The 275,294-nt window shown below is 40.7% G+C and overlaps 3 protein-coding genes and 1 long non-coding RNA gene across 8 annotated transcripts; 2 read left to right on the top strand and 2 right to left on the bottom strand.

The window, feature by feature from the left end:
• Positions 1–4,528: 4,528 nt before the first annotated feature.
• LOC139611775 (aquaporin-3-like) lies at positions 4,529–19,128 on the bottom strand. 2 transcript variants are annotated; one of them, XM_071466689.1, is made up of 6 exons: positions 15,169–19,128; positions 13,308–13,434; positions 11,512–11,649; positions 9,869–9,987; positions 6,936–7,153; positions 4,529–5,873 (listed from the first exon to the last, which is right to left on the bottom strand). In XM_071466689.1, exons 1-6 carry the CDS (start codon positions 15,274–15,276, stop codon positions 5,693–5,695), a joined length of 891 nt encoding a protein of 296 aa, XP_071322790.1. In that variant the 5' UTR covers positions 15,277–19,128; the 3' UTR covers positions 4,529–5,692. The 2 variants fall into 2 exon arrangements, with proteins under 2 accessions (XP_071322790.1, XP_071322789.1); XM_071466688.1 differs by lacking the exon at positions 15,169–19,128 and adding an exon at positions 13,674–14,765.
• Positions 19,129–75,604: 56,476 nt separating this feature from the next.
• LOC139611531 (netrin receptor UNC5D-like) lies at positions 75,605–233,770 on the top strand. Of its 3 annotated transcripts, none has more exons than XM_071466279.1 (18): positions 75,605–75,985; positions 168,584–168,790; positions 189,702–189,845; positions 190,060–190,163; positions 203,748–203,922; positions 204,973–205,140; positions 207,053–207,217; positions 207,550–207,582; positions 210,804–210,989; positions 213,514–213,663; positions 214,058–214,276; positions 215,119–215,203; positions 220,427–220,598; positions 224,396–224,626; positions 228,070–228,219; positions 229,556–229,720; positions 229,940–230,118; positions 232,310–233,770. In XM_071466279.1, exons 1-18 carry the CDS (start codon positions 75,895–75,897, stop codon positions 232,503–232,505), a joined length of 2,820 nt encoding a protein of 939 aa, XP_071322380.1. In that variant the 5' UTR covers positions 75,605–75,894; the 3' UTR covers positions 232,506–233,770. The 3 variants fall into 3 exon arrangements, with proteins under 3 accessions (XP_071322380.1, XP_071322381.1, XP_071322382.1); XM_071466280.1 differs by lacking the exon at positions 75,605–75,985 and adding an exon at positions 164,152–164,374; XM_071466281.1 differs by lacking the exons at positions 75,605–75,985; positions 168,584–168,790 and adding an exon at positions 178,340–178,477.
• On the bottom strand, positions 168,651–180,675 carry LOC139611532 (uncharacterized). 2 transcript variants are annotated; one of them, XR_011686323.1, is made up of 3 exons: positions 180,482–180,675; positions 180,290–180,381; positions 168,651–168,780 (listed from the first exon to the last, which is right to left on the bottom strand). It is a non-coding gene; the product is annotated as an uncharacterized lncRNA (long non-coding RNA). The 2 variants fall into 2 exon arrangements; XR_011686322.1 differs by lacking the exon at positions 168,651–168,780 and adding an exon at positions 178,234–178,347 and having other exon boundaries at positions 180,482–180,668.
• A 12,875-nt stretch (positions 233,771–246,645) lies between the features above and the next one.
• On the top strand, positions 246,646–268,397 carry LOC139611352 (tumor necrosis factor receptor superfamily member 10B-like). The gene is made up of 10 exons (XM_071465962.1): positions 246,646–246,896; positions 256,478–256,646; positions 258,801–258,932; positions 263,440–263,551; positions 264,231–264,364; positions 264,468–264,569; positions 264,658–264,704; positions 264,883–265,161; positions 265,290–265,326; positions 265,888–268,397. Exons 1-10 carry the CDS (start codon positions 246,864–246,866, stop codon positions 266,187–266,189), a joined length of 1,347 nt encoding a protein of 448 aa, XP_071322063.1. The 5' UTR covers positions 246,646–246,863; the 3' UTR covers positions 266,190–268,397.
• Positions 268,398–275,294: the final 6,897 nt, after the last annotated feature.

The following is a 275,294-nucleotide window of genomic DNA, read 5'->3' as shown; positions in this document are numbered from 1 at the left end:
ATTTTATGCCTTTTTAGGCTGAATGTCTAATTTCAAATCATTGCCATGGAGCCGACATACCTTTTGAAATGTACTATATTCTGCCTTTGGCTCATCGTTATGAATGGGACAGACACACACACACACACACACACACACACACACACACACACACACACAAAATATGCTATTTTAGCTTTCCTGTCTATTTAGCTTGTCAGTATTATTTTGATTTACAGTTTTTATTAGTGTCTCTCCAGCTACAATTAATATTCACATTGAAACCAATATGAATTATCTTACAAATTAATTGATTAATGGATAAATAAAATTTTACCTTTAGCTGCCATTGGCAGTGGCTATCTCACCAGCAACTGTAGCACCTCGCTTTACTTGCAGTTGACTGTATCTCTGTATTGCAAGTGACACAAATTTTTATATGTTAAAACACAAATCAAAAGTTGGCTTCTGGTCTTAACTCAGTGTTTTAGCAATATGTCATATGTCTACTGCATGCTGGCAGTAGCCTATGATTGTGTGTTTTTTTTTTTTTTTTGTTTGTTTTTTTGGACGTTTACATATCATGCCAAAAATTAAGCTCAAACTCATTTCGTAAGAATCAGCATCATCAGCTGAGACACATTCCCCAACAGCAGATTACTTCATTCATATGCTGAGGGAATTTGAGAATGAATCAGGTAAAGCTTGTTTAGGCCATAACTTATATGTGCCAGTATGGAGCCTATCATATTTTTTCACATTCATATTTTAACTAATTCAGCAGCTATGAAACTATAGCTTAAATGACGACAGTTTCAGCAAAGTTTCACAAATGCTTTTGGTCTACAACCATACTTATCAGTTTATTTTTTATTGTCTTGATCTTTTCGTTGTCTAAAGAAAATGACATCGCAGGCTTGCATGCATGGCTGGAGTATAACAGGGCAATGGAGCGCCGCCACGCTCAAACATAGTGACAGTGTTATCAGATAGAAAAACCTAGTGTACCATTAAAATTTACAAAAATAATAAAGACCTGTGTGGTATGTTATGTTGGTATTGGTATTCACCTGAGGTCATTTATGGAACCATGCATACTGTATGTAGAACAGGGCTGTGCAGAAGGTACAACCAGTTTCAGTGGTTTATGAAAACAAGAATCAGCAACTGGTGCTGAGTGCGACTGTGTTGGCAGTGGTGCACATACAGTATGTAACAGGGGATTTCTGTGGAGAGAATTGAGTCTCAGTGTTGGTGACAAATGCATGTCTCATGAAAAGTTCGTTGTTCACAATTACATTTCCCATCTTACAAACACCAACCAATCCCAGCAAATGTAAAACTATTTTCCAAAGAAATACAATAAAAAGCTTCCTGTGCATTGAAATGGTAAAATAGTCGAAGCGCACAGTTTTCACGTTCCGCTGTCATAATGAAGAAAAAATAGAAAACATAACTTTTAGAAAACTATCTTACTTGCACTCTTATAACTGTTTCATGCAATGTTTTATCTTGATACAAAAAACTGATATACAGCGAAAATGAAATGCATTTCTATCAAGTTGTGCTCTACAGTTGAACTTGAACTAGAATGGCAATAAAGGTGACACTGCAAAATGCAAATTCTGCATAGCACATTGCACCCATCCTGCGATGACTCTGATTGCACAAATATGCATCACGTGTTTGTGTCCTCAGGTGCATGAGGAGAAACTAAATCTGTATCTCTCTTACTTACAAACATTACTCCATATCACTAGTAGTGGCCAATAACTGTTCTTTCTTGGGTTGGTATTGTAACACTGACATTTTAAATCAATTAACGGGCAAAAGAAAACAGTAACAATCTCAGTTCATCAATACTGCAAAGGAAGTCCATTTTACTTGTCTTCAAGAATATCTCACTGTTCATTGTGTACAATTCCAGTGTTTGTTTTTTTTTCATACATTATTGTCAGGCTATTGTACATTGTGCATAGAGGCAAGAGATTTCCTAGCTGTGACTTGACACTTACATGTACTGCTACTCTGAGCTAAAAAGGGTGTAACATCCTCATCTGAATCGTCTCACTGACTGTGACAGAGAGACAGGAAACTGCACAGTGGGTGGTAATCTAGGTAATCACCTAAATTAGCGTGAGACACATAGCTTCCTGGAGCATTTAACATGTTTATTGTGGTAGTCGTCCAGAACAGGACGTTGTTCTAGCAGTCATGGGACCGTCGCCCTCTGTGCAACATGATACATGATGGCCATTGTTGCATCGTAAGACAGTGTGGTATTTAAAGCATCCGGGAATTAAGTGAGGTGAGAACAATGAACCTTTCTGTTCAATTTTCTTTTTTTATTACTGTCATTATGTCCGTGTATCCACCTGCACAGACAGTTGCTGGAAGAACCTGTTGCCCAGGGTTGTAATGTGATTTGTTCTGCAGCTAGGTAGCAGTGAAGGACAGATATTTGTTTAAATAATAATATATTTGAAGGGTAATGAATAGCATTGTCATTTCTCATGACTGAATATGAATTAAACTTCAAGCCAGGCTCCTCATTACTCTAACTACCGTTTGGTCAACACACTGGGTAAAACATGTCTGAATATCAGTTTAGCTTTGCACTGAATTAGTCAAGAGTTCACCACTTCACCACACAGTGGAGCTGTGGCTCAAGCTTTCTTATTGCTCTGTTTTTGCTGCACTGACACGCCTGTGTGACATGACATGAAGATTAGGGCTGGATGTGGGTTGTAATATTCCCTATGTTTAATCTTAATTGAAAACCTGCAGCTGGTGCCTGCACATGTTTTTATATTTCATAGTGTATATGTTTGGTAGTGATCTGAGGTAGGAAACAAACAAATGGAGAGGGTTCTTATTACTCTTGCAGTTCATGTTGCTGATTTCATTTTCTGGTCATAGATAACATTTTGCATTTCTCCTGTGTTTTTCTGCCCCAGCATCCGAAGAAGACTGACTCCAGCACACTGGAAATGAGGAGCATATCTGGCTTAACAAAGTAGTTGTGCTGCCTCGAATCAACAGACCTTGTTATTTCTGTAATGGAACTTTTTTTCCCTGAAAACATGGTTGAACCTCACTTTTGTTTTTGCTGTGACATCTTTAAAAAGCAAAGTCAAAACTGCTGCTGCTTCCTCTGCTTCTCTTCTGGAAGTCAACAGGAAGGTAAATTATAATTTTAGAGGCAAATGGTTAGATTGACACTAGATATGTTTGGTGAACTGCTGCAAAGGTCATGCCAAAGAGAGACTCCAAATGTCAAACACCCGTCTCTGAAGTTTAAGCCTTTGTAAGATCTGACGGATTGATATTCTCTTCCAGACTCGAAAAATGTCATTACTGATATTTTACTGCAGAATGTACTTTTGCTTTTCCGATAATGGTAATTGTGCACTGATGGGCATCTGTGGAAGACACTGACTTAGTCATATGAACTTCTGATGTGCGCATGTGTGTATGTGCTTTGTTGTGTAATTGTACTGGGAGCTTTATTTCCAGAAAATAAACCTGACCTTTTTTTTTGCCCAAAGTGCCCTTTCAAACCAAGATCGAATTTCGAACAGTGATAACCACCTGAGGCACTAAAAGCAAAAGGGGCTTACAAGCAGTTTGGAGGGTATTTGTAATGTAGCAAATGTCACCATTTGCATGTCAGTGATTCTCTAAGGCAAGCTACTGCTTCACCAACCACACCAATAAATGTCCATTCTTGAGGTTTTTCACTGGAAGATACTTTTTTTTTTTTCAATTATCAGTAATATTGTCTCTAATGGGGTGGCTACTTGAGTGATATAGTCCTTATGATACAAATTATTAAACACAGGTCATGATCAAGGAGCAAGCTGAAACAATTCTTAAATTAGGTCCAGAGAGGGCGTTAAACATTTGTGCACCAGGAGCATGCTGGGAAACAAGAGAAGCTGACAGGTTTGGAAGAGGCGTGCACAGGTGATGTTCCAAATCAAAGCAACCTTTTTGGATGACTGTAGTGGTACGGCCTGAGCCGGGAACAGTGAGGGTGTTTGCTTAAAGTGAGGAGAGCTGAGATTGATTGTATTTTAAAGTCACTGTGTAGAAAAGCCTCGGTGAAAATTAGCTAAGAGTGTTTTCATACACAGCATTTCAGAGGGCAAGAGAAGGGGGGTCATCTTCCACGTTGTCCTCTTTGATGCTACCACTAAGGAGCGCCAAAACTGGAAATTTTCTATCGTGAAGATCATGAAATGCTCGATATGTAATGTTAGCTATATGTTAGCTTAGCTTAACATAAAAACTTGAAACGGAGGGGGGGTGCCTGGCCTGGCCTGGCCTGACCTGGCCTGGCCTGGCCTGACCTGACCTGGCCTGGCCTGACCTGGCCTGGCCTGGCTCTGTCTTAAGGTAAAGAAATCAGTTTACCAGTACGCCTGATTGTTTAATCCAGGAATCTCTCCCTGACAAACTCGTTGTGACAACAAGGAAATCACTGCGCTGCTAAAATTAGTCCGGCACATAAACCAAAAAAAAAAAACCCATGTCCTGTAATTTCTGCTCGTTGTTTTTTGTTTGGATTAAACAGACAAGTATTAATGAGTTAGTTTTAGAGGTTATGGTTAAAATAAGCTAAGCTAACATTCTCCTGGCAATAGCTTTATATTTAATGATCAGAGTAGCATTGTTCTCTTGCCTAAGTCCCAGCAGGATAATGAATAAGTGTATTTCCCAAACTGTTAAACCACCACCACTGAAGATCTGGAATTATCTGAAAATGTCCTGAAATTAAATTCTGTAGCGGGATTTTAAACTTATTCAATTCACTTTATTCACACATTCAATATTCAAGCCTATAGTAAATCATCATATTTCCATTACAATAACTCTGTAACTCTCAGACATAGAGGTAGCAGCAATGTCCCTATAAAAATTTGCTTCAAAACATACAGTTGGAAGAAATGCACATCACTATTGTCAAAGTTCACTGTAAGTCACAGTGTTCTGTATAATCTAATTATTAACAAACTCATTTTTTAGTCAGGCAATCATCAGGTGACATGACAGGAACACACAAGAAGACAAGTTTTAACACTCTCACAATGTGACACAAACATCTGATCTTGTAATGCCACCATTGACAGTATTTTTAACAGCACTTTTATTGATTTGTAACAGGTCTGTATTTGGGTGTGTGTGAGAAGAAAATGTGCCTCCAGCTCAGGAAACCTGCCAAAGTGGCATACACAGTTCTTACAAATAGAATAAAATTGGAGTGGATGAAAGTGGGTGTGAATGCTTTTTGATTTGATGGTGACTTGAAAGTTTTTTCCACCTTAGACAGAAATAAACACGGCCCCTTTTTCAAATACCTCTTCAACTTAAACTGCCTTTTGTTGTTTGTTTTTTTGTTTTTTTCCTCTGAGCTGAGTTTGTCACACACGCGACATGAAGGAAATCGTTTTGTGCTTCAGGCAGAAATGAAAGCGCCTCCTGGAGTTAAGTGAAGCTGAATTCAAAAGCAGGTAACATGATTACCTTCGAAATGGTCCCTGCTACGATGAGGTGCCTTGTCTTCGTGATTATTGATTGATGGCTTACTTGTTATCCAAAAAGTGGTGTTAATTAAAGAGATGTGAAACATCCTAAACTTCAAAAGATACAGGTGTTAGGCGAGAATGTTACTTGCTGCAACATCTTCATAAAAAAACAAAAAGAGATGAGCTCATGCATCTTCATTGGTTGGAACATTGGAAAGTTTGACCCTTTCCTCCTCCTCCTCCTTCTGCTTCTCCTGCACTTCTCCTTCTAAATGGTGTCCAATCATTAGCTGGTACGTCAGCACACCCACCACTGCACCCAAGAAGGGGGCACAGATGGGCACGAAGAACCAGTAGGTGTACGCACTGTAAGAGAAGAATTGAAGGGAAAAAAAAAAAAAAAAAAAGTGGTGTTTCAGAATTTCTTTTCAATTTACCTGCTGTAACAGACCTAAGTTAAATATGTGTGCATTTCAGAAGTTACAAAGATGGAGTGTTATAGACAAGAAACCAAGTGAGCCATGTCAGTAGTGAGGGTTACATACTATGTTTTAAATAAGCATTTCAAGGCTAATCAGCCTTTAGAAACAGCTGTATAATGTCTTCTGTGGCTCTGGAGGGAGCTTTTTCTGAAGCTTGAAAAATAACCCTGATAAATGTCTCCTGACACTTTGAATGTTTTAACAGAAAGCTTGCATTGCAAACTGGAGATGTGTGAAGCTGTGCGAAAGAATTTGGCATTGAAGCAAGGTGGGTATAAAGGTGCTACTTAGTGGCATTATGGGAAATAAAGGACCCTGTGTTTTTGGACCTTGAGCTATCCAGGGACTAAAAGTCAAGACTCACCTGCCTCTGCTGCTTCAAATTATTTGCCAGTGTGTGTGTTTGTTTTTTTTTTTTGTTTGTTTTTTTTCTTTCAACACCAAACACTAAATCACTGGAGTAGCCATGTAAGTATGTAGGAAAATGTTTCTGGCTTCACTTGTTTAATTTCTACTCATCACTGGTTGGTTTCTTATAAAAAGAACATGAGCTATAGGCCTGAAAGATTTTCTCTTTATCATTCTTCCACCACACATTAGCACAGCATTACTGCGTTCGTAAAAGTACAAAGATATATTTAAATTTGTACTTCTATTTTGTAAGACGGTCATATTTTCTTTAGGTTTTCCTTAAATCTCACCATTTCTAATGTGGGGTTTGGGCATATAGAAAAGATACTAGTGCTTTTCAACGATGAACATGTTTCACGATGGCCACAGTGGCTGCTGTTTGTCATCTCCTCCCCAGCTCCACCCAGACTTCCTCCACTTTGAGCACATTTGAATCTACTGGCTCTGTGTACCGACAGGTGAAAGGTGGTTAGTGCTAAAATCAAATCCGTTCTTCATTACATCCCCTGATGGTCCAAATCAGTGCTACACTCACGTGAAAACCTCTCCACCCCAGCCTGCAAGAGCTGTGAAGACGCGTGGTCCCAGGTCCCTCGCTGGGTTGACAGCATACCCAGAGTTGTAGCCCATTGACAAGCCGATGACCAGCACCACAAAGCCTACAGTGAAGGCCTCCAGACCTGGAGGGATGGGATTGTTGTGTGGATCAACTATGGCCAGGATGCACACGATCAATGCAGCTGTTCCAATAATCTGAGATGCACAACAGGGACAGTGATCCATTAATACTTTTATTTACATTAGTTTAATGTGATCTTTAATTTGATTCATTAAAAACAAAATAGTTCTGCTGTTGCATGAACAATCAGAAGAATAATTTAAAAAGTGTTTTAAATAATTCTCCTTGCACAAACCTCAGTTTTCCTGCATTTAATCACCTGTAAGAAGTTGCGGAATAGTTGAAAGACTCTGAGACTAAACCTGTCAATCATGTCAACTGTTTTCATCAGAAAACTGTCTGCAGATGTAGTGCTTCCTTCAGTTCACATGGTTGCATCACTACAGGTCTGAACTTGTGAACCATCAGCTTCACACCCAGTGGATGGAAATCGTATAGATAACCGCACATGCTGCCACATGTCAGGATCTATATGAGAGCTGCAGCAGCGAGTAGCCACTTTAGCCAGCAGGGGCAGCGCTGCTAAATAATGTAACAGAGCTGCAAAGAGAGATTTTCGTGGCCAACAAAAGCACAGAGGTAGTCCCATTTCAGTGACAACAGGGGTCTTGAAAATTTCTTCAAAGATGAAGTGAGGAACAAAAACAGTCAACAAGAGAAAAGAAGCTGTTTAGAGTGTATGAGTGTATTTTGGCAGAAATGTAATATCATACCATTTGCTGATGATTGTTAAGCATGGCTAACATACCAGCTTATGGTTGGTCCTCTCAAATGTTTGGTAGAGTTTTAAGTGTGAAAAACCAGTTGCACTACATAGTGAGACATGTATGTGGAGGTTGGAAAAAAAGTCAATTTAGGTTTCATTTCACCAGACTCCCCCCCTATTTTCTGCGAACTTTTCTGATTTTCTTTACACAGTCTTTACATTGAGATAATACACTTTGAAGTAGATAGTGCTCTGGTGCTGCTGCCATGGACAGATTATGAGACAATGGGCCCCTGAGAATAGACAATAGGGTGCAGCCGTTGAGAGGGTAACAGGTGAGAATGTGGTAGAAAGGTTATGTATATGTTATGGTGCTGACTGACTATTAGCAGGACTGTGGACTGTATGTGTAAAGAAGTGAGTGACTGGGGGAATTATTGTAAAGTGAATGTTGTTATTCTGGGTTATGTTATTTTTTTTTATATCATTTTGATTACACTTGTTTAAATATATATTGGCATTAAGATGAAATTATGCACAGAAATACACAAACTGTGTCCTTGGCAAGATGCTAACGTGGTCCTTTCTCTATAATCCACAGTTTGTATGTTGGTTACACAGTGCATCCTTAGCCTCCCATACAGAAATGTAATATATGACATGCATGTCCATATATCAAGAGTGTGGTTGCAATAAATGTCAATCATATTCTTATCACATATATACATCCTCTGGATATATGTTTACAACATATGTTAAAAATATCTATATGATGAATTTGTATGATATAGCATGTTGTGACCATATATGTTGACAATATATATTTAATTTATATATGCAAGTTTATTAAAGCAACATTCATATAAAACAATCTATATGCTTATATATGTTTTTCTTATTAATTTCTCATTAATTTTAAACATGTCTATCTTCCCATTCTGGGAAAGTGTCCCAGATTTTAGGAGCTCACTGTAATATCAACGTATATTGACAGGCTTTGGGATGGAAGTGTATTTACACTGTATATGTCTACTATATGAGCATACAAACACACATACATATTTGTATGGGCTCGACATATATGTCAAGATTTGAAATTATTCCAATTTCCAATAGGTTTCATATATCATTTTTACATATGCCCAAATGTAATATATGAAATTTCCATATATGCACATATAAAATAAAAGCATGAGTGTTCCACTTGCTGTCGGTCCAGATTTCCTTCAGGTCTTGTGCCAGTGTCAAATTGCACTGGCGAAAGCGCCCCCTACAGCACATGTTGACAATATGGTATATCAACATGTTGACTTGTGTTTTCCTCTGCTCAGACCATCAAACAAAAAAATGTTCTGCCTTGTGGGCTGAGGTGCACACTCATATCTCTCTAAAATGAAAATGTCACTCACACTCACGCTGTTGTAGGACTGTAAGTTCTTTTCGAGATACATACGCGTCGGCAGCAGCAGCAGGATTAAGTGTGTTATCTTCTGACACACCGGGATCTACCTGAACTTCTTTTTTGTTCGCACTCACAAGCTGCTCTGCACAGACTCAGAGTTTAGACTGTGAGATGATTTTGAATAGTAGCACTGACCTGCTCATTACACTGTGTGCTGCTTTTACTCGTTAAAGAGGATAAGAGGAGCTGAAGTGATGTGATTGGCTCTTAGGCCATCACTGGATTGCCAGATTGCCACAGAGTACTTCTGAGTAATGAGAACTTTTGGGCTCCAGCAGCGAAGCAATACCAGTCCTACACACTGCTATGTCTGCAGAACACTTTGTCTTCAGAGGAAGTGACTCAGCCATGTTTCTCAGTCACCCATCTCTTCAAAGCAAAACCTTTATTTGAGTCAGTGCTGCAGTCTCTTCAGCTCAACCTGACATGCGTCATTGTGACCTCAAGTGTTTCATCAAGTCTATGATGGCTTCCATTTTTTACTTAAATTGAGGTTGTTGTCTTCATAGAACAGATGATGGACAGCTGTGTACTTCTTTAGATGTGTAATGATATATAATAATAACAATTTTCACTTAATAGAAATGCTTAAAATGCTTGAAAATATGAAGTCGATATTACCTGATCAAAGAATCCATTTAGCAGGGTGAGATGTCTGGATGGATATGTAGCAAAAATTCCAGCTGTGGCATTCTTCCCCACCACAACCAGCTCCCCATGACCAAAGTCCCATAATGCATCTGTTGAAACATTGTGCAAATCACGAAAAAATATTTTAGCTTTAATTAAGTTTTATGCATTTTAGAACGAGAGCTCTTATGGGAACCTAGACAATAATTTAATTCCAATTTACACTGTTGTTTAGTTAAGTCCGAACTTTCCTGACTGGTGGTTATTTTAGTGATAAAACATTCTGACTGCTGCCACACTGAATAAAACTAAATTCTATCACTCAAGTAACATGCAATGTTTAGGTTAAATTTGTGAAATGATGCATGTGGCAGAGACACAGTTGACAGCTACTGCAAACAGTAATCCACTAGGTGTTTCAGTTTCTTTTTTTTCTGCTTCCTTCTTGGTTAGATAGCTGCTGTCAGCACTGAACGGGAGCCAGGGATGCACAAGCATGCAGAGAGGTATCACTATACAAGCATGCAGACAGCTCAAGCATACAGAGGTCACAACAAACTGAGATACATAACACATCACTGCATAGCAGAGCAACGCATGACACAACATCAACAGAGATCCATGAATTTATGAATGAACGCCCCACTGTCCCATAGAGAGCTGAAGATATACTCCTGAGTCATCATGTAACTCAGTGTATTATTTTCTCTTTCTAAAAAGCAAAAGGGGGACTGGAGATTCATATGAGCTCAATGGACATCTACTATTGTGCTTAACAGTAAAATCTGAACACCTTAATAAAGCTGTTGTTTTTTAAAACAGTTGTTTTTAGCCATGATTGCTGCACGGCTCTGGAGATGGCTCTGTCATATGGTCATGGTCAGTCTGTTGGTCAGTCACCTGCTCTGAGACTGAAACATCCCAACAACTGCTGGATGGATTGATGTACCACATTGTACAAACATTCATGGGTCCCAGATGATGCATCCTTATGATTTTGGTGATCCTTGACTTTTCCTCTAGCATCACCATGAGGGTGACATTTGTTGTTTTGATTGCACTGTTTCTAGATTTACTGGGATTGCCATGAAATCTTGTACAGACAGATGGCTAAACTAAAATGTTTAATAGACATTATACCTGTTCAAATCGAAAGCATCGTCATTGTGAGCATATTAGCGTCCTGTTGTTGTCTTAGCCTTGAGGTGCTTTTTTTTTTTTTTTTTTTTTCATAATGGCTAAATGGATATTGACTGTACGTTAACCAGTCGCTTCCAAATATGGGGCAAATTAGTCAAGTACTGCACAAAAAGGTGCCGGTGTAGATGCTCCTTTGTTCACCGACGTGTTTGCTCAGAGCAAACAACCATTTGGCTTTGTTCAGTCTGTCAGGCAGGTAGCTACAGCATGTAGTAAATCTTTAAATGTCAGCATCAAGCTACTGTATTCTGAAGGTTCACTTCTGTGTTCAGGTCCCCGGGGGTCCATCCAGCTTTTATCCCATCTCACAGCCTGCGTAAACTACTGAGTGTACCACTGACAACAGTTTTGATTTGTTTAAGGATAAGAGGCGCACAACTGGTTAAACACCGACATTTTCATTAATGTGAGGATCCTGCCTCAGTTTCACACACCGGAATACATGGCAAATATGATCGCTGCACCCAGGAAGGCCCCAAGAGTCTGAAAGAAAAAGAACAATGGGAGCTTCTTCCAGGGCTCTCTCCCAAGTAAACACAGTGTGAAGGTCACCGCTGGGTTCAGATGACCACCTAAAGATGAGAAAAATATAGAAATCATGGTATATTTTTATACATGTGTCAGATTATTTCTTATTCCCAGTGAGGAAACAAACAGATGGAGACTGCTTTATCTCTAGTGCATACAGTAGAGCCAGACAGAGGAGAGGGCTGAGCATACCATACAGGCTATCCAGTAATTGCAGCCTCATGCAGTAAAGTCCTGTTAGGATGGAAGGTCTCTGTGACACAAATTAAATTGGAAAGATGAAAAGATTCAGAAAAGTATCCTTTTTTTCTAACCTTGAAGGGGGAAGGAGCTGCTCTGATGGCACACTCATGTGGGTGTCTCGCTTGCATTCGTACCTTAATCGTGTCAGGGTAGGAGCTATCTAATTATAAGAGCTTATTTTCTCAGCTGCAATGTGTATTAGAGAGGGACATCCTCATTATAAAGAAGTGAGCAGGAGCAAACTACAGAACCCTTTGTAGTGATGCTGCTTTTGACAGAAGATACCGGCATGGAGGATTGACTCGCTCTCTTTCCTTTCAATTACACACCATGTCTTTTTTAAGTTAAGGGGTAAGTGTCCCCTCCTTCTCTCTGTGTGTCTCTTTTCAACTTTGCATTCTTCTGGCCACTGCTTCCTCCTCTGCTTCCCCTGCTGCCTCCAGCTGTTGTTTGCCAGGCGAACACATCAGTGTGGTAAGTACTGCACTTCAGACAACTGCCAGTTTACCTTTACTTGATATTTAGTGTCTGTCATGCTATCAGTCATAATGACTCCTTGTTCTGCTGATGGAAGAAAAAAAAAAGCTGAGTCTAGAGGAAACACTCTTTGAATGAGCAGTGATACAAATGACTGTAGCTGTGTGCTTTTCTTATAATAAAATTTTCCTCCCTTATGTGTATATATAAAAATAATCATTGTTAAATAATTGTGCATTTATTCCGTTTAAAACACCAGTAACAGAAATCATAATAGACTTATTCGGTACGTAATTCAGGCAAGTGGCAACCTCCAGGGCTGAAAAATGATGGCAACACAGAGGTGCCAAAAACTGCAGTTCCTCTAATGGCCACGTGAGGCTGGCTCCAAAAGTGAGTCAATCTCTATAGACTATCATAGACTCTCATGTTAAAATGTCCGACTTTACAGCAGAAATGAACGGCTTTGGTCTCTTTAGGTCTCTTCTTTAATTTCCTCCTTTATTACAATTGTACAGGGGTTGAATTTTTCATGACTCACCTATTTAAATTTTATTAAGGCTTATTAAGCTTATAACTTGTGTATAATTGAGGGCGTGTTGTTGAGTGACAGGTGGGTGAGCGTGTGCTTGCCACAAATCAGCATGCACCAAAGTCTCCACTCCCTCTATGCCCCACCTCTTTTCCCATTTTTGGATTAGAGGTTGGTGAAGTCAGGCACTGCCAAGATGACAACGGCAGAGCAGCCCACTCTGAGCTTCAAAACCACTCTTCAGAAACATATGGGTGACTATATTTACAGTCTATGGATTTGGAGTAGTGCTGTGTAAAAATACAGCGACAATTTCATGTTTAGAAGCAATTCTGGTAAAATTAGAAGTTGTGTCGATAAAACAATGTTCAGCATTTTCATTCGCTGTAAAAGAGAACGGAAGATTTTTACAGAAAATTATGTTCCTGAAATACAGCAGTGTATCCTCACCTGAGACCTGTCCACTCACAAGGACGCCCAACGTTGCGGCAAATCCAAAAGCAAGGTTAACAGTGAGGAATGTGCCATGGGAACCTCGGCTTAGCACCAGCTGTGCTACTGCACCACAACCAAACATCTGGATAGACAAGAGAAAACAATTCAGACAAACAATCTGGAGTTAGTTTTTTTTTTTTTACCTACATATCTTACCCTAACCCTTTTTTAACATTTCCCAACCATACATTTTACTATTTCGAAATCCAAACAGAAATATGTTGTCAAGTGAAGTAACAACCCGCAGACAAAGTTATTTTTGTGGACAGACAGTAGTAGAAAAACTTCAAAGAGAATAACAAAGCCCCACAGAGGCCTGACCTGGAGTCAGGTGTCCAGCTGAGTCTTGCTTTTTGTCTTATCCAGGGTGTGTCTCTGTGACCTCAGAGGTCATGCGTATGTTATGGGTGGGCTTTGTGTGGGACTATTGATGCAGACAACAATCTGACTCCACCTGCAGAGCCCTCCTCCACGGAGGTCTGGCTCTGACCGCCGAGGGGACCCGACTGCCAGCGGAGCAAAAGGTATCGTGGAATTAACAGATCAGTCACACCTGGGGAGCTGAATAACAAATGGCCTGTTGGTTCACTGTTGGTGCCCTCTTCTGATATTTTTGTTGTCTGTGGGTCACCATGAGAAACAGAGGGATTCCAGGTTTTGTTTTGCACTAGCTAAAAAATATTTTTTAAGAATCTTGTGGCTTCCTGGTGTGTTGAAATAGGTTTCAATGAGGACAACAGATGCTGCATGAAGTCTGTCATTAGTATTAGAATAAGGATATAAAACATTAAGGTTGTAATTTAAATGCAGGGAAGAAAATGAATGCAGGAGATAATTGATGGAGGAGTCTTAGGTGCTTCAGCTTTAAAGTTCTTAAGAATAAAGCTGAAATTATTCAGTGTTTCATCTACAAGAGCAGAGATTTAATGGGAGGAGAGGAGCAGTTAAAGTTTCTTTACCTTTTAGCTCTACTGTAAAAGCCTCTGAACATCAAATCAGTCTTAAAAGGCGACCAGGTGAACCTTACAAAAAACCAAATTATTCGCTATTTTGTCACCACACGACTAAACTTCTGCCAGACACGATAACATCGTCACCTCTTCCTCTAGAAAACACATTGGACAAGGAGGAAGCAGAGTCCCTTGGGGCGTGTTCAAAAGATCTTTTACTCTTTCCTCATGTTGAGCTGAAAAGGCTTTAGTATATGTTCTTGGTGAGAAAATTACATCTTGCAAATTGTTAATCATTTAACATGATGTGCTGATGTGTGTGTATATATGGATAAACTGTAGACAATAATGATTTTGTTCACCATGTAGCATCTTTAACTGTTGGTTGGATTCATTGATCTCAGGTACATTCAGAAGCACTGCTTTAATTTCCTTTTTTATTACATCTGTGTAGGTCTACATATGTCTTACTTCTTGAGGTGATGTTGTGTTTTTCTTTCATTGATAGGCTACCAAGAAAGAAGCCAATCACTGCTCACAAAGTATACGGTACTTTTACCATATGATAGGTTTCTAAAATATACAAACACACTTTTCATTAACATTTCACATAGTAAGTTAATATTTCATTTCCTCAGTTTCCTAAATAATACAATAGCACAGAATACATTCCCATTAGAGTTCTTTTTATTGAATAGTAGCAGACAATAATCTGAATAATCACAAGATAATCCTCTATATTAAATTCTAACTACTTTATTCTGGGCATAATAAACATTCAGTAATTTTGCCTTTCCCATTTTCACACAAACAAGCTGATCCCCTCAGCATCCTGCAAGATTAATGCAAACATACTCTGTACTCACCACCAGAATGAGGGTTCCCAGGCATTCAGCCAGGGCCTGGCGGAGGAGCACATGTCGGATCTGAAAGGTCCCTGCCAGTTTCTCCAAAATGTCTTTCTGTTTCGCCATGATGCAGTTATAATAAGATTATCTTGAGGTAGGCTCTGTGGTCTAATAATGAATGTGTGTCAGGGGCTGTGCATCAGCTTTTAGGGGCCTCCTGAGGATCCCACCCCTCTTAGTGAGAAAGAAGGAAGAGCTCGTTCAGACTGCCTGCCTCTCTTAAACACATTTCCACCCATTTCTTCCCAGTTTTTGAGGCTGAAAGTAACTTTTACAAGCGTCCATACCCTGCTTTAAAATCATATCCAACTCCAATTAAAATGACATTCTTTTTATGCTACCAGATACACATAAGCTCCAATGTTTGTTTGACAAATGCTACAGTTACAGGAGTGTTACTTTATGGTTAGTATGGGTGGTGTTGTACTGGATAATGTGCTTCTCATGTTGATGTATCAGTAATTCTATTATTTACGATCATGTTTGGAACAGATATGATTAAATTGAAATTTATTAAAATTAAAATGTGTAATTGTATACGCATCTCCTCCAAGTTGTATGATGTGTACGCTAAATAATTTTTAAAAAATGTAAGTCAGGTAAGTGGTGCAAATTTATCAAGCACAGCAGTTCATCCTGAGGGACATGAAATGACCCTCTCCCATATTGAACTCTCTTCACCAGCACTTCACACTCACAGCTGTGGAGGGCTCTCCACATTAAGGGGTCATGTATAAATAAACAGGTAAACTGTGGGATGCACACAACACCCAGCACCATAAGTGAGAAGAATCAGTCGCCATGGATACTGAGAGAAACAGTGCTCATCCAACACAATAGGCGCTATTGTGTTGTAGTTGATTGTAAATGTGCTACTTCCTCATCACCTAACAATGTTTAGGTCCATGTTGGCTCTTAGCAGAAGAGAGTCAGCGTGTCCTTGACATTGTGTTACATTGTGTTACATTGTGTTACTTTAAATGCAGCATTTCACACTGTTGTATGTCCTCGTGCCCTTGAGGATTCTTGGACTGTGGACAAGAAAGATATGTGTGTTTGCACATGTTGTCACCGTCAACAGCCTCATAACAGGACTGAATTCCCTTTAAATCAAATAAATATTCAGGGGTTTTTTTAATTTATTTTTTTATTGTTGTCCAAACCCAACTTCAAAAATCTGTGAGGAAAATATAAGAAAGCTTATGTGGCCAGAGTAATATTTGCAAAACCCTTCTGATATTTACTCCATTCTACATGTACATAAAATTTGAAATGTATAAGCATGAAATTTATATACATTTCTAAGCACTTGAAGATACGATCAGAACTAAAGCATATGTCATAAAAAGAGCTAATAAAAATAAATGAACTTGTCAAAATTTTCATATTGACATTTAAGATGTATTGATTACCAAACCTCAATCATGCACTGGCAAGCAAAACAACATAAAAGCTGCTGGTAGCTGCTGTTAGCCTCTGAGCTGCACAGTGAATGAAAGCATTAATTAGTGAAGATGAAAAGGCAGAAAACATGCTTTCATTCAGGATCCACTCTTCTGACAGTTTCTCTATTTCTGATGCAGTTACAAAAAAACAAAAAAAACATGCCATAGTCAGCCTGTTACACTTGCACAGCTTGTTCTGCGTCCACACAGCTGCTGGAAATGAGAGCTAGCTTAGCTCCGTTTTCATATATAGCCTAGCTTATTAGCTTAGCCTGCACAGGAATGGATGTTTCCAATGAGGCTTCATTCAAATAACCACCTGTGCTGCTTTACGCTTTAGTTATGGTATCGTCTAATGTTACGTAGCTGGATGTTTGGCTAACTGCTGCGTCATCTTCTCAACGTGATGAAACTGTTCATAAAGTCAGCCTAACATTCGACCACGTGGCCACAGTGATGACTGATGTATGTAAACATGCCCCCGAAGGAGCGGTGGTTACGTAACCTTCGAAACGAGTGCTGCAGTACTTACACCTCTGGTTTTACTGTCCGCTTACACCACCCAGTCGCTGGTTTGGGACAATCTTTGGTGAAGCCTCCACAAATGTTGTGTGTGGAAGCAGAATCAATAGGATGAGGCCAGTAGTTAGAGTTAGAGTACCTCTGTGATGTGGAAGAGGTGGAATAAAAATGTCAAGTATCTCTGCTGCTGCATCGGCTTTGAGCTTTTTTAAATGTCCATTGCAAATCCAACAGTGTTATATTATTGCAATGCTGTGTACTCTTTTAATTATTCTAGTTTATGTTGAGGTCACATATTTCTAAATAAAAAAAAAAAACTGATTCATCAAATTCCACAAGCTAGCTAATCCAGCCTTGTGCTGCATATCATGATTATCTGCGCAGGAGGACTGGCAATGAAGAGCTCGACCTTGCAACTGACTTGTTTAAATTTAACTTAAGTGTTGAACCTTCAGGTACTAAAGCACCTTGTCAGTGTTGATCTATGAAGAAAGCACATGGTGTGTGTGTGTGTGTGTGTGTGTGTACTTATACTTTACATTTGTGCAATCCTCTTCAAGTAGGCTAAAGTGTTATCATTATCTCAGAGTAATTAAGATGCTCACGTCTCCTGCTTTGTTCAGCGTATTAGGGCTGTGGGACTGGACAGAGGACACGACTGTGATGGTTTATCTGAGATATTTGTTAAAACTAGACTGACTTGCTGTTTTGGCACAATGCAGAAACAACCCCCATGATAACCTCAATTAACATATTTATTAAAATACTGCTTAATTTACTGATCTAGGTATTTATCTAAGATTTTTTTTTTTTTTTGCTTCACCACTGTTTTCACAATATTCTCTCATGAGGCTGCTGTCTTTGTTTTTGCTTTTTCTGTATTTTGTGTTGTGGACTCACCTTGCTGAGGAAGAGATGTGCAAGGGTATGAGAGCCAAAGCAAAGTTATATCCCCCTTGGTAAAATGTCAGTGAGCTAAAATAATAAAAACCTGCAGTATTTGTTGAGGAAGATGACTTCATTTTAATGAGATTTAAATATGTTTGGTATTTGTGAAAATACACCCTTGAATTTATTAAGAATAATTGTATTCCTACATCAAATATAAAAAAGTGTAAATCTTGTTGCAGCTTGATTTAGAACCAGAAAAGATTTCTGACTCACAAACGCACACAAACACACACACACGCCGTCATCCGTCAGGACATGTAAGACACAGCATGTCCCAACCAGCAGGCTGCCACTTCTGCTAAAACTCTGGGTTTGTTTAGCCAAAGCCTTCTGCGTGCAAGATAAATTGATTTTGAAAATAAAAATCACAGTGATGCTCACTCCGGTTACTCCACCGAGCCTTTTGTCACACTGATTATGACTGTTTGTCTCTCTGATATTGACCCGCCACTGCCAGCCACAGCGAGGGCAGGGTTAATCCCGTCTTTGTGCTTTTAAAAATTAAACACACATGCTCCTGATTTATATTTTATATTCCTGAGCTGGATTCATAATGCATCATGTTGTGTTCTGTGTGGAAAAAAAAAAAAAAAAAAAAATCAAAGGTCATATATTGTTATTTATAAAACAAGATGTAATGTGTTTCAGTGGGACAGCTGCGTTTTTATGTGGTTGAGTTAGAGGGGACAAAGGTAAGAGACAAAGATGAATGGGTATAAGCTTATTATTTACATAGCCATGATTATGCCTCGTGTATACTCCACAGCTTCCTCTGAATAAAATGAGTTTCCATTATCGGAGGATCGTATGAAAATTCACGGCTAATGCTGGAAGGTGCTCAGTGTGTGTGTGGACACGGTCAGGAGAGTGGCACTGCATTAGCATAACATCAATGTCAAGCTTACATCCCTGAATCGAGCTAATCAGTATTCCTACTGTCATATTAGCGTGGCACTCTGAATCTCAAACACAGAGGTATCTGGTAATATCACCAATCAGCCACCGTGTCTATATATGCTGCAGTCACACTCTAATGGAATTTTAAAAAAAATGCAACTCTGCAGCCCAGAAGGGTAAAATATGAACAAGCAAAGGCTGGAAGGGGTGATGTACTGTAATGAGAGTGCACATTATCTCTACTTTTGTGAGTGGGACAATGGTTATGTATCTTCTAGTAAAAGCTCCAGCAGCATGTAGTGTAGTGCAGGTATGACTGTGGCTACAGTACAGCAAGCTTACAGGTGGTTGTTTTGCCCCCTAAACCGATCTGAGGGGCTTTTGTTTTGCCGACATCTTGTTGATGGAGAAAGAGTCTAGTATGGACGATATGTTCACAAACGTGTCAAACACAGAGACAGGAAAGAAACAAACTACAAAATGAAATGACATGATGATCTTTAATGCAGTGTTCCTTTAAGGGCTGAGAAACTTCTCCTTCTTTTTCACTGAAAATGTCTTAGCTCATAAAAAAAAATTTGGCGTTTTAGGGATGCATGACAGTGATGAAAATTGTGAAGTCAAAGCAATAAAACTGGAAAAAAAACCCAAAAAACTCCTGTTGATTGTGTATGCAGGCATATGCATGCTGAGACATATACCATGCATATACAGAACAGTAAACTCCCTGAGCTTTCAGCATGGACTAATAAAACCACTAGAGAGCTGTCTATCCTCTCTCTGTGAAGAGAAATTATATTTCACTCAGCAATGCTTCAGTGCTGTTTGTGATCAACGCTGTCCTGGCTTTTGCTGAATTTTCATAATCAAGTTCTAAATGGACTTGACAATAATATTTCATTCTACTGTTTTATGTAAAGGCAAAATCAGTAAGCAGCACATGCACAGATTCCCCAGTCATCATCGCTGCCTGTCCCACATAATGAGTATGTATTCTTTTATTTAATTAATAGGTGAGATGGCAGAAACAGTTAGAGGTAATGACGTTTGAGTTTATGTTGGGTGTTGAATCATGGCTCATATATAACAAAACTTATTTGCAGTATGTGCTGTAGCAAAGTGAACAACAAATTCCCACAAGTTTCCCTTAAGCTGCATATTATGCATGTAACATGCAGATAATCATTTGCAATTCTGCTGAATGCAATGCCAACAAAAAGTTAACTATGAAACGTGCATATGCCATACAAATATGAGGCATGCTCGGCCTGTTGGAATCATATGGGAGCATATTTATTATGGTCCATGTCATAAAACAAGAGCATTAACGCAGCACTTTAAACATGCTGCAGGAGCACAGCTTTGCTCTGCAGGAATGCAAAGCAGCATGAACTCAGAAGCTCCTGAATCATCACTAGAACTTTTACATATAGCTTATATTGATATCTTATATGCTCTGCTGTTATCAGTCAGTCACCGTTCAGAAAAAGAGAAACCTCCAGAATGTGATTGAAATATGACACCATCCACAACCACAAGGCTACAAGGGTAAACAAACCATGTAAACAAACTCATAGAAAGTCTGTACATTTGGGATTCTAATGCTGTGCCAGAGCACTGATTTCCAGGAGAGCCCCCCTTCAGCCTGTTTCTAATCCTGATGTCATGTTAAAGGTTCCTGTTTTTCCCAAACTGCAGTGAACCTCTCTGTCTGCAGAAATGTATCTGTTCTTTTTTTCTTAATTGCATCTTTTTTTTCCTTTTTATCTGTAATTAGCAATGACTGCTTTTTAATCACGCCTTGGGGGATGAACACATTGATATTAATTGAATTGCAATTAAATTCCTTTAGAGTTCTGGAGCAGGGGCAGTAGAGAGGCATAAAAGTATTACTGTAAGTCCACAGCAGTGAGGGAAACACACCGTCTGTGAGGGTTTTGATTTTAGGTGACAAAAGAATAAGCAGCTTTCCATCCGCCTGCTGTCTGTGCCTCTGATGACATATTTTAAAGGGCACCTACAACTTCAGCATGAAGGGTGAACAACAGAGGGATGATGGTGCAGAGAATCCTGGGATAGAGAAAAGATCTCTCGTGGTCAATTAAAGGACATTATCTTATGCATCATACATGCTTCATTTCATCACCTAATGTAATAGTATATGCAGTGAAGACATTTAAAAACGGTTTTTCACTTTGCTTTTATTAATAAATCATTTGCTTAGATACTGCAAAGCTGAGGAAATTATTATTGATGAGTGTGACTACATTAAAGTGTATCTTAACATGATGAACAAATGGATTTATAATGAGTGGCCAATGTCCCAGCTTCATGTTTCACCATCAAATTAAATATTCTTATGTTAACTGGCCACATCTTTTATTAACGTTGGTGAATTGAGCGGTATCAGAGACACATTTTCGCATTTATTCAATAAACTCCCACCACTGTTCCATATGACAAACAATTTTAATAAGAGTGGTTGTCTTGGCATTGTTTCTCCCTGCACAATTCACAGTGTCAGCACTTAATCCTCCACTATCTAATCTCTCAAAATCAAAATGCACTATCCTCTTTAAACCTGGAGCTGTATCAGCAAATGTACTGGAAATAAAACCGGCAGTTTAGGGACAGCTTACAGTGATTTTGTGGCACATCACATGAATTTAAATTTGAACAGTTTTTGTAAACTAAGCTCTTCCCCAACACTTGGGGCATTATTGGCTCCCATTATTCTATCTGTGTTGGTTTGTTAGCAGGATACAAACCAGTATAACAGATTAGTGGAGGATTAGTCGCCTAAATTAGTGATTGATTTTTTTTTTTCCTGGCTCCAGCACCACAGTAAAGTATGTTTGGCTAATAACAGCTAAAATCAATGTGGAAGATGTCCATTTTCCCTGAATACATTTAACAGTGCTTTTTGTAAAAATAAAAAGTATAACTTGTGCAAAATTACTATAATTAAAGTATCAATATGAATAACTTATATTGTTTATACTAATGGATAGTGTGGACAAATTATAGTACTGTTCCTAGAAAGTCTCTGTTGCAGCTGTACCGAGATCTGTGTAGCAGCAGACAGCTTCTGCACAGCTTAAAGAAAACCAGATAATGGCCACGACATTTCCAGGCAGCAAAGCATGCTGGGGCAGTGCACTGGGCAACAAAATGACACGTCAAGCCACTTTGCTGCCTAAAAGGATCAAGAACCACTTGTCTGACTGCCACTTGCACAGCAGCTTTGCCTCCTGGCAGACAATGCTTATTGCCTAGCATTCTTTAAGCTGTCTAGAAGCTACTGTATATAATAATGTTTGGCTGTTTGCAAGGCTCAGTGTCATTGCAATGCTTAGCAGTGTCCCGCCATATTGTTTGCTGCTTGGCAGGCATCTCAAATTATCTACAGAATTTGCTCCCGTCTGCCTTGAAGCTATGTATTATTTTTTCTGTGGGAGCTTGTGGTTTTGGTGCCTCATAGGCTGCTGTGTAATACTTTACTTAGGATATTGTCAAGTCTTTAGGTCAAACGGAAACTGCCTCAAAAGGCCACCATCAGAGAAACATCAACACTATGTACAGGACGTGCACATTGTGCTCATTGATCTGAGCTCTGAATCACATCAAAACCAATTCACACATTTCAGAGAACTGCCTATTTAAAAAACAGCGAGGCTTTCCAAAGTTACAGGTTTACAGAAGTTTTTTAGACTTCAGTTTTTTATGGACTAAACAAAAGAGGTGCAGTGTGTTAATTAGTGATGTGTTTTTGTTGTTGTTGTTCTAGTAGTTGCCCCCAGAGGGAGCCAGGCTCGCGGCGTCCCCCTGTTCTCTGTCTCTATGCGAACCTAAAGCATCCGACTGGTGGCATTAGCTTCATATTCATCACACAGGGAGCGGCATCAATCATCTCATCGAAATCTAAATAGCTTATTATGCAAAACACCAAACTATTCCTTTAAGACACGCTGACAGGACATGAAGCTTATTACATTTCTTTCAGGAAATCACAGTGACTTTTGTCATGTGGATCACACTGATGTGACAAAATATTTGACCGTCTTTAAAATCTGTGAGAGCAATCTTTGCCCAAAACATTCACCCATCCATCCGTTTTCTTCTGCGTATCTGGGGTCGGGTCACAGTGGCAGCAGGCTAAGCAGGGTATTCCAGACGTCCCTCCATCCCGTCTCCAGAATGCTTTCTAGCTCCTCCTGGGGGATTCCGAGCATTCCGAGTTGTCTCTCCAGCAAGTTCTGGGTCTACCCTGAGGTCTTCTCTCAGGTGGATGTGCCTGGAGAACCTCCATAGTAAGACGCCCAGGACGCAGCCAAATCAGATGCCCAAAAACCTCAACTGGCTCCTTTTCAGCATGAAAGAGCAGCAACTCTACTCGGAGCTCCTCACCTTATCTCTAAGACTGAGCCCAGCCACCCTACAAAGGAAACCCATTTCAGTTGCTTGTATCTGTGACCTCATTCTTCCCGTTTACTACCCAGACCTCATGACTATAGGTGAAGGTTGGAACAAAGATCGACTGGTAAATCGACTGGCTCAGATCCCTTCTCTCCACAACGGTCCAGTACAACATACACATAACTGCTGATGCTGCACCAATCCATCTGTAAAATATTTATATTCTTTTAAAATGTTCTTGAGAATATTTCACAGTATGGTAAGTAAAGTAGTATAAATACAGACGACACTGTGGATGCAAACCCTGCCCTGACACGGTGCATCATTTTTTGATACCTGCACAGCTTGTCGTGGATTAAACTCTAATAGATTCCTATCTTTAGACTGCCCTTTGGGTGCACACACATGACTCCAGTCTACATTTTATGCTGCTAGAACATTCTCCCAGTACTTTTGCATATGGAAAGTGTAGCAGGTAAACTGAGTGCATGATTCTCTTTGAATGTCCAACTGTTAACCAATGGCATGGGGCCTGTACATGACCTGTTTCTGAACCCCATCTGAATAATTTTACCAGACTGCTAAGTCTCCTGAGTGTCAGAGCCCTGTCTGCCTTCTAATGATCAAACACAGTCTGAACATGTCTGCGCTCTAACTGAAGTCACTTAGAGGTTTGATTCCTTTTAACCTGTGGAATCGAGTGAGGCAGAGAGGCAGAAAACCGGATAGATGCTCTTCTGCGGAGGAAAGAGAGGGTCTGACAGCCAGTGTTTAATCTGTCCATGTCAATCCATCACTGTCAGCCATCACTGTCGCAGGCTTACGCCCAGGACGGATGATAGAAAACAACAGTATGGAGACTGAGACGTGATGGGAGCAGCACATCTGAAATTTAGCTCACATTGAAATTACAGTATGTGTTTACCACCATTTTTCCAGATAAGTGTTTTTATTTGGATGTCCAATTAGCGTCTTTGTGCTTAAACCACAGAAGCTTAATGCCTGTAGTGTTTTATAAAAATATAATTGTGTTTATTGATGTGCATATCTGGAGATCAAAGAGGGCAAAAGCTTAGAAAAATGACTTAATTGCTGCCAATAAAGAACAATCAAAAGTGAGAGATTTAGTGAGGCGCACATAGTTAATGTTGGAGAAGGTGAGGTTAAATGAAATAATCAGTTACCTAAGTACACTGAAATTATCACCATAAGATAAATCAACATCTGGATGTTGCCTTTAATAAGCCTCAGTAAAGGCACGCAGTCAAGTAAAAGATTCCACTGGATTTAAAAAAATGGAAAAAAATTAAAGAAAAGAGAAACAAAAATCTAAACCAATAATTAACATACATTTGTGTTTAAAACATTTACTATCACAATAATAGAATAGTATAATAGCATTGAATCAGAATAGCATTCGATAAAAGAATTTAAAAATAGCCCAAAGGGATTATGGGTCTACATATCAAAATGGTGAAAAGCTATGAATAGCCTATTATAACCTCATACTGCATGTGAAATAAAGGCCGTAACCCAGAGTCAGTGCCTGTGCATTAAACACTATCCACTGTGGCGCCATCATGTGCAGTTTCAGAGGCTATTATGGCGACCAAACAGAGAGAGGCGCAAATGAAAAACTCTATTGTGTTAAACTGACCTCAGCGAATATGAGGATACACTATAAGCTTTTGCCTCGTGAGAAATTATATTATAAGCACCCAGCAGGGTGTAATAGAGCTTTCAGCTCTGACACTGTGTCTGAAGGGAAGGCGCTGGAGCGAGAGTGCAGTGAGAGGAGTCACTTTTAACCTGAGGCATCTCTAAAACAAGGTGAAGACATTAATGTCTCCAGTGACGGTTTTCAGCTCTATATGATTTAAAATGATCCATCATGGTAAATTGTGTGATAACGTGTAAAATTTATTATAGACCTGCAGAACAATAATAAATCATCCAGCAAGAGCAACAGTCTTCAGCTCGACGTCTGCTGTTCCGATACAAGATAGTAAATGTTCTTACAGTGGCAACATACAGGATTAAATGTGACTGAAACTTACAGCTGTGCCTTTCTCCAAAATGAATCTTTTAACTCTCTGTCTTCAAAAATCATAACACACAGGTGTAATAATTTACAGTAGAGTCTGGCTGATTGTAACTCTGCCCTGGTGAAGCTGTACATGGAATTAGGTGTGGTCACCACAAGCTCAACGTACTAATGAGGGTGATAAAGGTATAATTTGTTCCAGCCTAACAGGTGTTGATAGAGATGTCAGTCGAGCTCCGTCTGCACACACCCACACATTCCTGAAATGATTGAGGTCTAATCAGTGCAAATTAAGTGAACACGCCTGACAAATCCGTTTTACTTGTCTTATATTTTTTATTATTTCCTGTTTAGTTTTGTGTCACTCACATGTCCTCTCGTTGCAGATCCTTTTCTTGCTGCCATGGTCTGTTTTCTACTGCCCCACCCTGATTGGCTTCACCTGAGTCTTATTGACGTCCCCTTCCCAGTGTATTCAGTCTCTGTGCTCCCCATCCTCTCTGCCAGTTCGTCTTCGTCCCATGTGTCATACCTTCTATCTGTTATTCCTAGTGTTAGATTTTGTAGTTAATGATTTTGTTTGTTTCCCCAGAACTAGATTTTTGCTTACTCCCTGTCTGATTTGTTTGCCTGCCTACTGACAGACTGATTACCCATGTGCCAAAACCTTTTTTGACAAGTAAAGAGACTTGATCACTGAACTCTGCTTGAGTCCTGGTGTTGAGTCCTCAATCCCTGTGGTCACACCAGTGTTACATACTGTTTGCCTGCACAAGTCAAGAGCAAAGCTGCTGCCTGGATATTAGTGATGTCAGAATGTATGAAATTTCTTCAAATTACCACCAAAATATACAAAACGCTGACCATGTGCCATGTAGCCTCCGTTAGTGCAAAAAACTCAACATGTTAGGTTCCTGCAGCAGGCAGAACTTTGCTTAAAAGAGCACAATACATGATCCTGAAATTTTATTCCACAGCTGCGTCATGAAATAAAGATTCTGGATGTCTTCTTCCCTCTGAGAAATTATAAGGGCAACAATGCGATCCTGTTTTTCCTCTAAAGCCAGTCTGCCACCTCTGTCTCACACCGATCCTCTGAAAGTACGTCAAACTGAAAGTAGTCACTAACTATTCATTAAACATTTTCCACCCTTTACTTTTGTGGTGTGTGAAGCTAATCACATAAAAACATCTCATGTTCGCCCATGAACTCTGAGTCATTCTGGTGTGTTTACTGCCTTGTTCCTGCCTGCTCAGCTGACCTAGCTCGCAAAGTTGTCTATTGGTCCTATTCACAGCCTATGTTTTGAAATGTTGTAAGCACACGTGTAGCTAATGACATCCAGTAAAACCAAAAATATACTTGCTTCTAAGTTGGCTTACACATGATGGCTGTCTTGTGTATCCTATGTGTGATTGGATGGGGGATGGGGATGTGACTGGAGAGAAACTGGAGGGTGACATCAAGCCGCTCTGCTGAATTGACAAGCTCAGAGTGTGTGTTGTGGTGTGTAATGAGCGGGCTTGTTCAATGGCGCAAATAATCATCAAACATCTTGGCGGACATTCGGAAATATTGGTTGTGTTTCTCATCGTCGACTTCTTGCATTGCCAAAAACGACAGAAACAAACTCACCATAGTCACAACACGCCTGGTTTAGGTGCCGCTGTCATTTTTTCAGTCGTTATCTCAGAATTAACAAAATAACTTCCTCAAGGGTCGCCATGTTTGTTGTTTACATCATGCAAATCCAGTAGTTCTACAAAGTCTGAGCGCTCTGGTCTGCCCTAGAGCTTTCCTCTAGGATCACGTGTTGTAATCAAGTGAGAATGTGAATGATTTATCACCGGTTGTCTGCATGAACGTGCGGTTTAAAAGCAAATATATCTTCAGCTTCAGTGTGTCCTCATACATAACACCAGGGCCGTGCTACTGGCTCACCTAAATTGAACGGCGCCATTGTTAGTGTCACTAATTACACCTTAGCCTTACCTCCTTAAAACGTCTGCCTTAAAAAAGTGTTCTGACCTCCATATTTTCAGTCTGTGTGCATTTGGGGCCACATTCCTGCTACCTGAACTTATTACCTAATCAATACATGTTGCTCTTATTTTATCATAGCTTATGTTTGAGGTACTTTAAACAAAGAGGACGATTTCTGAAATAGAATGAGGTTCACTGAATTAAACTAAAATACTGCATTATGTAAAGTCAAATAACTAAACATAAGTGTCACTTTCACCTCTAGCCGACACAGTGAGCCACTTTGCCCTATGGAACACACTAGAATACGCCAGCCCAGGTTTCCTGCTACCTACCTCTCCTGCTGTAGGCAAAACAGTGATGCAAGCTCCTCTGTAAAAACTTCTTCAAAGAGTGTCTGCCCAGTGCAACCCTGCTGTGTAAGGCATAAGCTGTGTTCATTAAGAAAAGTCACACTCCTCTCAAAACATTGACGAATTGTCAAAAGTAATTTTCTTCCTAACAGCTCAAGCAATAGTTTTTTGTTGTTTTTTTTTTTTTTTTTTTAACTTTCTTTCCAAGGAGTAGAAAATAACTTCAAAGAGGTTGGTTATAATGTTTTTGTGGGATTATGTCAGGTATTTATGTTTGACACTTCTAGCTTGTCTTTAAAAATACACAGCTACATTAACACCGGTGACATCTGCTTTCACACAATGAAATAAAATAGGGCACATTGCAAATTAGTGTTTTGTTTTGTTTTGTGTTTTTTTTTTTTTCACAGAAAGTAATGATGTAATTGTAGGTCTGTCCGCCTTTGCTTATGTCAGCCCTAGTTTACTGTTATGGAGCCCTCAGTCATTACAGTCTGCTGCAAATCACACAGTTGTTTACCATCAAAAAAATGTCACACAAAAACATCAGAGCTGCTTAAGTTGTGGAAGAATGCCAAACAGTTCATTTAAAAAAAAAATTTAAACAATCAGACTCACATACGCATTATATTACTGACATTTTTTGTCATCACATTGAAATATTGCACCAATAGACTCCAAGGAATGATGAATGTGCGATGATGGGGAAAGGGATTAGCATGAAAAATGTCTGTACACAACATCTTTTGCATGGATAATTGTCAGTTGAACAAAAAGCCCAAACAGCAGATGTTTCGTCCCCGAGACAGAAAGCCTCATGGCTATGATAATGAATATAAACCTAGGGAGGAAAAAAATAAGAAAAACACACACAAACAAAATCTGTTTTGAAGGTAGTTAGCTTCTTCCAGTTTCTGTGGTGGTGTTGTACATGCCAATTAACACTCTCTGTCTACATTACAAGGCAATAGTCCATCAGGAGACAGGTGTTTTCAGACTGTCAGGAAGAAGGTTCTCAGTCACTAAACGTGACATTAAGAGCAATCACAGTCATGCTGGTGTCTGAGGCCTGTGTATCCGCGATTAGTGAAGCTGTTAGTGTGTTTGGTTCAGTGTCACTGTAAAGCCAGAGTTGGCATCTGAGGGTGTTGCACTAGATTAATGACTTACCTATGCTCTGTGATGAAAGGAAAACCTGAAGGTGTTATTTAAAGGACACGGTTGTGTTTTTTTTTTTTTCTTTTTTCTCAACGACTGTGGATTTTAGGGGATTTCATCTCTTAGACTGCAGTTGCATCAGGCGGGGATGTTTTTATGGCCAGTACGGGCCAGAGGGACAATCACAACGATCAGTGACTAATGATTTAAGTCTGAATCAAAAAAATTCCTTTAACGCTCCAAGCACGCGTCCGCAGTCTTCAAAATCATGTAATTCTAGCCGTCAGCTTTCAACGTAAATTCTTTTCAGAAACAAAAACTCACTCCAAGTTGTAACATCTAAAACTGTAGCTGGTTCAGCTGTCTCTCTTTGGCCAGTCAGCGAGTGATCGGATTTGGATTGTATTTTAATTTCTGTTGAGTGTCCTTGATGAAGGCTCAACATGCTTTGGTCTCCAGTTTTCTGGGCTGCATCCACCTTTATGTACGTTTATGCCTGATGTCAGCACTACTCCTCCAGCACTACTGTTGCCCCCACTTAAATTTGAAATCTCCAGGGTTGTGTTGTCTTAAATGGGAAAAATTGAGACCTCTGGAAACAATGACACAGACACACACTTTGCTTCCTGATTGGGTCTTGTCAGCCTTGACTACCAGTGGTAACATGAATAACAAATTACAAGCATTGATGACCTCGTTGTGTTTGCAACTGTTGTGCAATTAAATTCTGGATGTTAATGGTACTGTTAAACTACCATTGTCTACTCTGCAGCTGGTTAGTTGCAGAAAAAACCATGATGAAGATAAGCAATCTTCTTTCTGTTTAACCCTGCATGTACATTTATTATGGTCATGCATTTTCAGCTGTGTTAGTTATGACAGAAATTATTTCTGATACGAAGCTAAAACAGATGTTTGGGAGGAGATTTTTTTGTTTTAAAAAACGTATTAATGTGGATGTACCGCTTGTAACAGCCATGCTACCAGCGAAACTATATTTACAAGAACAATGACTGGCTGTTTAGCTAAAGTTGGACTCTCACTTTGAGGAAACACACATTGCATTTTGGTGAGAGATGTAAAATCTAAAGAAACACATGGCTGTTTAAAATGAAAGCTCCACAGAGGATCTTTAAAAGTACTCCAGCAGTTTAGCAGTTTGAACATGTAAAAATGATCAAAATTGATGCAGCAGAACAAAATGTATTGCCTTTTTTTTATTACTTGCATTTTTCTTCCTTATCGCAACCTGGCGCCTGCATTACCCACAACGCAACTCGACCTCATACAATTAGGTCAGCAATTTGGGTGTGTTAAACTAATAGCGGCTAATGTTGCCTCACTTGATGCAATTATTAGATTTTACACAGCTTCCTTTGAAGCCACAAAAGGCTTCCACTGTTTTTTCCACAACTGCGGTGGTGCAAGACTTGTAAACACTTTGATGAGTTCCCCTTTGTCCAGTGTAAAACTGTTGCACTGTGTTCATCATTAACGGAAGCAGCACATCTCCCGACATGTCCACACTTTGCTCTTAAATGCTTCAAAATCAGACCACCTAGTTTATTTTTCCTTTTTTTTTTGTTTTGTTTTGTTTTGTTTTTTTTGTATTATCCATGTTCCACCTCAACCATCTCAGTTAAATAAACCTCAGGCACATCAGCAGTGCGTCAAGGTTACACCGCCCAGCTGAAGAGTTGCTGCAACATTTGGAATATGAGTCACACATGTGAAGACAGAGGCTGAAGAGAAATCTACGGGGTATGTGACAGTGATGAAAACACAGCCAGACAATTGCTCAGAGACAAAAGCTGTAGGTGCCACTGGCAGAATGAAAGGACACAATTCTCTCTATCCTTACATAAGCGCTCGTGTAACACCAAGTATTTCCCACTGTGGTCCTCTTCAGTGGGTCTTTGAAGACACTCTTTCGCCTGCAATGTTTGATTCCATGTGCACAGCAGACATCAGATTTATTCCAAACTTATGAATTTCATTACTGACTTTTCCACAAAATGAAAGCCGGAGGTGGGGGTTGGGGTGGGGAGTGGGGGGGTGGGGTTTCAAAAACGAAACAATCTTCTGACCATCAACCCATACTTTATTCAGTGTTTAATTCAAAGGAGCTGGGAGAACCCAACCTGAGGAGCAGGGCTGACAATGGTGTGCAGTGCAGGAGAGTGAGAGAACAGAATGTGTGAAATGAACAGTGATTAATGTTGAATAAGGATGGCTGTAGAATAAAGGGCCAGCGCACGCGTCTCCCACCCAGCCTGGCGGTAATGGGAATATGATTGCATTCTGTCTTTTTTTTTTTTTCCTCCTCACGAGGGTTCTTTGTCTAATTCAATCAATACTTCAGGGCATTCAAAGCACTCTGAGTGAATGCTCTGAATGAGGGCAATCAAAGCAAAGCAATTCAGACAGCAAATGCAGCCAGTTTGACCTGTGGTCTAACTTAGTGAAAAGGCAGAAAATGCTTAAATATTTAGTTCTCAGAAAGTATGACAATCTGGTCATGAACAGAAAATGTCATAACAGCACTAGACTGCTCTAATGTAATCACCAGGAAAAGTGAAACCCCCTGCTGTGCACAGTAATAAATTAGAGATTTGGAGGTGGAGCTTGTATTATAGCTGTAACAGACCCTGACACTTTCTTTTGTGCGACAGAGATTGATTTTATGGGTTTTTTTCCTGAGAAATCCAGGGAACACAAGCTACCAATGGCAGCTGTTTTTCAGTGTCTTTCAGCAACCTTTTTAACCTCACCTGACTCCAGTTAACTTGCCAAGCTCAAAATGTTGACAGGGAAGAGTCACAGCTGATCAAAGATCCAAAGCAAAACCATCCAAGAGATTACAGCTTCAAAATATTCAAGAGTGTGGATGTTTAGTTCAGTGGATCTAAAGTGCATATATATATATATATATATATATATATATATATATATATATATATATATATATGCATCAAACGTTTAAATAAGTAAAGCATTTGTGTAAATATTATCAAGTATTGATTCCATCAACATCATGAAATAAACCAGTTGAGCAGTAGTATCATTATCATAATGTTACAAGGATGCATCAAAAATATACATCAAGATTTGTAAGCCGATGCAATAACCTTCAGGTCAATGTGAGTGAACTCTTACTTTATAGTAAAGGAATAAGGAAAGAATAAGGAAATATTTATACTGTATGTGTTGAAGGGCACACACACCTTCAAACACAAGTGGTGTAAAACATATAGTCTTTTATTGTTTGCAGGTTGTTGTTGAGGCTTTACCCCTGTAACACATGTTCACACACACACCTTCATGTCCTCGCCTCTGCTGCTTGATATGCAATGTACTATATCCCTCACCTCAAGCACTGTATCAGTTATTTATTCTCATCATTTAAACTATTCTCACTGATCCCCCTTCAAACGTCATTGATCCCAAGTGCGCAAAATGAAAATGCCGAGTGACATATCCACTTTCACGTTACAAGTCTGACATACTCTGAGTCAAATTGTATGATGGCTCGAGGACCATTTAGCATGATTGTGCCTCCAAAGTGGCACTGACAGTTATAATATCTGTGTGAAATGCCAGCAACTCGCAGCCCTTGCTGTGAGAGGGGTGTTCAATACATTTTCTGATGCTGTAATCAGTCCTGTGAGGTGGGACCTCAACCTCAGTCAATGCAGAGGGGTCAAACATCCTCACTCATGCACATCACTCACCTGTTCTCAAGCTCTCCTCCCACGGTAATTGTGTTTTTCTTTGCACACGCTATAAAATTGCTTCTGCCCCCCCCCCCCCCCCCCCCCTTCCTCTTTCATTTGCTCCAGATGTTTTATCAATGTCAAGTGATTTCTCCTATGAAAGGCTCCAGGGTTTACAAGCTGCAACATGGACTTTTTAAAGGGGTACAATGCACTCATAACAGACGCAATAAAGAAGAATGACTTGAGATGATCAAACCTGTGGTGCTGTTGCAGGTATGGTCTTCCCGTTGTCACTCAGAAACCATCAGTGGATGCCATTGTATTCTTTGCTCATGGAAAAGGCCTGCAAAGGTACAGTAGTTTATGCAGACAACTAATATACTCTGCACTCCAACACGCTCCCATAATAAAGTAGCGGTAGAAGTAAATCACAGCCACTGTTGCTACTTTACTACTCACATTGCAACCACCGCTGCTACCCTGACTTCTGCTGCACCCCATTCTATCAGCCCCACTATCACCCCAGAATCCACCTGTAAGCACTGAAATATCCAAAATGAAACATAGTGGGTTTGTAAGTGCCAGAAAGAAGCTCCACATTTGGCTTTGATCTTTGCAGCGTGCCACACTGTGCACTCACACTTCTCATGCACATGAATAACTACCCAACTAAAACTATTTAGATCCATATTTAGTAACAGCAAATGTGCCCTATATTTTTAGCAAAAAAAAAGCTTGTCAGAATTATTCATCTCATGCTTTAAGAACTTGAAACTGAAACTAGTGCCTGGTCACCTCAGATAGTGACACTTACATAATAGATGGTACTGTAGAAACATGGTGATGTAGTGGCTATGTGTGACTCATTCATTGATAGCTTCCTCTGTGTAGTTTCCTGTTCTCTCCTCTCCATCAAAGATCAGCACACATGATGTACAATTTGCAGGAAAAAGTTCACCCTAGTTGATCTTCATAGAAAAATTCTGGCAAATCTGCCAACACCTCCTTCTGTGACGGTTGCAACACTATTACCCATACTGTTTATAGATGATTACATATTACATATCATTCGCAATATTTATTTGTACATAATAATTCAGATGTTAAGTGACCCAACCCTGGGGACAGTTGCAACATATGAAAAATACATTAAATTTCACTAATAAACTTTTGATTTTGGTCTCAAGAATAGCATTCTGAAAATATACATTTGGACATTTTACAATAATATTATAGTATTATTTATTGATGCATTAATGTTTCTCAAACACCAGTTATTGACTTTTGTTTTGCATAGAACATATGCCTACCTTGAGTCAAAATAAGCACAATGTATATATTTTATTGGTAATGATAAACACAACAGGCAAATATATTGCAAGACCATGAGAGGCTATTATTATAATTATTCCTACAATGACTTGTTATGAATTAAAATTAGTTATTATTGTTGCATCATTAGCTACATATTTTGCCTATTTTTAACTAAAAATGTTGAAAGAAACTGTTGTCTGGTCTTTTTTGATATGGCTACTTAACTTGGGGACAGTTACAATAACTTCTTGCAACCGTCCCCAGCTATCAGCTATGACAGAACATAATGAGCTAGCTAAACACACTTAATGTGTCTTCTAGCTTCCTGGTGGGAGGAGGGAATATGAGAATATGCAGTATGAATGTCATCACTCAAATGGCAACACTAACATGCTGATATGAAGGAGGTGTAAAATTTACCACATTTAACATTTAGTGTAGTGTGTTATCATGCTAACATTTACAACACAACAGTAAACACAAAGATCAGCTTAGGCCAATGGGAATGTTATGAGCTTGGCAGGTATTTGGACATAAAACAAAGTTCTGGACAAGTTCTGGATCTGACTAGATCAAAACTCAGGATCTCAACTTCTGGGGACCATGGGTATCTGCACCAAATGTCATGGCAAACCATCTAATAGTTGTTGAAACATTTCAGTCTGGACCAAAGTGGTGGATTGACCAACCAGTCGACACTGACATCCCTAGAGCCCTGTCGGTAGTATGACTAAAAAATAAATCTAACCACCTACATGATTCCTCCAGTCACCCCTTGACAAATGCATGTGTACTTATATACACAGATATACATACAGTGCTGAAAAAGCTGGCTGGGCAAGCAAATGAAAAATAGTGACCCTTCGAACTCACACAAAGAATGACAAACTGCCTGTTTGACTCTCATCAGGAAGGAGCCGGACCAGTTGGGTGGTAAAACAGGGAAAGAATGCAGATCACACACAGGTACACACACACTTGCACACTGACACGCACCAGAAAAACCTGTCTGTGAATAAGAACCCCCATTGAAATTCCTGGCCATAGTCTGGGCTCTAAATAAGCACAGAGGTGTAAGGAGAGAATCACCATCTCCATTTAAAGGGAGCAAAAACTTCACACCTCCAAACGTCATTATGCTTATCCAAGCCCTTATCGCAGCTCAGGAATTACTCAGTCAGGTTGCAGTCAGATCACAGGAGCCCCCCAGATATAACCTTCCAAGAAAGAAATAAAATAAAAATAAGATGGAATAAAATGCCCACTGCTACTTTACAGCCGCACTATCAGTGCTAAGCCCCCGCTTTCAGTCAGGCATGCCGAGGGTGTTTTGTGCTGATAAATTTACCTTGTGCACATCTGGGTGCTGCAGAGAGAAGGAGTTCAGTGCCAGCCCTAGAGATTTGGAGACCCTAAAGAGGATTACAAACCACCACCACCACCTCTACTATCCCTGACTGGGCCACAGGCTGCATAATGGTGATATCTGTCATTAACAGCAATGATTGAAGGCTACAATAAATCAGAATAGCAATAATACAAAACTGAGGGCTGCACATCTTCTAAATCACCCCATCGTCACAAAATGAAGAACTCAGGCTTTATTTGGAGATGAAAATATTTCCCCTTGACTTCAATGATGCCGGTTCCTCAGTGATTATTATACAGTCTATTGGGTTGCAGTATTGTATTTATCACTTAATGTGGGTGAAGAAGAACTCATACATTTCTCTCTCACTTATATTGATCAAGAGGTTTAAATCTGAGACCTTGCTATGTAGCAACAGTGCTAACCAATGAGGAAGAAGAAGAAGAAGAAGAAGAAATACAATTAACCAAAATGGTGAGAGGAACCGAAGAAAACTGAAAAGACACAGTAATACAGATTGATTCCATTCATGCTCTAAGACCTTGGCTGCCAGGTAGGAGCCACAAGGTGCAGAATACTAATACGGAAAAATGCTTTCGAGCGTCAGGGGTCACAACCTGAGACATTTTAGCCAAGGCTCCAATCAATTCCAATTTGTCACTGCAACATCCTGGTGTCACATTTGCAAGCACAAAATAGAAGCAAATTGTTGTATTTGAGAAGGGACAAAGAGGGTGTTCCAGGTCAACCTGACAGATTTACATCCCATCAGTTACGGTGCAGGGCATTGTGGGTATTAGTCATAATTCTGTTTTCAGTATGGTGAACTTTCCTGGAGAAATTCAGTACTGCAGCGATTAATAAGATGTGGCGTGGATGTAAGCCACATTGCACATGGATGTTTTCCTATAATAACATTTCTGTTGCTGAGAAACTTTGACATGAAGTTATTTTAATACATTTATTCATTATTTGAGTGTGTATTAGTGAAAATTACAGTAACTTTCTGCCATGACCTTTAATAAGTCACAAAAACCAACATTCCAGTGATAGAATAAGGCTCCAGGTCACACCTCCACAAAGGAGGAAATACATGCTGCAAAGAAAACACACACAAACATACTACAACAGCTGAGGACTTATTCATAGACAACTGACACTGACAAATACATACATGTAAACACATCACACACTTGGCAGGCCACACTTAGTCAATGCACAAAACACTTTCCCTGCATACACACACCTTTCTACAAACAAACAAACCTACCCACAGCAGCACAGCATTGTGCGGATTAAGGGTCCTCTGTGGTTGTTTGCCTTTTTAATGGTGTCCTAATTATCATTTAACCCTAATTAACCTGCATGGATAGGAGCCGGGCCTGATTATCCTGCACATTGTTGGTCCACTGTGGGGTGGAAATCAACTTCCTCATTCACCCTTTAATCAGCTTCCTACCAAAGAATTGCACCACTGATGTTTACATGCATGTGCACACACACACACACACACATACCCACACACAATCACACAAATCCATTCAGCGTGTCTTTGTTAGTGTAAACATCATTCGACAAGGACAGGACAGACAGGCTGCTATAGGCTACATAGTTTTGTTCCGAACTTTAGTTATTTTGTCATGCAGTCACATTTTGATAAATTCCTTCTCCTTGGTTTCGTAAAAGAGAAAAAACATCATTCGCTGTTATCAGTTTTTCAAATATGACTTCCTCTGATGTTATGTGAGCATTCATGTTGTGATATTGCTTTCCCAAGGTTCCCTATTGAGCTTTATATTTCAATTTGATGCTTTCATGAGCTGCTGGTTTTATTTTGTAGTTTAAGGCACCAGTGCACCTCACATGTATTGGACTCAGCAGAATTGTTTTTGTATCAGTTTCTGGATGTGGAGTATTGGGTGCATTACATTCCCTTCTGGCTGTGGGAAGGAAAACAAATAAACAATTCCTGAATCAGACCAACAAAATAACGCCTGCACTGCTGTGCCCCTGTGAGGTACAGAGCTCCCTACAGTCCTGCAAGGCTGGTTAGAAATAAGCCAGGACAGAAGGAATAGTGACACATCCAAAATCATAATGTCAAATAAAAATATTTCAGTGGTATTTCTCATCATCCTTGAAAAATCAAATAAAGTAAAATAAGAACTTTTAAATGTTGCTACATGTATGCAAGTTGTTTACTTACCAGTCTAGAAGAAACGTTGCAAGTTTAGCATCAAACTAAATTCCTTTACTCGCTGAGAGCTGTCTCCAGTGGTGGAAAGCAACCCTCTTGTTTCTCTTCTATTTATATCACTTCTTTTCTTCAACAGAGGTTGGCATGCTAACCAGCTAGCTATGACTGTCCGATAGTGAGTCACTGTAGCGTTTTTTATCTTGTAAATGCAACCATGCATGAAACTCTTGTCAAGACTGGTAAATAAATGGCTCTAATGCTAACACTAGCTATGTAGCAACAGCAAAATTTACAAAAAGCCCACTGACGCAATCATGGATGACCATGACAGTCCCTCACTTGCAAATTTTTCACTTCTTACAGTGCACATTGTTGTATTCGAATCATTCACTGACACCGTTCCCCAATCATTGATTGTTCACAGATTAGTAACCATAACTTTCAAATCCTAAGCCTTTCAAGCTTTGAGTCTGAAACTTTTTGCCTGGGACTTTTTGACTTTAGCCTCAGTCCTCTAGCACGAATATGTAGCCACAGAGTGCACATTTAAGGCACTTTCACAGGGCTCTTGTTTCAAAATGAGTCATCCAGATCCAACATAAATAGCTGCTATTAACAGTTCTCATTCTCAGCAACATTTGCCAGCTGGAACAGAGAAGCCTGCTTTTGTCTATCTCTAAATGAAATCAAGGACTCATCAGGTTAATTCATGTCTTTCTGAATGGTTAAGATGAGTACATTTTTGTTTGCTTTTAATTAAGGGAACCTGTTAAAAAAAAAAAAGTGAACAGCAACTTTAAATTGACTGTTCAAGTTATTGAAAAGTAGTTACTAGATCTGTTGGAATGCTATTTTTTTCACATTATACCTTTTTAGAGAGAGAAAATAATGATTAGGAAAATCTACTTCAAGCTTCCTTTCTTCTCTTATTTATTCTGTTCACTGAGGCCTTGACTTGGTTTATGAAACACTTTCATTATTTTTATTTTTTATTTTTTGGAGATAAACTAGATTCTTGCAGGAAGTAACAAGGTAGAAGTTGTTTATATATTTGTTGTTTTCACATTTGACAAGATTTAACTTTCTCCTAACTTTGGCATATTTAATCCTGACTGGCTCCCAATACGAAATTCTCAACCTGTCACAAAATAGCCAATTTTATTTTCATTTCCCTACAGCACACAGATATACTCCCTTCTGCTTAGATGATAATGCTCCAAAACTGCAGAACTGGCCACAGAATACATGGAAAAATAAAATAATTTGAGCCAGAGCTTGCATTACTGCAAAACCACAGACTGGTAAAAAAAACAACAACAAAAAAAAACATTTGGTTTCTGATGCTTTTCCAATATTTAAGTGAGAATAAGTCTTCACATGACCATGTTATCATACACAGGTGATATTTCAGGGTAAACCTGAAATTCATTAGCAAGCAATTACTTTCAAATTACTGGCTAACATTATCAACGCACTGTGTCCTGTACCTGTGAGGGCAATATTCCAACAATGACACTTTATCTTCTCCTATATACCTTTCCTTTGCTTATCTGCCTTCCATTTGTTCAGCCATATGTGCCCTGTATGCCCAAATATAGAGGTTATGAGACATTGTGGCCCAGTGCCGTATGGCTGATAAGCTAACCCAGAAAGCTGGCTGGCATTGGCTATTTTCTATGTAAGTGATATTCTTTTTTTTTTCATCCATCCTTCTATCCATACATTTCCCCTGCTTATCTTGGCCTATGTTGTGGTGGTAGCGAGCTAAACAGAAAAGCATCATTTTCTCCAGCCACGTCCTCCAGCTCCTCCATATCCCAAGGTGTTCCCGGGCCAGATGGGATATGTATTCCCTCCAGTATGCTCTGAGTCTGCCCTGAGGTTGCCTTCCTGTTGGACATGTCCAGATTAACCTCACAAGGAGGCATCCAGGAGGCATTTTGATGAGACGCCAGAATGACCTCAAGTGACTCCTTTCAACACAAAAGAGCTGCACTTCTAATTAATAGATATCTGAGCTCCTCACCATGCAAAGACTCATGCTTGTAAAACCTGCTCTGTCCACATTTTTGCTCGAGTTTCCATTTATTTCAAAACTTTCTAAAACTTTCAAAAAAGTATACCTCATAAAAACCTTGAAGCCTTACTACAGAACCTTTTCTCTTTCAAACTCTGCCCAGCTCTTAAAATTTTGGTCAAATAATTATGTCTGCTTCCTTCTCTACACCTGCCTCTGCTGCACCCTCATCTTTTCTTCTCTGACATGATACATCTCATCCTGTTGCACCTCTCTGCCGGCTCTCAACCGACTCCTGTGTCTCTCTGCTCTCCACAGTCTTCACAATGTTTCTTACAACTATTATCAATTTTATATATAGTCTTTTCTTGTTATACATACAGGGTTCGAAGCCAAAATAACAGTGCTTGAATGTTGCATGGACACCATTCATCTGTATTTTATCTTGCTTTGATGTAACATAAAAAAACACAGCCTGACCGCAGCTTGACCCCATGTTTTCCCTGACAAAACTATGACCATATACACAATAAAAATACAAATATGATTTATTAATATACATGGTGTAACAGATTACATTCATCTATCTTATAAATAGCTCCTTCCTATGGAGGGAGCTATCTGTAAGATTTGTTATTGCTACATAGAGAACATTAGCATTAACAGCTGTTTATTTACCAGTCTAGAAGCAACATTGTGATTTCAGCATTAAACTTCATTCCTTTGCTCACCAACACCTTTTTTTTATCACTTCTTTTCTTGTACAGAAGTTAGTATGCTAACCAGCCAGCCCTGGCTCAGTTGCCCCGTCTCGCCGCTTTCCAATACCAAGTCACTGTAATCATGTTTTCTATGTAGCAATAGCAAAACTTAAAAAACTCCAATGACCTATCCTTAATCCCTGAAATGGGTATACATCAGTGCAACCATGTCTTGCAGAAATTCTGTTTATATTCAGTTAAACTGCAACATCAAGGAAATGTAAGTGCAACCATATTACTTTTTCCATAACATCAGCACTGTTAAACTTTTTTATGATTTTGTTTAGACACACACAGCACTTGGTTAGGGGTCTTAGCCTGGTTTAATACAGAAAAGGTTCAGACATGGTTGGTGGAGTTCAGTGCTTCCAAAACCTAAAAGCAGACGCACAAGCAGACTGATGCAGTGAAGTAACTTTTAATGACAAATGGCAGGCCTACATGGGGACGGAGGAACAAGCAGGCAGACCGATCGATGAACTGGGAGGCAAACAAACAGAAAAGAGGCAACCGGAGTCTTTACTTGGGAACATTACTCGGAACAAAAACAAACTGACATAGAGTGAGGGGAACACTGGGACTAAGTACTCTAGTGAGGGGAAGACAATGAAACACAGGTAAAACTAATCAGGACAGGGAAGACAATCACAAAGGCAGGAAAACACACAGCAGCAGGCAGCAAAACAATCATAAAAAACAAAAAAAATAAAACAGGTGAGAGATTTCAAAATAAAACAGGAAGCATTACAAAAACTCCAAGAGGGACATATTGTGAAAATGGTATATTAATTTACATTTAATCAAAATGCGAACCCTGGTCTGTGGTGTAACATCTGTTTGCTTTCTATGTACCCTAACCCTCCTTGCAAATCCACTGCAGTTAATAAATGTGTGGCTTCATTCATTCAAAAAAAGTAAAATCAATATAAAGCTGAGTGTGTGTATGTGTGTCAGAGTCTGGGCAAGTCTACAAGATCATCAGGTGGGCACCCTCTCAGTAACTGGTGTTTCACTGATTTGGCCAGAATGGCACACATGTCCCAGACAGAGGCTTCTCCTTGTCATCAAAGCTTATCATCAAAGGATGTGGACATAACCATCACTGTCAATAACATTAGTCAGTAACCAGGCTTTAAACAGACATGAGCAAGAAAAGACATAGCTTTACCATGGCAAGCTAACTAATATAGCCAAGCCAACCATCTAGCCTAGTATTTGTACAGTGGTATATATTTTATAAAGACATTTTGATAAATTTCTCAAATCATTTCAAACTTTTATTGCTCTGATCTTGCTTAATGTAAAAAAGCCTGTACAAGACATGATAAAAATCTGGGTTAAAATATGCTTTTAATAATTGAAAATCAATTTATTTATTGTGAATAAACAAGCTGCAGATCTCAATGCAAATCTTGCCCATAGTGTCCACCACCTGGGACAGACTTTGTATCAAGATCAGACCTTGATCTTGATCCTTCAAAGTAACAAACACAATTATAAAGACAGTGTAGGTTAGTCCTGCTTACTTGTTGACAATTAAAGGTAAACTAATTTTGTTTTAAAGGACCAGTGTACAGGATTTAGTGGCATCTAGTGGTGAGGTTGCAGATCGCAACCACCTAAATATCCTTCCATTTCCAAACATGTAAGAAAACCCACAGTAATATAAAGCCAGAGTTTGGTTAGGCCATTTTGGGCTACTGTAGAAACATGGCAGTGCAACACGGTGGGCTGACATACAATACGCTCCTTATGTACTGAAGGGCTCATTCTAAGCTAACAAAAAAGCAATGATTCTTAGTTTCAAGTGATTGTACATTAATGAAAACATAATTATGATTATATTCCATTTCTGCTAAAAGATCCCCCTAAATTTTACACACAGGTCCCTTAATAGGTGGAGTGGATACTTTGAAATCTCTTTATAGTCCATCAAACTGAGTCTTGAAAAATATTCAACCACAGGTCAGTGGAGTAGAAAGAGCAAACTCTAATGCTTTCCTGTAGAAGTGTATTCCAGAAACTAGGACTGGCAAATTTGCCAGAGCTGATAACTCAGACAGTTGAATTTAATGCTCATCTTACCACCTGCAATTGGTTTGCCCAGATGAATATTTTGTGTGTTACCATTTTCCATTGTAACTTCTATTCTCCATTATGAATTCCACCTCAATTCATAAAAAAAGGAGCTGCCCTTTGTCCACCTCTCATTGCAAAGGCAGAATACCTGGGGAAACCAACTCTATGTAGGTCAGTCAGAAAAGTATAAATTGTACTAAACGTTTCTGCATATTTTCTTTTTATATATATATCTTGGTAATTAATCAGTGAGGCTCATTAAAGAGAAATTCGACTGAATCATAGATCATCCAGTTTTAATCAAGGTGAAGGATTTACACACTGAGCAAAATTAACAACATGAAAATTCATCTTATATTTCTTGACTTGTAAGTATCCCCAGCTGCCTATGGTGCTCCGGCCAATCACAGAATAAGTCAACAGGAAATCTAAATCATATTAATACCACAGAATTAATATGAATATAATGGCAGAATAATGTAAGGTACATGTCACAATAAAATGCAAACTCATCACTCTTATTATTGTTCAGATGAGAGCAAATGTGTATAGTTCAGTCCTAGTCGATCACCAAAATTGAGTCAATGGTTGTGCAATCAAGAAATATGATATGTGCTCAAAATTGAAGATTAAGTTTATGATTATTTAAATTGTCCCTCTGGGTGCCTTCTGGGTAAATCAACAAACTTCACAATGAACTCTAAATAACCTAAGTTATCCACCAGTGTCAACATTAGACTCATTATTGTCGCTGTGATATATCCTTCACCACCACCACTAACCTTTTCTTTGCCCTCCTCATTTTTCCTTCTTTTCCTTGCTTTTCATTCTTGCTTTGTCTTTTCTGTCTCTCTCTACAGGCAATTTTCCCCGTTCACGTTTCCTCTCCTCCTCATGACTCAAGTCACGAGTCATTAGAAAAGCCTGACCTTCTGGGAAAGGTCTTGGGTAAGCAGTGATAAAGTAGGGCTGGCCCAGTGAAGAAAGCTATGCTGTAGCACTATAATAGGTGCAGCTATAGTCCAGGGAGCGGACTAATGGTCCTTAAACTCCATGTGCCATTAGCCTGAAATAAAGACTGGAGGGGAGAATACAGACTAGAGGGAGGACAAAAAGTAGTCTCCATCTCCTTCACCCTGTCTGACATGGAGACATGGATGATGTGAACATTAAATGCACGTGCCTGTGTATTGACATTTCTTTTAATAGCCATCTCATACACACAGAAAGCATTAATCATTGCTATCTTGAATGGCACATAGAATACTGTAGTGTCAACATACAGAACATGATTGGACATATATTGAATGTTTGTCAGTGTTTTACTATTGAAAACACAAAGAGATTTTGTTTATAAGAAAACAGAGTTCATGTCATATCTAGAGTTGTCATACGTACATCACAAACATTGGCATTAGTATTGCTGTGTGTAGATATCGAAAAAGAGATATCAAGCGATTTAATATTGTAATAAAGCAAGGATTCAAAATTGAAAGGCCAAGATATCCTAACTTACCGTAACCCTAGCTCCAAAAACACTTTATTTCCCATAATGTCAATAGTGTTTTTGATTAGACTCTCCTTGTCCTTTCTTGTAGTTTCAAATCCAACCTAAGAGTACCCCAACAGTTTTCACATTGCTAACTATCTAAAACCGGTGGAGTGCCTCTTTAAATTTGCATTAAAAATTCTGTCTTTATCTGCACATGGATAATGTGATGAGATTTCTCACAAATGTAATATTCATTAATGCTTGCAGCAGCAATTCAAATGTGTGACATGCACCCAACTGCATTTGGAAACCCCGAAATACTAAATAGTGTTTCATTGTTCAAATAGCTCAGTAATGACTTGCACTGATTTCAGCATAAATATGAAAAGCCTGTGACTCTGTAGAAATGATAATTCTTTGCAAAGCAGGCCAAAATCTCGTGAGCACCGTATCTGCTGCAGGACTTTTGTCTGATAACAATCTGGAGTGGTTTAGGTGATCTCATGACACATCTCTGAAGTCCTGAAGCTTGAGAACTGCTGTTAAACCCAGACAATGTCAACCTGAGGTGAAGCATAGCTCCACACCTCCTCATATTTATTCAAAAGACTCTTAAGGTGGATTGTGAGAAAAGTTTCCAGGAGTTTCCATCTTTTTCCACTGCCAGCTCACACACATCAGATAACAAGTTTCTGGTTGCAGGTTTCTTTCCATGCTTAAGTTTGTTGGTTCATTTAACTTTGTTAACCTCCTCCTAAATGGTGCTAAATACACCTACTGACCAACTGTTTCCTGCTATTGTTCTTCAATGAGCCAGTACGTGCATATGTCCAGCTGTGATAAATCACACCAGCATGTGGTGTGTCTCCCAAAACGTACGAGTACAGGTGCTTATGAATAAGATTATCTGTAGGTAGCACATGCTTTGTTTAATGTTCTTGGGATAGTGTGAGTGAAATTGCAACGGTACAACACAAACAGAAACAACAGTGTTGGTAGTGCATTCATGGATCTGATTCAAAAGATGAATGTCGTCCCAAGTTGCCATGGAACTAATTCATCTTGGTATCACAATCTGCCCATCTACCCAAGGTCAAACGTGAGGAAGGTGCAAATAAACAACAAGCAAACCGCACATGTGTTCTGCACAAGGCCATGTGTTAAGCACACAAGTAATCACATGACTTTGTTATTCCATTGAAGGAGGCAATGCATCAGTGAGTAGTGAAGAAGACGACAACAGTTTCACCAATATCTGACTTGAGGCCTGTGATTAAAGCTCTAAACACTGCAACCATGGAAAACAAGAATTTCTGTTTCTATGTTGTATACTGTTGCCTTTCAGTTAAACTGCATTCCAATGTGAGTGACACAACATGAGTAAAAGGGAACTGATTTACGTGCTGTTGTCACTGCACACGCATTAAAGAGTGAAGTGTAACACATTGACTTCAAGATGTCGATGTGTGTACACTTATGTTACCTGAAACAGACCAGACACCACTGAGGGTCAGCAAAAGCCAAACTTTCAGTTGCTTTTTAATAAACATGTTCAACTAAATCTGTAAATATTCAATTTCTAAACAGGGAGTAAATACTGTTAAATTCCAAGATAATATGCAACAACAAATCTGGACAGAGAGAATGTCAGCAACACACCATAGACAGTTACATTCCTGAGACTGTCAAATAAAACCTGCTCTTGCAAACAAAAGGCAAAATGTGCTGAACACATGTGCACAAAGCTGTGTATTTCACAGCTCGTCTCCTCTCACTTTCATCTGCAAGAAAATGTGCTGAATTTGTGGCACTGAATGTATTTTATAAATTGTTCCTTTACCTTGCTCATTATTTTGAGGTTTAAATAAACACATTTAATTTGATTAAAGCCACCGGTTATGAGATTATTTCAAGCGATTTACTGTGGCAATGCCTACGCTGATGGAGAGATGCATGCTGATAGCTGCAGTTGAATTCATTCAATTCTTCAATGAATCACACCCTAAATCCCTTTCTAAACAACTGTGACTGCAAAGGCAGTCTGTTTAGCATATTGCGACTAATCAATTAACTGCTGTGTTGATTAATTGAAGTCTAAGTCAAACCTAGAAGACCAGAAGTGGATGTTAGAGGCCTGCTCCCATGACACTATTGATCGCATGAGGGTCAGCTAACATCCTGCGGGAGCATCATGTGTCACAGTAACGCTCACAGTAGGAGAGAGCACCTTCTGGAGCTGGCCTGCATGCTCTTATTTTGAGATGGATTATTGAATAGCTGTCCATCATAACAGTACTGGAGTAGACCGATATCCTGTGCAGAGCACTGGCACAGGCAAGGAGCAGATGGTGCAATTTTTTATTAATGACTAACATCAACATTATGCTGTGTACACATCAAAACAAGATGCACATACTACATATCACACCAGTGGGTGGACACATGCAATGCAGACCCTTAGCGTGAACTATACATACATCATTTTTTGTGTGTATTGCATAGCTAATGAATATAGTTTGTGTTCGAGCCAGAGTTAGTCAGAATCTTTCAACAAAGAATGTATGCATGTATGCTTGTGCATCCATCCAACAGTGTGCCTTCCCATTGTTTCACATTCACCAACAGTGGGCTGTGGGCAGTGATGTGGAAGACAGTACAGGGCCAACGTCTTGTGTTAAAGACCCAGAGGTGGTATAGTATGAAACTTTCAACAGCAGGGTTGGTTTGCACAACTGGTGCCTTACAGTCATGAACGAACCCCTGGGAGCTTCTCGCTGAGTGCTTTTCAGTCTTCACTTTGGGTTTTGGACTTCAAAATTCACCAAGTCTCATCAGGATCAAACTCACAATCTCAAATCTCCCAAGCAGTTCTCTAACACTATGAGCTACTCAGCCTGACAACTGATTTATTTCCTACAGCCTTTGAATGTTTACTTTGGGGGTTGGACTTACTACAGATCCTAAGGATCAAACCCAAGACCCCAAAACTCTAGAGTAGTCCTAATACTCCCTCTACTATTTGAGCAAAGACACTTAAGCTTTTTTTTTTCGAATACATTTTTGACTCTTTCCATTGGACATTGGAATTCAAAATTTAATGCACCCCAAAGGAATGAAACCCACAGCCCTAAAGCTACCAAACAGTCTGCTAACTCTCTGAGCTATCTTACCAGCAAAAATGTTGCTATTTCTTCTAGCCTTTTAGCCTTTCCTCTGGGTGTAAGACTTCAAAGTACAACTAGTTGACTGAAGATCAAACCCACAACCTCAAAACTTCTGAATAGTCCCGTTACTCCAGAGCCTTTCCACTTGGCCACCATAATCTGCTAAAGGTGGCCCCAACTTTTCCTTTGAGGAGCACCCAAAGGACTGAGAGAGAAGCTCTGAGAAAAAGAGTGAAACAGTCCTTAACTAAATTGCTCAACACGTTAGAGTTTGATTTTTTGTTTGTTTGTTTGTTTGTTTTTAAAAGACTCAGCGAATTTTGAAGTCCAACACCCAAAGTAAAGGCTCAAAGGCTATAAGTAATACAGTCCATAAATGACTGACCAGACAGAGTGTTAGCTGTTTTGAAATTTTGAGATTATGGATTCAAGTTTCAGTTAACTTAGTGAATTCTGAAGTCTGACTTTCAAAGGACACAAAGGGTCTAAGAAACACTGCTCAAATGGTCCTGACCAAATGGCTCAGAAGGTCAAAGGACTATTCAGAGGCTGCAAGGTCAAGGGTACAATCAGGGTCTTACAGGACCACTCTTTTTACAACTAGCTCAGGGTGTTAGAGGAGTGCTTGGAAATTTTGAGGACGTGGATTCAATCATTAATAGGCTTTCTGAATTTTAAAGTCCAACAACCAATGACTCAAATGCTCTAACAAACTAACTGAGCAAATGCCTCAGGGTTTTAGAAGACTGCTCTGAAGTTTTGAGGTCATAGGTTCAATCCTTTGTGAATTTTGAAGTCCAACACCTTGATGAAAGACTCCAGGACTCTAAGAAATGGACCTCAAGTGTCACTGACCAAATAATTCAGTGTGTTAGAGGAATGCTTGGAACTTCTAAGGATGTGGGTTTGATACTATTATTATTGCTACTATTGGTGTATTTTGAAGACTGAAAAGTGCAAAGAGAGAAGCTCCCAGGGCAATTGGTAGTGTGGTGGGTTCGTTTTTGCAAGTGCTGTAGCATCTGGTTCAAATCTTGTCCATTTGCTTTACCTGAAGCATCACACCCCGACCCATGGTTTAAAAGGCTGTTTGAGGGTTAAGACAGGTCAGAAAGCTTAGGTTAGGTTTAGGCAAGGGTTAAAGGTTGGGTTAGGCATTCAGTTGTGATGGTTAATGCATTATGTCAATGATAGGTCCACGTGAATATAGTAAAACAAGGATCAGTGTATATGTGTATATAAAAGATGAAAAGGGTAACAAGCAAGCATTTTTGAGTTTCTCAATCTCTTCTCTGATTTTCCATCCCCTGCTGTAAAACAATATGCAGTCTGGTCATCCCACATTCTCTTTCAGCAGTCACTTGGCAAATCCCATCAAATATTTGGTGGAATAGTAGTTCACTGGCTAGAAGTTGAGACGACTGTCTATTAATAAACATGGTCGCTGGGGCTTGGCTCTGCAAGGGTTTTTTTACTGATACGATCAGTAAATAGAAAATTCCCCAAAGACACACACTAAGCTTTGACTCTGAAAAGTAACACACTGCCATGCTGCTCTATGTGATAATAATAAGTCAAAGTCTAATCAGAACGGTCACAGATTATAGAGTATTTTGAATTGTGAGAGGGGAGAACTGGAATAATTTTGCTTGCTTCCTTTTTCCTCCCACAGAAGTGCTCATGAATTTCATGGCAGATTACTGTCTGTGTCACTTTGTATTTCTGATAAGCTATTAGCTATTAACTGTAGCAATAGAATTTATTTTTGTTGCAATAATAAATTTACTACTATTAATTGAACCAATAAAAAAGATATACTTTTAGCATTTGTATGTCTTTCATATCATAATTGTAATATGTAAATGTAGAATTATATTGGAAAGCTGAAATGATTCTTAAACTTACAAAGCTCAGTAGTTAGAGAACTGTATTGTTGTCATAATTACAAGCTTTTATTAATTACCTTCTTCTGATAGGCAAAGGTAAAATCAGTAAGGAAACGTACAAGACTGACACAACAACTGACCTCTAAGTAATTTGACTTCATGTGATGAGCAGGCCAACAGCAAACAAAAAGTTGGCTTGTTTTTATTGTTAAAGTGAGACTTTTCATATTGTAGTCAAAAATGTACAAAATTACAATAACAACTTTCAAAAATGTATGAAACTGTGCAATATACTGAAAATGATCCAGAACAACATGCAATATAGGTGGACACCGAAAAGTCTATAACTCTTGAATTGTCAGCACCCAAAAACACAAGTGACGTTTTCTGGCAATGGCCAGCACAGACCCATCTGTAATAATGACATGTCATACAGATTTGGTACAAAATGTGTTAACTACTGCCCTTTTGGTGACACAATATTGCCAGCATTTACAGTAAACATTGACTGCTAGTAAGGTTAAGTGCCTAAGGAACAGACCCCAAAGAAATGTACTTGTAATGTCGAGGCAATTCAGAGATGTATCATATGTTCATAGGGGAATATTTTAACAGATAAATATATCTACATGAGTTCAGTTTACCATTTCTTCTCATAAAATGCATCAGCTCATGAAAAATACAAGACTTGACGCAGGGTTATAGAAATGGAAACCCTGGCTCTATCTCTCACAACCCCAGTAGTAATCTCGATTCATGTTTTAAGCTTCTGATTTCTCAATTTCTCAAGGCAGCTAATACAGAAAGACTAAATGTCCTACAATAATAATAGTCATTCTGTATTTAATGTAAAATCATTTATCGACACCAAAAAGGGAATGTAAGGCAAAAGTATGTGCAAAAAGTAATGTATTTAGAATAGTTTGTATTCTTACAAAGGTAAGAATAGACACTGGGAGGATCAGCTGTGTGTTGTTGGTGTAGGTTGATGTTGATGTCGGTTTCATCACATAGATGAAGTTATAGTTTGATGACAGACCCACACACCCACTCATGCCACACATGAAACTAAAAGGAAGCTTTGCTTTAATATTTTAATGACTTTTTGTCCTTGCAGTTTAGCAGCTAGACTTAAAAACTAAACAGTCATGCAAGTGGCTTTGAGAAGCCATATTTTGGCCAAAGGCTACCCAGTGCTAACATGATAATATTTAGCATGCATGTTAGCTAGATGTTTAGGTATAATGTTTTCTATGTTCACTGTCTCAGTTTAGTGTGTTAGCATGCTAACATTTACTAATTAGCACTAAACCAAAACCAATGTAAATCTTGAGCCGATGATGGTACTAAATTGATAGTGAAGGTATCCCAAGGCAAAACAATATTGAGGCAATACATCCAATAGTTGTCTGGTTGTCTGGTCAACCAACCAATGCAACACTATTACATCCCAAGAGGCAGGCCGCTAGCAGGGCTCAAAGGGACTGGGTTTGAACTTTCTTCCCACTGACTGCTATTGAAGCTGTAAAATAGGGAAAATGATTGACCAGTTGACCTGGTAAAGGATCCAGATGAGGTTGGAAATCATTGCTGGAGACGTCTGGACTCCTTTGCTGGCCTGCTGCCACCGAAACACAGGACAACGAAAACTAATAACAGCTAATAACAGAGTGCGGCCTTGGCCCTGTTTTCTACTTACTTAACACAGGCTGTCAATAGCTGTCATGTAAAGACTGAGAGAGTGAGAACATATGAGGTGTTCATGAAAATTACTGATCAAAGACTGGAGGTAGATTAATTAGAGACACATCAAAGACTTAGATTCTCGGGAGAGAAGCTTCATATCACCATGCAATTGACACACGGTGGTTCGCCAAGCATATCACACGGATCAACCTGATCCCAGCCGCTTTTCAGTTGAGCCCCCAAGATGTGCAGCAGCATCCTGCTGAGCAAAAAGATTTTTTTTCATAAAAGCATTAATGTTTATCACAGTGGAAAACCAATATATCATACTGTGCTCATTCTCTCTTTCCCTGATTCCAAGAATGTCACCGGCAGCCTTTCACTGACATTACAGGCAGATATAGTGAATGATGTTAGGCCACACACAGCACAATACTGTGCTTTTATAAACAAAAATACTGTAGGTGCTTTCTGCATCAGTGATCAATCTAATGAAAACAAGGTACCTCTTCTCCCCACATGGTTGGCACAAGACTTTATGTAAACTCCATTAAAACAGCAGCAAAAATGTAATTAGTGTTAGGCATCACTAAGCATCAGCTCAGCAGTAATTCATTCCTTTTCTCTTTCTTTCCTCCCCTCTTTCTTCCTTCCCAACAATTCTGAATTGGTAGGTTATGAAAAGAACATGGTGGACTACACAGGAAACACACAGCTACTATCATCAAGTGAGGCTTAGGTTTCAGTAACCTATGCATATATATTCCTCCCTCGTGTTCTGAAGACTAGGATTATGGAAATAATATATGCACCCCCTTGTTCAGCGGTCATTTATTATATTGCAGCTCTCTAAGTGCTTATGAACAATTTCATTAATGTATCTAATATTCAGCCGGCAGTCATCAATATAAAGAGCTTGAATTAATCTTACATTGACTGACTGCCTTTTCTTCTATATACTAAGTGAATTAATTACGAAGTCTCATGTCAGCTCAAGCACCTGAGAGAAGAAAAGGCATAAAGAAAACTGATAAAGATGCGCTGTACAGTCCATTAGAGGCAAAGCAGTTCCCATGATTTCAATTCTATGATTATTATGCATGCTGATGAACATCGGAATATTAAAGAATATGAGATTCAATTTAGGACCTGTGGTGTGTGCGGCATGAATATCAATTAATGACGATCAAACGTTTGGTTGGCAGGACCAAGCCGGTGAAGGTTTTTGGCAAGTGTGTACACGCATCCTTGCACTCTTTGAAATTCATGACGGTGTTAAGGCCCCTGGATTTAATTAAACCAATTCAGGCGCAGTGGCAAACTGGATTGGGTAATGCAGTGCTGTGGAACAAGGAGAGGCAAACTGGGAGGTCATAGCAGCAGGGAAACCTGTGCTGCTGAAGCACTGATAAAAGCTTGCTTGATGAAGTTGTAGCACAACGAGAAGATGAGAGCAAACAGCAGTGAAAGTTACTTGCTAACGAACAACCTTTGCGTATGAAAGGAACTGTGATCATTTAGATAAACATATGCAATATATCACTTTCATTACTGCCTTCTTCGTAACGGTGAGAATCAATCTGCTCATGTCTGTGTCTCCGTGGTGCTGAAACATTTAAACGAAAGGTCTGTCCCAGTACTCTCACAGTATTTCACTTTGTCAAGTGCCAATTTCACCAAATGTCAACAATGCTAAACTATCCATTAACTGAGCAAGTGTGATTTAGGAACACACAGGGACACAATTTGTAAATGAGGTCGTCTTGTCGTTCACACACGTCCATGCCTCTCAGTCCCCCGGGCACATGTGATGAATTTATTTTCACATTAAGTTCAAATAAACAAGACGCTATACAGCCTCACAATTCATGCCTGGTACACATACAGTTTACAATGACGGTGGCAGGTTTACGTCTTACATTTTTTAGGAATATCTGACTAGGTCTTTGATTTCAGATATAGTTTGACCAAAACAGGCTACAGTGTGTGGGTGGCGGTGATTGTGGCTGGTAAGAGTTTTAGCCATTGTTGTTTTCATAATACAATAGCTTATAATTCACCTTACGAGCAGTACTACAGCTTCAGGGCATATTGGAGGCTACAGTGAGTTGCTATCGGAAAGTGACAAGGCAGCTGGCTGGTTAGCATGCTAACATCTGTAAGATGACGAGAAAAGAAGTGACAGAAATAGAAGCAAAACAAGAGGGGTTACAAACCAGAGTTAACATTAGCATTGCTTTCCACTGCTGGAGACAGCTCTTGGTGAGTAAAGGGATAAAGTTTGAGGTAAACTTGCAACATTTCTTCAAGCCTGTTAAGTTAAGCTGTTAATGCTAACGGCTAATGGCAACCTAGCAACAGCAAAACTTCAAATAGCTCCTTTAAATACATGGTTTCTTTGTAATGTAAACTGTAACCCTGCAAACTAAATAATAAGCTGCTTTGCAAGTAATACTCAGTTAGTACCGTAGCTACTAAGCAAGGTTGCCACAATAGTTTCAATTTATGTGAGAGCAGATAAACAACCATTTACTACAGTCCTTGCACTTTTTCGCTTCTGTTATTTGGTTTTGGAAAAGCTAGGAAAAGAAGACACCACCCTCTAAACTCTATGAATGTTGTTTACAGAGCTCGACACACTGCTTCAATAGGACTTTTTCACAGCACACATTTTGACTTGTCATAGTAGGGAAAGCACAGGTAAAAACAAATTTTGCTAACAATGACTTAGTTTCATCAGGTGTCCCAGTAAGCCATGGCAATGACCCAGGATGCACAAATACCAGAAACTAGCTCACTAAATGATTGACTCTGTTTTAATGTCATCAGTAACACTTGTGTTTTTCCTGCTGTGACAAGCCAAAACGCCTGCTGTGAAAACAGTCTGTACGGAGAAATCTAAAGCTTGACAAGCCTGCTGGGCTTACTTATGGTTGTTAAGCTGGTTGGACAATCACTGCAGGGGAAGATGTTTAGCAAACAGCCAATTACAATTAATTAACAATCCCGATGTTATGAACTGAAGTAACTGTGACGATGTCAGCAGCTGCACATGTTAAATCATGCAGAGATGATGAGAAAGCCTCAGTTATATCAGCTTTTTAAATGATCAGTTTTAAAGCTTATCAGAAATTTGAGAACAGAGTTAATTATTACAGTTTGCTGTATCTTGAGAAAACTCACTGCTGTGCAGAATATGGCAGCACTACTGTCTAATAGTCTTATTAACACCGAAACACCTCTGCTGCCTGAAATTCTGTGGTACCACTTATCAGCACCCAATCATGCTGTGTCTGTGTTAACTGTCTTACTGCCATTAACAGTCGTAGGCACTAGAAGTCCTGTAGCAGTGAGGTAGTTCATATCAAGCATTGCACAGTAGTACACTGATGCAATTTACAGTAATTGCCAGTGACATGATCTGACACCAAGTGTAGCTCCAAACCATCTCAGCAGATGTTTCACTGCAGCATCCTTCAGTCCTTTGTGCTCTGCATTCGTCACTCCCCAGTGAGACCTGCCAAGTTTTCCTGAGTGCAGAAGGTGATGGCAGGAAGTAAAAGAGGGTGATTAGAGACAGTACAGACAGTGCACCAAGGAGTGATACTGGGCTAGAATTAAAGTTTATTAAACCTGTAACTATCCCCACAGGCATGCAGCTTTACATGCAATAACTGTTGCATGGTATTGTCTGCAAAATATAGATCTCTTCCCTGCCCAGAAGGTGGAAACCAATCCACAGTCAAAGTAAAGGATTTCAAGAATAACTTGGCCAGTTGTTACGCAATCCTTCTCCTCCCTAAGGAATGCATAAGTCTGAAAATGCTGCTGAAACCTCTGGCAGTCCTGGGCTGCCACAACAACAGATTATGTTATCATATAAAGTAGCCAGTCTTCCATGCTTCCACAGTTACAAACAACATTTTGGGTGTTCCCATGGTTTAGGAGCAGTTTCAGAGACCGGACAGGCACCTTTGTTGTATCTCTCTCACCCTTGTTTCCTGCCTTCTCTCTACACGGTCTGTCTGTGATGAAGGCACAAAAATGCCCAAATGACTTGATGAGCCGCAAATTCTGTGTGAATTTTCCAGCGTTATTGCGCATTAACACTGGAATGGTAAAGGGTTGGCTTCATCAATGAAGTCCATCAGTTTGGTTCCCACCTCCTCTGAACAGCATGTCCAAACATCCTCGATGGGTTCATCTTTATCCAGTATACCTGCACATATTGATGAAGCTTCTCACCTTATCTGCCCAAAGTTTTCTGCAATCAAAGGATGTTGCAGTAACCTGTCTGTTGCAGGTGAGACATACAGTCTTGCAGTGGAACAAATATCTTGATTCTATATTTTGTTATCCATGTGGCACGGCACTGCCTCTCGTCCATGTGTCATTCATTAATAACAAATTACATTAATACCTCTTTCCCCCTTTGAAGGCAGTGATCTCCCTGCTGTGATGTACTGGTGATGGAGTACAAACTTTAGGCTGCCTTTTTATAGGAAGGAGAAGGAAACAAATACTGTTGCTCAAAGTAATGAGCAGCCCAAATATGGCCATAGATAGATAGATAGTTAGATATAGATATATAAATAGATATACTCTATAAATATGCAACCATGGAGATATTGTATTCACTATGCTTTCCATGCATGTTGAAGCACCACAAATGCTTTTTCTAGTTTTTTTGTTTTTTGTTTTTCTCAGCAGCAAACACTCGCTCCCTGTCAAGCAGTTTTAAATCTATCTTAAAGAATTACAGTCAAAAGTCAGCTGTACCACACAAACGTCTCAGCCAGGCATGCTTTAGGAACTGCAGAGACATTGTACAAACTTGTTGTGCCCACCAACCTGGTGATAAACAACACCTTCCCTGCAGGCTTGTAGAAAAACATAGATACAGTATTAGGTCCACCTAGCAAAAACCCACTCAGTCTAATACAGTACAATATAATATAACAGAAAAACCTCTCAGTGTAATGCAATACAGTTCAACAGCACAACAAATGATCAATGATCAAATGATCATGAAGACAAATCAATACCTTTCTCAAACTGTTTCAGTAAAAGCTGAACATTGGGGTTTTGGGCAGGATTGAGTATGAGACTTGTATTCGATTGCGTTCATTTTAGCCAGCTGTTCCTAATAAACTGCCAACTGATTAATGTCTCAGCTGTCAGTGTATGTTACTGTTTATACTGAGAAATACAAAGTGAGTAAACTGCTAATTTCGTTAGTTGCTGCAGATGGAGGCATGCTGTCATTGTGACAGTTTGTTAAATGTTGTATATAGGTCTTATCTTTCATGTTATGTTATTTTGCTTTAGCTAGTTTGATGTGTGTATATTGATTTAGTTCTTTATTTATTAATTTGCAGCAACAGCCTGGTATGTTCTTTTAAACTTATATAATATAGGTCTGCAGTTCCTTACTACAATAGGTTTCATAAACATGTGAGATGTATTGAGTTGCTCTCAAGGGCAATCTTCAACCTTGGCTTTTTATATCATTAGACAATTCCATATGGTAACAGTACACGGTTACAGCCTTTCTCATCACAGGTGAGAGGCGTTGTTGAGTGCACAAGTTGCATCCTCAAAATGAAAGTCTCTTGGCACCCAAAGGGCTGGACTTTCCTTCACACCATAAAGGTGCACAACATTGTGGTGGCATGCTGCATTTTTCAAAACCATGCCATTAGTCACAGCATGCCTGGATGACTAATGCTTACGTGCTTGATCTGATTCTTAAGTCAGATAAAAGAGGGAAAATGTGACTGGGTTATTTTTTTAAAGGTTTAAATAAAAAGATTTTCTTTTTTTACTTTGTCTGTTGTTTCAATTGTCAGATTTGGCTTAATTTTATATTGATATAGGAATATTTAGGCCTCATTTGGTTAAACAAATAAAAAATAATTATTAGAATCATGTTTCATGTCGTAAATCTGGCCCTCAGTGACCCTCGTCTGGTGGCAGCATGGGCTCCCACCTATCAGTTGAGAGTGAGCTCTAAGTCAATTTTTCCACTGCAGCTGCTGCTGCCCAACAAAGACTGATGAGAGTCAGATATGCAGAGGCAAAAGGCGGTGGTCTCATTGCTGACTGATCCTTATCCTTCCTTCAAAGCCTGGGCTTGAGTTCTTAGGCTCAGCTACTGCTAACAGCTGTTTTATCATGAGTCTTGGGTTCAGCTACTTTTCTAATAACCACCCGCTCTGCATACCAGCAAACAGCGGAAAGGTCACATGCTTTATCTGCTGCAGCTGGTCAAGTGATGCGAAACAAATCTATGTGAAAAAAGGTGGAAGAAATATATATTGGATACCAGTGAAAATGTGCCACACTTCGTTTCAGATTTCATTATTTTCTCACCTATTCCTGCACATTCAGATTCTCAGTGTCAGTCGATTCTTACATTTGATCTTTGATGTGGAGGTGTGAAAGCTGAGGCTTTATAGTTAGTAGCTATAATACCTGATTAGCATCGGACCTGAGCGATAACGGTAGCTCACATGGTAGAGCAGATGGTTTCCTTCCCTGCTCCTCCTTACAGCATGTCCAAATATCCTTGATGAGAGAAGGTCATCTTTATCCAGTATACTGTAACTATATGGCGCTCGTTGCCATCACAGGCTGTACTCTGCAATGTGAAAATGCTGCAGCCAGTGAGATTTGTTTGGGAGGGAAATAAGAGTTATGAACAGCCTATTTTCATTTTCACAGTTCTGTCGAGTGCTAATCTTACCAGCAGAAGGGTTCAGAGTTTTACTTGATTACCTTGAAGGAGGCACTGCCGCTGTGGACTGAAGAACCACTTTAGGTGAACATTTGAAGGCAGATGGATCTCCTCATCTACCGACTGTGAATAATTAAATGTTCCTGATTACACTGCTTCCAATGAAATGGTACATCAACAGTTCAGTTTGATGATTATGTTTTCTTATTTCCTCCTTTCACTTCTTGGACTTCTGGTAACTGGGATGCCAAGATATTACAAAGCACAATCTATTTCAAAGATACATAAAGCATTCACTGACTTTATCTGCTGTTGCAGGTTACTCTAACCTTTACGCATAATTTAACTGGGTTGAGCCAGACACTGATAATAATTAAGCAACCGCTTTGAGTTGTGTCGTGTTGGGTGGAGGAATGGTACGTGGGAAAGGATCAGAATATATGTGCTGGTCAGACATACACTACAGTACACAGCTAGCTTGTTTGCAAAATACACTTTTCAAATTATACGACCAGTTTAGCACCGTACAATGCAGTGTATTCTCTTGTTACACTAGCACGACTAGCTTAGTTACAATGCTAGCATGTTCACACAGAGGACATATTGATATAACCTGACCTCAGATAAGTGGAAGAAAATGGATGGATGGATGGAGGGATGGATTTGTGTGGAGCACCGCACTACAACCTGCAACCGTGGGCATGTAGCTCATGAACTGATTAAGTTATACAGCCATTAGTTTTATATATACCTACTATGAGAGGGCATCATTGAATCACTAAAGAGACTCATGTTACATATATCAACTTAAGTAAAACAGTCAGTGGAATGGCTGTATATATATATATATGTATATAAGCTGTATGGGAGAACAGACACTTAATATTCATTTACATTTACTCATTTGGCAGATTCTTTTATCCAAGTGAGGGACATCACTAAAGCTTCAGGTGTAAGTCCTAAGTACTACATCTATGCAACAACAACAATACAATGATGTATCTTCTGGATTAGTGTGGAGGAAATAGTCAAAACACTCATGCTGCCGTAGACTGAGATCCTGCCCTGTTACATTACTCATACACACACAATTTAGGAGACAAAGAAACAGCCTCCGTCCATCAAACTGAAATAGAGTCTAACAGGAGTAACTGAACAGCTCTAAAACAAATGTCACCAGGTGCCCTTCACTACATTTATTATTACAACTGTGCCATCATTTGACTGTTGGTGCATTTGGTACAATTCTGTTTGTATATACAGTATTTTTTTTCTTTATTCTTTTTGCTTAGCTTCTTGATATATTAGTCACTCATGACTCACTCAAGTGTCGATCCATTTGTTTCTCATTTTCCGAGAATACCTGTCATCATTTGGTTTTGTCTCTCTCCATCTCTGTGTCACAAACAGATTTTGATCATTTCATATCTTCACACTCTTAGAAAACTGCTTTATACTGCATGTTCAGGGGGGAAAAAAGCTGCTGCTAATGAGGAGTTATCTGGTTACTTGTTCATCTGGTATTTTTAACTTCTAATTAGTAGTGTAACTAAATTTGTGAGATTGGTGTTAGGTTGTCTCATCTACCTCTCAACCTATTATCAGATGCAGAAGACGTAAGATGACAGCACATTTAAAAATATAGGTATATTTGGTTTCTCTTCCTGCACAGAAGAAGTCCCACCGCAGAAGGTTTTACCAGCATTTGAATTACTTAGATGTTATATAACTTGATACATAATATCCTATAGTTTGTCAATACATCATATGGATGCTAAATACATCAAACAACTCAGTAAATATTCATGTATTCAAATATTCAAGCATCTGATTCAGCATAAGTGAATTCAGCTCGGAAACAGATTGAGTTGTTTAACCTCATTCACAGATCATGGCTATCTTTTTGATACGACCTGGCAACCTCGCTTCAAGAAGAAACTAACAGGATCTGGCAGTGCTCATGTCCTCACTGTCAACATGTGAAGGAAACGTGATGGCTCGTGATGCTTTCAGTGCTGTTACATACAGTGTGTGTGTTTTTTTGGGTTTTTTTGTGGGGGCGGGGTTTAATACATTTTTAAACATTATAGTGCCTTTTAATGCCAGGGCTGACAAAGTGGAGAACTAGCCGATGGAAACAAACATTTATTCAAACAATTCAAGCTAAATGTGTTCTCTTTTTCTCTCTCTTTCCCTCGCTCTCTCTCTCTCTCTCTCTCTGTCTCTCTCTCTCTCTCTCACTCACACACACATACACACATACACTGTACACTCCACAGCATATGGAAGACACAGGAGCAAGCCCCATTTTTAAGGGTTGAACGCCAGTCGATGTGAGCAGATCCATCAGTGTTTGTCTCCCACTGAGATACTGAGATGATGGATGGATCTAATGGATTGATTTAAGCCTCAGCTCCCTTTACTGACTGACTGAATAACCGAGTGAATGCTAGAGCAAATAACTTCAGCTGGTGGGGAATGCATTTATACCGCGCACTTCCTCCACAGTTGGGTTCATCCATCACTCCGGCTGATTGTCATGTTTGGCGCTCACAAAGTTGTTGTGGATGCTTTATTATTTCTTAATAAGAAAGGGATTTGACACCAATATAACACTCTGGCTTTGTTTATGTTTACTTTTTTATTGTAGAGAGTTTTCACAGTTCTTGTTACAGTGACTGATTATAAAGCCGTAAATAAATAAATGTGTTTTTTTACAGACGAAGATAATTTTCATTTCACATTTAGTCAGTGTTAGCACTTAGATCCCAGCTTGGTAACAACAAGTTAATAAGGAGCTAATACTGGATAAAGCCATGGTAACCATGTGTAACCATCTATATCTTGGTAATAACCCAGAGAATGTTTTGGTAATATTAAGGTTTATTTCCTTTGATATGTAGCATGGCAACTTGGTATAAAGTCATTTGTCTGAAACAACAGGTGATGCTGGGATACCACCAGGTAATAACACAGGTAGCATCGGTGGACAGCCCTTCAGGAGAACCTGGATGTTTCCCACTCACCTGTTGATGTTGTTTCACCTCACCTGTGTGTGATGCCACCTCGCTGAGCTGCTGCAGCTGCAGTGTGTGTCCACACCGTTGCCACTGCAGCACTGCTACTGCCGGCCCTATCTTCCTGCATTGAGTTTGATCATGGCCATCACTGCTGATAATTTATCACCTGTTGATGAGCGGTTGAAAAAGTGAAGAGCTCAGAAAGTAGTCACGTGATTTTTGTTTGCCCTTGTTCAGAAAGAAAGAGAGAGAGAGAGAGCTAGCACACTGAAAAACTACTGCCCTTGACCTAATGTTCTGTTAATGTAATAACATGCAATTGCAAAAATGGTAAATATAATTATAATGATATGCAAAACATGTATGGTGGTTCCACATGCAATGTTTAGAAAAATCAGCCATAGTAGCTTTACTTTTGGAGAATCTTTCGTTATATTTTTAGGTGTATTATTTTGCAGTTAGTATTCTAATATGATTTATTTATTAATATATGAGTGCCTCTTTGACAGAGGGCAGGAAAGTGAGCCTTGATTATGAATATGTTTTTGTCTGAAGTCATTATATGCCACCATCACTTGATTCAAGGACTCAATTACAGGTAAAAAGGCATTGTGAAATAAGAAGCGATGTGTCACCTGTATCATTCATCTGCTCTGCTGAAGCTTTTATATGTGGAGACAGTCTTTTGTTTTGCATGTTTCCAGTCTGCTGAGAAAATGTTGCATCACAGCCTATATAACCAGCTGTAGTCCAAAAAAAAAAAAAAAAAAAAGACTTTGGAGTGATCCACAAGAGTCCATGAATTAAACATGCAGGTGCTCATCTGGAAGCATGTGGATCAAACCAGGTGTGGCTGTGTGCAGAAATGTATGATGATTACATTAGCCGGATGAAATGGGATTGTCCAGGGAAAATAAAGCAAGTCCAAGAATTATCACAGCAGCCCATGGCAGGCAGTAAAGACAATCTTTATTTAATCTTATCAAGTTGACTCAATTCCTCTTATTTCATCTTTTAACAAGGACAGAAAAAAAGACCCCCGTGCTGCTCTTTATCAGTGCAGAGAGGAGTCATTTGGATTCAGTGTCATCTGTACAAAAAGCCAATGCCTCCTCTTGGCCACTGGGGGTCAGAGAGACTAAATACACCAAGAAAATCATCAAATGAATGAACAAACATGTGAGCAGTAGATCTGTGAGGTTTATCACATCTAAACACTGTAGATATTTTTTTTAAATGGGCACATAAGCACTGAACTAGAATTACCCGAGGAGCTCATGTGTGTTTTTTGTTTGTGGACCACATCTCTGGATAGAGTGGAAATGTAGGTAGGTGTGCATCTTGAATTTGAATCAAATTCTCAAATATCTCATCAGTAGTTCTGTAGCAGGATTTTTCTCTGTAGTTCTTCATATGAATACTAATTTTAAATATATATATATATATATATATATATATATATATATATATATATATATAGTAAATGTATTTGTATAATATATTGTTGTATAGTGTATGCTGCAGATGTTATTCAGTTCATAGTTAGTCAGTTAGTTACAGCACCTAATTTATGTGGGGTTGCGCTTGTTGTATTCAGTAAATGTACCATGAACCACACAGTGAATCTTAGGACCCACCTGTTGGAGCCTTCGTTTCCCAGGGAACGAAGTAGGTGTTTCTCTGAAGGAGACAGTCTTGTCACAATGCTGTGAAGCAATCGGTCTTCAAATGCAGCCTTCAAAGGACGCAGTCCCTAAGTGAAGACACACCGTTAGTCTGTGTGCTGCTTGTTGCTGCTCTGCCTGCTACATCTGGAAACAATGCTAATGCAGCGTTACAGTCGAAACAAATAGCAGAGCGACAGCAAAGAGAAGTGCAGAGTTGGTGATTTGTCACTAAAAGTAACACCTTTCAGTTACCAATAGTCCTTTTTCCCATTACTGATAAGAGAAATGTTATGGAGTGCAGCTTTAAATAAAAGCAGCATGCACAGTTCAGTATACTGACAGTGTGTGTGGTGTTCGTTCAAACAGCCAAAAATATTAGCATGTGCATTAGCCCACTCACTGGGAAATATGAGTTTTATGCAGGTGCAGGAAGATGTGGATTTTTCAAAGTGAATAGAAGCCTGGGGTTGGGGCAGAGGCAGGTGGGTAATTGAGGAGCACATGTAGATGTGGATGACATCTGAAAAACCCTGCTTATGGCTGCAGTGCTACTAGATTCTTGCAGAGTCTGAAACTGCTATATGCGTCTCTGCATTACCAAATACCTCTTTCTCACACTTATCACTCACTGTGATTGTGATTGTGATTGATGGCCGACAACTATTATTTCACATCTCAATGTGTTCAGGAATAAATGTCCTTACATTTGTCTCTCCAGGGATGATCCATCCAACAAGAGTTTCTGGCAAGATCAGCTTCCCTTTTACTTTACACTGACACCAGTGTTTTACACCTGTATGTTTTCACTTGGTACTTTGCCCTTGTTTAAAGAGGGAAAGGCTGACTGATTGGGGAGGACAGATGACTATTCAAGTTTGGGCTGGAGCCAATCCCGATCCCTCCGCCGGTTTTCCCGCTCAAGGTCGACGGTGGAAGGAGGGTAAAGGGTGTCATTCCATCTCCCAGAGGTACAATTCACAGTGGCAGACAAGCAAAACACCTGAGCTGTCGAGCGTTGATTTAAGACCTTGCAACGTACTTGCCTCACTTTTTCTCAACTTTTGCTCGGGAGTGTTTGTTGTGTGTTGTTGTTGTGTAGGCCTTTTTTGTATTCCTAACACGCACGCAGCAGGGATCATACAGCATGACAAGGCACATGACAACATCACTTGGGATGTGCCTTTTTTTGTGTGGAGTCAAAAGCAAAGAAGGAGCAGAGAGAAGAAGAATCCATGCATCATCCATGATTGTGTCAACAGTGTTCGCCGTGCTCTTTGCATCGTCGACATCACAGCTTTTTTCACCAGAGCTATTGAGTTGCAGCATGACACAAAACATGAGTCATACAAAATCAAACTTTGAGAGGTTGATCGATACTTCGCTCACCATGTGGGAATAAATGTTTTCTAAGTTGGGGGGGGTTTTTTTGTATATTTTAAAGTAAGTTCTGATATGCCTGACATAATAATCCATTCTTTCTCTCATACAATTTATGTTTTTTGTGTGTGTTTGTTTTAATGAGAAGGGAAATTGAGAGTTGAGTGTTTAAGAAGAAAAACAGATAATTGGTCTCAGAGGATGTGATACATGATCTGAACTATGTTCTGAGATATCTTCATGCTCTTTTCAGATGTACACTGCCAGTGGCGCAGCTGGCAGTGAGCCCAGTTTGATGATTCTCTTTTTCTTTTTTTTCCCCACATAAACTTTACTTTTATAACACTTCAACTAACAAACTCACAACTACCCAACATGTTGACACTGAAGTGCATCATTAAAAGTATAATATTTATGAGACACATAGTTCTTCTTGCTTCCTGTTCTTTGTAGAAATGAAGGAAAGTACCTCTCAGTTCTGTCAGTGTGCCTGTACCACAAACACATGTTTATGTTCACGCGCTACATGTCAAGAGCTTGATTCTTAATATGATGCACATTTGAAGAATTTCTTTTTATGGCTTATTTGAATGCAGGTGCAGCAGGCATGCAGAGAATTTGAATCTAAGTTCTACTTATTTTAATTGGCAGAAGTAGGCAAACACATGTACAGGGCAAGAATTTCTTTAAGGCAATTTATATCTGTCAGTTAAGGTAATTTATCCTTGACCAGCATTATAAACCACACATCTGCAGGCATGTTCTGCAGCATTTTTTCCATTTGCACTTACAGTGTATATAATGAAAATATGAATATAATAAGACTTCCATACTTAACCCAATGGAATTATAATATAGATATGCTTTGTTTGGGACATTACACATGTTCATTCCTATTCTGGATTTAGCCTCTTGATTTTTTTTTTCTTCTTCTGGATCCTGAGAATAAAACACACTCGACAGAGAAAATCTGGATCAGAATCCCAGCTGTGTTGCAAGGCCGCTGATTGGCAGGTGCTCTAACCCCAAGGGCAATATTGCACCAATCACTAAAGACAGTTTGTCTTCACCTTTGCCTGAATGTCAGAAGCTTCAGGGCAAGATTACTGAGGAGGCTTTAGGGGAATCCAGTTAGTCAATTTTGACATTTGATTTCCATAAAACACAAAGAAGTGCTATGTGTTTGCAGACTGAATCAGATTCTGGTGTGAGGAACATTATTGCACTGAGAAGATGTGGTTTTTGCATGTTTCAATTTTTTTTTTTTTTTTTAAGTGATGCAATTGTTTACAATGATGCAAACAATTAAAGTGTATAAATAATAATATTGGTTTCCTACTCTCATTAAGGAGTGGTTAATATGATGATACATACCATAAGATGATATGTCTGACACCTGAGATTTTATAATACCATCAATGCTGTAGTGTCTCTGGCTGTATTATAATGACCAGGACAGCTGTATGGTAATTTTGGATTTTTATTAGATTTTTGCTGCAGTTTGATGAATGACCTTGATTTGCCAACATTTAATTCACTAGATTAACCACAAACAGACATATCTATCTGTTTACTATGTCCATAAACTATTTCTCGCTTTATTATTCAAAAGATGTCCTATGCTACAACACCGTGAATAAATAAATGTGAATAAATAAATATGCTTGGGAATAACCAGCACATGGCTACATAAAGGGCACTGAAAACCAATTGCACTGTTTTCCCGTCGTTCTAATATTACTTCTCCAAACATGAAAATTATTTATTTAAAGTATCACATATATTTAAAAAAATGCAGGGTCATTTATGATATAACAAACTGACCAATTATATTACAGAGCTTGAGACAGGATGATACGCACAGCATCTGTGCTGTGAGCTTGTAGTTCATACACAGTAATGCACTTTCAATCCTTTGAATCATTTATCACTAATTCTGTAATGAAAAAATGACATCAACGTATAACATCGCTGTAATTATATGAACAAATATTGTACAAATACTCAGTAAATATTTGATTTCTTTTCTCCCAGTTGTCTATTTAAAGCCACATTCTGTTAGCAGTGTACTGCCAATTGTGCTGTGTATGAACATATACATTATACGGATGTACTATTTTAGTCAGCACTCAGATATAGCCGATGAGCTGGGGAGAGAAAGACCTTCAGACTGACTATAACCCCTCTGTGTCCTTGTGTGTCGACAATCTCCAAGCATCAGTAACAGAGCCAGTTGTCTGAGAGCATGTCCCTAGGGTCTGGTTCTTTGGTTTTTGAATAGTGATGATGTTACATGGCTGTCCAGTTTCTAATCGGAACAGACAGGCTGCCGTATTTAAAAAGTGATATTTCTCTTAGTTATAACACAGTGCGATGGATTTTTAAGTAATGGATGCAATTGGTTGGTGCATATATTGCTTTCACGGACATTGTGTCCACTTTTTTCAGCATGTTGCACCATGCATGTGATAAAAAAAACCCAGTCGATCAGGTCAGAATCAGGTCAGGCTGTTTGTAATTAAGAGAAAACAGTCAACTTTATATACTCACACATACACCAGCATATTATGAATTCAGCCTTGTCCTGAAGCCAGCACCCAGCCAAAGGTGGATGATGAGCAGTGGGAGAGAAAGACCTTCACACCAGCTTTATCCCTCTTTGTCCTTATGTGTTGAGAATCCCCAAGTATCAACAACAAAAAGTGTTGCCTGAGAGCATGTCCCAGGGGTCTGATTAGTTCCATGGACCCCCAGCCCTGTCACTGGGATGGCTCTCTAACACTTGAGCCCATAGCTTGAGGGCAGTGGCTCTGTGCATTGTATCCAGTGTGTCCTGGTTCCATTACAACACAAAGCCATACACACATAGAGTCATACAGTATAATGCACGTCTCTGCTTCCTGTGCACATGCATCAAGAACCTTGAAACTGATGTGTGACTACTCAACACTCATTTGGTGTGTCCACTTTCTCGTCAAGGTGTGAGCAGATACTTTTGAGAGGCAATTCGCAACACAATAAGAGAATGTGAATTCTGTTCTGTTTTTATTTAACTCTTCTCTCCTGCAGGAGGCTAAAGAACAGCGAGCCACTTCAGGCAGTCTTTAGATCTCAACACTCAAAGAAGAAGATATTGATGGTAACACAAAGCACAATGCCAGCTTTCTTTGCTTATTGTATCCTACTGTATGTTGACAATTTAACAATGGTCAGCATATATAACCAGATATTAAAAACAAGGGAAAATTGCTATGTAAAAGACATGTAAAAATTAATAATTAAAATAATCAGTGTCCTTAAAGCAGTTAAAAAACAAAGGCAGGCTGCATGACCCCCAGTGGGTGCACTGCAACAGCCTGGATCAGCATGAAACCCTCCTGGTTGTATAATCAGTACAAATATTTAGCAACTGAAGTAAAAAACATCTGGTAGTATGATTTAAAAAAAAACAGTCTGCACATATATACTTTGAGGTGGAAGTGAACTACAACTCCAAAGGTGCGTTTTGACAGGAAACATCCAATCATCAATCTTAAAATTCTGTCCAGCTTGTGCGCCACTAAAGATGAGTGGTTTAAATCGATTAACTTTAAGATTCTGAAGATTTTGGACGAATTCTGCAACGACGTCGACATTGTTTTGTTTAAAATTTGATAGTATGAAATTAGAAGTATGATTCTTACCTCACAATGTTGGGTTCTGCCTTTCTGTGTTGCTGAGGATATTTTGTAAAGAAAACATTTAAACAGGATGACACAATGAGGGAAAGACCTATCTGAAGCCAGTGACTCATTCCACTTGGCAACTCTACAATGAATACAAAATAACAGAACAAAGAACAAAATAAGAAATAATGATTCATGCTGATTGTTGCTGTTCCCTTCTGTCTGGACATCTCGACAACTGTGTTTTCACTTTCAGTGTGGAGGAACAGTAAACAAGTGAATGTTCTGTGGAGTTAGGGACGCTGCATAATCTCTGTCAGTGTTACGAGACTAAGCCAGTTTGCACTCAGAGCTTCTATACTGCACAAGCAAAGCAAAAACTCCCTTACAGTAAAACCTCCCACACGATGCCTGTGCACAATTTTCTATCTATTATTTTGTTGAGCTGCTTTTGCCTGAAGGCTGGCGGAGCACCGCAGAGAGAAGCAAGGACATGTTGGTTAAATGTTTCTATCACACCTTCAGCATAATCGCTTTGTGTTTAAAAGGACACAGCGGTCACAGATAACCTGCTGTGCTCGATGTGTGTTTGCTGCCTCATCAAAATAGGACCGGTCTATCTCCCTCCGGTACACACACTTTAGCATAAACAGAAATGTCAGAGCTGTTTTATTGGTACAGAATATTTACACGAACAGCATCCACACCTGCTCGAGAGAAACAGTAACATATACAACATCTTTCATCTGTGAGTTAAAGTGGTGTTTTGTTCGGATCTAAGGTTATTAAATTTAATAGCTAAAAGGACACGGCACTGTTTGCTATTTACTTTATTTCCTCGCCTGTTTGGGTTGTGTCCCCAGTGTTGGGCTTGCAAAGAGATGCTGGGTGCTTGATAGGCAGGGTTTTTATACCCTTTACATTTGCCAAACAAAATAGCATACACTGCGTGTGTTTGGGGAAAAAAAAGGAAATAAAATAAAATATAGATTGTTTGTGTATCTAATATGCATTCAATATTGTGTTTGCAAAAGAAAGGCAATGCACAGGTGGAACAGTAAACAGTAAACTTTGGTGCATCTTATCCTCCCCACAGCAAACACGTCACCTCTTGACCGTCAGCGAACAGAAGCTCTCCACACAACCTGGTGTCACCCACACTCTAGTCTCCTGTCATGTGGCGAGGCCAGCGAGGCCAGTCAGAGTGCAGCCACTGTGATCTCGAGAGGCAACAAGCAGTTCTCCCACTGCAGATATGACATGACAGCCTTGCTGTACGATGCAGAATGTCGACGGTGTTAAGAAAATGGGTAGGAAATGTTAACTTTTTAATAGTGAGCTTAAAAACCCACTTTTAATGTGACTGACAGCACTAGCTGGTGAGCGATAGAAACTGCCACACTGAGGCACTGAAACACTGCCATGTGTGGGTGTGTCATCATCTCAAGTTACATAGTAATTAGTTAATGAAATGAAAAAGTATGATGGGTAATGATGAAATAAAGAGTCTGACTATAAGGCAGATGATAAAATGTATTATCACTCCTTGTTCTCATTACTGGTGATCAGATACAGTTCAGGCAGTTTCTCGTGCTCTATGTTAACAGCATACAGGAGTCTGAATATGATCCAAACCAGAATAAGACCCAAAACCAGGACACTACTGTGCACGGCATGTAAACTTTGTCTTTTTAAAGCCAATTTTCACAGTTAAAGTAGTAGTTTGGGTTATTTAATGAAGGGTTATATGAAGTACTTATCCATCACTAGTGTGTTACCAGCAGTAGATTTGAGTCAGTGCGCTCCCAAACACACATTTGTGCAGCAGGTTATTATAACCTATAGTTATGTTTTGCTGTTAGGCAGCATCTTGCGGTGTTAGTAATTATGACCGGAACAAAGGGAAAAGTGCAGTGATGCAGTATGGACTTTTTGACTAAGTTAACCATATTTTTATTATTGTAACCATGACAAGATTGTTTAATGTTGAGGACACACTTATTTTAACCCAAATTGCCATCTTTTCCTAGACTTAACCAAGTAGATTTAGCGCCTAAACCTAACCAAACCATGACCATTATTATCGTAACCATGCCAACAAAGGTAGGTACATTATTTCATGAAACACTCATATGGGTCGTATGACAGGGCTGAAAAAAACGACCTAGGATTTGTTGATAGTATGCTGCAAGATCAGCACAGACTGCAAATAAAGATAAAGAAAGAGAAAAAAAAAGTCTACAAAATCTGCACTAGACTACAGACTGTGCATGTTCACACTGATCCATGCCTGTCTTATCGAAATGGATCAGTGGATCACAGATTACAGGCCTCTAAGATAAACAGCTGGAAGCCATTGTTCAGACTGCAAAGTCTTCACATCAGACAACTGAGTAATGTATTGACAACTTCGTGGGCATGAAAGCAGCAAAAGTATTACAAATTACACTCCGAGAGGGCACCAAAGTTTTCAGTTATCCAAGTCATGCAAACACTAAGTCGAAACTTTAGTCATGTAAACAGGATTATATAAGAGTCACCATTTAAAGAAGTGTGAATTCAGCCGCGACAGGAACAGAATCATATTTGGGGTGTTGTATATCCATATTGGGAGCATGTATTCACATTTATGGTGTCATAGATTTGTGCATGAGGTGGCTCTGCACCTCCTACACAAGAACATGATTTACCCCTCGGGAGAAGCTGGTGTAGACTCCCCTTTCCATTTCATCGCTGTCATTATGTCCTGGTGGGAGGTGCACTGCTTTTACAAGAGATGAAAAGGCCTGATTTTATTGACCAGCTCCCTACTACATCTGCTGTTAATGGATACCTCCTTATAGAGCCTCCTTACACAACCACACTGGAGGTGGTCATCCATTGCCCTTGGTCACAAAATTACCACTGCTTGTTCACATCCCAATGAGCTTGTAGCGTGAGTATCAACTACTGCCAATGTCTTTGCATGTGTGCCTTGATACAATGTGGTCGGGACATCATCTAATCACAAATCCATTATTGCACGTTTGTTTCTCTCAATGATAAAGTTTTCATCTGCAGTTGAGTCAGAACACCCAAAGCGAGATTTATAACAAGAACCAAGAAAAGAAGTCGTAAAACTTACTTTTAGTTTTGCTGTCTTGACTTCCTCTTGAAGAATGAAATATGAAATATCCTTAGGGTAAATATGCACTGTATGAGTGATTTGTCCAATAAATAGTGCTCTGCTTTTGTACTGGCTCTTCCATTATTGATTTCAGTGACCACCATATGAATAGTGAGCACTCTGCTATTGAATTAGGTAGAATAATACATCCAATATATTGATTTTTGTTCGTGTCTTTTGTAACATAATTGCACCTTTTGACAATTTGTGTCCTCATAGCCCCTAAACAACAAAGAACAATGGTGAATTGAAAAGTGAAGTCCATTATTTTACTCTCCACACACTGAATAAGCTTTGCGGGACTGCTGAGCCCTCAGAATGCTGGACTTGTGGGTTTATGACTGGTGGGTTTCTTGTTCATAAAAATCCAGCTTTATTGTCAGGGAGCGTGGATAAGTAACTGTCTGTCATCTCCTAACTACTTCAAGTGATGCACTCAAAGTACCTTGAGGAGTTTTCACTGCACATTTGTATTCAGCTATAGAGCCCTAAAATATGTTTTAGGGCTCAGGGATACATATGTTAAAATATATATTGAATGCTTTTCTACCTCAGAAAAGATTTGCAAAGCAGCGGTTTTCTTCTCTTCCTTTTATGTTGACATACTCTTACCTTTTACAGCACATTACCACCAAAGCTACCACCCTCTTTAGTCTGCAGAAGTTGTGTGTCACATCACCCGCGTCCTTGCTCACAGACATACAGTGTGTACAGTACAATGTGTGTCCATGCCAGTTCTTTTGCTAAACAAGCACAGAAATATTGGTTGCCTCTGCAGAACCACAGAAAATAAATCTTGCGTCTTATTGCTTTTTTTAATAAATAAAAAAAGTTTTAATGTCCAGGGCCAAGGCTTTTAAAATTCTTGCTCTCTGCAATATGAGAAATAAACAAAGCAAAGGTCATTTATAGAGACATTTGGGGAAATATACTTATTCATTTTCTTGCTGAAAGTTAAATGAGAAGATCAATACTCTCATGTCTGTATGCTAAATACAGTATGAAGCTGCCATCTGGCACAGAAGCTTAAGTAAAACATCGGGCAGTCGTTCATACCCTGTGGTTTTTGTGCAGATTAAACGAATAAGATCTAATGTGTTAATAAGTGCTAAAGTGAAGAAGTGGTGGTAGGCAGATTTACAGTCTGCTTACAGTCTTTATGCTAAACTAAGTCAGACGGCTGCTGTCAGTAGCTTCATACTTAGCATACAGACATTAGATTGGTATTGATCTTCTCATCTCGCTCTCGGCAAAGAAGGAAATATGCATATTTGCCATAATGTGAATCTTTTTCTTTAAGGTTAGGCAACTAACCCAACACTTGGTTAAGGTTATGGAAAGATCATGGTTATAGTTCATAAAAAGGTCTTTGACTCTGACATAAAGCAAACGCCACCTCCTGCATTGTCACTGAGTGCTGGCATTAAATGTAAATTGTGAGATGTGGATTTGTCCTTGTGCGGAAGCTACTTTGAAAACATAGCTTTGGTAGCTACCAGGTACTTTACACTGGAAGAAGCTGAACTACAATAAAGCTACATTAGGGTCAACTAAAGAACAACTACACAAAGGTGTGTAGTGTAGACTGCCTGACAAATGCATTACTTCACAGCAGTCTGGATGAAAGAGAGAGAAGTAAAATAAAAATAAAAAATCTTTCCTTTCCTTCTAAGGCCCCAAATTGTTTGTAGTTTCGGTTGTTAACTACAGTTAACTAAGTAATGACTTACTAAACACATATGAATGTAGCTGAACTACCAGCAAGTTACTGCAATATGTAGTTAAACTGCTTTTTTAATTACACATAGTTCAGTGCTCCACAACACTGGGATTTGATCTATATGGACACTGGGGACTGGGCTGGTCTGTGCATGAGCTGGTAGAAAATGAGCAACAAACAATGCAATGCTCATCAAGTGCAGTCAATTTATCTATACAGTGCATTTATGAACAAATGTTGACCAAGGTGCTTTACAGAGAAACTGGAAATACAGTTTGATAATTAAACATAACTTAGAATAATCGAAAATGTTGCTCTGCAGTCGCCCTGGTGGGCTATTATTCGACAAAGTACATTTAACCTTCACTTACTACAAGTCTGTGTATCACTATGATTGTGAAGTATCACAGTGATGCTGCAAAAGACATGCACACTCAGCAAAACAGTGCATGGATTAAAAAAAACAATATCATTCTCACAGGCAGAGCTTTTTCTGAGGACGGATTCAGCTGACTGAGTAAATGAGTGACATTTCCTCAGCGGAGGCCCCTGCAAAGCTGTGAGAAGACTGCAAATGATCCGACAAACTTAAACACACACTGGCAACACACAGTGAGGGAGATTTAAGGGGTTCACTGATACACATCAAATTTAATATACAAGACAATAAGGTGGATTTCCTGTGTGTACCTGCAGCTTGGTGCCGATGAGCTTTTTTATTTTCCTTTGTTCTTTTAAAAGCTTTATACAAGAAACTGCTTGTTTTGCACAGTAAAAGATTCTCCAGTAGAGAATCTGTCCTGAAAGGACTCACACTCTGCACCCTCCCCCATCACATGGATAACTCATAGATACACTGCTGGAATGTATCTGTAAGTAAACATGTCAGTTTATTGACATTAACATGTATTTGCAGGATATTTCCCTGCATCTAATTAGAATTAATTAGAAAGTGCAACCCATACTCACTGACTCACTCATGTCAAATGTATTTTAGATTTGTTACACGTTTTGAACAAGTGTTAAAAAAACAATTATTAAGACCAAGCTACTCTCTACTACTGCATTAAATTGTGACTACATAGCCCAAAGACATCATTCTAGTAATGAAGTCTGTATTTAGAAATTCCAAACACCCACTGCAGTTCAGTATTACTGTTTGGACCTGCCTGCTTTGTACACTAGATGCAGCTAATTCTCTTTGTCTTCACAGAAAATATAATTTTTTTTAAATTTATTTATGTGTTTATTTTCTTTTTTGCCTTTTTTTCTGTGATGAGCTTTTTATTGCTTTGAATTGCAGTGACACAAATTATACAGGAACTGCACAATTCAGTAGCCAGTTGTTTTTGGTCCTGTGGGTTGATTACAAAAACTGCCACTTTATTCCCACACTAATATGATGCACAACATTACTTCCCATGATGAAACACATTTGCTAATTCCCATGAGCATTTTAGGGACACTATAACACAGTGTGTAGCACAATGCAGCCACCAAGGGGCATTTAGTTACTCTTAATTTATTGGCAATCATTGACGTGTGCTTTTTTTTTTATCTCTCTCACACATAAAAGACAAGTTACAAATGTTTTCCTGCTGTTACACATCCAGCGACTTCTGTCAGCTCAGGGAGTAATTACAGCGACAATCAGCTCAAGACATGAAAAGGTTAGAGTTTACAGTATACCAGCAAGAAAATGTGTCATTTCGCAACTCTTGATGTTCTCAGAATAATAGAACAGACATATCCGTTCAACAGAGGGAGAGTGTTTGCAGCGTGTTTCTGTTGTTCATGGTCTGTCAGGTAGCTCAATAGCCTTAAGGCTGTCCCAAATATTTAATGCATGGTTTATGGCTCCCTTTAGAAATATTATCAAGTAGTTAACCTTGCCTGACAGGCTGACCCCTGGCTACAACTCTGGGAAACGAACCACTGAATTTCTGGTCAATAGGGTAATTATGTCAGAGAAGGTCAAGCTGTAGTGACTTACATAAAAAATGAATATAGACAGACGTTTTGATGGTATAGCCTAGCTTTTACTGCAGATAAGCAAGTGTGAAAATGATTCTGTGGAAGTGGATACAACTTTAGACTGAGTTTTTTTAATGTAATATTAGAAGGCTGTAATCTCTCTCTCTCTCTCTCTCTCTCTCTCTCTCTCTCTCTCTCTATATATATATATATATATATATATATATATATATATATATATATATATATATAGCAGCTGATAACAGGGAGACTTAGTTGCTCTATTTAAAGACAATGTTGAGATATTGAAATTGACTATTAACTTTTCTGATTACTTTATACATCTACCCCACTCCATTTTAGGTTGAAATATTATACTTCAATACACTTACTCCATCAAATTCATCTGACAGATACTAGTTACCTTTCAAAAATACATGTTTTCAAAACTTATGATAGGTTTGCAATTGATACCCCACTATTGCACAGTTGTGGAGAGTAGCTAAGCTCATTTACTCAAATTATTGTACTTGAGTAAATGATAAAGGTTATAGTTAAGGTTGGCACAGGTGAGCCATGAAGCATCCCTTAGTTATGCTGCTATAGGCCCAGACTGCTCTCTCTCTCTCTCTCTCTCTCACCCTCCCCATGCATTTATATCATACTACTTCATACCATTAACTGTGAAATCTCCTCTCTGTCTGTCTCTCTCTGACTGTCCCCACTCTGCAGGTGTCACTCAGCTGCAGCATCCAGCCTCTCATGATTATTATCATTATTATTGACTGGTACTGCATCACTGCCGTTACGTTACATTATTTTCACCATAACAATCAACAGTGTATACAGCAGTTCCTGGTCCTCTGCTTAAGTAAATGATCTGAATGCACTCGCACCTTTCCCTAGTTAAGAGGGTGCTTACATTGCTCCCTCAGTAATGACACTGATAAGACTCTGACCAGGACCATTCAATTAGTACTTTTATATACATTGTGCTGATATCACTGCTGGACTTTTACATCTGGTCCCTCATGCACGGCTACTTTTATGTAGGCAAAATGAATTAACTAAACATTTCTCCCACCACTGCTCATATATTCCTAGAAGCTGTGCTCTCCAATATAAACACTGAGATTAATTAACTAATCATTTGGAAGTGGACATTGGGAAAGTAGTAACCCACTTTAACCGTGATAATGTCTGCTTAATTGGCAATAGGACTCCAATCAGAGGCCATATGCTCATAGGCTGAGGACAGGCATTAATTAGACAATTTCCCATACAGTGACACTGGCCAGAGCTCCAGGGCAGTGGAGTGAGGGGTGACCACACTGTTATCCAGAAAACATGCGGGGGGGGCTGAAAATGTGAAGAAAAAAAAAAGAAGAAAAGAAAAGAGAAAAAGGGGAGAGGGAGATCATTTTTTTTCACTTTTGTAATTTCTCAACAGGTCCACAAGGGTTTGGACAAAACCTCTCTCACTTTCTCCCTCCTGTGCTCCCTCTCTCCCCCTCTCCCTCTCCCTCCCTCTCTCTCCCTCCCTCTCTCTCCCCTCTCTCTCTCCCTCCCTCTCCCTCCCTCCCTCTCTCTCTCTTCCTCCGAAAAGCTCTGTCTAATTATTCCACTCTGGCGCAGCTGAGCGCCGGTAACCACCGCGCCGCTCTCCCGCCGCTCTCTGCCCCTCCGCACCGTGATTCCGCCGGGGTAACGGCTCTTCTACCGGAAACTAATCAGCCCCCCCCCCAATAAAAAATAAAAATAAAAAAAAAAAACACCTGGAGGGCGCGTTCGTCAGGGCACGTGAAACGTGTTTAGAAGGAGCCTCGAGCCGAACCGACAGATGCCCGAGACCCGCGCCCGGTGCCCGCGGAGCCGGCGGGGACGGAGCCCCGCACCCACGGAGCAGTGATGGGACGGTGCTCGGGAGGGTGCTGCTGGAGTTTTGCCGCCACCCTCGTGCTTCTCGGCTTCTCGCGGGTCCCGGAAACGTCAGCGAGAGGTAAGCACGCGCTCGGGCGGCTTCTCTTTGATGTCGGTCCTCGAGAATAAACTCGAGGAAAAAAAAAAAAAAAAAAAAGGTGCGTTTAAGTTGGTTCGACCTCGGAAAAGTGAGACTCCAGCCGGTGTGAGCTGTTTGTGTGTGTTTGTTTGTTTGTGTGTTTTTTTGTTTTTTTTTAAATAAGATTAAGAAAAGTCAGATTTTTTCACGCTGCGTTTGAATTGTGCCAAGTTTTTATTTGAAATGCGCCACGCTCGAGCTGAATTGTGTTTGAATACTGTGATTTTTTTTTTTTTTTTTTTTTTTTAAGCTTTAAAATGAAGGTAATTATCAATTCAGAATTACCTGGAGGATCAGTTCTGCCCGAGCATCACCTACACTAATGCAATTCCTGCGCTGTTGTGCTTCGCCATGTTTTAAGTGTAATTGAAAGGGAGAGCACATTACTCCGTTAATGCAATATTTGACTATTCGAAATAAGTTTGTTCTTTTTCCTTCCACATTTTCACCAGCTTGAATCCATTACACTTGGATATTTGCCAGAGCCACCTTAATTACATGAGCTGTTTTACTGAGAAATGGTCCTTTCCAGGAAATGTCAGTGCAGCTGGAGAAGCTGGTAGCATGCCGGTCTGCCCTGTTTAGCTCACTCCTGTGGTCTGAGCTTTTGTTTCACACAGACTAAAGAAGGCTATACTCTGAAGCTTGATGATAAATGGGGATGGTTGCTTGAGAGCTATGCTCACTTCTGCAACTTTAATTGGTTGTTTTTGTTGGTCGCCTTGACAGTAGTGGATCTCAGCGCATGAAAAAAAAAAATGATGGTAAGGAAAGGCTAGTTGTTGCAGTGGGTATAAAGGTTGGGTGATATATGGAGGGCACCCCACTGTGAGCTGTATCAGACTGTAGCTTAACTGTGCTGTGAAAATCCAGGGTGTTTCATTATGGTAATGCACAAATGTGATGCAAGCAGTGTGTGATGTAAGCTTGAGAGAATATTGAGATGCACTGTCTTCAAATGTCTTCATTTGGTCAGTGTGTTTTTTTTTTCTCTCTCTTTTTCTTTTTTCCTCTGTCCTGACCTATTGACATCCATTTAGCTCGCATGGCAGTGTAACAAAGATGCATTTGCAATTCAATTAGTTAACTAGCCCCAAGGTTTTCATTTTTGCATCCCAAGTTTTGAAATTAGCTTCGACTTGAAAATCTGCATTGCATAAATATTAGATTACGCATGTGTATCTTCAGGGCAACTTTGCATAGATCACGAGGGTTTTTGTCAGTCTTTCAAAGTTAGACTGAAAGGCTTTGAATATAACCTTTCAAAGCTGGCTGTGCATTGTATTTAGTCGACCAGCATTTCCACAGTGGCTGCATTTACATCTGAAATGATATTTGTAAGGAGTGACCTATGCTTGGCAGAAAAAAAACCAATGATGTTGTGGAGGGCATGAAAGTAAAATGTGCCTCTGTGCACCAAATGCAGTTTTCATAAGCTGCATAGGTAAATGTTGTAATGCATCTGCCAGGTTTTAAAGTGGTGTCTGCATCTGTGATGGCTCTCCGCCAGGCTGTAAAATAAATATTTATGTTGTGCAATGATATGGATGTAAACAGTCAAATACTTTGACTTTACTTTACCTGACTAAATAATGTAAAATCTGCAGGCAAGACTAAGTTAAGGAGCTTGGTTGTAATAAAAATTCAGCTCTCTAGCCACATACATGTAAAGCCTGTCCTACAGATGGTAATTTATTTGCCAATTAGGAGCTAAGCTATAATTCAGGCATCCAAATTTATTCTTTATCTTGCAAGGAGGGGACTCACCACTCATCTGCAAGCATACAATTTAAAGCTTAGCACTCTGTGGGAGTGGGGAGCACGAAATGACAATAACAAACTTACCCCAAGGAGAAACCTAGAATCAGTGCCCACAGGTGGATTCAGGGAGGCGATGGGGCTGATGAAATGCTGAGCAGCAGCAGTGAATATAACAGAGGTGTTTGCAGCAAGACCAGTGAAGCAGCAGTGACAGTGAGCAAGAGCTTGGATATGTTCACATGTAAGTAGAGTGTATTACGTGTGAGTGTAGCTACACAACTTGAGTCATCTGTGTGAAGAACTGTGGCTTTTTCTTTTCCTTCCTCTTCCTCATGACTCTAAATTAATGTCTTTGGAGAGCTATAAAGGTTTTCAGAAAATGCCCAGTTGTCAATACTTTTAGCCAGAGCCAACCACAAACCAATTTATTAGACATTTCATATGTGGGCTTTAGGTTCATGGAAAATAAAGAGCGTGCACTAAAATGTCTCTAAAATATAATACAAGGTAGTGTTGTAGTGTTTGGGCGAGTACAGCTACAACAAATTATATTTTCAGTATCATTTAATCTGTAGATTATTTTCTTCATCCATCTTTCTTCTTAGTCGTTTGGTCTATAAACTGTTAGAAATTTTCAGCAAATCCTCACAATTTAGAAGATGAACTGAGGGAATGTTTAGGATTTTTGCTTGAAAAATTACTGGAAACGTTTGATCATCAACGTTACGTTTTCGTAGCCTAGCCTATTGGATGTTTCGAAAGCATCTTAATTGACTTGGAACAAGAACAGAAAATCATTCAAAACGCAAACTCCTTGTGTTCATTCGCCTATAGACCATTGCTTATGGCCACGCTAATTATAACCCACTACATCCATTGTATTGTCTAATACTATTTATTAGACAATTCATAAAGTCAGTCTAACATTTGATCTGTGGTCAGTCACAGTTCACTAATGTATGTAAACCTGCCATCGTAGGGACAGTGGTTACATAACCTTTGAAACAAGCCACAGTTGACACACGTATGCACCCCATTGGTACTTAAACAAATAGCATTATACCTCTGCTTTAGAGTCAATCCCACATACACTGTCCCACTGCCTTTAATACTCATTAGGGTGCCAATTGTGTTGGGTTGAAAAGTCCCCTACAAGTACAGTTTTTGCTGTTGTTTGAATACTGTTGCTAAAAACTGCCCAGCTTTTTAAGTAAATTACTAACATTACATCCTCAGTGGCCTAATGAATGGGCTTGGGGCTAAGTGTCACAGAAAGGGTAGGGAAGTCAGAAATGATTGAGAAATGCATTAACATCAACAACAACGTTTGGTCCTGGGATTTGTCAACAATAAGAAAAATATAGAATAGTACCAACCTTTAAGATTGAATGGTTGAATGGCAGACACTAATTGGATAGACTGCTTGATTTAAAACATCATTTAGGCGCCATATATGGTTATCAGGGTGAAATCGATCAATGCACCCCCTGCAGCAACACTGACATGACAACAGTGCTAAGACGTGTAACTGGTCAGCCAGAGGCGAGACGCCACTCTCTGCCCGAGTGCGAAGAAGCAGCAGCCTGTCACGCTGCATGACAGACGCCTGATTGACCCTAGATTATCATACAGAAAACCATCTCTAGGGTAACTGCCTCTCCAGCCTTCCTGCAACCAGAATGTCATACCAAGAAAAACATGCAAGTCCTGACAACAGAGCAACACTCTAAGATGCTAGCACAATGCAGAATTTCATTTAATTTTAGTGACATAAATTTCCTTTTAGTTTAATATAAGTCAACAAGCTCTTAGTGGCTGAGGCTTGGAGCTGCAGCCCATGTAGCCATTGTATACAGTGCTGCTAAAAACACATGCTGGCTTGAGCATGGTGTAAGTGGAAAAACTCGAGAGAAACAGAGAGTGGGTGGGGGGTTGAGGATGGATAAAGGGCAATGGAGTCATCTCTGCCATGTTTTATTTATCCCCAAAAGAATGACTGCCAGACTCTTTCTCAAGCTCCAAGCTTTGATTTAACTGACATTTCACATGAGCTGAATTCACGAGCACAGCTGGGCTGGTATCCACTGTTGTTTCTGTTCTGTAGTAAGAGATTGCATGGTGGTCATATTGCCCAGTTTCAATTGTGCATTATTCAAAGGGAACACATTTCTCTATCCAACTCTTCTTCACATTCAGAGGGAACTAAGCTCACCAGCAGCCAAACAAGGGGGGATACTACCTACAGTGAAAGCAGAAAGCTATAAAATCAAAAAAGAGAAATGATTGGGAATGTTACTCTCATAAAAGTTTTTCTTGGAAGTAAATATACACACCCTAATTACACTGAAAGTGTGATGAAAGCCTGGGATGGACAGAGCTATTGTTTTTTGTCTATGGGATATTGAGACTTTGGAATGTGGTCAATAAATAAGCTTTTGTACATGGTATTCCCCGGAGAGGCAGGATTGATTGGAAGAGAATCCTTTTGTTTGCTCCAATAAAAAAAAAACAATGCTTTCATTATAAAGCTTTTGCTGTAACTTCATATTTCTGCTCAGTTCCATTGTGGTTATGTATAGATTCATGGAGGTTTTCTCTCCACTTTGCAGTCAGTTTAGTCTTTGTTGTATATTGCTGAATTATTGGTTGGTGGATGCATATTTATAAATATATTTATAGTAAATATATTTATTATTGTTTAGAATCAGAATTTATTAGAGATGTCCTGATCAGGTTTTTTTTTTTTTTTTTTTTTTTTTTTTTTGGCCCTGATCCCGATCCTTATCCCTACCCAGTACACACCCAAGCTACAACCTGAAAATGATGAAAGGTGGAACTTAATTAGTCCTGAACTCCAGCTCTGTTGACGTTGTTGGAACTACAAAAAGACCCAGTCCACTTGTAAAATCCACAGCAGTGCAGTTTTTTATTTTATTTTTTTTTAACTGACCAACGGCTGAGTAGACACACCGGGTCGCAGAGAGCACATGAACAGAACAACAGCCGAGTTACTCCCAGAATTAACATTACTTGGTGACAGCTGATATCAATCACTCAGACTTTATTGGTGAGACACAGAGTGCTTTACAGAATAAAACAGAATAAGAGCACACACACAGAGACACCACCCACATTTACACACAGCCCTGTAAATGATTAGGTTATAAATAAAAAACTATAAAAATAAGACAATATTAGAACTGAGATATATATATATATATATATATATATATATATATATATATCTCAAAGTAAGACCTGTTAAGGAGCACTATGGTGCAGCACGAACAGGCAGGTGGACAAAATACAGTAGAGTACAGTAAAGAAAGGATCAGCATCAGGTTTATGTTAGCTGATACAGATCCACTGAAATATGCCCCACATTTGCCCCAACAGTGACTCCTAGGATCAGCTCCAGACATCTTTTGCATTCATACAGTTACTTCCTACGTGGTGATTTTACTGTCATCACTCAGCATCACTTTCGCATTTTGCATTTGTACTGAATGTTTGCAGGTGTGCATGCACTGTGACACCTTGCTATATGTTCTGTGCAACCGAATGCTGAGAGAGTGACAGGGTGTCAAATGTTGCCACTTCAGTCACCTCCCGCAGATTTGCCTTTCAGCCTTGTCGGCACAGCCTTGAAGCTCTCTGTTCAATAAGAGCTGGCATTGCTGTCATGTGTTTCCTAATAATACAGAAGGGGAAGCCTTGGAGATAACTGCCCATCCACAATGCACCACTCAATGCCTCGCTGGCTAACTCAAGGGCATTGTCACAAAGGCAAGATTCACGCCATTCACTGTTCACTTCAATGCCAAACCCTCTCCTTCCCTCTCTCTGTCTCTCATAGCTCTCAGTTTGTAGCTGTGGGTAGCACTTTTGTTTCCTCTGAAGCGCTTTTATTTCATAAATACCCCGTCCCTTCATCCTTTCTTGTTGTTCACACCTCCTGTGCAATTCCTTTCGGTGTAATTTAGTTTCAGTGGATTGTTGCTGTGACAAATGTTTTGGTTCTGGTATAATTTCTCAACTCACCTGATGGAAGGAGAAAGGAGATCTGAGCTTGGAGAGGGAGAACGAGGGAGCGGGGTATGTTGGAGGAAAAAGCACAGGGAGAGAGAGAGAGAGAGAGAGAGAGGAAGGGTTACAGTGCAGAATACTTAAGTATCTCATGTTATCACTAACTGCCACAGCAGTTTGTCAGTAACAGCGAGCACCTGTCACTGCTCTCCCTGATGAATTACTATCTAAAGTAATCAAAAGCAAATACATATTTAATGACTTTGAATTAAAGCAGAGGTTCAGTGTTGTATGTGTGTTTAAAAATGTTTATGCAACAGTTGACAACATGGAACTTTTTTTTAATACATTATCTCTTAAAGCGTCTGAGTCTCTGACCCCCCCCCCACCACCACAGTACATGACAAGACTGATGTGAAATTTATTGGAAATGCATCAAAAATGACAAATATGAGAAATCCATAGAAGCGAACATGTGATTAATTTCCTTGTTAGTGTGCCACAGAGCCAATACAGCCCTCACAGCCTGTACCTCATGGAACATATGCTGTCATGGCTGTACGCTCACTGAGCTCTTTACTGGGAACACCGCACTAACACTGGACACTTCCTCCCTTCACTCTCAAAACTGCCTCAGTTATTCACAGCATGGATTCCACAAGATGTTGGAAAACTTCCTCTGAGACTCTGCTTCATGTCAACGTGATTGCATCATGTGATTTCTCCAAATGTGTCAGCTGTGCTTTCATGTTGCCAGTCCCCTCTTCTACCACATCCCTGAGGTGTTCTGCTGGTTTCAGATGTGGTGACTGGGGCAGGCCACTGAAGTTCACTGAACTCACTGACATGTTCAAGAAACCCAGATGACTTCTGCTTTGTGACTTAGTGCATTATCCTGCTGGAAGGAGCCAGTAGAAGATGGTAAACTGTGGCTGGGATAGGATGCACATGGTCAGCAACAATACTCAGACTGTGGCTTTCAAACCATGATTGAATAATTGGTATTAATGGGCCCAAAGTGTGAGAAGAGTATATTCTTGGACCAGCCTGGACTGTTGACACAAGGCAGGTTGGGTCCATGGATCCAAATGAATTCTGACCTTCTGCTGCCTCAGCAGAAATCCAGATCCATCAGACCAGGCTACGTTTTTCCAGTCTTCAAATGTCCAGTCTTGGTGAGCCTGTTATCACTGCAGCTTCATGTTTCTGTTCTTGGCTGACAGGACAGGAACCTGACGTGGTCTGCTGCTGTTGCAGCTCATCCACCTCATGGTCAGACATGTTCATTCTGAGAGTTTTTTCTGCTCACCACAGAGAGTGGTTTTCTGAGTGACTGTAGTCTTTCTGTCAGCTGCAACCAGTCTGGTCATTCTCCTCTGACCTTTCTCATCAACAAGGTGTTTCTGTCCACAGAACTGCTGCTTACTAGATTTTTTTTTTTTTTTTTTTCTTTTTTTCACCATCCTGAATAAACTCTAAAGACTGTGTGTGAAAATCTCAGGAGATCAGCAGTTTCAGAAATACTCACACCAGCAATCATGCCACGGTCAAAGTCACTGAGATCACATGAACTGAAGCTCCTGACCTGTATCTGCGCTGCTGCCACATGATTGGCTAATTGGATAATTGCATGAATAAGTAGGTGTACAGGTGTTTCTAATACAGTGCTCAGTGTGTGTAAATACAGTCACCAACCACGTCATCTCTGACATCATCTGTCTTTAATGGTATGAGACCAGTAAGGCGTGATGGTAAATGTTTGAGTAATGGATATTGCAAAATTGACACAATAAACACAGATAGTTTGAATGCTTGCACTTTCAGTCAGTAACAGCAGTCCCATGACAGGATGTGGCCCTTTTGACTTTGTCTTTTTCCTGTTTCTTCTGAGCGTTGTTGAAAAGGTTGTTTAATGGTTTGGAAGCTGTTTTTTTTTTTTTTTTTTTTTTTTTTGGCGTATCCACATTTCTTACATCTAGAAATTATTTCCTGGCTTCAAGTAAGGCAAGGTCTCACTCCATCTAGTAAAAAAAAGAATAAAAATCAGATGACACCCCAAGCTACAGAAAAGGACTCTGCCTGGCTATATTTCATGCAGCTCTGTCTGTCCTCAGTGGCCATTCGGTGCCTTTGTGAGTGTCAGAGATGCAGGCTGGGAGTTAAGAGTCCCTCCTGGCATATGAAGCCAACATAATACCTCTCTGTAGTCATGCGTAACTATATGTTGTAAAACCAACAAAGCTCTGTCATTCACAAAATAAAACAAAGTGGAATTCCATCGGCCTTTGAAGATGCCTTCTGTGTTTTTCAGAAGAAATCCTCGGCCGTGCAGATAAAGGCGGGGAACTGCAGAAGCACTGTCTTTGAGAAGTGCTGAGCTGAAACGCATCAAATACAAAGTTGAACTGATGATTTACATAGACTTTGTAGCACACTGAACTCAGGTCAAACAGACTATATTAAAGACAAATGTTTTCTTTAATCTGGATTTCATGAGTCTAAATGACAAGAATTCAAAGTCCAAACTAATTTTCACATTGACAGAAATAGCAAGTAAACCTATAAATAAACTGCTGCATCTTTCAAGGTTGGAAATATTTTAATTAAAACCAGTGTGTAAGATTCAGAAATGAAGCAAAAAAGGGAAAAAAAAGACCTTGAGGCACATAACAGGATCTGATTTGAAAGCGACTATAATCATATTTAAAAGTCTACACATCCTTTCAGAATGTAGAGAATGTTTGCAAGTCAGAAACACCTTCACTACTGGATGTCATTAGCACCTCAGCTAGTCATCGTGTTTTTAATAAATAAAATAAAATAAATAAACAGAGGTTAACGTAGCTGAAATAAGCGAATGTGAAATAAGCTCCACTCTTTCTGACCATCCAGACTAAATTACAACATCAGAGTTTTTCAAAATAAAACGAGGTCAGCAGCGTTTCCAAAAGTCTTCTTTTTAAGGGCTTGAAATTTCCGGAGTAGTGTGAACAACAGTGATGTGTCTTAAAACTAAAAAGGTGTTAGTGTGAATGTGGCCTGTGAGTCACTGCACCTGTTCTAACTATTTACCTCTGCTGTCTCCTTTCATGTTTGTATTTGGCAGCGAGAAGCAGGAGTTACTAGAAAAAGGGCAGTTTTCAATAATCACAAGTTCAAAGTTCACTTTAACATTGCAGCTCATCTCCCGGCTTGACTGCTATATTGTCACCTTTGCTGGCCTTCCTCGTCGCCTCTTAGACCCTCACAGCCAACACAAGTCAGCTGTCCTTCCTGTCCCTGGCAATCACTGTGTCTGCTCCTGCTCTTTTCCCTCCTGGCCTGCTCAGCGGTGAGATGTCACTCTTTTAATGCTCCAGCTCCACTTTACCGCAGCCCTCCCTCAACCTTGAACGTGCAGACCAAGGTTCACAACACCACTGTCTTTTCATCTGCGGACCGGAGTCATGCGTTCACCGTCCTGAAGTATGTTCAGCTCTCATTGTTTTCCCAGAAAGCCATCTGACTGTTTATCCCTTTCATTGTTGGAAAAATTGTATTATTATTATTATTATTTTTTGTTTTGTTTGCACCTCTTCTTATTACCTACTGCCCTCGTGCACATTCTTCTGGGTGTAATCGTTGCTGCATCACCTCCCGCAGTCTTTGCCTGGTCACGTTTGTTTGATATGAATTTGAAGGAGGAGCTCAGAATTATATTTGTTCTTCCGATTTACATTTAAATGAGAATGAATGACGCACGTTCAAACACAATGTGAAGAAAGAAAAACATGTAAAATATATTTATATTCGTCCATGCCTGTGTTGAATTCCTCCTCTCTTGCATATTGACATCACCTAATGACTTGAGCAGTTGAATTTAAAGGTTTATCCATACGTAAGCCTGTGTGTTTTCTTCTGATCTGTGTGTGCCGTTGCAAGGTCATGCATGTGTAACTTTGATGAGGTTCCCCTTCAGCCAAGGACTCCCCTTTGTCATTAAGATAGATAACATCTATTCTGTGCATCGATGTGGCTACATTCATTTTAAAGACTACTTTTGTTTCACCTCACAGACAGCGGAATCAATAAATAGCTTTGCCTATTTCTGCTTCATTTCATCTTCACTGGTTTAGACCAAGTCAACCCCAGAGCTGAAGACAATGCAGTAAACTAGAAGTCAGGGCTTCTTTATACATATATGTATTATGTAGGAGTTAAATGGTTATTGCTGTTATATTTTTATTATTATCAACAATTTCTCTGAAGAATTTCACCAAAACCAACAATTTATCCAAACACATATTTCTTCATAGCAGCAACTCCATTTGTAGTTGTAGATGTAGTTAGTGTTGGGCAGAAGTCACGCCGGCTATATTTAAACTGTGCTGGGCATTTGACAAGTTGAGAGGAATAAAAGCAACTGGTCCAATATGTCGAGAGACTAAAGTAAAGGGTCTTTGGTTTAAGATGGGATGAAACAGGTTAGTGGAAAAACTTTAGAAATCTATTAATTGAAAACCAGAGCAGACATTTCTTCGCATCATGTCCACATTGAACCTGGTGATCTTGGTGCTTGAATAAAAGGTTTATTCAGTAAACCTTTTATGCTGAGTGATGTAATCTCTTGCGGTTTGCAATAAATTACTTTCATGAGAGCGCCGCTTTGTTGTCACACCTCACTGTAGAAATAGGCATGAAACACTGCATATCAGGCGGTAAGATATCTACTGTATTTCTGCTGGATGACTGTTGCAATTGTCAGCCTGTCGGGGGCTCCGTCCGGAGTATACACATGTACTGACAAGACCCATATTCAAAGCACTGAATTGTAGAAGCATCTGAAATTGAAATGTCAGGTTGAAATGAACATGCTGTGAATTAGAATGCGGAAACAGAAAAGACAAGCTATTGTGCAGCAGCGGCTCCTTGTTGACATTTTTGTGTGCATTGTGTTTACCGACTGTGTCCAATACCTTGATGCTAGATTTGGTCAGAGTGGAAAGCCCCGCATTTTCCACAGAGGACGGTCAAGCTTCTCTTCTGTGGAGTATCGTAATGAGACTGCAGCAAACGCTGACGTTCTCCCACTCCCTAATCAGTTATCTTGAGATCTGCTAATGTGTAGGTATCCTTCTCTTTTTCCCCATCTATGTGTGTGTTGTATAGCTGTAATCCAAAACAAGGCCTGATAAAATGAGAGGATAAAACCCAATTACCCAGTAGGCAGTCCTGAGTCATCTCCCATTTGTTCCAGCCATTTTCTCCTCTGTCTGCTCCTCTTTATCTCGACATGTATGGTTTACTCAAAGACCACCCCAGCTGATTGTAATCTGTAGGTGAAAAGAAATGAGATAAAAAAATTTGAAGAAGAAACCCAAGTGATAGAGTGAGCTAATCGATGGCAAGCGGCTCGCACCCAGGGATTCTCTTTTCTCTTCAGTATAATCTTCCAATGTGATTGTTAGGTTTGTGTGCACCAGGCTTCTGAGGGGACCAATTAAGGAGCGGCAGGGCAGGAGCCTGAACTGCTGGCTCTCCTAATAGCCTACAGGCTGGAGTGGTCCTGATCCATAGTGAGTCGATAACACAGGCCTCTGCAGTCTCAGCCAATGAATGCCAACAATCAAAGTGAAGGTGCAAAGAAAAATAAGTCAAACTGGAAAAATCAAAATGTTCTTGCATGTTCAAAACTTTAAAGTAAGATTGTTTGCACAGTAAAAAACCCCGATGATGAATAAATATACTATCCTGAGACAGTAAGTGTAAGAAAGGCCACAGCGGGCTCTTGACCTTTGCAGAAGATTAAAGAATCGGCCATCCTTTTGAGTGTTAAGTACACTGTGTGTGTGTGTGTGTGTGTGTGTGTGTGTGTGTGTGAGTGTGTGAGAGAGAGAGAGAGAGAGAGAGAGAGAGAGAGTGTTCATTTTTCTTTCTTGGATTCAGTCTGTCTGTATGTCCTTGATCGCTGAGTACAGTGTTTGTTCTAGCCCCCACACACTGAGAGAATGCACCGCTGACTTGTGGTTCCCTCTCTGCTGACCTACAAGGTGTGTGATAACCTACAGCAACCGCACGTTTGTTTTTCAAGGCTGCTGGAGAACACACCCACTTACAGCTCATCTCAGAGGGATTCTGCTCTCTCTTATGTCGAAGCATTTCCCCTAGATGGAGTAGAGTCAGGTAGTCCATAATCTAATGTGACTGCTTTAATTTAATCAGTAGCCATATATATCATTTACTAAGTTCTTCAAAAACACTACACTTTGAATTATCGGTCTACTTATGTTCCCCTGGCGGATGTGCAGTACTACATTACATGTGTAGACTTAAAGGGAACTGCATAATATACTGCTAGATGGCTGCTGGAGAATAACTGCTGTTGTTCCTTCTTCTCACCAAGAACTGATGCAAAAAAGTCTCTGTAATCTTTATTATCTCTAATTTATCCCTAATAACAAAAAGCTAAATATATATATTATTATTACATTGTATTTTATTTTTATTTTTCAGTTGAAGGAGCATTCTCTGCCTGGTCAAGCCTATAGTGATGCTACTGTGTTGTTCTGGTCTTTCCTTTCAACATTTTGGTGCAGAGCGACATATCTTAAAAGCTCTGCACCCCAGATTGTAAGGAAGTTTGGTAAGCACCATGGCCTTGCACTTGAATTTCAGAGCAGGTTGTTTTTACCTTTGTTTTCTTCCAGTTTATAACTTGGGATTTTATAGATTTAAATTAAATTAAACCTCATTAATTTTTTTGCCATTAATTTTCTTGTGTTAAGCCAACTTCCACAAAAATTTAGAAACAATTTGTACAGTTAATGTGATCATACTGACTATTATATCCCTCGATATAGAAGCTTTTTTTCCAGTGGTGCTAAGCGAGATCCAAAGCTTATCATCAGTGTCAAATCTTTCCCCACATTGTCATTTGCAGTTTGTGCATATCATATAATATGATATGATATAATATAATGCAATATAATATGATATGATATATAATATAATATAATATAATATAATACAATACAATACAATACAATACAATATGATATAATATAATATAATCTCAGGAACATTTGGAAGCTCTGTCCTCATTGTGCTTGTGAGGAGCCCTCCTTTGACATCTGTGTCTGGTTTCATATTATTTCAATCTGTCTTTTCTTTTTCACTATGACGAATGCTGTGGCACATTTTTACACGTTCATTCTTCTTTCCACTGTGTCATTTCATTACAGCAGCCCATTAGCTCATTCTGGGAAATACTGCCTATATTACTATGCTGTTTTGATAAGTGGCAGGAGAAGCTGTCTACCCCACTCTAACCTACACTGGGACTGTGACAACCAGCTACTGTGTGAGATCCTGTGCAAGTCTGGAAGAGAGAGTGACAGAACTGTACATTTTACAAGGCTACCTTGTTCCTGCTGTTAATGCAGTGCAGAATAACAGTGAAGCACTGCAGTGCACAGGTGTTCTCCTTTTTATGCCTTAAATTAATCTAATTATTGAGGCAAGATAAATGGCTGTGCTAAATGCTGTGGACCTTTGTAGTCGTCTGTTCGCCTGCACTGTGTCGATACTGTCACACAATACTCTTAAGATTTATTTACATTACATCAATGTTTTGGACTGTGTGTAAGTAAATGTGATTTGTTGATTGTCTTAAGTGTATTCTGTGGAGGCCAAGAGATCTCATGAGACCTAATTGTGGTTGTAGGTGCTATTGATTTGTCTGCTTGTGTTTGTTATTGTCTTTCCATCCTATATCATCACCGATTCATCTTAATTTATGTCTCCTACCTTCGTTCACGGGGCGGCTCGGCGGCACAGTGGTCAGCACTGTTGCCTCACAGCCAGATTCAGTTCTGGGATTCGAAGCCTGCTGGCCAGCTGCGGCCTTCCTATGTGGACTTCTCATGTTCTCCCCGTGCACTGCGCATTTCCTCCAGGTTAATTCGGTTGTCCTCCTGCAGTCCAAAGACATACAGTTTAAGTTAACTGGCAGCTCTTGGGTGTGAATGTAAGGGTGAATGGTTGTCTGTCTCTCTGTCAGCCCAGTGACAGACTGCCAACCTGTCCGGGGTGTACCCCTCCTCTCGCCTATTGTCAGCTGGGATTGGCTCCAGCCTCAAGGATAAGCGAGCAGAGCTGACAGATAAACTTTTTATCTACAAGATTTTTTTCATATAGAAATGGCGTTTTGGTCTTTCCTCACTGCCTGATTTGTATCTGCTACAGAATGTTTACCAGCATCATGCAGATTTGAGATGCAGCAACTATTAGTGTTTATCAGGCATGTGTGCATCTGCGCAATGTTCATTTTCTGACTCAGCAGGTTTTTACACTGTGTGTAGACAGTGAGCACATACTGTTATCAAATGACTATTTATTCCATATATCATTAGAGTCTTCATCTGTACATCCTCCCCCTGCTCTCTTTATGTCTTCCTCTCAGTCATCCCTTCATTCACGTATTCACTACTTATGACATAATATTGTTTATCTACTTTGCACTGGTGCATCAGAGCTGTACTTTATGTGCATTGCATAATGAAAGTGTTGAGGGCCTAAGATGGGCGCCATGTTTTAGCAGGAGGTCTTAGTGAAGAGGATCTAGATATAAACACTGCACTTCGACTCATTACTAGGTGTGAGAGAAGTGCTTCAAGCTGAGATTTGAAGACATTCTGCAGACTATTCTGGCTGTATTATGTGGTGTAATGTAATCATGTGTGTGTTTTTATTCTATGTGTGAACACCGTCTTTTCCTAGTTGACTGTTTGTAGTGAAAGACTGATACTCAAGTATAAAGTAGACTGTACTTCCCAAAATACTATATGGCTGCTACAAATTCTGCTAATTACCTGAGCAACCACTCCGCTGAGACAGGTATGGCTATGTTAAGCCAAATAAACATCATGTTACTTCTGTCTTTGCCACTGAGAGAGCATCATTATTTTTCCCACAAATGGGGTCACTTGCCAGGTAGATATAAACATGGTTTGTTTCAGCCATTTCTGCAAATGACCAGTGCTGTTGTTTTTCAAGTAAAGACACCTTGGTTGTCAGTTGTCACGTTAGTTTTTCAAAGACGCACATCAAAAACTTATTTCACCTCCAGTGTATCCTTCAGCTGAGCTGAGAGGAGCGTCTTGAAATCACGGAATATTTAGATATGTATAAATTTACATAGCATGGATATATGTGCCTGTTATCAAGCCATTTCTCTCTCTCTCTCAGTCAACTCTTCTCTCTTAGGGATTACATTTATATATAACACATTCCCAAAATGGCATTAGAATAAACATTAATAATAAGTGTAAAGTGTCCGGGTAAGCCCTGCCAGTGGACCAGCACAACTATTGCAAGAATCTTGAGGGTTGGAAAAACTAAAAGGTATGCAGTCGTCATTAATGTTAAAAATTACACCCACTGCAATGACATGTCAAAAAATCTCAATGAAACAGGTCTATAGGTGGCTCTCCAGACATGTTCTCAACTATGTAAAAATACTGTGAATTATATTTTGTTTGACATGGTTTTTCCACATAAAAAGTGTAAAATAAAAAATAAATAAAAATACAAAACTGTCTTTCTTCCTCATAGAAAAATCTGGATCGGGCCATGTGCCCCGCCCACCACCGCTGCTTGCGCTAGGTTGACTGGTCATCATCAATCATAGGAGACACTCAGCCACATGTTTGAGCCTTAGTCAGACCCAGACTCAGATGTGGAGTCTGTTGTGCACCAAAATCAACGACTAGAAGACATATCAGAATGGTTAGCTTAGTTAGCATCTCCTTCTATTTTTGTATTGTTTGTTAGCTTGTAACTGGCAATGGCTGACACAGTGTTAGTGGTTGGGCTAATACGAAGTCTGACTCTCTGTACTGACAAGGTTCCAGGTTTATTTTGCCCTACCTCCATCCCTGTAAATTGACGGGATTGGTTCCTTAGATTATCTGGTGTGTAAAGTGCCATATAGCTGTTTCATACCAGTGACAGCCAATTTTATGACTGTTAAATGGGAAACCTGTTGATTCTGCAGTTTGTGGTGTCTTTTTACAGGAGACGCAGTTAGGTAAAAAGTTATTTTTCCCTTTCAGGCAGAATTGTACAAGAAGCACATTACACATAGGGAGACAGAATTTGATTGGCTGTATGAAAATATGAATTCTCTGAATTAAAATAGCTTTGTGATTAACAGTGTAGTAGTAAGTCTGACATTGAGCTCTATCATTTGCTCCTCTTAACAACTTGTGCCATTTATCCTTGATGGCTTTCAAAGAACTGCTGATGAATGTACAGTAACATTGCAGTTTCTTATCTGGCTTGTCACTATAAGATGAGAGAAAAACAAGACATGGAAATGTTCGTTTCAGTAAATCCTCCTCGCAGAATACAAACCTTTTACACATTACAAATATAGAAAATGTTTTTTTCCCCTCCACTTAGTTTGGTGTGACTCTGTCAATAGAAAACTGTTTTCGCATTCATGTGCTGAAGGATGAAAGTTTCTCTCCTCACCTTGAATCTTGTTTGTTGTGGAAACTTAAAGCCTCCAGTGCACATGCTGTACCCTGACAATGGACTATTCAGTGAAGGGAGATTTCTTGTGTGAAGCAGCAATTGAACTTTGATGGCGTAAAAACCATATTAGATAAATTATTATTATTAAAAGCAGAGTATTTTCATATGTCTTAAGATATGTCGGGCAGTGGGAAATTAATTAGAGCATTTATTCAGTGCTGTAGCTTGAGTCTGATGACTTGACTTCAAAGCTAGGGATGTAATGCCCAGCTTGTGAAAAAATGTACCACTGTATGTGGTTTAAGCTTTAAAGCTTAAGAGCTTAAAGTTTGCTACAGAACGGCAGGTTTATAAAGTGCATCATAAAAATGTAACTGAAACAGTGAAGCAAGGACACAAAACATGCTGTGAATATAAGTAAATATATAATGAAACATTTATTGTTATTTCTTTCACAAACAACTGCTGAAGCTTTTATCAAGTCACCATTTATGCCAGGACAATAAAATGATAAATACCACTCTGCACTCTATATTTAGCACTCACAAAGTTATCTATCACCTCATAAATTAGAGACAACTTGCCTGAAACGTCCTCGTTCTCTCTGCAGCTCTGCAGTATGTTGTTATGGACAAGTGGCAGTAGTGGATGTGAAACTACAAACCTGTTATCATCCTTCAAACCTGACAGAGGGTGAGAGCTGCTCATGAGTCAAACAAAAAAAAAATGTTGGCTCAATCTGTTTCTAAACCAACTGGATCTTTCCTTATTTAACTTCCTCAGTTGCACACAGTGCTTCACTTATGCATTATGGGAAGATGGCATTGATCGCCGAGCAGCACAGAGCTGAGGCGAGGCAGTCATTAAGTATTCTTTTTCATCACAGGCCACACCTCCTTTGGCATAGTTTGCGCTTTGACAGTTTTATCAGAAATGAAAGAGCTACTCTGCTAGAAGTATTAACAAATTGCTTTGTCAGATTCTGGTATTGTAGTGTCCGCCCCTTTCCCAGTCAACTGAGAGCAAAGTCATCTGTGTATCATCTTTGAAGGAAGAGCATCTGCTGAGCTGCTACACCTAAAGAGGCTTTAGGGGAGACTGGGGATGGTTTGACATTTGTGACATTTCTGTCTTTGTCTTAGAGCTCTTTTAAGCTGGTGCATTCAAAATGTTATACCAACTAGTTAAATGGTATTGGTCCTATCTCTGCAACACAAACAGAAAATTCATGGTTTAGTCTCTTGAAATGTTACAATTCAGCCCATAGTTGAGAGAGAGAGAGACTGACTGACTGACTGACTGACTACCAGTTTCAACAACTGAACATTTGTGTGTCTGTGTCCATGCATGTATTGTTACAACTAACCCAGACTCTTGTAGCCATGAACTGGCTTAACTTAGAGCTATAACCTGTTCCTGATTGGAGAAATTGGAAGTGTTACAACCATCCCTGGTCTCTCCTCCTCGTTTTTATTTATGTAGATGATTCTGGTTCTTATGGTTCAGTCAAGAGTGACACTTAAGTTCCAGTCTGCCTAACAGTAGCAGTGTTGTACCCATCAAGTTACCCATGCTGTGGGACAGACATGAGTGTGGACGCAGTTGGGTGGATGCATTAGCCAAGGTCCAGCTCCAGAGCTCTACAACCATCTAATGAGAAGTTGTGACAGACTGCACTTTTGGTTTGAGGTTTTGTGTATAGGAAAGTGGAAAATGAATCACATTGACAAAAGGTGAATCACATACTATCTACTGTGGTTCTGGCTGACACCCCTGCTGTCCTCTTTTGTGGGTCAAAGATATAATGATATACACTCTCCCACGCTCCCAACCTCGGTGTCAGTTCTGGAGTTTATTCGGGGCCATTTTGCAAACAAAAGAGCTGACGGTGCAAACTCTTTTCACACTTTGACAAGTGGCAAACAGGAAGAAGAGTTAATGCAGAGAGAAGAAGAGTACAGGCTTTTTAGTAGGAAAACGACAAGAAGTTACAGGCTTCCAGTCGGTCTGGTAGACAGGCAGTATGAGAACACTGCCATGAAGCTACAGTAACAACAGCTAACAGGGCCCTAACAGGGAAAAGAGGAACAGGTGTGCAAGCAGGTGGCTCAATCCGAAGACTGTCAGGGTGGGAAAACAGAACAGGGGCGACAAGTGGGCAGGTGAGGAACGACAGGGTCCCAGGGGAGAAGGAGACAGCGCAGGCGTCAACGTGACACAGTTCTGAATGGGACACGCCAACATATACACACAGCTCCGCGCCATGGTGCCAGTACATGTTACCCAACACAAGCTGTCAGTGGATGCAGGGGGCATTAACCTCATTAACTTAACCCGACCTATAGCTTTTGTACTTCATCCTAAATATGTTGTTTTTGTTGAAGCTCCTAATGTGTGAATTTGCAACTATATTAAAAACATATTTAATATGCAGGAGGACCCTGAAGGATATTCACCTAATTTCTAAAATTAACAGAATTTTGTGTTGGCTATACAGCCTAAGCAGTACACAAGAGAATTTATGTTGAATACCTATTTCTTAAATATATATTTAAAAAAAACAGTGGAGCAGATTGCCCTGCTGGTATTTTAATATACTCATATCCCAAAGCTGTAAAATTGATAAATGGTCTTTGATTAGATTTCCTACTAGAGTTAACTCTATATATTGCATTAGTGGTTCAGTTTAGGAACTGTACTGTAATTTCTGTGCTTCAAACAGAGTACATTATGTTTACATGTCCTGAAGAAATTTGAGGGTAAAAGCATGATTTAGATTATCAGTGTGTGTCAGTGTTCACATACCTTTGTGCTTATTCGGCCAGATCCAATCTGATTAGATCAGATATCATTTTCCAAACACGCTGTATATGAATTTTAAATTCACAGAAATACATGCCTAAAAGCTTTGATCCCTCTGCTCTGCTTTCTTATGCCTCCCGCTCCTCTGCAGGTAGCCGAGCATTAACCTTTAGCCAGTGTTTCTAAAATGAGGGCTGGGGTGGTGGGAGTTTGGTACCCTTACAGCACACCCCCCAGTCTCCAACATCTCAGCTTGTTGCTCCTGCGAGCCTCCTCCATTCATGTAAAAACGAGGGCTCAGTAATGGTGGCTGGCTTTGGTCAGGAGCCCTCTCTCCTCTATATGAGCACACCAGGGAAAGTGAAACATGGGGGTGAGGGTGTCAGATCACAAAACGCTTCTATGTGTTGTTCTAAAGGGCCGTGGAAAAAACTGCCTGTTTTCTTGTGTTATCTGGAGGACTTGATGATGTTGATCTAGACAGTTTGAGATGGCTTGGATATGATGCATCAATCTCAGCAAAGGAAATTTCCACATATCATGATCTAAGGGCAGACACACTGTCACTTTCAATTTTCCTAATACATGTAACATACATGGTTTGCGCTTCCATTATCTTTTATGCACAAGTTTTATCTCTGCTTGCCTTGCTTTGTAATTCAGACAATAATTTCCGAACACGCCGTCCAGCAACCTTCAGAGAATGTGCTATAACTGTTGCATCACTCCTTCTTGTTAATAGCAAGTCAGAGCTGTGTAAATGTCTTGTGGCTGCACTGCAGCATGGTCTATTGAGCCACGGCTGGTGGAGAAAGTGATATCTAACCACTTTATTTCATGCATTTCTGCTTCCTTCATGATGCTGCATCCACCAGACCCAGCAGTGCCGGGGATAAAGTGTTCAGCATCATGCTAAGAACAAAAGTAATGCCACTGCAGTGTGACTGTCTCAGTGGTTTCATATCAGTATATTTTACTGGCCACAGGAGACCCTATGCGATTTAATGAAAAGTAGCATGGTTCAGATTTAGGATGAGTGTCCCAATGCTGGGTAATTGCCTCTGAAACCCTGATGAACCACCACAGAATTAAAAGCGGCTGCAAAGTCTCATTTGGAATAGAACTGAAGGAAAGTGGGATCATAACTGTGTCACGGGTGGATGACAGCCCACTAATATTTTATCCGAGATAAAAGGAGAATGATGAAATTATGAATCTAGCTCATCAGCCATCTGCTCTCTCTTATTTCATTGTGGGCCTGTGTTACTCTGTGACACACATTAGAAAGCTGATGGGTAGTGAGTGTGAGAGCTCAGTCTAACCTTTGGGGGGTGGGGGAGGGCTAAGAATAAACACTTTAATAAAGCGTTTTTGATGGCTGCTAGCTGTTGCTACCTGGACATTCAGACAATGCACCACCGTGGAAAGGTCACTTGTCCCAAACATATGGGTAATTGGGCCTAAAATATCACCAGGCATGTTTTCTTCCCACAAGGTGTACTGGGTCCTGTCAACCTTTACAGACGTCCTATTATGTCTTGTACAATATAGAAAGGCAATTATGTTCTGTCGATCCTCATAACCATAGTTCAATTTATACCTGGCATTTTTTTTTTTTTTTTTTTTTTTACATTTAGCAGATAGTGTGAGTCCTACGGGCTAACACTTGGACAATTGTTGATATGAGGCTGTAACTGTTTAAGACATATTGTTATAGCCTTTATAGTCAGTGGGGAAAAAGCAAAACTTCACGGCTCTTTCCCTTTCAGATTAAACAGCCATGTGTTTTCTTACCAGTAATACTAAACTCTGCTACTTATTGACCTACACTGGCTATCCACCCCTGACTCAACTAATGCTTGCCTTCACAGTGACTTTTGGGTCTGCACCCATCATACAGGCTTATGCTTCTTCCCTGCCACTGCGTTCCTCCGGGGGAACGTCGTCTGGCTTTGCCAACCCTGCACACAAGGCGATCGTCTGTGGTTCTTCCTCGATGGTGAAACAAGCCACTGAATGCTATCAGAGCAGGGGCAACCCTCTCTATCTTAAAGAACCTCTTGAAGACTCCTCTCTCCTCCTCTCTCCTAACACCTGTAACACCCTAACATGCCACTTAACTCTGCTCTTGTGGTGCACTTCCTTACCTGATCTCCTTGCACTTACTGAATAGAGTACGTACTTGGCGCTTACACCAGAGTCTCCTGAAGTTGCTTTGAATAAAAACATCTTTAAAATGAATAAATGTAATGTAGTTTAGCTCGGTTTGCTGCTGTGTATATGATAAACTGATCACCTTTAAACTTAGTGTGCGTAATAAGACAGACTGGAAAATAAACTATAAGTCGGCACTTCCCAAACTTTTCCAACTCACTTAAATCTCAAAAACATTGGCCGCCCACGTCTGACCCCATAACAATACGGAGGCCAAATCCTGCGTTTTCAGGGCCCTTTTTATTTTAATGATAATGACTGAACATTCAGAAATGAACTGAAAGCTGAAGGAACATGTAGGAAGCTCAGTTTCTTTTTTCTGTTTGACAAGTGAGGAGATAACTCGTCGCTTCACCATCTGTCTCTTGACTCCGTTTCCTTTAATTCTCCTTGTTGCTAAACAGCGTGATACTCCAGTTGTTGCCATGGATGTAATCTTTTAGCGTGCAATCAGACTGGCAACAACATAAAATCACTGTCTTATCACAGTGAATGATCTTAATATGAGAAGAACAATGAGTATTTCAACATTTCACTTTTACAACCTACTTGCTTGGGAATGATAAGAGCAGGGCTCTGGGGTCCGGCGTGGGCACAGTACATGTTTTCCTGTCAGTGCCTTGTGTTTGTACATCCCTGTTTTTGTATCGTCATTTGCTTTTCCATCTGTCAAATCTGTCATGAACTGCAAACCTGTCAAAAAAAAAAAAGACCCAAAAAAAGACATGTATTCATAGCAAGAGACACACAGCGTGCCAAGATGTCATCACACAGTGAAGAAATTAACGTCACCACGCTGAGGGATTGTTTCCTGATTGAATGCTTCTGACAGATCGCGCTCTGTGTTTGTCATTGCACTGATTGTTGTCGATTCTCAGACAACTTTGTGTAATTTCAGTGCATTTACCTCAATGTCAGGGCATTATTGGGAAGATCCCGTGTTTGCAGAGTGAATGATTTCCCTTTGTCAAGAGAGAAGGCCATTAATAAGTAAGTCACAGCGGCTTCTAATGCTGAGAACAGAAGCAGGCTTGGAAGCGCAGATGAAAAAGAAGGATTTTCTCTTACTTTTCCTTGTGTGCTCTGTATTTTTGTGTTAAATCAGCAATGGAGGACAAACTGATGGTTCCTTCTTGATGACTGGACTGAGCTGCAATACAAAATATACTATAGTTTAGTATTAGTTGTTGTTGCTGCATCTGTAAATTATGGATCACAAATTAGATAAGTACAACTGACATAAGCTACAAACTGCATGGCCGCATGGTCTGACACATTTATTAAGATTTTAAATGTTACATTAGCTTGTCTATTTCACAACATCGTGTCTCAGCAGCTGAATTCCCAAAGCACTATGTTGCAGGGTTTTTTTTCTTTTTTGTATTTCTTTTTACCTTTTGGTTTAATCATTGTCTTCAGATCCTCATTTACAACCAAGCTTTCGAGTTCCTTTACTTTTTGATGTTATTCACTTGTGTGGAGGTGGGAAAATGCTGTTCGCTCAGAAATGCCAACGCCAAGGGGAGTTGTCAAGCTCTGATCTGCGTTAAGGGCGTACATCGATCTGACCTGTGCTTGAAAGTCCCCCTGGACCAACCGCACGCAACCCTGCTTCCCACTGCTAGCTGATGGGTGTGGGAGACCACGAGGTGCCCTCTCCAGCTCTCTCTCCTTTCTCCGGTTTTCCAACTACTACTTGTCTCGCTGTTGCACAGATGAGTAAGGGCTCTGTCCTGGAGGCATTTCACTCCCAGCCCTCTACACCTCTTTGCTTGTTCTCTCTGCCTGCTTCTCTTGAGCTGTTCTGTTTTTAAAAACTCAGGTGTCAAAGTTCTCCGCTCTCTTCTCCAGACTCTTTTGCACTTTGTCTTAATTTGAGCGGTTGCTGTTTTCATCCTGCCATTTGAGGAGCCGCGGAGAGCAAAGAGCAGCTTTGTAGATTTCGGAGCTGTACACCTACACCACGGAGCAGCTAATTCTTGTTGTTTGAAGTCTTGTTTATTGCTTACAGTTGTTACAGGAACATGTAGGGAAAGGCAGAGGGATGAAGCGAGATTGGGTAGCTTTTCAAAAATCCCTGTCAGCAGCCTTGTGGAAAATAGAAAACTGGGGAATTGAAGTAGCTGCTTGGTCACTACAGCACATGAATAAGAGGATTCTCACTTTTTTTATTTATGTTCATTAATATTCTGGCTGGATCAGTCGTCTCGTGGTATTTAAAACATGCTGAATAGAGCTTAATTATGTTTCTAATCATAAAGTTGAATATGATAAGGCCTGTAAAACTAAGTCTCTGTGAACTCAAGTCATAGATAAAGTCATAGTGAGTAACTGCACCATAAGATCTATAAATTTATTATTCCCACTAGGCTCACAGGTAGGTTCCCAAAGATGGAGAGTATCATTTTACTTTTTTTTTTTTTTTAACTTTAAAAAATTACAGCTGCAAAAGCAGTAACTCATTTGTTTCTCTGTGCCCTAATTACATACTACAAAATACACACCGTGTGGCAGTTTCGACAGTGCTTGGTCGTTTTAATAGAGCGAGAATAGGATATTATGAAAAATATATTAACATGCGATACAGGAAATGAAGGTCATGCGGTATAACGATCAGAAGATCCACAGTGGGTTTGTTGCAGCACTGAGCTGCTCTGTGCACGTGATGCGCTCCAGGCAGGTGAGCGCTGCCTGTGTCAGTCTGCAAAACCAGCTTTCCTGAGCAACAAATTGGTATGTGTATGATATCTATATCCATGTGCACGAATGAAGAATTTAGAGCCGTCAAGGCCTCACATTTAATGGTTGAGTGCGGCACAACTACCCACGACTGTCAGAATCCCCACTGTGTTACTGTCGACACTAGAAGCTGAGCGCAGTAGCAGGTAGGTTCAATCAGAATTTTCTGAGTAGCTAATTTAGATCAAATATTCAGCTTTTACTTGAGGTCTGTATTTTATTTTGTGATGTATTTGTGATTCCTGCTTTTTACGATCTGTAGATTTTTTTTTGAATCTTTTATTTCATAAATACATTACTACTGATGTGTTTTTTTTAATTATATATCAGAAATGTATTATTCACTACCCTGGTTACAGTACAGTCCTGAGCAGCTGCGGTACATTAAACTCTTATAACAGCCTATATATCAACTCTCAGGTTTTCCTTACAAGACTTATGTTTTAGAGACCATCATCAGTGATGTGAGAACACACAGTCAAAGAAGTAAAGTGTGTCCTCCATACCGCTTATCCTTATAGGGTTAAGCCAGTCCCAGCTGACATTGGGCGAGGGCGGGGCACACCCTCCACAGGTTGCCAGTCTATCACTGGGCTGAGATACAGAGACAAACAACCATTCACATTCCTGTCTTTGGAAATCTGGAGGGAGCCACGCAGGCATGGGGAGAATGTGCAACCGCAGAAGTGTGTGTCTTGATCATTTGTAATTCAGTAATAAAACCCCAGCACAACATGTGCAGCAGAAGACACCGAATACACTGCAACAGCTAATGAGGACGATTGCAAGATTGTTTTTTTTCATAGATTTAAAATTAAACATTTAAGACTTTACTTGAAGAGATGAACCCCCCCTTGTTTTGCCCTGTATATATTTCAGGGGCGTGGCCAGGTGAGTGTGTGTAGAGTGGGAGTAGTTTTATAAGGAGAGGTGAAGCTGAGTGGAGTAATATTCTACCATTATGTAACTATGCAGCATTTGTTTGAGAATCCTGATGATAATGACATTGTTTGCATGTAAGAATTTCTTTGTCTGGATAATAATTAAGTTAACTTGGATCTAATTAATTCTCAGTCTTCTTCCTTACAGTGAGATATAATGAGGCTAGCCTGCGTTTCATGAGTTGTTTTTAGCCTCATTGTTCCATTTGTACTTTTTCACAGTGGAAAAGTTTGAGCTAAAGTAGAAAACTGCTTTTGTGATGAATGAGGCAGTGGATGAAGATGAAGAAGAGAGGGATACACTGACATTTTGTTATTTTCACATTCACCATGGAAATGCTCATTTCCATCTGACCGACAGGAGACCCAGTCAATCCAAATCTGTCAGATTTAAAAGGGAGGCCTTGTGACTTATTCACAATCTGATTGAGATGGTCGTTTAGCTCCAGCGCAGGAAGGAGGACAGAAATGTAAGAGAAATACTAAATCAAATGAAGTGCACAGATTAATTCCATGTACAGCAGTAACCTCAGTACTAATACTATTGATTATTAGTTGACAGTATTATTAGTAGGAGAAATTAAAGTATTACTTTTCAGGAAGATTGTAGAATCAGTGCCCCAAACAGTAGAACAGTCTCAGAACTGTCCTCTTCACTATTTATGGCCATTTTATTATAATCAGCAGTAAACACACTTCACTGTTGTATGAGAGATAAAACTCAAGTGTAACTCTGGAAAAATATGGACTCACTTGATGCTGCAGTCAAACACCCTGGCTTCAGACACAGCAGGTTTCGCTCGGCGCTTCAGCATCTCCTCCTGCAGAACCTCAAACGAAGCCAGGATAGTAACAATCAGACACTTAGCTGTGGGTGTTCACCCTGCTATTGTGTTGCTTTTCCACTAGATGAATTAGAATATGGTGTAATAACAGTCTATCAGAATAAAGGAAATGCCAAGTCGTGAAATGAAATGAAAACTCAATAACCCCGTTGTGCAACCATTAGTTCTGCTCCAAAAAATCTCTAAGAGTTCACTTAAGTGATTAATTACGGCAACAAGAAAGTGTTCAGCCTTGGAAAACACTGGCCTACAGTAATTATTTTGCACTCACTCAACGAAAAAACTCAATCGGTCAAAAACTCATTTGGTCAAATCTGCTTATCTTTACTAGTTACACAGTGAGTGTTGCGCTGCAGTCGTCGCCTCTGTGTGGCTTCTTAGTGAGCCCTTCATGTTTTAAGCCTGATGAAATGCTGATCGTAGCAGACGCACTTGATGATGGAGAAATTCTGCTTTCATTTCATATTTCAGTAATCTTGTCCACATTAGCCTGGAGGGTTCCCAGTGAAACACAGAACACGGTTTCTGCTGACAGTACCTCTCTGCAAATGCTTTCCGAAATGCCAACAAGAACATCACATCTTTAGTCGTCTGAGCTTCAGCCCATTGAAAGTAATTTCATTCCAACGTGTCACAGCTTTTCTTTTATTCTGTTAGACCTGATTCCATTGTGTTTTGTTCTTTTAATTACTTAACTCTTAGATATATCCCACTTGTGTTACCCTGCATAGCACCATATTCTATCCAGTCACAGTTTGCAGAAACTTAGTACAGGATTTTAGCAGTACCACAAGAATTAAAATTAGACTTAAAAAAAAAAGAACTGTTAAAGCTGTCAGCCACATCTTAAATGTCAAGCCAGTTATCTCGTTGCTGCATATCACATTAGCCCTCCTTGCTCTTAACCCTAGAGGTTCGACCGTTGCTCAGATGCAGTACACATCACAAACTTTATATCACTTGATGGAGATGCGCTTCTGGCATAATGTGCATGCCTCCCTCATAATGCTGTCTTGTTATCCCCATGCTTGTGGGGGTGTCATGACCCTTCATCATTATGACCACCCACTCTTCCATCTACCAGTCTGACTCTGATATGTATCAGCACGAAACCTGCTTTTAAATAAATTCCGTCGCCCACGTTGGTCACACCTCTGAACCGGTGCAGATGTTATCTCAACACCAACTGCACTTCAGAAATTCAAATGTGGCAAAGTTTTACAAATTGATTTATTTGCTTTGGCGTTTTGAGTAACTTTTTTTTTTTTTTTTTGGCCAGGCAATTTAATTTTGCCTTATTTTCAAACAAGTCTACAGCTGTGGTGTCGGCTTTGTGAGGCTGTGCTTAAGCACAGTGGTGCTTAGAGCTAAACGCTAACTTTAGCAAGCTAACATGCTCACAGTGACTGTTTTTTTTAAAATGCTGATGAGCAGCAGGTATAATATGAAGTGCAAGTGAGGTGAGAAACTCATCTATGGCTTATGTTAAAAACCTCACCTTAACCTAAGAATTTAAATCATACAAAATGAGAAAATATATAATGATAAGAAAAAATCCTGTGGAGACCATGTGTCTGTACAGAATTACATGGCAATGATATTTCACCCTGCACCACTGTGGTGGACCAACTGACTCACTGACACCAACATTGCGATTCGTGGAGCCACATCACTAGTGTGACTAAACAAATGTGTGACTCACATCATTTGCATCTGTTAATGCTATATCTAAAAGCACTTTAAAGTATTTCTGTTGAGAAAGACAAAAAAAAAAAAAGATTACACCACAATCTTAAAAGGACTGGCTTCACTGCCTCTGTTTCCCATCTGAAGATTTGGATCTTGGAAAGTCTGCAAACAGAAAGGAGAATGATAAGCAGTGCAATTAAATAAGAGGAAACGTTAGCGCTGCCTGAACTCAAGGAGCTCCTGCAGTAACAGAAACAGCTGTTTAGCTCATTCCCAAAATGTGATATGCAGTCATTGTTAGCACTGTGGTTCATACTGCCTTGTTAGCATGGGTGTAAATTATTGGGGGGGCAACAAACAGTTATAAGCACTTCATTCCTTTCCTGTGAAGACCTGGCGTTTTGCTGCACTGAAAAACGATCGTATGTTTAGTTGTAGTTAGTTCAGCCACTCGCACCAGGTTAATGTGTGTGGGAAGGAGGCAGCAGGCAGTGGACCAAACCACTGTGGGACGGGGGGGTCTTTCAAAACATAAAAAAGCATTGTTTTGAATTTATACTTTTCAAGTGCTTTCAGTGCATGTTGTATTACTTAAACATAGTTATGTTTACAATGATATATTGGGGGTGTGGGGGGGGGCTTGTTAGCGTATATAATATGCAGCATATGTAAATTATTCATACAAAACTAACAAGCAGATCATCCTACCTGATGCATGAAGGTGTGATTAGACGCTGCCTTACACCCACTGAGCACATTTCCTATCACCACTGCAGTGTTAAAACACTTATATAGCTTGAGTAATGGTTGGAAATCTGAGTAGTTGTCTATGAAATTCATTCCCAGAAGTTTGATATATTAAAACACAACTTTGAGAAGAACATCAACATGTTAAAAAAACAACAACATGCTGTCAACACTCCAAGTCAACACTCCAAGGGATGTCTTTGTGCTGTTACCTGTGTCGCTGCAGCACGGTGCTGCAGAAACCAAAACACAAACACGGAGGAAACCTGCTGTTGAAGCTAAAATGGAACCAAGTGTTATCGGATTAATGGAGTTTGAGTTGCATCTTAAGTTTAAGAGAGATGTTAGATATCAAAGTGTTTGCAGGGGAAGCAGCGGAAAGCAAAAGTCAGTTCTGTAAGAGGGGAATTAGAGCTCAGGTGTTTGAGGTTTTATAGAAAGTTTCTTGGTAATTGGGGTGGCAGTGCGGGAAGAAAACACATGAAACACACATTTTTGAGTCTGTTTCTCTCACATCCTTTCAGTGAAAAGAGGGAGGCAGAGCTTCAAAACTTAATTACATTTCAGTATCAAAGAGCAGGCAGCAGTTAGAGCTTAAGGCCCGAAAAAAATACAGTCCAACCTATCCCTCATTAATTCAGAAGACCGAGGTGGAAGGGCTCCTTTTCACTCCGCGTGTACGTCTCCCACTCTCTGTCTGTTGGGTGTGCGTGGTATTAGCGTGTGTTCACGTGTTTCTTACGGGTCAGGAGGCTGAACTGTGTATTTGTGTTTTGCACATTGTTTGTTGACTTGTCTTCGGCAGGAGCCTTTATGCTTCAGAGAACAAAGGCAATGTTTCCAATTGTGGTGGATTTCATTTGGTTGATGCATTGTCATGGCTGCAGAGTTGGACAGGTGTTGTTAGTTATAAAATGTATGCGTTGGCACCCACGTCTTTTGCGATGGCGGCAGCAGGGGGAGGGGGAGAGGACGGAGGGATTCTTAGAGGGTTTTTTTTTTTTTTTTTTTTTGTGGCCTGGGGAACAGCTGTAGCACTCTGTGTTTTTTATTCATTACACAGTAGAAAAACCATCAGTACTCTGTCCTCTGGGGAGTGTTTTGTTCGGGGCTGTGCGGCCTTCGCTGTACGTCTGGCACGCTTGTTTGAATATTAAAGCACTGAGAGTAAATTGTAGTCGCCAGAATTGTGTTTCTCTGTGATTTGCAGAAGTAGGGTGATGGAAATGGAAATTGGCTTTTCTGGATGTGGGATAATGACGACGTTGACGACAGTGTAGACGAGTGAAAGTACTGATGACTGACTGACGGGGCAGATTAATAATTAAAGGTCTTGATGACCCTACTGCTAATGATGATGCAGGCTTGGATGAAGCTGATGGATGTCACAGGGGCTCATTTGAACACAAACATCCAACTATGTGTGTATATATATATACTGCTCAAGGAACTACTTGGTGCCAGACCCCCCTGGCCTGTTTGATGGCCATGTCTGGCCCATGTATTTGAAACACAAGAAAATCATCAGAAAATCAACCATGTATTTGAAACACAAGAAAATCATCAGAAAATCAACCATGTATTTGAAACACAAGAAAATCTATATATATATATATATATAATAATCATCAAAAGCCTCATTGCTTCAGAGGTAAGACAAAGACTTCAAAACTAGATCATAATTGTGTCCCTCTATATTTGACCACTCGTGTATAGAGGCCCAATAACCTTCATTGGCAGGAGCGCTGTTCAAGCAGTGTCAGGGGTAATCAAGCGTTCTATTTTCCCACTCTCATCACTTACTGAATATGGGCCACCATCTCCCTGACTGGACCTAGCACACACACACACACACACACACACACACACACACACAGCAGCCTATACAATTATCATAAGCATCACATGAGGTCATGTCCGCTATCAGTGATAGTTGAGATGGAAAGTAAAGTTAATGACAACCATCATATAAAGGCCGTCATGGAGAATGTAGCAATGAAAAAGAGGTTAAAATGACCCGGGGGTTGCAGTGCAGTAGAGTTTTTTTTTTTAGCACTTTATCAAATGATAGAAATGTAATATAAGATATGTGAGTTTGTTTCTTTTCTATTAGAATAAAGCAAGCACAAGCCATTTTTGGACTAAATGTGTCGTGGTTTTATGAAATGTAAATGAGATATCCAGGTTAAAATGAGGTCCAATTTAATGTTGCATAGTCAATCCCCTACAGATCACAGTGCTTTGGTTTGGGACAGGAATACTGAGAGGACGAAATCAGTTTGAGACGGCAGCAGAGGAGCCGACCGAAAACTCTAGACATTTCATTTGAGTTTTAGTTATCTTCTCTTTTTTTCCATCTGTTCTGTTCCCTTCTTTTCTTTCATTGTCCTCAACAGAGCTTGAAACTGCTCCCCACAATCCTTGAGGCTTTGTATCCCTTTCTGGTGAAAGGGGCTCTGCATACGATAATTAAATAAATAAAAGCCGCCTTAATGTTTTATGAATGGTGTACCCACTTCATCTTAGCGGCGGTGCATAGCAGTTCCCACTGAAAGGCTGACGTTGAAATGTGAGGATGGTGGCTTACTTAGCAGGTGAACTGATTATAACGTCTCATAAAACTGAACCTGTCTCAAACGCAGTTAACATCTGCTTTTTGTTTCTGCAGTAGGTTTTTAGTACGTCACGTTTATTCTTCATCAGCTTCATTGTACGTCAGTCTGTGTTTACCGGCTTTGTACTGTGTGTTCTCTCATCATGACAATGTTCTCTGCCTCTCTGCATTGTCTGCCGTATGATATTATCTGTTCCACTCCTCTCGCATGCACTCCATGTCTCCACCACACTGCTACGCCCTCACAGTCTAGTTAGTCAGCCGAGAATCTCCAGGATTTCAGAAGTGCATCGCTTGCCAGTTCCTATCTATCAACTGTGCATTGTGACCTTGGGAAGGTGCAAAGAATCACTACTCAATCAATGCTATTAATTAATCATGTTTCCTGCTGGAGCAATACAGAGCTGCAGCAGCTCGGTGGTGGACGAACAGACCTAACTGTTTCTGTGAACTGCTGGGTAACTCAGGTCTCTGGCTCCAAGTTGGAGGTATGGCCTGTAGCACATCAAGCAACCAGTCGTTAAAGTCTGACTGCCTGTCGTTGCGCTCTCTCCTCACTCCTGTTGGCCTGCCACTTCTTTCTGATGAGGACATATTGAGTGGAGAACCGCAAACCCCAGGGTTGTGTCTCAGCAGCCTGCTGATGTGCTTGAACTGTGAAAATGAGAGCGGAGGGGGAGGAGAGGGAGAGGGTGGTGTTGTGGTAAAGGTGGGAGAGGGGGCATGGAGTTCTCATGCAGGTGGAATTGTTTTCTATCAGCTGAACTGGAAAACATTTCAGAGAAAATGTGTGGGAGTTTTTTGTTTTTTTTGTTTTTTTTTTTAAGAGGAATGCCAAACCACTGTGCTGAATAGTAAAGCTTCAAAATGCAGCACTGAATTGGCTCCGGTGGAATTGTGCTTTATCCATATGAACAATGTGAGCATAACAGATACACCACACTGACTCCAACTAGTTATCATCATTATCATGACATATCATTTATTATTAATAATAATTAATTAATTATTTTATCAATGAAAAAATAGGGACAAATGCAAATTCTCAGAGCCCGATGTGATGTCAACAGTCAAACACAAAGGTAACCAGTTCACCTTAAAGGTCCCATATTATAAAAGTGAGATTTCAATGTCTTTTTATCTATTATAAAGCAAGTCTAGTTTTTATATTAATAATGTGAAAGTATCAAAGGCCACAGAGAGATGCACACAGCCTGTGTTCAGAAACTGAGCCTTAAAACCAGCCGTCAGGACTTCTGGAACTTTGTGACTCAGCAGTCACGGCCGTCAGCCATGCCCCAAGCCCCGCCCATCTGGACCCACCATCCAACCTTGCAGGATTTGTTTTTTCTGAGTGTTTACCTGAAATCTGCTGTATTTTTATTCCATCACTCAGAAAACAGTCAGCCCTACCAGCTCAGTGACCTGTTGTACCCAGAGCTCCAGAGAGAAGCCTGAGAGAGGAGATGTGAAACTGCTGTCAGATGGATTTTTGGTTCTGAAAACCAGAAATCCATCTTCTTATTGATATCAAAGCTTCAAATAAAATACAGGAAAAGTGTAAAATATAGGACCTTCAAGTACCACACTAACTCATTGAACAATTTCAAATGTGCGGTATGCACTGAATTATGGGAGTTTGAGGAAGCCTTGTTTGAGGCCGAGAGCTGGCTTTCTTTAAGACGTATCACATACCTGCAGAGCTTAACTTTGATCGTTCAAAGCTTTCATAGTGAGATTAACCGAGTTAAAGTAAAATATCATCAGTGGGGATTATGGGCGAGATTCAAAGGTGATTGCAAGGGAAAAGAGAAGTGAAACAGCAGCAGACGCTGTAGGAGAGGTAAAACATTATAGTGGAGTCATGTAAAACACCTCTCTGGCTTGAAAGAAAAAAAAATCTCATCATTCCAACATTGGAGGCCACGGTCTCACTTCAGTGGTTACATGTCACTCCTGATGTGCTCTGCGTTATAGTGTCATACTCCACCTCTGTGAAGAGCCACACAGCGTCTGCGGCAGGAGGAGCTTCGACAGTTTAATAAAAGTATGTAGCGACTTGCAGCTAGCTGTAAAGCGACTTTTGGTTGCTCATATTGTCTTATTTTGTTCTTTTCAGCCTCACTCTCACCTTATTGCTTTACTCGCTGTCTCTCTTCAGCCACCACTTCCTCTGTTTTTGTGTTCCTCTCTCATGTTGGAAAGATTCGTTCTTTTATGTTTTGTTTGTCTCCTCAAACTGTTTTGGGTAATGCAGCATATCGGTGGTAATTATAGCGCCTTCCAAAGAGCAAGGATTAAGGTGACTTCATTCAGAACAAAAGATGAGACAGCGTCTTAAAATTGGGTTGCAGAAACTGTATTTTCCCTCGGTGGAGGATGTCTCGGAGAAGAGCATTTTGCACATTGTTTCTGATGTTTTGTTGTGACTTTAGTGCAACACTAACTACATTAAACAAGGTGTTACAGCTTGAAATGTTGACACGCCTGCAGTAATTACCTTCAATCATAGATGGCTCTGAAATGACAGACATATAGTGAAGAGTGCATATTTTAAAGGGTGAATAAAGGTGAGAAAGCCTTTAACAGATCTGTTTGCCTCATGGCACACTGTGCTGTATGTTGCGTTAAAGATTGATAAATTGTAAAGGATGCAGCCTAGAAATGTTCTAAACCTACTGGGTTAATGCATCAACAATTACTGCATTCGATTAATGAGTTGGCGTATATGTAATAACCTCTGCTGTCGGCCCGTGCAATACTTGAGGCTGTATTGAGGCACAGAGTGAAAACAGCCCACCACAGGGCCGCCTGGGTAAACTGCTGCGGCTGCCCTTGGAGAGAGTCACCTCCAGCAACGCGACGGGTGTATTGTGCTTTCCAGCGTTATTTGTATAAACAGCTATTGATCCTACGGGAAGGACTGGCACAAGTCAGCAACTTTATCAACAGCTGAAAAGAAATGAAATTACATTTTTTGATGGATGCTCCTGTCAGACAGAAAGAAAAACAAATGCCTCCAGCACGAGGGGCTTGCAATCCTCGCCAAACAGCGACTGTGCAGGTAAACCAGGCTGCACTGGAAGTTAATGTAATACTTTTTGGATCCAACACCGTCCTTATTATTTATTTATATGAATAGCACACCTCTGACCCTCTTGGAGGTTACTAATTTGTCTCTTTTTGCCTGTTGCACCTTCACATTCCTTTAATGTTGCCTTGTTAACTCTAGCCCTGGTGATCGAAGTGTAATTCCCCTGAGCGGAGTGGGCATGAGCAGCAGCCCTTAGACTGAGAGTGCTAATGAGATCCCAGCGAGCTCTTTCATAATGAAACATCTTTGAGGCCAATTGTCCATCACTAATAATCATATGGTAATAACCACCGCAAAACCTGCACTGAGGAATAGAGTTACACTCATTTACTCTTTTAAGTGCACGCTCCTCTTATGCAAGGAGAAGAGACTGAGAAGGAGAAAAAGGAGGTGATAAAAGTTAAAATGGCAGAAGAGGACAGTAACAAAGAACGGAGGCGTGAGCGTAAATAAAGTAAGCTTTAAATAGGAGGGAAAATGCAGAGGTGGAATGTGATAAGAGAAGGGGAAGGAGGAAAATGGAGAAAGAAAACAGATACAGAGTGAGAGGCAACAATCCCACATATTCAATCAATAATGAAGAAGTGCAAATGACAACTATAAATGTTAGCATGAAAAAGTGATCAATTAAATCAGTTGTTGGTGCGTGTGTGTGTGTTTGGGTTGGGGGGTGCGGACAGTGTTGGCTAATGTTGGTTTAATGTAGTTGCTAGCAAATGGGCCATTCATCATAATGCTCCCTCCTCATTTGCAACTGGTGCAGGTTGGGAGGACTGCATTAGCGCCACCACTGGGACTGGCAAGCAGAGAACGTAATGGAATCTAAATTGGTGCCATCCAAAATCACAGTGTGTGCAAGCGGTAATTAGGGATTCAGAGAAAGACGGGGAGCAGTTTTGCATGTCATTATAGGTTTGTTCAGTTGAAGTGGCAAATAAAGTTTTTGAAACATGGCGAAGACTCGAGTGTGGGCGGTACAAATTTTCTTACCTGTGTTAAACACCCGTAAGAAAATTTAGTCTTCAAAGGTTGAACATTGCATCACTTGAGCCCCTCTGAAAGAATAATGAATGTGTAGCCACAGACTGAATATCATTGAATATTTAGAAAAAATTTAAAAAAAATATCAAGGGCAAGGACCTCCAAGAGTTTTTATTATTCCATCGCCATGGTTACAAGGACAAACCATGTGACTGGTTTTGAACAGAAGGAACATCACTCTGATGTCCTCCATGACATTTTAATTTTCTGCTCCTTTTTCATCAAGGTAGAAAACCTGTACAAAAAAAAAGCCTGATGTTCTCAAAAATTCTTCTTTTCTGGTCCTAACACAAACTAGTTGAAATGGTTAAAATGAATACCTTAGATTAAATTGGCACATTAGTGGTATAATTACAGCTTGGTGGAGATGCATAATCCTCTGAGTTTCCAGAAAAAGCCATTTATCTGTGTCGTGTCAGGGAGTGGGGGCCGGTCTGCACCAGACTCAGTGCTGGGTCAATAAGAGACAGAACAGATGAGCCAGGATAAACAAAATGCCGCCATTCAGCCTGACACTGGCTTTACAAGCGCGCACTCACACAAACATACACATATTCTTATGGACAAATAAACATACGAATGATAGACCAGTGGACTGTGACAGGCTGTTAGTTTACTGCTGCTGAGGCTAAAAACAGCAAATAGAAATGGCTCGTTGCCCAGCAAACCCAGGCCCCTCAATGAAACTCAAAATGGTATACAGTGATTTAAATTGATTTTAAGAAATCAGCATAATTCACTATGTATGAAGTTATGTTGAAGTGCAACAATACATCAGAAGTATAGTGTGTTACACAGTATCATTTGTTGCCTTCACTTAAGACAAAAGCAAGGACAGGCCTCAGTGTTGACAAAAGAAAAAGACAGTGTTCAATTGTGCAAAACTAAAGCTAACAAGAATGTTAATGCATGACACCTGACCCCAATATAAAGTTTAGTCTTAAACAGCATATCTCAAATTCCAAGTTTCTACAAAAGCAAAACTAGAAAAGGAATAATTGACAGGGGTCAAAGCAAAGCAGGGATTAATTTCTTCAGACCTGCAAAGTGCTTAATGTTGCATTCAAAAAAAATTCAAGAAAATGGAGACACTCAGTAATCGACAACAAATATTGCAAACATAAATTCTTGAACAACGGTGAAATAATTACATTTATGAATTAACCTATGCTCAGCACAGACCAGCCCTCAATTAACAGGGCCAAACCTAATTATAAAGAAACAAAAGAATTAGACTTAACTTTTGACCTTGAGTTAAAAAAAATAATGAGCACGTTATTTAAGGCCAAACTGAAGATAATGACATTGATACTGGCTTTTATATGCGCCTGAAAGATGCAGTGTTTACATCTCCACGACCCTGCTTCCTAATTTATGTTCATCAATACAGATCCACACGTAATCAGAATTCTCTAATGTATTGCCTCCTGCCTCCGGGTAGCACCTTGAGGCCGTAATTGAGGCATTCTTGAGCAGGGATGTCTAGCAATTATACAGATAAGATGCTTTCTGTCTGTAAGAAATGAAACAAAGAAAGAATGAATGATGCAACTCATGCATTGTCTGAACACAGCTACATCGATCTGTTATGTCTGGGTGGTGGGCGATATGTTGAAATACACTTGATGTGTTGTGGGTTGTTCTACGTGGGATGTAGGAAATGGCTTTATCACGAACATCGAGTTTTTTGTTGTTTTTCTTTTGTTTGTTTGTTTTAAGTTCTCACAGACACACAAAGAAAACTCACATACATCACACACTTGCCGGCCCATCCAGAGGAAAGGATCAAAACCACAACCAAAGGTAACACCACCAGTTTGTTTAATCACTTGGAACATAATCACATTGCTGAATATGAAGAGTGCATGGATCAAAAGAAAAGAGACTGGTAATCGCTAAAGTAATTGTTCATTAATCATAATCGAGGTAAAAGTTTGAAATAATCGTGATATTGATTTGATTTATTGTAAAAGGAGGAAAGGGCCCAGAGAGAGCGAAAGAAGTGGAAGATCAAAGCAAATTTATACACCTTGAATTTAGAAGCGAATAGATAGAAGATGGAGATGAAAATGAAGAAATGGAACTGGATCTGTTACCTGCCGGTGGTTTGGGTGCAGCAAGGAAGATGTTGAACAATCAGCAGTATTTTGTATTTGTAAAATATGCAGCAAAACCTTTGCCACAAAAAGTAGCAGTACCATACAGTTTTTTTCACCCACTACAAAACAAAGAATGCCACAGTATGTGGGCTTACATATGGCCCAGCCTTAGTCTGTAAAGGTTCGTCTCAGGCCATTTTAAACGATGTTGTGTGTTTGACACACAGGGCTGAAGTCAGATTTTCATCTCTTTTGAAAAACAAAGTTTAACTTGGCTGAAGTTTGAGGTATACATCCGTGTTGGAACAAACAGTGGACACACTGTCAAATAGTCAGGAAAAGGTTAGAAAACAAAGATATAAAGGCAAAAGTTTGAGATGCTATTGGAAATAGACACAGATACATGCACGCACACACACACACACACACACACACACACACACACAAATATGTAGTGCACAAATAATAGTGGCAGGGGATTTAGTTTGACTCTAACATTTATATGCATCAAAGCAAAATTATGGTAAAATTATAAACAGCTGAGTGAATTAAGTGAATCATTTACTAAAATACAGCCGCATTTGCATTTTCTATCCAAAAGACCCTAACCCCAAACCTCTGCCACCTTCTTTCAGTCTAAATTATGAATAACGGTCCCGTACCACTAAACACGGCCTAACACAGTCACTGGGCATCTCGACCAGCAAAGCACTGGTCATTGATCCAGGCAAACCTGTTGCACTACTCATTAAACAAGCTGTAAACATTCCTGTAGCACCTGCTAACAGAGCTGTCTCACCTTGAACCTTATGTGTTTTTTACCTCGCTGTCTCTGGGCAAAGGCATTCACCACATCATTAAAATCCAGGGCTCTGACCAGACGTGACTCAATTGCCATCAGTGGCGAAAAGCTGGGAGCCCTCGGGGTCATACTGCGTCTTAGTTTTATTTTTTATATGTGGTAAAAAGCTCTCTGCCGTTCAGTTTGTCTCCAGCTAAACACACACAAGACAATGTGTGTGTTTACACTTGCATCAATATGACTGATAATAACTTTAAATCAAATAACTGTTTGATGTGAAAGCCGTGGTTACGCTGCCAAAACTGCAGACAGGTGATGTCTGACTGTGTAGCTTTCTAACATCTTCAACCCACTGTTTTGGTTTTATGGCTGATACATTTACTGTAGTCAGTCAATCACCAATCATCAAACACCAGATACATAAGAAGCTATGGAGACAGAGTTAAACGGAGAATGAATATTAGACTGGCCATGTGATCACTTGTTTTTGATGATGGCCTCTGTAGCAGCCAAAAAAATCGAAAAAATGAGAACTATTAGACCCAAAAGCCAGTTCGTCATCGCAGTCAGCCCAGTTCCTCACCCATACTTGCCAACAGCTGTGGTTGAAGATACAGTGGTGGGGAGCAGCTGGTGACAAGAGTAAAGTGAAGTGAAAATAAAAAAGCTGACAAGGACACAGCTTATTCTCAAAACAGTGATAAAATATTCCTGTTTTTGTAGACGGAACATACTGTCTCAATGTGCAAACACAACAGATGCTCTGACAGTCCTGCAGCCTCGTTAGCATATGTACTGTAGATTACATTAAGAGAAGAATTTGTACATCATATTATTCATACTACTTCACTGAATGAATTTTTAACTTCACATTTACAGTAATGCCTGGCGGCTTACAGGTTATATTCTCTGTACATAAAAGTGAAGAACAATGAATTACAGCAATATCCTTCCTTTTTACTCATACTGGTGAAACTGCTTAACCCAGCATTGGCACTCCACCAGCCATCAGTCAGTTCTTTAATCAAACAACATACTAACTGAAATGCACGGGAGATTTCCTTCAGAGAACCACTCTAGTACACTTACTCAAGAACTGTTAACAGCTTTTTCATTGACTTCCGTGACTTTGAATGTTGGAATTAGCTTATCTGTGTTTTGTTAGACACAACGTAATTTGCATAGATCTCTATCACAAGTGTGCATCTCACTGAAGGATGTTTACTTTGTTCCTTGCATATCTTTAAAGTGCTCTGTGCAGCATGCTGAGGCCAATAAATCGTTTTTCATAATATAGACATGTGACAGCAGGAGACGAGAACTTTAGCAGACGACAAAAACCCCAAATTGAATTTAAGGCACAATAGTGAAGCTATGATGCTGGATTTTTTTTCTAATAACATGGGAGTTACATTTGCTAAATGAAACAAATTGATACCTACACGTGCCACACACAAAATATAACCAGTAATAACCAACAAAGGATTCTTTGTTTAATGACTGGCATGCAGGGACGACATGTTCAGCTCTAGCTGTTAATCATCGCAAACCCATCTTAATTACAAACTATCCCTAAATGTGTGTACAGTGAGAGATGCACAGCGAGGGAGCACAGACAAAACCGACCATCATTTAAAAGCCTTCTGTCAGGCTTTTATCACAAATATCTCTGCAGCACGTTGTCAATAACCACATCTGCAAAATTACACTCCCATGACGTTTTTATACACGCAAATAAACACATTTCACACCTCAGCACAGTCGCTGTACTCCCACCTCTGGCCTGTATCTGCTTCATGTGAAAAATTGCACGTACACACACACACAAAAAGGTGCATATCAACTTTGGCAGTGCATCCCAAATGAAGGTAAGCAATCATACATAGCTGACCAGTTCGTTATGATGTGATAATTGGCTAGGAATCATCAGACTGTGAGATGGCAGGCTGCAACCTTGTTAGTTTGAATTGCACCACCATTACACTAGTGTGCATGTGTGTAAGTGTAATATGGATTGAGTTCTGTGTGTCTGTGTGTGTGCGTGTGTGTGAGAGAGAGTGCATGCATGTGCGTTCTTGTTTACGCCAATTCCTTTTTATCTCTTCAAGCCAGGAAACTAACCAACCTCACAGAACATTACAATAACGATTCAGTTCAATTACACAGTGTAAGTTAATGTGGTAATATATTCAATTAGTGAGTGTAGGCTTCTCATAGATGTGCACGTTGTGTTTCCAGATGATGCCCGATAGTTTAAACTTTGAAAGAAGCATCCCTTGTGTTTGAGCTGTTGTATGCTGTAAAATATTCCACTTCCATACTTCTCCCCCTGAGTCTTCTACATTCCCAATCTCCAAATAGAACACAAATATAGCAAATCCCTGTGGTTCGCCCCATCATGCATACTTGACTGGACTTGCACACCAGCTGGATATGAGTAGGAATGTGAATAAATAAAAATAGATGCAGGCAGTGATGTTCTGGTCCGAGCTCTGGAAAAAACTTCCTCCCAAGTTCATGATTCAGCCAGAGCCCCCACCCCTCAGGTCTGGCCAGCCGTCTTTGCCAGGGCGAGTCACCATCAAGCCTTCTGCATCCCACAAGAGCACATCATCAACAGTAATGTCCCGGGATAGTGATGTTAATGTCTCATATGCTGGAGGCTGGAAGCCAGGCCGAGGCCATAGCAAGACGACCAGCTGGGGACTGAGTCAGAGATGCAGCACTGATTCCCATATGCTGCAACTATCACGACGACTAGTCAGCAAACTGCTGTTTTCTGAACGTGAGGACAAGTCCCACTGGTCTCTGACTGACATATTACCTGGTCAAAGTATTTGCTCAGCTCTGTTGTGATGGATATGATAAACTCTGATTATCACATGGATTTTTCTATGGGATGCCCTTAAACTGAATTGATTCCATGCAAGTATGCATCAATCTGTTTACATTTAAGAGGCTTTAATTATCCCCTCAGTAATAAATGATGCAGTAAATTAATCTAAAATAATGGTGCCAGCCTGCAAAACTTCATTCTAAACGTTATAAATCATTTGTTCATAAGCAGTCTGTTTAACTTTAAAAGACATCATAAATCAAAGTTAATGTCAGTGTCATATTGTAAAACATACAGTAAAAATTATGCATCGCCTGTCAGATATTATACACCTTAATTTAATCAATACTTTTATCATATTCTTTCCATATTGGTTAATGTGTCAATACTGTTTTGAAAATACAAGATTAAGCCACAATATAATGACATTGGATAAGTTGTATATGTCACCTTCCAGTGTGGTTTCAGAATAATCAACTGATTCAGGATATAATCATAAACAAAACTTCCCTTAATTTTGATTCAGATAAAATGTCCTACATACCTTTTATATCTTTCAACATGACATTTATTTAAGTCAGTGTGATAATACCACTCAAGTTGATAATTGCATAATAAATTCAGTTTGTTGAGATTTCAAGGTGAAAGATGAATGGGCTTATTCATCGCTCTGTGCTCTGTAATTTATGGTTGTTGCCGTGGATTATGTGTCTTAATGGCAAAAAAGGAAAATTACTAATAAAGGGAGATCAAGGACAAAATAAAAATGAAGAAAGGAAGTGGAGTAGAAACAGGGCAAGAGAGAAGCACAATCAGAGATTGGGCGGGGGGGGCAGTTTTCGAATATGAATCAGGGGTCTTGACGGTGACAGGGCCCCTAAGGCCGTATGACACCTGACATGTTTCATCTTCAGCCGTGTCACGTTCCTTCACCACAGTCCTCAAGCCATGGACGCCGCAGCGACACACAGAAATAGAAATGACAATGTGCAGGAAGAAAAAGGAATTATACGAAACCAGAGGCCTCAACATGGGCTGTGTGCGAGGAGAGACTGGAAAGCAGCCGCTTTGCTTCGGATCTATCCATATCACTGATGCAAAGACGACCCCAAATCCATTACAAGCCAATTATATGTGCCGGGCCAGGGCTGGGGCTGGGCGCTCACTCGTGAACTGCAGTGCTTAATCCACAAAGAGGAACTAATAGGAAATTTGAAAATAGAATCCACACTTGAGTAAGTTTGGAGGGATTTGGTTGGATTAATGAACTGTCAGGCTCACTGTCAACATGCTGGAGAGTGCAATCCTTTACCAGCCTTTGCTAGTCTCTTTCTAGTCTTAGTCTCTCTAGTCCCGCTCGACATTTCTCATTTACACGTTGAGACTTTAAACTGACATGTTCTCTCCGTCACGAGCAGGATGCCAACAGGAATGAAGATGACTGGTAAAACACCTGCGTATGATCTGTCTGCGCTAATGTATCCTCGCCTTTAACTGTCTCTGCATCTCATCTATCATATGCACACAGACAAAGGCACACACACACACACGCACATACACACACAGGCTCACAAATATATAGGACAGACCACTGCTCCCTCATGAGTGAAGAGCCTAAATGAGCTTCCCCTTCTGGAGTAAAGGCGGCGTATGCTGTAGTCCAAGGGGACACACACTGCAATCACAGGAGCAACCAGTCACACTCCATGAGCTGAAAGACAGAGGAAGAGGGGAGGAAAAGTGGGCTGAAAGCAAGAGGCAGAGAGGTAAAAGTGACAAAGAGTGGCTCACATTTGGTTGACGGCAACACTCACAAACAGATGGGAAAAACACTCAGAGGGAAGAAGTGAAGGAGGACTGTTGAGCAGAGCAGGTATGAGCTCATGATAAGGATGCGCAGTGAAATGATTGAAACAGAGATACTTATTCAGAAAGATCCAATCCCAGGCCGTGGCTGCCACATTGTTTTGGAGAGCCTTGATAGAAAGTAGCCAGTGCAGTGCCTCTCTGTGTGAATGATGGCGACATTTGAGACTGTTGGAAGTTCGTACCATGGCAGAGGATAAAAAGATAATTCCATCTGAGTACATGATCTGTGCCACAAACACGGGTAACATAACAAAAGTGATCCCGTTTCAAACTAATTAAACAGGAAATTAAATTAAACACCAACACAATAGGTGCTGTGGCTAACCTGAGGCATAAATGTCTAATCATGCCGAAGGCCTGTTTCTGTGGGACTATCCATCCAAGCCGACATTACCACACAGAAAATCCTCCCACTACACTGGACACATAAGCCAGAATGATGGATGAAAGTGGGCTCAGAGATATGGCCAGGATAGATTAGGTGTGGCTTTGTGTTACATCACACCTAAGTTCACCATCAGGTTGTCAATGGAGCAATTAGATTGCAACTTCACAGGTGCATAAAGGAACACCAAGTTTACCAAAGAGATTTCTCAATTTTAAGCTCTGTCTTTGTGGTTTGACACACTTTGTTTGAGCTGATGTGAGGATGATTTTTTTTTTCCATTATTTCTTTGAAGCAGTTAAAGTGAATTCCACAAGGACCAGTCTGGCAACTGAGTTACACTCCACTGGTTTCCGACCTTACTTTCATGTCTTTATCAAAGGAGCAAAGGTCCCCATCAAACCAGGAAGATGCAAGTCAGAGTTCACCAAAGTTGAAAAGGATGCAAAGGGTTGGTTTGGATTTTCTTTGCCTCTGTGAGCGAATCTAGTGAATTCCTTGAAATGAACTGATTTTCCTGTGAAATTACACAATTGTGCAAAATCAAGACTCTTTATCCCAGACAATCCCAGTTTACCTACATGAAACAAGACTTGGTCCAAGTCCTAGGTCCTAGTATATGGCTTGACAGTGTATGGTCAATATGCGAAATTGAGGACATAGTTGAAAACTGTTGTCACTCCCAAACCATTCGTGGGACAATACTGGTGATGCTCCTCTACAGAGAGTAGCTCAGGTTTGTCCCAAGGTTTGTTAGATTTGTCGTTTGTGTGTTGCTTTTTTGAAAAAAAACAGTTGATGAAAGTAAATCCAGTGGCATGGGTGCAAACTCTCAACTTCTCTGGAACAAGAGACAATGGACAAACCATGGTTAGGACTTTGGGCTATAGCCGTCGTCAAAGGAAATCATGCAAATATTTTAGTGTGGGTGTGTCAGAGCTGCGCTTGTCTAATAAACACCACATTAAATTACACTGCTTTATTCTTCCTTTTACTGGCTTTGGTATCAGCACAGGAAGCTGGGGCAATAAGTAGCAAAGCCTGGCAGATGGCCACGCCAAAACAACAGCGCCGTGCTAGACGGATGTTGCACGGTTGGTTTTCCTGGAGGAGCTGCCCAGCTGACTGAGGAGAAGAGAGTGGAGCTCAGACAAAAACACCCCTTAGAGACAGAAAATACCTTAGCAATGATGGTAGTCCTTGCCCTTGGATGGAAACGGTAGTAATAATGCAAACAAAAGCCCATTCACTTTCTGTCCGATTCTGTTGCCAGCACCAGTCACTGCTGAGCCCTAAGAATGCATGTCACACACAGCCACGCCAGAGAAACATAACATTAGGACCAATGATGAAAACAACAAGAGAGGAGTATTTTATTGTGTGTTAGTTGGTTGGCTTGATATTTGTCAAACACTGAGTATTGTAGCACCAGATGAAGCAAATGGAAGCTGGACTAGCAGACGGCATTGATTTTTCTTCATCATTACTGACTGTATTTGAATCATTTTCCATCAGCTGGACGTCAACAGTGGAAAACAGCAGTGGACTATTATTTAAATGGCTGTGATGAATGCAGCTCTTCATGCTAGGGACCAATGCTTGTCACCTCTCTTCCATTATCACTCGGTCCCCCACCACCACAAACTCCTCCCCGCATCCAATCCCATTTTATTTCCTCTCTTTAGTTGTTGTTTCTCAGCCAGTCTTCTTTCATCTGCCACTCTTCTCCTCATCTACATTTTCTCTCCTCTACAACCTTTTTAGTCCGCCTCAGACGCCATAATCACCTTTCCATCCCACTCCTTTTTTTTTTCATCCTCTTCCGTTTCTCTTTAAGGCCAGTTCACCGTGTGAGTGGGTGTGCAGATAGCACTCCTGCCCTCCACTCATACTGTTTTACTTGATTGCCTTGCATCTGGACCACGTCAGTCTGTACTATAGGGAGCACAGTATGGCTTACATCCAATTAGACTGTCAATCCATCAGTACATCCCTAACTAGAGGAAGGAAAGGGGTTTTGATGTGTGTGTGTGTGTGTGTGTGTGTGTGTGTGTGTGTGTGTGTATGTGTGTGTATGAGAGAGAGACCAAGAGACCATTTATGTTTCTGTTCATGTGTGTGTCATGTATTTTACGCATGTAGGATCATGGCTCTATTAAAGCAATAAGAAATGTGTAGTGATAATCTGCCAGCAAAGACACAAAGCCTACTGCATCCACACACTGGCCACTACATCCTACTCTTTTTTTATTGATTTTTTTTTTTTTCCCCCCCTAGACGTGATCCATGTTTTTCCATTTACTTGTCAGATTTTATGTTCTCAGACACAATACTGATCTAATAAAAGGCAGTCTCAGAGCCATTCCTGCTATTCACCACCAGCTAACACAAATGTATTGGCCTGTCCTTGTCGAAGCTACGGGGAAGTGCGTCAGTGTAAAGTGCGGCAGTCCTTTGGCATTTTGTTTGTGTTTGTAGGTGCAAGAGAAGGTGTGACGCTGGAGGTGGTGTGTGTGTGTGTGTGTGTGTGTGAGCGGGCGGCGCCGCTAAATGGCTCCTCTTTTCACCTGTTAACAAAGACGAGTTGCTAAAGTTTCACATTCAAATCAAGTTAAATGTGAAAGTGCAACATTTCACTCCTTTGTTAATACCAACCTTCTCCAATTCAGCAGACAAATGAAACTACGCCCAAGTCAATAAGACGTCTCTTAAAAGCCTGACTGTATGCCCCGGGGAGCTTTGTGTGTCTTGACACAGCCTGAATGTATATTCTCTGCCATACCGGACGGTATGAGGAGGGAATGAGGAGGCCGATATTTGCAATGGGATGACAGTGGAAAAACAAACAAGTCCATTTGTCTGGGTATTAGTCCAGTACAGCGTAAAGCCTGATTGATGCAGTCATTACTGTTCCTGGGCTGCAAGCAGCACACTTGAAACCTGTTTAATCTTGATAAAATACAATGTAGAAGAAGATGAAGAGGAGATGAAGACGTATCTGTCAGGGTGGATTATGAGTGTTGGGATCAGATCAGACATAAAGTATATTATCCCTCAAAACATAAACTGGTGATTTTTTTTTTTTTTAATATGAGAATAACAGAACAAATGGTTCACGTAGTTTGTTTTCCTTGTGGTCAGTGCAGTTGGGGAAGTATCCATCCCCTTTGGTTCTGTGATATTCAGGCGAGGATGCATTGCCCTGCGCTCGCTGAAGTTTCCTGACATTGCTCCAAAAAGAGATAAATATGAAATATGAGAGCTTTCAGTACTGCTTAGGCCTGCAAAATAAGTCAATTAGTCACGGCAGGCAGCAGTCAAATGGAGATTCTGCATGATGGTCTTAACGAGGGCCGCATAGGACAAGCGTCCGACAGCTTGTTAAATTAATCCTTTGGGTCTGCTGCAAGTGGAATGAGGCATGTGTCTGTGTGACCTGCTTATGTCCTCCACATTACATTACAGAGAAATGCACACACACACACACACACAGTCTCTGAGCTCCAAATGGACTGAAGAAAATATTTCTGATCAAAGTCTCTCTCTGGCCCCATGCTTGCCCAGACCACATGAAACCCCAGCCAGTGGGGAAGTCTCTCTCTCTCTCTCTCTCTCTCTCTTATTCGCTCTGTCCCTTTTTCTCAGTTTCATTTTGTTTTGCTGTGTTGTTCTATTTTTCCTTATCTCTGACTCATTACATCCTATGAACATAGCCTCCTGCAAACACAAGCGCTCTCATTATGTAGGATCTAATGAGTATGTTACGTGACAGCTTGATTCAGGATGCCTGTGTTTTCTGGCCCGGTTTATATTCAATCCACAAACTACAATAACCAAGTTTGACTTTTCGCAACGTGTGTGTCTGTAATACCACAGAAGCACTACCTTCTCCCTCTTTGTCTTCCCTTCCTTGTCCTTTCTATCTTCCTCATCTTTTGCAGTTAACAAATTTCCAGTGTCAGGTCGTTTGCCAACCTCGCATCACACCCCTGTCATATATCACAGATACCATCTGACCTCCCCAACCTTAGCAAAACAACCTTATGAATATCAAAGCCACCAATGTGCTTTATATTTGAGAAAGGATATTCAGCTGCCCTGGGCAGTTTTGTCCAATCCATCTCAATCTCCCCAGCATCTCGGCCTCTGTTTACCCAACCAGAGGAGCAGGCTTTGGGTTCCGTCTTCCATGTATGAGCAGAGTGAGAGGCTTTCTTATCCTCCGAGGTACCGACTAGCAATTTACTCCTCTGTTCTCATTTCTCAACCATAACAGAGGCCTATAAATTGCTCTAGGGAACAATTCTTGACCCCCTCATGTTTTTCTGCTTCCGAGGCGCCTCCACCTAAATCACTGCCTCACCCTCTTTGACACCTGTGTGTCTGTGACACAATTTAAACATCCTTCAAGAAGTAAGCACAAAGTAGCTCTTATAACCTTCATATAGGTACACATACACAAACACACACACACATTCACAAACAGACACTGTACTTCAATAACCCTGCAGATAATTGCAGTTTAAACATAATTAGAGGTAGTTTTAAAACTGGGAACTGCAGTAATGGGTATTATTAAGGACTGTTTTAACACATTGTAAAAGGAAGCAATAATATAGGCCAAGGCACAGCCCAGTTAATGACTTAAACAAGAGAGTGGGAAAAGCTCCACAGTAAATGAACAGGATGAAGATGTGAGACAGGCTATTGGAGCTAGCTAGCAACCGTCATTTGTTTTTTCCCGTGTGTAGAGATTATCTGGTTGAGTGATGGAGGTGGCCTTGATCAGCCCTCTCCCTGCATACAGCCGTATATCAGATGTCACACTGCTGCAAAACCATCAACCCTTCACTGGCCTGGGACGCACATATTTACCATGGTAAATGGCACCCCTACTCAGTAAACACTCCTGTTTTTCACCAACCGTCAGCATGCAGGAATGGATGATGCATCGCTCGCTGTACATTCTCTGTAATTGCTCGCTGGGTGATATCTGGGAAAAAATGACAAGGTGTAGTTCCTTGAACGAAATGTTCCGGAGGCGAAGGTGGGCTCGGAAAGTTGGCCCCCTGTTGTTGGTTTTTTTTTTCTGCCTTTTCTTCCCCCTTTTTGATTATCGCTCACCCTCATTAAGCTGCTGGCATTTGAATTGCACAAATCTATCAAGTCAATCAGAATTAGCTGCAGGTCTTATTTTGTAAAAAGGAGTAAAGGCCTGTCATGATGGAGAGAATGAATCAGTTCACTGAGCAGAGAATGGACCAAGAAAGCTGATTGCGAGGACGGAGGGGAGAGGGAAATATGTTCAGCCATTAATTAATCTAATAGTTTTCATGGGACAAAGAGTGCATATCTCTGCTGCCTGCATAATGAGAGCCTGGAACAAAGTCATTGACTGCATCCCATTTAAAATTATGTGAGCATGGGCTGAAGACCAGGAGAAGAGGCAGAATACAGAACTCTGAAAATCAAAAGGCTTCATCATGCCCATACCTCTTGATGCTGTTTATTTAATGGAATCTTCATTAAATATTTTATATGCTGAATCCCTGGGGGGGGAAAAAACAAAACATGTTGGTTTGACTGTGGAAACAAATGTACAAAAACATTACTCTTGTCTTTAATCAGTTATGAGTATTTCACATTGACAGTCGTCAAATTAATTTTCAGCTATTTTAATTTGTTGAAATAGCAGTGCGAGAGTGGCACCAGGATTTGATTGGAGAGTAGGGGTGATATCACAGCTCACTGGTGCAAAACGGTTTGGGAAACAGCCTGGATCGTATTGAATTTTAATTCAATGGGTCTGTGGTGCGTATGATACAGGGGTGGGGTGGGAGCAGGGGGCCTTCTGGGCATCGTAATTTACCTTTCCCGTTTTTCCAGAGATTTCATATGATATCAATTTCATCTTCGGTATTTTATTTCACACCCACAAGCACATGCGTAGCGTACAGATCCAGACACACATGGACAAGAGGGTTTCATATCAGCCGTGTTGTTTTCCCTCTCCGGGGGCCATTTCTGACTTTACTGTGGAGTTGAACTGTCTGCATTTACCACTAAAAGGAAAAGACGGCTTAATGAATTAATTCTTGACAATAGGCCTATGTTTTTCGCATAGTTCAAGAGCCTATGTAAGGATAGCCTACCTGAGAGGTAATTATCTCCACCTACACATTATGCAGTATTTTGTGTAAGTGGAGTATTGGTTAGAATTGTGGTGTAGATGCCTCAAGATTTTCAACTAATTATGTTATAAATATGTTGAATTTCTTAGCTGGTGTTAACCTTTGAAATAATTGTCTAAAAGGTTAAATGCACAATATGTAATTTTCTCCCGCTCTCAATCAAAATGATAACAGAAGATGGAGTTTAGTGACATTGAGTAGCATTGAATCATGGGAGTTGTAGTCTTCACCACCATTGGTATCATTGCAGTCAGCTTCTCCTGGTTAGGATTCCTTCAGCGTGGATTGTTACGGAGGTTTTTACCTGGAGCCAAATTATCCACAGAGGTCTCCTCCATCTCAAAGCAAACACCAGGTGATTAAATCTGGTAAAACACTGAATGAAGTAGTTTCATTTAAAAATCTGTGTTTCACCAACAACGTTTGGTGGATACAGGGCATCTCAGCTGCTGCTTGCAGCTCAGCTTGTTTCTCTGATAACTAAAATCCTTCATCCAATTAAAATATATCATTAAAACAAGAAAAATGTGGCTTAAAATTGTTTTAAAAGAAAACAAAGTCAAGTTTAGCACTTCTGGCAGGCAACCACAATGCTTATGCATGTGCAAAGGGGATATGACACCAATGACAGGCAATCAAATTAAATGGACCATTATTAAATTAAAATGAGATTTCTTTAGGTTTCAAACATGGTATAATGTAAAGACACAACTCAACAAAATATATAACAAAGGTCTAGTTGTTTCTAGACAATATTATATTGCAGAAAAGTTGCATATTAAAGGGGAAAATTTGGCAATATGCAGAAACTCAAAGATGAGGTCATTTATTATCATTGCTATGTAAAAAGCATAATTTACCCAATTTAAGGTAAGGAAATGGTTCAAATAAGGAGAAAATATATACTTACCCTTGGAGATCAGATGGCAAAAAAGCAAGCAGCAAAGTATGGAACAAGAGCGAAAGTTGGAACAAGAGCGAAAGTTGGAAAAGGTGTTTTTGAGAAGAGATTTTAGACGGAGAGGGGAAGGTGTAACTTTGTGAACTAAATCATTCACCATGGGTCCCAGGAGAGGGCTCACTCACCCTCAGTCGTCACGCTCTCTCAGCTCTCACGACACTGTCACGAACCAGTGCACACCTTGTCATCCTCTCAGAGGAGATGACAGGTGACATCAGGGGATAATGGGCTCACCAGCATTATCAGGACCTAAAATCATTACTTCAGGTTTGTCAGCGTTTAACTGTGAGAAATTACATTTGATGCAGTTTCCTGTAAAGCCTGTGAAAGGTTTTTTATAAAGTGAGTCAATCAGCTTTCTGTCATTTATATCAACAGACAGAAATAGCTGTGTGTCATTTGCATGACAATGGCAAGAGAGACTGTGACTGTGAATATTATGCCACAGGGGGAGCATGTAAACCAAAAGAAAAGAAAGTGGGTATAAAAAGAGAACCTTTCCTTGCCCCTGGACAAACTCACATGGGAGAAACTGAAATTACCAATAGATAAAATTTCCATAACTTACCACACATGAATACAACCGCTGACCCATAAATGTAACCCGCAGTTTAAGAGCTTCCAGCAGAAGACAGTAATTGACAGTATCAAATGTAGCATCAAGGTGTAAAAGCACAAAACCAAGGACTTTCCATCATCAGCTGCTGAAAGCACTTCATTCAACACTTGGATCAATAATGATGTAAAAGTAGGCCTCAACAGAGACACTAATTAATGTGTAACTGAAGCCACATAAGATGTTTGGACTGAATCAAATACCTCTTGGAGAACTGCTGTGGGTAGAGCGCAGGAGGAAGGTTTCATCCTGTAAATGACCTTTCTGAGGGGCGGCTGAGCAGAGGGGATTAGAGGAGTAAACAAGCAGGAGGTTGTAAGAGAGTCGGCTACTGTAGCTGGAGGAGTTAGAGAAACCATCCGCAGCCATATTTAGAAAATAGTGAAAAATTCTCCATTGCGAGTAGTCGGTGCTGACATTTGGGGAACAATCTAGGATCTATGGTTTGGTCAGTAAATAGGACCCCAATGGAATATGGCACTTTCATTTAATAATGCCAGAGAGAGACTTCAGCTCTCGCAGCCTTAACTTCTGCAATTAGATCTTTTACTAAGTCCTGCAATGCAGTTAAGTCTGCAGCTCGAAGATTTTTCATCGCTGCTCTACCTCTGACAAGCTCTTTCCAAGGCACAGATGTTATCCAGGGTGTAGAGGAAAGGTGCTCAGTCTGTTAAAATGACCCACTATTCTAACGGGTTTTAGTTTAGTGCTGCTTCACGATTGCAGAAGAGATGTAATGCTGAACTACATTGTCTTGTGATTTGGGGCAGAGTAAGGCTATAGTGTAAAAAAAAATAAAAATAAAAATAATAATCCAATAACATGCAAGGTGTGTGAAAGCAGTGCTTGTTCTAGATGAAGAGGATGAAAGCTGGAACAGCATTAAGATCGACACCTCTACTGTAGATGCAGTAAAATAAAGGTTTCCCTGTTAGAAAAAGGCAGACGTGCACCATGATAGTGTGGCTGGATATCGTTCTGATGAATGTGCAAGCTTGAGCAGCTGGCAGGGTTTCATCAGTCATATTAAAACCTTGGAATAACATTAAATGTATTAAAATGTAATTGCTTTTTAACATGCTCAGTTTTTAATTGATTTGCCCAGACTGCACGTTCTTACCGACCGTTAATCATTAAAAAAAAACCAAAAAACAAAAATAGATTTGCAGGTTATAACATTGATGAGCTCAGTCTCTCATAAATAGTGTGAAGTGATCACAATGCTCTCTGTTCAGTGTGTACTTGAGAGCAAATATCAGGCTTTTGATTGTTTGTCTTGACTTGTTTGTTGAGGTGGAAAGAGACAGACGTGACTCCAAACAGGAGTGTTGCTGGAAAACTGACCTTTAAAATGAAGATAACGTTTCAGTCCGAGAAATAAGCTATGAATATCATTAGAATTAAATGAAAAGTGAAACAAGAGTGACAGGTGGCAGGTCGCCAAACATGTTCAGGAAGACATTTCCTTTTATATACATTTACATTTCCTCTATATCATTTTTTTTTTTTTTTTTTACCCTTTTTTCTTCTTTGGTCCCAAACAAAGATGATCAGAAATGAAACCTTCCTTCTCCCATCTTTGTTCTAATTAAAAGCTGCTTTCATTGTACTGTTTTACTAATTGTCCTGGAAAGCGTCATTAATTGCAGTGTTGTTTAATTCAGTGTAGCGGAAGATTATTAGCTGCTTTCTGTGTCATCTTGGGCACACTCTCTGAGGCTTGTGATTGTGAAGGAAGTGAAGTAAACTGTGGCGATACTTATAATCCCCATCACTGCAAACCGGAACGCTCAATTCCTTCCCACTGAGAATGCAGAACAAACCCTGTATTACAGCTGTAATAGACATTTATCTTGACTCGTCTCTTCGTTCTAGCAGCAGCGTCACATGGACACATGGTACAGGGGCTCTCAGTGCTCTGGACAGTGCTCAAAGGGACTTGGGCCCTTAGGCTTTTCCCGAAGAGGGATGACAAACCTGAGGTGGCAAGTTGAAAGTCAATCTATCAGTGTGAATGAATCTCCAGTAGCACTTAAGTGGACAGGGAAGATAAAATAGAAAAGAAAAAAAAAAACATTATTGTAGCACTGGATTGACGGCAGGTCCAGGGAGAACTGCACATCCAAGCATTAAACCTCAACATAGCAGCATTTCTTGGCAACAGGGATTTGTCACAACACCCTGTTTTTAGGTGCAGAGACAAGCCGTGTTTCTTGGATATATCGCACTCTATAATTTGAAGAGGCTGCATTTACACCAGCGTTGCAAGTGGCTAAATGTGTAATCAAAATCAATTCATTACAGTGGAGTTTCAGCAATTAGGGGATTAGTTCACGGCAGCAAAGAATCTGCACAAATTAGCTGATGCCACATCCATCAACTCAGCCACACAGGTCAGGGAGCAGTTGTGACCAAGGAGCACAAGCAAGTCCCGGCTAGGCAGAGTGTTGGAGGTCAGCTCACAAGCTACAGTCGTTCTACAACTTCCCCCACAAACAGTCGCTGTATCACTGAGCTTTTAGAAGCACGGAGTAAGAGAACGCACACAGACTAGTTTGAATGACACAAACTTGAAATGAAGGGAACTCGTGATTTTTGTCTGTTTCTCATTCTTAGTGATTACTGCTACAAAAGCACAGTCACAGCTTGTGGACAGGCAAGGCAGGCAACTGCTTTGGGCCCCAGGCTATGAGTGGCCCCCAGAGGGCTGCCAAACTTTACTCCACAGCAATGTCTTTAAAATGCATCTAACTCACACTTAAAAAACAAAAAAACCAAAAAAAAGCAGTGGACAATTTGCTGTGACATCTCTGTAAGAAAACCTCCCTAGAGGGGCCCATTCAGAATAAAAACAGTGGTGATCTGTGATTGGTTATTGAGCTTCTTCACTGAGGAGGAGAAGAGATGAGGTCTGTCCAAAAGGTCTCTAGATGTTTCACTAACTGCTTTCATGAAAAAAAGCCAAATCTAGTGAGATAATTGTTAAATTGCAAACACAACTTCCTATGAAAACCTCCTTAAACGGGCTTTGTGTGTTGATGAATGTGGGTTATTTACAATGTAAATGGTAGTTTAGTTATGTATTTAGGTTTTTATTGTTCTTAATACGATGTATTTTGAAAATTTACAAGGTTTTTCATGTTCTGTATATTTATGTTTTGAACGTGCGCAATTGGAATAAAAAAACTAAACAAACATTTTTACATTACATTTTTTGTTGGTGTCAGATTATTTATTACATAATGGTGATGAACACTGATGGAGGGGCTCCCTGGCACTGGACTCCAGAATTACCACTGTACAAAATAGAACAGAATACAACAGAAAGCCTTTTATTGTCATTGTAAGCTCTGCATACAATGAAATTAGCAGCGCTGCGCTGATACATAGGAAAAGCCCATAGTGCTCTGAAATTTTTCTTTGTGTTTTGAGGAATATTTTTGCTGTGAGACAGAGCTTGATGCCACAGTAATCTGAGATTTTCCGTCCATCGATTTTCTATTATCAGTTATCCTTTTCATGCTTGGGTGGGGGTGGAGCTGGAGAACACTGATCAAAAAGCCAGGGAACACCCTGCAGAGAGAGAAAGAGCCTGCAGAGAGAAACGCAGCCTTGTTCTATTCCGTGGAGGAAAAACTATAACCTTTCCTTCAAGTATCAGTTGGATCAGTGATCTCTGAAGCTGATTTTCTTTATCTTGGCAGAGAAAATTTCCTGAAATGTCTTCAAATCCGCAGCCATTTGAGGTAACGTCAGTCAAACAAAGTGGCACTGTTTGCTCTCCATCTATGAATACTCTTCATTTATTTATTCGTCCCATTGCTGCATCCTTTGCTTTGTCACATTCAGACCTGTCTGAGAGCTTGAATTTTCCAAACACAGGCTTCACTTGATAATCCAGGCAGGTGTGTGCTGATCCTTTGGCAAACCAGGAGGTAATTACACTATTTGCGGTATTGACAGAGTAACCACCAGTGATTTCGCACACAAACAATGGGAGGGAGGGGGGTGAGGGAGCGGGACGAGGGGTGGTCTGGTCAGCAGAGGAGGACAGGGTGAACACAGCATAAAGAGAGTTTAAGAAAAGACCGAGAAAGGAAGTTGGAGGGCGCCACAGTGAGTCAGTGTAAAACGGAAGAGTGTGGGAGAGAAAGGTTTGAGTAAGAGGTAATGAATAGCAAATCAGCTCCTTTATAAAACTCCTGCTTTCAGTGTTCAATCAGAGAAGCCCGGGTTGGCAATTTTCCTCCAGCACAATAGAGCAGGCCCAAGAGTACTCTGGCCTCAGTTCAGAGAGGGAGGAAGAAGAGAGAGGGAGAAACAGAGAGATAGACAAAGAGAGGAAGAGAGACCTCGCCAGCACCCAGCCCCCACCACAACTCACAGTTCTGTCAAGTTTGGCAAGAACAGTTCAGACAACAGGGGGTGCTCAGCAGCAACTTGCTCTTTCACCATCTCTTTTTTTTTTTCATGCATATTCCCTCTCCTCATTGATGTCTGAGGTAATGAGAGCGAGCCTGTGAAGGAGCAGCAGCTACTCTCCTCACCTACAGTCGTTTGCATAAAGGAGTTCCCTGTATCCTCCCATGATAGGAAATAGCCTCAGGGGTGGAGGGGGAAGAAGGGGAGGAGGAGGCCGTCTGCAGAGCAAAAAAAAATGACTGACAGTGTGGTCACAGTCTGAACTCTGCTGGGTCAGTGACACACCTGTATTAGCATTTTTAACTGTCTGGATGACCTCCTGTGCCTGTGCAGGCACCTCTCCTGTCTTTACACCTCTCTGCCTCAAATAGATAATCTGTGGGCAGCATGCACGCCTCTGATGACTCATGATTACAGTGATGAATTCTGAGGAATTGCAAACTGATCTTTATTTGAAAATATTTGTCTTTCCCCCCAAAAGAAATGTAGTTGGGTCACTGCGCACTTCTTTGTTCTGCAGCGTATCTGTACATCAAGCAGCCCACTGAGCAAAGCTGCATTTTTTTTTTTTTTTTAAGATAATTGCTCCATGACATGCCAACTGAAATTGGGATAGAAATGCTCATTAAAAGTGAACTGAGCATGAAAGAAAAAAGTCAAACATAACTAATTTAGTCCAGCCTAATAAGACCACTTGAGCATTTATGCTATTAATTTTGCCAGGCACAAATTTCACTCCTTTTTAAACTGCAGTAGGTTACATAAAAGAGGGGGGAACAAAAACGTCCTAATTGCCACTATAAATTGAGATGAAGTGCTGCACAGCAGGCCAAGCAGTTGAATGGCTCAGTTCACTCAGGGCAACCTCGAATCAACAACAAACACGCATATGCTCTCATGCACACAACCAGCGCACACACAGATGAGCTGACTACCAAACACATTCTCTCACCTATATGAAGCCGTACACACACACACACACACACACACACACACACACACACACCAGGCACATCGCACGCTCTGTATGGAAAGCAGTGTGGCGAGCATTAAAGGCGACTCTCAGGAGAAATAATTACTCTGGACAGTGGTGGGGCTGAATCCAGATGGACTTGGCAGAGCTGTTTCAGAAACCTGCTGCCAGTGTACACAGCTCATACCTGCATGGCAACGCTCATTGCCAGGCCACCCAGCCCTTAAAACTGAATTTTCTCCCCCGTGCATTAAGTCTCTTTTAGTGGGCCGGTGATGTAGGTTTTATTTTTGTTAAATTTTTATTTGTTCAGCACCTTTCAAGAGCTTCAAGCACAGAAAGCACAGCACTGCACACAAACGCTAACAGCAGAGAAGCCGAAATTACAAGCAAGTAGAGCAAGTTGAAATAAAGGAAGAAGGGAATGTGACATAATCAAACATAATAACTGCTGTTGTACTGTAATTGCTATGGATGTTTGTTTCTACGAATCCCATTTCCCATATTTTAGTGTGTCTAAGAGTGAGATTCAAGCTGTACCTGTGCTTTTAGCTTCTTTCAGAAATCTTCTTTCAAAAACCCATAAAGTACTCGGGCTGAGTGTTTTATTTGATGTTGTGTGAGGCTTTTATTCTATTACTCAGCACTCAAGGACAGAAGGAGCACTTCTGACATCTCAGTGTGTGATCGTTTTTCCTTGTTGGTTCTTCGGTTTGGTTTAGACAACAGAAGCACTTTGTCGTGCAGTTGTTCGTAATGTTAGTGCACTAATGCAAGTGGTTCCTCTGAAGCGTTCACCTAAATAACAATTTAATATCATTTGATTCTTGGTGTAGTTTGTAATGTCATCTTTCCTGTCGTACACAGACAAAACTTCAGCATCACAGATCCACGTGTTCAGGTTTTTCTCTTCAGTGTGGCTGTGTCACAGCTCCTGGAGATGATTTCCTGCCATTTTTAGCCAGTGTGCACAGGAAACTGCGTCATCTTGGTCGCTGTTTGGATCTTTTTTTTTTTTTTTACAGGTTAGCTCACATCTCTGAAGCATAAATGCATTTATTTATTGATATTTGACTGGAAATTGATATTAAGCAATGTTTTTTTTGTTTGTTTTTTGCCACTGACTTTATCTTTACATAAGTAAATAAATAAATAAATAAAATGTTTCTTTGCTTCTCCTAATGAAGACTACTGTTAAGAAAATAGAGACAGTAAATCCTGCTGTGTACAGTACAGCCACTAATAGTCCCCTGTCACATTGATTACATAATTGAGCCACCAATGTGTATTTAACATGTTTGTAAAACACAGAAAATGATGGAAAAACAACTCAAAACAATATAGGATGTGTCGGTGGTGGAGAACAAAAGATGCTCCACTTTTGAACAACTCCGTCTCCAAGACTTTGTTTCTTTACAATGGAAATGCAACAGCAAATATGTTTTGTAGGAAACATCATCACTGTCACTGGCTGGATTATATGAAGAGGCAACGTACGGTGGAGACACTAGGTTGTGGAGTTACATGTGTTGCCTAAGTCACTAAACTTTTCCTGTATTAATCCCGACCAGGATCTTTCCCTGTAACCTTAATGGAGTTCTGTCAGTGTCAACACGAAACATGAAAAAGTTTCTATTTCTGTTTCTGTTTCTATGGATATTGTGCTACAGGATCGAAAACAAATGCGTTGCCTGAGAACATTTCTAACTCAGCATACAATCCACATCAATGTATTTGCGACTTGCCACATATGTAAATGAACAACATGTCCCCATTGTATTAATGGAAACATACTTCTTAAGGAGACAGGGTTATCTGAAGGCTTCACACCTCCACTCAATAATCCAAGGTCAATAAACAGATTCCAAGCATCAATCAATAAAGTGAATTTGCTGTTATCAGTTGACTGATTGGAAATCCTCAGAGGAAGTGATGCTGAGAATTCTGCTGCCAAGTGGTGAAGTTTAGTAACTCAAGTTCACACACTTGTCGGAGGAGTCTAGTGGGGATGTGGCAATATTCATCCAGCTGTGTGAAACACAATCAGCCTGCTTCTTTTTGGAGCACTGCTAAGCTGAAGGGCTTGCTATGGATGTCCTATAAAAGAGAGTAAGGGAGCGAGGGCCCGGGGGGGGGGCAACACAACAGGAGATCATTGTAGCTCTGCCAGATGAGGGGTGTGAAGGATCGCTTTTGTCAGGTTTTCTTGGGAAAGTTCTTTTTCACTTTGAAGTTCTTAAGAACACATGACGTAGGGAAGTCACGGGAACCGACACTTCGGCAACGAGTCGATGCCAAAACTCTGAAATGTGACGGTACTTGTTTCACTGCAGTATCATAGGTATAGAAGGACCGTGGATGTCGTAGGTGCTAGAGACGGACTGATGAGAGCAGTATAAGATCGCTACAGCTGTTCTAGTCTGACATTAAGCTCGGAGAGAAGAAGACAGGCACACACTTGGAATGACAACAGCAAGTGCAGCAACAGGTTTGCTACGACTTGTGAGGAAAGAAAAAAAAAGAAAACGCACAATATTTTGTAAGTTGCATTAAGTTATAGACGACCAAAAGCCAGTATGTAAACGGTGCCACTGGAGGAAACGCCTCAAACTTATCTCTTCAGCTCAGAGACCAACATCAGATCTGAACACAGAGTTCATATTAACTTTATATTCACAACATGTCGTCAACACGTTCATGTCCAGTGTTTATTGTTTGAGAACTGAGGCAGCTGGCATTTGCTGTAGCAACACTCCACACACAGTGTTCACAGAGGCTGTGTTCACAGAGGCTAACGTTAGCTTGTTTAGCTCTCAATGTGAGCTGGGGGCTCACAGCATTAGCAGGCAGTCGTCACCGCTCAGTCTGTCCAAATATAACGCTGACTTTTTAAATTAATATTATCACACCATGAGTCTGTCACCTTGTCAGTCAGTTTAAACTGTTTGCACACTGATTATATGGAGGTGTGTGTGTGTGTGTGTGTGTGTGTGTGTGTGTGTGTGTGTACGTGCACAATGTTGTTTTTTGCTGTGGTATCTAATTTGGGATTGAGAATCAATGGTATTGGCACCGACTCTCTAATCACTTGCTGTATTTTATTGACCCACACTTTAACCAACCATTTTACGCATAGGAAGGCTAAAGCTATGTCACTTTGATATTCAGAGCATGAAACGCCTCCGGGACAGATGAAGTCTCCGGGGAGTCGTTTGTGTCACTCGAAAAATGTCTGTTAGGGCGGCAACTAATGATTATTTTCATTATCAGTGAATCCATCTGTTTTTCAATTAATTATTTTGTCTGTGAGAGAAAATCATGAGAAATGCCCAAGGTGACGTGTTTGCTTGTCTTGTTCTGACTCACATTTCACTTGACACATGACAGAACAAAAAGCATTTTTATTCGATAATCGGCTCAAGATGATCTGGATCAATTTTCTTCCAATTATTAATTATCTCGACAATTGTTAAGACTATTCCTCTTTTTTTTTTTTTTTTTTGTATTTAGAATTGAAAAATGACACCCCATTTAAAAAAAACGCTAAACTCTGTTATGTCCTATAGTGTTGTAGTTTGTGAGGATGTCTTGCACTGCTCCTCTCACTGCCCCTCAGGTCATTTCACTTCTTAACTCTTTGACTTTGTTGATCAGTTGGCTTCATGTGCTGCGCACCCTCGTTCACGAATTGACCACATGTTTTGGCCACATGCAGCCGTCCTCTTTCTGCTATCAGCGGGCCCCATATGTATCCCTGCAGGACAGACACACAGATGGAAACAGTGGGGATTCGCAGCCAGCCAGGCTGACACGCCAGCCTCCCGTCTCATCAAGCCCCTCACGCGATGGCAGCACATCAGAGTCACATCAGGAGGATTCCTGATTTATCCATTAGCAATGAAATGATTTAAATGCTAATTTGCCTTAGCCTCATATTTGCTCTGGTTGTGTGCTTTTCAGACTAATTAACATCCAGAGTTGGTTGACAAAGTTACCGTTCACCCATGGAAGAGGACATAAGTGATGATCCTAGAGTTACACATCAGCCATTTAAAAAGCTACATACATTCACAGCTAAACACTCAATTCTCAATCATCGAGTTAATTTGCATTGTTTAAGATTAATTCATTTTACAGAATGTGTCCACAACAAGGGTTCCTCTGCCCTCCAGTGAGGTTTGTGTAGTGAATTATTGAGCCCTCCTGGTTTTGTATAACTGTGGCACTGAAAAATTAAAAAGATGAAAGATTAGAAACGTAGAAAATATATTAAACTTTCAGCTCTTGTGTAGTGATAATAACTACGGGATCCAATTCCATCTCAAACAGACTGTTTGAAGATCAAAGCTGTGGCTTCATCTCCAAACTAAGTTTAACGCGTCCAGAAAGAGGGCAGGGACTCGCTCAACATGCTTCCTGCTTTTCCAGGCATTCTTTACCATATTGACTAGCTGAATGTATATGGAATATAACTCTTTACAAGCTCCAATTTACCATGAAATATAATATTTCCTGCAGAAAAAAAGAACAATCCCCTCTCTGCTAATACACATAAGAAGAGTTAATGAATTCATAGCACAAAATTCAGTCGGTGCCCTGAAATTGTCTGACAATGGCCTGACCTACCAAGTGTGGAGGAAATGTTCTCTCTTTCATATCAGCTTTTGGTTTGTGTGTTTATTAAGTGATGTGTCACTGGACTTCAAAATGATAGTTTTCAGAAGAAAAAACAAAATGAGTCAGAATATCAATGTGAATGATGGGGTGGAATAAGAGTGGAACAGAAGCACAGGTCTTGACTGATGTCAAGTGTTGCATTAAATCTGTGACATGTTAATTCATGTGAACAACCTGGCAACATCCAGCGTTTGATAGCTGACAGGTTACTCATCTAAGCAAGTTCACTAAACCTAACAATGAATCACAGAATGAACAGCCTCAGAGATGAGTGTTTCCTAAATATCAGCTGTAGATACATTTACATTTTTTTAATTTGTTCTTTTTCTAGTGCACTTATGCAGGAAGAAGTTGTTGGTAAAGCTACATCTGGGACTGTCTTATCCACTGCTTAAGAGATGGCCTTTTCATATAAAACGAAGCTCTTTATCAAAGCTGGGGCAGGTAACCAGACCTACATTTGCCAAACCGTGCACTTAGTCCTGATCCTTGAAGTCTTGTTTTAAAACCAAAACATACTGTTTGAAAACATATTGCATAAAGTCTAATACTGCCTCCGCATGGTTCGTCCATGGCCGAACCTTTTGTCGAAGTGGAAGCACCAGTCATTTTTGAAAGTGTTGCGCTGGGCTTTTTCTATGTAAATGATCAAGGTGATTTTCTCTCATGGATTTCAGACCATGCAGAAAGCTGTCTGTAAAATATCCAATTTCCAGAAATAAACACGTTTACAGCCTGGTACAAAAAACGGTTTTGGTCTCTTTAGCTAATTTCCTCCTTCATGGCAACTGTACAGCGGTGAATTCTTATATAACTCACCTGTTTAAATTTTATTAAGGCTTAAAGTTATGTATAATTGAGGGGTGGCTGCTTTGAGTGACAGGTGGGTGAGCATATGCTTGCCACAAACTGGCGTTTTTTCAATCAGCCAGGAGTTAGGCAGAGTCAGGAAATGCCAAGATGGCGACAGTGGAGCAGTCCACTCTTCAAAGAGTTAGATGTTACTTACTATTTTTACCATTAATGGCCGACTCTGAAGCTGTTATTATTGAAATTATCGTCACTTTAGACTGGATGTCACAGTTATATTTGAACATTATAGAGAATAGTAAAAAAATCAGAGCTATATAATAATTCTTTCTGTTGAAAACTTTACTTTACTTAGACACTGACTTCTCTCTGAGAAGTCAGTGTCTAAGTCTACGAAAACGACTTAAGTCTAAGTCTACGAAAAACTGCAAATACAGTTCTGGAGTTTCATGCGTGCAAAACAATCACAATTTAAATTGTTCTCTTACCCTAACACATCATATAAAGCTACTTCAACACCGTATCTTTAGCTGAGTAAGTTTCCTTTTTTATGTGGATCCATGTGGGGTTTCTTTTTTTCCCCATTCTCCCTAAAACCCTCAGCATAATTATTTGAATTTATCCAATGAGCCTCCTGCAGAGCGGAGACTTGAAACTAATTGTAGTTATAGTGTTACTGTTCGCTGCAGTAAATTGTTTAAAATTAATAATGAGGGATTTCCTAAAGTGGCTGAAATAATGTTTCTTCCTTATGTAGGGCATATTGTGTGCGTGCTGTCCTTCTCTCAGAGCTGATGTTGGTATTGTGATTAAACAGTAGTTGCCATATGCTGTACACCTTTTCCGTGCTTCATTAGGAGTCCAATTTATTGCATGTTTTAGGTGAAAAAGCACACTTGAGATTAATTTTTCGAAGTGTTGTGAAACCTTAATCATTTATTTATTTTCACAGCCCGAGGCGCAGAATATTCATCAGTGTTTTGATGTATAGGTGTATTAATTTACTTCAATTTTAATTGTTGGGAGGCCAGACGTTTATGAATATTTTGTGTGCAATTAGCATTCCGTGCAGTGTTGATGAAACATTTCACTAAATTACAGAGGATGGATCATGTTTTAATTATCTGCTAATTTATCCTTACAATGCTGAGAAAAATGTGTGATGGCCTTATTCTGTTCATTATTCAGGAAACACAGTCCACAAGTGGTGACAGAGGACTCCTCTGTTTGTCCTTCCTCCAGTCTCTTAACACCTGGGGTCTTTGCAAGAGGATGACCATCAACTTCACCGTCCACATCAGCAGCACTCTTGATCTCTGCACTCGTAGCGTGCACAAACTGCAGCTCTTTGGCTCCAGCTAGAGATCATCGCTTTTTAGCTAGAGTCCATGGTGAATCCTATAACGAGGCCAGCGTTCGGCTCTGGAGCTGAGCTTTTCCCCAGTGGGAAGGAGAGAGGGCCCGGACCTGTGACTGTCAGGATAATTGGCAAAGGCACCTGGATCATACAGCAGGAATGACAGACTGACATTCATTACCTTTAACAGCATTTCCTCCATCTCTCTGTCACTCTCTCTCATTTTCTCTCTCTCATGCACACTCACCATTTTTTTTTCTTTCTCATTTTGTTTGCATCTTTGCCCTCATTGGCAGTCCCACCACCACCCTGTGGGTCACCATCCAATGTCTGCCTGCTGTTGTTACCCTTGGCACCTGAGAGATAAAGACACTCCTGATGACTGATGACCACAGGTCCATGCAGAGATGAGCTGCAATTTGTAATGATACAGATATGCTGTGTGCGTTTTATGCGGTCCTCAAGGCTGTGCCTTTGCAGCCGTGTCAGGTCACGGGCCGGTTCAGTAGCAGCATTATGAAGCACATCATAAAAGTCCTTGTAAATAAAGCAAATGTTCTTTCAAGCGGCACCCACAGCATGGACCTTGAAATAACCAAGTCCTTAAGATGAATAAATGGGAGTTTCATCAACCTTTCGCTTCGACAGAGCAGAGTACTACCTGACTGAGCTTCAAGAGCCTTTCTGAAGAGCTGTTTATGATTCTGCAGTGACTGGAGCAGATAATGACCAGCTGTGGGCATCACTCACTGAGCTTCTCAGGGACCTCATTGGCACACTAAAAGATCTCATTATGACACTTTACAGATGTCACCCCTGCTACTTATGAGGTTTGCCCGTTGGCCTCTCATGATATGTTGGTCCTGACAATCTGGCCATGGTCAGGCCCGGGGGTTGTGGACCTCTGGGCTGCTGGGCTGGAGAGAAACGAGGTCGACAGCCAAGTTTATACTGAGCAGTGGGCTAGCTGCTGCTTATATTTTATTTTCTAGCTGAATGATTCTGCAGCTCTCTTTTAACTTTCTGTTCCCTCAGGTTTTTTGGAAAGTACTCATAATGAAATGTGAAATTCTGTCATAGATAGACCTTAAAATAACATAGCATTGTATTTTTTTCCAAGGTGTTAAGTTATGCAGTCACAATCATATATTTGCTTTTTTGCTTCAGTTTTGTTAATTCAAATCACAGTGCACTGTAAAGTACAGGCTGACAGTCACTGTTGTAAAACAACTGTTAAAGAACTTCTCCTGTTTAGTACAAATGAGACATTAACTGTGGCATCACAGTCATCATTTACACAGAAACATTTAATGAGTTTTATCAACAATATTTTGGAGGTGGGTGATTGTACAGCTGTCATCCTTCAACACATAAATCCAAGTATAAATCCACTGATGCGTTGAAGGTAATTGCAGGTTTAAGATGCATTCCTTCCACAAGTTAGTCAAGTGTAAATTCAACTGACTTGTCAAACCACAAAGGTCTTTTTTTTAACACCACTCTAATGGGAGAAAATGATCTGCAATTTTATTCATGATAACAAGTAAACTCTATGTGCTTTACATTGGTAGCAACAAAGAAACAAGAAAAACCACCCACACTGAGAGAGAGAGAGAGAAGCAGATGTACAGCACACAAACAAACACACACCTACATACATACAGTAAGTAAGAATAACAACGGTTATACTGTGGTCCTATGTTTGTTTATTTGAACTGTTGATACCCATATATGTGGTTAAAAGAACCAAAACATCTCAGTTTAGTTTTACATTTCCTCTCTCAGGCTTCTTTCTGGGCTCTGAGCCTCTCTTCTGATTGGCTGACAGTTTTCTGAGTGATTGAAGAAAAATATGACAGATTTCTCGTAAACACTTAGAGAAACCAAATCCTGCAAGGCTGGATGGTGGTGGGTGGGCGGGGCTTGTGGCATGGCTGAGGGCGGTGACTGCTTTGTTGTGACATCACAAAGTTCCAGAAGTCCTGGCGGCTCGTTTTAAGGCTCAGTTTCTGTATACAGGCTGTGTGCATTTCTCTGTGGACTGAGCCCTTTGATGCTTTCACAGTATTAATATAGAACCTAGACCTGCTTTATAATTTAAAGAGACATGGACATCTACCTTTATATAATATGGGAACTTTAATTAGTCAGTTTATCGTCATTATGATTTAATCCATAATCTTTAACTATAAATTCTTAAGCACCTACCACAATGAACACATTCAGAAGTTCTTTATATTATTAGTTGAATTATCAGGTTTTTATGTGCGGTCGTACTCAGCTCTGTCATGGTGCGCAACTATCTCCTCAACATAAATTCAGTCAGAAAATCGATTGCACATTGCTGCATTTTCACGCTGTAGTGAGGTCAGTGCAGGTGAAGGAAACTCAGTTCTGCTGCTGCTGCAGCATTAACACGTGACTGCAAATCATTGCCACATTTATTATTGTCATATTTAGACTCAGGTTCTTTGGGTAGAAGCTCAGTGATGCTAAAGATGGGAGATAACTGATAATTGAATAGGATTGGTGAATGTCTTATTCTGTAGCTCACAGCCTGGAAGGTGCAGTAATGTTTTGCTGATGGTCTTTTCTGTCTGTACAGTTACTTTATTTTGGTATTGTATATAATTTGTATATAATTTTGTTGCTAACAGATGGCTATGCATCAAGGAAAGCAAGAAAGGTCAGGCTTTAGCTGACAATTTAAAATGTGTGCGTCTTGTTTTAAGTGTGTAGTAGTGTAGTAGTGTCTCTTAGGTGTGTTAATCTATTTGTGGGGTGAAGGATTTGTGCAATTTAGTAGTTTGATTCTCTATTTTATTTGTATATATGTAGTATATGTTGACCCGCAGAGCCTTCGCTCTTAGAAGTCGTGTCCTAGGGTAGAGACACGTGACCTGTATTGTTGTTTAGGTTGAGGACTTGTTGGAGGGCAGTACAACTTCCTGTGGGCTGTATTTTCCAGCCACAAGCAGCAGAACACTATTTAATATTCAACATATGAATACCAGGAGTAAAGAGGGTCGCAGCTGAACTGTAATCACTGCAACATGACAAACACTTCTTCTCTACCATGAAGCTTCTATCGTGGTATCACAGTAATACTGGAAGGCTTCTCCACAATGTTAGCCTTGTTAAGTGTTTATCTGCAGCCTCATTAGTCACACAAGACAGACGCATTAATACTGGCAGTTAATGAACTGCCTCAAGCCTTTAATTTGATTTGACTGCACGTAGGAGCGGGCTACTTTTGATCACCACTGTAGAAGTAGCATGGATCAATATGATTACATGTTACAGAATTCAGTATTCAGTGTTAAATGAGAGTATAGTTTTTATTCTGGAAGATGAATGGAAACATTTTGAAGGCAGAATTGGTAAGCAGTTCATTTCCTCAACATGACTCGATCATATATACGACGCCACGCAAGATCAATGCCTTGTGTTACATTGTTAAACTAATTATGCAGTCCCGCAGTGGAGAACTGAAGGTTGGGGTTACGACCTCGCAATCTGCAGAGATATTTATAGGAGACGGGACGCTCTGTCACACATTCAAAGCCATTTTCCTTGACATTTCTAAGAAATCACGCTGTTACTCGTCTTCCTGACAAACCGTATTGACACATATAGCAAAGCATCAGGAATTCACTTTGTGGAGAAATTAGAATTATGCATACATTTGCATAAATGTTTAGCTAAAATCCTTTTGTTTTGTACTTTCCCTCCAGTGAGCGATGGCCTATATTCCTCCTCTGATTGCAATCTGGACTAAGTGCGACAGTGCTACAGGTTTTTGATTTGTAAGATTTCATAGTGGTCAAACACTAATAAGCATTTTAACTGACAATGTAATTGACAGTATTATTAAAATGTCAATACATTATGAATATCATTATAGCCCGGAACCACATCTAGAGGCTCTTGAATAGCAGCCTCTTTGCTCTGGAAGCCTCTTTTCAGACAGATAAATCTTAGCACACTTCAGTTCAATATTTAACTGTTACCTATCTTTCAAACACTCCTCTCAAAAGACTCATAAATGTAGTTTTCTTGCTCTCATATTGATTTGGATCTAACATAATTGATCATTGGGGAGACACTTAAGACTCCACTGTCTCTATACCTCTATAGGCAATTCGGCTGCATCTCCACGATTTCATTTTTTTATTCATTACAAACAAGATTCAGCCTCCAGGGATTTTCCACGATCGAGAAACACAGATGGGGAAAATAAACGCCGAAATAATGGGCTACACAAAACTGTTGGTAACTTGGATTCAAAGAAAATCAACAGATGAAAGAATTTGTGCGGTGGAAAGCGAGAAGAAAACACTCCAAGCACGATTCATCCCTTTTGTAATATCCTACTTGAATTTAATATGTGCATGTCAGTTTCATATAATTAGTATTTAGTTTCATTTCAGTAATCCATGAAATGATGCTTGTTGATGCTGCTTTTTGTTGTTTTGTTTTTTTCCTGCAACACACACACACACTGCAACGATCAAAGGCTCTGTGTTTTTCTGTGCAGAACATCGCTTCATTGCAGATCAGATATAACACGGGCAGAGCGTGTGTGTCACTCAGTGTGTGTATGTTGTGAACTGTGTAAAACTTTTCACATAACTGGATTCCTCAGGGCTTCTATCCGTACATATACATAGAAAACACTCTTCAAACAGAGCCATTAAACTGCAATTATACCCCCAAATAGCCTGAACCGTGCAGCCAGAAATACACCGGGAGTGTGTGGCAGCAGCTTCTGATCCGAGACCAGTGTTTACTCTGCTGTTACTCCATGGTCCTGTCACTCTACTCTAGTGGAAATATTTGCTCACATGCACAAATGCTTGAATACATCTTCACTCAGCTGCTTTTTTTTGTCCTCTATCGATCCCCAAGATTTGCAACATCGCTGCCATCAAGTCATAAGACATGATGGCCACATTCAAGGCCCCTTTATGCTGTGTAATTTTGAGCTTTGACAAAATTCAGACACACACACACACACACACACACACACACTCTCTCTTGTGGTTTTTGGATTTGTCAGCACTGCAGCCAACTTTTCTTATTGTTTTGCAGCTTGTTTAAAACGGTGGCATGATACAGATGGATGATGTGAACTGATGATGTGCCAGTGTTGTCATATGCCTTTTTTTTTTCTATTAACATTGTACTGCTGCGATTCACCAGGCGCTCATTGCACAATGTGACAACCTCAAACGGATATTGTACGATCTGACTCAGACTGTGAACCAGCACAGTGTGACAGTGTACAGTGTACAGTTGAGCTTACACCATCACACAGTCTAAAGGTGCCTTTACTAAGAAAAGGGCTCCTCTGTGGCTCTGAATGAAGTTATGGTAGCAATCTGTGTGTGTTTAGGTCCTGATTGAAGGTCGGATTCTGACCTCGGGGAAAATGTTAACACACAAAATTGAAATACTGCAAGCATTAATAACTGAAACTCTACAATACATAGGAGACATGTGGGAAATTAAAGAGATGGAATATGACATGTAAAATAAAGAGTGCAGTCAAATGCATTTAATAAACATTTGCAGCCTGAAGTGATTTTACAATACATTGATCAGCAAGTTCAAATTCAAGTTCACTGAGCACTAGCTGCAACTCTCCACCCTCTGTTGGGTTGCTCTAAAATAATCACATATTTGTCCTTCCAAGAATCTGGTTTAGCCAAAGATCTATATTTTTATTCATTTATTTCTCCTTAACTGACTCTGTGCAGCTCTTTGGACATTTCGTTGTGCAGATATTCTATTATCTGTTGTCGGTGGTTGAGATGTCTCCAGAATAGCATTTAAAGACATGTTTCTTTTTCCACCACAACCTTCCTCGTGGCTGTTGTAAATTATTACAAGAGGCTCTCACCCAGAGGAGGTGGAGAATTTTAACCACAAAACTTGATCACTTCAAATTACTTGATATTAGCAAATCCAGTGGAACACACGAAAAACCTCTGGTAACACGTCTCCACCTATCATCTGCTCAGTCCTCTCCTAAATGCATAATGCAACAAGGAGAGAGACGCACCTTGTAAATACTCACCGAAAAGACATGCAAACTGCAGCTCCAGCCCGTAGGGAAGCAGATTGCATGTGTGTTTGGGCTGGATGTGTCAAATCTGTGTCTGAAAAACAGACTCAAAAGCCTCAGTAAATGTGATCTTGAGTTTTCGCTCTTATCACATTGTTAACCGCCAATTTTCAAGCTCTTCCATTGGCTGTGGGGCGTCATTCCACTTTCCTGAGACCTTCAGTTCAGATACACTTCAGAGCCTCATAGTAGATCGAGTGTGATTTCATTTCCAGCACATTACCACCTGCGAGGAGAGTGGATGTCCTCAAACTTTTAGACCAAACTCAGGTCACTGAACTGTAGGATGGTTTTCATCTGCTGCTGCTGTGTAAGAAGAACATACATGAGCTGACAGCTGAAGTCTTTCCTGAACACTCTGTTCTTTAAAAGCAGGGAAGAGGTGAGGGGGGCTGGGCTGTCAAAGCCCCACCGTCTTAATTAAAGCGTCCAGCCGGCTAAAGCACGCCGTATGTAAAATACATTTCTCTGTAAGAAAAGACCTTTATAGAAAAAAGCTTTGACATTGTCAATGGAAAAATCCTGTTACCCGTCTGACCCTGAGCGTGGACGAACAGCAGGCCTCCCAGAGGAGAACATCGGGCCAGTGACACAGCCTCAGAGGAGAATTATGATGAAGGGAAACTGATGGACTTGAAGTGTTTTTGTTCAGGAGGATTGTAATTACAGCCCACGGAGCCAGGGAATAATTATGTGAGCGCTGTCAGTGAGTGATAGAGGAGTAAGGGCAGAAAATGAAAATCAGACATATCTTCCACCTCTCAAGAAGGAGGGACGGGATAAAAGTGGGACATTACTATTTTTTTTTTTCCCTCCCTGTGTTAGAAATGAAAAGAAACAAAGAGCGAGGCATTTCTTTCTTCCCTCTATCTCTGAGCTGCTCTAATCTTTTCCTGTTCATTTGTCCGTTTCTCCCGCTGTTTTTTTTTTTTTTTCATATTCTGACTCTTTGACTTTTCTATCACTCTCTCTCCTCACACTGGTCTGCCTCCCTCCCTCCCTCCCCCCTCCCTCTCTCGCAGTGTTCCCAGCCACTCGCGGCAATTACAATTTAAAATGACAAAATGGAGATCATCACCATGTCACAAGATCAAGTGAAACGAAATGGCCCATGAAAAAAGCCTACGTATGCTGGTGTGCAGCTCATCCGTGCGTGCGTGTCTGTGTGTGTGCGTGCTTGTTGTGCGTTCGCCCTGCTGTACTCCTAACAGTGTATGACATCTGCCCACCACAGTGCGTTCTGTATCAGTTTCTGAGTGAATCACCCTCAGATGCAGTCAGGGGTAATGTAGTGTAACAGAAGGAGGGTCGCCCCGGTCCTCTCATTTTCCCATCGCCATTACTCCCAACATTCACCCGCACCCATGGTAGCAGCTGCATTCCTCGTACAGTGATGTCAGCATTTTTTTTTTTTTTTTTTTTTTTTAAGCCAGTGAAATATGTCTAAATCCTGCATGCGCTGCTCCTTGATAGTCATGATCCCTAAGCGGGATTTCATTCTGCATCATACCACACTTTGACTCTACTTCACAGGCTTTTCGAGGAGGAAAGAGAATTGGAGTTAGTCATAAAACACACACACACACACACACACACATATATTCCAGTGGCTTCTGAATTCACTTCCCTCTCTGGCTTTCCTGAAACAGATGGTCTTATAAACCTTAACACAAGTTCTGCAAAGCAAACGAGACACCAGGGTGCCATCAAATCCAATTGTCTTATTATTTGAATCTCATTTTTACTGCATAGTTGCAGATTGCAAATTGCAATTGTTTAAAAAAAAAAAAAAAAAGTGTACCCACCACTTGATGCTAAATGTGGCATTAAAACCTGAAGTGTTCATATTTCTACTTGTGCGCCCAAAAGCCCCAGTTCGGTCACGCTGAGCGGTAGCATTTCCTCATCATAACTTTCTCTAAGCAGGGTAAAGCCAGTGTTGTCAATCCTCTGCATCCTTTGCCTCAGCTTTAATTACACTACAGTCAGACCAGTAACACAGGCAGCCGCCTCCTCCAGTCGCCATGCTGATCAATAAGTGGACCGACTCCAAAGCCATTGCTGTGTGTAAGGAATACAAGCAGGAGGAGAGGAAAGAACTCGGCGGTGGAAAGAGGGGAAATATGAGAAAACCGAAGCCTTGTTACTGCGCGCAGAAGTCTTCCCTCTCTTCATGACTTCATTTGTTTCATCACCTTAAAAGAAAATCTGTTCCTGGTTGTTCATTTTAAAACATCTGATCAGAGGAATATGGTATTTGTTGCTACGTGTTTGCAACAAATTAACAAAGAGCTTTTGTGTTTTTTCCCTTGAGCATTGCTTTTCACAGCGCCTGGGGTTCTGTAAATGTACATGCTGCTTGTTTAAATGCAAAACAAAGACGGACAGAGTGAGTAGAGCCTTACTCATCTGAGAAAGTGCAAGTATGTTTTTCTTTTGGTTTTTTTCCCACAGCTTTTCCAAAAATGTATTTCTGATATTCAGATATAAACAGAGCCACTCGAGGGGGGGGGCTGAAATGAACATTGTGGCAGAGTGCACCATTACTGTACCAAGTGCTCGGATGGAAAGAGAGAGAGGCGCTGGCAGGGGGCGAAGAGGGAGAGGGATATGAAGTGAGGGAGACGGCGGACAGAGGAAGTGCTCCGATGGGTAGAGTGAAAGATTTGTGGGGATAGGGAGCAATATGGAAGAAGATGATTGAGAAAGATGGATAGGAAAAGATGAGAAATAGAAAAAAAATGGGAGGATGATTTAGAGACAGCGGGAGAGGGCGAGAAAGAAATAGAGCTGAAAAGCAGTGAAAGGGGGGAAAGGGAGCTAAGGAGTAGGCGACAGGAATAGTATAGAGGAGGTGTCACCGTCAAGGGTGTCTCAATGAGATGCCATAAAACACTCTCTTATTCTGCCGACTGTCACAGCAGAGAGTCGGCAGCCCACAAATAGAGGTGTGAGACGTGCACACCAATGCTCTGACACACTAATGCATTTACATCTATTCTGAGTTTGCAGTGTGTTGCAGTGACAGTGGTTTCTCTGCATTTCATTTTGTTGAAACACGAGTGAGCAGGAGCAAAATCACCACTGAACAAATTTGTGTCCGGAGCAGTTTTCAGTGTTTCTGTGATGGGTGTTTTCTCAGGCAACAGTAAGGGACTGTATGAAAATTATTAGAGGAGAAGCAGGGGTCAGAATCGGGGGGAGGGTTATGTTTTCTTAATGCTGAAGTGGGGGTAGTGTGACTTTGATGGGAAGAACAGGAGAGGGATGTTTTATTCCACCACAGATTTATATTTTATGAACATTTTCTTTTATTATTCTGATGATCTGTAATCTGGGGGTGGGCGCAAATGCAACAAAGCTGCCATCTGCTCCCAGTTCATTCATTCAGTGACAGTAATAGTCTTTAAATAGATAGTCTTTATTGGAAAATAAACAAAAAACAAGTGGCAGTAATATTTAACATTCTGTTGTTTTCCCAAAAATGAGCAAATTTACAAATAACAATAAATCTAATGTGCACAGTGGTGGCTATAAAGGAAATGATATTCATAAAGATATCATTAGATAATACGTTAATAATATTGAGATTAACTGTCCAATTTATGTGTTTTTTTTTTGTTGTGTTTTTTTTTATTTTTTAGATGTTTTGGGGAAGGACATTGCAGTTGTTTTTTAAGTCATCAGTAGTAAATGGCAGTAAAGCAGGGGTGGGTTAACATTGCAAGGCAGCTGGATATGTTGCAAGTAAGAATCCCTCTGCAGTCTTCAAGCTGTTCACTTGTGGCTGAATCAGCGTCCGAGAGAGGAACTTGTGGCAGCTACGGAGAAGTGACTGTCCTGTTACTCGTAACGGTGCCTTGCAAAGATGATAAGAGTCGTCTACCAATGTGCTAACTACATGTCAAAGCTCCACAGACTCCAGCTTTATGTTGTGTTTCCTCTTTGAGGCTCTACTACTGTCATATTATAGACAGATGGTTCATCTAATCACCTGCCAAATATTTTTTGAAAGCACATTCTAAACATACATCAGTAATTTTCGCTCAGTCCCTTAGGTGCATCTTTTGCAATTATAAAACCATTTTTTGTGAGTTTGTGGTTATTTATTTTTAACAAAATCATCAATCGTTTTTTACAAACTGACCACACTCCTGGAATCTACTTTCCCAGCATTCTCTCATCAATAAGAGCCACTCAGTTGGATAAGTACAACTTGTTTCATAGCAGCCTATGCTGATGGATAAATGGGGAGAAGCTGTTGCTGTACCTACATGACTGGATGACCTACAGGGTACAACAGGCAACGGTTCAAAGGAACTCTGGCGCGACTCTGTTTTGTGTATTTCATTTTCCATTCGACCGGATTTAGAGGAGGAAAGAGGAGGGTCTCATTTGAGTGAAGGTGAACGGAATTAGACCAACCACAGGATTTTGTGATAGATGACACACAGGAACTACCCCATAAATATTCTTGTCATTTTCATGAGTATTGCTGATGAGGTCCAGCTGCAGTCAGGATTATTAAAGTTCATCAGCAGCTGTTTCTTTGTGAACAATGTTAGAAACCTAAATGTGATTTCCTCACCTGGGTCCACGTAGCACTGATGATACAGGAAGACCGGTGTCAGGTGATCATCTTTACTCCTCCTGGTTTGTTTTTTAAAAAGTCGGTGTGAACACAAACTAGACCAGAACTAAAAGTCAAGTATGCATCTTGTTTTCCCCGGATCAGGAACAAATGAACTGAACTGCAGATTGGAATACATGTAAACAGTGAAACACAGGAGCCTGACACTCACACTGTTGTTAATACGTTGGTTAGCAAGAGATAAAGCTGGATTTGATCTATATGTCTACAAAACCTGAAGCTCCACGTCTCCAGGCAACAAATACCATGCAGAAAAACACCTTGCTGAAGGTAGTGATTATTTGTCAGAGCCCTGACTGTCACTGCACACAACAGACAGATGCATCAGCTGCGCATCAGTACAGTGCAACCCCGCTCAGACACACACACCGTCCGTGGTCAGGCCGTGCTAATGAAGATATTGCGGGGCTTTTTGAGCAGGTGGACCAGCAGAGCCACAGAAAGGTCAATGAGGCAGCTGAAGCTACACTCGGCTCAATGCTCCTAATTGCTGTGTTTGAGGAGAGAGCAGAAACGTGTGACACAATCGCGCTCGGTTTGCTTCAGTGAAGGGGCCCCATTAATGACAAGCTTGTGAGTGTGTGTGTGTGTGTGTGTGTTGGTGTCATTACCAGATGTTATTTGTTAATGAGACCTGTAAAAATAAATAAATAAATAAATGCATTTAAAAAATTGCCTTGGAAGAGGTGTTTATTTCTGACGGATGGAAAACTCCTTAATACACACACACTTCAGCTTTTCATAAAAAAATATCCCAGAGCTTGAATGTAACTGGAAACTGGCTGTGGTGTTAATTGGAAGCACGGGTAACATCCACTGGTTGGAGGTGAGGGGTCTGCAGACTACTGCGCTGTTACAGGAAATCACCAGATTTGGAGGAGGCTCTTCTTGTCCAACTTGTAGATTCAAAACATAGTTTCCATAGTAAAAAAAATATATATATATATATATCCACAGTGTCTCTACTGCCCAGAGTAGGAACATCACCTGTCATCATATTACTTGAGTCAAAGTAGAGATACTCCTGGTCAAATATGACTCCTGTTTCTAAAAATACTCATGTATTCAAAGTACATTTCTTATGTCAACTGATTGTTGTGTTGCTTCATTAATGGAACCTAATGAGTCTGTAACAGTCTAATTACAGACTGACAGTAGAACCTGGAGAATAAAAAGCTGCAGAATGTGATGCAGAGCCTGTAAAAATAACCATAAAAACATAAGTGAATTAACAAAAGACAGACATCGTTGCTTTCATATTTATTTATTTCTGGGCAGTGGTGAAGTTTGGTCCGATGACTAAAAGCTCTGCTTCAAAGTAAGAGTACTTCATAGAAATGTAGTGGAGTCAAAAGTACAATATTCATCTTTAAAGTGCAGTGGAGGAAAAGTCATAAGTTTCTAAAAACAATAATACTCAAGTAAAGTACAGATACTAGAAAAATATACTTAATTACAGTACGCAAGCAAATGTACTTTGCCGCTGTCTACCCCTGACTACCATGGATTCAAAACGCTGCCAAAAATGTCTTTGGGTCTCAAAGACAAAACCGTTTTAATATGGTTTCAGCAGTTTTTTTAAAAAAGTCAGCATCCTCCATTTGTTATCAGGATTTCAAGAACATGCCGTTAAGCAGCTGTTGAGTAGATTCCCATTACAAACAAATGGCCAACAGCAAAAGAAGTGCAATTTCCTCAAACATTTTACCTCAGCTTCAACCATTAGTCTGCGACTACAAAAGGGTTGCCGTGGTTCCCGGGCATGTACGAGTCTCGTATCTCTTCACAGAGGGAGAGCTCTGTATCTTTTGGGTGTATTTACAACAACATCAGTGAGATGAGAATGCTTGTTAGGTTGTTAGTGGAGACGCAAGCTGCTGACTCTTGTCGACTTAAAACAGCAGACAGAAGAGAGAGAGTGTAAAAGTGCACATATAAGTGAGCTACGACACCAATCAGTCATTCAGACTTCCTCTGCATGATCCCCCCCCACCCCACCCCCGCACCCCTCTCAGGCTTGTGACATGCAGGTATCTACTCATACTGCGTGCTGCCATTTTTATAATTTCAAAGGCCTGAGCTTCAAGACAACTTGAACTTCAACACTTCATCTACTATGAGTCCTGTCTCTTTCAGCCGTAGCACAATTTAGTCACTTAACTGGTAGGGCAGGAGGCAGAAAGTGGAGCTGGTAAGTGGATTGTAGGCACCCCAAAGCCGATTTATCTGATAGATGTTTGGACCTTGTCCGTTGGGCTGACCTCTGGGGCAAACTGTAAATTAGATTTTTTTACTTTTTATTTTTTTCCCCAGCACAGATTGTGTTGCTATGTCACCTCTGTCATCCCTCCACCACTGTCGGCAAAGGAATCGCTCGGTATACAGATATTATGAACTCCCCTCAAGTGAGTGTCTCCCATCTCCTGAGACCGCGGACGGCATGATCGCATCAAGGAGGAGACGAGGATGGAGACAAAGGAGGAGGACCACTCGGGTCGTGAGTGATAGATGGCACAGCTAAGGAAATGGTGTGGAAGAGAATGCTGCGTCAAGCAGTCAACTGGCCAGGCATCGATTTAATCTTGTGCACTCTCCCGATTTGACCGTGTCACGGTGAGATTGAAAAGCCTAAGTGGTTGTGGGGCTGTGTTCATTCACCTGAACACACTGCACTGATAATCCCGCAATGAACCTAAAAGTGGGCTGAAACACTGCGGACGAAATGGCACCGGGTAGAACATCACAAGACGCAGAGTAAGACAGCTGTTTCAGGTCTGCTAACAAGCAGCTAAATCCACTAGAGGGGCCGGTCTATCGATTTGTACCCAGGTTGGAGGAGTCACAAAGCTCATGCAATTGGATCCTTTGTATCCAATGAATTCTGATTCAAATATCTACACAGATCCCTTTGGCTCAAAGACCATCGATTGAGCTGAGGAGGTTTTTTTTGTCTAATGAATATTCTAATTGCCGTCATATGAAACGGGGGCGGTTGACTGTATGAAGAATGTGTGTTTGAAGAGATTTGATGGATCCTAATAAAGCAGGAGGATTAAGCTGTGGTCTGATGTTTATGTAGAGCAGAAGGAAATTGATATTGATCGCGCGGCCATCCTGATTCCTCCCCGTTACCTGCCACTCCCTCTCTCATCTCTCTCGCCCCGTGCACGCTCTGCCGTACAGGTCGCACAAGTGTCACAAAATAATCTTTAATTAAAAGTGAGTTTGTCCATGAATCAGGTTTCATTTAAATTATCACATTTTGACATTTAGCCTGCTCACATTGCACTGTGGGATCAGTCGATGTTCGGGATTAGTCATAATCCCGGGTATTTGCTGAATACATTCATTAATGGAGAAACGTGTTAAGACAAGTGTGCACTCTTTCGCTGACTTACAGTTTTTTTCAGATTGACGTGCACATACATGAACGCACACAGACACATTCCACCCCGCTCACTCCGCTCAATAAACCAGGCCTCAGTTTTTTCCTCACCTCTCCTGTCTGCCTGCACATTATGCACAGATGCACGTGCACACAGACACACACACTTGACAAGCTGCATAAACAAGAACTGCGCAGGTCGACACACCCGTGCACCTCTCCCATGTTTTTTTTTTTTTTTTTTTAAGATTCAGCGGCAGCCTCACCTTGACCTCCTGTGACTTCAGTGGCTTCCCGTTCAATAGATCGCCCGGGACAATCAAAACAGTATTCATTTTCCCGCTGTGTTGCGGTGATCATAACAGGCTTCCATTTTCCTCGAGATAGCCACTGCCACATTTAATCACCATCACTTATAAATCTGCTCAGCTTCCTCGCACCATCTCTCATCAAATCCATTAGCAGATAAAATAGTTCCACTCCTGACAACTCAATAGTCGCACAATGTCCAAGCACTAAACGGCGATGCCACCTGCACGGCCAAAAGCTTGTTTAACTGCAGTTTTGCTGCCTCTTTTACAAATTAGCCGTGTTTCAGGATCCTGAATGGGGCGTGTGATGAGCGAGGATGAGCGGGCTGGCGTGGCATTATCCGAACATTGCTTAAGCATTGATTTATTCAGGGAGGAAGAGCACACCATCACTGCACCACATTCACAGAGCTACACACACATGTGGGAGTTGTCCAGTTCAAATCTTCTTTTCCCAAACACATAAGTGAGGATGTGCATGTGTGCACGTGTGGCAGCGAGAAGGAGAGGTGATGGTTTTGACTGAGGGGCTCAAGCTGCAGGCTGTGGAGGTTTTCTAATTGAGGTGTTATTGCGTCTGGTGTTGGGCTCTGGCAGCAGGTTTATAGTGGTCTTAACCCGTTAATTAAAGTCCAACAGGATTCCTAATGAGGAGGGAGGTGGCCCACTGTGTGAGGCTTATGCAGTAGACATAATCCTCCTGACATGCATACAGACAGCTGACGGCACGGCCTCCTCCTTATGGCTGCTATACCGTCATCTTTTCAGGCAGCTTTACTCAGCACTCTCTCTTTTTTTTGGATTTCCACACCTTGTTCTGCTGAGATGGCAAACCTCTTACAACGCACAGGCTGAGCTCAGCTGCGTTGCCCACAATACCTGAGACACTGAGCAATGAATTTGTCTTCTTATTTTTTTTGTTTGTCGTGAGTATTTGTGTGGTGTGCACAAATAATCAGGTTGCATAAGGGGAGAATCTGGGACACTGTGCAGGGGATGTGCCACAAGGTGCAGCGCTCGCTTGCTCACTTGCTCGTTTGCTTGGTAATTTGAAGTGAAGCATCATTTGTATGACAACAGCAAAGAGACTGTGTTGACATACTTTTGCCATGTCCATCTAAGCTTGACAAATGAGGGTATTCAGCCTTAAAAGATCTCAATTCCTGTTGTTTTGCTGCTTTTCTCTGTTTCTTTAAAGATTCATTAGGAATCCTTGGCACAGTACACTGGAACTCTTCACTTATTAAGGAGTAAAATGGGAAATTGTTCATTAGTAATGTATTGCATTGGAGTGGAGCGTTGCTTTCATCTGCTCTGCTTTGCAGAAATCATATATATCCTTCTGTCAATGGATGGGCTTGTTAGATTTTTTTTTTTTTTCCAGCTAAATATTTCTTGTCCTATTAAAAAATCAGTGGATGACATGCCCAGCAGCAGACTACACTAATCCAACCTTTACCTCAACTTTGTTCCCCTGTTTATTATTCATGTTATCTTGATCACATGCCACTCACTTCAGAGCTTTTTGGGCTGCATCATGAATTCACCATTCCACTCAGATTACATTACATTACCTGGAAAGTTAAAAGTAACGTTTGAAGATCTCCACCGGGACCGACTGGGCTCCAGTGTTGTACTTTGAACCGCTGGCCCTCTGCTCGCTGAAGGAAATGAGAGATGAGCTGAGAGAACAGTGCTCGGTGAGAGAGGAGGTGCAGGATGAAGTTGCTAACTTTGCTGCATTTTTCAGGGACCATTAGAGATCTTTCCCTTATGATACATGCAAGGATGCTGGGAGACATGGAAAAGCACTGCACAGGTGTTTGACTGTCATGAATTTTAAATGTCAGGAAACCAGTGGCTGCTTTCCACATGGACCTCTTATTTTCTTTTGCTCCAAAGCACAGTGTCATTGCAGATTCCTTTATCTCCCGTTTTTAAAATTTTACCACATATTCACGAATAACCTCATGAGAAAGTCATTACTGGAGAGTGGGGGATTATTTGGACCATCTTTTCTGCCGCGTCTTCTTAATTCCCCTGAGGGAAAAAGAAAGGGAAACTCATGTCGCTGAATCAGTCCGACTGATACTGGCAGAAGTTAACATCTTCCTATACAGCAGACAGAGCGCTCTCAAACGAAAGAAGGCTTTCGTCAAGCCTTAAAAACTGATCTTGAAAACTGTTAATCTCTCCGGCGAAGCTGGAGGTGAGACTGTCACCAAGTGCTGCAGTCACAGCGTCATAGGCTGAGCAGTGGTGTATCCTCACGCTGCACACTTCCCTCCGAGCTCTGTTTTGACCAATTTGATGGCTGCAGAGTGGCACAATGTGCTCACTCATCAGTAACAGGATATCCAGCAGACAGGATGTCCTGGCTGAGCTGTCAAAATAAAATACAAAAGACACCAGGAGAATACACTACAGTATTAATCAAAAAACATTATTTATACCAAAACATAACATGCAAGTATGTTTCTAATGCATATTGAATAATAAGATTCAATAAAAACATCATGTATAACAGTAATACAATATTAGGAAAGGCAGATATGAGCTCCACCTTTTGATCTACTTGTAGTCCTTAAATTAGCCCTTCCTATAGAAGCTGTTTTGGGCAGATTATAGTCATATTCTAGTTATTTACTATAATTCCATAGAGTTGAGAGAGATTTAAAGAAGACTAAGAGTCTACAGCCGCACCAGCAGCTATGTGAGGCTGCATTCAGGTGTAGCAGTAGCTCACAACATTGTGGTTTTTACCATGTTAATCATCTTAGTTTAACATATTAGCAGGTTAAAAAGTTGAAAATGAGCAAAAGCTATAAAATCAGTTTCATGCTTTGTATTGGAGTTATGTTGAGTTGCATCGTCCCTGTTAAATTAATTAATAAACTAAACTTAAAATGCTAAAAATGTGTCAAATTGGTTGAGTGCCCCTTTCGCATCCATCTGCTATCGATACTGGACAGGACGCCAGTCTATGACGGGGCTGACGTGTAGAGACAGGGAACCCACGCAGGCACGAGGAGAACGTGCTAACTCCAAACAGAAAGGCAGCAGTGCTAACCACTGCACCGCTGTGCCGCTCTTACTTTGGAAAACGCTCAATGAAAAGGAGGCTACACATGTAATTTATAAAGTGCACCCACTAAAGCGTCTTCTTTACATTAGTTGGTTATGAAACCCAACTAATAGGCAGCAGGCTACTATGGCCTAATGATGTTCAATTTTTCATGCAGTCCTGCTGTACTGAGAACGTATCCCCCGCTGCCTTCATCACATACGATGACGCATTCCACATTTAATTTCCAGCTCTTGAAGCACAAAGAAACTTATTTTTATAGATACAAAATACTGCACACCAGCTGATCTGTGGGAGGTTTTCCTTGTTTGTCAGGTAAATTTTTTAAATTTAATCAAAATAAATTCTGCGGCATCTTAGTGGGGAGGTGACACTTTACTCATCTAACATTTATCACTAGCTTAATTTCTTGGTAAACACACAACTCACACTTTTTTTTTTTACTCCTAGCCCTTATCAACGCCACCACTCGATGTCCACAGCCTTTTATGCTTTTGGAAATACATGTCTTTGTTGTGCTGCTTTGTCCACTGAAAAATTTGAACATTTCTATAAAACCTCATTTTGACCAAAACAAAATGAAATCAGTGATGTGCAGTAAAGAGAAAAAAGCTTCAAGAATATCACCCTCCATAATCAACCTTGTACATGATGACAGATGATTAATGATATTAATACAGAAGCCATGCGCCTAGTCATTTGCAGGATATTAACTTTTTTATTGAATCTCATTTTCCCCTGCCAAACATTTAATAAAATGACAAAACAGCACTGTTTTTGAAATAAAGTTGGGGGCTCCAAACCTTTTCTCACATTTGGCAGCACAGCAGTAATTTATTCATAAATTCATTCAATAATAAAATCCCACTTTCATTTGTGGTCTGTGTTAAAGTTGTGGAGGTATATGTGGAGATGTGGAGGCAAAAGATGTGAGAAAAGTGAGAGGATTTTTTTTTTTTTTTGTCTTCCTAAGGTTTTACTTATTTATCGAGCCCCCCCCCCCACCTCCCCACCCCCTTTACAGAGTACGCTCACATTAGAGTGAGCTGTCAGGTTGCCAGTGTCAGTGATTGCAGCCAGGATTGTATACACCACACAATGCCTTTAATTATGTTGCTGTCTCTTCTCTGTCAGAAAAGACAAAATGGATCAGAGGCTATATGGGTAAGAGTAGGTAAGCAATTATCTTCTTTTGTCTGCTATCACTGTCAGTCAATTGAGGCTTGCTTTCCAAAGGACACCGGAGCTAAAGCAGAGAAAAAATGGTGGTAGATCGGGTAATAATGGTGCTGCATATAACATGTCAATACAGGCCCTCCATACCTGTATCTGTCATCACTCAAAGGTGACTTGATTGCTGTAAAACTTCAAGTGATTTAGTAGTCTGGGGGCCATATATCACCCGCACTCCTCAGTGGAGCAGATCATTAAACTGATTCAAGTGGAGGGCTGTGGAAGAACAGGTGAGATAGGTCGATGATAATAGTTTGCAGTTAGGTCTATTCGGCCACATTAAGAGTTTTCAGACTTATCCTCTGAGGAGCGAATAAATAAAGAATAAATATCCACAACAAAGAACTTAATCGTAACTTAAAAGTAAAAGTTATTTTTGCACCTCACACAACATACAGTTTGCATTTGTTTTTTCTTTTTAACAGGGCTGAGAACTTAAAGTTATAATCCTCAAGACTGCTGCTTGAAACAGGAAGTACATATACACAAATGTAACAGATGTACACATGATGAATTTCCATGGAATATATAGGTACATATAAAATAAAAATAATATATGAAACCAAGTTTATATATGAAATCAAGTTTTATATATTCACATTATGTCATGTGTGCTTATATTGTACATATAAGTTACATAAATATATATCCATGCCTGTCAATATATGTTGATATGTATATATATATATATATATATATATATATATATATACATACACATATTATCCGCAGATAGAATATTTATATCTATGTTTTTTTGCACATACAAAATAAAATATATATGGTTAATGTATATGGTTGCATCATGTTATGTAAAAATGTATAATAGATATATATATATATATATATATATATATATATATATATATATATATATGCATATATGCATATATATATATATATATGCATATATATTACATACAATATATGCACATATATTTTAATATATATTATAAATATATAAACTATATAAACTGGGTATTTCATTTTATCATCAAACTTATATCTTCATATATTTGATAATAATATATCTCCTTATAGTTAACACAGCCGATATGGTAATTTCAGTCTTGGTTTAGGAACATATATGTCATACATGTCATAAAGAATGTATGGGTGAGGTTTAACACACCAGGTAACAGCCAAACAAGCTGTTGTCGTTTGAATAAAGAAATCTCCCAATAATTGACTTTCTTCGTCATGAGCAGCCAAGTCTGGTTTTCCACTCAACAGCAGAGCACATCCAGAGCTGGTTACCTCACTGAGAAGTTGGTGGTGCTCAGTCTGTCACCTGCAACTTTTCATCTAACAGCTCATGTTCTTGCTTCGTTTCTCTCTGCAATATTTAAAACCGATCCTCTGCTAAAGAACAAAAAAAAAAAAATATATTGCAAAAAGTGTTTTGTTTATGTGGATGCATTTTTGATGAACATTTGCTGTCGGCACAAATCTCTGTGACAATACCATTGAGTTATTCTGTCGTGGCTTCACAATGTTTCGCCAATGTGTCTAATGTGAACGAGCAGCGGCAGCAGGAAGGGATCGGGTATCGTTAGCATTAGCTCTGTTAGGACTGTGGGATAGTGAACTGATATCAGGGAGTTAAAGTGACAGTCAGTAACAAGCACACACAGGCTGAACTTCCTGCGAATGCTGTCTGCGGATGGTGGAGGAAAAAGAGGAAGAAAAACTCGAGAGGTGACTGCAGAATGTAAAGACATTGGATGGATGTTGCTAAACATAAATTGTATCAAAAGCAGGGTTTGATTTCAGGAGTACTCAGGATTATGAGTTTAATCTACAAATGTAACGATAGGAGATGTGTTGACACTGGAAAATGTTCTAGGCCAACTGTCACATAACACACCACTGTTTGTATTTCTGTTTAAATTGCTACTGTCCATCACCGATGCCCAGTCACTGAAAAGTAGAGTCACAAGTTTGAGTGGATTTTCTGGGATTATCCCTGCTCTCTGTGCTGATATACACGAGGCTAAAGCTTATTTGTCATATTTTTAGTTTACACTCCCGATTTCTTTGGAGCGGGAAAAAGTCTTCTCATCAATTCTTTGACACGCTGAATATGAAAGGCGTATTCAAATGTCTGCTGCATTTATTTAGATGAGCTTGTTTCCCTCCTAATATTAATGTATATGAGCAAAATCTTATGGAAAAGTGGTTTGACGGGATAGAGATGGGAGACTTTCTTTTTTTTTTTTTTTTTGTCAGTTTGACATCCAGGTAACCCACTTTTGCTTCAGCATGTTTACTCTTTGATTATTGGGAGAGCTGAGGGAAGCAGTGTCTCCCGCCTGCCAAAACCAGGCTGGCGAGCTGTCACAACACCAATGAAGTCATATATACCACCTGGGTGTTTGTAGGTGGCACACATTCACACAAACTTGTGTACACACACTGTATACACACACGCACTGGTCCGTGCACACACTGAACTTCCTGAAAAAGAAAATTTGGTGGTTTGTTTTCTCAACAAAATCTATTCCTCCTGTGGTGCTATTTAGAAAAACACTGTACATCTGAAGGAATTAAGATGAAAACAAAATTCACACCAGTGAGTTTCTGAGTTCCTGAAACTGCCATTAAATGCTTCCCATCAGAAATATTAATACCTGGGCAAACTTTAAAGGTCCCATTTTTACACTTTTCATTTTAAGTGTTGACGTCAAAAGAAGATTTGTGGTTTTAAGAACCAAAGAACCATTTCAATGTATATTTACGTCTCCTTTCTCAGACTTATCTCTGGAGCTCTAGTAACGACAGGCTGGTGAGCCAATCAGAGGAGAGACTCTGAGCCTCTCTTCTGATTGGCTGAATGTTTTATGAGTGATCCCATAAAAATATAGTAGATTTCAGGTAAATACTCAATAAACCAAATTGCAAGGCTGGATGGTGAGTCTGGGTGGGCGGGGCTTGGGTGGCTGCTTTGTTGTGACATCACAAAGTTCCAGAAGTCCTGCGTCCTCCCTCGTTTGAGGGCTCAGTTTCTGAACACAGGCTGTGTGCATTTCTCTGCGGACTGAGGCTCTGGTACTTTCACATCATTAATAGAAAACCCAGACCTGGTGTATAATTAAAAATGATTTAATGATTAATGATTACACAGCACATCTTCACTGCACCACTCACATTTACACCTGCCCTTTATTTTCCATTGATGGCAAATATTTAGGAGAATATTAACTGTGAATATTTTTATTTTTTTTTTTAATGTGAAAAAATTACACAAGCTGGAAATGATGTAGTCTTCTTCTCAGCATCCTCTGTACATGGCCCCAGCAACCTCCACCAGAGAGGCAGCTCTGTACATTGCCTGAGAGACAAAACCCAGGACCAAAAAGTCAAAAAAGTTTAATGCAACTCAGGCGAGTTATATCAACATTCTGAGCGACTCAGATCTTCTCTGTTCTCCCAGAAGTGTCAAAGTGTCAAATTTGCAAGCAGCCATGTTGTACAAAACGTTGTGCCATCGCTATTAATACATCTAAAATGCAAAATAACCAAAAAATCTTTCAGAAGATGAAGCAAAGTATCACACATCAACCCTTTATATGTATTGTTCCTGCTTTGCACTTTGATAGTCTGGTGTCATTTCCATTCCACTAATGCTAAAGCAGCAGACGTCTGATGCGATGCACCCACACACACTTACTGTACCTGCGCTCGCAGATATGCAGGATAGATCTTGATGGGGAAGGGTATGACTAGCGCTTCCCCCTCCGTCACGCCATCCAGGTGTCCTTGAACAAGGCTCCTAACCCCCCGCTGCTTCAGCTGGGCTGCTGTCCAACAGATAAGAGTTTGCTCATACTGAGCATGTGTGTGTGTCTGTGTGTGTCACTTTGAGTGTGACGCGAGACTTTGTCGATAAAGTGAAACAAAGCAGTCACTTTTTTTCTTTTAGATATTTTTCCTGCTTTGTTTGAATAAAAATTCATTGAATCAACAGAGGAAACAAAGGCTAAAAAAAAAAATGTGGTCGTCTGAGTGTGAAATAGTCCATCAGAGCAAAGAGTCAACATTTGTCTGTTCTTGTTTTGATTGGACAACATCGGGCATGTGTGTAAGAATAACTGTCTCTGCTTGCTGGAGTTTTGGTTGTGCCGCACACATTATGAGTGTGTGTGTGTGTGTGTATGTGTGTGTGTGTGTGTGTGTGTGCTGTGTCCTGAAATGACAGATGAGAGGTTTGCATCAATATTTGAACAAAGCGCTCTGGCATCTCTTTCTGTCGAGGCCGTGCTGTTTTTAAGAGTCAGAGAGGCAGAGCAGAAATGTAAGGCTTGTGTGACTCCGGTTGCAAAGAAATTACAAGTTAGAGAGTAGATTCCGAGCTCCAGGCATCTCTGCAGTCTAATTGAAGTCTCTGTGAGACTTGCCTGGGGACAGGGAGGAGAGGAATCAGGAAGGAAACGGGGATGTGATTTTAAATAATGCCATTAAATCTGGCTGTTGTCTGGTTAACACCTAGAATTCAATCCTGCTTCAGTCGAGCAAGACTTTGGAAGATCACGGCAACATGGCTGCACAGTGAAGTCACGTTTTTGGTGTGTGTCCACCTGGTGAACGTAACATGTAGTTGCTGAGCAGTTGCCAGCGTGTCAGAGGGACACCTCTAGCTGTAGGTAGATGTGTTTTGACGTGGTTCATTCATGGGTTTGTGTCTGCAAAACACTGAACACAATCAGGCCTTCACGTGTTGCCGCCTCTCTCGCCCCATCTGCTGTTGTGTTGGGAGATCAAGAAATCCCATTCTCGCCTTTCTCTCTCCCCTGTGGCGTACCTGTCATTCAGAAATCTCTGCAGACGGACAGGAAGCGCACGTGTGTGTATGTGGGGGCTGTGCATCGCAAAGACTGTAGTCCACCAGTGGGCCAAAGTTGGCTGAGGAGCCAAAAAGAAGTGTCTTTCTTTTTAGACGAACAGGTTTTCTAAGCATTTCCTGAAAACGCAGAATAATTTTTTGCCTTCCTGCCGTGCACTTGGATGATCTGAGCAGATGCTCCCCCAGTGCCTCTCACTATCTTCAACACCCACCTATCATCTGCTTCACCAGTCTCCCTCCACCCCCACCTCCTCTGCTAGCTTCACCTCTCATCCTCAGTCTCGACCATCCATCTGCTGCACGGATCTGCGTCAACGCTGCCTATGAAGACACCTTGCACTGGTTATATATCATTAATACAGTTTTGACCATTGCCAAGCTGTATTTATTCATATATTTACACAGGCACATTAGCCTCAGAGTCCGTGTTTACACCAAGGCAACCGCACGCAGCAGCAAATATAACCATGAAATGTACCCCAGCTAACCTTACTCCTCAAACCTGTTACTGAAATGTCAACGTGGTGAAGTAATTAACAAATAATTATGTCACTGACTTTTACAAACAACAGATGAAGAATTCATTAGAATATTTGTTTGTTAATTAATGGTTAAGCAGCTAATTTCCTCTTAATAGTTAAGAGTTAAAGCAGATAAAAGATCTGAGCTGTATTTCAGGTGGTAATATTTCAAAACTGCAGCACGAATATTAAAGGATGGCCCGTTCCTCATATAGTGGAGTATTTCTCAAAATGAGATGTGCTGTAAAAATGTTTTAGGCTTCAAGCCGCTGATTATTGGGTAACACATTTAGGCAATGTTGCATTTTATTAAAGCCATATATTCTCCTCCGCTCTCTGTTTTCACGCGAACAGACACAAACGCTGTCTCCTCTTCCTGCTCTCCGCTGGCGCTGGTGATTTGCATGCAGCATTAGTTGGGGATCAGTTTGTGGCACCTCGCACCTGTTGGAGGCTTGAAATCAGAGATCGCTCATGTGCCATTGTGACAGAGGTTATTTAAATTCAGTCTGGTTCAGTGAATGCCGTTCATGAAGAGCAGCAGAAATGGCGGCCACAAAAGGGACACAAATGAGTAAACTTGTATTAAAAGCCAGCAAAGAGTGGAGAGTGGTGGTATTGTGGTGAATGAGCTTGCAGGGCCATTTATATCCATTATAACCTGTGTTTCTTTTGAATGTATCAATACAAATGACCAGACCTGTTTGCCCAAATCAGGGTTTAGTGCAGGGAGGAATTACACAACTATTGTGACAGGTACAGTATCTAGCAGGAGACTGTCCTGTAAAGAAAACAAGGCAATAGGTCGTTTGTGCAGCAGGTTATTATGACCCATAGTTACATTTTGTTGCTAGGCAACATCTAGTTGTCGTAGTGATTATGGCAGGAGTGCAGGGAAATTGTGATGACGTAGTTTTTAGAGCGACAAAGTCCACGTCAGGAGGAGGTTGGGGTGGATGTTCGGTGTTCGATTCCCATGTGAAAATAGCAGGTTATGTTATCCATGACCGTTCAACAAAGTTAACCACGTTGTTATCATTGTAACCATGACAACAAAGATCTTCTAATGCTGAGGAAGTACTTATTTTAACCCAAATCACCACCTTTTCCTAAACCTAACCAAGCCATGACTGTTATGGCAACAAAGGTAGGTACACCACTCTTTGTACAGTTTGTGTGTTTATTATTGTAACCATGACAACAAAGGTCGGATACTTCTATGGGTTGTATCAGAGGGGTGAAAGAACCACCTGTTTGGTTGTTCAGGTTGGAGGACTGGTTGTCTAGTAGCCACGTAGCTGCTGTAGTGCTGAGGTATAAGCAGATACTGGCATTAATGTCTGATCCTCTGTGCCTTAAATCCACATGTTGAAAAAGTGCAAGTTGCTGCAAACACTGAACAAATAAATGAGACAAATCCTAAAATCTTCCTACCAGTTCTAACAATATTGAGACCTGACAACCCTGTTAGTGTCATGTAGCTGCAGTTTTTTTTCCTCAGAAACAATGACCCATATTAACCCAGGAGTAATTGTTTTGTGCAGATTGTCAAAAGGACATCAGATTAAACTTGTGTTCAATAGCCCATGTCATGCAAAGGGTTTGTGTGTTAAAGAGGTATTATAATTACTTCCTGTAAAGTGCAGCAGAGACAAGAGGTTCAGGTTCAGAAGACAACAGCTGCTTGAACAAAGAGGATCCTCATGCAATCAGTTCTGTATCCCAGGAAGTAGAGCGACTTACCATATGGGAGCCATTCAGAGTGTGTGTACGGGATGTGGGATGTGTCATCTTTGATTACACCGGCTCTGCGGACGGTTTGTCAGCTGTGGCTTGTGTTGAGGCCTCAGGTGGCTGAGCAGGGGTTACACTGCTCTGAGGGCACTTGTTGTTTTTTGATATTGGGTGAGTGGAATCAGCAGATGGATGAAAACTTTATGGTGCTGCCAGTGAAAAGATTTAATTATTAACAACAAACTCAGCTTATACTGTCAAAGATAGTACCCAAGAAACTTTCACTCTAAATCTACACCGACTGTGGATGTGTGTGTGTGTGTGTGACTCTACACAGGTTGTTGTCTTGTGAGATCCTTGTCTTTGTGAGTCACTGCATCACTGGATGAGCTCAGTCGGCACTTGGCCATGAACTCGAGGCCGTGCTGTAAGGTGGGGAAAGATGGCCCGTGTCATCTACAAATTTGATGACATGTGGACGGGTGAACAAGAAACTGCTCTGGCTGCTTGTATACAGAACAAAAAAGCAGCAGGAGCAGAACACACACCTGCTGGGGCCCAGTGTTTGTGTGGAGGCAGATGGAGGACCCTGCAGTACTTCTGACCTTGAGCCTCTGTGATCTGTGTGTCAAGAAGTCAGTTATCCATCGGATCAGCTGGTGTGTGAGATGGAAATGGGACAGCGGTTTCCCTGCCAGGAGATGATTTTTTTTTTTTTTTTTTTTTTTTTTGCAGTGCGCCGAATGTGGAGGTAGAATTGACAAACATCAGCCTGGCCGCCACCTTTACTCTCTCCAAATCACCACGAGTGTGCTGGAGCAGCAGTCATCTGTCTCTGCGTGAAGTAGCCTGTGCTACCACCCAAAGGCATTACTGAATTAGTCCAGTCAGCTAGGGGCTCTTTCCCCCTCATTTCTTTTAGATTTCCACTAAAAGCTGTGAATACATTCAGCTGACATAAGAGACTGCACTTACCCATCACTTTTAAATTTGCATGTGAATAGATGGAGAGTTTGCTGCACTTGAGGAAATTAAACCGTCTGTGTGTTGCCTTACAGGTTTGCATCACAGCTGATGCAGTTATTTGCAGACTGGCCTTGGATTTCCAGGATAAAAGTTTGTTTCTGTGCGAGACAGACAGGGAGGCAGAGAGAGAGAGAGGAAAGAGAGAGAGGGGGTTGTCTGATAGAGCCATCACTCAGCCCTTTGGCATTGATATCTTGTTTTCCTCTCAGACTGGGCTTGATGCTTCTGTGCCCCGTATGTGTTATTGCCGGGCTGCAGCATTGGTTGTAGATCAGTGTGAAAACTGTGAAGCACGGGGCACAGCAGGCTCCTGAGTGACAGCAGCGAAGCAAATTGAAGAGAGATATTGGTCTTCGGCCCGTCCTGGAAACATGCAGATGAACCAATAACAGCCCCGTGCCGGCCACGAGATGTAAATGAGCGGAGGATGCCGGAATGGCAAACACAAACCCCCACAGTGCTACATTCTGCAGCCACTTTGTTTGAGCTGCATCTCACATGATAACAGCGGGGAGTTATCTCATTGCCATGTGCGTACCTACCACAAGGTGCAGCGCCAGAGGGGCATCCTATAGCTGTTGCACTTTGTGATCTATATTCAGCAATTTCAAGAGCAAAGGCGATGTTGTGCTGCTCCCAGAGACAGTTAAGTGCTTGTGTTTCCCCCTGGAGTCACATGTCCCACCACCAGCCTGAGGTTAAATCACACCAGAGTTTCCTCTCCCGCGTCTCTTCTAATCTGTCTGCTGCAATACTATCCCAGCCGCTAAATAAAGAATGAAAAGTGCATGGACAACTAACTCTGAGATAAAGCCTGTAATGCTTTACTAAACCTTACTGCAGCTGAAGTTGATATGCAAGGCATTAGCTGCAGTGGCATTAAACTGTCATTAATATAACACCTGACCTCTTAACAAATGAGTCATTACATGGAAGACTGTGGCTTTGTCAGACAGCTGCGTGTTTGTGCATTCATGTTCCCATCTATCATTGTCTGGATGCGCACTCACGTCTATGTTTTGTATCCATCCAAACACAAACACGCCGTGTCAACGCTCGGCGCGCAAAACAAATTGGAGCACTCTGTACAAGAAAAGCTTGCCTGGGGCTAGTCATTTTGAAATTAAAAGCATGTCTCTTTGTTCAGCCTCAGTTCCAGGAATGAGGCAGAGAATGCGAATGTGTCGTGCGGAGGGGAGACGAACGACCGAGCGAGCACTGTGATTTTCACAGCCAGAGAATCACAGAGTCTTTTATCTATTCGCCTCAATCAGGAGACATCCGGCAGGAATGGTAGGAGGATTAGATTAGCTGGAGAGAGGGAGAGAGAGAGAGAAAGAGAGAGTGGGTTCTCTAATCCTGATGGGGTTTTCAGGTACAGCCATCGCCGTGGAGAAGCACGCAGTGTGCAGTGGGGGAGTTAGGATCGGGAAGGGGCGGGTGCGGGACAGTTTGCCTCACTAAACCCTTCACACTTGCATGAAAGAGGTTCCAGCAAACTAGCGGATTAGTCAGAGTGTAATTACACTTGCAGGGGCCTCCAGAAGTAGCAAAACGTGCGCCGGCTGGAGCCACACCTCAGACGGAGGAAAAGAGTAATGCCTGATAACGGTGTTGTCAGGGTGTTGTCTGTGAATCCTTCACCTGAATCATCTGTCCATGGTGAACAGGAACGAGGACGTTCTTCATGGGACTGTTGATCCCCCCCATCAACGCACAGATATCTTCATCTGGTCCAGTTTCAATGAGATTTATACTAATCACCTTTTTTTTGTCTTCCTTGATGTATCATACGGTGTCATTACACACTGCTTGTCAAAAACACTCATTGCTGTAGAAGGATTGTATTGAGATACAAACAGCTACATATTTCAGCTCCTGTCTTCCTGCTCAGCCTGGTTCATAAAAATCAGGATTTCTCACTAACAGTGCTGTATTTCTCCTGTCGAAATTTGTTACTCCACAGAGACAAAAACACAACAACAGTGCAGCTGAGATAACTCTCATTTCCCAGGGGAGCTAAACATCTCACCCTTCCAAAAAAAAAAAATGGTGGCAAACAAAAACACTAATGACCTAATTTATTGCTAACAAAACAAAATTATTATTATTTTGTTTTAACTATTTTTTATAGGTTTGCAAAATAAAGCATAGCCTAGCTATCTGCAAAATATCCTGTAGCGTTGTGTTACAATTCTGTGTATTTAAGATATTAAACACTGTGATGCCAAAGCAGATAAGTTCTACAAATGATTGCATGATAACGCTGCTGTGGCAGAGAACGGACTGTGGGGATGGGGCGGTGTTCTGTTGTTGTGTTATTTCTCACACTGTGCTCCAGAAACCATTCGTTTCAGGGAGACGTCACTGGAAGGAGTAATGGCTACTAGTTGGGTCTGTTTGTAGGGGTTTGGGTGGAGGGGGGGGGCAGTGAGTGATAGTGGAGGAAGGTGGGGCAAGACAAAGAAAGAGCTAGTTTTGTTGGGTCGAAGACAGTGCTACCTATAAATATATTGTTTTTCTGTTCTTTATTTATTATTTATGCTTGTTTTATACAGAATCTCTGTTTAATCTTTAGTCTCATGTTGTTCCTCAGGTGCCCGAGGTGAAGCCCTGCAGCATGGCCAGTCCGGGACACTGCCCCACTTCCTGGAGGAGCCCGTTGACGCCTACATCGTCAAGAGCAATCCCATCAAGCTCCGGTGTCAGGCTCGGCCCGCTCTCCAGATCTTCTTCAAGTGCAACGGTGAATGGGTCCACCAGAGCCAGCACATGTCTCAGGAGCACACTGACCTGGGGACAGGTACGACTGACGCTGATATACAGAGACACGCAAACATGCTGTACACTCACATTCATCATATACAAACATATGCACCCTGCAACTTAAACTAAATTCCTCTCCTGTCAAGCTTTTCTCCTGTCACTTTCAGTTATGAGCACAGCATTCATATCTGTGTTAGCGAGAAGTGAAGTCTTCAGAATGAACTTTCCAAATGGGGCTTTATGACAGTGCCTACGGCTATGTCCAACCCTGCAAATATATTTGCCGCACTTCTTGGGCACATACTGTTTGTCACATTTGATCTAAACTGAAATGACAACTGTTAGACCATGAAAGGCACCAACTTGTTCAATTTTAGGATTTGACTTTGAACTCCAAATAGTGTCTTTTTTTCTGATGCAACTTGCAGAAATGCCGTTGTTGTTGTTTTAACTTCAAAATGAATCCATTCAAGCCACTGACATTTTTCCTTTCTCTTGTCTTAAGCCCCCTGTTTATATTGCATCATCTCACAATGGAGCATTAATATCTCAATAGTTCACGGCAAATTGAATAGCAATAACACAATTGGATTATACCTTCCTTTTTCCCCCTACAATGTACTTGCACTGTAATTAACAAGACTAGGTCAAAACCTAGTATATTTGGTAAGGTATGTACATTCTTCCCAGTGTCAGCTGCTTTCAGCTCTTCAACTGTTTGCTTCTCTCCTCCTCTCTGTGCTCACATGTACAGTGTTTTATTTCATTTCCATGCTTTCCTGTTTTCTGTTGTCAGACAACAGTAGGAACTGACTAAAAACGCAGCTCATTGAGATTACATGTTAACCAGCAGTCACATTTCCAAACTGCTTCTCCTCTGCTTCTAAAATCTTGATTTTTATAAACATGATGTTGTCGGACAAAATCACCAGACCCATGAGTTAAAGACAATGGCTGTGCTCTGATTTCAGCTATATTTACTTGTAAAATGATGACTCAGAAAGAAAGTTAGAAGATCATTCATGTCAGCATAGGGAGGTGTGCCTGCAGAGGGAAAAACCAACCCCTCACTTGTGGGGCAATGCTGGCGACGCTCTTCTACAGAGAGTCGCTGAGGTTTGTCCAAAAAGTCATTTGATTTGTCGCCAGGTGCTTTTTTGAAGCAGAAGTTGGTGAATGGGTCTGAAAACCTGGGAAATCAAGAGACAAAGGCATCAAGTTGACAACACTGCTTGTTCACACTAAGTCATTTTGAAAAAACAACGACCAATGAGGAAACTCCAACACTCCTCCGGCCGACCAATGGTGCAACCTTATCACTCAGCATGCAGCATTCAAGCGACTAATGTGTAACTCCATCACTCACTCAACTCTCTCACTCAGTCAGTCAGTCACGGACATTCACATTTATAAGGCTGACCCTGCTGTGTGGTCCAGCCAAACACGATGAGTCTCAAACATACACTGTAAAAAGTGACCAAAAGTTGGGTTTAAACATAGACAGTGTATCATCATCATGTGGTTTTTATTGTGTGGTCCTCTTTTGCAATGCCAGTTATCTTGAATTCATGTTATTCAACTGTCACTACAACAGCCACGAGCACTAACAAACCCAGTGACATCACTGGCCTTGATAATGACCCCACAGAGGTTGGGACTCCCAGAAGCCTCTCTGCAGTGAAACGTCTGCAAGTATCTACAGCCATGTCCATTTGCCTTTGATGCAACTTATCCTTTACCATGACCTGGATGACTGAGAACCTTCACAGACATGGTCACAGGTCTGACTGAATGTCAGATGACCGTCAACTTGCTGAAAAAGGGCCAGGATGAAGGGAGCATATTTATGAGTCTGCCCTGGCTGCTATTAGTGCATCAGTGTTGATGCTTCACTTAACTCACAGCGCCCATCAATATTTCCTTCCAAGAGTTAACAATGGACCTCTAAAGTTTTACTGCCTCTGGTCTGGATTCATAGCTCTGCTCCCATCTGGCTCCTTATCACCATTCATATCTGCCTCCACTGGGACAGACGAGAGGAAAGAGAGGCACTGAAGGGAAAGAACTGAGGGGGAGAGAATAAAAGCCTAAAAGGAGAGCATCTTAAAAATCCACCTGCGCTAGTATCTCATAAAGTAGAAAGCTCTGTCCGGGCCTGAACTGTGTTAGAACGTGCCCTCCTAACTATGGCTGCTGAAAGATGTGAAAAGATAGGGTGTGCTATTTTATTCGTCTCCATTGTAACCTCGACCTTATCTTAAAAAAAATGTGGGAGCATCACAAAAATATATTTAGAAACAGAATAAGAAGAAGAATGAAGACTGAAGACTGAAAACATCAGTTACAAACAGCACACATTAGTCAAGTTAGTTATTTTCCCATGCAAGAATACATTTGCATGAATGCACCTCAACGATTTTGCATTTGAGTCGTTGTGGAAGTTCTCGGTGAGTTTTGTGCATGCTATTCTGAGGGTTGTTTCCTGTCTGTCACCACTTCAGAATGTTGCTATACCACCAGACCTCAAAGCTGAGACAGTCAGGCAAAGTTTAAATTTAATGAAGGCAGAAAAAAATAGTTGTGCTGTTTGTGGAGTGTCTGTATGCACCAGCCTCTTATAAGAAACACGTCTTTTAACCATGATAACAATATTTTCTTAACTTTAAAGTAGTTTTAGTTGCTTTAAGTGGCTTTAACAAATGTTTTTGTAATAACACTGGATCACATTATGTGTAATGTGAGACGGGTCGCTTGTTGTTTTAGTCTTCTAGCCCACAACCTTTACTGTTTTGGTTCCCTGTTACTGATCTCATAGTGTTGTTTTCTGTACTCGACAGCTGTTTTCAGCAAAAAAAAAAAGAAGACTCTGTTGCCTAGCACTGAATGGCAGACAGACAAAACAAGTTAGCAATTAGCTTGTGGACAAATTGTAGTGGAGCCTTTAGCAGCTAAAGAGACAGATATTTCTCTCAGGAATCAGTGGAGACTTAAAAGAGAGCTAAAAGCGAGTGAATATTGGATTTACATTCACCAGGAGGCCAGAAACACGACACCGACTGAATGGAGAGTAGGCAGCTGTTTGCTAAATCAACTTAAAAGGTGGAAAATATCAGTGTTGTGTGAAGAGCTTGTTTCCACTGCCCCCAAAGTGGCCAAAACATCAGTTATTGCAGGTTTAATCTAACGCATTGGAAATGACCACAGTCCATTCGATATATTCCTGTGACTCAGCCTCAGAGTTTGCTGTGCTTTTGTCCTCAGGTCAGCAAAATCCACATATAGCTAATTTAGCTTTGTACTACACTATAAGCTTTTTATCTTGCTGGGAATTTTAGTCAAATATATCTTCACAGTCTTATGTTGCACACTGTAACTGGTTCTCATTTAACAAAACCTGTTGGAGCGATGCCATGAAAGGGATATGGAACCTTTAGTTCATATTTATAGACTAATTGGTAACACTTTGCTTTGAGCCCCTGTATTTAGTATTTATAAGTAGTATACAAATATTTAATAGTTTATAATACAGTGTAATGTAGTTGTAAGCAGATACAAGGACATTTTTGTGTTTATCAGTGTACTATATTTGTTAACAATTATAACTTCTATGAAGCATAATGTTATTACGGCTATGTTATACTGCAGTGTTATTCATCATCTGTTCAGCCTCTGCAACAGTGTCCACAGGAGGGGTTGGAGTTCCTACATGAATAAACACTTATATCTTTTTATATATCTTTATATATATATAACCTGATTTGCTCTGATTCCCAGTTCAATTCAATATCACTTCAGTTTGAGATATTTCAGTCATAACACTAATTTTCTCAGAGAACTAATGCAGTAAATTGTGCCTCTAACCTGGTGCATTATTAAACATATGTAATGTTTACATTGCAAATGGCCCCCAGAGCAGTTGCATTAATGCACATTTTAATTTAATGTGACCAACAGTTTAGACACACATCTCGAGAAATAATAGGTAAATAATGTGCATAGCTAATGTACCCCAGTGCACCGGCTGCAGTGCATAGACTGGTACACACAGCTTCTTCTTCTATCAGCTTCTGCTTGCATGTCTTGTATATGGCTTTGCTTTTTTTCAGCTCTTTGCTGTTTGCATAGTTTTTTAAATCCAAAATGCAAAAACACATCTGCCCTCAGACCTGTGTCTCCAGTGGAGCCCCGTCTGCGTGAGAAGGGTGGACACATGACCCAGTCCTACATCTGCGTACAGCTACATTATAGCATTTTACAAACCATTTATCAAATGTTTATACTGCTTATGAAAGTTGAAAAGGGGGTGGGGGGACATAGAGTAAAGTGTTACCGGCATGTCTTTCAGTCATGGCTTTTGCTTCCTACTATCAGCACAAACAACAGTTGCCGTGTTGTTAAAACTTCTCATGAGGCTTCAATGTTTTTCTCAGTGTAAATAAAGGCTTATAATCAGACACAGGAGGGAGCAAAGTGAAATCGAATGGAGCAGTTCAGTGCTTTGGCAAACAAGAAGATAAACTACAAAATAAGCATGAAGAAGAAGCCGTCTCACATGACATACAATATCGAGAGACTGTTACAGCCACATTAGCAAATGATGCCACACAAGGAAAAAGTAGAGAATAAAATGTCCCAACATTAATGCCAATACCAGTAGATTTTTAAGAGCACTGGACCTGGCCGTGTTTTCCAGCCCACACTTGGATGTTACTGCACACTCCAGCAGTCTTCCTCTGAAAGTGGTAAATAACTTCAAATGTTGAAACCATCATTGCTTAACACATCATTTTCACACAGCGGAGAGGGCCTTTCAAGCGTGGCATAATTTTTTGCTTCAAATAAGAGATTCCACATGCCTCCTTTCAATCTCACATTAAATCAGCGTGTTGATGGCTTTTGCTTTTGAGATGTTACTCCATTATGTATTTATTTGTTTTCTGTGGGTAAATTGTAATGGCTTTTAAAGCTCAAATGGAAAATATGATAGCCAGTAGCAACATTTTCCATTATTTTACGGCTTTGTGAAACAAGAATAAAGCAGAAACTCTCACTTTTAGTGAAATTGTGTTAAAACTTTAATGTATGAGAAAAATGTGTAAAAAAAGAAAGAAAAAAAAGATAACGTCTTTTCTAAAAGCATGTTTGCCAAACAGAATCCCACTCATGACTGCTAGAGCTAAAAAAAAAAAAAAAGACAGTAGATGACCGCTGCTCCAACATGACGTTTCAGTAGTTCATTAATAATGTTACATTTAAGAACCACTATTCACACGTTAAAGTCAGAAGGCCAGCTTCCTGTCGAGATTTAACATTAACTAATGGACCTGTCTGTCCATCACTTTGAAACATCTCAGTAATTATGGGATGGATTACTGTGAACCTGTCCAGACATTCGTGTTCCACAGAGGATTCACTTTAATGATTTTGATGCCTCCCTGATGTGTCATCATCCAACACCACCAGCAGGTCAGATTTTATACTTTTCCAGTGAAATATCTCCACATCTATTGGATGAATTGGTTCAAAGTTTAGCAGACACACAGTCACTGTTTATAGATGGTGAGTTTGTTTGGTGATCTCCTGACCTTTCGCCTAGCTTCACAATAAAGGGGATGTTTTTGGTTTTGTTCGAAATATCCACAAACTATTGGATGGATTACCATGAAACCTGGTACACACAGTTAAGTTTTCCTTTAGATGAATTGTCATGCCCTTGTTGGACCTCTGACTTTTCATCTAGCGCCATCCTCAGGTCAAAGTTTGAATTTGTCCAGTTGTTCGGTTTATGACCAAATACCTGCGAAACTGAAGACATTTCCATCAGCCTCAGCTGTACTTGCTGTGCCGCTTAGCAAATGTTAGCATGCTTACATGCTAAACTATGATGATAAACATGGTGACACGTTGATGTTAGCATTTAACTAAAAGGGCCTCAATGCAGCCTTATAGAGCCGCTAACTTAACTGTGGCCCTTCTCCACTGCATGGCACCAGTTCAACTCAGCTCGACTCTATTTGCCTTTTTTTGGTTTTCATTGGGCAAAACTTGTAGATACAATCATTTTCTTTTTTTTTTTTTTGTATCACCACCATTGAGGTTCCAAGCAAGCTGAGGTGATAACAAAAGAGAGTGATTAGTCAGAGAGCAAAAAAAACCCACCATTTCTAAAGAGCCAAGCGACTGTGCACTGCTTCACTGTAGCCTCTTACATTTCTGTCAGTTATCGTGCTAAACTCTCAGTATGCCAACCCGCAAAATCAGGCCATGGTCAGCTGAGGAGGTGCAGACCTTTCTGTGTTTGTCATCCCTTCGATGTCCTCCAGTGTTTATGTGTGTGTGTGACATTAAAGATGACATCGCAATAGTTTCATGTGTGGTCGATGCCAAATTGAGGAGCACTATCTGCAGTAGAAGAAGAAGAACCTGGTGCCAAAACTGTGTGCAGTCAAGTCAGTACTAACTGGTGGAAAAACACTAGTAGTCTTGTTTGCACACTGATTGCACATGACACGTTTATTGGATAAAATGGCAACTTCTCTTTAACAGATGCTTGGCTCTTGGCACACATGCTACATGGGTAGAAAGTAACATGTTTTTCTCCCTGTGTTTTTATTCCTCTTCACTCCCTCCATTGCCAATAGCCTTTTTTTATTATGTCCTCTTAGCACTTGCACACAAATAAAAATATCCAAGCTCAAATGCATCTACTTGTATTATAATATTGTGTGCTGTGGTTGAAACTGCTGGAAGGTTTGCCCTGCATGCTGATGTCTGGCTTTGCTGTTTGGGCATGCTTTAGTATTCACAGGTGTGGGATACAGAGGATTTCTCAGAACCTGACCAGGGATTTAGTGAGTGTTTCTAAACAGCATCTGTCACTAACTGTGTCTATGTTACTGCGCAGGCAGAGGTGCTGCCGACATGCTACATGTTGAGAAAATGAACATCTTGCCTCAGCTGAAAACACTTCTGGCTGTCTATCCAGCTTCATCTGTTGGAGGCAGTTGAACAGCTGTATCTCAGTACAAGCTATTATAGTCTGACTCAGGTGGTAGAATGGCCCCTGGGTTCAGCAGTGAGCAGGGGGCTGTAGCTATTAAAGCAGTAAGCTGTGAATTAAATGCAGACAGACTCAACAACACATGCCCTAACATTGTTTGACCGGGGGGAGTTTAAGGCAGAGGACAGAGACTGTGTCTGTCCAGAGGCAGCTAACTCAGCTAGGGAGATATATTTTAGCCTTGTGTTGTTTTTCTCAGATTCAGTCTTCGCGTGGATGTGCCTTCCAGGTGACGGAGCGGCAGGCGAGGAAAAGAAATGTAGAAACAGAAAGAAGAAAATATCCATTATAGCTCGTGTGAATAGCTTCGGCTGCTGTCGCCAAAAGCACGAGAAAAGCTGGCACGCTGCGGCCTATTCCGAATCGTGCTGTGTTTCTCAATCTCTTCGATGTGTAGCAGAGTAAAAAGACATTTTTAACAGCAAATAATGACCAAATCTTTCATACCTGCAACTCTGTGAGCTAATCCTGACGGTTCAACTTTCCCTGATAATAAGCAAGTGTGAGCTGCATTCGTCTTGTGACTTCTGCGATCTTAAAAAAAATTCACTCAACAAAATGAGAGTTCTTCCAAAAAATGTCAAATATACTTAGTTTCCAAACAGGCAGGTGCTTGAAATGTTTCAGGTCAGAAGAGACGCACAGAATGAAACTCAAAGAAGCATCTGCACGATCAATAAATGCACAAAATGTCCCACACATATTAACCTTAATCATTATTGTGTGCAAGACAGATACTGTGTTGCACCACAAAGGGAAGCTTGTGCGCTTGACAGCGAGCTGTTCTGGGCAGACCACATTTATTCAAAGCAGGAAGCCGCATGTAACTTAATTCGTGCCACTTCCCTGAGACAGCAACAAATACAGAAGTGTCAGATGATGAAGGACTTGTCTTCTCCTGACTTGTGGGTTATGTATTTCCTAATGGAACTGCGATACTGTGGTCTCAGCATCAAGGTTAGTAGTTCAAAAAGAAAGCTTTCACCCCTTGTGTTTCCTCCAGATATCTGCGTACGACTGTTTTACAGTCATCTGTTCAATTTACACATGGTGCACAGTCGAACAGTTCACAGAGTAAACACTACCAGTTCTTTTCTGAAGGCTTGAACCATGTATCACTGCAGGATATAGTGTAGGCTGTAGCGAATGTCCATTTATTATCATTATGCCGTTATCATGAATATTAACATTGTTGTGCTATCCAAACCATTAACTGAGCAATGGTGTGCTGTCAACCTGAGATATATTGTATCTATCAATAAAGAGCTGTTTCATGGGATAAAACAGGACAGCTAATGGTGGAAATCAAAACAGTTCCTCTCACTTTAAGATGATTTGATTTATTTCTTGTCTTTTGTTGTTTATGTTAGTAGTTTGGAAGATGTTTCACAGTGTTCAACATACATGCTAACAGCAGAAGGGTGATGTGCAGCAGTGAAATGCATGAATCAGATGTGAGCTGACGAGCCAAACTTTGACATTTTTGGAAATATGCTTCTACGCTTTTATTTATTTATTTATTTTAAATTCTTTTTTAAACGAAAAGATTGATACTACTCCTGCTGGTCAGTTTAGCTTAGCACAAAGCTGGACTGTTTCTTGGTTAGGACCAGTTCCCCCGGCAACCAGCGGAGACTCAAGAAAGTTAGTGGTCCCAACCAAGAAGTGGTCCGCTGGTTATTCACAGTCAGACTGCCAATAGCCGATAATATCATTTGCGGGGTTGGGGGCGGGGGGGTTCATATGTTACCCTCTCCCTCTCGTTGACTGACCAAAAGTCCTAAAAGAAAAGCAGCAGCTGAGAAACTGAACCAAGTGATTTGTTTTGTCTGTCGACCTTCGCTCTGTTCAGTCACAGTGCAGCACCTACACACAACAAGCAGCACATCAGTGACAATCAGCCGGTTGGAGTGTGTGTGTGTGTGTGTGTGTGTGTGTGTGTGTGTGTGTGTGTGCACGCAGTGATGTTGCAAGCATCGGTTGTACACAGTTATATACGTGAAACTATGTCAGGACAAATTTAACTAAATATTAATTTAAAACCACAAATGATGAGAATAATGAGTTAATACATTAATGGGAAAACAAACCAAATATTGTCTTGACATTGGCAGACAGACGGAAGCTCTCTGATGACGGACGATCATCTACAGAAATTTGTTGTTTACACAAAAGGAGAAACAATTTCTTCATGAGTTTGCTACCGCTGGACAGGACCAAGCTAACTGGTCCCTCATGTTTCCAGCCTTTTTGCAAACTTCATATTTAACACATGGATATGAGAAGTATCAATTTTATCACAACAAAAAGCCATCCAGACAAGAACAAATACCCTGTTTTTTTCACACACAGAGCCCGTAGTTCAGGTCCATCCACATGTCGTGTCACCTTCAACCTCGCCTTTGTCCAGGTAAGGGTGCACGTGGCCAATATTCTCTCCTGAAGGTTTCCAGGTGGAGGAAGAAAGTCCCTCTGACAATACGCGGGCACTCTGCTGGGAGACAGTCCTCCAGTGGCCTCCAGTGAACTTTCCCCTTAAATGCACAGATTCAGCTTCAGCAGCCATTATAAAACAGCACAGACTCATGAGAGGCTGAGACGAGAGTGTTGCTGGGTGACAGGAAGAACCTTTCGATGGGATAATCAAGAGCAACAAACACTGAGGTAAGAACTAAACCAGACTATGAGACAGAGGGCTGTGGTGATAAACATGCAGCGTCTCAGCCTGGTCTCATTACTGGCCTCATACCTTTTGAACAGCTGTGGCAATCAGAGTGGCATTTTGAAAATAGGGAGAGGAGAGCATTTCTCCAAGTAGGAGAATAATATTGTTTGAACGATGCAGAGTTTGTTGACGTGAACATAACAAGGCACAACAAATCTGCAGCCAGAGGCAGATGGTGCAGCATTTAAAGACAAACTGTGGAGCTCCTGAAAGAGCAGAACCACAGATATGTAATGTTTCCTGTAATATTTTTTCAGTGATCCGCTGTATTTAACCTGTACCTACCGCTCCACCACTCTGTAGTAGGCTTCAATAAAGCTTGTTCAAGGACAATAGAGGTAAATAATAGAAGCCGTAATAGTTTATTCAAGACATTTATGTGATATGATTGGATAAATGAAAAGCTACATTTCTAATTCTGCTGCATCACATCAGATCACAGCTAAAAATACATTTCAAGAATTAAAAATGAGATGCCACTTTTGCCAGACAGAAAAAAAAGGAGGCCATGACGCGTGGGAATATTGCCTGCTGGTAATCCAGTGTTTATGGATGAGAGAAAGAAAAGGGATAGAGAGACAGAGAGAGAGAGAGCAAGAATAAGTGGTAATGAGAACTGGCCAAACTTTTAATTGTCTCTGTGTTTTTCACTGTGAACTCTTTGTGTCCGCAGCATGTCACATAAACTGGCAGAATGACAAATATCTAGCCTGGTGTCTGTTATTCTGCAGCAACCTGCTGCTGTTTGCACATGATTTAATCAATGTAAACACAGTGAATCACTGTTTGCAATGGCTCTGCCCAGTGCACTACTTTTAAAACCAGAGGCTGCAGATTTATCACATCTATCTGTCCTGCAGCCTTCAAACTGTTGTCAGGGTTTGATCAGAGTAACACCTGTGGATGATACAAACTTGTGTCACCCATGAATTCATGGAATTGTTGCACATTTCCTTCCCTAGTATTTAATATGCGCTCATTACAGAATCACCAAATTATCAGCTGAGTGAGGCTGCACCAAAACAAATCCAGTTCTCCGATGTTTATTCCCAGCACGTCTACAGTTTGAGTCGGTTTTCACCAAAATACCAACACTGTGCTGTGTCCACGTCACAAACTGCCACCTGTCTGTGCCCTTCCTCGCACCTTTGTGCCAAACGCGCTGCCCTGGGTATGAAAACACCAAAGAGAAAAACACCGACCTGTCAAAGTGCTGTTTGTTGTTGTGTTTGCGCCGCCATGAAAATCAGACAGTTTGGTGCTATAGAAAAACAAGGCTGCTTTACCAAATACATTCCCTTATATCAAAAATGGCCGGCTAACAGAGTTAACTTTTTCAGCAACTTTTTATGCAGTCTTAATCCTGTGTCAAATGTCCTCGTTAGACTCAGTTTTCACCTGGTGTTAAAATGGGTTCTGTATCCAGACAAAGAAAAACACATTAATGGAAGGTGTAAATGCGTGTAAATGATGAGGATGTGATGGGATCTGCTTGAACACTTCTAGCTTAGGTAGATGTAAACATGCTGACACGCTGATTTTGCGCAGCCTCAAATTACACGTGCTCAGGTGTTGCTCTGGAGGACAGGAATCCAGTCTCAGTGGGCATCAAAAATACCAGGTGTAAATGCAAAGGAAAGATCTGATGATTTATTATCTCGATAACATGTCAAATTCCCAGCATTTCAGTCTTATCTTAGTCAAGAGAATCATATCTATTATCATCTAATTAAAGTCAATGAAAACCTCACCGGTTCGTTAGACCCAGTCCTCACTGTGCTGCTTCTGCGCTGCCGGCCGGCACCGTCCTGATACAGTCCGTGCAGCACAGGAAATGTAGCAGCTGCATTGAAAAGGAAAAAAATTGGAAAAAAGTATTTAGCTTCCACTTTTTTGTAAATGAAAGTAGAAGTTTTAATTTTTCAAACTACTTTTTGTCTCACCTTGTTTTGTCAACGTCTCGTCTATAAACATATTTTGTCATAGTTTCAACAAAATGAACACTGTCCGCTGTGACTTCAGCTTGACATCCTCTACAGCTGCAATCGGCCGACGCATGATACTGAAATGGGCGACTGCAGTGCCCAAGTTCAAGTCAACCACTCTGGAGACAGAGAGAGAAAAGTCCAAATCAACAGAGGAAAAAACTTCAAGTATCAGAGCACTGGTCTGTAAATCCAAACAACTGTTTGTTAATCTGCCGGAGTGCAAACAGCAGCGTCTTTCTTGATTGTTCTCTTGATGAAAGAAATATGACGAGGCCAGAGATGTTGGGGTCGGACGGATTGATAACTAAAGTAGCAGTACCACTGATGCTAAGTCTTGCTATGAGCATTAATACAAGTAGGATCTGATCACATCCAGGACGCACTAAGAGTCTTTGCTGTTGTGTGCAGTTTGCAGCTTCATGATGATGCAGTTTTCAGATAATCCAGTGGCTTTTTAAGAGTTTATTTATCTGAAGAAGTTGGAGAACTTTCTCAGCCTGTGAGGGAATGCTCGATCATAAAAATTTATCATAAAAATTTAATATCACAAAATCTGGTAATACACGGTTTTCACTGGATGATGAAAGTCTGTGTTTTAACATCTATGCAATTAATTAACAGAAACCAGTGAAGGGAAATTCTAAATCATTCGCTGATGAGGAAAATGTATTCAGAAGTCACCTCATTAAGCATGACACATGGCTCCCCCTTACATGTTAGTGCATTAACCACTTTTAATAATAAAAAAGTGTCTGTGTCTGTATCAGTATCAGCGCTGGTGATTCCAGCCCTGGTGCTGCTGGGTATTCTGTGGAAACCTGCAGACTCAGGATCATTATACGGCTTGAGCAGTTTTGATAGACTGAACTCAGCGATGCTTGTGAACACCTGAAGGGATTTTATTCAGGTACATTTCATCTAATAATTACCGTTCACATTCACAACTTAAGTTTTTGCATTGTTTTCCACAGTTAGATTATAGGCAGCTGTCAGCCAGATTCGCTGTCACAGTCTTTCTTTGAAAAGCAGTAACAGAGGCTGAAAGGCAGCAGAGGGAAGCCGTGTGCAGCAGTCGACCAGTGGGAGGTTTGTTGCTGTAGTCCACATCTGTTGAGAGAGGGCGGGAGTTTGAGTAAGTAAATGGTATTGAATTATCACTTTGGGCAGATAAAGCCTTTGTCCCATGCATTTTAGAAGCAGTTCTGAGCTCTGCTTGTGTTCAGTTGCTGGTTTTCCTGTGGGTACACACAAGTGTTTGTTTAAAAAAAAAAAGAAAAAAAGGTAAATCTATGCTGAGAGCACGTGACAAAGTGTTTTACCCATCCCAAGTGCATCTTACGATGTCGAGCAAACAGCCTGCGGCTTTACGAGCATCAGAAGCTGTAATGTATGTGTGCCCTCGCTTTAGGTAACTGGCCTAACGTGAACCATGAAACAAGAGACTGATCAGGACTGACAGTAATGGCCGCCCCATGTAAACACAAATGGAGAGAGCTGTCATTTAAATCCTTATTTAAATACGGTTGCACAGCTCCTGTGGCTGTGAAGGGTTGTCCAACCTAATGCAAGACAAAGCCTGAAACTCTATCCTGAGACTGAAAGTGGAAATGCACCATGGGAGAGAAGGAAAGAATGAGACATGCTAAATTATAACACAGAAAGGTTAATATCCTAAATTCTCAATCTGTTCTTAAACTACATTGTTATGTCACTGATTTAAAAATCATGATTCTGAATATAGCGATTGTGAGGAACCAGGGAGACAAGTCGAGGAGCCGGGGGGGCTGGAGGCAGGTGGCGGAGACAGAGCAGATGGTTCTGCAGGGGAGAGGAGACAAGGGTCAGGATGCAGGTAACAGGCTAAAACTTGAATAGCTACCTGCAAAAAAATGTCTGGAAGCGTAGAGTGACTGAAGCAGAAGCTGCGAGCTGGCAGGGCGGCAGCGGCGGAGCTGGGTGTTTGTAGAGGGCTTGATTATGGTGATGAGGTGCAGCTGGTGTGGCTCTTCCCTGACTCCAGTGCACCAACCTCCACTCAGACAATCACAGACTCACAAAGAGAGAGAGAGAGAGGAGGGGAGCAGAGCCACTGAAGAAGTGACAACAGGTTAGGGAGACACAGAATGAGAAGTGGAGGAGTTGCCAGGGAAGGTCGCTGAAGCAGATGTGACAGGAAGATAATCTTTCAAACCAACATTTGGATTATGCCAAGACGGGGCTGCATTGTCGGGCTTTCTGGACAACATGATTATTGCTGCACAGCGGAGTGTATCTTCAAATTCAGCGCAACAGCGTTTATTTCTTTATCCCTTTGCAATTGCTAAGCCCTTTGATAAACCACAGGCAGACAAGGCTCAGCTGGATATTCCATGTAATCATTGCTACCCAGATTTTAACCTCCCTTCAGGAAAACAGCTCGCACTGATAAACTCCTTAGAATGATTTTAGGGAGCTGTATCGAGTCTTTACAGACACTAAATCTGAGGTTTAGGTTCGCCTTAAAATCCAAAGACAAAAATAAAAAGAAGGGTGGTTGCTGTAAACAAAGCACAGATTCCATTGCGGCACACTGGCATGCTCCGACCTATCACAGGGGACGACTTTATTTTTGTCTCAGCTGAAACGCTGCGAGAGGGGTAGTAGATGGAAATGAGTGATAGAAGTCAAGAGATTATTGAAGGACAGAGTGAAAGAAGAGGAGAGAGGACGGTGGAACAGAGGGGATATCTGTGCCTATAGACTTCAGCTGAAAGGATGATACCCTGATGGAGAGATAAGAGAAGGAGGGGATAAGGGAGAAAGAGGACACTGGAAATGGGAGAGGGCGATGGGATGGTGGGAGAGAGGCTGAAAACAGACACCGCGTTGGTTGTCGGGAGAAGGAGGCGATAGCAGCTCTTGCAGATTCAAAGATGAGGAGATAGTGATTGAGGGAAAGCGTATGAATGCAGGGAGGACAGAGGAAGTATGGATATATGTTCCTGTTGATGCTCTGTTAAAAGACTGACTCCAGTGTTGTGTAGCACGATCCCCAGATGATACCATCAACCAGGCATGAAGTCAGGACAAAGACAGAAAGGTGGAGACTGGTGAGAGGAAAGCGAGACGCCTCAGAGTCTCTCAGTGTCACAGACTATTAGTTAAAGAAATGGAAGTGGAACAAATGAAGTGGCCCACAGAGTGAAAATTACTTGTGTATGCAAAACTGGCTCCTAATAAGCAGACATGCAGTTTTTGGATAAACATAAACAAGGCGACTGGGGGAGTGACACAAATGAGGACTCACAGCATTTTAATGGTTGAATTATCATGATTTTTTTATGCATGGAGTAATGTGTCCCTTTGGTTCCAGGATTAAGTATGACACACACAGCTGGGACCAGACTGAAGATGTTGCTGGGAGCATGTTCCGCTTGTCTAGCAGGGTTCGTCTGCGTCTGGCCCTCAGCCAGCCCTCACAGCCCCCACATGCCGAGCTGCATGCCGCAATGTCACATCACACAACCGTTTCCCCAAAGCTGGGTTCACATCAGACAGACGCTCTATCCATCCACCTCCACCCGCAGCCCCTCCTCTCCGTGTCGCCCACTATGTACACAGCTGCCTCGCAAGGATCCCTCAGACAAACTCTGAAAAGCCGTCACGCTAAGTACAACAGAGACATCCTGGACCTGTTTGAGCTGAGCTGGACCTGCCGAGTTCTGCTGAGCCACTTGGATCAGGAGCCACTTGTAGCTGGCACCGCCTGGCTCCCTTAGAGCCTTTTCATATACTCAGCCAAGGCGAAACAATGGGCCAAAGCCGGGAGAAATCACACCACAGGCCCCGTGCCAGACAGACCAAAAGAGAGAGACAGAGAAAGAAAGAGAAAGAGACTGACATGGGATGATAAGTGGGCATCGGCGTTGGTATATCTCTTCCTGACTCTTTTGTTGAGGCTACATTAGAGACATATTAAAGGACGTGATTGAAGGGGCAAGTGTAAGCTTCTCCACCTTGAGGTCTGTTGTCAAAGCTTTGCGGGTTTTTTTATTTATTTATTTATTTTTTTGTCAGGAGCCACTGGCAGGAGCCTGAAGAGAGAGTGCAGCAGAAAGAGAGGCACAAAGAAAATAAACAGGTGGCTAGAGACGTGGAAGGAGCTGAATGGATGTTTGTATTCCTGAATGCAGAGCAGTGACCACATGTCATCAACATGACTGAGCAGTTATTGGGTAATTTCTCAAACACAGTGTCATTTTAGGCTACTTGGAAAAGGGACTAAGCTCTTTGATTCATCTGCCAAATGTGAGGGAACCTGGGTGTCGGATTGTCTCTCTGATTTCCCTCCTTTGTTTATCTTTCCCTCAGCAGAAACACTATGGCCCTCACTCAAACACAGAACAACCCCCCCTCCATGTGGGAGTCTATTTATTACTAATACTTCATGCATTTGTGTTTGACTGTGTGAGTCCAAAGACTTTTCATTCATACTGAAATTTATTTTTCATTTCACTTTTTCACGATGACATGAAAGGGGCTGATGTGGGAAACACCACTTTTTGTTTTCTGCTGTTGTTGTTTTGTTGAGTGGTCACAAAAACGTTCTGAGCGTGTGCCAGAAAACCAGTTTTTGGAGTGAGTCTGCCGAGCTGTAGCTCACTGTGTGAGTTTGTCTGCTTTCAGCACGACACGTTGCATCGGGAACACTAGACTGTTGTTTATTCATTAGTTTCTTCTGTTTTCCTCGTCATTAATAAAGATGAGGAGGTCTGATTGTGAAGAAGCCAGTGGGAATTAAGAGACAACTCCCTCGTCTCTGTGGAGCCTCAGGCTGTTGTCAACATCCTAACAAGGTGTCCAACTTAAAGGACCATATAGGTCGCTTGTCCCCTGTATGCAGGAGCATACCAGCAGCAGGCCGAGGGACCACTGTCGTCATGGTAACAATAATAAACACATGGGTACGGTTATGGAATGGTCAGAGTTTTGGTTGGGTTAGGCACAAAAACCACTACTAGTGGACTGTGGTTTGGGTTAAAGTAAGTATTTCCTCAAGATTAAATGGTCTTTGTTGTCATGGTTACAATATTAAACACATAGACCTGTGTGATCCACCCACTCCAACCTCCTCTTCCTCCTAACATGGACATTGTCACTCTTTATTCTACATAACCGAACTTCCACCTTTGCTCCCGTCATAATTACTTCTACTAGAGGTTACTAGAGGTCGTCTAACAGTAAGAAATTACTGTGGGATGTAATAAGACGACTGCATATGCAAATGTAATATATGTGCATATATTGGAAAACCATATGTGAAATATGTGTATGTTATTGTAAGTTATGGGAGTGAGTTTAGCAGAGCTGTGGAGGGGATCAGTGGTTGTGGGGTACCTGCGGGGGTGTGGGAAGTCTGGGTATTAATGCTTTTAATTTGATTTGTTAAGGCAGTGTGTTCAAGCTGAAATTGTGTGATAAGTTGCTTTTGAACTAATGTTATGGGGCTGAAGAGAATAAAATGCATCCATCAGTGAAGCACCAGACTCCCTGCATTGAGGGGGTGTAACACCAAGCTACTATATTTATTATTGTCTCATGTCACCAACCATGCAGGGAGCTTGGCATTGGTTTCATTTCATTTAGGTTAATGAATAGATGTAAACAACAAACAGCAGCAGCTCACCACTGTCCCCTCATCTGCTTCTACTCCCAGCTCCTGGAGTCTGCACTCTGACAGACTCATAATAGATACGACCTGCCTTCCTGAAACGATGGCGAATGTTCTGATGTCCTGCTTCATTTGCTTGTTTTCTGCCACCATTTATTCTCCTCATTTAGTCTGTATATCTATAAGTTTAGCTGCCCACACAATAACATAATATTCTACTATGTATGAGTCAAATAACAATAATAACAACTCAACTAATGTGATCTGTATTTCAACCCCACCTGAAAAAAAAACAACAGCATTTAAACTGGGTCCAAAAGAGCCGTGTAATTGTTTGTGGTCTGGGAAGGATCAGGAGGAACAGGAGGTTTTAATAGCAGGACAGTAAGTCAGGATTGCATCAGACCATGCTGCATGATTTTTTTTTCTTTAAAAACTAGAGATTGTGTTTATGGTTTGATTTGAAGTGTCTGCGAAAACAAAAGATGGCCATCAACAAAAATCTGAAGAGCTCTCATGGGCAGTCGTGAGTTTTCTATCTACTCTCAAGTCAACCCAGGCGTCAGATCATAGGTTAAACACACCTGTGCATCATCAGTCAAGCTTCATCTAGCACTTCACTTCACATCCGGCGAAAACTGATGAAAAGTTACAGAGGATGTACATTGCCGGATATCTGACTATTGAACTTGTTTAATTCTTAATTCTGATGAAGGTCTAAGGACCAAGACATTGTTAGTCAAGTGAGTACAAGTGATGGTTAGTGTGTGTGATTTTTACCTTCTTTTTCATTCTATAAACCTGTCACCAAGACTTTTTTTTTCTTTTTAAATCACCACTCATATTGAACTCCAAAACTACCTACACCTTTATATTTTTAGACTGAGGCTGATTTACTTGCATTTTGGCAGATTTGCAATATGGAAATTCCTGCTGCTTTGGCTAAAACTGTAATAATCCTGTTCGTACAGAACAGACAAGTCTAAACATGATGATGACCAGTGTTTGTATGACGTCTGTCTGATTTGATTTGACTGATTCATGGCTGAGAACAAATGGCGTCACATTTGTGTCAATCAGGTGAAACCAGGTCGTTTTATTTTTTCCATCCCTCTGGTACGACCCATAGGAAGGTCTCCTGAAATAGTACCCTTTTGGCAGCAGGCATACTGGACCTTGGTTGTCATGGATACAATAATAAACAAATGGGCTGTAAAGATAGCGGTGTACATACCTTCATAGCCATGGTTATTATAGTAACAGTCATGGCTTGGTTAGGTTTAGGAAAAGATAGTGATTTGGGTTCAAATTTGAGCTTCCTTTTTGCACGACAGTCTCATCAGAAGACAGGTCAGTGGGGCAACTTGTCATTTATATCTCCACTGCACCAAGGCCCAAAGAGTTGAACCTCAGTGACGTATTTCCCATGATGCGATGACAAACTTTGCCACCTCACTAGAGAGCAGCCTTTTCCTGTCGTTGAATCTGCCTCACTCTCACTTCATCAGGCGTTTTGATTAAGTCTCTAATTTGTAGTGGTAGAAAGGAGTAGTTGGGTGGGTGTGTGATTGTGTATTGTGCATAATATCAGTCAGTCGTTGCGGAGGATTACAGCGTCTTCTGAGAAGGCGTCTGTTTGTAGACACAGTTCTGAAGCCTTTCTTTTTTTGTCGTGACCGAAAATTGACAAGTTTATCAAAAGCTGGAATCAGTCAGTCGCTGCAGAGGATTACAGTGTCTTCAGAGAACACTTCTGTTTTACATTACTTCATTAGGCCTCCTTTGATAACCTTTCATTTCACATTATTAGTTTTCATTTAATCCTGGCCCATGTCTAAGCTTCTGTCTGCAGCGTTCAGCGTGATGGCAAAAGCCTGTGGAGAGACAGCTCCTCTACAAGTGTAGGGCTGCGTAATTAAGCAATAAGCCACAAGAGGCTAAGCTTTACAGTGATTTTTGAACAGCTGCTGTGAGATGTGTTGTTAGGCACGATTTGTTAGCTGCTTCAAAAATCAGCGTAAAGGGCAACCTCTTTAGGAAGTCGGCAAACATAACACATTTCTTAATTTTCTGGAAATGGAAGATTTTAAACTAAATCTTATTCTTCACTTTCAAAAGCTTCTTCTTCTTTAAAGTTAAAATCCTCAAGAACATTTTTTTTGGCAGTAGACATTTGATGTATTTCCATTCTGTAAATATCTATCATAGTTTTCATTCCACCATCCACACCATTCAAATTGCCTTCACCAACAAGCGGTAAGAGCTTAAGGCCTCCTGCGGTGCATGCTGCTCTTCAGAGAAACACTTCATGTGTTCTTACGTTAGACATTAAGGACGAGAGGGTGCTGGCTCGGCAGGAGAGCCCTGGCTCCTGTTGCTGCAGACCTTTGTGTTTTTCAGTGTTACACTCGGAATATGCAGTTAGGGAAACAAACACACGCTATTCATAATCAGATTTTATTGGATGTGACATCACCTTGGTTGATTATGATTAGATTTAAAGGGACATTATTGTTCTAGCTGGTTTGAAATGTTACTGCTTTACTGCCATAAAGCCTGAAAGTGTGGGGACAAAAAGTTTCACTGTCCAGCCTGTTCCAGCATAAGGATGTTGGCGACTAGACATCAAACATTAGCTGCTCATAACTCTGCATTCACATATTAATAAATCTGTTCAAGTCCATGCTAGAGAGACATCACATAATTTGGATGAAAGCTGCAATTTCCCAGACACCCAATAAAGCCACCTTATTATATATTAATGGTTGGAGGCTGTCATCTTTTGTGCACAGTCTGGCATAATTGAAATACCGGGCTTTTAAATTCACATCAGTTGTCTCAGAAAATGCTCATCTCACGCCTAACTCATTATGGGCTGCATCACAAGACAATATACAGATATTAACAAACGACCTGGCTGACATTAATTCAGAGTTCTGCTGCAGAAATAGACGATTTGATTGTCATAGAAAGTATCTGTGTTCAGATGCGGCATTTAATTGCACTGTTTTGCCTCCTTAAATTATAGCCTCTTCAAATGTTTTCAAAGAAAACAATAAGAGGCAGATGTGTTCCTCCTCTCAGTTAATGCCTCCACTGCAAAGCATTTAGTGTCAGTTCTCTATAAATGGATTATGCGTAGATTCGGAGAGAGGATAAGGCCTCACTAGCAATTTCTATCTAGTACAACCAGCATTTTGCATTGCTGGCCATCTGTTTGCCAAACTCAAGCTTTAATGAGGGTTTGTCAAAAGACCACTAATGATGTATATTAATGTTATGATTGAAGTGGTCAGCTTTGTGTCTGTGGTTGCTGTCCAAACAAAATCCCTGAAATGTCCTGGTTTGATGAGCAGCCTCGGCTCCTGTCTCCTCGCGGCAAATGGCAGATCTGTTTACTGCTGATAATCTTATCAGATTCAAATTTCACTCATCATCCTGTCCCTGCAATTCTTCATCTCGTTGACTGATCGTCCCCATGATATAATGAAGGCTAATCTAAGCAATCAACCGTCTTGTCTGCAGGGCTGAAGATCCGCGAGGTGATGATCAACGTCTCGCGTCAGCAGGTGGAGGACTTTCACGGCCCCGAGGATTACTGGTGTCTGTGCGTCGCCTGGAGCCACCTGGGAACCTCCAAGAGCCGCAAGGCAGCTGTCCGGATCGCCTGTAAGCAACTCCATGTCATTTCTATACCTCACTGACCTTATTGTCTCTGAAAAGGTTATTCTTCTTCAAACCGGTGGTGTGACTTTGCAGAGGGCATCATTCTTCATGTCTGTGCCACACATGAAAGGAGTCTGACTTTTAATGTGCTTGTCTTTATGCTCCTTCGTGCTGTCGAAGTTGTTCTTTAATGCAGGCTGTTTATTCTCTCCCTTAGACCTGAGGAAGAACTTTGAGCAGGACCCCCAAGGCACCGAGGTGCCTCTGAATGGCATGATTGTGTTGCATTGTCGTCCCCCAGAGGGAGTGCCTGTGGCTGAGGTGAGGGCTTCTTGCACTTCAAACAAGTAACATTCTCTCCTGTGTTGCCTGGAGAGGAGCAGTCAGCTGTCTGGTTTACTGACAGAATAACTCTGTTTTCATGATACAGTGTTTTGCTACTCTCCAGCCACGGCAAATCAAAGACATGCGTGCACCTCTCTGCACAGTCTAGTATAACCAGAGCTGCAGTTGATGAGCTGAGGAGACCGTTCATATTAGTTTCTCAGGCTCATTCTGTTCAAGTTAGTGATCATTCATTCACTGGAAATAATAACTGTCCGTGTGCATCGCTATGCTCTCTGTTTCCTGTGTTCACGGGTAAAAGGATGCACGGCTATGACTTATTTAGATGTCATGTATTCATTTCATTCTCACTATCAGTCCCCCCTCTCTCCTCTGAATCCTCTGAGTGAGTGTGTGTGTGTGTGCCTGAAAGAGAGTGCCTGTCATTGCCATTTTAATTTTTACTATGAATATAAAATGAGGCTCTCACGGACAGTCCTGTTGAGTGGTGTGTGTTGTGCCGCGCTGTGATGTTGTGTGCCTTCATGTGGAGGCTCTGTAGGCAGATATGTCAATATCAAAGCCCGGGTGCTCGAGCTTCTGAAGCTTTGCATTCACTTAAAGGCACAATCCGTGATCTATGCGTAAACAAACTGACAGCCCTACCAGCAAATTTCAAAGCGCAGGACTGGAACCCTACTGTTATTCTTGAATTGATTGACAGGCCCTTGCATCCATGGACTAATAAGTTATTGATGTTTTATGAAGCTAATGGCTAAGGCTTTGTTTATATCACTAATTTAAGCACAGTAAACCAGAGATGTGTAATATATATTTTTAAATATGATCACTTGAGAAACACATTGATTTTTTCTTTAACTTTTAAGTCAGATTTCTTAATTGCATTCAGAACAGTCAGATGACTGGGACCCATTTCTCATTGGCTTGGCTCCTCTCCAGAATATTGGATTTGATATGAAACGTTGACCAAGGTTAAAGAGCTAACTTTAAGCTTTAGAGGTATTTGATGGCATTAACATCCATATTGGAAGACTTTATAATATTGTGTATTTTCACCAATTTAGAGTTCCCATTAAGAACTTTGTGATCATCCCTAAACAGGCGTTTCTAAGACTTTATCCACTCGGCTCCCTACAATAACGCAAACACCACCTTACATCGGTATTTTTCTGCATGAAGCTGAATGGCTGCTCTAATTCAAAGCTGCTTAGTTAGTGTTTGTTTAGCTGGCTGTTATGATGACTTTTGTTTGACTTTAATATAATTAGTTCTGAAAAATGCATTCAAAAACCATTATCTATTGCTAGCTCTAACTAACTCTAACTACATGGGAGACTGTTTTTCCTTCCATTAATTATAAATTCAGACACTGAATAGACGTATTTATACTTTGAGGAAAATGAGATGGAAACATGTAAGGCAAAGGTGGAAATAAGTTTTATTTTTGCCTTTTACTCATGATATTGTAGATTGAAATAGATTTAACCAACAAACAGCAGTTACATATTAGATCAATAAACACACTTTAGATGAATGACAGCATTTTTCAGTATGAAGTCAAGGCACGAAAGGAGTTTTTCAGGCTAGACAGTTTTTTGGGTTTTTTTTTGGTTTTGTTTCTGTTTTTACAATCTTATTAATCAACACACTGAATCCTGAGTTGATATTATTTATTTTATTAAATGTAAGTGTAATAACACCTAGCAGCTAACAGTTAGCCCAGGAGCTAGCTGGTTAGCCTGATCGGCACATGAACCAGAGGTTTGGCCGCCAGCTTCCTGCTCACAGTGAATACATCCTCATATTTAACTGTGCCGGTGTCTGGTAATGGTGTAGCTAACTTTCCGCTAACTACAAAGAGCTAACTGCTAACTATTGTGGTTGCACTTTGATTCATTTCATTATAACAATACTTTACTGTAATAGTAGTTCATGTAACCTTATTACAACAGTTCTTTATTTAAGTAGAAGACTAATACAACAGCAGAAGACTAATATGTTGTCCTATGACCAGCTGACCCCTTAAGTGGTAATCCTTATGATAGATTTTTTGTTAGCATTAAGACAGAGCCAAAGGGTTTATAGCAACGATGCTGCTGAATTAAAACTTAGAAAGACTCATTAAAATGTGCATTTTTTTAAAATATGTCTCATGATATAGGTGGTCTCTAGAGGTGTATAGTTCAAGTTAGAATCGCGATGCATATCGAATCAGCACCAAAGTACCGTGAGAGTATCAAATCAAATCAGAGATAACCATATCATCCCAGCCCTACTGAACATGTGCATGAGTTTCACTTGCTAAATCCCAGACTGAAGCCAAAAACCTCCTGATACAAGCAAGAAGTGAACAAGCACAAAGAAGTCTGCAGCACAGACCCTGACACAGCATCACTGAGGAAGACACTCCAGTCTGCAGATTTCACACAGTGTTTGATCGTAAGGGATTACACACAGTATAATCACTCGTGTTAATGGCTTTTGCTGCCTTAAAATTGGACGACTGCATTTATATTACCCAAACATTTCTTCAGCTGGCTGTATTGTTGATTCTGAATTGTTGTATTAATAAAATGCTTGATCCCCCAAAAAAATATATAGCTTGGGGCTTTAAGGCTCCTGAAAGACGGCCATGGATTCCTTCCATAGCACACATAAAGCACATAAAACTGTGTTTGTGCATTTTGTGTGAGTGTGTGCAAGCGTGTGTGTGTGTGTGATGAATGATTCAGCTCACACAAATGGAGCATCGGTGTACCGCCAGTCTCCCCCATGCATTGTGGTCATCAAATAGGCAACTCCTCATGCATTCATTAATGTGACTCGGGCTAACAAAGAGAATGGTAATAGTAAATAATGCAGGGACAAATCCAGCTCCCTCTCGTATGACTTGCACTGGGAAAAAAAAATACTCACATCCAGAGTTGGAGATGCGGGTGTACTTTTCTCTTTTCGTGACTTTAGGCATCGCTGAGAGGTTAAAGCCTTTTTTTGTAACCAGCACTGTGAAATTTGGCTCAGAGAGAAGCTGGAGCTCAGCTACAGTTTGAGTTTTAAGGAATTGAGGTCACGATGCAGTGTGATCTGTTGAACTCTTATTTGTATTCTGAGGCATATTTATTTTGGTCATGACATCTATTTGAATATTTCATACCACTGCGATTTGCAACGGATCCTGATGGAAATTAATACTTGCGCTGTTGAAGACATGTGTTCAGTTATTTTTCGGAGATGACAATAAACACTCAGTTGATGACATGCAAATGAAATGAGTTCCAACTCTGCATGCTGTTTTAAGACATAAACGCTGTGCAGCCGACTCTACAGCTTGAAATCCCCTTATGTCGCTGCTCTGTTCATGTTCTCAGAGGCGACAGTAACAGTGAGGGAGGAAAGAACTTTATCCGCGTTGCTGTAACTAAGCCACCCGGGAGTTTACTGGGCTGCTGTGTAGGATGTTAATGAAAATCAGAGAATGCCATATTATCTGTCCCAGCAGTGATAGAGGCAATAATCTGTGCACATTGTGAGCCAGACCACAGAGAATGTATCATAGTAAAACAGCTTAAGCCTGCTTCAGTTTATTAGCAACAAGAGTTGAGATGGCCAAAGCTCCTCTGTTGTATCCATGTTTTATAAACAGAGAGAAGTTTAAAACAAGCTTTTTATTCATTATAATGTGGATGTAATGTTATGCCATTGTTGGCTCTGATTGGTGGAGGAAAACATACATCCTTTCCCCACATAAATCATTTTTGTGAAAACATTAGAGTCTAAGATGACAGAAAATCCAACTGACCCCCTTTGTCCAGCAGCTTATTGTTATTATTATTATTGTTTTTATTATGACCCATAGTTACGTTTTGTTGCTAGGTGACATCTAGTGGCAGTAATTACCACAGGAGTTAAGGGAAAAGTGCAGTGACGTAGTAAGTCCATGTTAGGAGGACGTTGGGGTGGATGGATGGGTCAACAAAACACAGGAGAGCGGTGTTCGATTCCCATGTGAAAGTTTATGTTGTTTCTATTCTCCATGACTGTTCGACAAAAATCAACCACATTATTGTAACCATGACAACAAAGATTATCTAATTTTGAGGACATACTTCTTTTAACCCAAATCGCAACGTTTTCCTAAACCTAACCGAGCCATGACTGTTATTATAGTAATCATAAGGCAAATGTACTTACACTGTTCTTGGTACACTTCATGTGTTTCTTACTGTAACCATGACAACCAAGGTCCGATATGCCTGCCGCCCTAGGAGTGCTATTTCAGGAGACACTCCTATGGGTCATATCAGAGGGATGAAAAAAAAACGGCGGACAGGTGGTAAAATCCAAAAGCACAGAAAAAGAGAGAGAGAGAGCACGAGAGAGACAGAGAGAGAGAGCACGAGAGAGAGAGATCATGGTCATAATAATGAATTTATAATGAAAGTAGCTCTAAGAAAACAACCAGAAATTAAGAGACATGGCCGTCTGGGTAAAAAAAAAAAAAAAAAAAAAAACTCTTTCAATCTCCAGAGGGATCAAAAAGGATCATAGGGACTTAGCAGATCACAGATACAGTATAAGCATGGGCCTGACCATGCACAGCTTTAAAACAAGCTATAAAATCTTTAAATCAATTCTAAAACTGACATGTAGCCGGTAAAGGGCAGCAAGGATTTGTGTGGCAGGGTCACTTTTCTTAGAACGTGTTTGTTGTATACTTGAGATCAATAAATTACCTGAGCATAGAACGACGCCTCTGAGTAAACAACTGCAACATCATTAGGTACAGAGCCCAGACCATGTGAGAGACTTTTAATAATGATTGTGCTTTGGTCGTTAGAATGACTTCCAGTCTGGAGTCACTGGGCCGCAGATGTTTTGGTTGGAATCCAGATCTTAATTTCAGCAAGGCAGGACACACGTGACAAGGGACATCTCCAACCTGTCGGACAGGTGAGAGCCACATCACTGATGCCAGCAGCGTTTTTCAGACAGCTGATTAAGACGTCGTAGTCCACCGTGTCAGAGGCTGATCGGAGATCAAGGGGAATTACAATAGGGAAGCTGAATCAGCAGCGAGCAGTAGAGAGCCAAAGCCAGAGTCAAATTTTGGAACTTCAGATACTTGTTCATAAAAGAGAATTTAAAAAATCAGCTGTGGAGAAAATCTCAGAAAATGACAGCTTTGAGATGGGTCTAAAAGGGTGTTGGAGTTTTTGATGTTCAAAAAAAAAAGTTCAATTTTGAATTATGTTAATTTAAGTCATGAAATATTAGTGTTAAATCAAAACTCTAAAACTGGCCATAAGGGCCTTGAAGCAGAATATGGTAGAGGGATGATATGATTACCTGATGCTCACCTGTGTGGGTGCTGAGTAAGCGACGTGATCCTGCTGTGTTCCTTCTGCTCTGAAAGTCTTTAAGTAGCTCTTGGATTTGTCGGCTGTCAGGTTAGAGCAACAGTTTTCCAACAGCGCACAAGTTTAATCATGTCAAAATCTTGTTTTGGACTTTACTGTTTCACTTGAAAAGTCAACTGAAGTATATTATATTAGTATTATATAATATACTTATATTAATAATTATTGAAAATATTATAACTCTGTGCGTACTTTATAAGCGTGTATGTTTCGGTTGCTCCACCTAAACTCCAGTGGTTAAATTAATTTAACTGATTACTACAAATTTATGAAATGCTTGATTTAAAGGGTATTCGCCACAACCCAGGCAGTGATTGCTTCATGCAGCTGTAGGAAGGGTTCAGTTTAAAGCCTGAGCCGTCTGTTGTCCGTCCTACTTCAAACGTCATCCAAGCAAATACCCGCTGAGTGTTGCCAGTTTAGTGAGGACTCTGTCTTGCTTTGTGAGGCTAAAAGTTTATTGGTGGAGAGAATTAAAGGTCTCCTATAACTTCAAGGGAAAAAAAAACAATGTTTTACAATCATTAGCTCCCCATTAACCGGCCAAGTATTCTTTACCATGAGTAATTAATCATCAAGCCTCTCATCCAAAGTCATTTGAAGTGCTTAAAATGTAATTATTCAGTGATAAACATAACATTTCCAGAGACGGTGTGGAGATAAACCAAGGACAGGACAAGGGTTTAGCCACCCCCGCCTCTGGAATATGCTGCTGTCAGATTTGGAGGGCTCATTTGTTTAATGTGATTTCATGAAAGTCATTGTTGCATTGAGAAAAGGCCATACATGGCTTTGGGAAGGCAGAGAGGGTACAGGCATGAGGGTAGTGAAGGGAGGAGGACGGCTTGTTAATGAAACTCAACCTTAATTGAATCAGATGGAACAAAAACCTACTGCAATGCTTTGCAATCGTCTTCATGTCTCTTTCACTTCCTATTTAAATGATTGTAAATGTGGGTCATTACGTTTGCTTTCAGAATAATTGAGTGTTCAGGCTTGACGCTGGGAGGTATCAGGATGACTTGAGGAGGACGTGCTTTGTTAGTGTGTGTGTGTGTGTGTGTGTTAACTTTGAGATACCTTTCTGTAAATAAACATGTTGTCCTCCAGGTCTGTTGGCTCTCTCATCTTCGACATCTACAAACAGCTTGAAGCTATCAGAAAAATTAAACTCTGCTGCATGGTACATGGCTCCCCTGCTGACCATTTGACGCTGCTTTCAATATATCAGGACTTCATTTTATTTGCTCTCGCTCCCCTGGCTAGAAATGAACTGTTACTAAACGAGTCAAAAGTTACGTGGAAAACTTTCAGAGGGAGACGCGGTGCGGAGAGCAGTTTTCGGTTTAACTTGGCCGCCGTTTTATTGGTCAACATTGTGACCTTCACAGCACACAGCCCCGCCCCCAGCAGACTGCCTGTAAGGTCTGATCGGCTGGCTTTAGGTGTGGTGTAGTTCACCACTGGTTGCTGCTATCTAAGTGGAACAAATTTACCAATTAAGCAAATCCATTTCCTGTCCTCCCCAGGCACTGGCTTATCAGCCTCATTTGAGTCTGTCCTGTCTCTGCCTTCTCATCAGCATGTGCATCTCTCTATCGCTCTCCCCCAAAGGGGACACTCCAGGACCAACACAGAATGCAAATCACACTCTGGCTTTATACAGTACGCTTCCTGCGGCGAACACTGGAAAAGAGTGAAGGAGGGGCAGAGTGAGAGAGATTAATCAAAGCAAAAACATGAGACAGAGAAACCGACCACAGAACAAGATGATTATTTTAATTTACTTCAGCGTAAGAATTCGCCGAGACAAAAGTGAAAACCCACCAAAGACAGCTCAAATGTACTCTACTCCTGCAATCACAGAGAGACCAGAGAGAGGCCAAGACGATGATTTAATGAAGCTACACCTCTCTACTTCTGATGTCTACTTTTACTTATTCTTTCCACTCACTGAGCTCAGATGTTCTTTAAAACGATGTATTTAGAAATCAGAAACAAGCATCTGGTAAAATTAGTAAGAGTTTCCCAGTTATCAGTGTGATCAGCGTCTGAAATATGATACCGCTGAAGTAGTTCTGAAATAGGCCTACATGTTTTTATTTCAGGGTGGTGACAGCAGAAGCTCTTCATCCTTCTTTGAGTATTCAAACACACACAATGTTTGGAAGAGCAGACACATGTGCGGCAATTTATTTTTCACCACGCACACTTTTTAAAATGTCTGTGGCGTTAGAAATAACATAACAATACACAAAAGCTAATTAAGCAAATAAAGCAAAAGACATAATCCGGGCACATAGTAAACAAAGGCCAGAACAATTAGCCACAGAGGCAGAACTGGGAGATTTTTCTTAGACATGTAGCACCCTAAACAATTCAACAGTATTGCAAAGAGGGTGAGTGAATTATCCTCAGTGAGGGGCCGATCGATACCACAGTGACTGATGCTTCAACACTCAAACAGCTCACTTGTTATCAATACTAAGTAAAAAGGATTGATTAGAAAATTGTTATGTTTTTGAGAGTGGTTGCTGGGTTCCAGCAAACGCAAAATGCTCTTAAATAGTGTATGATTGTCCCACTGACAAGACTCTGTCCTCCATCAGTCTGCTTTTGTTAAGGATCACTTCAAGTATATCTGGAAAATGGCCTATTTTTATTATTATTCCTATGTTTTTATTCATTTTTATTACACGGATTATGAAACCTTGTGTGAAAGTTAAAATTTTCATTTTGCTAGTGTTTTATTTAATATTATCTGTTCATTTAATTCATAACACAGTGAAGTTGTCAGGTTGATAATGGGTCATGGGATTTATGTAACTCTTATGTTATATTATGTTATGTTACATACTATGGCTCTTGCCAAGACTGGTAAGTAAACAGTTGTCAATGCTAACGTTGGCTTTGTAGAAATAGCAAACTTTACAAATAGCTGCTTTAAAAATTAATTACAAAAAATAGTACAGGTCCATCTGAATTTAAAACTGTAAGTACACAGATATTATTAAATAAAACACAAACAAAATGAAAATTTTTACTTTCAAGGTTTCATAATCTGTGTAATAAAAATGAATAAAAGCATGAGAATAATAATAAAAATAGGCCATTTTACAGATATAATTGAAGCGATCCCTAACAAAAGCAGACTGTGGTCTGGATTTCTGAGATACTTGTGTCAACAGAGTTTGAAGTTTAATGCTGAACTCAACATTTCTTTTAAGTAAATAGCTGTTAATGCTAACGTTGGCATTGTAGAAATAGCAAAACTTACAAATAGCTCTTTAAAGAAATTACTATGACTATGACCTAAAGGACATGTTATCTAATAGTAATAATAGATCAGTATTACTGTGCACAATTCCTAGTATTCATAATTGTTTGTCATAAATACTACAAGATTGTATTTTGTTCAGGAAATTGGTGTGAATTGCCAACTACCCTCAATGAAGCTGGTTCAGTCTGTATTTGTTGACATTATAATATTAATAATGTATTCTAACAATCTTGGTACAAATAAGCTAAAATTGTGATGAATATCTGAAGCTCTTTAGACCTGGCCACTCATGTCTTCAGTAGTGTGTGGCAGGTGCTGTTATCTGTGTGAAAACACACTCATGCAGGTAGGGATGAGCCTGCCAAGAAAATCTTACCCGCTTTCTTGAATCTTCACTGAAAAATGGAGTGGCAGAGTGGCACGTCAGAGAGCTCTACAAGGCATGCCAGCCTCTCAGAAGTGGGTTGCCACAATGGTTGGAAAATGGCACACACTCCTTTGGCAAATGGTGAAGTAATGTTGAAATTATCCAACTTTGTATGCAAGAGAGGCGCTTTCTAGTAGAGATGAGTGCCAGTACTGACCTTATTATGCAGATTAGGTACCATGACGTGACTGATCCACATTAAATGCAATAAAACAGTTCACATAAACAGTCTTTCCACTGTACATTACATTAATTCAATCATGGCAAGCCACCAACTCAATTCCTGGCCTCATGTTACCTAAAAAATAATCCCAGTCAGTTCCAGGCAGTGAGAAACATAGAGTTTAGATTTGAGGAAAAGTGAGCACTGGCATTGGAAAACACTGGATCAATGCATGCCTACTTTCTGGATCCACGCTGTGCTTCTCATCTAAAAGCAGTGATAGAGGGATTAAAGTTGGAAGGCTTCTTGATATCTCCAGATGGTAAGTCTGTAGGCTGAGTAAGAATCCCTGAGAAAATACACCAAAAATTGCACTTATTTTGTCCGTAGCAATTTTATCACATAAAATGATTTCTAACCATTTCTTAATATATTTCAACCCACAGGTATGAGTATTTTGTTGTCAGATAGTGAGGATATATGATTAAGAAGTTTTTATTACAAGCCATGAGCTTGTCATATTGGCATATGCCATATCTGATGCCGCCGATGTGAATCATCAATATAGTATCAGGGCTTGAGCCAAGGTTTACAGTGAGATATAAAAACAACATAGGAGGCAGGAATGTCACGACCGCTGAGGTGTGACAGCACATCAGCCACCTACAGTATCTATGCACTTATACAAACCATTTGTAATGTACATCCATGAAAAATGCAGCAAAAAAAAACCTCTTGTGGTCAGTTTTAATACAGTGAAGTCAGTTTCTCTTTTGTGTTAATTACATAAAAGACTCATAAGTTATATGCTCTGGAGTCATAAGTGTTTCCTTACTGATATAGATCAAATCTTAGCTAGAGTCTGAGTTTCAGACCATTTATGGGGCAATACTGCCGACTCTCCTCAACATAGAGTCACTAAGCTTTGTCCAAAAAGTCGCTAGAGTTGTCACTCTTTTTGAAAAAAGTTGCTAAAGGGGTTTGAATAGATGGTTATTCTGATCTATTGCTAAAGAAAATGGCAGCACTTCCTGTAAAAACAACCTGATGACTGTTTGCGCCAATGCATTTCGAAAGAGCAACGTTTAGTGGGAAAACTAACCAGTGGTGTAACTTCATCACTCAATCAGTCAGTCAGTGACGGACATTTGTGTTTCTAAGACTGGCCTCCAGCCAAGAAGTTATGAACGCTCACTCTCCTTCTACAAAGATACAAGCAGCATCAATTCAGTTAACCTTGTTTTCAGACATTAAATCTCATCTCGAAGATATCTTTGATACATTTTTTATTTTCCTATAACGTATAATTTATTACCTGGTGGAAAGCCCTACATGTGCAATATCACATAAGATCATTCAGTTCCTCTTCAATAAAACTACTGTATGAGGGTTTTAATGTCCAGTTTTCTTTGGTCCTTGTCAGATAGCAGTTGATTGAGCTCAAGGGTAATAATGCAATGTATTAATTGGATTATAATATATCTCTGTTATAATATCCACTGGATTTATCTAGTACACACACAGGTCTATGAGTAACACAAATTTAATGCACAGCAGTGGTTTAGCACTGTCGTCGTGGTACATTGTAAATGAGGAAAAACACTTCTCTGCATTGCTTTATTGATTAATGTAAGATCGCTGATGAATAGACAGTAGTTGAACATTTATCCAACTCATTATTTTTCCACTTGCTACACTGTGATAGAAATTTGATTTGTCATTGTAATACAGAGCAACCCATCCCCGAGTTTTTGCTTTAGGCAATGCATGTAGCTTTACCCTGCATTTCCTGAGGTGACATATTATCCACTAAACATTGAGATATATTTAATTTAAATAGCATAATGGTTAAATCTCGGTACGTGTCAAGTTCAATTTTGGCACGGCTCTATAAATATGCATCCCATCTGAATATGTGTCAGGAGAGAACAAAGGGTTGAGGGTTAATTTTCAATTCAGTGAATTTCCCACATTATATTCCTCCATCACACTTGTTTAGAGCCGCCTGCAAGAAAATTGTTTTTATTTTTAGTTGGGTTATGGAAGTGTATTTCCAAGTAATTTGATACCATAAAAGTTAATGCTCTGTAGTAGAGATAGCAATTGTGTTTTAATTGATATACAGTGTTTGTGGTTGTAAATCTTACAGTACAAGACTGAGATTAGTTCTTAGATAACTTAGTAATTAATGTGACCTTATCTCTCATCATAACAACACAGGCAGTTAACAAAAAAAATAACCTGCATTTTATTTAGAGTGACAATATAAAAGTAAAGCAGTAAGACTGGAGCAGCAGCAGCAGCCTATAAATCTTTCTCTAAATATAATTTGTTGCTTGTGTAGACCAGCACAACTTGCCTGTCAGTTCAGAAAGTCAGCCTTTGGTTCATTATCAGCACGGCATCTGAAGGCTGTGTCTCTGGGTGACATTAAAGATGCCTTTGAGATGGAATCTTTTCAAATACCGCAAATAATGTACCAACTATGTAATATGTGACCCTGGTGAGAGCGACACAGCTTGCCTCTGTCGTCCTTTCCCCAAAAGAGTCCAGAGAAGGTGATAAAGCACAAACCTACCTGTCAAGGTTAATTCCCGACTTAACAGATAGTAGATAAGGCTGCAGTCGGTCAGAGAAGGTAAAGTTTGTACAATCAGAGGAAGGAAAACTGTATAGAAGTCTGTCTTTAAAAGCTTATAGGACCTCTCTAGGCAGATAGAGAGACAATCCTTTAAAATACATAAAAGCGAAATAATAATAGTCATGATAAAACCATAAGAGAGGGGTGGATTTTGGATGATTAAAGTAAAAATTTGCACTATTTTCTCCACTGTAGAAGGGTGGAAATGGCCGCCTCCGCAACTGAGTAAATTGATGTCAGCAGCTGTGCAGGATATAATGCAGCATGGACAGCAAGACAAAGGCTGATTAGACATTGAAGGTGTGAAATGGTGAAAGGCAAAAATATAAAGGGTTGATAGAAGGACCAGTGAAGCCCACCAGTGTGGCTGGTCGGTTTGTCTTGAAAGCTGTGCAGCCAAATGATGAAAAAAGTGAAATTAAAGGCGCATGATGAAAGACTTCTGGAGCCATCAAAAGGAGGAAAAAAAGCACTTGTGACAACGTGACTCCTGATTTATTGATTTCCTCGCTCAATTTTTTCACCCAGGGTGCTTCGAAAGAGCAAAGCAATCTCTGGGTTTGTTGGCTGTTGTTACATTCTCTTGGCAAATGGACACCTTCCACACACACACACACACACACACACACACACACACACACACACACACACACACACACACACACACACACATACACATACTCTGGAGTACACCCCCATGCACAAACATATGGAGCTCCCAGTGGGGCGGAGTTTTTAATCCTCAAATACACTGCCATAAATCAAACCCCACTCCCTCATGCCCCGGCTCGTCTCTCTCAATGAAAAGCTCAAGCCAGTGGCACATTAATAGCAATTTACAGGGCCAGTCATGCGAGGAGAGGAGCATCAACAGAGCGTCCTTTATTTTGTAATTCCTTATTACTTTCACTCACTACACGGCCACCGAGTCGGTAACGGCAGAGGATGTGACCTACCTGCTGCATCACTCCCTCCAAGTGGGTAACAGTCATGTTGTGCTTTTCCCACAAACCCCTAATCTTGCAATGAGGAGCGGCACTTTCGCTAACAATATAGTAATACTGACGAGTGTTTCTATTATTTTGTGCACTCTATTTGTGCCAGTGAGAGTGGGCGAAATAATAGAAACACCTCGCTGTGTAGTGCAATACCACTGGTGAATGGACTGCAGTTATATAGTGGTTTTCTAGACCCAGTCACACACACCGTCATACATCACACATATATACACACACATTTAAACATTACACCCATACACAGGTAGACATCAGGGGCAATTTGGGGTTCAGTATCTTGCCCAAGGACACTTCAACACATGGACTGAAGGAGCCAGGAATCCAACCATCGCCCTTCTGATTTGTTGGGGATCCACTCTATGTCCTTAGCCACAGCCCCCTCCCCATAATACAATTCAGCATGACCACAAATTACAACCTCTATAATCATCATAAAGTTGGATGAGCAGTTCCAACAAAAACCTTCCTGAATGTGGGATCTACTGCAGCACTGTTGCATGAACCGGTTTTTGAGCTGATCTCATTATTTCAGCTTCCACATCTTCAAATGTATTTATGTCTACATGCAAACCTTTAGCCTGTTGAGCCACTCACGTGTGCGCTCCGCTGATTTCAGGTGGAATGGCTGAAAAACGACGAGCCTCTGAGCTCCGACGGCATCATCGACACGAGAGGCGACCACAACCTCATCATCTCTGAGGCTCGCCTGTCTGATTCAGGAAACTACACCTGCGTCGCCAGCAACATTGTGGCCAAGAGACGCAGCGCCACAGCCACTGTTGTAGTCTACGGTAAGAATATCGAATCCCTGACATTCCTCTTTTCTTTATTCAAATTATTCAAAAGAAAAATGCATCTAAGGTTGGATTTTGTCTCTGCCAAAAAGGCACGACAGAAAAGCGCTTCAAACAGCTTTTCTTGCCCACATCAAAATATCAGCTTTCACTACAGAAGCAGGCTGTCAAACAGGCACCTCAAGCAAATTCCCCAAAGTCATTAATATAAAAAGCACTGCTGAACCACAGCGTGTGGCCTTTTCTCACTCTGGAGTCTAATGAGCAGGTAATGGGCAAGTGATCCCTCATGTGTAAAAACAAGGAGACACAGGCACAATATTTACAATAACTCAATTATTAATGATGGAAAGGCAGTGACGTGGGCTGTCACAGCCCCCTGCCTTTTATCTGCCAGCACTAAACACCTTATGTGAAACGCTTTGTATTGCTGCAGGCCGGCGCACACAGTCTCCAGCATTTTTTTCAGCCCTGTATCGAGCTCTGCTGAGACAAAGGAAAATAAGTGGAATTATTATGTCATTCTAGCACTTCCTCCTCTCACACTACAGGAACACCTTGTTAATTGGAGGGTTTCGGTGCTCGTTGTACCGACCTCTCCTACTGTAATTTGTTTTATTTTTTTTCAGGAAGGGCGTTTAGCTTCTGCACAAATACATCTGATTCTATCTGACACCCCGTCGCTGAGGCCCATCAATCATTAATTTCCATAATGGTAATGAAGTCTCTGACAGGCTTACTATTCCCAATAGCCTCAGACAGATGTACAATAGTGGAATCCTAGTTTTTCTTTCTTTCCTATGACAGAAAAGGAGCTGATTAGTCAATCATCCCACATTATTTCAGGCAAGATATCACAGGAGGAAGTAGATGGAAGGGAAGACTGTATTGATCATCTTTTTAAAGACACCTCTGTGGGTTTTTTTTTTCCCTGCTAAGATGTTCACTGTCGCCTCTGATTGAACTCCTGTGACGCAAACTCTTGTTTTTCAATTCAGAAAATATCCACAGAATGTAGAGCAGTTTTTTTTTTCTCCCCTCACACAGTGAATGGAGGGTGGTCATCGTGGACAGACTGGTCCCCCTGTAACGTGCGCTGTGGTCGCGGCATCCAGAAACGGTCTCGCACTTGCACGAACCCAGCTCCTCTCAACGGGGGAGCGTTTTGCGAGGGCATGTCGGTGCAGAAAAGCACCTGCAACACGCTGTGTCCAGGTGAGCGCGTGGGCATAGTCTTTCATGCTGTCAGCGTTTGTGCGTAAGCTTTAAAGCGCGCTGTGGCATTACAGCGATTTCCAAGGTGTAACACCAACTTCACAGGTTCCAGTTAATGGTGTTTCATGAAAAGCAGCAGACAGTTGGAAGGTTTACAATGAAACCGACTTCAGTGGTACATTCAAGGACACATGTATACAAATACAACTGAATATCTGTGTCTTCATGCCTTATTCTCTACTATTTCAAATATTTGACTTGTTCACTTTGTGTAGTGTGGAGAGGGCTTCGTCTGCATTTAATTGTGCCACCCCTATGTTTTATCATTGTTCCTATGTTATTATTTTATTATTATTCCATCTCCTTTTACATTAATATTTCTAATATATTTTTTTGTTCATTTAATGTCTTTTCATGTGATGCATGTAATTTCTTAGTTGTAAAGACCTTTATGCTGCATTTCTTGGATGAAAGGTGCTTTACAAATAAATAATCATTATTATTATTATTATTATTATTATTATTATCATGACTGTAAAGCTGAACATTGAAATAAAAGTGTATAAACCATTATTTAAGGTTTTTCATGCTGGAACTCTTTCTTGGTTGGACGCAGTGACTTCCTGCTGTGATTTAGATCTGCTATTGGGTCTGTTTTTTTACCATAAGGCAGAGCCAGGCTAGCCGTTTCCTCTTGCTTCCTGTCTTTATGCTAAGCTAAGCTAATTAACTGCTGGTTCCAGCTTTATATGTAACAGAGAGTTGCATCAGTCCTCTGAGTTGACGGGTGGCAAGAAAGCGAATAAGCATGTTCCTCAAATAGTTCAACCTTTCCTGCTGTTGGCAGCCAACTCTAGGGATTTAACTGATGGCACGTCCTTGAATGCATCAGTGTGAAAAGTTTTATATTATCACACAATAATAATGTAAATGTAACAAAAAGGGAAGGTAACAAAATGGTCTCTGTGATGTTTCTAAAATACCTGAAATTAATAGAAAGTGGTGACTGCCTGGAAGGCAGGAAACAAGCCTAAAAGCCTCGGGGTACACTTTGTAGTTGGCTTTAGTCTCCTTTGAACCAGTTACATTTCACCATTAATGCATCACATGTTCCCGCCGCTGATAGTGACAGTGGTTTGTATCTGAAATCTAAAGCAGTAGACCTTGAAAACAGCAATTGAAGAGAAAATGTTTGGGAAATGGAGAGAAGGGTGAAGAAAGAGGGAGAGAAACAAACAGGAGAAGCTTAGGAAGAGCTGAGCAGCAGTTCCAGTTATCAAAACTGCCATGTAATCTGCTCTGCCCAAGTGTTTTTTCTAGACAAGCCCAAATTTATGATTTCAACCACAGCGCCAGTATAAAGCAAAATGCTCATCAGGTTTAAGAAAAAAAGTTATCAGGGGCAGGCAGTGCACTCCTCCAAACATTATCTCCTCTTTGCCAACAGCCTACTTCTGAAGGAGTCTTTCTCTGCATCTGAGTTTTGAACATAAACAGAGTGCATTTGCGTTTAGATTAGCAGGAAGAAGGGAACTTTAGAGCATTTGGAGGTGGAAAGGAGACTTGATGGAGTGTGGCATAAACAGAGTGTCTTTATGCTCCGAGTCAGCAAGGCAGCACAGTATTTTGGCTCCCCGAGGAGGAAAATGTTTTTGTAAAGTTAGAAGTGCAGCCATTAACCTGAAAGTTTATTTTCCAATTAAGTTTCAGAAAACTATTAAATAAATCTGCTTATTCTTAAGAAAAGTGAGAATTTCAGTGAAAAAAAAGTTTTGTTTTTCTGTATTTTTCTGCATCTTCTTCATTTATTTTTTCATACTTTATTGTGTGTGTAGTCCACAGTAAATGAAGGGGTGACAGTGTGCTCAGATCTTGTATTCTTAAACATTTGTTTCTGTATCCGACCCCTCAGTTGATGGCGGCTGGGGCGAGTGGAGCGAGTGGTCGATGTGCAGCTCAGACTGCGAGAGGCAGCGCAGCAGAGATTGCACGGCTCCGGAGCCCAAACACGGAGGACGCCTGTGTGACGGGGTGGCGGTGGCGACGGACAACTGCACCGGCGGCCTCTGCACACAGAGTGGGTGACATCACCACCTCTCTCCACAATGAGCAAAAGAAAGAGAGTTTAGCATCATTACTGTCAGTCCCACTGTGTTCGGAGACTGTGTCATTATAGATTTACTGTCCATAATTTTTTGGCAGTGTGGGCTAGATCATGATCGTCATTATAATCATGCTCATTACCAGCACCCTCATTCATCTTCATTATTCAGCCACTCCATATACATAGCGCAGAGTGCGCGCAGGCATGGATGCATACACAAGTAGTAATTAAATAAACAAACACTTGTAGTATTCAAAAAGGTCATGGAGAGACTGTCAAGGTCTGATGTTTCTCTGTCTTTGCAGATCGAAAGTTGCTACATGATGCTAAGCCACAGGGTGAGTTTCTCCTCAGCTTCCATTTCTCACTATTACGTTATTTTAAAGATATCACAGTCTGCAGCCAATGGCCTGGATGAATTCTTCATTTTGTTTATGCAATGACCAAAGACAGGCTGGAGGCTGTGCCTTATTTTCAGATAGCCTCACTGCTCTTATTTAGTGTCATCGTCACCAAATGAAAGATTTATTCCACAGCTGCTTGTTTCAGTTGACGCCAGTCTACTTCTTCTACTATTGCACAGAGTAGTACAGTAACATTAAGTCCAGGTTTGACAAAGATAGTCCCAACACAACCTAGCATGTTACATCCAGCCTACACTTGGGCCATGTGCTTGTGTGTCTTCTGGCCCACGGCCCACGTCTGGTCCATATACAGCCTGATTGTCAGATGCTGCTTCCACATCTGGACCAAGTCTGGCACACACACATAAAATCTTCCAGCTGTTAGGTAAAACCAGAGGGTAACAGCTGGAATCTACCCAGATGTGGGCCGGACTCAGGCCGTGGAACCAGGGTGTATACTGGGTTTCATTTTGCTATCTGGGAATGTTTTTATCTAGAGGCCTGGCACATCAAAAACAGCTCTCAGCAGCTCTTCAGTTGATCCAGTGTGGTGAACTGGCAGCACGTGAGAAAAATATCTGAGTGGCACTTTAGCTGAGGAAATCAGTGATTTAACTTTTTGAATATAATGATACTTTTAATGGTTTGCAAGGACCCTTGATAAGAGGAACCAATCACTCTGACAGGTGTGGTTCTGAAAAAAAAAAAAAATATATATATATATATATATATATATATATATACACCCTACATGACTCATTATGTATTTGCCCATAGTCAAAATAGGCAGTTATTGGTGTCCTGACAGACAGCTAGCATACATCATGTGTGAATAATGAGGCGAAAATACAAGTAAAATGACAGCTCATTGCTAGAATGCATTTTAGCTGATAAAAGAAATGAATTTCTGTTAAAAGCATCAAATTTCCAGGCTGAGTGTGATTTGTGTGTCATTGAGGAGACATTTCTGACTGGTGAGCGAAGTCTAACTTCCTCTGAAACATATTAGCCAGAAGATTGTGATGGTTAGTGTGCGTTTCTTCCGCCCCTGGCATCCATTCCCACTCGGGTGTAATGACATACTGTACGTTGGATCATGTCACTTTCACTCCATTAAGTGGTGTTAATCCTCCTCAACAGTAATTGATGTGAAATACTCCTATTTACTCCTGTACTTTTACTGTATTGTGTTGGTACTCGGGCTGTCACGATATCAGATTTTCACTACACGATTATCAGAAATATTACCAAAAGAATTCACGATGAAGAAAAAGTAAAATGTAAAAAATTTATAATAATAATAATGATGATAATAATAATGCCATCAAATTCATTTTTAACTTTGTTTTCTGTCTGTTTTGTCTGTATTTTGGCAAATGAATTACACTTAAACACTAGTGTAGATAGGGAGGGTGAGTGTCTGTAAGCCTAACTCTACAAAAGCAAACAAAAAGAATAATTACACTTAATAGATAGTGGAAATACAACTAGTGTACTGATAAAGAAATGATCCACGAGATCTAACATCTGCCATCACCATATTATCATATCTGTATCAATATCACTATTTCATTTTTTAAATATCACGGTTATCGTCCAGACTGATGTATCACAATAGTCCTAGTTGGTACAACAGTACACAGTTATGATGATCAACTAGATCAGTGGTTACCAACCTGTGGGTCAGGTCCCACTGGTGGGGTGATAAATCATTTGCAACACATCTTAAATGTTGAAAAACTCATTTCATTGTTTTTGTTTTGTTTTTTTTTCTCATGTTAATTAAGGCCTGTCACTGTGATAGGTCAATGAAAGGCACCTTTATCTTGTCACCGGCCAGACTGCTTTGCCTCCGGACTACATTGTATACTTGTTTGTTATCTCAGTCTGACTGTGCTAAAAGATTACATCCATGGCAAAAACCTGAGTACCAAAATGGATCGCTGGTTAGCAACAGGAAGAATTAAAAGGAAAGAGAGTCAAGAGACAAATGGTGAACTGACAATTGATCTCTCCCTCTGTCAAAAAAAGAAAATTTCCACCGCTTTCAGTTCAGTCCTGAACTGTCATCATAAAAAGTGTGAAGTGTGAAAGCAATATTTGACCTCCAAATTGCAACAGGGTCGGATGTGGGCTGCCAACATTTTTGAGATTTTGAAGTGGGCCATGAGTTGGAAAAGGTTGGGAACCACTGAACTAGATCAACTGCTCCCAACCTCAATATTACCTCAGTTTTTATTTTTGATACATCTGATAAAGCTTTTCAAGCCAAGCAGCCTGTGGTTTACCGCTGCATATTCATTGCTTCATGCGTAATTGCTGTGTAGGGTAATGGGCCATTTATGTGTTGATTACTGCTGCATAGTTTGTGCAGTGAAAAATCAATTTGATACCTACTAAGCTGCTGGCACATGTTCTTCTCACTCGTCCTTTAACACAGTTATGTATTTTTTGTTTGTCAGAAACAAGAGAAAGAATCCAGCCAGGCTGCCAAAACTTCCCGAGCCCTCAATTAACCCGCCACTGTAGCTGTTAATGCCGCTTTGCATATTTTGTCAGTTTCTCCTCATTTGAGCTTCAGGTTACTTAGAGGATTTCTCAGCATGTCCTGTTTCAGCACAGATCTCATTATCTTTCAAGAACAAGCTAGCAGCCCCTTTATTTCCCACTCATTCTTTTTCTTTGTGGAGTTGGACGCTGCAGTACTGGTGGGACCAGATAGAGCATAATCATCGCCGATGAGCTAATTTAATGAATTGGTTTTGTCACATTATCCCAGTGGAAAGCAGAGTGCCTCCAACACCAGAGCCAAGCAGTGTTTGAAATGACAGTCAGGTGCTGGGTTGATTATAATCGCTTTCCTTCCGAGGTTCCTCATTAGTAGCTTTAACTCTCTAGGATAGAACAATGAAGCTGTGTATCAGGAGGCACAGCAGATATGGAATAGAAAACAAAAAAGGCAGTAAAGTAGTTTGAAACCAAGGTAGACTCGCCTGCTAGAATTTCACAACTTTAACTCAGCTGATGTTCCTCAGCAACACAGATTTTATTTTAGAAGGAAAAGCTTCCTAATTAAGCTCAGTAAACTAAGAAAGTGACAGCAAAAAGTCGCTAAAAATGTGCTTCTCTCTCTTACTTACTCTTAACTTTCCAAGGTGTGGAGAACAGCAGTGATGTGGCCTTGTACTCGGGCCTTGCTGCAGGGGTGGTGACCGTGGTGCTGCTGATCATCGCCGTTACTCTCTATCGAAAAAGCCAGAGCGAGTACGGTGTTGATGTCATCGACTCCTCCGCCCTCACTGGGGGCTTCCAGTCCTTCAGCTTTAAGACCTCTCGTCAAGGTGAGCCAGTGACTGTACATCTTACAAATCAGGTATACAACCCACTGTGGACACAGGCTTCCCACTACATACAGTAGTAAGTAACATAAGAGAATGGACAAAAGAGGTTGTTAATGTTAACTTTTTGATACTTCAGATGGTTGATGTAACAGAATGTAGATGTATTCTGTGTTGAAATCTTAAAAAAAAATCAACAAAAGTTTTGTTAGATAATGTTATGATAATTGATAGTTCCAAAATCTGCAGTGGCACAGACAGGTCAACACAATGCAAAAGCCACAAGTCTAAAAGAAACAACATTAATGTATATAAAGCAACAACACAAATACAAAAGCCACAACATTAATGCAAAAGCCAAAATACAAATGCAAAAGCCACATTTTGTGTTTGTGCCACCATTAAAGTCAGATCAATCAAATCAGTCAATTTTCTATAGTGTTGTGGCATGTTTGATGATTTAATTAATTTATATAAAAATGCATGCTGTTTAATTTATGCATAATTACACTGATCACACCCTGTAAATTAGTGGAGTCAAAATGCATCTGTCATTCCTGCAGCTTTATGACAGCTACAGTACTTCTCATTTAATCTATCCCAGTAGAGAAGCTTCTATCATCACATTTACAATTGTGATTTGATATGTATCTAGATGTGTACTAGATACAAAAAATGTTCTCTGCAATTAACTTTGGAATAAGAGTTTGTTAAAGAGCAATTAAAAACAAGTACCAAAGCTGCATGACCTTTGCACAAATGGGTTAATATGGATTCTAAAAATGACCAAAGATACACAAACACAAAAAAACCCATTCCAGCACCAAAGAGAAATGTCCTTGGGGTTGCATTTGCTGTGAAAATACAGTATAGTATAAGTATAAGTGTCTTTTCTGAAATTCTAAATGTATTTATTAACTTGTATGTAGTGCATGTTATTAGTGTATCAATATGGTTGTCATAATCAAAAATTAAGAGGATTTGATTGATTGATTTGGTTAGAATTTCATTTTTATGAAATTGCAAAAGTGTAGCTTTGTATTTATACTAGTTTGCTCCTTGAGTTTCAAAAGGTCCCAAAGAAAAACCCCAGGGAATCAAATGAAGTCTGTAGCTTTGCCTGGTGGCACAGTGAGATGGCATTATGACAGAAATGAAGAGTCATTCTTCCCCAAACATAAGAGCTAGGCATGAATGAAGAAAGGAGACCAGACGCAGGTGTCATTTCTCAGGTGAACAAAATTGTAAAAACACACACATATACACACTCACACACTCCAATACAGCCCCAATCACCCCCTGCATGGAGGAAGCTGAACAGAGTAGGAAACCACGATATACAAGATGTGGTTCTGGCTCTACTGCACTTTATTTTTATTCAAATACTGTAAATGTCCTTACATATCAATGTAACTGTATATAATTTAAACTTCACAACATGCAAACAAAACATGCAGTTTTGTATTTATATGTATTTATGAATTATGCATACATTTATTTGTATTGTGATATAACTACATCAATTATTCAAATGCTTCAGGGGCCAGAATGACTGGATTTTTCAGTTTGTTGACTTGAGCCTTCTGGAGATGCTGTAGTGCACTAAAAGCCCAATAACGTACAGTATGAAGCTAAATCTATAAAGCACATCATGTATTTATTGCTTTATTGCAAACATAGTTTGCCCTGAGCAATAAACGCTCACTGAGAACATATGGTAACAACCTCTGTTTGTTCTAAACAAACTCACAGTTTAAGTTTCGTCGGTTATAACTGAGACCTTCTTTACTAGTGCTGTAACGTAAGGACAGTGCATGTTGGTTCTATCCCACATACAAAAAAATATTAAATGATTTATTCATTATTCCAAAATTAAAAATGTAATTTGTTTGTCTTTTTTTTTTTTCACCTGGGCCCCCGAGTGGAGCATTTGTGGTCTTGCGTCTCCAAACACTGTGACGCCGGAGCTCAGTTTGTTTTATGCCACAGATTGAGGCATATTTTTTCAAGGCTGGCATTATGGGTCGCCACAGCAACGGCTCTCAGTGGGGCATAATAAAGTTCATTTTGATAACACAGCAGGAGGCAGGAAAAGCTTTCATCTTGATCCGTGCTCCCCTTGATAGAGGAGCTAAAACAGCTAAAACTCCTGACTGTAGCTATGGCAACATCTACACCCCTGAAGTTTGAAATGTAAATGTAAAGAAAATGGTAAATATTCACATGCTAAATTCAGTCAATAAATTCATACTATAATTCAATATAAACATTTCTGGCATTCAAGCATTCTTGTTATTACACCCCAGCCACTGTTACTTTCCATTTTGTCACTTCATTTTAATTGAGACATAAGGTTTCTGACATTCTTGTTTCTATGATAATGATATTATATCCCACATACAACAATAATTGCCATGACATACTGTTTAGTTATTAATTGTTGTTGTTAGTGGCAGTTTAAAGTGTTGTATGTAATGTAATTGTAACGTAAAGATGTCTAATGACAATAATTAACAATGTCTTTCAGCGAACCCCCTGCTGATCAATTCATCCATGCAACCTGATCTGACAGTGTCGCGCACGTACACCAGCCCCATGTGTTTTCAGGACTCCATTGACAAGGAGCTGATGGCTGAGCGCTCTCTCCTTGACCCGTTACCCGATCTCAAGGTTAAAGGTCAGAAAATAGAAGTGTTGCGAGACCCTGTGTCCGTGGTAGTCGACTACTTTTGTGTGCAGCTCTGCAGTTGCAGTCAGAGGGATAATCCGTCCTGCTATGAACCTGTTTTTCTTCCAAGGCAATCTCTAAGAAAGCTTTCATACAAAGAAAGAATGGTCATGACCTTGGAGGGCATGACGAATTGGCCATTCGATAAGCCACATCCCCCTTAGTTACTGTTGCTACACCTGTTGAAAGGTTAGCATCCTCGCCAGTTGATGATCCATGTATTGGCACTATAGGTTCTATAAGCAAAAAGCTGTGTGTTTAAAAAAAACCTGATACCAAATTCCTGCATAATCTGAGTTTGTTTAACTGCAACAAAGTCACAGTTGTTTCCTTGTATCTTTAGGGGTTGCAGAAAGGGCAGAGTACCATGTCATGTCCCACCCTCAGACATTTCCAAGGGGCCTGGCTCCAGACTACAGAGGAGTTGCAGTGGGGACGACGCTGGGCAGAAGAAGCAAAAACCTCTTCTCTCCTCAAGTCTCTCTGGCTCCCAGCAGGCCTCTCCACAAAGCAACGGCAGTCTTTGGTCATGCTGGAGGAAGGCTGGTTGTTCCTAACACAGGTCAGCCCAGTGCAGGGAAGTTTTTTCATTCAATCTGCTCCTGTGTGAAAGCTGAAATTCCTACAGTGAAAAAGTAAAAAAAATCACACAGAGGCAGCAAAACTACGGCAGAGATGATACCGAGCATCTAGTGCTGCATCTTGAAGTTGTTTGACCTTGTCAGTGTTGGTCTGCAGCGAAAATGTGAAAATGCCATCGATCGACCATGTAACATTAAGATGAATATATTACTTCCTGAAGTGATGCAGTTAGACAGCGTTGGCATTTTTAACCAACCGGTGGGTCCAGACAAACACAATCCACATTTCTTAGAGCGTGGACAGTGTTTCTAACTGCAGTAAGTGCAGAATTCGGAGTGTTTCACAGGATAAATGAATTTCAAAAGTGGAAATTGTGGATTTCAGCTTTAACGTTGTAAAAGACATAGGTACTGTACATCATAAAGAAAATGTTAACAAGTCTATGTAAAGTGAAACTATGAAGCTCAGTCAACCAGATTATCCCTGCACCGTTCTCGTGGCCTACATTCATCATCCTGTCCGCTGGCGGGCTTTATCTACTGCAGCATAGATTGGCAGTAATTGTTTATCATATAGTAGAATATGGTGTTTGTGTCTAAGAAAGAGACAGTCTCTGCGTGTGTGTGTTGTGTGCCAGAAACTGCTGGCAGCATCGATTCACAAGGCACTTTGGGACTTGCTTCCGTCACCTTTTTCTGGGGCCATCACCTCTCCGGCTGTCACCTTCAGTAAAGAGAGCTGACAGGCGAGCAGGTGTGTGTGTCGTGTGCGTGCATGTCTAGCTGTGTGTTGATCAGTTTTTGCATACCGTCCTCTCTGCAGGTATCAGTCTGTTGGTGCCTCATGGGGGGATCGCAGAAGACACTACGTGGGAAATGTACATGATCATCAACCAGGAAGACAGCAGGTGAGGGCCCCTCACTGAGCTGCTGCAGTCTGCTTCTTAGGCTGCACTCTTTTAATCTTTAAACCCGTCGCGCCGCATCTCCCCGCCCTCTTCCTGTCACGTCGTCTCCTCCTCTCTTCACCGCAAACGTGCACGGATACACACATGTGGAAAACACGCAGATAGATACATGGGCTGTACATGCACACACGTACAGACGCAGACATATTCCCACCCAGCATGGGGCCCTTGCTCATCTTTCAGAGACTACAGGGGAGGACATGGTGTATCACAAACACACCACAAGCAGCTGCAGACAGATAGCATTACTGCCTTAAGCAAGTGTCTCAGCAGAGGACGATACACTCCATGACTTTGGTGGCCTGTTTTGTGTTTGTAGACATGGCTGACAATATCTCCTTCCATCGTGACTGGTTAAAGTGGTGAACTATCAAGTCACGACGATAGGCGATATTGATTTGGTGTTTGGTTTGATAGAGCGAGATATGCCACAAAGTTTAGGCGACTGTTGCCTGCCAGCCAGAGTCTATTTCTGTAACCTTGCTGTCGAGATTTTTACAAAGCTATTACTCAAGGAGAAAATGAAATGGCAGATAAGATCCATTTGAAAAGGAGTCCAATACCTTTGACTTCTTTGCAACAGAGCCTCAAAAGCTATGACAACCAGAAATCAGTTTTTGGACATGTTCTTGACTTATAGGAGACAGTATCAACATGTCAGTATGTCTGCGTAAGAGAGATATCATCCTAACAACACGGCTAACTGCCTGTGATTCTCAGTGAAACTCAATTTCTACGTCCGAGAGAGAATCAAGTGACATTTAGTGCCATCTGAAATTCAGCTGTCATTTCACCTCCCCTCCGCCCACCCATTAAGTGCCACAGTCGTCTGGGCGAAGATACAGATCAAAGGTTGCATATAGGTTGCGGCTCAGAGCTCAGTTAGCCGGCTGGTTGTGCACTCCCCTGCCCAAAGTCTCCCCCATTTCAGCCAAGCTGCTGCCCCTCCAGGCTCCTGCTTTGCTCTGATAAGCCTGATGCTGTTTACTTCTCTGGCTGTCGGTTAAGAAGCTGCAGGAGCCGTGCACCGCTGAGCTGTCAGTCAAAGCCTATCTTCTGACAGCCGCAGAGTCCAGGGGAGAAACTGGATCCTTTCTTCCCATTCAAACCTCGGCCATCTACATAAGACGATGCTTTCCTCTGCGAAGAATAGGAATCGATCAGCTCTGGCTGGGTTTCAGGTGTTCACAAGAGCTTTCGTCCATCCTCTGGGCTTTACAAGGATGTTTTGTGTGTGATCTTTTTCCAGCTCAGCAGGGGTCAGTGGGTAGTGCAAGGACAGAGCCTTAGTGTGTGACAAAATATACCTAATATGGTGTGACTCACACAAGTTTAAGTGAATGAGCACAGCAGTTTCATCCTTATTTTCTGAGCATCCTTTGCGGGAATGCAACTGATACTCTGTAGTGTCAGTCATACTCTTCTAAGACTGGGCTTCCTGGCTGTGTTTGGTGTCATTTAATTTGCTCCGTTAATATTAACAGAGTTGAACAACCTCAGAGGCTGAAAAATGACGCTCAAAAACTGCAGTTCTTTGAATGGCCACTTTAGGCCGGCTCCAAAAGCAACTTAATCCCCCCAGGCTCCTGTGTTACAGCAGAAATACACGATTACAGCCTGGTCTCTACAGCTTATTTCCTCTGTCATGACTGTACAGGGGCTGATAACTCAATAGTTTAAATTCCATTAAGGCTTAAAGTTATGCATTATTGAGGGTGTGGTTGCTTTGAGTGACAGGTGCCATTCACCGGAGTCTTGGCTCCACACACATCAGAATCAGAATCAGTTTTATTGCCAAGTATGTTTTCACATACAAGGAATTTTTTCTGGTGATTGGTGCAATTGATCAGCAACAGTGGGGCTCTCTAGCCTTGTTGATGAGGCTAATAGCAGATGGGAAGAAGCTATTTTTGTGGCGAGAGGTTTTGGTCCTGGTCACATCCCAGCTCTTTGCCCATTTTTGGATTAGCTGGGAGTTAGGTGGAGTCAGGCACTGCCAAGATGGCAACGGCAGAGCAGCCCACTCTCAAAATCGCTTCAAAACTGCTCTCCAGAAACATAGGGGTGACGTCACAGAGAGTACATTCACCTTTATATAGAATTCCCCTTAAATTTACCATCAGGTCTGCCCTAATTTTTGGCCACTAGGGGGCAGTGTAATAACTTGTAACACAACACTGACATTTTATCACCTTGTAAAGTTGTTATAGCTAATGTGTATAACAGTATATATAATAACAGACTTTATATCACTTTTAAAAACAGCAATAGTTGCCTCCTAATGAATGTATAGTGATTCCAATATTCTCTCTCTGCTGGGGTCTCCTGTTTGGTGCTGTGCAGAACATACAGTGAGGTTTTAAAGCTTGTTCACTAAAAACAGCTGCCTGCCCCTGAAAATAATGCTGATGAGAGCGGTGAACCAAAACGGTACATTTGTGGGCCATAAACTCAAAACAGTTAATTAAAAGACATTAAAAACCTGTGGGTAACTGTAGAGTCACCTTTTACATCACACACAGGCAATTGATACAAATTGATGCAAAAAGTATTGGTTGGTTAGTGCAGCTTTAAGTAGTTAGAAAAAGTATTTTGTGGTTTGACAGAATCATGTTATGAATGCCTTCATTTCACTGAAGCTATCGTCTGCTTACACTGAGTGGGATATTTGAGATGAACTGTTGCATAATCGTATAAATTGCCTCAGGTGAAGTCACTTTTTTTTATTGACTACCTGGCTAACATAAAATGCTAACAGTAACCACTGATAGTCTGTTGATGTTGAGTATTATCAGTTGACAGTTCTTATAGGCACTATTTCTTCAGTAGAAAGTGCTGTTGTGAGTTTTTTGTTTGTTTGTTTCACCTCCTCTGACGATGTTCATGGCTAGTTACCACTGGAGGTTTTTGTTTGTTTGTAATTTGGGGAACTGGCCCCTTAACTAAAAATATTATTTCAGTTATACAATTCCAACTCTAGTTTTCTGGCTGTACAACTCCATGCTGCTGCGAGAGCTTGAAAGGCAGACTGTCAAACACTAATGAGGCTTTGTGAAAATGATTTATTTATAATTGTGTTCTGAGCAAATAAAAGCTGTCATGCTAGATACCATGTGTGTGAAAAAGTGAAAGAGGCACGGTGTGTGCACTGCATACGTGAGACAATACTTAACTAATAACCCCAATCTACCAGCTATACTTTAACAATTATCCTGCAGTGATATTTCTTTGTTCTCATAACCACAGTCAGAGATGCTAAATAACCATCCTTAATCTTTGCTCACGGGCAATCTGGCTAATTACCATAGTCTCAGCAGCAGGTAACCTTGGTTTCCTCAGAGCTTGGGGCTGATTAGCACAAAAGTGCAGCTGCAGGGCCACGGTGCTGTCTGGAAGTGTGATTTTATTTTTAGACAGCAGATCATAACCTCTTTTAATTTTTTAGTGTTGATTGGTAACAACATGGTGAAGAATAAAGTTTCGAACCAAACTTCTCACCAGAAACTGTTAAAACAACCGGAGCCAAACAACCTCAATTGCACAGTGTGCCGCCTGGGAATGCTAACCTCTCAGTGTCCTCACACATACATACATGCATACATCACCTCTCACCTCTCAGCTTTGTCTTATTCATATAACAACTGTCATGCATCTTACACGTAATTGTTTCAGGGATGAAAATTAATGGAAAATCCTGCTTCTGTGTGTCTACTTGTTTTTGAACTTGCTATATTGACATAAAAAGGCCTACTTTGAATGCTGTTTACTATGAATACTGTACTAAACTATGAATAATGTTTCAGTCACTTTTCAAGAAAAGATTTCAAATATTTCTGGTTCTCAAAATCTTTATGTTTTGTGCTGATGATTGGACAAAACAATACATCTGTAGATGTCACCTTTGGCTGTCAGAAACTGTGATGGGCACTGTTCACACTTTCAGCGAACTAAAAACTGAAAATAAGTGTTAGTTGCAGCTCTAATAATGTACTGTTTTTGCAGTCAGCGTACAAAATTAGCCTACTCCTACATTTTGTAATAACAGAAATAATGGTAATAATTAAGGTCGGACAGCTGCAACTTTTGAATTTTGAACAAACAGACAATAAAATGTTTTATTTAATGCATTTTTTATTTGTTGGTTATCTAAGATTCTCTTGCAGCAACCCCATCACTATCTGTGGTTCAATAGAGTACATCAACAATCAACAGCACACTCAAAAATCAAGCGTATTTAATATGCATAGTTTGTTGATTGTCCTTGATTTAGTCACTTCTCTGATGTGAACAAACTACACACTAAGAACCTGCTTAGAATTAGTATGTAGTATGGAACTGGGACACAGCTGTTGACCTGGTTTGTATATGGAGTATCAGTGTCTTTATGTGACATGTAACCTATAGAAATCATACTCTCGATGTCTAACTCATTTTCACTCAGTTGGTGTTTTGCTATGTTTGTGTACATACATGTCAGTGCAGGCACACATTTGCGATGCATCTGCACCCGCATGTCAGGATTTGTCCCCTCTGCAGCTGCATTAATGATGCTGAGAAATATCCATGCTGCTCCAGTGACAGCAGCACCAACATCGTGTCCTGTGTATGCGAGGTGTCCAGCCGGGCCAGCTGCATGACTGATGGTGGTCCCATCGATTGCTCTCAGTCTTCAGGGCTTCCAGCCAAGATTGGGCCCCTGGCCAAGAGCAGCTTGGCCCAGCTAATCTGTCACCAGGCTGGCCAGAGCAGGCTTCATAAGCTCCATCGACCCACGAAGCTTACACGCTGTGTGCTAAAGCCTGTCCTCTCCAGCCCCACTGTCCATTAGTCTTGGTGCTTTAATCTTCCTCTATCTGTGTGTCTGTGTGTCAGCTAGTCAGGGATTGATTCATTATGAGTGTCCAAGGATTTGAGTTTACTTTGTTCAGAGGCAAGGGTCACACTCTGCTATCTGAATACTTGATTAAGCAGTGATTCATTAGTACTGAGTTTCTTGTTCTCATGTTTATACACCTCTGAAACTCAATAATTGTTTGCTGATCAAGAGTCCAGGGAGAGAAAACAGGCTTACTTTTATCCTAAATAATGGTGATTTCATAAGATTTGCTGTTTTAATACATGTCTTTAATACATTTTAATAAATGCCTTTACCTCTGTGTGCAGCACTTTGTCCGAGGACGGGCCAGAGATCTTTTTGAGCCCTGCAGTCACGTATGGACCACCAGGTCTCGACCTGTCCTGTCCCATAGCCATGACAATAGCCCACTGTGGGGAGGTCGATGCTGACAATTGGACCATCCGACTAAAAAGACAAATGCAGGACAACAAGTGGGAGGTGAGCAATTCCTCTCACACTTCAGCTGTTGCTCGAATTTTTTTCCAACATCAGTGCAGAATGTTAACATGTGCGAACGCACACATTTCACCCAGCACCCGGAATATCAGAGTGATCTGATAAACTGCTATGACTTACTTTGATGAAAATTTTCATCCTGCAGTGGAGTCATGCGAGCATGGAGCTGATTTCAAGGTTGCCAGCTCAGATTCATCATCCTGCATAAAGTTCAGCCTTTCAAGCTCTACCTCATGCTGTCACACGCCCAAAAGAAATGTTAGAGCACATGCAAATGACGGCTATTAGTCACTGAAACATTCACTTCTTTCCCAGTTTCATGATAATGGTATTTTAAAGTATTAGTGAGCAATTCAGAACCTGTGAATTCTGAATTGCAGCTGTTCAGAAGATTTGGACACAACAAGAAAAATGTATATTACAAGGAGAAACATGCACAAGCATCTATGTGTGTATCTGTTTGTGTTTCATATGGCAAACTATATCTGAAGTTGTAAGATGGATTACAATGAAAAATAACTTTACTGTTTTCCATTGTGATTCAGCATGGTAGAACTGTGCTGTCTCATGAATACTGCAGATATTTATTTATTACTACTATTAGTCCTATTACCTGTCCTATTATAGTCTCTTTTTTATTATTGGTCTTATAATTATACATCTTTATGTGAAACGTGCAATATGCTATGTTCTCTCTCTCTTTCTCTCCCCCCTCTCTATCCTTCTCTCTCTCAACCAGTTAAAAGGGAGTTTTCCTTTGTCATTGTCACCAAGTGTTTGCTCATGGGGTACTGTTGGGTCACTGTAATAATATTATAAAGAATACAGTCTAGAACAGCTCTATATGAAAAGTGCCTTGAGATAACTTCTGTTATGATTCAGCACTACATGAATGAAACTGAATTGAATTGAATTGATATAGGTTTAAAAAGTGATATTTGAAATTTCAGTGCCCTACATATTCGCACAAGGGAGTATGAATCATCTATCTTTGAAAGTAATTATCATATTGGGACCATTATGACCATGGCTGTCAGAGAAATGAATATTTAAGCTTTGAATCTGGGTTTCTGTGAATCTCAGAAAATACTAGATCCAGCTATTTTAACATCAGTATTTTCATCTTTACCAGAAAACCATTTTCAAATTCATTTTTTATTCTATTTAGCTTTTTTGAAAATGAATTTTGCAGACACACAGACAGAATTCAATGAGGCTGTTGAATTTATACTCCTAACAAATAGGGGGCATTATGTTACCAGAAAGTTGTGGTGTCCACCCCTATAGCAAGAAACAAGGAAATGCAGTCTTTGGTTTCTCCTCCATCCTCTTCCACTGTACAGTAGTCATTCAGGGTGCACGTGAGAGCACGCTGCGTCCTAGTTCTGGGACTGGGCCCATTGGCCACTCACAACCACGTTTCAACCCTCACACTGAGCTAATGTTAGCTTGAACAGAGCTGCTCCTGACATGTTGCCAAACCTGTATGGACTGGGGATGTATGTTTTCCACATGGGATAAAGTAATTGGTAGAAATTGTGTTTTTTTTCTTTAGTTATTGTTTGACGGATTTCACACCCAGTCTGCCCAGTCAGAGAAAGGGACGATGAAGATGATAAAGTGGTGACAGGTAGAGGATGAGACACAAGAGGTCGAGGAATGCGAGGCAGAAGGAGAGCAGCATCAGTAGCTGAGATTGAGGAAACAATGGAGGAGTGTCAATAAGAAAGGACGGCTGCAACACGGCGGCTGCAGCTTTACAGCCTCCTCACTGTTATTACCTCTACATCCTCTCATGTTGGACTCAGGCAGACTGGACACAACAGTGACTCATTATCACCTCTTGACGTACAAAGTGGTGTCACGAGACAGGATGGGCTGGGGCTAGCTGTTAAGCATCCTAACTGCAGTACATATATCTTAATAAAAAGTCTTTGACATAATGTCAAAACTGTTATTTCTTCACATTCTGCTTATAATCTGAGTTCATTTTTGAAATATTTTAACTCACAATATCTACATATTCCACCTTAAAAGTGCCCACTACTGTCTGAAAACTCAGTGTGAGGTCTAAAACAGATAAAAACCGCCAAGTGTGCTTTTTAAAAGATTGAACACTTTATTCCTCTAAATGCATTATAGAGCTATCTCTGTGATTGCTGCTGTGAGATTTTTTTTTTCTCACATCCAGCTCTTTGAGTAAAATAACACCTCTGAAAAGTCCTTCAATTCTGCCCTGTAGAGCTACTTCACAGTCTCACAGAGGACTTGTTCAGACATCCGACTTAAATCCAAACACCCTCTATCCATTTTCTTGTGCCTTCTCGGCAGCGTAGACATATCTAAGATGCTCTTTTAATGTTTAACTAACCTCATCAAAAAGCTATGAGGACCTCTTCAAGATAGAGTGACCCCCGTGCCACCATGTGTGCGTGACCTCAGAGGGCCCGTGGCTCTCTTTCCAGCTTGGTCCTTTCACTCGTGTGACATTTACACAGATGTAATTTGCCAGCTGACGGGTTGCACAAAAGGGAGCTATCAAAAGACTCATCGCTGATGGGAGCTATATGCCGTCGGAGAGGAGAGAACAGTGGAGAGAGTCAGCAGAGAAGGAAGAGATAGACAGAAAGATACAGACGGGGTTCAGGGAAGAGAAGAGGAGATGTTCTCCAAGAAAATACAAAGGTGTGACCCATCTCTGTCACACTGAAATAATGAGCCCTTTATCTCAGCGAGGATGCTTACTCAAACCCTAATCTTTGGTATAAGTGATATAATGGGAAATGGAGGTCTCTCTCCCTCTGTGCCTTCCTCTCTTTCTTTCCCCCTCCCCTCCTCTCTCTCGCGCCGTCTGCCTCTCAGTGCCATTCCCATTAAAGCTTGCACTTTTGTACTGCTAGAGTTTGACTCCATCATTTCTCCCCGGCTGCCTGGCGGGGATGAGCTATGTCATGGAGATCCTTCATGTCTGCTGCAGCGCTAATGGGGCGGGTTTAGGAAGCTGTGGTCCACTAAATTACCCTGCGTTGCTTTATATTCATTCAAGTGGGCCATATGCAGAGGGGATCTGTGGGTCACAGTTAAAGGTGATTTAGGGAGGATTGAGCACAAGATGAGGAGCAATTGGCCATTGGATACAACTGCAACCCACTAATCCATTTTGTCAGTGTTACTGTTTCCCCATCTGTTTAGTGAGTTGTGTCATTATTCATTTGGCCCTTGTTCAGCTCCTATGTGAGCCTGTGTGTAAGGGAAAATTTCCAGTTTACTGTCTGGGAAGTGTCTTTAATAACATCCCTAACAAGAAGAGTCACTTTTAAAGTTTTAAATTCTGGATCCATGGCTCTCAGTGCTTGTTACTTGACTGCATGACAATTTAAAATTGTCTTTTTGTCTGTTTTTCTACAGGTAATGATATATTTTGATCTTGCCACATCAATCAAATGTGCAAAGAGGTGCATTACTCACATATCACAGGCTGAATGGTGTTCATCTTTCAGTTTGATGGTTAAATTAAATCCTCTTCCTCCCCCTGCAAGCAAATTTTTAGCTGTAATTGAAATGTTAATAATCGTGAATCAGCAGGCTTAGCTCCACTGTGTATAACTGGGTGCTGAATCCTCAAAATCAAAACTCAAAAAAATCATCTGCAAGACAGCATCCAAGTATTGAACTTGTCTTACAATTAACCCTGAGATGAACTGCTATGGGCTCAAGAGTATCTGTTCACTGCTCCAGAGCTAAACCTGGTCTCTCCTGATGTCTCCCTGCCTCCACAGGAAGTGATGTGTGTGGACGAGGAGAGCACATCCTGCTACTGTCTGCTGGAGGCTCAGAGGTGCCACGTGTTGCTGGAGCATCCAGGTCGCTACGCCCTGGTGGGGGAGCCGCTGAACCAGCAGGTGGCCAAGCGGCTGAGGCTGGCCGTGTTTGGCAGTCCAGATACCAGCAACGCTCTGGGCTTCACCCTCAGGGTTTACTGTGTGGACGACACGCCCCATGCATTTCAGGTATGAGGGAAGAGGGAGGATATAGAGGGAAACGATGAAGAACCAGGAATGATTCAATGTAAAGAAAGAATGTTAACGTCTAAGTTGCTCCCAAATGAATAGTTCTGTTTAAACACTGATTTCATCCTAACTCAACCTTTTACAGTACATGAGGGTCGTAACACACAATATTCTATACAACAGGATAAGTTTTCTTTTATTCACCCTACCCATGAAGCCACGCCCACACATTTCCATATTAAAGGGGCTATTTGTACTAGTACTTACTTACTAGTCTAGAAGAAAAGATGGGAGTTCAGCATCAAACTTCATTCTTTTACGCACCAAGAGCTTCTCCAGCGCCGGAAAGCAACGCCAGAGTTAACTCTTGTCTCTATCACGTCTAACCAGCTAGCCTCGGCCAACAGCAACTCACTGTAGCCTCCAACCTGCCCTGAAGACATAGCGCTGATCAGAAGGTGTATTATAACCTCTTGTAAACGCAACGATGACCAAAGCTCTTGTCAAGTGACAGTCACCACCACCACCCACTCCCAGCAAGAAACCACATTCAGCAGCAGACAAAACCTACAAATAAGCCCCTTTAAGTGCAATAAACAAGACTCAGGGGCCACAGCCATGTGAGCAGCAGTGCTTTGAGCTAAATGCTACCACTAGCATGCTAACATGCTCACAATGACAGTGCTGTCATGTTGGTAATTACTGTTGTCACCATCGTAGCTCACAGTGTTAGCATGCAAATATATGCAATTAGCACTAAACAAAGTAGAGCTGAGGCCAAGTGGGACGTCATTAATTGTGCAGGTATTTTCTCAGTTGTTGTGACACTTGCCTCAAATCCCCAATATATTAACTTCATGTCGATTCTAGAGGGAAAGTCAAAGGATCCTGAAAGTCGGTAGGATATGTTATCTGGGAACCATGAATGTCATGGCAGATCATGTCATGAAAATAGTTAGTCTGGAACAACTAACGGACCTTATTGCCACGCTGCTGATGTGGCCAAAAATACGACTATTTCCAACAGAAATCTATTATATAATATGCTATAAGTATGTGATATAAGCAGTTTTAATTGTAGTGTTTGGTCGGTATGGCTGGAAGAACTGCTGTCTGGGTTTTTTTGTGCTCTGCTGAAGATCTGCCTGTTCAGTAACATCGCCACTGGGAGCTGCCTGATGACTTGGAGACAAAGAGGGACTTTTAATTACAAAGACAACAGATGCTCTAAGGTTGCTTCTCTGCCCTTTCTTTGCGTAATTTAATTTGCTCTCTGTTAATTAAACGCGTTCCTGCATTGCATTCCATGGGACAAGTATCTGAACACATTGAGATGAGAAACATTCTCAGATCCAGCCCCAGTTCATCGTTGTGCTCTTCAGCGGGGCTTTGTGAAACGTTTGCCCTCCTCCTCCTCCTCATCGCAGTGTGGGCTCACTCAAAAAACACATATAACCTCTTCTTGTTCAAAGGTTGTGCAGCCAAAAAAAAAAAAACTTTTTGTAAGAGTAATTTGTTTCCTTTCTTAATTAGAGATACGTAAACAGCTTTTTTGAATTAGCCCTGTTAGTTCTACCACAGTGCCAAAGTCTTGCTTCACTTGTGGCTCCATTCAAGAGGTAGAATTGTGTGAACAAAGAGAAATTGGATGTAGGTGCCAAGAGCCAATTCACTTCACCTCTCCATCAGTCAGACATGGTTATTTGTTCATTTGTTCTTTTTTTGTTGGCTTTTGTTTGTGCTTCATACGACAATTAATTTCCCCTGTGAGCTTGAGGCAGGAATCGATCAGGTTCAAGGCAGCCTGTACGCTTTGCATTTCCCTTCTCTCTGTGCTGTGTGACTGAGAGGATAAGCGCCACGCATACAGGACTCACGCCCCCACCTCTGCCTTGCATCCCCAAGATACAGAAGATGTAAACACAAACATGCAAATACACATTTACACATGTTATTTTCCTCCAATGATCTGGAAAAATTACAATATCACAAGGCAGGAAGCCAAAAACTACGATACTGACAATGGGCTGATTTTCTCCGGTTACGCCTTCTCTTTGTGTGCAAGCAGTGTGTTTGACGAACAGTTTTTTACTGCTCTCTTCATCTTATTTTCAGGCTCTAGCAGTGTCGGTTTGTCACTCATGCAGTTTGTTCTTTGATCCATTGTATGGCTGGTTACCTGTTGTGAGCAACAGAGGCTCTGGGGGGCCGGTATTGAGCAATTCAAGTTTCAGAGCTGAATCATTCTGGGTGCATTTTGAAAGCTTAAAGACGCACAGAGCACCACTCTTTTATTTTTGTTTAGAGTTTTTTTTTTTGTTGTTGTTTTTTGCATTATGTTCGCAGCAATTTTCTAAAGGTGCAAGGAGCACAGACCCGATAAAAATGGAAGCTTCCAGGGTGCAAAAACTGAACACATCATTTAAAACCCAAGAAAAATCTTCACTGAGCGTATTGTGTGTATGTTTGTTCCAGTAATATGGGCACACATCTCTGGAACAGGTTTTGTTTACAGCCACTGAATATTCAGAGTTCAACTAACTCAATATTAGAATCTGCCAGTTATTTTTTCAATTAATCATATGGTCTATAAAATGTCGGAAATCAGACATTAGGACATCCTCTTCATCTCATTTGATCCAAAACCCCAAAAGTTTCAGTTTCTATCACAAAAAAACAAAGAAAAGCAGCGAATAGCCTCAATTAAGAAGCTGAAACCAGGTGATGTTTGGCATTTTTTGCTTTAAAACATATTTAAATAAAAAAAATTATTATCAAAATAGCTGATAATCAATCTGATTAAAGGAGCTACTTGTAAGTGTTGCTATTACTACATAGCCAACATTAGCATTAACAGCTATTTACTTATCAGTCTAGAAGAACCGTTGTGAGTTCAGCATCAAACTTCAATCCTTTACTTACCTTCATCCTTCACAATGATAACTCATGTCTCTTTCATTGAAGTTAGCATGCTAACCAGCTAGCCCCAGCCCATCTTGTCACTTTGAGATAATGAGTCACTGTGGCCTCCAACCTGCCATGAAGACGTAGCACTGCGCAGGGGGCATATTATAACCTCTGGTCTTGTAAACACAATGATGGCCGAAGCTCTTGCCAAGCGACAATCTCCACCACCTGCTCGCCGCAGAAAACAACATTTGGCAGGTGGGAAAACGTACAAGTAGCCCCTTTAAGCAACTTATTGTTTCAGCTCTTCTAATTTTTTGTTTATTTTTTTTAACTTAATTCACTCTTCAACCTTGATAAACCATTTTAATGAGAAGCGTTGTGTTGTATATGAAATGCCATGTGCTGTGAGCTGAGTCCTAGCTTGGTACAGTGAGTGCAGCAACCATATTAAATGTCTACCTTTTTTTCTCTACCTCCCTAACCCCTTGCCCCACCTCCTAAAAAAAAAAACAACCCACACTTTTCCTTCTCAGGAGGTGGCAGTGGGCGAGCGCAGCAGGGGAGGGCGGCTGCTGGAGGAGCCGAAAGTGATGCTGTTCAGGGGGAACACATTCAGCCTCCAGGTGTCCATCCAGGATGTCCCACAGTTACTCTGGAGCATCAAGCCTTTCACCACCTGCCAGGTAGGAGGTTTTTCACCTGTGAGTTTGTCTCACTTTGAGTAAAGGAATGTAAAGTGGCGTTTACTGCATGTGAATCTCAGCTCTAATTTAAAGCGGGCGCCGCTTTGTAAGGGTCACAGACAGGGAAAAGAAGCTGGCACCTTCATCTTCTTGGTTCCTCTGTTCCTCTGTCAGAACTCTCTCCTACACCAGTTTCCCGCGTTCCTTACATGGTCACATCAAAGCCAAAGGACAGCGGCAAGGGCACAGCACGATATCTCTAAGACTAGCTATCTCACACACACACACACACACACACACACACACACACACACACACACACACACACCCTTACAAAATTAATTATGACTGCCAGGCAGGCACACACACGCACATCACATAGTTATCTTCCTAGGGGTCTATATGCTGCATGTTCTGCTCTGCCCTGTGATGTTTATCCCACCAGTGACATCCTATTAGCAGAATTAGCCCACCATAGTGCCTGCAGAATACCAACAAGGTTGTCTTGGAGGAGGAAGGGCCGCTATGTGAGGGTCCGACAGGGAAGACGACTATAGGCTTTCATTCAGACACTACTCTTGCCCTGAAGGAGGCTTTTACAAGTAGCCATCCTCCTGTCTGATGGATCTGAAGAGAGGATGATTCATCTGTAAAACAGTGTTTTTGACCTGCTCTCACTGTGCCACTGTCTGGGTCACACTGTAGTTAGTAATGGAAGTCGAGATTGGCCTTTTAGATTCCAGTGGCTCCAGAGCGCTGTTACTTTTGGTTTTTCAGTTGTCACATTGGCTGGGGGGGGGGGGGGGGGGGGGGGGGGGGGGGTGAATACGGCTTTGAGGGAAGAGTTTAATTCTGTGGGGTCTATTTTTACTTTCTATTTCTGTTAATAATGTGGGCTTGGGTCTATTATATTCATGGCACTAGTGATTGCATTATAACTAGCCACACTGTAGGGTGTAAAGCAAAAGAACTGTAAAGTAAATCAATTCATTTTCCTAAACGGCAGTGAGTAAAATACTGGCTGATTTATTCAATTTTTGCACGAATGACTCCAGCTCTTTCAGATGGTTAGCAGGATGCATTTTCGTCCTGAGGGCTCTAATGACTGCTGGTGTTCTTTCTGACGGGGAAACTGCTTGATTAGCTAACATCAATGATCGGCTAAAGAGGCCACTCATTCAGTCTTAATTAATCATGTAAACAGCAAAGTGGGTGGCGAAGCGGGATTCAAATAACGAATGTCTTTAGCGGGGGGTGTAATGAGTTTGTTGTCTCCCCTGCCTAATGCCTCCATCATTCTCCCCTGTCCGCCCTCCACTGTCTCCTCGCTCGGCAGGAGTTCTCCTTTTCTCAGGTGTGGGCCAGTAACCAGCGTCCCCTGCAGTGTGCCTTCTCTCTGGAGCGATACAGCCACTCCTCGTCGCAGCTCTCCTGCAAGATCAGCGTGCGACAGGTCAAAGGCGAGGAGCAGATACTCCAGGTCTACACATCTGTGGTGGAGGTGTGTGGCCAGTCATGCTGCCTTGCTAATAGATTCTTTTATTAGACAGAATAACTCTTGGTTTGATTTAAGAGCTCGCTTATCGAGCCTCTTGAGGAGATTTTCATGTATGGATTAGAAATTGTCTCCATAAGTCTCCGTCCTTGTCTTTATATTGAGATTTTTGAGCTGCACCATCATTATCACGCTGACACCTTGTTCTTTCTTTCTTGCTACTAGAACGAGAAGGGAGTGGTTCCCTTTTTCACTCAGTCGGACTGTACCATCACCTCTCAGACGGGGTCAAGGGCCTTTAAAATCCCCCTGTCTATCCGTCAGCGGATCAGCGCCACCTTTGACACGGCTAATGCCAAGGGGAAGGACTGGCAGCTTCTGGCTCAAAAGCTCCACATAGACAGGTATGAATTATAGCACTCTGAATTCTCCTCCTTCAGTTGCCATCTGCTGAGTCATTTATGCGTTACTGAAGCTCAGACACATAAATCAGCTGTTATGTGTTAACGCAGAATAATTGAATAATGACTGGAAAGCATAAATGCTGCATATTCTGCTCTCTCCACCATGTAAACACCGTTCCCACTTTGAATACTATTTTTAATCTGGAATTTAGGCACCGTGTCAGCCCTAATCTTCCATCACCAACCAGCCTTCAGTAACACGCCACACTGCTGATTTCATTATAGATCTAGAAACACATGCACAGAGAGAGAGAGAGAGAGAGAGAGATGTAAGGGCCAACTTTAGCACAGTCAGAGTAACTGGGGAGAAGATGCCGTGTTTTGCAGAAATCCAAAGGAAGGTCTCAGACCGCTGACAGGCCAGCCTCTGGCAAGAAAATGTGTTCATGTTAGCACTTCTCATTAGCAGCGCGTCTTCATGTGCTGCGTCCTCCAGCCTCCTGCTAAACTCTCCAGAGGTTGTGCCAGGTCAGTATTTGCGTAGGCTTGTGAAGGATTTTAGTTGTTTGGTGATGGTGATCTCTGCTTGTGTCTCAGAAGAGAAGCGCTTATAACCACGAAGACTCCTCTCTGTCTTGCCAGTTGGAGAAACATGAGAGGGAAAAGTTGACTAAGAAGCTGTGACAGAAACTATGTGATTAACGAATTTCACTTAAACCGGAAAAAAAAAAAAAAAAATGTGACTGAGGAAAGGGAAAGGATTTCAGAGCTTTTTCAGCCCAGTCGAACACACCGAGAAGCATGTAATGGGAATGTCTCTACCTAGTTAAGCTGATTTGGGTAATTATTTCTCTGAATGTGTGGGAACGTTATCACACTGAGGAGGGAGAGTGGGATGGAGAGGAGAAGTATGGAGAAGGCAACAAAGGAAATCCCATTGTGATGAAACAGTGCACTCTGTTGGATAGGTGTTATAACAACAGCAGAAGAAGACACTAAATTAACTCTGGCTCGCAGCTTGTTTTTCTCATACAATAAAAACACAAACTGTAGCTGAAATTTACCGCACCTTTGGATAAAGCAATTTAATTGATTTGTGATGAATATTGCTGACTGATTTTTTGCATAGCAATTAAAACATTTTAACATCATCCTCCACTCAAAAATGCGTTTTGCTTATTGGAACTTCATTGGAAATGTTTAACCTTCACTGCTTACCTGTGCTCGCCTCAGATTGAAGTTTAAGCTGTGCACATACAAGCATCATTTTCTGGCTCACAAGTTGTTTGTAAACCAGTTTGGTTCCAATATGCAAATTATATAAGAATAAAATCTCCAGTGCAGAGAACGTGGAGGTTTCATTGACGAAGGGAGCATCTTTTATCCAGCAGTTAAACATTTGAAGTGAAATATATTTGCATTTTTAATGAGGGAGAAGTAGATTTTTTTTTTCAATAGTTAATTTTTTTTTTTTTTTCTGTTTTTATGGAAAAACTATATCAGACACAAACTGTAATTTAAAGACCAGATTTATGAGTGGAGTGGGAAACTTTTAATTTGATTTATTTATTTATTTTGACTATGAAAACATGTAAGCTGGAAATTCAGTAATTACAAAAAGGTAATGTGAAAATGGCAGCAAAGACGACACTGAGAATACTTCAGAGGGCGCTCTGCCAATACTTTAGTTTTAAAGTTCAAAGTTCAGTTTACTTGTCACGAGGAGAAAGGCCACTGCTCAGCCTGAGAAAACTGTTGTGTAACGTCTCCTGTTGCTCTTCTCTTTGAGGAAGTAACCCTGCTGATGTCATAGTGATGTCATCTGAAGAGCTTGAGTCTTACAAACCAAACCGCAGCTGTTAGGGGTTGAAAGAAATGGGCATTTAGAAGGCAGGGGAGGTATAAGCAAGCTAAAGATGCTGAAAGCTGTTATTGAGTTGCATGATGGGGAATGTAGGATCCAGTGTTTGTACAGCTTTACCCTCACTACAGACTTTTGAATGTGTCTCTTGTGTAGTCGCCATATTTATGGAAGTGTTATATAAATCACTGAAGTACAAAATTAAAATTCTTAGTACTGAAACTTGTGTGTTCATTTTCATAATAAACTGTGTAAAGCTTCACTTCATTACTGAACCTCCTTGCCACGTGATCTGTTTTAATATAATCTTCAAATGTCTCTGGCCTGTAGGAACCTGTGCTACTTTGCATGTCAGGAGAGCCCATCATCAGTGATTCTGAGTCTTTGGGAAGCCCAGCACCAGGACTCGGGGGATCTGGACTCTCTGGCCAGTGCTCTAGAGGAAATTGGCAAGGTCCAGTCCCCCACAACCACCACACATTGCGGCAGAGAAGAGCAGGACTCTGAATTCACCAAACTTGGGTAGGGCAGGTGTACAGCAGATCAAATCATGATGAACTTTTACTGCATGAACACTGATGACCAGGTGTACTCTCTGCTAACCTATGAGGAGGAGGAGGAGGAGGAGGAGACAGCAGCAAAGGGGACAGCAGGGAGGCTTTGTTGCGGACTGTTACTCTCTGCTCTCTGCTCAACCAAATGGCACGTACAGACACACGGGAATCATTGAACAACTGTGAGAGAGGGTTTGTGTTACTGAGAGGCGCCAACAAAAACAGTTTGGAAAAGGATGGAAGTATCCCACACGCATATTTGATTGAAAAATGTCAACTCCTTGACACTTTGGAAGACAGATTTGATAAACCTATATTGAAGGATTATGGGTATCTGTGTGAGGAGGACTCCGTGTGGGAAGTGTGTTTTAGACAAACTGCCAATCAGGCAGGTGGTGTGACCTTCCCAGGATCGGATGTGCTGGCGCTTGCCATCAAACAGTCCTCCGGGCTGTCGAAATCTTTGGTGTTACGTCATTATGTTGTCATTCATTTCCTATATCTCCTCTCCTAATGCTTCGTTTTCTTTTCTGCACCGTGTCTCTACAGTTACTGCTGGAGTTAGATTTAAAAAAAAAAAAAGCAAGGAATATTGGATATTAATGTTGTCAGAACATTTTATTTGTACTGTGGGGTCAGAGACACTGACAGTGATTGTCCACACTCATTAGCATTTCTAAGGATCTGATGATGTCCACATGCTAATTAAACATAAGGATACATGAGAAATGACTTACAGTGACATGCATCATATAGATAACAGTCATTTTAACAAACACCCTCCTGCACAAACAGTAAAGAACATTTTCAACCCAATCAGCAGAACGTGTTGTTAAAGCAAAGGGTGCAGAGGAGAATAACTCACCCAGCTGATCTTTGCTGCTTCTGGCAACGCAGAGGCGCACTGCATCCCCTAATGTCTATTAATCAACTTGTTTTTGGAGGAAAATTAATTAATAAATCAACTTAATTAATTAATTTTCCATTTCTTTTTGAATATAAATTGTGACTTTTGACGTGTGGCTTCGCTGGAGCTGTCTTTTTTTTTTTGGATCACAGCTTGGAGCAAATACTGGGACATCATTATCAGGAGACACTCTGTTCAAGTAAGAGGCTGGTTCTGCCTGTTAGAGGACAGACGAGAGGGAGTGAGAGGTGAAGAAATCCTGATCAGGAAGATCCCCCACATTCAGCTGCTCCACCTGCCCCCAAACTTAATAAAGTGACTTTGTGTTGACCTCTGTGTTGGCTCTCTCTTTTCATCTACTTAATGAATTAAATTGTTGAAAGGTAGTTACAGAAAATCTTTTTTTTAAAAAACTGTATTCAGCAAAGAGATGAAACAGAGACCTATACAAAGTCCAATTTAGGGCTGCCCCCAACCAAAGATTTTTCCTAGTCCACTAGTAGACATTAGTAGTCAAGACATTACTCGACTAGTCATTGCGCATTTATGATGTTCGTTCAATTATTTAAAATTTTTTTCAGAAAGTGGTGTGTAGGCAATCCCTCAAAGGCAAGTGATTTTATTTTTTCAAAAAGAAAGAAAAAAAAATCATTTTCCTCTTAGTAGTATCTATATATATAGATATATATATCTATATATATCTATATATATATATATATATATATAGATATATATATTTTGTTTGTTTGTTTGTTTTTTAATAAAAAAAAGTCAAGAAGGCAAGTGAAAAAAAAGGGGTGGGGGGTGGGGGGGGCATTTTCCCAACTCAACTCACTTTATTCCATAGGTTTGAGTTCCAGGGGTGACAAAGAGTATTATGGGTAATAATGATAGAGAGAGTGGGGGTAATAGTAATAAAGTAAACTAGATATATTACTATATCTAATTATATTATTGTATTTTATGTTGTGTAAGTGATGCTGCCACTAACAGAGTTTTATTTGTCACACGCGAGGGTACAACGTACAGGAAGCAAAATTTCCAGATATTATGAAAAGTATTGCATATTGCCGAAGTCTAATTGTGAATATATCAAAACAGCCAGCACTGAGTCACTTATCTAGGCTAATATTAGAATGAACAGCCATGCTAGGTGGCTAACATTAGGCTACTTACATGTTTCAAATTATCAGCCATGTTTGAGGTCATCAAATGATAGGCCAACGTAGAGTTTATACGTCACCATCTTGAGGTTGTTCTTTATCTGCAATCAACCAACCGATCAAAACTTGGTTGACTAAGACTCTATCAATCTTTAATGAATGTTTAGTTGACTGTAAGGGAGCAGCCCTACCCCAGTTTTCCAAAAGATAACAGAGCTATGTAAACACTCCTCAAGTCTTAGATGGCAGTTTACCATGTCGACGTTGCATTGTGTAGCTGTTTGCTGCACTGAAGGAGACCCTAGAAAGGACTGAGGTAGATACTTGTTAAAACTCTTCATGAGTAAGACCTAGAAGAGTTGTGTGTCAAAGAGGTTTCCTCCAATGTGCCTGAGCATCTGTTGGTTCCAACCCTCAAAATGTGATTAAATTAGAGTTTCCCAGATGGGATCAGATGAACCAATGCTGCTGTCATTCCTCCTACAATTTTCTTGACGGCATATTTCAACATTTTGGGAAATAAGCTATTTGATTTCTTGCTGAGAGTTAGATGAGACGATTGATACTACTTGTAAAGCTACAGCTACAGCTTCTCATGTTAGTCTCAGCAGTAAAGCAAATACCAGTAAGCCAATTTCCGAAAATGTCCAACTGTTCATTCAATTTGACAAGGACTCCCAGTTTCATCTTCGAGCTGCCAAAGAAGGATGCAGATTTAAGTGTGTTCATGCTGGCTCTACAGTTCCTGTTGATTTGTGTATTCATGGAAATATTCTGAGCTTTCCGGCCACAGAGATATATTTCATTCGATAGTTCCTGGAAATCTGTTTTCAGTGAACCATGGTTGCCAAATAATCAAATAACGCAGACCTGTACTCTATCAGCAAGCTTTGTCATTCTATCTATACGGATCAAAGAACACCACGAACACAGACAAACCCCAATCTGCAAGGAGGGGCTGATTCTCCACTATCAGCTGAAAAGGTCACTGTGTAAAAAGGCCAAAGCTTGCAATACATCTGCACCTGGAAGATACTGACTCGCACGGAGGCCTCTCTCCAGCTCTCACATGCTGAGTTAAACCACTTGTACAGATGGCCTCGGTGAGACAGCAGCCACTAAACCTCAACAAAGCAAAACAGGTCTGACAGTATAGGGAAATCTCTTCTCCATATTTTTGTTCAAAAGTGGATTAACTCTTGATAAATCTTTGAATTATTTTCTCATTTAACCACTTGGTTTGCTCCATAAAATGACAGAAAATAGCCCAAGATGGTACATTCACCAGTCATAAACACAAAGATAGCTAGTTTAGTTGTTTAAAGTCATAGAGGAAGAAGAAAACCAGCAAATATCCACGTCCAAGAAGCTGGTACCCTTGAATTTTAGCTTAATTTTTTGGACTAATCAAATAATTGACTAATCATTACAGCTCTTGAAGTAACTATAGCCCTGTCTTTTGATGCTCTACTTTACAGATCCTTAAACTCATCCTGAGGCGGAGAAGTACCCTGAATGTAGGAACGCTTAAAGTAATCTGTTGTAGCCTAACCTCTTGATGCTACCAGTGCCCATCATTAGCATTGCTGCTAAACAAGCATTAGCAATAGTGGAGTGTTTGGCCAGCTCAGCTGCAAAGTTAAACAGCAGAGGTGTAGGTGCTAGCTGGCAACAATTAACACTCACCAAAACCTGGTTTTCTCTGTTTCAAGTCCACTAATAAGACAAGCAATGACATTAATTTGATTTGTTTTGTTTGTTTTTTTTCTTTTCTTATCCGTGGGAGTGTGAGGAGCTGCAGAGGTAGAATCACTGTTTCCAGACACTTCAAGAATAAATAAAATCAGTTGGTGACATTAGTAAGTTTGAAGTGATGTTCTGACAGTCCTCTTCTACAGCAAATAGACAGGATCAGAAGCTACTTTCCAGAAACACATGGGCCAGAATTTCAAACTTTTTACACGTTCACTTCTCCCATAGTGCCACCTGGAAGAGCGATCTCACCTGTTCAAAGTCTTTTCTCAGAGAAAAAGATCATTACTGCAGCTGGAAGAAAAACTCTTCATTTTTCTGAGCTATTATCCCCCAATATATCCCACTGTTGTATGATCACTCCACTCAAAATCATGATCTGATGTCACTGCTGAAGCACAGAATATGTCCTGCATTCTCTAAGACTCTCTGTTCCAGCTGTGTACAGAGACCCTTTAGGAGCAGGCACCAGGGTAACAAAACAAGAAAGGCCAGCACAGTGCATACGGAGAGGACAAGAGGGGAGACAAAACTGTGTATCTACAGCCAGTTCTCTGGAATTAATCAGAAATAACAACCGAAGATGGGGCTTCTCCTGAGGAAAGCACTCAGTCAGGTGGTCAGGAACTGTTCCTCCATCCCACACTTCACAGGAAAATATCAAAACCCCCCCCAACAAGTAAGAAAAACTGAAGTTATTCCAGTAGACAAAAAGCTTGAAAAAAGGAAATTTGTCTTGACAACCGCCCCGTCGAGTGTCGTAACGAGGATCAGAAAGATGTAGACGATGAATGAAAGCTGATGGTCTACTGAGAAACCAAATTACCAGTTTCATATAAAGAACTGGACTCTGAGACTTGATGGAAATGTCCTCCTGTAGAGAACGGTTATAGCAGAGGCCTTATGGCACCACATCGCTCCATCTCCTCTGCACATATGATCAGTGTTACACCACATTCCCTAATTTTGAGTGACTTCCAGTCAGGGAAGGAGCCACACCTTGCTATGCAGATCTATAACGAACAGTGACGACGTTTCAATTTATGCCACCTCATAAAAGATTTTATGGGCACTGTTGGAGCTGAAGATTACATTTGGATTTTCTCTCTGGAAATCTTCTTACGTTTACTGAACATACCTTTTTTTCCCCAAATATAGAATTTTTTCTTCTACTTTGCCGTTTCAAGCCTCCGCCCTCTCGCTCACACACACACACATTGACATACTGTATATACATACGATGCAAAATTTTAAAAGAAACTGATGGGTTTTTGTTTATGATTACACGTGTTGTGCATCACAAAAAAAAAACACAATTTTCTAACTAATCGTGCCTCTCTATGTGGGTTTTTGTGTCATGAAAGTTTGAGCAGAATGTTTTTTTTATTATACACCATATCAAAGAAACTAGTACGTTATATGCAAGCCGTATCATTCATTGCCATGCACGGTGCCCTCCTTGTACACACTGCAGAGGTGTTTCCTAAGAATACTGAAGCATTTAAACCTGTTATCTCCGATGCCAGAAACTTACAGCGATAATGAGCTGACTGAAAGTGATGTGACCATCTGTCACCTGAGGATGCTCAGTGCGTCCGTCAGTGTCCTTTACATAAACTCAACGACTCAGTGAGTGCGTGTGTGTGTGCGTGTGTGTGTGAAGGAAAGTTCTGTGTAACTTTTAAAAACCTGTATTACACGTCCTTGGAAAATCCAGCCTACAGTAGTGCAACTATTTCAGCTTCTTCAGATGTGTGACGTAAAGTGTTTTCCTCACAACGCTACTATCTTAAGATCTGCATTGCTTCGGAGAAAATAGAAAACAATGCTAGCTTAAGTAAAAAGATATCATTTCATCGAAAATGGTGAAAGTTTCATTTAAACTGTATTACTTGATTTTCTAGTTGTTTCTACTTCTTCTGCTTTTCTCTCCAAGAAGAAAACTACTGCCTTTTAAATCTTATTCTCATATGATTCTGTTTATCTGGAAATGCTCAATAAATATTATTTTATTCTTCAAGTAATTAACTATACTGTGGAATGCATCTATGTATGTTTGATTTGAAACACCTCTGTGCTCAACATATGATTTAAATGCTATGTGAATGTTTATGTTACGAAGGTGAAAAAGTGACAGCCATACTGCTTATCACTGGTGATGTTCTCTTTAGGCCCAGTTTTGTTTTGTTTAGTTTTGTTTTTTTCTTTTCTTTTTCAAAGATTTGCAATTTTGAAACTGTATATACTGTATTGTGTTGAAATAAATATGCAGTGGAAGCAGATGATTTATTGTTTTCCCTGTGGTTTATAGGTCTCAGTTTCATTTCTGATTAATTTTAGTGTTTTTCAAGTAGTTGTAAAGGGTGCAGCCCGGCTTGGTTTTCACTGATTCTGGTGAAGCGGCCATGAGTCCACTCTTCCTCCAACATGTAACTTCTCACTGTTTCATAAATCTCCATTTTGAAGATTTCATTTGTTAGATGTATGAGACCTTGATCAGCAGTCACACAAAATAAGAGCATATGGGCACGTCATTGTGGTTCTGTGAGGCTGTACTTCAGCACAGCGATGCCAGCAGAAAAAAAAAAAAAAAACGTGGTTTATGTGAAGTTCTTTGTTTTGAGGTTTCAATGCAATACTTTAAAGACGGGACAAATAGGACGACATAGCACTAAGCACATGAGGGTTAAGAGTGAGAGTTATGGTGATGCTTGATAAAGGTATCACATATCATGTGATCTAAGTGAGTTTGTTTTACAGCAGCAATGAAGGTCTCTTCCATGACCCAGGAGTTTGGGAGCTGCAGGCAACAACAAGGACCTTTAATAAAGATGCTGTACAAACTAAATTATACACAGTTGTGTCTTTTACGTCAAGCGTTGTGGATGTGATAATAAATGGTGTTCCTTACTGTAAAATGCAGCTTCCCTCTCGCTCCTAATATCTTGAAACGATCAATGTGTGAAGATTTGAAACTCAGTCATAGACCTACTTATTTTCCTTTAAATGAAAGTGGTATGAAAATTGTGTGGTGAATTAAAATTCAGCTGCAGCACACGCAGAGCAGCTCGGAGTGGAGTTTGAGCTAAACCAGCAGGTAGCGCAGGTTCTGCATGTTGACGACAGGGGGACCACCATGAGGCTGATGAGATGTGACACTGTGCTCAGTGTGATGCATTCATGTAGCACAGTATCAGCCTAACCATGAGATGAACTAAACCGACCAGAGAGTTTTATGTGCTGGTTGTGCATGACTCCATTATAAATAATCTACCAGCATTATAAATAACTGGCTGACATTATTAAAATTCAGACATACAGTGCACAGTACATACAGGGAGAGGCAGCTGACTGTCACAATTAAACCCCAAACAGCAGATGGCACTGTGTGCTTTCTCCTTCATAAAGGTTATCTTGTCCAGGCATGTCTAGACAGTCTGTGTGTGCGCATGTGCACACGCATGCAACTGTAGGTTGTTTCCATGACATGAGGTAGTCGCACAGGCTCGCATGTGTGCCCCTGCACAGAGTGGGTAGGGTCCAGTCAGGCCTGGCACTCAGCAGCCAGCTACACCCCGTCTGACAACGCCAAACGACCACTCAGCGCTCACCCACGAGGCTGCAGGAGCTGCAAGACTCTGGCATTTTGTCAAATTTTGCAAATGACACAAAGAGAGTTAGTTTATATTTGTCCCTTTTTTCCCACAGTAGTGCAGGAATACTTTAGTTAATGTTTATCTATTCTACCTGCTCTAGTTTAGTATCGTCGCTCAGCCATGCAAACCATGTCCCAGCCGGATGTCATCTGTCCAAGACAGGCAAACAGGCAGGCTGTAGCCTTTCTCTGTAGACCGCTCTCTTCCCCTCCAGACGCTACACACACATCCCTGGCACAACCAGAGACCTCTCACCCTGTCTAATACGCCCCACCCCGCTCGCCTCTGGACAACTGCTCTGACTCAAACGGATTAAAGATGACTCTCTTCTCTCACTTTCTTTTTTTCACCCTCTCTCTTCATTTCTCTTTTTTTTTTTCCAGGCCGGATGAAAGGCCTCCCAGACACCCACTCCATGCACATACCATTCAGGCCAGGACACACAGGAAGTCTATGTGCTGCGCAGAGAGGAGGAGGGGGGAGAGGGGTGGGAAGTGGCGGAGGAAAGGAGGGGGGGGGGGGGGGCTTAGCACAGAGGGAGAAAGGGGGGAATGAAAGGGGAGGGGGGGTGAAAGAAGGGCTAAATGCAAGTCATGTGAAGCTCATGAGAACTAACCTTACTTACAAAAGCTGGAATCTTGTTTTCCTCTCACCAACTCCTTTCCTGTTATTCTTTTGTTTCATTTCTTGATCTCTGTCCTCTTAATCCTAGATCTGTTTCTTCCCTGTTCCCATGGCAACTTCATCTTTATTTTCAAGGAAAAAGTCTCTCTATCTTCCAACTCTGAACTTCAACTTGGAGCAGATGGCAGGAACAAACTCCTTCTCTGTGCTGAACGTTCAGGGACAGAAGCTTAGTTATGCAGCTGCCAAACACTTAATTGATTGAGGCAATAAATCCTGTTTGCACACAACCAAGTGTAAGTGTATTATGATAATTGCATACTAACTTTGTTGACCTCTTTTACTCATAAACTGTGGATGCAGTAAAGCCGAGGCACTGACACCAGTAAGCTGAATTCCTTTCAGTTGTTTGGAAGATCTGGTTCTTGCAAGAGGCGCCATGCCATTTAGTTATGAGATTAGCCTCAGCCCAAATTTGCTATGGAACTGTGAATAATTGCATCACGTGGAATGGAGCGCTCAGTGCATTTGTTACTTTTACAGGGATATATTGCCTCAGTGTGTGTGTGTGTGTGTGGGTGGGTGGTGAGGGGGTATTGACTGCAGCCCCAGCTCGCAGGGAACGGCGTCACGTCGCATGCTTTGAATTACTGTACATTTGCGGCTGGTAGACAGTCTGCTGCCAACTGTCTCTCAGTGGATCAGACAGCTAACATCAGCACTGTGGGTTCTGCCACGAGTCCTCCTTTAATTCCCACTCACTGTCTTTTTCCAGCACGCTCTCTCCCTCTCTCTCTGTTGAGTTTCTCTCACCACTGTCTCTCACTTTTCATCCTCACACAGACAAACACTTCTTCCTGTCTCCACTTTTAATCATTCTCACTCAAACTTATCTGTCTTATTATTTATTCATGCCGTTTTCTCTCCTAAGCCACACGGTATATACAACACCATACAGACACCGACACCCACACACATTCCTGTATGAAGCTCACACAAACACACAGATTTACCAGTGTTTACACAGTTCGCCGGGTAGCTAATCTTCATGGCACTGCTGACTGAAGTCTGTCTTTTGTGGAAAATGTTTTTTAAAAAAACAGTCAGGTGACTAATCAGGCCACATTACAGCAGTGACTGCGGCCTTACACTGCCAGGCCCCTCCTCTGAATCCTGCCCAGGTGGTGCCAGGGAAACTACTGATGACATCACCACAAAGGTTTCAACAAAGAGGAGCATTCCTCTCTCTGTTGCAACCCAGTGTTAATATGCAGCCTGTCTTCAACCAGTCAAAACCAGTCAGGACGCTTCTCTCTCGCACCCCTCTCTCTCTCTTTCATTAGCCTTACTTTTTTCTCCTTTTTATAACTCACAAGCAAACACCATCAGGCCCTTGACACAGATCCTCCGACTGTGAGTGTAAGGAAGCATTAGCTGATTTGACAAAAAGAGACTTGACAATATATTTCCAGTATGTTGAGCCAGGAAGCTCCACACCATTTGTCCTCTGCTTTTGTCAAATGACTTTAGGAACTTGGTCTAAGCTGTTTTTTTTTTCCATCAGTACTAAGAGGTCATTGTTTTAAAGATACACAAAGGTAGCCTACTGTTCAGAGGATTTCCATCCTTTATTACTGAGGCCTAAGATTGTGTCTTATTTTGAAAAATCAACCAATATTAAGGATATCCTTGGATTGTATCATTCTTATGTTGATGCAGAAGACTCAAAAACAACTTGTTTTGTTGTTCACATTGTCAATGTGAGCCTATTAGCATGCTAATGCTAGCATTTAGACGCACAGAGAGCTGCTGGCATGGCTGTAAGCACAGCTGCAATAAATGATTTTCAGGCCGCTTGAGGACAGTGGAAACAAGTTGTAAGTATTATTATCACCTCTTTTATGGTTGACATGCCAACCGGTTGATGCCCTTTTTGGTAAACATTCATCTATTTTACACATCAAGCAGAAATAAAGCTACACTAGCATTCATTTGGAGTTGTGTTCCTGGCCACCTGACAATATGTCCAAGATTCACTGCCTTTTTAGCTCTGTTTGTTTTTTTGGTCTCTGTCATCTCCAGAGTGAAACATCTGGCTCTTATAGGCTCTTAAACTGGTAAATCTTAAACTTTGTCTGTTTATTTGGCAGGGGAGAAGTGGTGTATTGGCTACAGGGTTGTTGTTTTTGTTGTATTTTTTTTGCCATGCTACCAGCATTGCTCTGCAACAGGCAATGTCGGTGTATCAGCTGGTCCACACTGACATATCTGTTAGCTTTTTGATGGATTTCTGTGTTTGTTTGAACATTTGTGGTTCTGCGATGATTTTACCTAATGACTGTGGTGAACCAATGACTTTTCCTTTAGCACCACCTCACATTGACATTTATGGGCTTTTTTCTTTCATGTTTTGACAAGTGTTGAATAGATTGCAGTGAAATTTAGTCTAGTTTAAGATAAATTGTAATAACTCGGGTGATCCCTTAACTTCTCATTTAGCGCCATCATCAGGCCCATGTTTAATTTGTCCAGTACAGATGATCCCATCAGACTAAGCAGGACTTTGAATTTCGTGTTAATTGGCAAATGTTAGCATACTAACATGCTAAACCAACATGGTGGACATTGTGAACATTGTACTTGGTTAGCATCAGCATGTCAGTATTGTTAGCGTGGTACCGTTCAAAGCACCTTTGTGCTTAAGAGCAGCCTCACAGAGCCATTAGCATTGCTTTAGTCTCTTGTTTTTAATCAAAAACAGCTGCCTGTTGATAAAAGCGGTGAGAGGGAACCAATGTGGAAAAGCTTCAGGCTGGAAAAACCAAAACAATAGCTAAAGGAGGCTAAAATGCTTTGTAGAGATGAGTTTCTGTGCAGTTGTTATTACGAGTAACCCTGTTCACATACAAACACTCATGTGATCCATTGTTAATGCAAAGAATATTGATGACTGGCACTTTATATTCAGCTCATTTTTCTGGACTGTTTGTCATTTATAACACCACTCCTGCTGCTGTGTCTTCCCCCCACTTGTGTGTCTGAGAAAGAGGAGGATTGTACTGGATGAATGTCAATGCTCCAGACCTCCACACAGAAGGAGAGAAACATAAACAATCATCAACTTCTGTGTCAGGCTGCGGCCCCTCATCTCAGCACAACATTCACACTGTGACCTTTCACCTTTTACTGTAAACAGGCGGTAATGACCCTGCGGCTGTTGTTGTTATTATTGTGAGCTCCCCAAGAAGCTGGTGTCAAGAGGGCTGCAGTCATATTAACTCCATTAACTATTAACAATGATTTTATATCAATCTACATGACAGATTAATGATAAATGTGAGTTAAGTGTGAAACAAGGTTCAATGTCCCAGCATATCGTATAAAGACTGATGCAAGGCCACTGTCCTTGTCATGTACCTGCTGTTTAAAGAATGTAGATCCATTTTTACACAATTTCCTGTCCTGTTATCTACAATGAATACCGCCATAATGTCACTGCTATTCTTTTTTCTTTTAATTTTATAACTAAATTAAATGAAAATCAATTATGGGAAGTACACAACAGTCAGGCTGTAGTGAAATAAGAGATCGATAGACTTTTTTGTGTTGATAATAAGAATCATTTTAAGGCCTATGTCCTACATTTAGTTTTTTAGCTCCTTGTTGGTTTTTTTTTTTTTTTCAGTCTTCAGCAAGTGAAACAATACCCAGCAGGCGTCACAAGATAAGTTACTGACGCTCAGGAAGGTTTCCCTTCCTTTTATTTTTTCTCTGTTTTCCTCCACAGGTCACTTCTGTGAAAAAAACCAACCTTCCAGCTCACCAGCATCTGCCGCACACAGTCCCTTCATATACAAATATACAAACACACTCACACTGCTCCCACACAGGATATGCAAATTCCTCCCAAACGACAACACATTTAGCCACTAACTTCCTTCATTGGTATAGACAAACATTCTTCCTCAAATTAAAGATGATAAATTGGAAATATTTTTTTTTTGTGAAATTTGTTGTTGGAAAAGTTGACGATTTGAACTAATCAACCCAGTGGCCATAAATACAGACTTGTTCAGGATAGGCCTGCAAATAACTCAATCATGTACTTCCTGTTTTTGAGCACGTAGTCAGTGACCTCAGAAGGAGGAGCACAGGATGTGTTCCAAGTGGAAGACACAGATAGAGGGTTCCTAGATAGTTTCTACTGAAACACATGTCCCACTTTGGCAGGAGGGGATGGGATGCATCTGTTGTGCAACTGGTTGTGGTGTGTTGTGTTGTTTGTTCCAGATAAAACGATGGGAGTATAGTCTGAGCATCTTTTTTCCAGTGAGAACATAATTTCTTTAATATTTATTTCTTAACGATGTCTCTTTAGCTCCAAACATACTGATAACTTCTCTTTCTCTCTCTCTTCTTTCCACTCAAAGTTCAGTGGGTCCAGTTGCATTTAGCAGTTTACTGCGAGTAAACAACATAGTTGTGTAAGAGCTCAGTATTTTGCTCAGATGTTTACCTGCTAATAAGAGGTCCTCCTTTATTTTCAGATACTCTACAATGAGCAGCATCTCTGATTTGAACATATCACACAGTTTTCATCAACACCCAGGAATCTTCACTGCCTCGCTTGCACGCACAGGTTTGTGCAATAACTCTCAGCCAAGTTCCTCTCCCCTCTGTAATGTCACTATCATGCCTTTGGTCACATGATATTTAACTAATCATCTCAATGTTTCATAACACTGTCTTTTCTGTGAGAACTGAGAGATATGCTGAACAGAATTTACCGTAAATGTGTCTAGAAGTTGCTCAGCCCGTCCACCTTCTCACTGCTAAGTGGCCGGCCTGAGATTTATTTACACTAGTTGTTTGGCTGTGTTTGTTTATTTATTTGTTTGTGTTGTAAATGACCCAGGCATGGCCTAGTGTAGGTTTGCCCAAATATCTTCTGCTTTTTCCTCCCCAGACAAACAGACCACAGATCAACTTTAGATAAGATTTTGTCGGCAGGAACCACATTTGAGAGGATGTTTGTTGTTTGATGTAGCTTAGTACAAATAGTTTAATGATTTGATGGTTTTTTCATGGAATACTTGACTTCCTTTATGCAGACTACTAGTTCTCAAAATGCAAAAATTTGGAAAGTGTGTTGAAAACAATTGTTCCTCTTCTCACAAGGTTAAAATAATAGAAAGACGGTAAAACTGAAACTATTCCTACAGTTAAACATAACTAAGTGTCTCTACTTGCGGGTCCACTGGCCTGAAGTGTGTGTTTGTGTCAAAGGTCCCACTTTGGGATCAGTCATTGACTGGTGCTCCAACTTGTGGCACATCAGTCAGTTATTACTAGTTAGTTACATATTACTTAGTCTAGTTAATGTTACCTATGAATGAATGTAGATCAAAGCATGAGATGAGCCATTTGCTGAATTATAAACCCCAGTGGTGGAAGAAGGACTCACTAACGGTGCCTATATGTCAATGTAAAAATAAAGTCCCAATTAAGTAAAAGTTTAGAGTAAGAGTATTATCTGCTAAATGCATTTGACATATCAACAGTAAAAAGTCTGCTATTGCACCAAAATTGTCCCTTTAAATAATACATTATTATAAACTGATGCACTGATGTTGATGTGGGTCTAGTTTTGTGAAGTTTAAAGCGGGTTCACGTCAAAAAAAAGGCAGAGAATAACTGGTTTAATCTTTAACAATATTTTCTATTTCATTTTAATGTCATCACATGTGTAAAATCTTATTTTGTAAAGTAACCACTAATTATAGCTGTCAGATAAATGTAGTGGAGTAAAAAAAAAAAGTGCACTCCAGAAGTAAAAAGTAGCAGAAACACTCAGGTAAATTATCAAAATTGTACTTAAGTACAGTACAATAGTGCTTAATTGTTATTCGAGGAGACGCGTTGTGATTGGCTCCTGGGTTGCCTGACGTCACGCACTGCTCCCTCTGAGCAGCGAGAAGGAAAAAAAAAAAAGTCTCCAGTGGCTCAGACCGCGTCTGTCTCCTCTCCCAGAAAAAGCGCTGTGAAGTTTTGTCACTGAGGAGACTGAACCCATGTAAGAAGCCGGATGACGGATAGCTTCAAAGCTGGATTTGCGTGGCTGCTTTCCTCGTCGCTGTAACTGCGTTGTTTTCCAGAGACTCCAGACTGGTGGTTTCTCAACGCGAAGTCCAAGTCTCCGGGATTGTCTCTCATCTCGAAGTTCCCAAGATGAACTTCGGTCCGGTGCTCGGCCGAGTTTCTGTAAGTAAACACGACAGTAGGCTTCTGGAGACGCGCTTCGTTCAGTATATCTGCCTGTATGTGATTATTATTCTGTAATATGATGATATGTGTTTGCTGAACCTCCATTAATGGTTGAAATATGCCGTTAACTCCGGAGAGCCTCTTATCATTTACGCGCTCCAGTTATTTTCGTTATTGATACAAAGTAACGCGTCGGTTCCGATTGTCGCTTTGATAACATGAGCTCAGGCTGCTTCATGAGGTCGGAGTCTGGAGCAGACAAACTTTGGCTCTGTTGGGAAGCTGTGCGGCGACATGGGAGCAGAAATCACGACCGAGGCCTGAGGATGAAACAAGCCCGCTCATTGTCCCCGCAGGAGGAAGCAACACTGTGGTGGCTGTTGTCGTTGTTGATCAAAGTGTTTATTTCTGTAAGAGAAGCTTCACTCATCTGAAGCTTGCTGGTCTCTGTGCTCAGGTCAGTTCAGTACAGTACATGTGCTGTATCATTCACCCCCCCAACCCCCCAACCCCCCCAACATTACAGCCACCATCTGTGTTGGACATCATGTGGTCATATTGTTCAGACATTCAGCATATGATGGCTCTTGGTCTGTCACAGCGGATGTAGCTGGCCCTATAGGGGCTATTAATAAGTGCTGTGCAGCCATGGCCTGCTGTGGAGTGCACTTCTGCTCCAACTAGCTTGAAATCAAATTGTGTGCAGAGTGCGAGAAGCACGGGTTTCAGTAACATGTCTGAGGCTGTAATCAGTTTCACCCCTAAAAAGCCAAGAATCCACCTTTGCCAGTTCGTCAATTAAAGCCGCAGAGTCTCTCAAAAGTTTTTCCATCTAAGTTCATTCCACTCTCGAAACCTTCACAGAGACGTCTTTTCATTCCTCCGCTGTTGTTTTTTCCAACTGTGCGGCACCAAAGCCTGACACTATGAGTACTGTAAGCTCACTGTAAGGCCTAAAAGCCATTAATTAAAAGTGGTTTAGGTTCATGCAAAATATAGAGGACTCTCACTCCCCCTGCAAACACTTAAGTTTGCTGGATTACATTGTTGTGTACGATAAGATGCAGGAAATGAATCAGAGTCAAATCAGTGGTTGATAAGTGCAGCAGAGATAGTTGCTGCATTTTGGCACTTTTGGCCTCCTGTAGCTCCGCTCACCATAAATACAGTCCTTAAAGTAAATGTACCATCTGCTGATGCGCCTGGAGCTTTACTGTTTGTTTTCTGCATTGTCTGATCTGTGTTTTAAGTCATGCAGTGTTCCATTACTAAAATCAGATTTACTTCTCCGGGTGGCAAAGTCAATGTTTATCTCTTTTGTAAACCACAGTACATTCTGGAGGCCCTGCCAGCAGGCCTTGTTGCTAAGGGACTATGAGGAAACTTCACCCCCCCTCCCCTCCAAACACACACACACATACATACACCCCTTCAAATTGGCTTGAGTGTACGTGCTTGGCCGTCCAGTAAACTTCCTGTCTAGAGTACACAGATATGCTGATATTAGTGGCATCAATTTACTTCTTAGAATTGTCATGCCCATGGAAACATACACTAGATTGTAATCTGTGATTGCTTACTGAGTGTCTGGGTGTTGGTTCACACAGGAAATATCCCCCACTGTCTCTGTGGACAACACAGACAAGGGCAGGACTGACATCTGGGACAAGTGGAGGCCAAACTGTGTCACTGGGGACTAAGCAGTGGTCAACAAACCGGCCACTCTAAAGTTCCTAATGCTGGAGCTGCTGCTCCGCACGGTGACCATGTGAACTGTTATAACTGAGCCCGAGGCTCAGAGAAGCTACATGGATGCTGAATGATGCAATGCAGTGCAACCCACTCACTGTCAGTCAGGTGTTTACTGCAGAGCGGAGACATATGTGGTGATGTTTTATTGTAGGCGGAGTGATTGCTCCGAATCAAAGTGTTGCTCCTGCTCTGTTTGCTCTGGTCGTTAAGGTGAATCACTTCTCAGTTACTGAAGACCGACTGACTCACTTAGGGAGTGCCACCTGTTCAGGTACTGTCGACTCACGTAATGCATACCAATGCAGGTAAGTCAGCGCTCACACCTGTATGGTCCATCTTGAGATAAGTGAGGGTGTCAAACATCACCAGATAAACAGATTAACCTCATCAAGCTTCGTTGCTCCTCCTGAGGTAACTCTTTGGTTCTGACTGTGATTGCTGAGGAAGTTTCACTCCCACAGGTTGTTAAATGTATGAGTTGAGAGGGTTTAACTCCATAACTCTACCTGTTTTAAGATGCACGTGTAATCCTCGCTGGAGGGAGTGCTTTTCTATGACAGCCCGTGATTTGTGGATATAAGAATAAAGGCGCTGGCTGTTGGATTATTTGTGTGGGTGGATAATAATTTTTGATTAATAGACTTAGCTAATCAGTTAATCAGTCCAGTCATATTTCAAACAAAATTGCCAAATGTTCTCTGGTCCCAGAAACTCCAATAAAATTTCAGTTTTAGATGATTGGACATAATTATCTTTGGAAACTGAGCTGTTAGTTTTGCAGATGTCATTTTGGGTTGTGAGACGATTATGATTTTTTTTTTTCCCACTATTTTTGGACATTGAATCGACTAAATTATTGATGGGTTAATCAAAGAAGAAAAAAAAAGATTAATTGATAATGAAAACAACTGTCAGTTGCAGCTTTAGTAGTATTATATGATTTTATCCACACTTCGTATAATGAGGAGGAGAAAAGCCACTATCAGAATGCTGTTATGCTGTTTGTCACTACAGCAAATGTTGGCATGTCAGTAATCAGTAACTGTTTTAATAATCAATAATCATTCAATAACTTTTCAAGCAAAAATGCCAAACATTTCCAAAGTCCAGCCTCTGAATTATGAGGATTTGCCTCTTTTTATGCGTGAATTGTGGCCATAAACTTAATACCTCCCAGTTTTTGACATGACATCTCCTCGGGCCTCGGGTAGTTGTGATGAGCATTTTTATCATTTTTAGACATGTGGGTCAAACTTAATCAATTTCATCTAAAGATATTCTGCAGATTTTTGATAATGGAAATCATCTGCATCAGATTTGGCAGCTAAAAGAAAAGAAGAAAAAGACGGCACCGTAGGCATTTAGGGGCCCGTCAGAAACATGACATAGCGTGAAAGGAGACTGGCATAAGGTTTACATCAGCGCTAAGTCCTCTGACTTCCTGCTCTCCTGTATAAATGAACAGATTATAACACAAGTGCCGAGTCTCAGAACAAACTCAACCTTTGTCTGGGGAATGGACTTCTGTTTAGAAAGACATAAATCTGACATAAATTCCAGCTATTGATGGTCACTTAAGTCCTTGTTGACCTGCTACACCAGGCACATATTCTACATTTTTGCTGTGATGTGTTTATAAAGAAGGCTATAAAACTGTGCTTCGTGGGACTTTTTTTCCCCCCTTTATACAAAGACGAGCTTTAATGGAGCTAATGTGATTGTCTCTAGAGCGAGGTGATGGATTCCTGCACATACTTGAATCTATTAGTCATCCTTTCTTGCTCTTTTCATTCTCTCCCTCCTGGTGTTGTCTGGTGAGTCGCCGCTCTGCCTCTCTGTAAAGGGCCTAATCAGAATTTGAAAAGCCTAAGTTGATAGCCCTCCTGCACACAAATCTCTGAACTGAAATTGTGAATGTTGTTGACGTTCAGATTCAATGTCCTCAGCTTATCCCTCAGTAACACACTCTGTGAATCACCCCGATGTTGTATGCAACGTGAGAGCGACCGACCGCAGAGACCACCTTGCCCTCACAACACAAACTCATTGGAAAGTGTGTGTCACGCTGCACCTGCTTACAACTCTTGAACCTTTCAAACTCGCAGCAGCCCCTTCTCTTTCAGTCATCAAAACAATACGCCTGTTTTCATGTGGTCAACATCTACGTCAGGGTGTCAGTCGTTTCACCAGCGTGCGGTCGGCTGAGCGACTGCCAGGAAATTCATTAACACTGTCGTCATCACAGATTTGTTTTTGTTGTTTCTCGTTTTGGCTTTTTTTTTTTTTTCACTTTCTGCGGTATGAAGGTGAACGTTGCCTAACCTGCTTGTGACACACCGTCAAACCTCGTCTAATCAGTGAAGCATACCTCCTGAGGAAACTCAAGAATTTGTGTCGTGGAGCTGCTGCTTCCCTGAGTTATAAATATCCAGCCTAGCGGATATGTTGTGGGTCTAATCGGGTGCTAGGCCTGCTCTGAGGCAGGCTGCTGTGGAGGGAACAGTTTGGAGCTGAACCCTGCATGAAGCCTCTGTATTGTCTCAAGCTTCCTGTGCTCCCTGAGAGGAGGGGGCAGGCGCTTTTCACACGCTCCCACACATACACTCTATGTGTGGTTGTGTACTCTATTGTGCGTGTATGTGTCAATATGTGTGTAATTGTCACTCTGCGTTCATGTGTTGTCGCTCAACAATATGCTTTTCACGCTGTTAACACTTTCTTTTCTTGCTGTCGGCCTCGTTTCGGCTTTATAATGATGAATGTGCCCGAGCTTGGCTGAACTCTGAACGTATTTACAGTTTGTAGCAAGTGTGAGACGTCTTTCACTCGACATGAGCGGGGGTTGTGGTTGTCCCCGTCATCTAACACAAAATGTCAGGGTAATTTATCACTCCAGGAAAGTCATGCATGGTCACCCCCTGCCTGCAGTGAGTGCCACAGTTTATCTGTAAAGCAGAGCTCAGAGCGCCTACACCGACCCGTCAAGGTCGGCTCAAAGAAATCTGGAATATAATACACATATTGCATATTGAATTAAAATGGAATTCAGGTCAAATTGTACTTGATTTGTTGTCTTGAATAATAAGTTGGGGTGTGTTGGTTAAATTAGAATCACATTAATAAACCAATGCCACTGAAAATCATGTTTCATTTCATTATCGGAGTTTCTTCAGGTCATAGATGCATCTGAGTCCGACTAAAGATAAATTAGATCACTGGCCAGTTATGGGTAGTTAATGGTGAATGTCATAAAATATCAGCCCAAAGCCATTTTTGCCTTTGAAAAGACCAGTTAAGAAGAAAGCAAAGAATCCATTGTAATAGAGCAATTGGCTGATTAATCAATCAACTGATTAGTTGATCAACACAAAAATTTCATGCAACTTTATTAGCTTCTTTATTTGCCATATATTATATAGTGAACTCAATTATTAACTTTTGGGTTATTTGTCAGACAAAAGAAAACATTTGATGGCTCTGGGAAGACATTTGTATTTTTTTTTATCAACTTTTTATAAATTAATCAAAAAGTATAATAGATTTATCAATGATGAGTAATGAAAATAATAATTTGGTGCAGCTCTACATCAGAAATAGGTGTCGTGATATAACTGATATTTAAAAAATGAAATATTGTGTTAATAATACAGAATCATACACAATATGATAAAATGCTGATGGCAGACTTTAGGCCTTGTGGATCTTTTGTTTATCAGTTCATCTTGTTTGTGAATTAAGTGTAATTGTGATTGTTGTTTTTGTACAGTTGCAGTCACAGACTCTCTCTCCACCTCCCTGCTCTTGTATTTGTGTCCCATTCATTTGCCAAAAAGAGACAAACACTCAATAAACAAAGTTAAAGATGAATTTGAGTGATTTCATTATTATTCTTATTTCAATTCATTTTTTCAAACTCTCTATAGATGTTGTGATAATATTGTAATCGTGAATTCTTCTTGGCTACAATTAACGTGTAGTGACAATTTGATATCATTACGGCCCAAACCAGATGAACCAAACCATGATTATTTATTCAATTAGACAAGAAAACTAGATATCATCACAATCTTTTTTTTTTTTGGCACTGACAAGTGCAGTCAAGCAGAAAACACTTCATGGCTTCATGGCTTCAGATACTGTCCCCTCTTCAGTTATGAGGTGGAGGGGGTTTCTCTTACGCACTGTTGTGGGAGGCGGGTGGTGGTTTTTTGGTAAAGATTGAACTGTGGTGGGGTCAGGGGAATGCACATCTCACTGACATTTGAACTGACGTAAACAATTCACATTTAAGATGTTTATTACGTGCTGCAAATCAGAAGCTGCAGCAAAACATGTTTGTTCCACACTCCACCCTGTCATGTGCTACAGTCCTTAAATATCATCGGGGTAAAACAGCTAAATTCCTCAGCACAGCGTGGAAATAAAGTCTTACTGCTCACTAATCAGTGTTAGTTTTCGTGGCTGTTGACTCAGACCCTCCAGCTTTAATCTGCTGCAGTGAGTAAGTTGTTGTTAGGTGACGCTCAAAAACTGGATTAAATCAACTGTTTAAATAAAAATAAAAAAAGTGGCTTTTGAATTGGTTTTCTTCAGACTGCACAAGCCAGTGCAGTCTGAAGGAAACTTGTGATAATTGGTCTGTTGATATTTCTAATCTAACATCCTCAGCCCCTCATTTACGGATAGAGATATTTTTTATCTAAACTTCTCGAGAGCTCTTGTCTCTGTGTCGTGTTGTCGTACAGTATCCTAACCATCACAAATGCCCGACTATTGATGAAAGAAAAAGGAGCGACTAATAAGAAAAGCATGATATGGAGAGTCAGGTCCTACTCCGGATCCAGGAGTATAATGAGGTGCATCATGTCTTTCCTTATCAGTTGGCTATGATTGAAATCATCTGTCCGATATGAAATTAAAAATCTCCCTTGGTTTATTTGTGTGTGTGTGCGTGTGTGTGTGTGTGTGTGTGTGTGCGTGCAAGAGTTCATCGCATTTTCTGTTTCTACCCCCCTTTTTTTTTTCAATATATATGTAATAATGGAGCTCACTGTAATTCCCACAGGGATATGGAGTGATCACAGCCCCCTAAATGGCCCATTGATAACCTGGGTCAACTGAAAGGATGTCCTGTCATTTAGTCACAAATGCGTTCTCAGTGTACATGGCATGTGAAGAGTTGGAGCCAAGGTCATTTGGAAGAACCCGGAGTGTTTAGAGGAAGTGGAGGGAAGCCACTGTTGTCAGATAAACAGGAGGTCTCATTATTTTATTGTAACTTTTATTAGTTTAACTTGCATCCACACAATCAGAGCACTAACCTATCACACACACACAGACTGAAAGCACGACAATAGGACACTGTTTCACCAAATAATCTGCAGCCCTGCCCACTCATTGTACAGAGGATAGAGAGGACTGTGAAGTGGACTGAGCCGATCCAGCCAGGGGTTGGAGAGTTTCCAGGGATTGTGGGTTTGGAGGGCTCTCTACACTGAGGTTAGGGTTTCTCCAGTTTTCCTCCCTTCTTGGTTATGGAGGTGAAGCTAAGCCACATTGCGGCTGCCCATAGCGTTTATGTACACACTCCACTTGTAGCCTATGTAGTTTAGCAGCCTTAGGATATTAGTGTGAACACATGTCGTTGGCCTTGTTTGTTTTCCTTGTGTGCAAGAAGGCTGTGTTTGAGAAAAGGCGGGATTCCCTCAGACTTCGTTGGCTGTGTTAATTACAAAATAAAAGCTGGCCGCCTGGAGACGTGGTCATGCACTAGTGTGACTCTAAAAACAGTCTCTTAAATCATTCTCAGCATCAGTAGCAAGTTTTCCCCTTCACCTCTTTAGAGCTGAAACAATCATTTCATAACTCGGGGCTCTGGAGAATGGACATATTTCACCATTTTCTTACAATCGACAGACCAAATAATCAATAACATAATATGCACATTGAAAGATATGAAAATGATTAAGAGTAGCAGCCCTTTATCAAATGTGATTGCCTTCAACTGCCGAGCATACCAGGTTAGCTGCTGAGGTCGGCTGCACCTGGGAATGTTTTGAATAACAGGCCCTGAAATGAACAAAGACTGGAAATGATGTAATCTCTGTGCTGTCGAGGCATCTCCACTGTCAAAGAGACATGGGAGTTTTGACTTTTTCTTGGCCGTAGTGATTTTATTATAAAACATTTCTTGGGCACTGATTGAAATTTCACATTCTCCCTCTGCACTGTAGACGTGTTGGATTACCTCGAGTGCAGCTCAGTCTTTCCCAGTTGTCTTTTTTCCCATCTTTTCTTTCCGCAGCTTCGCCCTGCACAGGCACAGATTTTTCTCTCCTGCCTTTTCACACGGCCTTCCACTTACTCTCTCCCCACGTCCATGCCTCCGCTTCCCCCACCCTGCAGTCATACACATAGTGTATTCAAGTCTAAAGACTCACCCATGCACTCATGCAAGCTGTTAGTCCCCCTCTCTCATTTTATCTCCCTCCCCTTTCCCACTCCCCCCCCCCCCCACCTCCCCAGAATGTTTGGATAGATCTAAATGGTGTGATTGTGACTGCTCTGCCGGCCGTCTGCCCCTCCACGTCTGCCTCTTAGCGTCTTTGGAAAGTCTGACGTGAGCAGAGGGAGAGGAAGAAGGGAAAAGGCAGAGAGTGCGAGAGAGAGAGGGAGAGAGAGAGGGAGAGGGGAAAGTTCTTTTGAGCAACAAGGCATGGCGGCCCTCCAGAGAGCCAAGTCTAGCGTCAGGAGTCGGTCTCAGCTCCAGCCTGTCCCTCTTTCTCTACCTCTGTACGCTCCCACTCTTTCTTCTTCTCATTCTCCCACACTCGTCTTTTTAGACTATTCCCCCCAGAACGTCCCATCTTCAACTTGCTGTCTACAGTTTCTCTCATTTACAATCGACCCTCCTCCTCCTCCTCCTCCTCCTCCTCCTCCTCTTTCTCCCTCTCAACCTGGCCCGCTCCACCCTAACCTGTTCCTTTATCTGAGGTGGGGAAGGGTGGAGGGAGGGAGGGGAGGTGGGTGGGTTGCACAGGAGAGACAAAACCTCCAAATCTAGGCCTCTCATTTACCCAGGAGGTGTCACGTTGCGTTTGAGGCGCTTCATGCCGGTGTCGCATGTCGCTGCATTCAAAGAGCCGGGGTTTAAGAATGTGGGTCATTTGAAGTAGAGGCACTAAAGTGTGTTGTTTGCCAGTGAATGGGGCCTTCTCACGTTGACACGGTGAAAAGCGTGTGAATAAACACCAGCGCCTGGGGGCCACACTAAAGTGTTCGGCCATATTCTTCTCAGTCCCCCACCACCACCACCACCACCACCTATACAGGCCTCTCATTATCCAGCACATGAATGGATTTCTGGAATCACATCTGATACGGGGAACCGTGCTGCTGTTAGCTGAGATACCTTATCGAACCCTCAAGCCACAATAGAGGAAACAGACTCTCTGCTTTTGAAACCGTCCTCATAAGAAAAAACCAGATCATGGAGTAATTAAGTTTGGCTGCCTGTTGCGCTGCATGTAGCTAGTCTATAGCTCTGCATCCTGCGCACACATGATTGTGTTGCCTCTAGTTGTGACCAGCTGCATGGCTCCCTTAATTGCTTTCCCACGGCAGATGTTCAGATCAGATGGTTCGAATTAAGTCGCAGATTGCTCACACAAGGTTTCCTATGAAGATAGACTCTCCTCTTTACTGTCCTTCGTCTAATGAGATGGAATGGGTGAGTCTGTATACTGTGGACACACATAATAATGCAAAGCTTTTCTTCTCCCCCCACCCTTCCCTCCCCCGTCTCCTCCCTGACCTTGATGATTCAGGTGTTGGTGGTGGCAGCACTCCTCAGCGGGCTGGTGTGTCACGCAGCAGACCCTCCAGCATCTCAGTGGTCCAGCGATGAGTACAGAAACCTCACCCTTCGACACAGAGCCTGTGTGGAGAACCAGCAGTACCTTCACCAGGGACTCTGCTGCCTCAACTGCCAGGCTGGTAAGGAAGATCACATTAAGGCTGCGCCCACATTAATACGTTTTAATTATAAAATGGCGTTGACGGAGAAAACGCAGGCACATACATGACCATTCACGTACACTGGGCATGTGCGAGCTGGTGGACACAGGAAGCAGATTTTCTAGGAAAAGCAAAGTTGTAGGATTAAAATGCAGAATTTAAATCTACAACAGCTGCCAGCATAGACATCAAGGTCATTAGTTCTTGTAATATGGTATCCATGTTGCTTTCACCACTCCCTTTCACACTAAGGGAGCGAAAGTGGGCGTTTACGTTATTGTTTCTAAACGTCTCCAAAGATTTTTGTCGGTCCAGACTACAACACAACTCTGAGTTTTCAAACTAAAACTGGTCCAGCAGAGTTTCCAAAAGTCTGAGACTCTGGAGTGATGCGGACGGCAGCGAAAAACGTAGCAAATGGGATGTTTTTTAAAACTGAAAGTTAATAGTTTAGATGGAGCCAGAATAGAATATACAGCTGCAGTTGGAACAATCAACAAACTGCATCTTAAAGCATCGATCTCTGTCTTCTGTTATGAAAAAGAACTTAGAGCCAAAGTCTAGAGTGGCATTTCTGTGAAAAAAAAACTGAAGTTAAATGTGAAAACCATAACCTGAGCTGTATCCTAAACGAGTTTTGCAAATATTCTCTGCCTGGCCTGGAAAGAATGTGTGGTGGCCAGGAGCAGAAGGCAAACTGCTCCATGTCAGCAGATGACAGTGAAGTGAAAAGTGCGGGGAATGAAATAAAGGTTATTTTTAATTCCCAAGTAATTAAAAGTACCCAGCTTTCTTAATTTATTATGTAAAGAATTTGGTGAGGCTGTTAACTTTTTTTGAGCTCAGAACTTATTTAGCCAAAATGTGATTACTGCATGTTGATTGAATTATTTCATTTACCATTCTGAATTCGAAGAAATCCTATTTTATATTTAATCCACTCAGGTTTTATAATTCAGTTTTTTAATTTTAAATAAAATATCAGTTTCCAGTATTCACATGCAGACCCAGTATTACCTAATGTGTAATTTCTAAAACACATGCCCTTTATCAGATTATGTGTGCATGAACATTTCAATGTATTTAATTGTTTAATCACATTGCTTTGTGTATGTTTGACTTCATACTTGCCCAGCTCTCGCAAATCAGCTTTATTTCTTATATCTAAAAGCTTAATTTGCAGACCTTTAGAAAATAAATCATCAGTGTCCCCAGAGACAAAGTCCCAAATCATGGATGGGAGATAATGATGAGATATTAACAGATAAAGCAGAGCACACTGTTTGCTTGTGATACTGGGTTGCAGAGAAAAGTCTTGGAATTCATGATATTCCCATTTTTATGATTCTGTTTTCTTGCATTCTTGCCATTTGGTCAGTTTTCACCACATGTTTAAAAACCACTGTAACCACTTATTAGGATGAAATGTTAGCTTTTTGCTTCTTTTTGTCAGAATGAGCTTTTTATTTAACCAGGCATAATGTTTGTTTGCCTGGATGCACAGTGAAAATCAGTTTGACCCACACTGAAACTGAGCTAAGACAAACTGTATTACCCCTGGACCAACCACAGCAACAATACTCCACTTACTGAATATTCACTGGGTTCAGCCACAGATGTCTGTCATGCATCAGATAAATCCTGAAAACACATGAGAATCAACTGGTTTTACTCAAGAGTATGAAAATTAATGAGTGTAATAATTCTACGCATGACTATCGGAGGTCACATAACTGTGCTGTTCAGTGAACGGGTTTGTGCCCCCCCACCCACCCACCCACTAGTCCCCATGAAATGTGGACTTGAACTTCCTGGAAACCTGTCATCTTCTTGTGTGAAACGGTGAATCATGTACAAGCAAAGAAAACCTCACAATCCCACCCCTCCGCACTTCTATCAAATCAAACGGCCTTTCCCTCCTCAGCTGATATCCCATTGGTTTACAGTTTAGAGGCGCACGACATCGTGTGATCCCTTTGCTGTGGTATGTCCTGCCCCAACATCCTGTTTCTGCAGGAAACACATCACATTAATGACGTCAAGATCCACAGCAGCTTCAGTTAGCTGCATAAATGAGTGACCGTGTTTTATCATGTGAGTTGTTGTCTGATAGTTTTCTTGTCGTATTTGCAGGAACCTTTGTGCAGAAGGCCTGTGAGAGAGACCAAGAGCAAGGAACCTGTCTTCCCTGTGAGCATGGACAGACTTACACAGAGCACTCCAACGGGATGAACCGCTGTCTGCCATGCACCCACTGCCGCTTAGGTAACAAGACTCTCCACATCTGCACTTTAAAAAAATGATTGAGTTCAGTTAAAATAGACTTTTGACTTGTCAAGCTTGTTTTTTTTTTTACATCTGAATCTTCTTTTTTGGCTCATTATTTTAAATAAGCATAAGTTTAAAGCTTTAAGTTTTCAGCTTTACATTGAGGTCCATTTAGCCAGTCAGCACGAGGAGTCAGACGATGCATTTTATTTATGAAATCTCATTTGAATATGTCTCCATTCTTCATGTTTGATCTGTAAAATGTTAGCAAACAGAACGAGAAACGAGAACGAAGCAAAGCCCAGACATCCTCAAATGTCTGGTTTTATTTCTTTATTTGGATCCTCATTAGCCTCCATGCAGTGGTCACTGGTCTTCCACACACACAAAGACATCAAATAAAACAAACAAAATCACACTAAAACATAAAAAACTCAAAAAAAAAAAAACTCAAAAAAATCATTCTACATGTAAAACAATAAACAATAGTAACTTCGAATGAAAACAAAAACAAAACTGTCACAAATGCACAATGACAAGAAGAAATTAGGAACAGAAACCACAATAACATCTATAACAGATTCTTAAAATTCTATTTTAGTGACCATTAGAAAGAAAATGTACGTCTGGTCTTGGGAGCACACTCTAAGCAGAATAGTTCCCATCATGCAAAACACCAGTGCTCACTTGATATGAATCATACCCATGACAAAACCTTTTCCACAAAAAAGTGTGGTGTATTATTCCACGCAACATTTAGTTTGAATAACAGAAGATGAGTAATAATAATATTGCCTCTGCAGTCAGCCATGGTGGCTGTTAATGCATCTTCTCTGACTAACAGCCTAAAGACACTCAATTTACCATCATAGACGACAGAGAAAACCTGAAAATATTCATATTTTAGAAGCGGGAACCAGTAAGTTTTGCCTTTTGTGTCTCATGTTTATTATAGGGGGCATCTATATCTCCTAAAAGTCTTTGTTCAACTACAGTAAGTTATTCATCTCCGGTTGAACCAGGATATAGCTTTGTCAAATGAGTGCTGAAAATAACTCCCCAAAAAAAAAAAAAAAAAAAACACCTCAAAAACGTCAACTGAATTGCCCTTTAATTCAATCCATTACCTTTAAAAAGTTACATAAAAGTCTAGTCTTCTGTAAGCCAGCTTGTCAAAGATATATTGTTTGGGAAAGTTAATACCTTTTTGTCTGTGGCCCCTGCCTTTCAGATACACTCCTGAAAATGTGATCTTATGATGTTACACGGAGTCGTGGGGCGTGTCTTTGTTGTTTTGTCTCGCGTGCTGAATGTGAGCATGTTACCTGTCTCGGGAGATTTGCTTGTGTGTCTGTCCTACCTGGGTGAACTGGGTGTGGCCGTGCCTTATTGTCTCCCACACTGGGCGTCTTTGTGTCCAGTGAAAGGCTGGAGCCACAGAAAAGAGACTAGTGTTACATAGGATGTGTTTTGTGCTCACTCGCTGCGGTTTTAAGATGAAGCTTTGTGTGTTTTGCTCTAGTTTTAAACTTATCTACAATGTGAAAATGAACAGAAGCAAACAAAAAGGAAGTGGGAATTAAATATTAAATACTTGCCCTCACGACTTGCACTTGACCCTCTAGCTCTCCTGTTGAGAAATATCTGATATCTGGAGTCAGATGGAGCTTCGCCTTGTTGAAGTGTAGGTCATGGCCGTGTATTGTCTCTGGAAAAACAAAGCCTTACAACGAATGTTGAGGAGAGTGACCTTAGTTTTCATTCAGACCACGCTGCTCATTAAAGGTTTGATTCAGATGAAATGAACTGTATAAATCACTTGGACTAGACAGGAAGTGCACAAGAAAAGCCGCTCATATTCACTTTGGACTGAACAGGTGCTTCACTACTCCACCCTCTCCGCCCCCCACCATTCAGACTTATACAAAGCACCTGCCAATTTAATAAAATAACAGAATCAGTCAATTATAGTTTGTTCTTCAAACACCAGCTGCTCTGACTTGTTGCCAATTCTGAACATTTTTTTTTTTGAGTTTACCCTGACTCACGTCCTCTGTTGCTCTCTCCTACATGTGTTACGTTCCGGTTAGCACTGAGCATAATTATGTAACAAAACTGAAATCATTTGTCACCACACTGAACTACAATAGCATTTCCTCTGTACAACAGGCGCTAGTCACAGTCTGTGTCCCACATGGTGTATGTTCGATGAATAAAAACGAGCTTCTTTAGCACAGCATGAAGGAGGCAGAGAGAGCGCCGCGGCGGCTCCACTGCTGATAAATCCAACACAACAACAACAGAACTTGATTTCTGGCTTGATCAGATTATCTAAATGGCAAACAAACGTGGCAGAGTGAAGCAGATGAAGTCACTGAACAGTGTCATCAGCATGTTCAAAGTCCAACAATCTCATCTTTGTTTAGTGACTATTGTAATTTGCCTCTCTGTACAAATTATACTGTCAGATCTTTTTTCTACCAGGGAACATTTTTCTTAATCAGTCACGTCATTGTAAGAAAACCATGAGCATTTACTCAAACTGTTTCTGACATATTTTCTGTTGCTTGTTATTATGAAATTGAAATGAATAAATAATGATTTATATTGGAAAACTGTTATTAAATTTTGACTATTATATATGATTATAATTGTAACAACCGAACCCACGGTTCCAATCACTTGACATAAGTAGCAGTTGTTCACTGCCTTTGTAATCTCAGGAGTGGTCTCTTTGTAAGTGAGTGGGGGGTGTTTCTTAAATTAATTATGACTTATACCATATATAAGGTGCTCTATTGCAAATACTTAGTTGCCACATACTTTGAGACAAATAAATGACTGGAAGTGGGGTCAGTGAGGGTTGATTACGTATTGTGATTGGGCAGTGAGCTCGGTCTCTAAACACGCACGCAGCACATGCGCTCATGCTTACCCTGAAGGACAAGTGCACAGAGAGGGCCGGCAAAGTGACTGACAGGGGCATTAAAAACTTTATGGATTTTCTGATGGTCCGTCGGCCCACAGATATCTCCCAGTGCTCCCACAGGCCAGTCCAGCTATGACAGACGGGTCTGTAGTCAGCGTGTTTGTGAGAAGGTTAGAGCAGCTCTACAGTGAAATAAGATTTAAATCATCTGAAATGATAAAAAAAAACAAATAGAAAATCAATATGTGGCAGTCTATCACAAAGTTGTTGCGCTGAGCCCTCAAGTCGCTCCATATATCGTCTTAGATCACATGAACATGAGTTGTGACTGTAAGATAACTGCACTATGATCATTACACTGATTGTTGCCAATAATTAACAACAGGACAGACTTAAGGAGTTCTGTGTGGAGACTGAGAGAAGAGGAACATCAGAGTTTTTACTCTTAACATTAACTCTTTGTGCTGCCTGGGCTCAGTACACTTAATGTAATATTCAACCTCAGAGGTACAGGGAGATAAAAACTGAATTTTTTTCCCCATTAAAACACACAGATCTTTGCAGTTCAACATGCTGCTGACACCCTCTCAACAGTTTCCTGATGTTTGCCGGCAGATTACAAACTGTGAACTTTGTATCTCTGCCTGTCAGTCGTTCCTGTGGAAAAGTTGACGTAACGCATGTCCTCATTATGGTGAATCCAGTCAAAAATGTGCTTCATAAATGAAAATGTGAAAAGCTTCTCAACAGAGCTCTTTTAAAAAAAAAAAAGTACCTTACTAAAATAAGCTGAATTGTGTGAGGAGGAAAATGAATGTGGATGATTAGAGGATAGTGAGAGAGAGCTCGCATTTTGCTACCAAACCAACCTAACTGCAATTTTTCCTTAATTGGACATCAGATTTCTGTGAAAGGTCGTCCTGTGGAGGTGGACTGCTGCTTAACTATTCATTTTGATTGTATCTTAAAGGCCAAGACTTCTGTCCTTTAGGTCTTAATTTAATAAATGCACCATGCCTCTCCATCCCTCATTCTCCTGTTAAAACGAGGCAAAATGTATCTAATAAGAGACAAAATTGGAAACTCAATTATCGAACTTTTGGGGCAAAAGGTTTCCACATAATTGCTAAAGGCCTACAAATTGGCTGAGAAGTCCACTATGTTCTCTCTCATTTAACACATGCCAGTGGTCACAGGTTTAATGTGTGTCTACTCATTAAAGTCTGCACTCACTTCACAAAGTTAGATGAAGTTGCAAACTCCCATTTCAGAAGAAGGAGAAGAGCTTATACCACAATAAAAACCACCTCACTGGTCCTTCAAGTACTTAATGACAGGCGTCTGTCTCTGTATCTGTTGCTAAAAATAAATAATTTCATCATATCACATCGTTTCATATGTGTGTGTGTATTTAATGTTTGGATTTTGAACATGTTCAGAGTGAGTAGATTGGTCCCCTGTTTATCTCTCTGTGTGTAGATCTGTCTGATCTGACCTGATTTGATGTCCCTGGCCCTCGTTGTTATCATAGTTATTTGATGTGTCTTCTATTTCATCTCTCTCAACTATTCACAGATGAGATTGAAACTGCATCCTGCACCACAACTACAGACACCAAGTGCCAGTGCAGACCTGGTACTTTCTGTGTGCCAGATCAGGCCTGTGAAGTCTGCAAACGTTGTGCCAAGTAAGTTTGATTTACTTCTTTGCTGAGGTGATTTTTACTTTGTAATGACCCACAGTGTCACCGGGTTTCTGTCTTAAAGGGGAACTCTGTCAGTTTTACACATCAAAGTCTGTTTACAGGTCGTGGGGAGTACTGGTGCATGTGTGGAAAAAAGAGGAATAGAGCCTTCTGTGGCTGCAGAGGGAGCAGCTAGTCTGATACACTGATAAATGTTGGTTGGGGCTGAAAACTACAAGTCTGAAAAAGAGAGAATCTGAACATGGAGAGTCAGAAAGAAGTGAGATTACCAGACCTCTGTAGCCCACTCCTCACCTCTACCTGAGGCTGGAGGCTCAAGGCTACATTAGCTACAACTAGCATAACACAGCTGAACCTCCTACTGAACTGTCAGCAGTTGAGTTGCATTGTGGGTAATGTAGGCACTGGGTTTTAGCTAAAAAGAAGAATGCGTGGAATTAAAAAGACAATTTCTCTGATTTATTTCGATGTTTTTCTTTTTTAAACTGTCAGTCATGAGTCCGACACGGTTGGATGTGGAAGTGCAATGCTAACTCTGTTTAGTACTCCTTTACCCAGCTACTTCCAACCCAGTTCAAGTTCAGCCCCTGACTAACACAAAGCCAGAATGAAAATCCTGAACACCAGGTTAACATGTATTTATTTTTCTACAAAATTTCAGGTGTAAACTGGGGGAGGAGGTGGTGAGGAAGTGCACCCCCTTTTCTAACACGGTGTGTCGAAAGCGGGATCCGTCCCCGACCGAAACCTCCCCAGTCCTTCCTACACCGACCCCGTCCCCCTCAGTGGACATAGGTAACGTCACCATTTCATTCAAAGCCTACTGCTTAAAATAAAAGATTGTTGTATCGAAATGAAATTATTTCTGCACCTTCACTGTCATTTCTGTTATTTTCAGCTATTCCTATATGTATTTTCCTGGCAATCCTCCTCCTCATTGTCCTCATCGGCCTGGCTGTGTGGTGGTTCGTGGTCAAGCAGCGTTCATGTGAAATGCCATGTAAGTTGAGATCATGTGCTGTACCTTTGCAATGCAGTCTCTCTTATTAAGGATGTGCTCCTAACTCTGTTTCTCTGCTTTCCAACAGGTTCAAAGAGTCAATGTGATTCCAGTGAAATCGTGAAGATTCCTATTGTAAGTTATTGTTTTGTTTTGGATTCATTTCTGCCACATTGTGTAGTTTTTTTTTTGTTTTCTTTTAAAGGCTCTATAATTGGTTGTTTTTGTGAGCCAGCAGTCACAATTAGCCTAGATAATCTGTGGTACGACATGTCAGTGTTTTTCATCCTGTTCCTTCTTTTCCTCTGGGCAGGACGAGAGTGGAGCCACAGCAGAGGAGAGACAGAATAATCAGAATGCAGGTCTGGAGGGCGAGGAGCCTCGTCCGGAGTCACGACCGCTACTGCAGGAGACCCAGGCCGGGATAACCAAGTCTCCCCCCCTCGAGGACGAGGACCGAGGACTAGGGGACAGTTTGCCCAACACCACTAGTTCGTCTCAGACCAGCCTGTCGGCCCTGCCCACAGCGGCCTCCTCCGGTAACACGCCACACCAGAGCCCCACTGCCTTCAGACTGCTGCCTGCAGACATGGTGAGAGGGGGGGGGGGGGGGGGGGTCTCAGAAATTCAGCTCATTTGTGTTTAATTCTGTTATTTATTTTCCACATTTAATCACCTGTGCCACAGTCCCTTACATCTGCATTGTTGTTCATGTTATAGGAGGATCCTCTACGAAATCGACTGGTGCCGCTGCAAGGTGAGATTCCTGCAGATTTCTGCTCCAAAGAAACATTTCTTACTCATTTCATGAAGCCATTTTTCATTCCATTTTATTAGCCCTAAAAAAGAAAAAAAAAGCTAGCTTTCCACAGAAAACCACACAGTTTACTGCAGTTCACGTCAGTCCACAGGGAAGTCAAATAAACATTATCTCCTCAAGATCTCACATTTGCTGCCTGATAGATTAATAATCTCATGACGGTCAGGCCATATCTGAGCCTTCAGGGGTTTGGAACACGCTGTCTGTTTTTCTCATGCTAAATTAAAAAAAGACATGGCTTAACAGATTTGTTTGAGCCTCTTTTAAAATTTTTATGTATGTATCCCCTGAAGGAAAATGTACTGGTATGTGCCGAATGTTCCTAAACTCATGTAGACACAATGTGGATACTGTTTCCACGTGAGGTTTTTAAAGAGTTTAACTTGGATGCAAGGTCCATTGTAAGAGAGTACAGCTGTGTAGGATGATAAGATAAACATTCATCCAGATTTCATGGTGTATGCAACTAAACGTGCCTTTTTATCTCTGTTTTTAAAGGGTCAGAAAAATCCCTGAAGATGAGCTTTGATTTGTTTGACGAGTATCTGGATGTGCGGATCCACAACAAGTTCTTCAGAATGATTGGAGTCAGCGACAACCACATTCGGATCGCAGAAAACGGAACCAACGGTGACAAGGTGTATGAACTGCTGAAGAACTGGATGCAGAGGCAGGGACTAAAAGCCGACATCAACGACCTGTTGGACGTTTTGCTAAGTATGGACCAGCGGCGCTCAGCGGAGTGCATCGCCTTTAAGGCCCTGCAGCGAGGCTACTACAAGCACGCAGACACGCCCTGAAAGCTGAAGTTAACAGGGGTCACAAGTGAAGTAAACACAACACGAGAAAAACTTACAAGCACATAGACGCAGTCAGTGGACGCTGTGTCTCACGAACAGGCTTACCTCTTTGTGGCTGACCGGCCATGTATTCAAAAAGCCAGTAGTTTTAAAAAGAAAAACACAAAAAGGGGAAGGTCAAGTCGTATTGATCAGTGCTCTAAGGATGTTGACTATCTGCCAAATACTGAAGTGTAATAATGAACATGAAGAAGAGACATTTTGTGGTTAAGTTCAACAGCGTTACCACCAAAGAAGACCATGAAAATGTTTTTTTTGTCCTTTTTTTTTCTTAAAGGTGTCAACTTCCACAGGCAGAAACGGCTGCATGTTTCAGGCTGTAATGAAGCAACGTGCAGCCAAATACTGAAAGCTTCAAAGTCTCTGGGCATGTGTCACTCTGTCCCAGATTATAGTGCACTGCCTGGAGACAAGGATATACACTGGTTTGTAGGAGTGGCATTAGCTATGTCACAAATACTGTGCCTCTTTGATGCACTGACCTCTGGCACATGTAGGATTTGAAACTACAATCATGCTATGTTTGTTTTTTTTGTTTTTTTTTTATTTAGATCTCGGCTTCTCTGAAACCGTATGTAACAGTCCATGAGCATTTTCTCGACTAATGATAGAAAATTATCGTTATGGCAACAGTTAATGTGCAGCCTTACTAATCACCAACTTAACCTCTTCAATGCCATTTGAAAATTTGAATTTACTTTGAATTTACATTTTTTTAGTGATTCAAAAACATCAGATTTTGTACAGTCAAGTCACGTTTGTAGAGATGTTGTCGGTTTTTGTCTTTTTTATGTTCAGTGTTAAGACTCATACATCACATTGGAGAAGGAAACAAGCTGTTTCTGTCAACTGTTGCTAGTTTAGTAAAATGTTTCCATAATGTTTTCAAGTGAATTGGAAAACTTCAAAGGTCGTTTTATTTATTAATATATTTATTCTAATGAATAATAATTATCTTTTATTATTTATATCATTGCCAAAAGCGACCCTGGAGAACAAGCACACTGTCTGTTTGAGTTGTGATGATGTTTGGCCACAGGGCAAAAATGACTGACATCAAAATGGTTCAAGGTGTGGGTGAAAGTTTGTGGTGTTTTGTTGAACTCTGTTCCCGCTCGCTGCGCTGCGTTCAGCGCGACACCGTCGATTTGTCAACGTTACAGGTGCCATTTCTTCACAAAAGAGTTTCCATTTGGACGACGTTCGTCGCAGCGTCGAGACTTCTCTTGATCCTGAGAGCAGAATGGGTCAATTGGAGCCGGACAGACATCAGTCTTAGGAAATGTTTTAGTGAACTGACTGACCAAATAGTCCGTCTGTGCTGTACATGTTGGCGGTGACTTGAGGTGCAGGTACGCATTGCTTTGTCTTAGTTAGACAAGATGAAGGAAATCTTTTCTGGATTTAAAAAGAAGCTCAAATTTATTTCCCCCAAATTCTGCCCCATGTACATACAAATGTCCAGAGAGCATTGAAGCCTCACAATATGCACATGTGGTATACATGTAGCACTATTAACAAACCAACATGAATATAGTGAGGTGTGAAGTTACTGAAGACAACAAAACATGCAAACCAGAGCAGGTGCTGTTGATGTTGTGACATTGTAAATTAGAATTTGCCCATTTTCCTGCAGTCTCTAATGTATAAAGTGAAGAGTTACAGAGTTATATATTATTGCTGAAGAGTGATGCTACAGTGCTGGCACTGCCATCTATTGACAGACAATGAAAATACAGCCTGCATCAATTTCTAGGGACCCTATACACTGCTTCCTCACTCAACATTCTCACTTTCCTGTTTTGTTTAACTCCTCTGTTTCTCAGCTCATAGCCTTTTATCTTTCCTGCCTCTCCTGCAGTAGCGTAGCAGTGAATAGGCTTCAGTGCATCAGGCTTCATGTGACTGTATGTCTCTCTTTTTTTATATATATATATATTTTCTGTGTTTTTACCTTTTACATATTTCATTGCAAGTCCAGAGCTGTTCAATTAACTTCCCTTGTGTAAAAACTTTCTGTTTGTGAGCGTTACCATTAAGCCATTTCCCCCTTAGTTATTGTTTGCTTGTCAAGGATTTCAGATTTAAATTATGCAAATACAACAAAGCTGTTTTTATGTCAATTTCAAATAAATGTTTTGTACAGATGCCCTTTGTTTGTGTGTTTTCACCTGTAAAATTTCCAGGATTGTGCAGATCAAACATTAATATTCTATTTTTGATTTTATTCATTGATTTTAATCTTTGAATCATTGTTAAGTTTAATGTGTGATCTCAAGATGGAAGCAGGGTTTATTTTTGAAACATGTGCTCTATCAAAAGATCACAAATGATCTAAATCTGCAGACTTCATGATCTTGACATTAACAGAATTTACTGAAGTGAGAAGTGAGAAGGGTTATTATCACATGCTTAAATAAGTTAGTGATTTATTAAATTATATAAACTTTTACAGTTTTATAAACATTTCCACAGCCAAGGATTACACCTGTTCAATCAAGACAAATAATAGCTCATTTCTATACTCAGGTTTTGCTATAAACAAGTGAACTTAATTGTGTACCCTCTGCCAAAGGGATGCTGAAAATAGACCCCAGACTTTAACCTTCCTTTTATTCCTTATTATAGTCCCTATTTTTTGTTTTTATATCAGACTTGAAAGCTATGACGTATAAATGTTATGTTTCACAAGTATTTACCTTTGCCCCTTTAATTACAGAGCCAATGATATATATATATATATATATATATATATATATATATATATATATATATATATATATATATATATATATATACTGTGTACTAATACATAGAATGACTGTTCATATAGTACAGTTACCCAAAGTTTACGTTATAGCAAAGGCAGTTTCAGTTGAAGGTAAATTGCACACAGACATGTATGACTCATATTGTATTTTGGATTCTCAGAAAATCTCTAGATTCTGAAATAAGACAAGAAAAACTTAAAGGTCAGAGGAAACAAGTACAAAATACAGAAACAAAAGATTGTTTTGTGCCTACCCACTGCACATTATTTAACATTCAACAGGTGAATGATCAAAATAAATACAACAAGGCATTATGTACAGAGACTGTCATGAATAAACTGACCTGATCGCAACAGGCTGTGTTTAATCTCACTTTAAATAAAATACATAATGCAGCCATTAAACATTTCATGCACACGATGTGTCAAAGGAAAACATGTTTAATCACATGTATAAAGTCTATTACAGTGTAATGTGAGAGGTAGAGGTTGTGTTTTATGCTACTTTATCAACATCTTCGCTAAATTGACAGGCAGGGTCATAATAGTTAAATAATATAAGTCACTGTCTGTTCCTCACATAACAACATGACGTCTATTCATTGGAAACGTTTGCATGTTCTCTGCTTGTTCATCTGTTTGCACATGGATGTCTCCTCTATTCCATTTACTGGCCAGCAGGTGAAGCTATTGTTAGTGAATAATTATTCATTCACGATCAAAGTCACCTTCAGTCTGTGTTTCGCACCTTTAATCTTTTTTCCTTCAGTCACCCTGAGTAGTTCATGTATTTTTAACTATGAGTCTGAGCCTCTCTGCACATTATGGTCAGTGAAGTGACTCAACTTATTCCTCAAAGTCAGACGTCGGATATAAGTGAGAAGATTTTCTCCCCCTCTCTGTCTCACTGAGCCGGCACTGTTCTCTGAGCTCTCATGGCGTCTCTCTCCTCTTCTTTCACTCTTGTCATAGGGGTAAAAATTATTTCTAACTCTTTTCAACACTCCATCAAAATAATAGAAATGATCATATTCATCATCATCTTGCACAGATGGATGGCCTTTCTCCAGCTCTCCTGTTTCCTTAAATGCGCCCTCAGTCTCCCTCGAGGAAATCAGCTTTGATCCCGTTCCTGCAAATCTCTCCATGCAGTGTTTCCACCCGGCCTCAGTGCGATGTATCAAACCTCTGCACGGTGGCACGGTGTCATCTGCAGACTGTGGAGGAGAAATGTGAGCAGAGGTTCACTTCATCTCACGGTACATCAAATTGATTGAAAGTCATTTTTTTGAATCAGTAAATGAGGGTTTCCACAATTAAGGGCCCATTATTACTCAATTCAACATTTCTACTCTCGGAAATCAATCATTTCTGGTTGCTCCTCTTCAAACTTTTATCCTACTTGCAGCAGCTTTATCTCCATTTACAGTACATTCTGCCTCCCTGTTGGATATAGAGTTTTTTCATCTGTGCATTGTATTTCACATCCAGTCTATCTGTGTATGTAAACCTCTAATTCCCTCTATTTATCCATGTAACACTACTTTTCACTTAAAGTAAAACTTGAGCATTTTGGGAAATACGCTTCTTTGCTTAGCTTAGCTTAGCTTAGCTTAGCTTAGCTTAGCTTAGCATAAAGACTGGAAACAGGGGGAAACAGCTAGCCCGGCTCAATAATTACAGTTACATCTTGTTAAATTAACCAGACAAAAATGGCATTTTAACATTTCTCTGAGGTTATGTGCCACATTCTTTCTTGGCTCTGAGCAGACGGACAGCTGAGACTCCGTGCAGTTATTGTGTCTGGCCAGTAAATACTTTGGCACGAAACCCCATGTAAAATAGTTACACATTCCTTTCATTTGACCAGGATTTTCACACGTCTGGTTCCACAGCTTCACATACTTGCGGGTGACTGCTTGCAGCCTGTTTGTCGATTGTTTCTAAAGGTTGTGAAGATGTAGACGAGGCCGGCCGCGGATCTTCTTCTCGTGCAGCTTCTGGTCTGTTTGTTGTCCCCCTGTCTTTATTCTCTGTGGCTTCGTGAGGTTTGGTTACATCCTCTCTCATCCTGAGGCCTGAGAAAGGCCCTGGAGTCGTGGACCCAGTATTCTTTGTGTTACGTGTCGTGAACCTGGGCTCGGTGTCAGGCTCAGGCTCTGGACTCCGTGTGCTGGTCTGATTGACGACTTCCAAACCTGATGTTGTCTGTTCATGCTCCCTGCTAACTGCCGCTGTCTGTGTCGTGTGCTCTGTTGTTATTGTTGGTTCTGTTCCCCTGATTTTGTATGAGGGAGGTGAAGGTACGACTGTTTCTTCCGAGGGCACATTTTCATCTTGTTTAGTCTGATTTATGCTCATATTTTCATGAGGCGTGTTGTTAGTCTCTGCGTGTTCTGTCTCCTCTGTGGTTTCTTTGACCTCTTCAGGCGCTGCTGTTACTTTAGTTTCCGCTGGTTTCAGATCTATTCTCTCTTTTCTATCTATTGCATAAATGTATAATAAAAACAGGGTTTCTCTCAAGCATTCATCTGCTTTGATAATAAAGTTTTCCTGTATAACTTTAGTCCTGGATGGGGGGTCAACCAGCTCCTTTTTGGGTATATTTACTGTTTTCCACCCAGTGTCTGTTTGTGTGTCTGGAAGGAACGATGTGATTAAGGCTTCTTCTCCCACCTCTTCAAGCATTTGTTTGTCATCGACATTGTTATTATCTCTTTGATTTGTAGAGTCTGTTTGTGCAACGTTTGTTAATCTCTTCTTGTTTATATATTCAATAGAATTTGTATGTGATCGTTGAGTTTCACGTCTTGTCTCTAGGCGCCGAAGCTTTGCTTGTTTTGTGATTATCTTCCCACTGAAATCTTCTTTATCATCATCCTGAGTGGCCCTCAGCTTATACTGCGGTCTGTTTATCTTGGCTTTGTCTTTTTTCTCTCTGGATACCAACAAGAGCTCATAAAATCCATCACCATCATAATCATCTGCACTCGAAGCAGCTTTTAAAGAAAGTTGTTCCTGTAGACTTTCTTGTAAAGTTGAGCCTTGAACCGAGTTCAAATGTTCATTTTTCTTCATAAAACTGGCTGCACTTCTCTTTGTCTCTACTCGTGACGTATCTGCAGTTTCCACTGAAGAGCTGCCAGAGTGCAGAGTAGCAGTTTGGACAATGTCATGTTGACTGACTACAGCTTTTGAAGACTGTCCATCGTACTGCCTCGGTGCTTGAATGTCCACCGCTGGCTGTGTGCTGTCTTTTTGCTTTATTTGTGGTCCCGCGATCTGTTCTTCGGATATTTTTCTGATGTTTGTTGCTGCTCTTATTTCACCCACTTTACGACAGCACGAAATAACCACAGCTGTAGCACCACAGTATCTCCTTGTCATCACTTTCTGCTGTTGTGCAGTGGTGACAGATGGCCGGCTTTTGGATGTCTCCAGTAAGAAAGCCTGAAAATCGTGGCCTGAGGCAGCTGTGTGATGATGCAGGACCCGTGCAGACCTTGAATTAGGGCGATCTCTAATTATATCCATGGCGATATGACTGACTTCACCTCCAGCCCTAGTTGGTGTGTCTCTGCTTATAGGAGCATGATGAGGAGAAACAACCTGGGATGACAGGAGAGGAAGATAAAATCAGATAGGAAAGCACCACCAGACAAATACATGAGCCATAACATAAAAACAACAATTTCAAGGACACTAATCCATATGAAAACTTATAGCCATTGTCTCTAGGGATGGCAGCCCTTGAATGACTGGTCCTTCACTTTTGTCTAGACTTAAATATCAAACAGATAGTTGATCGATTGGAAAACTGAGACAGAGACAACATTAAAGGTCCATATTTTACATTTTTCCTGTGTTTTATTTGCAGTGTTGATCTCCATAAGAAGATATATTTGTGGTTTTAAGAACCAAAAACCATCTAAATGTAGTTTAACATCTCCTCTCTCAGGCCTCTCTCTGGGGCTCCTGTTGAAGCAAGTCAGTGAGCCAATCAGAAGAGACGCTCTGAACCCCTCTTCTCATTGGCTGGTTGTTTTCGGAGTGATCTAATAATAATATAGCAGATTTCAGAGAAACCAAATCCTGCAAAGTTGGATGGTGGGTCCAGGTGGGCGGGGCTTGGGGCACAGCTGAGAGCAGTGTCTGCTTTGTTGTGACATCACAAAGTTACAGAAGTCTTGACGGCTCATTTTAAGGCTCTGAATACAGGCTGCGTGCATTTCTCTGTGGACTGAGCACTTTGATACCTTCACAGTATTAATATAGAACCTAGACCTGCTTTATAATCAAAAGAGACATGGACATCTCTCTTCATACAATATGGGGCCTTTAAGGCATTACTTGCTAAACAATGTTCGCATTTAGCTCTGTGCTGCTTCTCAGAGCCGCCAGCAAAAAGCAAAAAGTGACATTTTTAACATTTAATGGCTGTTTTTAGTGTCTCTGTCTCTATGCTCGGCCTGTTCTCTTTGCCATAGTGGCATGTGGTTCTCTAAGCACATGAACACACTACACACACCAGTGACCATGCAGAACATTCAGTGTTATCTGGGCAAATAGAGAGGAGATTAGTTTCTTAAAGGGATTAATTCACATTCCACAGCTGTTGCACTGTTTCTGTACCTCTATTTTTATATGTATGTGTAACCACAAGGAAATATTACTCTGCTTTTCATTTTTAGTACTCTACTTGACACCTCTCAGGTTTTTCTGCCTTAAATCTCAAATGAATATGGAGAGGGAGTCTCAGAGTGAAGTTTCTCTTGCTGAGTTTAAAGCATTAGCTGGAAACTACTTGAAAATGCTTTTCTGCCTCATGAATATTCTAAACAGGTGCCAAAATATGCTGCGTGTCAGATATTCTTGTTATCAGCGGTATGAAATTAGTAGGAAAATAAACCTGGTTGCTGCTGTTTGTGCAATCAACAGCTTCATGCTTTTAGATGTCGTGTAATTTTTGCAAAGTGAAACAGTCCCACCTGTTATGCTGATAATTCATGCGTACAGCAGTGAGAAGCAAAACTGAGAAAGTGTAAGATAGAAATAAACAATGATAGATTGATAAGAGCTCATGGGGACACCTGTAGAGAACAAAACATCAGAGGGAACAAAAAGCCAAGAAATAAAGTAGCCATTATTTGAGATTCAGATCAGTATTGACTGAAACAGGCATACCAGTGTTAAAATATGACTCCTGTGGATTATTTCTGTCACATCCTGATGAGACAGACTGTGTCCGTAGTCATCGGGTGGTGCATATGGCAAGTAGAAGGGGGAGGTCCTTAGTTTGTGGTGCACAGCAGCATAGACGCAGCTTCTCTGGATGCACATGCAGTGGTGCTCAGATTGGATCTGAAGTGTCCCTGGTCCTCTGGGAGTCATCTGTCCACTGAGGCACAGTTTTCTGCACAAACTCCAGCTGTAGTAACCCACGACCCCTTCGCTGTCTCCCAGGGGACTCAGCCCAGAGAAGAGCAGGGACGACAGCAGCAGCCACATCCTCATTGTGCTGAGAATAAGTGCTGGAAGGCAGCGTAAACCCAACAGCTATGTGTTTTATCTTTATTGCATTTTTCCACTTTGTGTATGCAAAGCTTGCAGCAAATTAAGGCTCAGCTCCATCTAGCAAGGTGCTGTAATTACAGGGAGGTTTCACTCTCACAGTGGTAAACCTTATAGAGAAATATAATGAGGAATGTAGCTTCTCCATTTGAAATCTGGTTGCGTCTGTCTAATTCCATTTGAGCAAACACAGAAGAAGCTCAGAGTATATTCTAAAAGAATATATATATATATATATATATATATATATATATATATATATATATATATATATCTGTTGTCCGTCGCCAGATGTTGAAAAGACTAAAATAGAATTTAAAAAATATATCTTAAAAAATTCACACACAACATAATAAAACTTCTCAAAGTAGTACAGTAAACATTGACCAATAACTAATATTATAATAACAAAGTCACATTCAGTTTTTCTTATTAACATCTCCTCACAGAAGTCTACATGCATCCTGACACTGACAGTTTATTGCCCTGTGTTAGCTCTGCTCAAATTTTTTGCATATTATCAGACTTTGCCTATAAGACACACACTTGCTCATGTGAGGGAGAGAGCCACGGTGCATTACTGTCACTTTGCCTTCATTTGTCAGCAGGTAAGAATTCACTCTTTCACCTTGATAAATAGAGATTAAAATAGTGACTAAACCTGTTTTGTTAACTGAAGTATGTAAATACAAATTAGTGACATG

Source organism: Trachinotus anak, unplaced genomic scaffold, assembly GCF_046630095.1.
Source record: "Trachinotus anak isolate AG129_WGS33_773 ecotype Australia unplaced genomic scaffold, CSIRO_AGI_Tana_v1 ptg000028l, whole genome shotgun sequence".
Taxonomy (NCBI): domain Eukaryota; kingdom Metazoa; phylum Chordata; class Actinopteri; order Carangiformes; family Carangidae; genus Trachinotus; species Trachinotus anak.
The sequence above is the reverse complement of the archived record's forward strand: the minus strand, read 5'-3'. Positions and strand labels throughout refer to the sequence as shown.

Coding starts and splice junctions, on each gene's coding strand:
- LOC139611775 (XM_071466689.1), bottom strand. CDS start 15,276: ATGGCGAAACAGAAAGACATTTTGGAGAAACTGGCAGGGACCTTTCAG. Junction 13,435..15,168: donor TGGGAACCCTCATTCTGGTG/GTGAGTACAGAG, acceptor TTGTCTATCCAG/ATGTTTGGTTGTGGTGCAGT. Junction 11,650..13,307: donor TGTGAGTGGACAGGTCTCAG/GTGAGGATACAC, acceptor TCTCATCTTTAG/GTGGTCATCTGAACCCAGCG.
- LOC139611531 (XM_071466279.1), top strand. CDS start 75,895: ATGGGACGGTGCTCGGGAGGGTGCTGCTGGAGTTTTGCCGCCACCCTC. Junction 75,986..168,583: donor CCCGGAAACGTCAGCGAGAG/GTAAGCACGCGC, acceptor GTTGTTCCTCAG/GTGCCCGAGGTGAAGCCCTG. Junction 230,119..232,309: donor CAAAAGCTCCACATAGACAG/GTATGAATTATA, acceptor TCTGGCCTGTAG/GAACCTGTGCTACTTTGCAT.
- LOC139611352 (XM_071465962.1), top strand. CDS start 246,864: ATGAACTTCGGTCCGGTGCTCGGCCGAGTTTCT. Junction 258,933..263,439: donor ATGCACCCACTGCCGCTTAG/GTAACAAGACTC, acceptor AACTATTCACAG/ATGAGATTGAAACTGCATCC. Junction 264,365..264,467: donor GTCCCCCTCAGTGGACATAG/GTAACGTCACCA, acceptor TGTTATTTTCAG/CTATTCCTATATGTATTTTC.